Raw genomic sequence first — 288,358 nt, 5'->3', positions numbered from 1 at the left:
GCCGGAGCCCCTGTATATTTTTACTCACATTTTTTTTTTTTTTTTTTTTTTTTTAATGCAACAAGGATAATGCAACAAGGACGTTTGGAATTTCTGGCTTTATTCTTTGTATTTATGTCTGTACCGGTGTGAGAGAGCATCAGAGCCAGAGCACCCATTGTGGATTTTATCACAAGCCTGCGAAGGACTTACACTGATTTTGAGTGTTGCATTATCTGCTTTTACCACTATATAGCTTTGTTTTAAATGCAAAAACAAAACAAAACACAAACATTTCCTTTCAAAAAGTTGTCCTGTAGATATGCCCCTTTGTGCTGCTCTACTAAGAACACAGCCACAGAGAGAGTATCATCTTTATTAGCCTTCTACGACTGAATTCACTGAGCTATAACAATCGTTATTTGTTGTAACAACCATTATTGTCAAGGATGAAAACCACTGAGCGATAAACCTAAAAGTCACATGGCTTAAAAGCGATGAGGACTATGGCAGACACATGGGTTGTAGCTTTATAAATTGCGCCTTAGTCATCTAAGAAATCTATAAAGATTTTTATAGCTCTATTTTCATCTCTAGTGAGGTCAGACCAATCCTTGCTCATACTTTGCAATAGACGATTGTTTTATTGTGTAATACAATGCTTTAGGTATTAGTGCTTTCAATGAACTGCGGTAAGATTAATCTGATCAGACTGTGTGGGACATCTACCAATAAAAGCAACATTGTTTTTCATGTAGTATAGTATATACTGCATGATACAGTGTAATACTATAATGCTTCATGATCAACATTCATAGCATGGGAGATTTGGGGGACCTGCCATTGGTTTGTTCTACTTTTTTTAGCTCTGAGAATTAAAATTACATTAAATAGCCTTTTTATCGATCCTTTGTGAAAATGTATTTGAAGTTTAGTATAGATCTAGTATTGATGTACTATGGAACTGTAAAAACATAAGCGGTATTATTGAACCTTCCATGTCACAGAAGATTCATTGCAGAGCACAGCCATGGAGTATCAGGTCTTCATTATGCTGCTGAAGCCAGGGGCACAAGTCATGCAAGGTTCAACAGTGACAGTTAAAAAGGAGGCATGACGGGAGCTTTTGTTCATATATTTAGATCGTGTGTATGCCCCATCGGACTTTTTACGTTGAAAATTCTGAGACCTAGAAAGAGAACATTTTCTAAATTTGTCCGACGGAACCAATTCCTATCGGGAAAACCGCTCGTCTGTATGTTGTTCCAACGTACCAAAAGTCGACGCATGCTCTGAAGCAAGTACGAGACGGAAGCTACTGGCTATTGAACTTCCTTTTTCTAGTCCCGTCCTACGTGTTATACGTCACCGTGTTCTGGACAGTCAGAATTGGGTGTGACCATGTGTATGCAAGACAGCTTGAGAGGAATTCCGTCAGAACTCCTTCGGAAAAACCTTCAGAGTTTATTCCGACGGGAAAACTGTTCGTGTCTACAGGGCATAAGAGGTAGAAGAGCAGTCATGCTAGCAGGAGGTTGAGGCAGGCAGCAGAAAAAGAGTGGAAAGACGGGCACAGGGTTGAGACAGGCAGCAGACAGAAGCATATTCCAAAGTAGGATTTTAGGACGCAAACAAAAACCCAGTAGTCTAACAGATATAGGAAAATAGAATTTGATGATCAGGCACTGGCTAAAGGTTCTGAGGTTATTAACAAGGGTCAGATGTGTAGACTACAAAATGGCGGCAGCACACTGCCGGAAGTAGTCCATAGATGGCAAATGGAGAGCAACTCAATCTCCTAAACACTCCAGTCATACATATGCAACCCAAGCCCAACTGTGGGTGGATTGTTACATATACTTATTGTAAAGGGAATGTATGCCATGTTACCATGGCTTAGATCACAGACCTTGTCATGGTTAGAGGTCAGTAGCTGCTTTTCTATTGCGGCCTGTGTTCCTGAACGATATGTATACTAAAGGCACATAAGCTTTGTCACCTAAAGCAACAACCTGTGTTAATTTCTTCTCTTTTGCAGAAAGCATTTTCTGGTTTTAGTGGTCCTTGCTTAGATTCTCACATTGTGATTGTACAGATTTGCTTACAGCCGTGAGCCAAAAGTTTTAAGAATGACACAAATATTTAATTTTCACAAAGTTTGCTGCTTAGTGTTTTTAGATCTTAATTGTATAACTACAAGCATTTCATAAGTGTCAAAGGCTTTTATTGACAGTTACATTAAGTTTATGCAAAGAGTCAATATTTGCAGTATTGACCCTACTTTTTCAAGACCTCTGCAACTCGCCCTGGCATGCTGTCAGCTTCTGGGCCACATCCTGACTGATGGTAGTGCTCACTTTTCTTCTCCAGACAAGGTTATTTTCTAGATGCCCCAAACAATAGGAAATCGGATTCATCAAAGAAAATGGCTTCACCCCAGTCCTCAGAAGTCCAATCCCTGTACCTTTTTGTAGAATATCAGTCTGTTTCCGATGTTTTTCCTGGAGAGAAGTGGCTTATTTTCTGCCTTTCTTGACACCAGGCCATCCTCAAAGTCTTCTCCTCACTGTATGTGCAGATGCACTGACACCTGTCTGCTGCCATTCCTGGGCAAGCTCTGCACTGGTGGTGCCTCGATCCCGCAGCCGAATCAACTGTAGGAGACGGTACCTGCACTTGCTGGACTTTCTTGGGTGCCCTGAAGCCTTTTTCACAAATGCAGTGGAAATGTTTATGGGATTAAGTTAATTTTCATGGCAAAGAGGTACTTTGATCAAATGAATTGCAATTCATTGCAGTCTTCATAACGTTACGGAGTATATGCGGATTGCCATCTTAAAAACTGAGGCAGCAGACTTTGTGAAATGTATTTATGTCATTCTCATAACTTTTGGCCATGGCTGTACATGAGATGACAGTATTTCTGGAGATGGTTGGGGGGGGGGAGGGGGTTGTCTATACTCACAGGCCAATGATGACTAATGGTAAATTTGGCGCTGATAAAACATGAGGTCTTCACTTACACTAGTTGGGTAAGAAATAAAAGTAGCTGCAATCACAGTGAGGTTATCAGATGAGAAAGGCAAAGAAATTACACATGCATGTAACAAAAGCTTGGCTTACCTACAGTATATCAGCTTGGAAGCATAATAATGGCAATTTTAAGGTACCCAGTTTTTACATAGGGTCAACTATGGTATATGACAGACCTCAGGGAAATACCTTGGATACGCCACTTTTGGAAGAAAAAAAGCTTTTGTTCAGGTTGACTTTTTAAGTATAAGTAAATCCTGCCAGTAACACATTTCAACATTTCTGTCTTAGGATGACAACACTCACTGTACTGTATCTTTAAAGCAGCAGTGCTGTCATCTTAGGACAGGACCCTCTCATCTTGTTCATACCATTACTGATAATGTGTTTGTTTCCTAGGAGTGGTGTAATTATTGTCCCCAGTGCACTTTGAGGTGTATAGTCATAGGTTGAAGCTGTGGGTAGCTTTTATGTTGTATATAAACCCCCCCTTTCCCTTTTTTTTTTTTTTTTTTTTTTTTTTTCAGTGACACAGAAAAAAGCAGGCAAATGTGGAAGAGATATTTGGAAAGGGAAGACAGCAGGATTGTGGGTAAGTTGGTGTGACATACTTTTCATTATTATTTTAAATATGCTGGAAATCCTCCATCATAAAAATTTTTTTGGCATAAGCGGGCCATGCTCCATACATATTCTGTACATGCAAAGGGTGTGTGTGTGTGTGTGTGTGTGTGTGTGTATGTGTGTTTTGGAAATGTACTTTACATAGTATCTTCAAGATAGTACAATTGTGTGTGTGTATGTATATGAATACACATTTGCAGTGATGACCTGCCACCAACACCTCCACACGTGAGACAAAGGGGTGTAGGGAAATAGGCATCAACACCAATCATGGATATTCACTCTGAATGGATTTCACCTCATACTCAATTGCAGACCAGGGGATGGATCTCATGCTAATGAACTCATTCCAAAGCAAAAGAAAAAAGATCCATAGTGTAATTCCATTTAAAAACTTTATTAAACTAAAACATGCCCCTCTCCTTTAGGAATTGCACTTACTCTAAACAGATTTCATATAAGCATTCAAAAAATGAGATTAGCATACATCCAGATGTGTAAAGAACCAAGGCTGTGTCTCTTACTGCACACTGCTCTGCTCTCTAGCAATAGCAAAAGCCGTGTCCCGATCTGCGTGCTGAGGTCACAACTGGCTGTCGTTTGGCCCAATCTGACGCGTTTCGTCATCGACAACGATGAAACATGTCAGTGTTTGGGTATTTCTACTCCATAAGCACTTGTATATGGAAGGGCTGGTTTTGGATATAGAGTATGATCTTTGCTGAATTTGGAAATTTCTAGCTATGAGGAGTGCAGAGACAAAACCCATTGTGTGGCACCACATCCAAATAGATACAAGAAAAAAGGAGAAAAATTGGTGTAGGATTTTAACGGGTGGCACTATAATCCCAAGTAGGAAAAGAATACTCACATATGTATAAAAGTTTTAAGGTTTATTGTAACCATAACAATTATAAAAAGTCTTAAAGATATATTGAAAAGAATTGTATAGTCAACATAGATATGACAGTCTCCCATGTATCAAATATCAGATTGTACAGAGAAACCTATTCAAGTGGCCCATGAGTCGGTAACATAAGTGGAAAAAGAAGTATACAATGGTCTTCCATGTGCAGGGCCAAACTACGGAATCACGGTACCAACAGCTTCTTCAGGGGATCCTATTGGTACTGGCAGATGTATCTTAGCATATGATTACAAATATTTGTGTACATACATATATATGAAAAACATTTTTTGTTGAACATTAAACATATTTTAATAGACAAAATTCATTTGATATTTACACTACCAGGTTTCTCTGTACAATCTAATATTTGATACATGGGAGATTGTCATATCTATGTACAATGTACAATTTTTTAAAATATGTTTAACTGCTTTTTATAATTACTATAAACCTTAAAACTTTTATACATATATAAAGTGGGTACTCTTTTCCTACTTGGGATTATAGTAGCAACTGTTAAAGTCCTACACCAATTTTGCTCCTTTTTTTTTTTTTTTTTTTTTAATTATCTCTAACCAGCCAGGCTGCATGCTCGGATAAGGGTTTGGTAGGGATCTTTTTTTACAGCCGATTTTTCCTGGTGATGGTAGCGGCTTTGCAGTTCGTTTATTTTTTAACGCCCTGTGTGCATGAGGCCTAAAGGTTTTGTAAACTTATATGTGAAGTAAATAATAAGTCATACACGCAGTCATGAGATAAAAGTAAGTCTAATTTTTTTACTGTATGTAATAAATGACAGGTGATATCTATCACTATTTTCCTATTGTGAAATCTTTACCAAAGATTTTTGGTATGCATGCCTTATAGTACTAATATTTTGTAACATTTACATTATCTTTGAATAGAACTTTTTGTAGGTCAGTTGAAGAGCTCGCTCACATGCAGTGAATGCGGATATTGTTCTACTGTGTATGACCCATTCTGGGACTTGTCGCTACCCATTGCTAAGGTAAAAATTGCAGCAATAAATGAATATGTTTATTTTATAGAATGTCAAATACATACCATCCTATTCCTGTAGCTTAAAAAGTCAGTTAGTCTGTATTGCAGGTGAAGTAAGCATTTGTTAAACAGACCATACAATTTACCCTGTAGTGCCTACTACGTGCAGAGATTGCCTGGATTGCTGCAGTTGCCATTTGGAGAAAGACTTCCTAGAGAATGAGATTGATTGCCAGGGGAGAGAAACAAAAAAAGTAATGGTTACCTAAAAAAAAATGTAATACTTACTTACCTAGGTGGATGCAGCATTAATCCAATGCTGCATTTGTCCCCTGCTGCCTCTGCATTGACAACTGAGTGATCAAACCCTGCTAATCACTTAGTTCCCCCCTCTGCTCTTAGCAGAGAGCTGTGACCACCAGTCTGCGTCTCTCTGCTCTGCCCCTTAAGCCCCCACTGGAGCACTGGGATGTAGAGGAGGCAGGGGCTGCTGGCTTAGGCTCTCAGAGGCATGTTGAGAGGCTGAGCCAGCTGCCAGTCCAGTCTGGATCTTTCCCCAAGCCCCGACTGGTTGAGTGACATCAGCCGACAGCGGGTTTTAGATCCACAAGAGGGGTAGGGCCAAAATAGTTTTGGCCATACTTTTGCTTTAAATGCCTGCTATGTGATCAGACTGCTATGGAGGTAGTGAGAGTGACTGCCCTAGAGAGAGACTGTTTTAGGGATAGAGAGACTAACCTGAAAACATAGCCCACACTAGAGTGCTTTCCCCAGAAGAGCCTGCCTGTGATGGACCTAGAGCCAACCCTGACGTGCCTGGTATGTGGAAGAAAACTAGCCTGGAGCACCTGCTATGTGGAAAGAGACTGTCCCAAAATAAGAGAGGTTTGCTTGCCCTGGAGCTAAAGAAACTTCTCCAGATTTTCTGTCCAGTGGGGAAAGGGTTTCCCAGCATGTGGAGCTGTGAAATAAAGCTTCCTAGTCTCCATTTTGTAACGGTCTATGGACATCTTATCCCATGCAACCCCTTAAAGTAGCATAACAGGTTACCACACAACTCCTCAGGTTAATAAAGATAACCACATTTGGCAGTGAGATTGTTATTGCCAAAAATGGGCAGTATGAGCCATCTCCCCCACACCCTGCTCTGCATGGCACCTACTGCCCCCAGGCTGCATAATATCTATTTGGGTGTCTGTGGCTATCGATACACCCTTTCCAACTACAAAACAAAGTAATTTGATATAAAACTATACAAACTAAAGATCACTGTATTGCTCACAGCAGCCAATCAAATTCTAGCTTCACTAATTACAACAGTTTACTGTATTGTCATTCATGTTAGTGATTTGTATGCATGTCTTTTATACAGAAGAGTGTTTCAGAAGTGTCTCTAATGGATTGCATTCGTCTCTTTACCAAAGAGGATGTTTTAGATGGGGACGAAAAACCAGTAAGTGTTGTCTTCAAAGAATTTACCTGCCCCTTCCTACCTCCTGCACATTCTTATTGGCCAATGACTCTGCTTATCCTAGTGGCGGGCCAAAAGAAATGGGGACAGGACAGTGGCAAGTGTCAGACTCATAAATTCCCCCAATTTAATTATTACGCTATGCCACCTGACTTGAGACAATCAAAGTCTTTATATGTGCACCTTCTTGGAGATCCATACCATCTCACCTGAGTGTTTTGCAGTATCCCTTTATTAAAGTAATATTATAGATGTGACAATGCTGTGCTCTGCCAGGGTGTAAAAAGAGTTGTTGACCCAGGATTCTTATTCAGGCATGTTAGGGGCTCCAGGGGGCTTTTGTCATTCAGAGGAAACTGACTTTTCAGTGTCATAATCATTTTGGGAACCTGGAGCCTGGAGATTTTGCAGTGATCTCAGTGGTATGAAATCTTTAGTCCTGGGACTAGGTTTTGCCGACAACCAGCACACTGATGGTGCAGGTGTGTGATGGGATTTTAGGAGAATCCGGACTAGGGTTCTGGGCTCCATGCCAGTAGAGAGGTCTCTGAACAGGAGTATAGATAAGAGCCAGCTGCTAAGAGTATGGACCAAGCTTTTGAGAGGGAGCCTCACTGCTTTTTTGTTTTTTTTTCTTTGGACGGAAGAGCTAAAAACTTTTCTTTTAATCAAATTGTACCAGAAAAGCCCTTAAAGAAGAAAAGTGAGTGGCTTGTCCCTAAAAGCTCTATCATTTGAAGCAAGTTCTCTCACAAAGGGGATACTGGTCAAAAGTACAAAATCTAACGGTATTCATGCATAATAAAGTGTTTGGTTTAGGGTAGACCACAAAGCAGTGTGACTACAGTTTTAATACAATAATGATTGCACAAAATAGTGACCATGTTACCTTTTTTTATTCTGGGGCTCTGGGAATAGAAGTTCTAACCTTTGCCCATAGCAAATGTCGATTTAGTTTTAGTCCTAGTCTTTTGACTAAAATGCCATTTTAGTTTTAGTCATATTTTTTAGTCATCTGAATTGCTTTAGTCATATTTTAGTCTACTAAAATTTCCAGTACGTTTTTAGTTAACTAAAATCTCATACATTTTAGTCAACTAAAATTGAATGTGTTTAGTTAAATTATAATGTATTATGTAAACATTTCTCTAGAATTTCCAAACTCATTATATACTCCTGGAGTAAAAATCTAAAAACATGTGGTATTAACCTTAGCGGTATTCCCGAGTGTGGCTCGGGGTGAATTTTCCATACCAAGAGAGGTAACCCTGAGCCTACAATATAAAACACCAAATTTCCATGCGAAACAATGTACTTCTTTCAGTATCAAAAATCAGATATAATTATACCGCCAGGGAGGTTAAGGTTTGAACATGCACTACAGACACAGATTTAGCCATTGTGATATACTGTATAACGTCTTTATAATTTAAAACCAAGTTTCATAAACAAACAAAAATCTTGCTTTTCGAAAAACAGAAGTGCAACTTTAAAATACAAAAAAAAACAAAAACAAACTGTAAACTCTAACTGTATTGCTATTGCACATATTACCTGAATATATTACCAACATTAAATATTAAAAAATATAAGAAAAGCCTTTTTTTTTAATTTTTTCTTTCAGCAGCTTGGTAGATGCCTCTTACTTATCATTATGCAGTATTGCAATACATGTTTAAACTATAATGTGCTATTATTATAGGCTCTGGATGGAATTGTGTTGCCAATTTAGAAATGGCCAGTAGAGCACTGTTAATTTTGATTTTATTTTTCTATTTAGTTTCAGTCATAGTCTAAATGCCATTTTAGTTTTATTCATATTTTAGTCTTATGACTAAAATGCCAATTTTAGTTTTAGTTGTATTTTATTATCGGAATTGTTTTAGTCGTATGTTAGTCGAATAAAAAAGTGTTCATTTAGTGGACGAAAATGTTTTAGTCGTCAAAATTAATACTAGCAATTGAAGTCATGGCTCTGGTTTTTCCCATGGGAGAATGTAGTTGTGCCAATAACCTCACGTGTATAATATATACATAAGTCAAAGCCTTATAATTTTATTTTTTACTTTACATTTAGTATATCATTACTGCTAATAAAAAGTTAATGCTGAGTTAGTTTCAGAGTCTTTCTGTAACTTCTTTTTTTTTTAATTCTTTGCCAGACATGCTGTAGATGTAAAGTTCGGCGAAAGTGTATCAAGAAATTTACCATTCAGAAATTTCCCAAGATCCTTGTACTTCGTATCCTTTTCATGTGACTTTTTGTAGTTTTATTATTTTTATACACCAAACATCACCTAATGCCAGATTAATTTTTTTCTCAAACAGCATCATGAACTACCACTGAAATGTCAGATTGAAGCTTTGGTTTGTATGTGATAACTATCACATATAAGTAGTACAAACAGCTACTTAAAGCAGGCCTAGAAAAAAAAGTTTGTCATCTGTATGCCTGCTATGTAATGAGAAAGTGTAACACACATGGGTAGGTATTATCTCTTGCAGACATCACACTCTCCCTGACAAGTATTCTTATTATACAGGATTTATATTGTGCCAACAGTTAGATTTCTTCATCCTCATTTCACTCCATAAGGCTGGTGCCATCTTTAAAAAGGCAAAGGGTTGAGCATCTACTTCTAAATTAAGATGTCAGAATAGGGAACACATAATTATGTAATTCCCACTAGCTGGACAGTAGTCTTTATTTCTTTGTATTCATGTTGTCTCACGCATCTATTTTTTGCATATGCCCATATGCTATAATTGTGTTTACATGAGCACCTGCCTATACCCCAGTACAGCCGCACAGAGCCATTCATAGCTGTGGATGGCTGTATGCAGCACCTTGGGAATTACGCCAGAATTTACATTACACAGGCTCAGATGTTCGCATACAGGAGGCCCAATGGTTATTGATCGAATAGCAAGTACAGAAATATGCAATGCATTCTATGAATAGGTGGTGGAGATCCTGTCATTCATCCACTCCTTCATTCACAGATTGCAGTGCATTGTGGGAGAACAGTATTATGAGATCACTGAATGATGGAGAGGACGGAGGGGGATGGGCAAGCACTGCAACTCTTCACATTAGCAGTGGCTGCTGTTACCCCACATAGCAACCATTGGATATCAGCTCAAAGCAATATCTGGCAGTTATGAAGGTGGCATGAAGGAAAGATTTTTCTTGAAGCAGCTGCCTGTGTGATATGGGATACACCACATCACAGGAACATGTAACGTGTTTGTATCTCCAAAAACAAGTTGCTAAACTTCAGCTTTAAGCGGTAAATTAAAAAAAATGTATATGCTATATTTCATATTTAGCTAACTAAAAATGTTCATGCATTTTGTAGTCTTGAATATGATAAATGAAGATGAGAGATATAGATATAGATATATATATGATACTGTATGTTGTGACCTGTCAGGAATCTGTTCAGTGTTAATTTACCAGTAGGTCTGCTTAAGACATTTTTACACACAAGCTGAATTCTCAACTCAAAGAGCTTATATCATATTCATGAAGCTGCAGTTTCTCTTCCTTAACTTTAACCCTTTACAGATCTTAAGCGTTTTTCTGAAGGACGCATAAGAAGTGGCAAGCTTTCCACATTTGTGAATTTCCCTCTTCGAGATTTAGACTTACGTGAATTTTATGCAGAACACAGCAGTACGTTTTTTTTTTTACTTCTATATTCTTCATAGGTCCTACTGTGTAGACTTGGTTCTTCCTTTAAAGTTAGATACTAAATATGTGATGTTATAGATTGAAAGGTCTATATACACAATTATGTACCAATTATGCATTGTTTTGAGTGTACAGAAATAAGTGCCTCCTGACTATTAATTATGTTTTTTTCCTTTTTCTCTTAAAGAAAACCCTGTCATCTTGCCCATTCAGGGTAAAGTGACAGGATCAGTGATCCCCACCTGCCTCTGGATCCCCTGCTGAGCGGGCGGCCTGATACCTTGTGAATACAGGAAGTCGGCTGCTCAGCAAAGGCACCATTCAGAAAATTCTTTATATTTTCTGAATGAATGAAAAGCATTCTCTGATTGGACAAGGTGGAGATCTTGACACAGCCAGAGAAAGGGAAAAAAAAAAAATCTGACAGGGGAGTTCAATTCTTCCCTATTCTATCCAAAACAAAACTAAAAAAAAAAAAAGGATTTGATTATATGTATATATTAAAGAGACATGTATATTTTAAAATGGTGGACACTCATTATCTGCAAGCATTTCACAAATATTTCACAAATTAGCGAGATAATCGTGAAAGTTATGGGCCAATATAGACAATTGATGAATTTAAAGTGGTTGTAAACCTCAGACATGAAATATGAACAAATCGCATCCCTCTATAGTATGTACTTGTCTCAATTAAGTGCACAAGTCACAAGGGGGTGGGCTCTCCGGGTGATGTCATTGGATGGCCATGCCCCATGGCTACATAAGATGTCGGACAGCGGGGGACGTCACAACGAAGGAAGACAGCATCAGGACAAGAGTGGACTCTTTTTTGTTTTTAGCGGGTAACCAGTGGCAAGTAAGAAGACAGCGGAGAGACGGCGACAGTAGAAGATGGCTCGGGGAGAAGACAGAGCTATTTTTTAAAAAAAAGGACATGTCAAAAACCGGCTTTTTTTTTTTTTTTTTTTTTTTAACATTTCACTGCTTTTTTGGTAAAAAGGTAGGGGTACGATGTACCTGATACCAATTCACATAGGGGTGGTCCGGGATCTAGGGGCCCCCTTGTCAAAGACCCTGACAACCATCGGCCAGGGTTGTCGGGAAGAAGCCCTTGTCCCCAACAACATGGGGGGTGGGTGCCCCAAAGCACCCACCCCCGATGTTGAGGGCATGCGGTCTGGTATGGTTCGGGGGGGGGGGGGCGCTCGCTCGTCCCCCCTCTTACCTGACCTGCCAGGCTGCATGCTCGGATAAGGGTCTGGTATGGATTTTGGGGGGGGATCCCTCAATTTTTTTTTTTTTTTAATGTTGGCGTGGGGGTGTCCCCTCCAAATCCATACCAGACCGAAGGGCCTGTTATGGACGGGGGGACCCCACGTTGTTGTTGTTTTCGTGAATTTTTTTTTTTTTTTTTTTTTTACTTTTAGCTGTCAGCAAGGAATCCCGCTGACAGCTGATGACTCATCTGTTGCTAAGGACGTGGCGGCTGGCTTCCCGACCCGCTCCTTAGCAACCAGCTATATACAGTGAATGTAAAAAAAGGACACAAATCGCAGTAAGGCTGGATTCACACCTATGCATTTTTAGTGCTTTTTGCATTTTGCCGATTTGCACTACAGAACATGTTCCATGTTAGATGGACTGTAGTGAAAATCTGCGAAATGCAAAAAAGCACTAAAAATGCATAGGTGTGAATCCAGCCTAAAAACGCAGTACTTACGTTTTGGATGCGGGTCCTTTGAAGTCTATAACATGCAAAATGCTGCCCTGACCCTTTCCAAAAACGCAGAGGCACAAAAATGTGTTGATGTGAACATGTTCCATAGGAAACCATGTTAAAGAAAAAAAAAATTCCCTGCACTTCTGCAAAATGCAAAAATCATCAAACGCATTAGTGTGAATGGAGCCTAAGGGGTTGCGTTACTAAAACTGGAGAGTTTAAAATCTGGTGCAACTGTGCATTGTAGTCAGTCAGCTTCTAACTTCAGCTTGTTCAATTAAGCTTTGATAAAAAAACCTGGAAGCTGATTTGTTTCTATGCAGTGCTGCACCAGATTTGGCATTCTCCAGTTTTGGTAAATCAACCTATAAATGTAATTTCTGTCTGCTTTGTTCCTCTGCTATCGGCATGAATCACTTCTGACAGGTTTTCCTGACACAAAGAGAAAAAAAAGATGACCGGAGGAATCTCCAGCACACAGCCTGTGATTGACAGCCTCAGCTCTGTTCCTGTGTGCTGTGAATAGGGGGTTGTGTCCTTTCCCTCCAATGACCATTCCCTCCACAGAGCTCTGCAGTGTGTATCAGCTATCTGCCCCCTATTTTCTGAAAGAACAGACAGGCTTTATAAATTCTGCACTTTGGCTATAGAGAAGAGGACTGCAGATAAACAGGAACAACATATGTAGGAGGATTTTTTGATCTGTGTATCACTGGGGGCCAATCGCTTCACTGAGTATATGTAGGGGTTTACAACCACTTTCAGTAAAATTGTCCATGCTCATTCTTGTATTCTACATTGTACCCCATTGCTAACAGAGATACGTAAAGCACTCTGAATTATAACATGTTTTTGTTGGATACAAACATGCATGTTGATAACAGCTTTGGGGGAGAAATTAGGTCTTTCACCTACTGGATCATTACCAATACTATCAGCAACTGTTCTGATGTATAAGTAGCTCTAGCTGTGCTTTATACTTTAATTGTCCCTTTACCAGTAATCTTACCATTATCCTTCCACTAGATTTTGTTTGACATTTACCTTGTTTCTGATGCTAGAGTTTTTTTAGACTTTTTTTTCTAATATTAGCTTGTTACATTTTGTTTTTGCAGCTCAAGCTACATACAGTCTGTATGCTGTATCCAATCATTCGGGTACCACCATGGGGGGCCATTATACTGCTTACTGCAAAAATACAAACAATGGAGAGTGGTACACATTTAATGACTCAAGGTAATGATAAAAGTGTAAACCATCTTTTCTTGGTTCTTAGCTTTTTTTTTTTTTTTTTTTTTTTTTTTTTTTTTTGATATTCACATTTAACTGAAATAAAACAATAAAACTCCCTATCATTTACTTTGCAAAGTGAACATTTACAGGAACTTAGCAGATTGAAGTTGTTTAGAGTGCTCATCTGAGTGTCCAGAGCAGCCTTTTTAAACCAGGGTGCCTTTTGGGCTCTTCAGGGTTTCCTTGGCAAAATGCTTAAAAATTGCCAAAAGCCAGCAAGTGGATCAAGTCTACCTGTTTGGCACACAGGTTTTTTAATGAGCAGCATTACAACCGGCCGCCGGTGTCCTAACAACCAATCATGTCATTGATTCATAAAGAGCATGTTGGGTGTGCCTTGTTTGCCCCGTCCCTGCCCCTCTTTGTAACCACTGGGGTCACATTAACTGAGGGAGAAAAACACTGAAAAGTACCAGTGTGTGAAAGTGTATTTGCTTTGCAAGAATAATGTTGGGTGTCCTACATGTGTGAATGTTGCCCTGTTATGTAAAACTATTTGTTTAGGTTTTGCATTTTAAAATTGGGTATCTGCTGAATTTTAAAGGGTGCTGCAAATGGGGGAAAAAAAGGTTGAGAAACACTGGTCTAGAGTGCTCTGTGTAAGTCAAATTTGAGAGAAGCTCACTATAAGTTTGTTATGCGTTCCCATTCACATAGCCTCCCTAAAACATTTTTTTGTAAACTTATTCTTACCTTTTTAGATGTTTTTTTAGGAGCAGGCGTCATGGCAGACTGCTTGCATTTCTGAATAAGTTCAGAGTGAGTCTGTCCCAATATAGAGGCCACGTTAAACTGGTGAACACAGAATCTGGTGCAGCTGTGTATAATAACCAATCAACTTCTAACTTCAGCTTGTTCAATTAAGCTTTGACAAAAAAAAAAAAAAAAAAAACTAGAAGCTGATTGGTCACTATGCACATCTGCACCAGAATCTGTGTTCACCGGTTTTAGTGAATCTCCCCCACAGTGTCCAGATCTAGTTTGTAACTGATTATGAGATCTGCCGGCAGCGGAACAGCCATGGTCAATTATGGCAAACACAGCTTCCCAGCCCCCTCATTAACATAGAGACCTTAGTAGGATTTTTCAGTGCTGGAGTTATCAAAAAGAGCGTCTACAATGGTAAGCAGCAATTTTTAAATATTTTTGCTTAGTTATGCTATGTGAATAGGGACATGTAACAAACCTAAAGTAGGTGTTATCTGCATTTGTCTGCAAAAGTGGAAATACACGTTAAGCTCTAAAACAAATCCTTCCTAAAAGAGGACGCCACAAGGTGACCGATGTCTTTGTTAGGATAAAGGAAAACATTTTAGGGTTTCTCAAATTAGATGAATTTTGTTAATAAGATTCTGACTTTAGGGCTTAGCTGCGCCAAATGTCATCTCCTGTCTAAAGGGAGCGCCACAGTGGTTATAAGGGCATACAGTGCCTTGAAAAAGTATTCACACCCCGTGACATTTTCCACATTTTGCCATGTTACAACCAAAAACGTAAATATATTTTATTGGGATTGTATCTGATAGACCAACACAAAAGTGGCAAATAAGTGGAAGGAAAATGATAAATGGTTTTCAAAATGTTTTACAAATAAATATCTAAAACGTGTGGCGTGCATTTGTATTCCGCCCCCTTTACTCTGATACCCCTAACTAAAATCCAGTGGAACCAATTGCCTTCAGAAGTCACCTAATTAGTAAAGAGTCCACCTGTGTGTAATTTCATCTCAATATACATACAGCTGTTCTGTGAAGCCCCCGGAGGTTTGTTAGAGAACCTTAGTGAATAAACTGCATTATGAAGGCCAAGGAACACACAAGACAGGTCCAGGATAAAGTTGTGGAGAAGTTTAAAGCTGGGTTAGGTTAGAAATTATAGCCTAAGTTTTGAACATCTCACAGTGCACTGTTCAGTCCATCATCCAAAAATGGAAAGAGTATGCATAGCACAACTGCAAGCCTACAAAGACATGGCCATCCACCTAAACTGACAGGCCGGGTAAAGAGAGCATTAATCAGATAAACAGCCAAGAGGACCATGATAACTCTGGAGGCAAGATTTGTGGAGTGCACGACTAAAAGTTGTTCTGTGGACAGATTCTCCCACCTGAGCTGTGGATCTCTTCAGCTCCTCCAGAGTTACCATGAGCTGCTGCTTCTGAGAAGCCATGTGGGGACACAGCAAACATGTGGAAGAAGGTGCTATGGTTAGATGAGACCAAAATTGAACTTTGTGGACTAAAAGCAAAACGTGTGGCAGAAAACTAACACTGCACTTCACCCTGAACATGCCATGGGGATGCTGTCTTCAGCAGGGACAGGGAAGCTGGTTGGAGTTGATCGGAAGATGGATGGAGCCAAATGCAGGGCAATCTTAGAAGAAAACCTGTTAGAGTCTGCAAAAGGCTTGAGACTGGGGTGGAGGTTCACTTTCCAGCAGGACAATGACCCTAAACACACAGCCAGAGCTACAATGGAATGGTTTAGATCAACGCATATTCATGTGTGACAATGGCCTAGTCAAACTCCAGACCTAGATCTAATTAAGAATCTGTGGCAAGACTTGAATTGCTGTTCACAGACACTCTCCATCCAATCTGACAGAGCTTGAGCTAGTTTGCAAAGAAGAATGGGCAAAAATGTCACTCTCTAGATGTGCAAAGCTGGTAGAGATATACCCAAAAAGACTTGCAGCTGTAATTGCAGTGAAAGGTGGTTCTACAAAGTATTGACTCAGAGGGGCTGAAAAAAAATTGAAAACCATTTATCATTTTCCTTCCACTTCACAATTATGTGCCACTTTCAGTTGGTCTATCACATAAAATACATTTATGTTTGTGGTTGTAACCTGAAAAAATTTGGAAAATTTCAAGGGGTATGAATACTCTTTCAAGGCACTGTATGCTGTTTGGACATGCAGAAGGTTTTTGGTGGAACTACTAGTGTCAGCCTACATAGAAAAGGTAAACTAGTTTCAGAGGAGTGCAAAGAGAAGGTTTTTAATCTAATAAAGGTAAGAGGTGATGTCCTGCGACGTCTGGTCTTGGGGCCGCTTCACACCACAATTACAATTTATGCATTCTGGATACGTTTCTTCAAGCCCATTTTGGTGCGTTAACCCCCCTCCCCCACCCCCTTTTTTTTCTTCATCTCAATTCAGGGCACATGTGTTCTGTTGCAATTTTTGATGCTTACCAGTGTGTTCTGGTGCATTTTTGATGCATTTTGCTGCATTCCAGATACACTCCACACAGATGAAAAAATGCAGCATGTTCTACTTTTGTTGATTGCATTGGTGTGAACTAGGGCCATTGGAATACATAGAAAACACTGTGCATGAGTTTTTGATGCAAAATTACAAAAGCAATGGACCTCATCTGGTGTGAACCAGCCCTTATACAGGCCTTTATCTTTTAAATGTAAAAAAAAACATGTTATTTACCTTTTTAAAAGCCTCCCTTGTGTAGACTTCCAAAAACCCAAAGGCTGCTGCTGCTGCCATCTTGGATGTGATGTCAGCAGCCACAGTAGATTCAGAGCTGTGACTCAAATGACACTATAGTATTCAGGGCAGTTTTTTCCACTGGGCATGCTGGGCAGTTGCCCGGGGGCCCCACTTGCCTGGAGGGCCCCATCCAGGGCCGATCCTCAGCGCTGCAATCTGCTGCTTAAGTTGACTAGCTGCACTGGTTGCTCACTTGCTAGAATCGCCGGCCGCCCGGTGTCTAGCTAGCAACCAGTGACGTCAGAGTCTGCGGCCACCCCAGCATTCATAGCGCGCCGCGGCCGCCCCTAGCGGCTAGTGAACAAGCTCCGCCCACCTCTGCCATGTTCTTCAGACAGCGTGGAGAGGGAGCAGAGTGGAGACAGCCCTGATTGATAGCTGCCACTGCCTTGCTGCTGTGAGTGACACACTGTACTGCACCAGGCTGGCGGCCTCAAGTAAGTCTAACACTGTCTACTTAAGTAAGTTCAAGTTGTGCATCAAACACAGCCACTGTCTGTGCCCATCAAACGCTGCCACTGTGCCCATCAAACGCTGCCACTGTGCCCATCAAACGCTGCCACTGTGCCCAACAAAAGTTATATTGTCCAAACGTTGTGTTAATGCTTAAACACTGATTTTGTTGGAAGTACCAATAAATATAGCCTTATTGATAATTTGCAGTTTTATTCTCGTGCGTGATTGTGTAGACAAGGCCCCAGTGCACTGTATTGCTGGGGGGCTATAATGCTCTTAAGATGGCCCTGATAGTATTCCCCTTCCCTTTTTCCCTGAACACTACATAACAGATTATGTGCAGATTTGAGGAGCTCCTGGACCAGTACAGACAAAATTGAAGCCCAAAAGAAAAGGGCTATGATATGCACCTTTAGGGTGAGTTGTGCTGGGAAATTTACTTTCTAGAGTGTCAATTCCCTAGCAAGTTAAAAGGCATATTGCAAGCCAATAAAAAAAAAAGCTTATGGAAAGAAAAATAAGGAAATCTCACTTCTGATACTTTGCAACTGCACAGTAAATGTACTGTAAACACCATAGGCACGTTTACAGTGCATTTCAATAGAAGTGAATGGAGGCAGTTGCAAAGCATCAATGCCTTCTAAACTCTGCAGGCAGCGTTATTTTTGTCTTGCCACAATGCAAAGCAATGCTAACGCTGCAGTGCGAACACCTCCATCTGTTCCCTATTGTAACAATTCTGTGTGGCATTGATAGGCATTTAGGAAACATTAAAAACGTGACCCAACCGCCTACTTCCATCGTCTGTGTGAGAGCCCTTACAGTCGTTTGCTTGCAGACAATCTGTGTCCAATCATTCCCAGGTAATTGATGCATGTTCCATTACATGCAAACAGCCTCTAATGGCCGGGTCTCCCCGAGTTTGGAGTCCCTAGCCCCAATGAGCTCCGAGCGGGTCCCGCTGAAAGCTGACCAGTTTTCCTATAGACTTCAATGTTAATTGCTGGTTGGGAGAGGGAGGTCTGCCGGGTCATGCCTACCACCACGGCCAAAGAAACCACCATTCGGGGTACTCTTAGAGGAGCCCTTGGCTCTTCTACGAGCACTCCGAGTGGTGACGGCACACTTTCCTAGGGCCGCAAGCGGGCCACGCAAGCCTTCCATTGCTTTGAATGGGGCTTATGACCTACAGCCATTTGTAGGAAACCCTGCTTAGTCTTCCACGGGTAATTGCAATTGGGCCTACTCACAGGTGTGAATGGTAAGAGGTTTGTTCACACACAGACATTTTCTTATAAAACAAGAAAATACTCTGTATTGCAACATTTTATACTTAGTTAACAGTTTTGTCTTTTCCTTCTTAGGGTTACCGCAATGTCTTCCAGCCAGGTGAAGAGCAGTGATGCCTACGTTTTATTCTATGAGCTATCAGGACCTTCATCCAGGATGTAGACTTTAAACCACTAACGAATGTAGTGGAGATACAATTGCATCAGATGTGAAAACTGTTCAGAAGGGTCATAAGAACCTTTCATTTATGCTGCAGTGAGCTAAAATAATCATTTTTAATGTACACCAGCATTTCATACAGTCACTAATTGCCTTAAGTAATCATCTGAAGAACTATGGCCTTAAATTGATATAAAAATACCAGTGGTTTGGTTAATGGTGCAGGAAACACTGAAAGAAAACCAGCTTTGTCCATCAGTATTCAATTACATCTATACCCAAGTCTTTATAACCAGTAAGAACATAAGTAAACCAGTATGGGGAACCCCCAGCTGTTTTTGCACAATACTGAAACTCCAGGTATGCATGTTGCTGCTCTTACCATTTGAGTGTTATGGTAGAAGGAATCCTAAGAAGTGTTTTGGGAAAGTCCTTTCAGAAGTCAGGATGAAAACTGCTCAGGAAAGAATCTTATATGTCCTTCTACATTACGACAAAATGTTTTTATGTATTTTTTTGGTTGCTGTCACAAAAATTATCAGTTACTGGGGTGGCCTGCTAAATAAGGTGGCCCCTTGTATGAAGAATTGTAACATGGAGAGTGTTGTTTCTTGAAGTGAATAAGAGCAATGTATTTGTACACATAGCGAGACAGTCACTGCTGTATATAATTTGGAGTGCTGTGTATTTCTTATATCTAATATGTCTCGGTAGGAGTTCTCAGCTTAGGTAGTGTTACCATGATAGAATATGAAATACAATAGGCTGCTTTCCTGGACAGAGTGTGGAGTGGCAGAAGTGGTCACTCAGAATTTCTCTCTAGAACAGGGTGTCTGACAAGGCTTCTTCTAATATCTTTGGGGGCCACAAAAATGAAATCTTTGCACTGCTAAGTTTTTACTGCTTAAGAGGTGTGTGGTGTTCACAACAGTATTCAGAAGATGTACTGAAGGACTTAGGCTATTTAGCAGTTTTTTACTTTTATAATTGTTTTTATTATTATTATTATTATTATGCAAATACCAAAGCTAGTGCAGTGTAACATTTAGTCATAATTTATTTGAAAGTACTGTATATGAAAGTTGACATTTTAAAGCAAAATTGCAGTCAAAACATTTTTACTTTGAGTGAAATTTGAGTGGACATAGCTTGGGACCTCTTTCAGAATGAAATGCTGACTCTTGACGGCCCACCTAAAAAATTGTATACAGCCAGACAAGACCTTACACATGCCATGGCTTGTTGAATTGATAGGGTCACCGCTTGTCAAACTTGCCCATACAAGTCTATTGGACTGCGACGCAACTGCAAAGTCAAGCTCTTGTCTTGAGGTTGCTGCACCTTCGCTTCATTCAAAACTGTTGTTTGTAAAGGAAACAAAGCAGGCACTAAGGAGGTGGCTCTAGCAGGGGTATGCAATTAGCAGACTTTCAGCTGTTGCAGAACTACAAGTCCCATGAGGCATAGCAAGACTATGACCCAGAGGCATGATGGAACTTGTAGTTTTGCAATAGCTGGAGGTCCACTAATTGCAAATCCTTGTGTCTAGTTTGAACCAAGATTTTCCCTCACTGATTTACACCCAATACCTAGACTGAAAGTGAAAAAAAATCTTTTCAATGGGGGCACATACAGCAGGGAAAAATTTATCCAGCCCTTTTCCACTCTATCCACAACTAAGATAAAAAGTTTTGTCTGGAGTTAAGCTGTAGGTAGCTACTGATTAATAAGAGTTAAAGGGGCTGTCTACTCTGAATGATTTTTTTAGTTTGTAATGTTGTTTATTGGTAGGGCATAGCAGACCTCTAGGTAGCAGCACTCTGCATAGGAGACTGGATACTAAAGAAAAAAGGTTGTACGATAGCACTACCTTCGAAAGGAGGGGTAAGCCTTAGTTTTAGATAAGTGTCCCAGGTATTCAAACACAGGTCTACATTTTGCTATGAAAAGAATAAGAATACATATTTTTTAAGTTTTCCTTTTATGAAGTATGCAGTCAGAGACTAGCTTCTATTTCTGGACTAGCCATTGAGGTATCCATCCTTGTTCTAACTCTTAAGCCAGCCATAGACTGTTTGAATCTCAGCCGATTCCTGCTGATTCGAACCATGTATGGGCAGGCTGAATGTATGCAAATTGATGGATCAATCAACTTGGGTACATCCAGCCTACCAGATTTTACGTGTGATTATAGCCATTAGCAATAATCGCTGTCTTTTCCCGGCAGGGATGGCTTCCGCCGCCCTCCCCCACCAGGAGAACACAATGGCTCCATGGGAGGGATTCCCCTGTCAACACTGTCTGCGTTGATATGGGAATCAAGCAAATTTCTTTCCCATGGTTGCAGGAAAGAAATGTGCTCAGTCTGTGACCTGCCTTATACAGAATACCTTGCTAAACTCTGCTACCTGGAGTCTGCATCTGGACTGAGGTGGTCTTATAGTTCATAATGGTCTGCAGTGTCCCATTTATTTTATTCTCACTGTTTGTTTCCTCTGCCACGTAATAAACAAAAAACATTATTACTCCTCAGTGAGGACCTGCACCTCCACTCACAATTGTGTATCCACCGCCACAAAGTTGCACATAAATCTGATTACCAAATCTTCTGACCCCTCCCTATATAAGTGAGGTCAGACAATACTGGGAGCTTCCACAGTCATCCTTCTCTAGTGATCCACTTCTTTCTCTTTGCAAATTACATATGATTCCCTGGGAGTGAGGATATTTCTATACGTTGATCATCGGAGGAGGAAGTAGGTGGAAGATTGCAGTATCATTTGGCCAGTTTTGTCGCTACACAAGCATTGCCTAACCTCACATATAGGGATCAGATTATTCAGTAAGTGGCTCTGTGGGTAATTTGATGGTGGTGGATAAAGAAAAGGCACTGTTTAGTTCTGTTTTAGTTCTATAAGTGGAATTATGTGGACTCTTTGCACTGAGGACTGATAATGTTTTATGTTTATTATATGTATTTATCCATTAGAGTATTAGTCATTAGAACATTGGCTTTGGAAAATAGAGTGCTGCTTTATTTTAACTAATTTTGCAGATATTGGCAATTCACCTACTATGCATTGTACTGGTAAAGAGGTCCAAGGACTCCTCCACTTTCAGCAGTGTTAGAAAAAAAATTGTGCCCTCATGAGATTGCATGTTTGTTGTTCAGGGTCATGTATGTATTCTATGCAAGTATGTTATGTGATAGGTTGTATGTATAGCTTTTTATTTTATTACTAACATGTTGTTGAACTAGCGTCAAACCAGCTACACACCTCTTAGGCATTGAAAACGTTCTGTCTTCCCCAGACCCCTTTCAGGCCACACTAAGCTGGTGCTTACCGTGTAAGTGTGTAGAATGTGAAATGAGTACTTTGTTAACCTAAGGACCCTATGTGTTCTATGCAAATGTAAATATCCTAATTAAACTCCATATTGCAAGCAGAACTGACTCCTGTGTTTATTTGGATATGGATCTCAGTTCAGTCCCTCAACCTTATATATATTCTTAATTCATTAAAGTTGATCTTGCTAGCTATTTCTGGTTTTATTACAAGCGCAGTCTGCCTTTTGTATCCGGTTTTGGCTACTGTCTTCTGCAGTTTGACAGATAGTCGCTGTCAGCTATTCTCCGGCTGCCACACTGACAGAGGAGCGCTGCAGAGCCGCTAACCTATAGGTATCCCACTGTAGCATCAATTCACAAAGACTTATGTGCAGATGATGATTATCACAGTATGTTCAGTTCACAATTCTAACCCTGAACCCAAAATGAAACATTAAATGTATTAATATAACCCTAATATCTTATAAAAAGATTTGAATTTGATTTCAAAAGCTTTTTTCAATACGGTATTTTAAAATCTACAGCTTTCATTAAAATATTAAAAACAAATAAAAACTAATATAAAGGTGCACTGTCCCTTCTAAAAAAAATAGGGCTCACAATATAAGATTATAAATAAAAAATAGAATAATATAAAATATAAAAATAACTTCCGGCATATAATTCTATAAATACAGTGCTTAATAAATATATATGTGTGTGTGTGTATGTATGTATATATGTGTGTGTGTGTATGTGTATATTTATTTATTTATTTATTTATTTATTTATTTAGTATGTGTGTGTGTATATATAGCAAAAGTATTGGTTTAGTAGTGTGTCTATGGGAATGTTTGACTATTCTTCCAGAAGCACATTTGTGAGTTCAAGCACTGATGTGGATGAGAAGGCCTGGCTCAAGGTGTCCGCTCATCCCAAAGGTGCTCTATTGGGTTGAGGTCAGCACTCTGAAAGGTCAGCAAAATGAAATGAAGTACATAGTTACATAGTAGGTGAGGTTGAAAAAAGACACAAGTCCATCAAGCCCAACCTATGAGTGTGATTATATGTCAGTATTACATGGAATTTCACATCCTTGCTGCTCCTACAGTAAAGAACCCTCTACGTAGTTTAAGGTTAAACCTTTTTTCTCCTAATTTTAATGGGCGGCCATGTGTCTTGTTAAACGCCCTTCCGCGAAAAAGTTTTATCCCTATTGTGGGGCACCAGTATGATATTTGTAAATTTAAATCGTATCCCCTCTCAAGCGTCTCTTCTCCAGAGAGAATAAGTTTAGTGCTCGTAACCTTTCCTCATAACTAATATCCTCCAGACCCTTTATTAGCTTTGTTGCCCTTCTTTGTACTGGCTCCATTTCCAGTACATCCTTCCTGAGGGCTGGTTCCCAGAACTGGACAGCATACTCTGGGTGCGGCCGGACCAGAGTCTTGTAGAGCGGGAGAATAATTGTTTTATCTTTGGAGTTGATCCCATTTTTAAAGCGTGCCAATATTCTGTTTGCTTTGTTAGCAGCAGCTTGGCATTGCATGCCATTACTAAGCCTATCCTCTACTAGGACCCCCAGGTCCTTTTCCAGCCTAGAATCCCCCAGAGGTTCTCCCCCCAGTGTATAGATTGCGTTCATATTTTTGCCACCCAATTGCATTATTTTACATTTTTCTACTTTAAACCTCATTTGCCATGTAGTTTCCCACCCCATTAATTTGTTCAGGTCTTTTTGCAAGTTTTCCACATCCTGCAGAGAAGTTATTGCCCTGCTTAGCTTAGTATCGTCCGCAAATACAGAGATTGAACTGTTTACCCCATCCTCCAGGTCATTTATGAGCAAATTAAATAGAATTGGTCCCAGCACAGAACCCTGGGGGACCTCACTACCCACCCCTGACCAATCTGAGTCCTCCCCATTTATCACCACCCTATAACTCGCCCTTGTAGCCAGATTTCAATCCATGTACTCACCCTATGGTCCATGCCAACGGTCCTTATTTTGTACAGTAATCGTTTATGGGGAACTGTGTGAAATGCTTTTGCAAAATCCAGATACACCACGTCTACGGGCCTTCCTTTATCTAGATGGCAACTCACCTCCTCATAGAAGGCTAATAGATTGGTTTGGCAAAAATGATTCTTCATGAATCCATGCTGATTACTGCTAATGATACCGTTCTCATTACTAAAATCTTGTATATAGTCCCTTATCCCCTCCAAGAGCTTGCATACTATTGATGTTAGGTTAACTGGTCTGTAATTCCCAGGGATGTATTTTGGGCCCTTTTTAAATATTGGTGCTACATTGGTTTTTCTCCAATCAGCTGGTACCATTCCAGTCAGTAGACTGTCAGGAAAAAATTAGGAACAACAGTCTGGCAATTACATGACTGAGTTCCCTAAGTACCCTCGGATGCAAGCCATCTGGTCCCGGTGATTTATCAATGTTAAGTTTCCCAAGTCTAATTTTAATTCTGTCCTCTGTTAACCATGGAGGTGCTTCCTGTTATGTGTCTTGAGGATAGACTGCAGTTTTGGTTACTGAAGCCCCTCAATTCCCTCGTGAAGACTGAGGAGAAGAATAAAATCAATACCTTCGCCATCTCCCCATCCTTTGTAAACAAACAGATGTCCTTCCTCATTCTTTATGGGGCCAATATGGTCTGTCCTCCTTTTTACTGTTTACATACTTAAAGAATTTCTTGGGATTGTTTTTGCTTTCCCCTGCTATGTGTCTTTTGTGTTCTATCCTAGCTGCCCTAATTGCACCCTTACATTTCTTGTTGCATTCTTTATAAAGTTTGAATGCTGATGATTATTATACAGGATTTATATAGCGCAGACAGTTTACGCATCGCTTATGATCCCTCAACCTTGTATTTTTTTTAAGGCATTCTCCTTTGCTTTTATATGTATTTTTACATTGGAAATAAGCCATCCAGGACTTTTGTTCGCTCTTTAAATTTATTACCCAATGGGATGCATTGGCTAATGCCCTTATTTAATATGCTCTTAAAGCAAATCCATCTCTCCTCCGTGTTCTTTGTTCCTAAGATTTTATCCCAATTCATGCCTTCTAGCAAGGTTCGTAGGTTAGGGCAGTGGCTCTTTTGAAATTCAGTGTCTTTGTATTCCCCTTATGTTTCCTATTTGTGTGATCTATACTGAAGCCAGTTGACCTGTGATCGCTGTTTCCTAAATTGCTCCGTATTTCCACATCCGTGATCAGGTCTGTATTGTTGGTAATCAGTAGATCCAGTAACACTTTATTTCTAGTTGGTGCGTTTACCATCTGAACCATGAAATTGTCCTGCAAGACATTTAGGAACTGGCGAGCCTTAGACGATGCGTGGTTCCCTCCGCCCAGTCTGTCTGGATAATTAAAATCCCCCATTATGATAACACTATCTACCTTGCTGCTAATCCAACTTGTGGTAGGAGATCCGTATCCCCCTCCTCCCTCATGTTAAGGGGCCTATAGCATACTCCCAGTATTTTCCCCTTAGCTTCATCCTTCTGGAACTCTACCCATAAGGATTCCACCTCTTCCCTAGCTCCCTTAGTGATGCTATCTCTTACATTCACTTGTACATTATTCTTGATATATAGGCATACCCCTCCCCCTTTTTTACCCTCTCTATCCCTGCGATAAAGGTTATACTTGTAAATGGTTGCCAGCCAATCATGAGAGCTGTTGAACCAGGTCTCTGAAATTCCCACAAAATCTAAATCCTCCTCCTACAACAGTATCTCTAGTTTACCCATCTTGTCTGCCAGGCTTCTGGCATTGGTGAACCTGCCATGTAGTTTAGACCAGTCGCATACTAACCTCTTATTGGGTGTTCTGAGATTGCAACTAGTACTTGTTACTATACTTACCTTGGGTTTATGTGCTTTAGTCAATCTACCACTAATGCCCACAATACTACCCTCTGGAATATGTTCCACGCTGACTATCTCTACCTCTGGGCCCTCCACGCTGACTATCTCTACCTCTGGGCCCTCCCCCCCCCCACCCCCCGTCACCTAGTTTAAAAACCCCTCTAACTACCCCGCTAACCCTTCTGAGTAATGAAAGAGTCTATTTTTTTTTTTTTTAATTATGCTGGCTTGAGGTGTATTTGTGTCTTGTGACATGGTAATTAAGCCAGACATACTGTACATGGACTGAAATGTGCCAGGTTTAGCAGGGACCAGTAGATTGACTTCTATACAACCGCCTGTCTGATTTTTGCTTCTCCATCAGTGCTATAGCCAGCAGCACTGATCAGTGTACTCTGACAGTGGGGAAGTCTCCCACTGTCAGAATACAAAAGCGCAGCGGGGAGGATTCCCCCATCCACCTCGAATGTGTAGATGGGGGAATCAAGTATTTGTTTTTTTTTTTTTTTTTTTTTTTTTTTTTTTTTTTATTCAACCTGCTGGTAAGACAGAAAAAAATGACTCATTTATGACCAACCTTAAAAGTGTATGTCAAACCAAACCTTTTTTTTTTTGTCAATGGAAAGATCCACCCAAATCCACAGTGAGAAAGAATCCAACAACACCCAAACTGTTTGCAGATGCTGAAAGGTGTCACAAATATATAAAGAGTCATCGCTAAGGTGTATTGCTCTCAAAATGTGCAGGATATTTGTGCAGCATCTACTGTTGATTCAACAAACTTATCAGCTCGGGGCGTGGCTTGCAGCTAATGGAGTAGGACGCACAGAGCTCTAGCTCCGCCGAACATCCTACCAACCATCCTGATACTACACTCCTGAAACTGCTTCAAAAACTGTTTGACGGCTGCACGAGGTCCCAACAGCCCGCTCTACACTCCGATATTTGGGGAGCCTGTACAGTGATGTCCCGGCGGAGAAAAGACTCCTTATCAGCGGCGGAACATGCGGGGCAAGATGGCGCCCGCTCCACATGCTCGGCAAAGGAAGCAGCCATTAGACTTTTCACCAAGCCGGGAGCCAAGGACAATTCTCCCAAGAATTACTCCTTACTATTAGATCTGGATGAGCAGGAGCATATGGAGGTCCCAGGGGCGGCCTGGCAGGAGGATCACACAGATACAACCGTGTGGGACACAGTGAGTACACAGGCCCCCCTCCCTGCAGCCATGAGCACAGCTAGCCCAGCAGAGCCTGCCACTGAACCCACACTGAGGGATATTCTGTCTGCAGTCACTTCTTGTAATACAGCTATTACTGCCCTGACCACTGAAATTAAAGGGTTTAAACTGGAGAACAATCTAGTCAGGCATGATATGCAGAAGCTACGTGACCATACCACTGCATTGGAAGGGAGACTGAGCAATGTGGAGGATGAAGTGGCGCCATTGCTGAGGGAAATACATCACCTGCAGTCTCACTCCTCTGGCCACACTGCTCACTTAGAGGACATGGAGAATAGACTCAGGCGAAACAACGTGAGAGCAGTGGGGATCCCAGAGAGAGCAGAAGGGAAGAACCCTGTGGCTTTCATAGAACAGTGGCTGACTACCACCTTTTGGGGAACAATCATTCTCCAAAATGTTTGCAGTGGAAAGGGCTCAGAGTCCCAGCAAAACCGCCCAGACCTGGTGAACCCCCGTGTCCATTCCTCTTCAAACTGCTCAACTTTAGGGACAGAGATGCAATACTGCACCATGCCAGAACCAAGGGTGACCTCATGAAAATTGATAATGCCAGAATATGCTTTTATCCGGATTTTTCTGCGGATGTGCAACGCCGACGGGCTAAATTCACTGAGGTGAAAAACGCCTCAGAAAATATGCTGTTACTTATGCCATGCTTTACCCGGCTAAACTTCGTGTGGCAGGTAAAGAGAAGACTCACTTTTTCGAAAATCCTACCACTGCCTCTGCCTGGCTAGACTGAGTGGAACACTCTCTGCAGAGAGCACCCTCCCCTGCAGTCTAAATGTTGATGTCTCTTTTCTGTCTGATCAGGGATACTCAGACAGGGGCTTCGATCATACCACCTCCATGCTTACAGACTGTACTTCTGTAAAGGCGGTCTGATGAGACTCTATAAGACAACGCTATGCAGCGTCCTGCTGAGGAGCACAAAAATGCAAGTTCCTTCGACTTGACCATAAGTCATTTTTCAAGTATTTTTTTCCTTTTTTTTATTGTTTGATTTGCTTTCAGTTTTTTCTAACCCCTGCCTGTTGCAGGGAGCGAACTGTTCTGCCGTCTATTTGTTTACTTGACAACTGCCTTATAAAGAGACGCCTATGTGTGGTCTGTGCAAGTGTGATGGACTGGCTGACACTGCTTGCTATAGTAGCTTTTAGAAATTGGGGTCCTAGGAGTAATTTTCTGACTATAGAGGTGATTCTTATTACTTGGAGTAACGCCGCAATGGTAAAACAGCCAATAGTATTCTATATTGTGTTCATCCATGTTATACCTGTGTCCTATGACTACTGCATTTAATATTCTCTCATGGAATGTGAGAGGGCTGGGTAATGGAGTGAAACGAGTGGCCCTATTTTCCACCCTGAAAAAGTATGCTGTGGCAATGGTATGCCTGCAAGAAACTCATTTGCAATTTGATACGCTGTCCGCCCTTAAACGCGGCAGCTATCAAACCCAGTTTCACTCCACTCACACTACCTATTCTAGGGGAGTTAGCATCTTAATAGCTAATATGATGCCTTTTACATTATTGCAATCCCCAATTGATGACCAAGGACGGTATATTTTTTTTACTTTGTAAGGTGGCAGGTGTTCCCTGCATCATTGCTAATGTACATGTCTCTCCACAATTCACCCCTGATAGCTTGACTAAATTGGCCCAGTTTATGGCCCCACAGTCTAACATACCTCTATGGGTAATGGGAGACTTTAACAATGTGCTCAACACAAAACTACATAGATTCTCATCTCATTACAAAGGTGGGGTGGGTCTGGGTGGCCCAACTCCCTTTGCCAAACTGATCTGTGAAATGGGGCTGTGTGATGTATGGAGGGAAAGAAATCCAGGGGTGCATAGCTTTTCATGTTCATATCGCTGTTTGTCACGTATTGACTTGTGCCTGGGAAACATTGCGGCGCAGGATAGAATATATTCTGTAACTTATGCCCCTAGGAATATATCAGACCACTCACCCCTTATCATAGGAATTAAGTTTTCTCAGCAGAATAAACTCTGGAAGGTTAACCCCTTTTTGGTTTGCGTTATTCCCAGCACCTGATCCCATTCCTCAGGTGATCACTAAGTTTTTGCATATTAACAAGGATACAGCCGAGCCCACAGTGGTGTGGGATGCCTTGAAGGCTCACATGAGGGGACTTATCATTAGGCAGATCTCTAAAATCAAAACTAAAACTAAGGACTGGGAAAACACTGTCATGCAAGAAGCTAGAGAAGCAGAAGCACCATATGTACAGGATTCCACTGATGACACAGAGCGTAGATGTTTGGAGGCCCAAGCCCTTTATCAACAGGTCTCTTTAAATGCAGCTGAAAATAAGAGATTCTTTATTAAAATTACTTCAATGAGGGGGAAAATTCGGGTTACCTCCTGGCAGTGATAGCAAAAGCACAACAGGGCACTATGCATATAGAAGCCATTCAGACCCCACTTGGAGGCACAGTCGGTGAGCAGGCCCAAATCGCATTGGTGTTCACAGAATTCTTTAGAGATGTGTATACCTCTAAGGTGAATCCTACAGAGGAGGCACTTTCCCACTTCCTAGACCAATGCCACATGCCAAAGGCTACAATACAGGGATGCTCCACTTAGACTGGAGGAACTCTCACTAGCTGTGTCACAAATGGCGAATAGTAAGGCCCCTGGCACTGACGGACTGCCGATAGAAACATACAAACAGTATGGTGAAACCCTACTACCAGGTCTGTTAGATGTATTGAATGACTTTTTTAAGACTGGTCGCCTTCCGGACTCCATGGAGGAAGCTGTGGTAGTGGTGCTTCCTAAGCAGGGTAAGGACCCTCTACAGCCAGACTCCTACAGGCCCATATCGTTGCTAAATTCAGATGTCAAGATTTTGGCACGAGTATTGGCAACTAGACTGGCCACGGTTATTTCTAGACTGGTCCATGTAGACCAGTCGGGATTTATTCCAGCACGGTCCACGGCACTGAATATCAGAAGGCTTTTCCTGAATGTTCAGCTCCCAATAGAGAACTCAGGAAATAAAGCGATTTTTCCCTCGACGCTGCCAAGGCATTTGACAGCGTGGCATGGAACTATCTGTGGGCAGTGGTGACTGAATTCAACCTAGGGGAGGGGTTTATATCCTGGATTAAACTCTTATATGCAGCACCAACAGCGAGGATTAGAATAAACGACATGCTATCGGAGGCCTTTCCATTGTTCCGGGCCACTAGACGGGTGCCCATTGTCACCCGTTCTTTGCCCTTGCGTTGGAACCCTTGGCTGCTAGGATCAGAGAATCACTAGATATTGTGGGCTTTAGACGGAACCATAGAGAAGATAAACTTTCGTTATATGCTGACAATGCCTTACTCTACCTAGGGGATACGGATGGTTCCCTGATCGCTGCTATGCGAATCGTCTAATTGTTTGGAGAGTTTTCTGGTTTTGACATTAATTGGCACAAATCAGTGCTCTCCCGCTGGATGATCTCCCCTCGGCGTTGCCAGACAGTGTGGCCCGGATACAGGTGGTAGAGTCCTTTTAAATGCTTAGGAATTGTAGTGACAAAAGACTCTATGGACTATATATCCCTTAATTTAAAGTCTCTACTACAGAAATTTAAGACTAAGTGTGCTGCCTGGTGTAAACTGCCGCTGTCAGTCACTGGGAGAGCTAACTTAAGATGATCTGGGCCCCGCAACTGTTATATATCTTGCATAATGCCCTGGTGTAGATACCAAAGTACTGGTTCCGACGTATTGACTCTCAATTTAGATCTTTAATCTGGAAAAATAAGGTAGCCAGGATAAAACTTACCACCCTACAGGACCCTAAAGATCAAGAAGGAATGGCTGTTCCTCACGCTCAGATATATTTCTATGCTGCACAGATACAATACTTCACAGGATGGAATCAGCCTAATGCATCGGATCCTTCTAAATCTTTACTCATAAGCCCTAATACGACATACTCTGCACCATATCATAGGGAGATGGGTTTCCCTGCGGCCCCTTCACTATGCCCTACAGCCTGCCTTTTTAAAAAAACTTTGGAGTAGTATCAAACGGAGATTAGGAATAAATGGCTTCCTACCTAGCAGGCCAATCTGGCGGAACAGGTTCTACACCAGGCTAGCTAAACTCAGTGGTCACACACGGTGGGAGGCGACAGGGGTTAAATATTTGTCCCAAATTTTTGATGAGATGGGCCTGAAATCTTACGCGAAACAGAGAGGAGTTCCCACTATTAGGCGATTTCCACTATCAGTATATTCGGCTGAGCCATGCAGTCCAATCTCAGAGCAATTGCTCGTCCCTGCACCTGGTAGACTCAACCTTCTTGGAGTCTATATTTGATGAAACTGAAAAAAAAGGTGTCATCTTCAAAACCTATATGCAACTGTTGGCTCATATACAGGCACCTGATATTCTGCCCCGCAGGGAGAAATGGGAAAGGGATATTGGTCCCATTGACAGGAAGCAATGGGAACAAATATTGAATGCTGGACCCCTGGTGTCAGCGGCACAAAAACTGTCACAATTGTTTATTACATAGAATGTATAGGACTCCGGTACAACTACACCATTGGGGAAGTACAGACACACCTGTAGCACGAACCCCTGAAGGAGCTGCTGAAATTATTTGGGTTGTTGCCGTCACCCCTTACTGTAGTTTCACCACATCGAGAACCTAGAGTCCATGTTGAGCTTTGTATCCACCAATGTATGCACCAGTCACTTTAGTATTTTTTTCAATGCTTTAACCACTTCAGCCCCGGAAGGTTTTTCCTGACCAGAGCACTTTTTACAATTCGGCACTGCGTCGCTTTAACTGCTAATTGCGCGGTCATGCAATGCTGTACCCAAACGAAATTTGTGTCCTTTTCTTCCCACAAATAGAGCTTTCTTTTGATGGTATTTGATCACCTCTGCCGTTTTTATTTTTTGCGCTATACACGGAAAAAGACCGAAAATTTTGAAAAAAAATGATATTTTCTACTTTTTGTTCTAAAAAAAAATCCAATAAACTCAATTTTAGTCATACATTTAGGCCAAAATGTATTCGGCCACATGTCTTTGGTAAAAAAAAATGTCAATAAGTGTATATTTATTGGTTTGCGCAAAAGTTATAGCGCCTACAAACTAGGGTACATTTTCTGGAATTTACACAGCCTTTAATTTATGACTGTCTATGTCGTTTCTTGAGGTGCTAAAATGGCAGGGCAGTACAAAACCCCCACAAATTACCCCATTTTGGAAAGTAGACACCCCAAGGAAATTGCTGAGAGGCATGTTGAGCCCATTGAATATTCATTTTTTTTGTCCCAAGTGATTGAATAATGACAAAAAAAAAATAAAAAATTACAAAAAGTTGTTGATATATTGCTCACACAGGCCATGGGCATATGTGGAATTGCACCCCAAAATACATTTAGCTGCTTCTCCTGAGTATGGGGATACCACATGTGTGGGACTTTTTGGGAGCCTAGCCGCGTACAGGGCCCCGAAAACCAATCACTGCCTTCAGGATTTCTAAGGGCGTACATTTTTGATTTTACTCCTCACTACCTATCACAGTTTTGAAGGCCATAAAATGCCCGGATGGCATAAAACCCCCCCAAATGACCCCATTTTGGAAAGTAGACACCCCAAGCTATTTGCTTTGAGGCATGTTGAGTCCATGGAATGTTTTATATTTTGACACAAGTTGCGGGAAAGTGACACATTTTTTTTTTTTTTTTTTGCACAAAGTTGTCACTAAATGATATATTGCTCACACAGGCCATGGGCATATGTGGAATTGCACCCCAAAATACATTTAGCTACTTCTCCTGAGTACGGGGATACCACATGTGTACGGGGCCCCGAAAACCAATCACCGCCTTCAGGATTTCTAAGGGTGTAAATTTTGATTTCACTCTTCACTGCCTATCACAGTTTCGGAGGCCATGGAATGCCCAGGTGGCACAAACCCCCCCCAAATGACCCCATTTTGGAAAGTAGACACCCCAAGCTATTTGCTGAGAGGCATGGTGAGTATTTTGCAGCTCTCATTTGTTTTTGAAAATAAAGAAAGACGAGAAAAAACTTTTTTTTTTCTTTTTTCAATTTTCTGCAAAATACTCACTATACCTCTCATCAAATAGCTTGGGGTGTCTACTTTCCAAAATGGGGTCATTTGGGGGGGGGTTTTGCCACCTGGGCATTCCATGGCCTCCGAAACTGTGATAGGCAGTGAAGAGTGAAATCAAAAATTTACGGCCTTAGAAAGCCTGAAGGCAGAGCTTGGTTTTTGGGGTCCCGTACGCGGCTAGGCTCCCAAAAAGTCTCACACATGTGGTATCCCCGTACTCAGAAGAAGCAACAGAATGCATTTTGGGGTGTAATTTCACATATTCCCATGGCATGTTTGAGCAATATATCATTTAGTGACAACTTTGCGCAAAAAAAAATAAAAAAAATAAAAAATTGTCTCTTTCCCGCAACTTGTGTCACAATATAAAATATTCCATGGACTCGACATGCCTCTCAGCAAATAGCTTGGGGTGTCTACTTTCCAAAATGGGGTCATTTGGGGGGGTTTGAACTGTCCTGGCATTTTATGCACAACATTTAGAAGCTTATGTCACACATCACCCACTCTTCTAACCACTTGAAGACAAAGCCCTTTCTGACACTTTTTGATTACATAAAAAAATAATTTTTTTTTGCAAGAAAATTACTTTGAACCCCCAAACATTATATATTTTTTTAAAGCAAATGCCCTACAGATTAAAATGGTGGGTGTTTCATTTTTTTTTTTTCACACAGTATTTGCGCAGCGATTTTTCAAACGCATTTTTTGGGGAAAAAACACACTTTTTTAAATTTTAATGCACTAAAACACACTATATTGCCCAAATGTTTGATGAAATAAAAAAGATGATCTTAGGCCGAGTACATGGATACCAAACATGACATGCTTTAAAATTGCGCACAAACGTGCAGTGGCGACAAACTAAATACATTTTTAAAAGCCTTTACAGGTTACCACTTTAGATTTACAGAGGAGGTCTACTGCTAAAATTACTGCCCTCGATCTGACGTTCGCGGTGATACCTCACATGCATGGTGCAATTGCTGTTTACATTTGACGCCAGACCGACGCTTGCGTTCGCCTTAGCGCGAGAGCAGGGGGGGACAGGGGTGCTTTTTTTTTTTTTTTTTTTTTTTCTTTATTATTATTATTTTTTTATCTTATTTTAAAACTGTTCCTTTCATTTTTTTTTTTTTTTTTAAATCATTTTTATTGTTATCTCAGGGAATGTAAATATCCCCTATCATAGCAATAGGTAGTGACAGGTACTCTTTTTTTTGAAAAAATTGGGGTCTATTAGACCCTAGATTTCTCCTCTGCCCTCAAAGCATCTGACCACACCAAGATCGGTGTGATAAAATGCTTTCCCAATTTCCCAATGGCGCTGTTTACATCCGGCGAAATCTAAGTCATAAAATGCTCGTAGCTTCCGGTTTCTTAGGCCATAGAGATGTTTGGAGCCACTCTGGTCTCTAATCAGCTCTATGGTCAGCTGGCTGAATCACCGGCTGCATTCTCAGGTTCCCTGTTGAGACAGGAGAGCCAGAGAAAAACACGGAAGACGTTGGGGGGGGGGGCATTCCCTCCCACTGCTTGTAAAAGCAGTCCAGAGGCTAATTAGCCGCTAGGATTGCTTTTACATGAAAGCCGACCGCTGGCTGAAAAGAATGATACCAAGATGATACCTAAACCTGCAGGCATCATTCTGGTATAACCACTCAAAGTCGTGAATGGCGTACCTGAAGACAAAAAAATGGTTAACAATAAAGCACAGTAAACTGTAAAGTATAAAAAATTGCATACCTGAAAAGCAAACATGATAAAACATAATAACAATAAAACATTGCAGAATAGAATACAGTAAAAAAGAGCAGAACAATAGAGAGAATAGAGAGAGAAAGAACAATAAAACGACAACTATTATTTTTTATTTTATATTTTTGTTTGTGTTTTTTTTTTTTTTTTTTTTTTTTTTACACTTTTTTTTGTAACTAACTTTTATAACTGTAACCGATTCCAGGTTCGGGTCTCTCAAAATGCGATGGCATCTTGGGAGACCCTGTGAAAGTGTGCCTAGTCTGTGCAATGCTGTACCCTACGCTAATACTCAACTAGTGAATGGTAGCGTTCAAAACATTCACCAATGCAAAGACCAGGATTGTCAACACAGGAGAGACAATAATAGCGGGTGTCACACCTATATCCGCGCTTGCTGCAGACACGACATCTTTTTTGGGGGGGTTCGTTGGGTAGGGGTACTCGGCAGGCCTGTGCTGGACATCGGGACTACCGGGAGATTCCTGGTGGGCCGATTGGCAGCGGGCCACTACACCAATGACTCTCTCTCTCTGACTGTCAGACAGTGACTGTGTCACTGTCTCTCTCCGTCCGAGCGTCGCCGGGCGGCTCCGCTCCTGCACTCGGCGGGCGGGCCGGCCGCCAGCGTCACAAAAGAACAGGCATTGACACTCCCCCAGGCACTCCCCCTAACAGCTAACAATATAGCCATTTGGGCAGCCTCTTTGTCCCGGCGCCGTGACGTCACTCACGGACGGAGGGCGGAGGCGGCCCAGGGACATAGGAGGAGGCGGAGCCAGGGCGTAGCAAAGCAAGCCTGGCTGCAAGTCTGCAACCTAGAGGAGCCGAAGCCAAGGAGGAGAATTCGGAATCGGATCAGAACCACCAGCAAGTACAGTGACAGAGAGACCAAGGCTATAGTGTCACTGTCATCATTCAAGTAAGCAGCAGTGCAGCACTATAGTAATAACTTTTCTAATAATAATAGTAATTAGTAAGTAACTGAATATGCAGCATGGGGGGGGGGGTAAATCTGTACTGTATAAATGTACTGCCACTGGTCATGGTTAAATTATTCATCAGTTACCATGGCCAGTGGCATTAAATTAATAATTGACCAGTGGCATTAAATTAATATTAATGCCTGTGGCATTAATATTAATTTAATGCCACTGGTCAATTAATTTAATGCCACTGGCCATGGTAACTGATGAATAATTTAACCATGACCAGTGGCAGTACATTTACAGTACAGATTTACCCCTCCCCCCTCCCCCCTCCATGCTGCATATTCAGTTACTTAGTAACTGAATATGCAGCATGGCGGGGGGAGGGGGGGAGAGGTAAATCTGTACTGTAAATGTACTGCCACTGGTCATGGTTAAATTATTCATCAGTTACCATGGCCAGTGGCATTAAATTAATAATTGACCAGTGACATTAAATTAATATTAATGCTACAGTGGCATTAATATTAATTTAATGCCACTGGTCAATTATTAATTTAATGCCGCTGACCACGGTAACTGATGAATAATTTATTGCCACTGGTCAATTATTAATTTAATGCCACTGGTCAATTAGTAATTTAATGTCACTGGTCATGGTAATTGATGAATAATTTAATGTCACTGGTCACGGTAATTGATGAATAATTTAATGCCACTGGTCACGATAACTGATTAGTAATTTAATGTCACTGGTCACGGTAATTGATGAATAATTTAATGCCACTGGTCACGATAACTGATTAGTAATTTAATGTCAATGGTCATGGTAATTGATGGATAATTTAATGTCACTGGTCACAGTAATTGATGAATAATTTAATGCCACTGGTCACGATAACTGATTAGTAATTTAATGTCACTGGTCATGGTAATTGATGAATAATTTAATGTCACTGGTCACGGTAATTGATGAATAATTTAATGTCACTGGTCACGGTAATTGATGAATAATTTAATGCCACTGGTCACGATAACTGATTAGTAATTTAATGTCACTGGTCATGGTAATTGATGAATAATTTAATGCCACTGGTCACGGTAACTGCGGTAACTGATTAGTAGTGTTATGTCATTGGTGATGGTAACTGATTAATAATTTAATATCACTAGTCATGGTAACTGATTAATAATTTAATGTCACTGGTCACAGTAACTGATTAATAATTTAATGTCACTGGTCACGGTAAACGATTAATGCCACTGGTCTGTTTATACATACAGTGGAATGTTTTTACTTATTTTTTTGCGCAATTGCATATAGTTTATATACTGTTTTTGTGTGTGTTTGCAAAATTAAAGTGGGCTGGTCTGGATGAAGTCCAGGGCCAAATTTTTGTCCCAGTCCAGCCCTGGTACTCGGGAGGACATAAAGAAAATGCCTCTCATGCAGCCGACTGCATTTGGTTGGGGATGTGAATGGGGGAAGTACGGGCGCTGCAGAAGTGGTGGGTTCCCAATTAGGATTGGCGAATGCAGCAGGAAGGGCATTATGGGCACGACGGGCCTGTGTTTGTCTTTTTGGTGGCAGCGGGACACTACTTGTGCTTGCCACCTCACCAGCTTGAACTGCACTTATGGGACTCGCCACGTCACCAAGTGTTACTGCAGTGCTGGTTTGACTACGACCGGGGTGTACTAGGCCGCTGGTGCTTGCCAGTTCACCAAAACGCTACAAAAAAAACTGTTAGCGATCGCAGGGATCAGGCCTGACTCTGCGAACGCTGCAGTTATGCGTTTAGTGTTTTGTGTCAGTGATCGATCGATACTGCACTTGGGTGGGCCGGGCTGGGCCGGGCGTAGGGGAAAAACGCAGGTGCTAGCAGGTATCTGGGCTGATCCCATAACACTGCGTTTGTGGGAACCCTAAACTGCTGGGGACGCTAGTACAGATCTGATCGGATCAGATATTGATCCGTTCAGATACTATACCACTAAGGGAGGTGTACGGTGCGTGGGTGTTAGCGGTACTGGCGCTAACCTGACGCTGCCTGGGGCTGGTGCTTGCCAGTTCACCAAAACGCTACCAAGAAAACTGTTAGCGATCGCAGGGATCAGGCCTGACTCTGCGAACGCTGCAGTTATTTGTTTAGTGTTTTGTAAGTGACAGTGATCGATCGATACTGCACTTGGGTGGGCTGGGCTGGGCCGGGCGGAGGGGAAAAACGCAGGTGCTAGCAGGTATCTGGGCTGATCCCGCTAACACTGCGTTTTTGGGAACCCTAAACTGCTGGGGACGCTAGTATAGATCTGATCGGATCAGATATTGATCCGTACAGATACTATACCACTAAGGGAGGCGTATGCTGCGTGCGTGGGTGTTAGCGGTACTGGCGCTAATCTGACGCTGCCTGGGGCGACGCATATCACCGCCGGGCGATCAGGGGGCTAAACCTTTAGTCGGTAATAAACGGCGGGTGCCCTGACACTATAAAAAATAAACGAACTAACCAGCGTCACCCGTAACACTTATACGGTGATCAGTGGTGAAAGGGTCAACTAGGGGGCAATCAAGGGGTTAAAACATTTATTAGATAGTATATGGGGGTCCCTGACGCTATAAAACGCTGACGGCGAACCTAAATATTTACCTCCCTAACTAGCGTCACCAGCGACACTAATACAGCGATCAGAAAAATGATCGCTTAGCGACACTGGTGACGGGGTGATCAAGGGGTTAAAACTTTATTAGGGGGGGTTAGGGGGGTACCCTAGACCTAAAGGGGGCTACCACTCACTGCCGTAACACTGTAACTGTCACAAACTGACACCAATCAGTAATCAGAAAAAAAAAAAAAAATACTGCTTGGTGTCAGTTTGTGCCAGGGGGGGGGGGGTGGTTGGGGGGGGGGATCGGGGGGCGATCGGGGGGGGGGGGATCGGGGGTGTAAAGTATGCCTGGCATGTTCTACTGTGTGTGTAGTGTTTTGTGCACTTACATGTCTTCTCTCCTCGGCGCTGGAACGGAAACTGCCAAGCCGAGGAGAGATGACATCACATCCTCTGCCTGTGTGAAACTACACACAGGCAGGGGAGGATTCCGATTGGCTGGGAGCGATCGCGAGGGGGGGCCACGATCGGATGGTCTCCCCCTCGCCTCCCAACGCTCCCAGTCAAATGCCGACCGCCGCTGGCACCGGGGGGGGGGTCCGATCGGACCCCCCGCCCGCGGGAGGCAGATCACATACAGGTACGTGATTCTGCCTGCCCGTGCCATTCTGCCGACGTATATCTACGTTAGGCGGTCGGCAAGTGGTTAATGAAAGAACTTGAAAGAAGTAGCAGTGATGAGGTAGAAAGGGAGTTGCAGGAAAATTCAAATACCTTTGTCAGATCATTGAGGGATTGTAGTTCTTAGAAACGATTATACCTTCAGTTCAAAGATCTTTGCCCACCCGGATAGGTCTCTCTCACTGACCTAGCAGCCGAAATGGAGCACAAACAAAAAGTTTCTGCCACAGACTTTAAAAGAACAAAATTGCTATACGATCCTCTGCCACAGGATGTAGTATTAGATGAACAGTCCTCTGCCACAGGACGTAATGGTTTTTAGATGAACCGCGACACAGTACCAGAACCTTTAAACCAACCCGGCAGTACTGTGCTGTAAGTTAGGTTAGGTTAGGATGCATCCTCCAATTGAGTCACCAGGCCCCTCTTGAGACCAGCCTTCCACACGGTCCTCTCCAAGATGAGTCCTCCCCTGGATCTTCTCAATTGCTTGGCTTCTTCCCGCAGGACAGACAGCACAGGACCACCTCTAAACCAGCGGGCTCCAGACGACCTCTGGGCCCACTTATAGTAACGCAGCCTCAGGCCAGCATGGCCCCGAGACTGAAAGGAAGCCATCACATACGTTTAGGCCAGGAGGGCCAGCAGGTAAAAGAGAACCAAAAATGGCATCTGCCCCTTAAGTACTCTCTCCCAGACAGCACAGCAGTGGACTACCTCTGCCGAGTTGCCTCTGAGAAAGAAGAGCACTCAATGCACTTCAGCCTGTTGCTTTTCAACACTGGCCTGTGGTGACAACGACACCTACAGGCGACAGCATGAAACTGCACACAACACAGCTAATGCTGGAACAGAAGCTAATTTAGCCATAGATTAAATCTGTACCATGTATAGAACAGATAACCCACTAATTTAACATATAAGCGCCTGATCAACAGGAGCAGGGCGCTACACACCAATATGTCCTAAATGTCAGGTTCATCCAGGAGACCTCCTGCACATGTTGTGGAAGTGTCCCAAACTTGTGAGATATTGGAACAAAGTGGTCGCAATAATCAATTCTATCTTTCAGGTTCAGCTGCCCATGCATCCACTGGTGTGCTTGCTTGGAGATCTAGATGAGGACTTGTATTCCCCTCATACATACATTGCTCTTATTAGATTACTCTATTTGGCAAGGAAGCTAATAGCGAGATATTGGCTGTCTGCCCGGATTCCAACGAGCAAACAGTGGATCCAGGCGGTTAATGACATTCTTATACGGGAATAAAAATACATATTCCCATAGAAAATCACCACAGAAGTTCGAGAAAATATGGCGGTGTTGGTTGGGCGCCCCAGAAGTAGCTCCTCCACAACTGGTCCTTCACAGGCTGCTACAATGTTGATAGTCCAAAGGCGAGGAATGTAAAAAAGTGACATGCATGTTCTGGTTGACACACATTGGGGAGTGATGTAGTAGACTAATGACCTTAGTGGTAAGGGGTTTACAGGTGTTGGGATATGTACCATGAGAAATGGTATGATGGCATTGTCAGGTTGAACTGTTTTATTGTTTTTTTTTTTTCAAATAAATTGTTTTTTTGTTGTTGTTTTTTCTCCTTTTTGAAGCTACTGCAAAAGGCAAGATGGAAGTTGTACTATGCCCTTATATCAGTTATGGTGTTGAGCTTGAATAAGGATTCCCTGTATTTGTACAACTGCCAAGGCTATTTCTATGGCCGGCCGGTACACATTTCTGTTTTGCATGTGCCCTCTTGCTTTTGTACAATAAACACCTTTTTGATTAAAAAAACAAACTTATCAGCTGAAATGATTACCCCCCATCCCATCCCAAAAAAATAAATGATCATACCCTTGTAAGTGTAAAGCTGACCATAGATGGATCAAAATGTGTCCGGTTCAGAGAGGACCGTCCAAATTTTTATTCATTTATGGTTGTTCCTGTTCGGGAGCAAGTGCTGAGGACCAAATGCGCTCAAATGGACTTGATGCAAAATGTTGCTTTGATCAGCACTGCAGCGTTGATCAACGTGTTCTCAGGGCGGGTAAGCCCCTGCTATCAGAATATAATAGCACAGCAGGCAGGATTCCTTCATCCCCCTCGAATATCAGTATAATTTTTTTTCTGATCAGCTGGCTGACTGTTAAAAAAAAAAAAACACAATCCATGTATGGCCAGCCTTAGTTTGATCACATTTTCATAGCAATTACAGTTGGAAAAAAATCACATGAAATTCCAACTAGACACAGAAGCCAAAGTACTGTAAATAGGATACATTTGGATGTATTTCAACAGAAAAGGCTTTTATTGCCTCCTAGTGTTCACCACTGTATGTTACAATTACATCCTCTTGGGCATGTAAGCTAGCCATACACAGCTAGGTTCATCTCATAAGCCATACAAGAGAAAAATTCCTCAAACTACGCTGTTAACCTGCATTAATAAACCACCCAAATAATTATACACTGAGTGCTAGAAGGTAATGCTGCACACTATGTTCTAGATTCAAGAAAAAAAAACAAAATAATAAACAGAAAATGTGCGCAAAACTTCTGACCATAAAAATCAAAATTAAAACAAACAATAAAATGATACAAATAATATCAGCATCAATAAATAAAACACACAATAAAATGGAAAAAATAAGACATATTTAATATAAATCAAACAATGATATAATAGAAATTAAAATACACTCCCAAATGGATATATAGGGCTCCACTAGGGGGCCAGTGTAGAATATTGGGTGACAATGAAATGCTACAGTTTTAGTCTCAACGACCTCAGACATGCAGTGCCTTGAAAAAGTATTCATACCCCTTGAAATTTTCCAAATTTTTTCATGTTACAACCAAAAACGTAAATGTATTTTATGTGATAGACCAACACAAAGTGGCACAAATAAATATCTGAAAAGTGTGGCGAATACAACACGAAGTGGCAAATAATTGTGAAGTGGAAGGAAAATGATAAATGGTTTTCAAAATGTTTTACAAATAAATATCTGAAACGTGTGGGGTTCATTTGTATTCAGCCCCCTTTACTCTGATACCCCTAACTAAAATCCAGTGGAACCAATTGCCTTCAGAAGTCACCTAATTTGTAAATAGAGTCCACCTGTGTGTGATTTCATCTCAGTATAAAAACAGCTGTTCTGTGAAGCACTCAGAGGTTTGTTAGAGAACCTTAGTGAACAAACAGCATCATAAAGGCCAAGGGAAACACCAAACAGGTCAGGGATAAAGTTGTGGAGAAGTTTAAAGCAGGGTTAGGTTATAAAAAAAATAGCTCAAGCTTTGAACATCTCACGGAGCACTGTTCAATCCGTAATCCGAAATTGGAAAGAGTATTGCACAACTGCAAACCTACCAAGACATGTCCGTCCACCTAAACTGACAGGCTGGGCAAGGAGAGCATTAATCGGAGAAGCAGCCAAGAGGCCCAGGACCTGGAGGACCTGCAGAGATCCACAGCTCAGGTGTGAGAATCTGTCCACAGGACAACTATTAGTTGTGCACTCCACAAATCTGGCCTTTATGGAAGAGTGGCAAGAAGAAAGCCATTGTTGAAAGAAAGCCATAAGAAGTCCTGTTTGCAGTTTGCGAGAAGCCATGTGGGGGACTTGTTGCCATGTTGGATTTTCCACAGACAAAACCTGTGTTGGCCCCAAACTTGTCTTGCATACAAATGGCACACAATTGTCGGGCAACAAACACGAACATAGTGACGTACTACGTGGTTTTTCAGCTCTTTAGCGCCACCCTTTGGGCTCCTTCTGCTAATTTTGTGTTAGTAGAAGTTTGGTGAGTGTTAATTCACGCTTTTCATTTCGCGCTTTTCATTTCACGCTTTTCAGTTCATGCTTTTTATTTCATGCTTTTCATTTCGTACTTTTCCGTTAGTTTCTGAACGGCCGTTCGTCAACCAGCCATGTTGCGGAATCGGAGGAGAAAACGAGTTATTTATTATTGGCCTTGGAGTTATTGCTTTGACCCAAGTCCAGTCCATGAACAGGAGGAGGAGGATTTCTTGGACCAAAAATTGGTTGCTTTATTAATCGTGACCAATTATGTACTATGCCTTTGCTGCGGGAGCTCCAGGAGAATAATCCAGATGATTTTCAGAATTATCTCCGGATGACGGACCCCTCCTTTCACCAACTCTTGGCATTGTTGACCCCCTATAGTAAGAAGCAGGACACATGCATGAGGCTTTTATTTTATTTTTTGGTTGAATAATGATTTGATTTGGTATATTTTCTATATTTTTGAATGCATGGCATGCACTTTTTGGTTAAGTTCTATTGGCAGATAGCATGTCTAATTTCATTTGTTTTCTTTTTTTAATGCACAGTAAAAATATTGTGGAGAACAATACTTGGCTATGTGTTTTACTTCAAATGACGGTTTGGGAGTAGGCAGTTACATTTTAAAAAATACAATGTAAAATTAACAAGGGACACCAACATAGTTATATCTTTGATCTTAAAAACTATGGGATAATGGTGTTGTGGTAACTTGCAGAAACAAAAAAAATAACAAGCATAATAATATTATTCTTGATATCACTAGAAAAAAAAAAGCCTTTGTTTGCAATAACTCCATCATTTGTTTTGTTTGCAATAACTCCATCAGTATCACCAGCAAAGCAACTAATGTTAATTCTCCATTACGAAGGCTAGTTTACAAGACCGACCGCTTCTGGCTCGTCCTTGCTTCCGAGTATGCGTATCCGAGTGTAGACTTGTGTACACATGTTTGAAAAATCCGACAACAGACATTTGTCTGCGGAAAATTTTAAAGCCTGCCATCGAACATTTGTTGGTGGAAAATCCGACAATTGTCCAATAGAGCATACAAACGGTTGGATTTTCCGCCAACAGCCTGTCATCACACAATTCTCGTTGGAAAATCTGATCGTGTGTACGAGGCTTTAGAGTCTGAAAAAGACTTAAGACTGAGGCGGCGGTTCACCTTCCAGCAGGGCAATGGCCCTAAACATACAGCCAGAGCTACAATGGAATGGTTTAGATCAAAGCATATTCATATGTTAGAATGGCCCAGTCAAAGTCCAGACCTGAATCCAATGGAGAATCTGTGGCAAGACTTAAAAATTGCTGTTCACAGATGCTCCCCATCCAATCTGACAGAGCTTGAACTATTTTGCAAAGAAGAATGAGCAAAAATGTCACTTTCTAGATGTGCAAAGCTGGTAGAGACATCCCCAAAAAGACTTGCAGCTGTAATTGCAGCAAAAAGTAGTTCTACAAAGTATTGACTAAGGGGGGCTGAATACAAATGCACGCCACACTTTTCACATATTTATTTGTAAAAAAAAAATTAAAAAACATTTATCATTTTCCTTCCACTTCACAATTATGTGCCACTTTGTGTTGGTCTATCACATAAAATCCCAATAAAATACATTTATGTTTTTGGTTGTAACATGACAAAATGTGGAAAATTTCAAGCGGTATAAATACTTTTTCAAGGCACTGTAGATATATGAATTCCCTCATAACCAGGATCTCCAGATTATAAGAGATCACTAGCGCAGGATACACCAAATATGAATCACACCAGGGAATGGTAACAATGTCCACACCTACCCAGTTCTCTGCTGGCTGTCAAGAAAGCGCAATTAAAGTGGTGTTCCACCCACGCTGCAAAAATGAATAACTAAAAACATACTACAGCTGCTGGCTTTTGACAATAGGACACTTACCTGTCCTGGAGTTCAGCGATGTTGTTTCCATCAGCTGTCGGGTGCTGCTGCCGCCATTGCGAGTAAGGGAACCTGGCAGTGTAGCCTCTCTCCTACTGGCCCGGCAAGCTGCGACGTCAATATCCGCTGATGTGGCTCCCGGAAGTGGGAACAGGATACCTGTGAAAGACAGGTATCCTGTCTCCCCTCCCCCTTCCCCTAAAAGGTGCCAATTGTGGCACCGGAGGGGGGGGGGACAAATGAGCAGAAGTTCCACTTTTGGGTGGAACTCTGCTTTAAGCATCTCAGGGTAACAAAAGGTCACAGACACCATGCTAAGGTACACCAGTGGGTGTGATGACACCATAGGCCGCTAGCCCCACCCTACGCATTTCATCTATATAAGGGACATCCTCAGGGGACATAAATGATGCTGATATTACTTGTATCACTTTATTGTTTGCTTTCATTGTGATTTTTATGGTCAGGGGTTTTATGCACTCTTTTTGATTATTATACTGCTAACCTGTCCTGCCAGCTATTTTATTCAAGTAGCAGCACCTGCATCTGCTTGAGTAACCTAAAGGGTAATTTGCATGTGCTCTGATCTCTGAAGAAAGATCCACTTTCAGGTCACTTTTCAGAGAGCATTTGACATGCAGTGAGCAGGCATTGTATAGCCTCCTCAAAGCCTGCTTTGACCCCTTGAACCCTACAGTGGATCACCACACCCACATGCATTACACACAGTTGTGGGGAGCTTGCAGAGCAGCCCTATTCACTTGAATGGGTTGTGCTCGGTGATCGCTATGCCTGCTGAAAGCAACAGGGGCTATACTTCTGCAAATCATTGTGCCCTTGACATCTGTACACCCATGGTTGCTGTTGGGGGGAGTCATTGGGGGCAGCAAAAATGTAGCTCAACTACTAGTGTGAACTAGTCCGAACGGATAGTTAATTTTGGGCCAGTTTGGTCCAAATGAACTATTTTTATTTTATTTTTTTCAATCCAAAAAAATATTATTTTTTAAAGATTTAGCATTACATATTGCCAACATTACAATACAGTGTAAAACACAGTGAAGATATATCCACAAATGAAGTCAGATCACATTGACCATATCAATGCAATAACATCGTCAGACAACTTCAATTCTGTCACAGATCGTAAGATTCAAACTGCTATCATACATGTGCACTACCTTCATTCCTCATAAAGATATAAAACATTATCCAGCATTGAGCCTGAGCCACTCTGATTCCCCATACAAAGGCCGCACTGCTTTCCTCAGGCTGTGCATGTCCTCCATCCCCTCCCTGGCTCAGCCAATGGCAGGCAAGCGTCAGTAGCTGAGCAGGCTCCTCAGCTCGCTCCGCATGGAAAAGATAGTTTCGGGTGCAAAAGTTTATAGGCTGTCGAGTAGCCGCTGGTGGTGATGGAGGTCGGGACCGGCGGGCTGCTTGTTAACCTCACTAGCTGGTGTATGTTCTGGGACAGCACTGGGGCCGGACCTGGGCACTTGCATGGAGGAGGAAGACACAGACACGTGCATGGGGAGGGGGGGCAGCATTTCATTTTTGGACCCAGGCAGCACAATGTCTTGGGCCAGCCCTGGCCTCTCTGGTATATATTTCCCAACCATATTCTTCCAATATACTCAATAGGCAAGCTTTTGGGTTTAGGGTAAGGGGCACTTTAAACACTGACTTGACTTTATGCACCCCCCCACGCCCAGTAGGAGTGTAGTTTTGGGCACCTCCACAAAAGGTGAATTAGGTCATTGTGATCACACTTACACCGTGTATATGTAGACTCTGCAGATTCATCAATTGAAGTCTATTGGGAGTGTAATATACCCACAATAGTATGTACAGTTGAGTCAACCTCTGAGTCATATTCAATGAACACATATCCATGGCCTGAAAGGCCTCCACCCATTGCTCCTCCTCAAGTCGGCCCACATCACATTCTCACCGCTCCTTTACTCTCAAGGGATGCTGCCTCAGAAAGGACTGTAAGAGCATGACATAGCTTTGTGTTATAAAGCCTTTACATGTGTGAGCATCCCTAATCAGATTGAATATCGGGGTAGGGGATAGAAGCCATTCTGAGGATTTACTCTCCAAATTAACTATTTAAGTAAAAGTAAACATGGAGGTAGTCCTTAAAGAAAGACCTGACTTTTAGGGCCTATTTACACTTTTGTGGTGCATTATTGTGAGTTACATTAAGACATCCCATTGACAATAATGGGCTACTAATGCCCCAAACATCCTAGATATTGCTAAGGTCTGTGCTGCCGGCAAAATACTGTATGCAACATGTTGCAAAACAAACTAGAACATATCAATGCCGCTAAAATAAATAGAACTGAATAAAATGTAACTTGTGACATTTCAGTAATGTTGTAACAAAAAAAAGACAAAAAAGTAAACAGTGCTAAGCGCTAGATTTGGTGCACTGACACTGTTCCTCCCAGCGCACCCCAATGGCCCTACTTTCAGTGCACTTACTCGTGTGAATGAGCGCTAAGGCAATTTAGAAGATCAAAAAACTGTCATACAGAGGTAAAATGCAAGCTGAATGTACCTGAAAGATTGCTGCATTTGCTCAGCAACATAAGCCATTCGAAATTTTTTAGAACCACTTAAAGGTGTTGTAAACCCTCACATATACCCAGTGAAGTGAACAGCCTCAGACGATACACAGAGATAAAATAAAATTCCCTACATAAGTTTTACTTGTATATCTGCTGTCTTCACCTTTCTACACTCTTTGAAAACTACAGATCGTGTTAGAAATCATTCTTCATCTTTCAGCAGTGGGAGGGGAGTCTAGATTTACTGTCAGGGCTGGGCTCAGCCCTTCCTTCTCAAAGCTGGCCGCTCAGCTGTCGGCTAATTGCCAGCTCCTATCTCTCCACAGTGACTCACCTGTTGATGATATCCTGCTTGTCAGTCCTGCCTACTTAAGCCATCCAGTCCAGATGATCTCTGCCTTCACCTTGGTCACATCTCTAGAGACGTTCTCCTGTGTTGCTGTTAAAGACTTGCTTGGCTGACATTCCTTCTGGCTCCAGATTCTGCTTGCTGTTCTACTATGCTCATCTCTGGTTCCTGACGTTTTGGCTTGTCTGACTATCCGTTCAAGTGCCTGAACTCTGGCTATGTTTTGACTAGGTTTACTCTATTTGCTATTTCCACATAGGCAGAGGAACAAAGAAACATGTAGAGCTGTATGGTGAATAGACAAGCTCCCTGCTAATCTCCCTCTAAGCACCCTCCCTGACACAAATTTTAAGCTACTGTTATCTCATCTGTGGAGAACTTGTCAGAAGTGACTCTGCTGATAAAAGAGGAACGAAGCACCAGAGAGAAACGGCACTTAGAGCTTTGGAGAGAGATAAGTAAACACTATAGATGTATGTGCTTAGGTCAAATTTCATGAATGGGGTTTACAACCACTTTAACTCTGAAACAGGCCCACCAAATGATTTAACTTATAAAAAGAAAAAAAAACAGAGGTTTGCTGTTGATTTTTGATTTAATTAATTATTTATTTTTTGTATTTTGATTAATTTTTGACAAATGAAGAAAATTTCAGCACACTTTGCCATTAATGACAGACCAACCAACTGGCTATACTGTATAAAAAAGGGGTTTACGTTTACTGCTTAATTTCTTCTTAGCAACTCTAAGGGCCTTGTCTCAAAATAATACACTGTGGTAATGGTCTCAACACACAAAAAATTGATTGCATCATTGACGCAGTTGCATTGTATTTACCGGTATGTGTTGTATGTATTTAAATAAACAGCAACATACATCATTTTGTAGTGCCCATGCATTACTGCAGTGCACAAGGTATAAACAAATTGTAGCAAACATTCATTACATTCTGCCTATGTAATACTGTCTGTGATACTTTTTTATTTGCACTAACATACAATACAATTTTCCAGGACAAGCTTACGGGGTATGTTCCATTCTTCAAAGTCCCAGCAGTACTCTTCTGTCACATGTGCACTAATACGGCTACAATCACCTCAAGCATTCTGCCTAGGATTACACGTCAACCAGCTCACAAAATGTTATTATATTAGATTTATTGTAACGTCTGTATGTTGCTACCATTAAAATAATTGTCAATGGCTGCCGCTGCTGCCAAGTCTCCTGTGAAAAGAGGGGGGTGAGCTGCTGCAGACAGGCTCAGGTAAGTGGTTACAGGGGGCTGGGGGAGCAACTTTTGAATGTTTTTTTTTACCTTAATTCAGAGGATGTATTAGGCTACTTTCACAATGAGGTGTTTTTTTAGGCGTTTTAGCGCTAGAAATAGTCAGAAAAGCGCCTGAAAACAACCTCCCATTCATTGCAGTGTGTCTTTTCAAAACGTTACAAAAAGTCCTGCAAACAGCATCTTTGGAGCGGGTTGGGAGCGCTGTATTTAGAGCTCCCAAAATGCCCCGCCCATTGCAATTAATGTAAAAGAAACGGGGGGGGGGGGTGCCTCTCTAAGTGTAGTATTAAAACAGTATCATTTATTGCACAAGATTAAAAACACTTACAAGATATGAGTGGGAGTCATGCTCATCATAAGTAGTCCTGGCAGTTCTACTCTGCCCACAGGTTCCTCACATGATCCGGGTAGCTGGGAAAGGTTTTGGTGTGATGTTGTGCTGAACAGCTGTACATTTAGGAAAACCAGGAAGTAGGCAGCTCCATTCTGACCAGCTTGAATCGGAAGCGGAAATGAAGTCACCAGCACGGGACGGGAGGAAGGGGTCAGGACTGTCTCTGTGGAATGAAAGGCTACGCGCTCGGTGCTCACGGCTCCTTCTACTGGCCTGTTGTGGTCGTTCAGGTGATTATCTATAGTTACATATTAAATTTATGTTACATTGAAGAGCAGTCTGGCTTTTTCTCGTTTATATCTTTTTGCCTTTAGGGCCCATTCAGATCTTCCCTGTCTGTTGCAGTGTGTCAAGATGCAGTAGGGCAGCCTGTTTATGTGAATGGGCTTCCAGTGCATGTAAACAGACTGAAATGTGGACATGCACTGTTTTTTCTATGCTGGTCACCACAAGACATAAAAGTGATTTACTATGCATTGTGATGTGCTGCAAGGCATAGACATCAGAGGTGAACTGCCTTGAGAAACCATTGAAAATAAAAAAAAAAAACACAATGCACTATTGTGTCCATGGTGTGTTACCTCGCTTACTGCACTGCAACAGATAGGTCTGAGTGTCCTGTTACATTTTACCATGGCAACAGAATAACAACCCCCACTAAGAGTCAGTTCGCACCAGAATTGCACAGGAAAGCGGATCCCTGTGTGTTCCACTGCAGGGCAATTTTGCAGCCCATTCATTTGAATGGCCTGAACGTCGCAATGCAGTGGTGGCTGGTGAAGTTTTCTGATGGGGGGCACCAGACCCCGCCCTTTCTGTTTTGACCCCTCTCACTTCTCATAAGCCCCACTCCTTATATAATCCACCCACTCTGTTCCTTGTATTCCACCCATAGTGTCAGTAGTATATAGCCCAGCATCACAGGACAGGGTATACAGCCCAACATTACAGATAGGGTATACAACCCAGCATCACAGATAGGGTATACAGCCCAGCATTACAGATAGGGTATACAGCCCAGCATCACAGATAGGGTATACAGCCCACCATCACAGATTGGGTATACAGGTCAGCATCACAGATAGGATGTATAGGTCAACATTACAGATAGGGTATACAGCCCAGCATCACAGATAGGATATACAGCCCAGCATCACAGATCAGGGTATATAGGTCAGCATCACAGATAGGGTATACAGCCCAGCATCACAGATAGGTTATACAGCACAACATCACAGATAGGGTATAAAGCCCAGCATCACAGATCAGGGTATATAGGTCAGAATCACAGATAGGGTATACCATCCAGCATCACAGATAGGGTATACTGCTTAGCATCACAGATAGGGTATATAGAGCATTCCCCCACTACAGGGCTCACAGCACTCCACCCTCGGGATCGTGGCATTTACCCTACCCCCCTCCCGCAGGAGGTCAGGCACTTAGTGGCAGCGGCGGTGTGCTCTCCTATCCTCCTCCCTGGTTCTGTGTGGGCTGCTGTGGTGTGGTGTCAGCAGGGGCTCCGGCTCCAGCGTGTCTCCTCTTCCAAAGCACTAGGCATCCAATGGGATCGTCTGGCGCTTTGGCCAATCGGAAAACAGGTCTCACATAACTGCCACCTGATTGGCGGGGAGGAATTGTAGTGTGACCATAGTGAAAATTAATTTGTCGTGCACCCCGAGCCCACCCTATTTTGAAGCCTATTAGAGCCTCTGGCTCTAATTATTATTATTATTATTATACAGGATTTATATAGCACCAACAGTTTGCGCAGCGCTTTGCAACATGAGGGCAGACAGTACACTTACAATACAAATCAATACAGGAGGGATCAGAGGGCTCTGCTCGTTAGAGCTTACAATCTAGAAGGGAGGGTCAAGTGGAACAAAAGGTAATAACTGTGGGGGGTGAGCTGATGGAGAAAATGAAAATACAGTTGTTAGGGATGGGTAGGGTAGGCTTCTCTGAAGAGAAGGGTTTTCAGGGATCGTCTAAAAGCTAATAGAGTAGGAGATAGGCGGACAGATTGGGGTAAGGCATTCTATAGGATTGGAGAGGCTTTGGAAAAGTCCTGGAGGCGAGCATGGGAGGAGGTGACGAAGGAGCAAGAGAGCAGCAGGTCTTGAGAGGAACAAAGAGAATGAGTAGGTTGGTATTTAGAGACTAGGCTAATGATGTAGCTGGGGGGCTAAATTGTGGATAGCTTTGTAAGTAGTTGTTAGTATTTTGAACTTAAATTGTAAGGGTGAGCGGAAGCCAGTGGAGGGATTGACAGAGAGGGGTAACAGACACAGAGAGATTGGTAAGGTGGATGAGTCTGGCAGCAGCATTTATGATGGACTGAAGAGGTGATAGACTATGTAGAGCTAAGCCAATGAGAAGGGAGTTGCAGTAGTCGAGGCGAGAGATGACCAGTGAGTGAATTAAGAGCTTTTTTGTGTCATTTGTTAGAAAGGGGCGTATTTTGGAGATGTTGCGGAGGTTGAGGCAGCAAGATTTGGACAGTGATTGGATGTGGTGCTTAAAGGAAAGTTCAAAGTCAAAGAGAACCAGCAAAGAGTACAGTCACGGAGACCAAAGGAGTGGAGTTTATTGAGGAGGAGGGGGTGGTCAATCATATCAAAGGCAACAGAGAGGTCCAGGAGTAGGAGTACAAAATAGTGTCCATTGGTTTTGGCCGTTAGTAGATCGTTTGTTAGTTTTAGGAGAGCAGTTTCTGTGGAGTGTTGAGGACGAAATCCAGACTGAAGGGGATCAAGAAGGCTATTATCAGCAAGGTGGACGCTCAGTCGGTTGTAGACCAGATGTTCAAGGAGTTTGGATAAAAAGGGGAACAAGGAGATGGCGCTTAGGTTGTTAAGATTAGATGGGTTCAGTGAGGGATTTTTAAGTATGGGGCTGACAAGTGCATGTTTTAGAGAGTTGGGGAAGATGCCAGAAGAGAGGGAGAGATTGAAGATGTGGGTTAGAGAGTGTAGCATAGAGCTAGAGTGTGAATGTAGCATTTGCGAGGGAACAGGATCCAGAGGGCAGTTGGTAAGGTGGACGTTAGCAAGTAGTTTAGCAACCTCGTCTATAGTGGTGGGGTTGAAAGAGGGAAGTAATGATTGTACCTGTGGACATGAAGTGTAAAGCGTATCTGAACAGTGGAGATCTCCTCACAAATTGTATCAATCTTCTGTTTGAAGTGATTGGCAATCTCCTGGGCAGTGAGTGAGTTGGCAGGTGGAGGCAGTGGAGGACGAAGTAGAGAGTTGAAGGTAGAGAAGAGTTGACGGGGAGGGGATGATAAGATGCTAATGAGAGTGAAAAATAGGTCTGCTTGGCAGTGAGGATGCTGGAATTGTATTTTTGGAGGGCAGATTTATATTGGTTGAAATATTTCTGGCACTTAGTCTTACGCCACAGGCGCTCATGAGCACGACTATGTTTTTTCAGACTTCTAGTATCATCTGTTTGACAAGGTTGAAGGGGTCGGGGCCTGATTCTGTGTGTAGTGAGAGGGGCCAATAAGTCCAGTGAGGATAGAAGTGAAGCGTTGTAGACAGAAATGGCTAGGTTGGTGCAGGATAGGGGTGAGATTTTGTCATAGATGTTGTCGGTAGCAGAGTAGAGAAGAGAAGGGTTGAGATGACGTAGCTTTCTGCGGGTAACTTTTAGGCAGTTGGAGAGAGAGGAGGTGGAGGAAAGGGAGAGAGTGAAACTAATAAGGTAGTGATCAGAGAGAGGGAATGGATAGTTAGAGAGGTTGCCTGGAGTGCAAAGGTGAGAGAAAACGAGGTCAAGGGTATTGCCTTCAGAGTGAGTAGGAGCGGGTATCCACTGCTTTAGTTCAAAGGAAGAGGTTAGGCTGAGAAGTTTGGAAGTGGCAGGAGTGTTAGTATTAATAGGGATGTTGAAGCCACCCAGAATGATTGTGGGGATTTCAGAATAAAGAAAGTAGGGTAGCCAGGCAGAGAAGTCATCAAGAAAGGTTGATACTGGTCCAGGGGGCCTGTAGATCACAGCTATCCTTAGAGAAACTGGAGTGAAAAGACGAATGCAGTGTGCTTTGAAAGAGAAGAGTGACAGAGAGGGAGGTGGTTGAAGTATCTGAAAGGTGCTATGTGGGGGGAATCAGTTGATTCAAAATACATACCCCCGCCTATCCTTGTCATAGGAATTCATGCATCTGGCGTCCTGAAAGGGGCCGGGCGCATGGATAGGTAGGGCGGTGGAGGTGTTGGGGGGGTGGCGCCCGTGCACCCACAATGCAAGGGCCGCCACTGTCACAATGGCCCCCACAAGAAGTAGTGTATGCAATACTTTTGAAAAGTGCATTGCACCAAATCACATAGTACTGCAATACCATGCAATCTGGTGCCTGCAAATGTACTGCAATTGAGATCTGTACTTGGGATGCCATTACCAATGTAGTGGCACCTGCAGCAGATCACAAAAGCACACGGAATGCATATGGAATTTAGGAGGGACACTGCTGAGCTGCACCCTCTCCACCAGTCCAGCGTACCTCTGTTACCTCACTCCCAGTAACAGAATGGGGTCCCACCATGTACATAGCGTGGACCTCATGTTTGCACTTGTTAGCTCCTCCCTTCCTGTACCATGTGACCAGGTCTCTTTAATTAGGGTTCGGTCCCGGATGCTATAGGAGACTGACTGCTGGGGAGGGAGCCAGAACACCAATCCCCTCACTTCCCGAAGGGACCCATAACCTGCCCAGGTACCATGCTTTACAACAGGCTGAAATGTACCTTGTGCTAGTTCTTGGTTACACATGGCAACTGCATTAGTCCTCCTACTAGACTTGCCAAGTAGACCCGTTGTAGAAGCTTTGCTTCATACCTCACATGTGCTTTACTGACCCTAGTTTTTTCATATGCCAGAATCATCATGCACCCCTATGAATAACTTCAGACCAGGCTTAGAACAGTTGATTACTTAAAAAACTTAATAGTACAGTTCAAGAGGAACAATAGCATTAGAATGTCCCCATCTATCTCTTATTGTCTGCCCAGGCATACCTTCAGAAGGTAGTAGTCCATTTTAGGTGTTCTCCAAGTCCTGGCTGATCTCTGGATTCCTGGTGCCTCTGATGGAGTTAAGGTTCCTAAGAGCACAGTGGCCTCCATAATCCTTAAATGGAAGACGTTTGGGATGACCAGAACCCTTCCTAGAGCTGGCCGTCTGGCCAAACTGAGCTATCAGGGGAGAAGAGCCTTGGTGAGAGAGGTAAAGAAGAACCCAAAGATCACTTTGGCTGAACTCCAGAGATGCAGTCGGGAGATGGGAGAAAGTTGCAGAAAGTCAACCATCACTGCAGCCCTCCACCAGTCAGGGCTTTATGGCAGAGTGGCCCGACGGAAGCCTCTCCTCAGTGCAAGACACATGAAAGCCCGCATGGATAAAAACACCTGAAGGACTCCAAGATGGTGAGAAATAAGATTCTCTGGTCTGATGAGACCAAGATAGAACTTTTTGGCCTTAATTCTAAGCGGTATGTGTGGAGAAAACCAGGCACTGCTCATCACCTATCCAATACAGTCCCAACAGTGAAGCATGGTGGTGGCAGCATCATGCTGTGGGGGTGTTTTTCAGCTGCAGGGACAGGACGACTGGTTGCAGTCGAGGGAAAGATGAATGCGGCCAAGTACAGGGATATCCTGGACGAAAACCTTCTCCAGAATGCTCAGGACCTCAGACTGGGCTGAAGGTTTACCTTCCAACAAGACAATGACCCTAAGCACAAAAGCTAAAATAACGAAGGAGTGGCTGCACAACAACTCCGTGACTGTTCTTGAATGGCCCAGCCAGAGTCCTGACTTAAACCCAATTGAGCATCTCTGGAGAGACCTAAAAATGGCTGTCCACCAACGTTTACCATCCAACCTGACAGAACTGGAGAGGATCTGCAAGGAGGAATGGCAGAGGATCCTCAAATCCAGGTGTGAAAAACTTGTTGCATCTTTCCCAAAAAGACTCATGGCTGTATTAGATCAAAAGGGTGCTTCTACTAAATACTGAGCAAAGGGTCTAAATACTTAGGACCATGTGATATTTCAGTTTTTCTTTTTTTTTTAAATCTGCAAAAATGTCAACAATTCTGTGTTTTCTGTCAATATGGGGTGCTGTGTGTACATTAATGAGGAAAAAAAAATGAACTTAAATGATTTTAGCAAATGGCTGCAATATAACAAAAAGTGAAACATTTATGGGGGTCTGAATACTTTCCGTCCCCACTGTATATCTGTATTAATATAGATACCAGTGTATCTGCTAAGTACAATATATGTAGTAAAAATAAAAGAGAAAAAAGTAGTTGCTAAATGATGGAACTGTAACCGTAATAAAGAAATACGCATATTGGCTGCTAACAGACTAAGCAGCTCACTAAATGTACAAAATGGGTTTTTGGTTTTCCAAAAGCATGACTTGGATAGTGGTGCATAGATGTTTACCAACGAGAGAACTTCAGTGGAGGAGAAAACTGGTTGATAGTGAGATATGTCCGAGGGAAGGATGTAGGAGGGTGGAGAGTGTGGAGCACGTTTTATGGCAGTGTGAATATGTAAAGGGGGTATGGAGGAGTTTGAGGAAAATGGTTAAAGCAGTAATAAAGTCCCCTTTTTTGATTTTGACCTACAGACAAGCTTATAATAAAGCTTACCTGTAGGTAAAATGATTATCTCCTAAACGTGTAGCAATAACTCACGGTGGAGCTGCTGGTTTAAGCGGGCCTGTCCTCTTTGCTCTACACCCTTCTTAAATTGTTCACTCCCCTTGACACAACTGTAGTGCAGTGTTGAAACAATATGAGCACTAACTTTAACCCACAATATACACTTACAATTATTATTACCTCTACCTGGGTGCTGGTAGCTCCACCTGTAGGAGAAATGACAACACTGCACACAAACTTCAATAATGACCAAAAAATAACTTCTTTCTTTGAATAAGTGATATATTTATATAGAGAGTTATTTCAATGGATATACTATCACACCAACGTAGTGTGATAGTATAAGAAATGATTATGACAATTAGTAACAATCACAGAAATATATATATGTATATATTGGTATGAACCTATACCCGGGAGCTCCCCTTGCTCTAGACCTTAAAGTCTACATACTAAAATGCAGGGCCCTGCAATGAAAAAGGTAGTCCAGACGTCTTCAGTCTTCGCTAGCTTTTATAATTGTAATCCGCTATGGGTTCCTCCTGGGTGTTGCGCAGTGTAGTATAACACACTAAAACAATTGTAATCCAACAGGGTAACTTGGTGTCTTTATACGAAGAAACAAACATCTAACATCCGCTCTTGAACACTGAAGTCTATTCGGATGCAATGCTCTCCTACTTAACTTGTTCCGTGGGACTATCAGTCCCAGCAACACTCTGTACAGTTCTAAAGATGTGTGTGTAATACTCAAATAAACTTCTGGGTGTCAACCCTCTCACCACACAGGATCCAAGCAGGTGGATGTCTCCGGTTCAGCAGTTCTCAGTTCCGTATGGAGGCACCACCACGCCGTCACACTGTTCCGCTCACAAACGACCGGGAGTCCTCGGTTATCTCCCCACGGGTCTTCCAAAACAATCACGTCTCTTGTCCAGCTCACTGCGATGCGATGGCAGGATACTACAGCTGCTCTGCTCCTTCGCCAGGTAGGCCGCAACCCTGTGGGACACACACACCCACAGAGTTCTGCTGACAGGCCACGTGTCCCAGGAACAAGAGACTAAAATGGCCGCTGCTTACCCTTTTATATCCCCCCACAATGCAGTTCAGTTCTGACTTTGTCCAGGAGCATTGTGGGTGGGTCAGAGCTACAGTTCCAAAGTAAACAATGAATCACTTCCGTGTCACTTAATCCTGAGACGTAAACTTATTGTACTTTATCAATTGTCCACAAGATGGCACTAACACAACTATTGTACTGAATAATACACATAGAGCTAGAAACAACAGTTGTCAGCGCTACATACTCCCCCTGCACTAAATCTTTGGTCCCCAAAGATATGTAAGACCTTGTTTCTGCTACACATCTTAGCCTCTAAACGAGAACACAGGACCGACAGGGGTGCCTCCCACCAATTCTCAGGTGTTGGAAAGCTACTCTGTGTACCCACAACTCTCACTTTAGTATCGGATACAGGTGTGCCAAGGGGTGAAGCAGGGCTCTCATTGTCCAGACTGACTGAGGAGGAATTAGGCTCATCAATGTTCCTTTTGCTGGTAATCTTGGTTGTTTCAGAACACTCGCCCAATGTATCGTATGTTAGTCTCTTAGGTGGGCGAATGTTCCTCTTCTCCCTCTGTTTTTTTGGTGTGTCCCCTATTTCTGGCTGGACACCACTTTCTTCTACTTCAGTGGGAGATAAACACTCTCCAGCTCTTCCAGACAATGGCACAAACTCCGGAGCTTCTGGCCTGAGAGACTCACTACTCTCCTCACTTGTGGGTGATGAAACATTTGCTTCAGTTTCAGGTATATTAGAGGACCATAACCAGCTAATGTCCATCTCTCTCTCCTCACTGTCTCCAGTTGTCGAAGTCCCAGACTGGGACCTAGTTACAGGCCATTGTGCAACTTCTGATGTGGATGATAATTCCTCTTCAGGGATTATCCTGACTGCATCAGTAAGGGACAAAAGATCATTCCGATGCCAGGTTTTAGTTGGTCCAGCACTTCCTTCTGGCCTGATTTCAAATACTGGAAGCCCTGGGAGCTGTTTACACACAACGTATGGCTGTGATCTCCATTGATTTGCCAACTTGTGTTTGCCAGGAATACCCAAATTCCTTAGTAAGACTCGATCTTGGACCCTTACTTTAAGGTCAAAGTTTCTCTTATTCCTGTTCTCCCGGTTTTCTGACTTGGTCCGGGCCTTCTCATAAGCAACCTTCAGACTCTTTCTCAGCCTATTTGCATATCCTCGATGGGAAGCTTCTGATGTGTGATCCAGAGAAGTTCCAAAAGCCAGATCCACTGGTAACCTAGCCTCACGCCCAAACATCAGCCGATAAGGTGAATAACCTGTGACGTCACTCTTGGTGCTGTTGTATGCATGTACTAAAGCGGCACTATGCTTACTCCAGTTGGGCTTTTGCTCGGAGGTTAATGTCCCCAACATATTAAGAAGAGTTCTATTAAACCTCTCCGGCTGAGGGTCTCCTTGCGGATGATAGGGTGTAGTTCTGGATTTTTTTATCCCCAGTAGATCCAGCAACTTCCTGATGAGTGTACTCTCAAAGTCCCTTCCCTGGACTGAGTGGATCCTCTGTGGTAAGCCGTAATAGACGAAGAACTTCTCCACTAATGTCTTTGCCACTGTGACTGCCTTCTGATCCTTCGTGGAGAAAGCTTGAGCATATCTGGTAAAATGGTCTGTGACTACCAGAATATTTCCTTGCCCACTCAAGTCAGATTCTAAACACAAGAAGTCTATACAAACTAGATCCATGGGGCCTTGGCTTGATAAATGTCCCATTGGGGCTGCCTGTTGTGGCAGAGTCTTTCTCTGGATACACCTATGGCAGGAGTGACAGTAATTCTCCACTTCTTTTCTCATGTAAGGCCAGTAGAATCTATCTCTTATTAATTGAAGAGTTTTTTCTGACCCCAAATGTCCATGACAATCATGTAGAGCGATTAACACTGTCTCTCTGTGCTTCTCTGGCAGCAACAGTTGCCACTTCTCCTCCGGATCTTCAGAGGGGCCCCTTCGGTAGACCACCCCTTGCAACAACTGCAACTCCCCACTCTTTGTGTAACAGCAGAGCTTCTTTTCGGGCGCTTTTCAAAAGTAAATCAGGGTGTTTACCCTCCAGAGCTTCCAATACCAAGCTGCAGAGTGGATCCTCTTGTTGATCTTTCCTAAGATCTTTCCTTGATAATTTAGGTAAACCCTCTGCAGCAATCTGGGAGACATTGCAGTAATACCTGGGTACTTAAATATGCCTCCATCTTGGCGGGTTCTTAACTGGAGGGTGATGGGGTCCAAAGGCTGTGCGCCCCTCAGGACTTGTTTAGCTCGAATCTAATCCACCTTACAAGGGTCTATTCCCTTCTTCAGTAATATCTGGTGAATGACCTTGTCCAGCCGTCTCATATATTCTGATAACTTCTCTCCAGTTTCCTGATAGGTGTGTTCTAATTGGTAAATTAGGTCGGAAACCTTTTCAGTACGTCCAAACACATCTTGCAGGATATGTAAGTAGTCTTGGGCTACACAGTTCTGTTTACTGAGTTTTAAATTTCGAATGGCCTTGGAAGCAGGCCCCTTGAGACTTTTAGTGATCCGCTGCTTCTTCTGTGTTTCAGGGATGTCCCACTCATCCAGCACCTGCGTGGTCTGTTCCAACCACTCTTCCAAAGTATCTTCCCCTTTGGGTACAGGCCGTTGGCCCGAGAAGATGCCCAGTTTTCGGTACCCAATCCCTGAATAAGTTGGGCTCCCTTTCTGACATTGGGACACCAAGTTTCCAAGGGCTGTGATGAGTTCAGGCTCAATTGCAGCCGGTGCTTACTGCGATGGACCCCTGACTCTTGTTAAACTCATCTGAGAGAAGGTGGCAGGATCCTCCCCCTGCTCTCTTGGGTGGGTCAGGTAAAATTTTGTCTTGTCAGCCAGTTCAACACTTTCACCCTCTCCGGAACTCCCTTCCTCTATTCTAATAAGGCATAGGTGCGGCATGTCTCATGATCAGGTCTTACTGCGACCACCTTGGCTCTTTGTCCTGGGGATAGTGTTTTCACCACTTGGCTAATGTGTTCCTTCTCCCAGATATCTCCCCAGAGTTCCATGGCTACGCTCGCTTCTGAGCGGACGCCTTCCGCCTCACACCACTGTGCCGCAGTGAGGGGATCCATTCTAGGGTTTTTAAGAGGGTGCTTGGCTTTAGAGTGACAGTAATCCCGGACGAGCCCCCACATGTAGCAATAACTCACGGTGGAGCTGCTGGTTTAAGCGGGCCTGTCTTCTTTGCTCTACACCCTTCTTAAATTGTTCACTCCCCTTGACACAACTGTAGTGCAGTGTTGAAACAATATGAGCATTAACTTTAACCCACAATATACATTTACAATTATGATTACCTCTACCTGGGTGCTGGTAGCTCCACCTGTAGGAGAAATGACAACACTGCACACAAACTTTAATAATTACCAAAAAATAACTTCTTTCTTTGAATAAGTAATATATTTATATAAAGAGATATTTCAATGGATATACTATCACACCAACGTAGTGTGATAGTATAAGAAATGATTATGACAATTAGTAACAATCACAGAAATATATATATATGTATATATTGGTATGAACCTATACCCGGGAGCTCCCCTTGCTCTAGACCTTAAAGTCACTATACTAAAATGCAGGGCCCCGCAATGAAAAAGGTAGTCCAGACGTCTTCAGTCTTCGCTAGCTTTTATAATTGTAATCCACAATGGGTTTCTCCTGGGTGTTGCGCAGTGTAGTATAACACACTAAAACAATTGTAATCCAACAGGGTAACTAGGTGTCTTTATACAAAGAAACAAACATCTAACATCCGCTCTTGAACACTGAAGTCTATTCAGATGCAATGCTCTCCGACGTTTTTCATCGTGACCGGATTGGCACACACCAGCCGGTACTCTGGTTTGGGGCCATACATTCTTGTCACTGGCTTTGCCTCCCTGCCTCTTTTCCTTTCCTCCTTTTGCCTCAGTGACCCTTTTGGGATGTACCCTGGCTGTCCATGGTGGCCCTGGTTGGGCTTAGTGTGTGTGGCTGCACAGACGCCCTGGGTTTCTGTCCTCCCGAACAGACGCTCGCTTTCAACCGCTGTGTATTGTGTCGTGTGTGTTTATCTGGCCAACTTTTACTCCCTCCTCCATTCAGCCCACCCTCTTTGCCAATTGGCTAGCTATGTGGAGGGCAGCTCCTCCTGTTCTCCGCTCGCACTTCCAGCTGCGTCATGTGACGCGCACGCGTCATGTGAAGGCCTGTGTCTGCCGCTCAGCATAATGGTCCTTGTAGGCAAACAGACTATGCTTACTCTGTTTACCTTATTATTGTTATTATTAAACAAGTGTGATTTAACTGTACTTCTGTCTTGGCCTGATTCATGGTCCCTGATTGTAGCCATGAATTCAGAAGATGCAGTCAATCCACTTGTTGGTAATATTTTTTCCAGATTGGATGAGCAAGATCACCGCATGGATCAGTTTGCCATAGCGTTACAAACGCTCCTGAGCCGCACAGCTCACCTGAAGTCTCCCACTGTGGCTGCTCCAGTACAACCTGTGTTGCAGGCCATCCCTGCTGCTGCTCCAGTCTCTGTGCAGGCACCCGCCTCTATAAGAGGTATGTCTGGTTCCGCTCCGCTTCCCCAGGGATTTGGGGGTGATCCAGTTCAATGCAGGGGTGGCCGGGTTTACCCTTTGTTGGTCTTGGAGGATAAGGCCATGGAGGAGTATGTTGCAGACGCACTTTCTCGAGGTTTCATCTGCAAATCCTCGTCTCCTGCTGGTGCTGGTTTCTTCTTTGTGAAGAAGAAGGGCAGTGAACTGAGACCTTGTATTGATTATAGGGGTCTCAATCGTTTCACAATTAAGAATGCCTACCCGATTCCGTTGATTACAGTTATTTGACCACCTCAAAGGAGCAACGGTTTTCATGAAGCTTGATTTGAGAGGGATACAATCACAATACAATACAAGCATACAATCTCGTGTGGATTAAGGAGGGCAACGAGTGGAAAACTGCGTTTAATACCAGAACAGGCCATTATGAGTACCTCGTAATGCCTTTTGGCCTTTGTAACGCCCTGGCAGTTTTCCAGGAATTTATTAACAATGTCCTCCAAGATTTGTTGCAGTTATGTGTGGTGGTTTATCTCGTTTCCAAGTCCCTGGAGAGCCACCACACAGATGTCTGTCCTCTGCTTCAGAAACTAAGCGAAAACAATTTCTATTGTAAACTGGAGAAGTGCGAGTTCCATCGTGAACAGGTTAAATTCCTGGGCTATGTCATTTCCACTGCTGGTTTTTCAATGGACCCAGAGAAACTTTCAGCAGTCCTACAGTGGCCCGACCCGTGGGTTTACATCCTCTGCAGTGTTTCCTGGGCTTTGCCATCTATTATTGGAAGTTTATTGGTAACTTCACGTCTCTGGTCAAGCCCCTGACTGATATGACCAGAAAAGACGGTAACCCACAGAGTTGGTCTACAGTGTCCATTAAGGCCTTTGAGAATCTCAAGGCTGCCTTTGTTTCTGCTCCTGTGTTGGCACATGCTGATCCTACGTTGCCTTTTATCCTAGAAGTTGATGCTTCTGACTCTGGAGTTGGCGCCCTTCTATCTCAACATCCTAACTCTGAGAGCGCTATGCATCCATGTGGCTACTTTTCCAAGAAATTGTCACCTGCGGAGTGCAATTACAAGATTGGTGACAGAGAGCTGTTCGCGATCATTTTATCCCTGAAAGAATGTTGAAGGTACCACTGTTCCGGTTCTCATTCTTACTGACCATAAGAATCTCACATTCTTGGCTGAGCCTAAGCGCCTCTCTCCCAGAAGGGCGCGATGGGCTCTTTTCTTGTCGAGTTTTAAATACATTGTCTCATTCTTAGCCGCTACTAAGAATGTAAGGGCTGACACCTTGTCACAACAATTTTCCTCAACTTCTAAGTTGGAGTTGGTTCCGGTTCCTGTGATTCCTCCTGATCGTATTCTGGCTACGGTTCGCACCAATCTTACTTCTCCTTTGGGTGACGCTACCCACTGAACAAGCCAGGCGCTGCAGCCTTACGGCGCTGGGAGCGGAGCTCATGTGAATAGGCTCTGGGCGGAGGCTTGTCACTCGACGGCTGTGCACAACTCTCTGGATAAAGTGAGGATTGGATCAGTCAGTGCTTGTTTCCCGAAGGCAATCAAGTATATTCAGAGTCCCAGGGGTGCACATTATTCCAGTAGAATCATCCGTTCGCCAAACAGAAGGAGGAAAGTAGAAGGGGGGAAGGTAGGAGGGGATTTGGAAGTTGCTTCCAAGTGGGTGCTGTGAATGTGATGGCGTCTAGCTGACGATTGACTCACACAAGCTCCGCTCCCAGCACCGTACGGCTGCAGCACCTGGCTTGTTCAGTGGGTAGCATTAACAGAGCAGCATGTGCAGATCCCAGCGAAGCGTTTCTGTCTGCTCTGGCTAGCCGTCCCTGGATCGGGATCCACTAACCTAATATAGTCTCAGAACTACCAGAAAGGCATGTCATACTTCAGAATCATTTGGAGATCCCCTAACAGAGGTGTCTTTCACCTAACCATCAGCAGTTCCAGAAAAGAGGTGAGACAAGCTGAACTTTCCTATACACTGTGACAAGTCCTCTGTAGGAGCAGAGTGAAGGTATGTGCTTGTTTAAATCAACTTTTCCTTTTTGATGTGGTGCAATTTGATACTTTTTACAGACTCTCCATAACTTGGGCTGCTCTGCAATTTAGAAAACAGTCAATACAGTTTACAAGGATCTACTCAGTATAATTAATCAGCTGTCTTTCACCTCAGTTTTTGCTACATCCATAGGCCGCATCATGGGAGGTTTATTATCATCTATTTTTTTTAATAGAGACTGCTACACAAGCTGTGCAAATATCCCATCTTTCAAAGGGGCACATGACTGCTTTTTTATTACTGCCTCATTATTGCCCGAGACCAAGTGGGATCACAACTGGTAGCCGGCTACCTTGGGGGGATCGCGAGTGAATGAGGAGTGTGTAAGTGGTGTGTCTGTTATTGCTTCATTTAGTTTTCACATTCATTGGTGGAGGTAATTAGTGTTATCTAATTGTCATTGTGGGTGGATTTTTTATATATTTATAAATAAAGTATTCCATTTTGTATCTTTTCTATACCTGTGTGTTCCTCTCTGAAGAATCCTTTCTTTAGACCCTCTGGTCTTTTTGTTACATGTTATTATATGATTCAGAGGAACCGGCCTATTTGCTATATCATCACATAGCAATTAGACATTAGGTTTAGGTGTCATTTTAAGCATACAATTACTGATCTAATAGTGTTAGTTGCACACATATTGTTAGCTTGTTGACACTCTTACAAGCTAGGAGTCTCCTGACTTATCTTCTATTTTACTACTTTAGGAGAGCTGGACAGGGCCGTAGAAGGTCCTTAACCCATTAGCAGGACCAGTATCTGATCCTTTGTGCAAGGAGCAACAGGATGAGCACTGTCAGAGACCTACAAAATGACCTCCAGCAGGAGGTGTGAATGTCTCTGACCAAATAATCAGAAACAGACTTCATGAGGGTGGCATGAGAGCCCGAAATCCTCTAGTGGGCCCTGTGCTCACTGCCCCGCACAGTGGAGCTCGATTGGCATTTGTCATTGAACACCAGAATTGGCAGGTCCGCCACTGGCATCCTGTGCTTCTCACAGATGAGAGCAGGTTCACCCTGAGCATGTGACAGATGCGAAAGGGTCTGGAGAATCTGTGAAGAACGTTATGCTGCCTATAACATCATTCAGCATGGCCAGTTTGGTGGTGGGTCATTGATGGTCTGGGAAAGCAAATCCATGGAGGGACGCACAGACCTCTACAGTCTGGACAACGGCACTGCCTTGACTGCCATTAGGTATCAGGATGAAATCCTTGGACCCATTATCAGATCCTATGCTTGTGCAGTGGGTCCTGGGTTCCTCCTGGTGCACGACAATGCCCGGCCTTATATGGCGACAGTATGCAGCCAGTTCCTGGAGGATGAAGGAATTGATACCATTGAATGGCCCCCATGCTCACCTGACCTAAATTCAATAGAAGCCCTCTAGGACCTTATCCACTTGACGCTGCCAGGTTGCACCTCAGTCTGTTCAGGAGCTCAGTAATACCCTGGTCTAGTTCTGGGAGGAAATACCCCAGGACAGCATCCGTCGTCCCGACGTTGCCAGACATGCATACAAGCACGTGTTGGCCATACAAACTACTGAATACCATTTTGAGTTGTGGCAATGAAATGTCAGCAAAATGGACTAGCCTGCTGCATCATTTTTTCACTTTGATTTTAGAAGTGTTTTTTAATTTAGCCCTCGGTAAGTTGATAATTTTCATTTCCATCAAACAATGAAACTTGGGAGATATGATTAAACCTGTACGGACTGGCTCCAATTTCTGAGCACCAGAGTAAGCATTAACACTTTCAGGACAGGCTGCAATTTCCTATGCCTTGAGCAGGCATATTGCTACTGGAACAATAAAACAATAGTGTTTACTTGTTTCAAATTTAAAAGAAAAAAAATGCACAAATTTACAGCACTACTTTGAGACTGGATAGGTCACGATTTCTGAGGGAGAGAGCAAGCACACTGCATGTAGAATTTAAAAAATAGTGTCTTGTTATAGAGACTAAAGATGAAAAAAGGTTACAGATATTAAGCCTGTATGGTCAGACTGCTATTTCTGAGCAAATAAACACACATATTGGATCTGGAAATTAAAACATTTGTGTTTAATTGAAAATAAAAAACATAAACCACTTTGCACCACACCTCAGAAGTCCTTATTGGATAGGCCACAGCTTCTTAGGGAGAGAGCACATTGCATCTGGAAGTAAAAAAAATTAAGAGGGAAGCACACAGACTAGCGCAATTAATCACTTTATTTCGATGTAGAAATTTAAAGAAAAATAATTTACTCACATGTTCCAAATTAGTAATGTGCATGGGTTGCCACGCCTATCCAGGAAGTGTTTTGTGAGCAACTATTGATAGTTCCTCTGTGAGCCCCTGCAAGTGCAACAGACTGACGCTGGGAGCAGTTTAATTTCCTTTCCCCAGTCTATTAGCAAAGCTCTTTGAGAGAGAGGAGAAGCTTTGTGTGACACACTGCAGCTCTGGCCAGGCTACCAGTGGATTATGTCTGAGGCTGCTACAGGCACATTATTCATTTGGAACATGTGAGTGAATGATTTTTATTTTAAATTTTAGATCTAAATAAACTGATTCATTGTGCTAGTCTGTGCACTTCCCTCTGTTGTTTTTTTTTTTTGTTGTCGGTTGAGGCTACCTGCATCCCCTTGTGAATGGTCTGAGGATAGCTACAAAGGATTTAATGCTGACCACAGATATCAAGCCTGTGTAGGTAGGTAGGCTGCAATTTCTGAACAAATAAGCATACGCATTGCATCTAAAACAACAAGTAGGTTCTTTTGTGTACAATTGAAAACATAAGCATTGAACAGAACTGCACCACACTTTTCAAGCCTTCATTGGAATGGGTTGCAATTTCTGAGACAGAGAGTAAGCAGATTGCATCCACAAGCAAAAAATGGGCTTTGTTTTTCACAAACTGAAAAGAGAAACATTTGACAGATTTGTGGCTAAGCTTGTAATCCTTTTCTGGCAGGCCACTTTTTCTGAAGGAGAGAACAAGTAGCTAGAAATATGTGATCCTTTTTTTTCAAGAATTAATCATGGTGGTACATGTTAACAGATTAGCACTACAGGCTGCTATATGTCAGCCGTGCAACATGCAGCTTACACATTCCAAAAACAATGTAAAAAAGGGGTTATTTCTTCCTAGACAGAAGAGAAAAACAATTTAAAGAACTGCAGCACAATTTTATACCTCTTTTAAACAGGAAATAATGTTGAGGTAGAGAGCAGGCAGATTGCATCTGGGAAAAAAATATTCTATTTCTATTTGAAATTTTAAACAGAAAATTGTAAAGAATATGTTACCCCAACATTTCATATTTCTGATATGTGCCTGCTGTACTATGTACTTGTATGAAAAAGTATCCTGTTCTCCTTGTATTGCTACTCTGGTGTCCCTGTCAGTCCCTGTTTTCCTATTAAAAACTGACCACCCTAAGCAGGAGAAAACACATGGTCAGTTCTCTGTGTTTTGAACTCAGCCTGCTCTCCTCCAATGATCAGACTTGTCCTGACACCCCCCCCCCACACACACACACACACACACAGCCTTTAACTGGGAAGATCAGTGTGCTGCTGCTTCACCTTCGCTCAGCTCTTATGCAGCCGAGAACAGAAATTATGTTATCACTTATAAAAAAAGTGTTTATAATGTTATATACTGTATATATCTACAAGTGTTTTGCATGTAATTTCTATTTTAAACTGAATGGGTTGTTTCACAAGGTGAGGGTTTACATACACTAAGTAATTCAATGTAAAATTCACCCAGGATAGACCACTATTTCTGAGGGAGAGAGTAGGCAGATTTCATCAATAAATTTAAAATAAGACAGAATCTTTGTGGTAGGTATATTATAAATATTGTACACATTTGCTGCAGAGAACCTTGTCTTTACTAATGAAAAAATAGTTTTGAGGCACAGATTAGGCCCACCAAAAAATATTGCCTCAAATTGCATTTTTTAAGACACAGGTTTTTAAAAATTGCACATATTTACAGGACAAAATCATAAACATGGGGTGGATTTGGATGCAGAGAGTCAGAGTCGTTTATCCAGAAATATGAACACATTTATTTGCTAAAAAGACACTAAATGAAAATCTTATATGGATTAGCTAAACACAATCTCATTCATTTTAATGGGAGGTAATCCTGCAGATAGGGAGTAGTTCTATTTCAGCTTCAAAAAAATAATTTTCTTTTTAGAAAACAGCACCTTACTTCCATGGAACACACTCTGGCAGGCAGGGAGTTGACATTAATTTTATTTATAAATACTGAATAAAAATGTATTGTTTTTATAAGTTAAATTGAATTATTTGCTGAACCAAATCACATTCTTTAGGATGTGATGTGGTTTTGGAGGCAGATTTCACCAAGAAATATTAAGTGGAACTTTATTTTTCCAAAAACACTGTGTAAACATTGTACATATTTGAGGTACAGAATCTTAACCTGTTTAATAGGATTCACTTTGGGAGGTAAGGAGTAGACATTTATCGCAGAAATATGAAATTAAAATGTAGTTCCTCAAATATTACATAAACTTTGAACAGATTTGATGCACAGACACTATAATATCAAATAGGATTTGATAGGAGAGTGTATTCCTAAAACAACCATAAAAGTAAAATTACAAAGTAATATATTTTTAAAGGCAGGTGAAAACGTGTGAAGATTGTATGTTCAGAATTATTAGCAGAGTACTGAAATTATGTTTTGGAAGCTTCTTGGATACAGAGAATACTACTGTCATAGAGAAATATCAGAACATGTCTTTATCATCATGGAATAGGAAGAGAACACAAACGAGTGCATTGAGCATAGATAGACAATACATCCTGTTATATATTAGAATAGAAAAACTATACAGTATAATACACCAGCGCCACCTGCTGCATAGATAGGTATAATGCATAAAGTATTGTCAGTTTAACAACTTTACATAACATGCTGTTATTCTTCTCCAACACCCCTTCTCAACAGCATATGCTTTGTCAAATTATATTCAGCCTCCTCTGGATATAACTGGAACATTCCTTCAACAAAGGCTTGATGAGTGCATCAGCAGTTATCTCCTCTGACGGGCAGTATTGAATGTCTATAACACCTTGCTCCTGATTGTCCCTCAGTAGGTGATACTTGACGTCGATGTGTTTGGTCCTAGGATTGACCCTTTCTGATTGCGTAAGCTTTAAACATCCCTGGTTGTCTTCCAAAATGGGAATTGGTTTTGACATGTCTATCCCAATGTCCATAAAAGGTCGACTGATCTATATTGCTTCTTGACACGCGTGTGCTGCTGCAATGTACTCTGCTTCAGTTGAAGATAGAGTGACAGTTGTTTGCTTTCGACTAGCCCAACTTATGGTTCCTTCCCCATATTGGAAGATGAATCCACTTGTGAATTTGCGGCCTGTGCAGGTCCCAGCCCAATCAGCGTCCACATACCTGACCAGTGTTGGATTTGATGTTGCTGGTAACCATAACTTCATCTGAATTGTTACTTTGAGGTAATGCATCACTCTTTATACCGCGTTGCAGTCACGCTGACAGGAAGCTGAGACTTTCCTGCATAGTATGCCCACTGCTACAGATATGTCTAGTCGTGTCACAGTGGCAACATATAGCAGCTTACCGATTGCTCTGCGATACATATCATTGTTGGGTAGCAAATTTTCTGCTTCATTGCTCTTTTGGTAGTCTGATTCCATAGGAGTTTTCACTTCCTTTGCATCTTGCATATGGCATTGTTCCAAGATTTCTGAGATTTTCTGTAATTGGTTGAGAAGATAACTTCCATCTTCTTCTTTCTCTATTTGGATTCCCAGATAGTAGCTAATGTTCCCTAGCTCTTTGATTTCAAAATGTTCATTCAGCTTGTGAACGATTGTAATTCCCTTCTTGTTCAAAACAAGTTATAATGTCATCAACATAGATAAGGATGTAAATCCATCTGTCTTCTTGATTCCTGGAGTAGAGACAGGGTCTGCTTTACTTCTTGAGAATGCCTCTCTGGTAAGCACTTTGTTCACTTTCTCATTCCACATCCTTGTAGATTGCTTAAGACCGTAGATGCTCTTCTGAAGTTTACGCACAAGGTTGTCTCCTTGTTCAAACCCTGGTGTTTGCTCCATGTAGAGATCCTCCTTAATGTCTCCATATAGGAAAGCTGTTTTAATGTCACAAGCGTTTGACTTGCATGACCTTCCTGGCTGCAATGCTAAGAAGCGCTCTGATGGTGGAGTATTTTAGTACGGGAGCGAATGTTTCATCGTAATCTTCACCAAATTTCTGAGAGTAACCCTTGGCAACTAGTCTGGCTTTGTATTTGTGGATATTCCCTTCTGCGTCTGACTTGAAAGTCCACTTACTTCCTATAGTTTTATGGTTAGGAGGGAGGTCTGTGAGTGTCCAGGTTTTATTTTATTGAAGTGACTTAAATTCTTCTTTTGCTGCCTTTCTCCATTTATTAGCTTCACATTTTGGCAGTTTTTCTATGTTTTCCCAGGATGTTGGTTCAAGTATGCTCTGTGTTTTGACAGTGTATGACAGCTTGCGGGGTGGTATTCCCTTTGTAGTCCAAGTAGATCTTTTGATTTCAGGCAGGATCTGGTGGGGAGCTTGATTTAGGCAATGTGAGTTCCGCCTCTTTTTTCTAACTCCTGCACAGGTTCGCTTTGGTCGACCTTTTTTTCTGGTTTGCTTGGCATTTTCACTTCGCAGCTTTCAATGATCAGTGTTTCTGGTGATGGGCTCTCATCAAAATAAACACTACAGCTTATTGTCACTTTGTCAGTCTTTGGGTGTAGGATTCTGTAACCCTTTGTTTGCTCACTGTAGCCTACTAGAATGCCCTCTATGGTTCTGTTCTCCAGCTTTGATCACTTCTCACTTGGAATATAGGCATATGCTTTACATCCAAACACTCTGATGTGCCCTATGCTAGGCTTTGATCCATGCCACATTTCGCATGGAGTACTTTTAATGGCTCTTGAGGGTAGTCTGTTCTGTAGGTAGGTTGCTGTCATGACTGCAGTATTTGTAGCTGCTGACTTTTAATTTTTTTTTTTTTTAAATGGGAACCCCGCTTTAACTGTAAGACCGTTGTTTGCAAGACTTTTCACTGATAGAAGGCTGCCTTCTAGTTCAGGAACATACAGCACTTTCTTTATAAGTATACTCTGCTTGCCTTGTGGTGTAATGCAGTTCAGGAAGCCCTGGCCTTTACCTTCTGAAGTGATGTTTTTCCCGTCTGCTAAGAAAACTTTGTCTTTTGCACTGTAATCAATGTTTGTGAAGAAGGTTTAATCGCTAGTCATGTGGCTTGTTGCTCCTGAGTCTATGCACCAGCCATGTGGCTTGCCGCTCTGTGTCAATTTAACCACTTGCCAACCGGCTCACACCGATATACGTCAGCAGAATGGTACTCCTGCGCAAACCGATGTACCTGTACGTCGGTCTGCAAAAGCAGGATAGCGCGCACGGCGGCCCGATATCGTGGCGAGGAGAGGCAGAATGGGGAACTGCCTATGTAAACAAGGCATTTCCCCGTTCTGCCTAGTGACATGACAGGGATCTACTGTTTCTAGTGATCGGGGGCAGTGATCTCTGTCATGTTTCAGTAAGCCCATCCCCTACATTTAGAACACGCTGAGGGAACACACTTAACCCCTTGATCGCTCCCTAGTGTTAACCCCTTTCCTGCCAGTGTCATTTTTACTTTGATCAGTGCATTTTTATAGCACTGATCAATGTAATAATGTCACTGGTCCCCAAAGAGTGTAATTTGGGGTCAGATTTTTCCGCAATGTCGCAGTCCCGCTAAAAATCACAGATCACCGCCATTGCCAGTAAAAACAATAAAAATAACTAAAAATGCCATAAATCAATCCCGTAGTTTGTAGATGTGATAACTTTTGCGCAAACCAATCAATATATGCATATTGTGATTTTTTTACCAAAAATATGTAGAAGAATATATATCGGCCTAAGCTGATGAATACATTTTTTTTTTTTTGGATATGTAAAGTAAAAAAACAGTTTTTTTCCTCAAAATTGTTGCTCTTTTTTAGTTTATAGCGCAAAAAATAAAAACTGAAGGGGTGATTAAATACCATCAAAAGAAAGCTCTATTTGTGGGAAAAAAAGCATGTCAATTTAGTTTGGGTACAGCATCGCACAACTGCGCAATTGTCCGTTAAAGCGACGCAGTGCCACATCGCAAAAAATGCTCTGGTCATTAGAAGGTGCTACTCCATGATGTGTCTGCAGTTTCCTTTGTGATTGCTTTGACTCTTTCTTTTGTGGATAGCTGTAGCTTTCGCTGCTCGGCTTTTTAGATAGAACAGTCCTTTTATAAGTGACCAGTCCTTTTACAGCGAAAACAGGCTCTGCCTTCTTTGTTGTGCTTTGTGCTTTTGTACATCTTAAGAGCTTTGTCATCGTGGTGCATATTTTCTTTCCTTCTGTCATATTCATCAATTAATTTGCCTTTGACGTATTCCAGTGTTAGTTCCTGCTCGGGTCTGGTTTCTAAAGCGTTAATAAGAGCAGTATATGCCTCTGAAAGGCTGCAGAGGAGCAGGGCAACAGTATGGTTATCTTTGATGTCCACTCTGATGGCATGCAGCTGCTCTATGATCTCTAGCATAGCATTCACGTGGTCACACATTTTCTGGCCTTCTTGTAGTCTCATCTTGTACAACTTTCTTAGCAAAAACAGTTTGCTGTTTAGACTTGAATGCTCATGCAGCTTTTGTAATGAAGTTCACTTACCTTTGGCCGTTTTTTCTGTTCTTATGTCGATAAGCTGGTCATCTTCCACTAGTAAGCTTATAGTTGCTTTTGCCTGCCTATCCTTGCTGTCCCAGTCCTCAGTCTCCCCATTTGTAGGTCTGTCTGTATTCAGCACTTGCCACAAGTCATCCATGCTAAAAAGCATTTCCAGTTTAAACTTCCAAAGCTGGTAATTGGCATTGTTCAGCTTTGCTATTGCAAACTTCACATCTGAACCACTTTCCGTCTTTCAGTAGTTTGTATACAGTACTCACTGATTCTCTGTAATTCTTTCCAGTGCCTGGATGCCTGCTGGGTGCTCTGCTGGGTACACTGGGATTCCTCTCCAATGCCTGGGACCCATAATCTCCTAGCAAAGTATTGAAATCATGCTTTGGAAGCTTCTTGGATACAGAGAATACTTTACTGTCACGGACAAATATCAGAACATGTCTTTATCACCATGGAATAGGAAGAGAACACAAACAAGTGCATTGAGCATAGGTAGGCAATACATCCTGTTATATCATAGAATATAAGAACTCTACACTATAATACCACAGTGCCACCTGCTGCATAGATAGGTATAATGCATACAATATTGTCAGTTTATTAATAACTTTACATTACATGCTGTTGTTCTTCTCCAACAAGAATATCATCCGTTTAAACTAGGATTACATTTTTTAGGTAGAGAAAATCATAATTTAGATCAAAATATTACATTTTACTGTTCATTTTTGGATATATAATTTATAAACTATACAGATCAGCTGCACAAAATCCAAATATTTTCCATGGGAGGCAATTGAAGAGAGAGACAGCAGGCAGACTCTATCTTTACTTTAAAAATGTAGAAAAAAAATAGAATTAGGGAGTTAGAATGGGTGGTTTCAATTTAAAGAATCACTGTTCGAGTGTATCCAAAATAATTGTGAATCATTACACTGTATTCAGGTTGGATTCAGCATGTAGCCTGCATGAAAACCAAACACATTTCCAGACAGAAAAGAACAATTGCAGAAACATAATGCATTGTCCATATTTACCCGCTCCAATACAGGTCACTTTTACTCCCTTCCTGCCCAGGCCAATTTTCAGCTTTCAGCGATGTCACACTTTGAATGACAATTGCCCGGTAATGCAACACTGAACCCATATAAAAAGTTTTATAATTTTTTTCACACAAATAGAACTTTCTTTTGGTGGTATTTAATCACTGCTGGGTTTTTTGAAAAAAAAAAAGTTTTCTTAGTGTAGCGCTGGTAGATTTTCAATCTACCGCAGGTTAGGTAAATTTAGTAATTTGGGCGTTAGGAAGGTAAAAGTTCGCCTCTGTTCCAGCTTGGCTGACGTTGTGTGTGTTTCCGTGCTGACCGGTGGGTGTCGCTGTTGCCACTGGTCAGTGTTGGAAAGGCAACGTGTCGAAGTGTATAGATGCTCCTCTGTCTCAGAGACAAGTTTGGTGGAGATGGTCCTCCGAGTTGCAATCTGGGAAGAGGGTATTTATGGGACAGACACCATGTTCTAGAGTCGTTTTTTACAGCCACCTGCTGGCCCTCCTGGCCGACAGGTATGTGTTAAGGAGCTACCTCGTGGTCCTCTGATCGGGAGGCCCACAATACAGCGCCACAGGGTTGGGTCCAGAGGCTTGTCTGGGGCCTACCACCGTGGCCGAGGAATGGTCCTAAGCTATCGGTCTTGTGTGACGAAGCTGGACAGCCGAGGAAGATCCCAGGGGAGGACCCGTCTTGGAGAGATCACGTGGTGAGCTGATCTATAGAGGGGCCTGGTGACTCGGTTGAAGAACGTATCCAAAAGAAGTAACTATACAGCATAGTGTTGCCGGTTTGGCTTAAAGGTTCAAGCACTGTGACTGACTTTCACTGCAGAAAATTTGATACATCCTGTGGCAGAGGATCGTACGGATTTACCCCCAAACGAGTCTGTGACAGAGACTTTTAATTTGTGCTGCGTACTGGCTGCTAGACCGGTGAGAGAGGCCTATACAGAGGAGCAAAGAGTGTGTCCTACAAGGGGAGCGCATTCCACATAATTATCTGAATTCTACCGGGACAGTTGTCGCTAAGATTCTATAAGAAGATATTTGAGTTTCTCTTGAAAGTTTCCTTTTCCGCCTCTTTCCTGCTGCTTCCTAAAGTTTTACTGTTTAATAACGCATTAAAAACGTACTCCAGTGTTGGTGCGTGTGTCGTCCAGAAGTAAACTCAACGGAACCCCTAGATCTGGTGCCGGTGAAACAGAGGGAAGCAAAGTGAAGGTAACAGACACGCTTAAACCAGCAGCTCCGCAGAGAGTTAGTGCTACATGTGGGGGCGTCGTCCGGGATTTGTTGACCGTCAATTATTGCAACCCAGTGGAGTGTTTTACCGGGAGTTTACAGAGAGAGCTGGACTTTGAGAAAATCTTTTCAGAAAGAGGAAAGGTTAAACTGCAGGACTTTGCTTTTGAGTGCGTAGACGCTGGGCACCAGAAAAGGCCCAGGAGCTACGTGACTGAAAGAACAAGTGGGAGGAGTTACCCTACTTGCTACTACGTGGGACGCGTGTATGTGTTTGGCGCCAGAGGAGAAGCCTCGTGATCGTGCTAAAATGATCAGAGTGTGGCCATATCTTTTCCGGCGTTGCAATCGTTTGTGTGACCCAGAGTGTTCCCTGCAAGCACCGTGATGAATACTGTGCAATCTGGAACTCCGTTCACGGATACTGGAGTTCGAATGAAGCCGCAGGGGAGGTTTATCCTGTATACCTCGGGAGATGTTGAGGGACTGGGCATGACCTGCCATCGATGTGAAGGATTGGCCATGCATCTTCGTCCATTCTGCCGATGTCCACAGTGTGGAGAGTATTTGTTTGTGGTGGAGCCACCTACCATGCCGCCCCGTGCCGGATGGATTGGGTGACAGGTATTGCCTACTCAGAAGAAAGTGGGCTATTGAAAGCTTCCCGCCGCCATGGTTGAGGCCTACCCCAGAGGTTACCTGAGCCAGAGCTACCAGAGTCTACGCCTGGGACGGATAAGCCACTGTTGGGGACTGTAAAAAAGTATTTGCCAGCGGAAGAATTGAGAGACTTGGAAATAGAATCCATTTCCGGGGATGATGACTTATTTGAAACCATGTCACAGAGCTATTGTGGTCACAAGGCGAGGATGTTGCCTCCACAATGACTCTTCCTGAATGGACTGCCATGAGTTCTGGTAAGACATCACCCTGTGTGGAAACGAACAGTGCTGTTGCTGGGACTTTGTCAAAAGTTATCGGTTCGCTACAGACACCGGCTGGGTCTATGGTAAAAAAGTCATTAGATTCCTGTGTACCTCCTGATATGGGGAGAGACAGATCTTTGCCAAAACTTGCTCACTTGCAAAGGATGTTAAACAAGCATGTGGCCGCAGAGTATGGTTTGGAGTTCCCCTATGTGCCCCAGGATGTCATGCGGGAGATTGAAGCTAATCGGGAGCTTTGGTACGGTGAAGCCATTTGGGACTACTTGTCTGTGCCTAAACCCTTTAGAAAGACTAGATGTTCTGTCCGGATGGATGAACGTTGCAACGGGTGCTTTGTACATTGGAGCTATGGTCGGCATATCTATGCTGATAAGGTGGTAATCTGCAGACCAGGAAAAGACAATGCTGTATATTTTATTACCACTGTGGATAAAGAAGGAAAATATGTGACTTTGCCAGATCCTCGGTTTTACTGGTAATTTTGGACACTACCACTTTGTAAGTTACTTAGCTAGATAGTGTCAGGGTAAGGAGATCTGCGTGGTCAAGATCTACAGATCCTGTCTCAGTGTTTAAATCCAAGGACTTCTTTTGCTAGCCAGCTTTCTTTTATGAAAAAAAAAAAGAGTTCTTATGCAGGGATGGACTCCTAAAGTTTTGTAGTTTAGATTGTGGGAAGAGTCTCATTTTTTAATGAAGCTTTGCTCCTACTGTTGTATAGGATATGTATATATGTGTGCTTAACTATGTTTTCTTTTCAGGGATCATCGGATCATATGCATAGCTGGGAGGCTTTTCAGCTAGTTAGTTAGTGAGGTTGTGTACAATTATATTGTGGTTTTGTTCGCGGCTGTGAACATATTGTTTTATAAGATATAAGTCTCATAATGTCTTTAAACTGTCCTTTCTCTCTCTCTGTCTAAAGTTATAAGAAACTCAAATGCTACTCTCAGGCTTGAGAGTTACTGTTACTGTGTTCGGACAGATGTTGGGGACAACGTCTATTGTAGTGGAGGGAGTATGTAGCGCTGGTAGATTTACAATCTACTGCAGGTTAGGTAAATTTAGTAATTTGGGCGTTAGGAAGGTAAAAGTTCGCCTCTGTTCCAGCTTGGTTGACGTTGTGTGTGTTTCCGTGCTGACCGGTGGGTGACGCTGTTGCCACTGGTCAGTGTTGGAAAGGCAACGTGTCGAAGTGTATAGATGCTCCTCTGTCTCGGAGACAAGCTCGGTGGAGGTTGTCCTCCGAGTTGCATTCTGGGAAGAGGGTATTTATGGGACATACACCACGTTCTAGGGTCGTTTTTTACAGCCACCTGCTGGCCCTCCTGGCTGACAGGTATGCGTTAAGGAGCTACCTCGTGGTCCTCCGATCGGGAGGCCCACGATACAGCGGCGCAGGGGTGGGTCCAGAGGCTTGTCTGAGGCCTACCACCATGGCCGAGGAATGGTCCTAAGCTATCGGTCTTGTGTGACGAAGCTGGACAGCCGAGGAAGATCCCAGGGGAGGACCCGTCTTGGAGAGATCACGCGGTGAGCTGGTCTATAGAGGGGCCTGGTGACTCGGTTGAAGGACGTATCCAAAAGAAGTAACTATACAGCATAGTGTTGCCGGTTCAGCTTAAAGGTTCAAGCACTGTGACTGACTTTCACTGCAGAAAATCTGATACATACTGTGGCAGAGGATCGTATGGATTTACCCCCCAAACGAGTCTGTGGCAGAGACTTTTAATTCGTGCTGCGTACTGGCTGCTAGACCGGTGAGAGAGGCCTATCCAGACGGGCAAAGAGTGTGTCCCACAAGGGGATTCGACATAATTATCTGAATTCTACCGGGACATTTGTCGCTAAGATTCTATAAGAAGATATTTGAGTTTCTCCTGAAAGTTTCCTTTCCCGCCTCTTTCCTGCTGCTTCCTAAAGTTTGACTGTTTAATAAAGCATTGAAAACGTACTCCAGTGTTGGTGCGTGTGTCGTACAGAAGTAAACTCAACGGAACCCCTAGACCTGGTGCCGGTGAAACAGAGGGAAGCAAAGTGAAGGTAACAGACCCACTTAAACCAGCAGCTCCGCAAAGAGTTAGTGCTACATTAGTTTCTATAGAAAAAGGAGGCCCTAAGGCCAACGTAGCGCTAGAAAGTATGTGAAAATTAATATAAAATGTGAATTAAACAATGTACAGCTGCTAGCACTTAAAAGTCTAATACAAAAAACTTTAAACAGGTATGGTATACAAAGTAAATGCAGCACTGATAAACTTAGTGATCAATTAAATAAGTGATGTAAAAACTAAAACAAAATTCCATTGAAGAAAAACAAAGTGAAAAAGAAAACTAAAGCAGAATCCCATTGGGATTAAGGTTCATATTTAGAATATAGACTATAGAATATTTTAATAGCAGTGGAGTTTCTTTTTTTCTTTTGAAAATCCACGGAATTCCTTGCCTGGATCTATGGAAGTGTACATCTTGCCGTGTGGTAATTGCCACCTGGGAATGCATCGTCTAAGGTGCCTCTTGATGCTGCTGATCGGCTATCCATGAAGGAAGTTGGTGTGATTCCAGCAGGGTTTCCTGTGACTCTGATTACTCTACTAAGTCTTTTTTGACCCCCCTGAATAAGGGTGGTCGCAGGCTTTCCGGTAATCCTCCATTGCTTTATTGTCAGGTGGCGGGCTGCACTAGCGGTGAAAATACAGACCCAGGGTCTTACATTGGACATCTCACTTTTGGACTTTATTTCACTTTATGAATTGTTTTTCACGATATTTTTATTTAGGTTTTTGTGATATTTTTATCTGCACCACCAATTGAATATTTTTTATTAGATGTTATTATCTATCATTTCATCTGATGCTAATATTAATTATCTATTTGAATTCATTAGATATTGATTCATTGTTATATCACACACAGTACTTGTGGTATTTGTCCAGCGCTGCACTCTTTCTCTCTATCCTTACTTCTTGTGCCCTTGTATCGGGGTTACAGTGTTCAGCTGCAGGACATCCTTCACGGTTCTTTCTAACATTTTAAAATTTTATTTTTTTACACTATTTACGCACCTAGCGCAATTCTTTCTTTTATATTCTGTCAGAAAATGTTGTAAATAAATTATTTTTTTCCTTCACTGATGTGCGCTGATGAGGCGGCACTGATAGTCTGCACTAATATGCCGCACTGATAGGTGGCACTGACAGGTGGCACTGATGGGCGGTACTTATGGGAAATGATAGGCGGCACAGATAGGCAGCACTGATGGGCACTGATAGGTGGCTCTCATGGGCACTGATGGGCGGCACTGATGATCAGGCACTGAAATGCAGCACTGACTGGCATCACTGATGGGCACTGATTGGTATCAATTATGGGCCCTAATTGGTGTCATTGATGGGCACAGACTGGCATTACTCCTGAGCACTGCTGGGGCTGCACTAGTCATCAGGGTACTGATGATCAGTGCCATGATTATCTGTACAGGTCTCCCCTTCTGTCAGTGTGAGGTGAGGAGAACCGATTAACCACTTGCCGACCGCCTAACGCAGATATACTGCGGCAGAATGGCACGGGCAGGCAAAATCACGTACCTGGTACGTGATCTGCCTCCCACGTGCTGGGGGTGCCAGAGACGGTCGGCTTCGTTAGGGGAGCGATACAGGCTGAGGCATTCGTGGCCACCCCCTCGCGATCACTCCCCATGAATGAGATTCTTCCTCTGCTGCTGTATAGTAAACAGCGGCAGAGGAAGTGATGTCATCGCTCCTCGGCTCGATATTTTCTGTTCCGGCGCAGAGGAGAGAATACATCTGAGTGAGTTGCACAACACAACACACACAGTAAAACACACCAGGCATATTTTACACCCCCTGATCACCCCCTGATCACCCCCTAATCACCTCCCCCCCCCCCGTCACAGTGACACCAAGCAGTTTTTTATTTTCTGATTACTGCATTGGTGTCAGTTTGTGACAGTTAGTGTGGTAGGACAGTTAGGGTTAGCCCCCTTTAGGTCTAGGGTACCCCCCTAACCCCCCCAATAAAGTTTTAACCCCTTGATCACCCCCTGTCGCCAGTGTCACTAAGCGATCATTTTTCTGATCGCTGTGTTAGTGTCACTGGTGACGCTAGTTAGGGGGGTAAATATATAGATTCGCCGTCAGCGTTTTATAGGGTCAGGGACCCCCATATACTACCTAATAAAGGTTTTAACCCCTTGATTGCCCCCTAGTTAACCCTTTCACCAGTGATCACCGTATAAGTGTTACGAGTGACGCTGGTTAGTTAATTTTTTATAGTGTCAGGGCACCCGCCGTTTATTACCTAATAAAGGTTTAGCCCCCTGATTGCCCGACGGTGATATAAGTTAGGTTTTAGGGTCAGATAGGGTCTGTGTCGCCCCAGGCAGTGTCAGGTTAGCGCCAGTACCGCTAACACCCACGCACGCACTATACATCTCCCTTAGTGGTATAGTATCTGAACGGATCAATATCTGATCCGATCAGATCTATACTAGCGTCCCCAGCAGTTCAGGGTTCCCAAAAACGCAGTGTTAGCGGGATCAGCCCAGATACCTGCTAGCACCTGCGTTTTGCCCCTCTGCCCGGCCCAGCCCAGCCCACCCAAGTGCAGTATCGATCGATCACTGTCACTTACAAAACACTAAATGCATTACTGCAGCGTTCGCAGAGTCAGGCCTGATCCCTGCGATTGCTAACAGTTTTTTTGGTAGCGTGTTTTGGTGAACTGGCAAGCACCAGCGGCCTAGTACACCCCGGTTGTAGTCAAACCAGCACTGCAGTAACACTTGGTGACGTGGCGAGTCCCATAAGTGCAGTTCAAGCTGGTGAGGTGGCAAGCACAAGTAGTGTCCCGCTGCCACCAAGAAGAAGACAAACACAGGCCCGTCGTGCCCATAATGCCCTTCCTGCTGCATTCGCCAATCCTAATTGGGAACCCACCACTTCTGCAGCGCCCGTACTTCCCCCATTCACGTCCCCAACCAAATGCAGTCGGCTGCATGAGAGGCATTTTCTTTATGTCCTCCCGAGTACCCCTACCCATGAACCCCCCCAAAAAAGTGTCGTGTCTGCATAAAGCGTGGATATAGGTGTGACACACGCTATTATTGTCCCTCCTGTCCTGACAATCCTGGTCTTTGCATTGGTGAATGTTATATGCCCAACAAGAACCAGCAACGTACTGGTATGTTGCTGGACTTTGAGTGGTTATACCAGAATGATGCCTGCAGGTTTAGGTATCATCTTGGTATCATTCTTTTCAGCCAGCGGTCGGCTTTCATGTAAAAGCAATCCCAGCAGCTAATTAGCCTCTAGACTGCTTTTACAAGCAGTGGGAGGGAATGTCCCCCCTCCCACCGTCTTCCATGTTTTTCTCTGGCTCTCCTGTCCCAACAGGGAACCCGAGAATGCAGCCGGTGATTCCGCCAGCTGACCATAGATCTGATCAGAGACCAGAATAGCTCCAATCATCTCTATGGCCTAAGAAACCGGAAGCTACAAGCATTTCATGACTTAGACGGATGTAAACAGAGCCATTGGGAAATTGGGAAAGCATTTTATCACACTGATCTTGGTGTGGTCAGATGCTTTGAGGGCAGAGGAGAGATCTAGGGTCTAATAGACCCCATTTTTTTCAAAAAAGAGTACCTGTCACTACCTATTGCTATCATAGGGGATATTTACATTCCCTGACATAACAATAAACATGATAAAAAAAAAAATGAAAGGAACAGTTTAAAAATAAGATAAAAAAGCAAAATAAATAAATAAATAAATAAAAAAAGCACCCCTGTCCCCCCCTGCTCTCGCGCAAAGGCGAACGCAAGCATTGGTCTGGCGTCAAATGTAAACAGCAATTGCACCATGCATGTGAGGTATCACCGCGAAGGTCAGATCGAGGGAAGTAATTTTAGCAGTAGACCTCCTCTGTAAATCTAAAGTGGTAACCTGTAAAGGCATTTAAAGGCTTTTAAAAATGTATGTAGTTTGTCGCCACTGCACGTTTGTGCGCAATTTTAAAGTATGTCATGTTTGGTATCCATGTACTCGGCCTAAGATCATCTTTTTTATTTCATCAAACATATGGGCAATATAGAGTGTTTTAGTGCATTAAAATTAAAAAAAGTGTGTTTTTTTTTGTTTTTTCCCCAAAAAATGCGTTTGAAAAATCGCTGCACAAATACTGTGTGAAAGAAAAAAGAAACACCCACCATTTTAATCTGTAGGGCCTTTGCTTTAAAAAAAAATATAATGTTTGGGTGTTCAAAGTAATTTTCTTGCAAAAATATTTTTTTTTCATGTAAATAAATAGTGTCAGAAAGGGCTTTTTTCTTCAAGTGGTTAGAAGAGTGGGTGATGTGTGACATAAGCTTCTAAATGTTGTGCATAAAATGCCAGGACAGTTCAAAACCCCCCCAAATGACCCCATTTTGGAAAGTAGACACCCCAAGCTATTTGCTGAGAGGCATGTCGAGTCCATGGAATATTTTATATTGTGACACAAGTTGCAGGAAAAAGACAATTTTTTTTTTTTTTTGCACAAAGTTGTCACTAAATGATATATTGCTCAAATATGCCATGGGACTATGTGAAATTACACCCCAAAATACATTCTGTTGCTTCTCCTGAGTACGGGGATACCACATGTGTGAGACTTTTTGGGAGCCTAGCCGCAAACGGGACCCCAAAAACCAAGCACTGCCTTCAGGGTTTCTAACGGTGTAAATTTTTTATTTCACTCCTCACTGCCTATCACAGTTTCGGAGGCCATGGAATGCCCAGATGGCACAAACCCCCCCCAAATGACCCCATTTTGGAAAGTAGACACCCCAAGCTATTTGCTGAGAGGTATGGTGAGTATTTTGCAGACCTTGCTTTTTGTCACAATGTTTTGAAAATTGAAAAAAGAAAAAAAAAAAGTACGGGGATACCACATGTGTGAGACTTTTTGGGAGCCTAGCCGCAAACGGGACCCCAAAAACCAAGCACTGCCTTCAGGGTTTCTAACGGTGTAAATTTTTTATTTCACTCCTCACTGCCTATCACAGTTTCGGAGGCCATGGAATGCCCAGATGGCACAAACCCCCCCCAAATGACCCCATTTTGGAAAGTAGACACCCCAAGCTATTTACTGAGAGGTATGGTGAGTATTTTGCAGACCTTGCTTTTTGTCACAATGTTTTGAAAATTGAAAAAAGAAAAAAAAAAAAATTTCTTTCCTTTCTTCATTTTCAAAAACAAATGAGAGCTGCAAAATACCCACCATGCCTCTCAGCAAATAGCTTGGGGTGTCTACTTTCCAAAATGGGGTCATTTGGGGGGGGGGGGGGGGGGTTGTGCCATCTTGGCATTTTATGGCCTTCCAAACTGTGATAGGTAGTGAGGAGTGAAATCAAAAATTTACGCCCTTAGAAATCCTAAAGGCGGTGCTTGGTTTTCGGGGCCCCGTACGCAGCTAGGCTCCCGAAAATTCCCACACATGTGGTATACCCATACTCAGTAGAAGCAGCAGAATGTATTTTGGGGTGTGATTCCACATATGCCCATGGCCTGTGTGAGCAATATATCATTTAGTGACAACTTTGTGCAAAAAAAAAAAAAAAGTTTGTCATTTTCCCGCAACTTGTGGCAAAATATAAAACATTCCATGGACTCGACATGCCTCTCAGCAAATAGCTTGGAGTGTCTACTTTCCAAAATGGGGTCATTTGGGGGAGGTTTGAACTGTCCTGGCATTTTATGGCCTTCAAAACTGTGATAGGTAGCGAGGAGTGAAATCGAAAATTTACGCCCTTAGAAATCCTGAAGGCGGTGCTTGGTTTTCGGGGCCCCGTACACGGCTAGGCTCCCAAAAAGTCCCACACATGTGGTATCCCCATACTCAGGAGAAGCAGCTAAATGTATTTTGGGGTGCAATTCCACATATGCCCATGGCCTGTGTGAGCAATATATCATTTAGTGACAACTTTTTGTATTTTTTTTTGTCATTAATCAATCACTTGGTACAAAAAAAATTAATATTCAATGGGCTCAACATGCCTCTCAGCAATTTCCTTGGGGTGTCTACTTTCCAAAATGGGGTCATTGGTTTTGTACTGCCCTGCCATTTTAGCACCTCAAGGCAGTCATAAACTAAAAGCTGTGTAAATTCCAGAAAATGTACCCTAGTTTGTAGACGCTATAACTTTTGCGCAAACCCATAAATATACGCTTATTGACATTTTTTTTACCAAAGACATGTGGCTGAATACATTTTGGACTAAATGTATGACTAAAATTTAGTTTATTGTTTTTTTTTATAACAAAACGTAGAAAATATTGTTTTTTTCAAAATTTTCGGTCTTTTTCCATTTATAGCCCAAAAAATAAAAACCGCAGAGGTGATTAAATAGCATCAAAAGAAAGCTCTATTTGTGGGAACAAAAGTATGCAAATTTCGTTTGGGTACAGCATTGCATGACCGCGCAATTAGCAGTTAAAGCGACGCAGTGCCAAATTGTAAAAAGTGCTCTCTCTGGTCAGGAAGGGGGTAAATCCTTCCGGGGCTGAAGTGGTTAAGGGCACTTCTGTGTTTACATGTGATCAGCTGTGATTGTAAAGAGTCACGTCATCAGCTTTTTACCAAGATCAGGGTTGCACACGCGATCGCTGCACGCCCCCTCAGGCGCACAAGAGCAGTGACACTAGGGCAACATCATATGAGATTGTACCAGAACGAGCGGGGATCCCGTCCGCCATCATTTTACTATATGGTGGGCAGGAGGAGGAGGAAAGTTCAAAACTAATCTGAGCTCTTGGTTTTTTTTTTTTTTGCAGAAAGAGTAGTTGATGCTTGGAATAGAACTCCAGCAGAGGTAGTGAGTCAGTCAACAGTAAGGAGATTCAAACATGCTTGGGACAAGCAAAGATCTATACTCAAAAAAAGTAACAAAGAAAAAATATATAAAGTAAAAAAAAAGGGGGGGGCAGACTTGATGGACCACGTGGTCTTTTTTCTGCTGTCACTCTTTTTGGGAAATAGCTGTCTAAAAATCAAGTTTTTTGTTTTGAATGCTTTTAGTACCAGCACACTGTAAACAATATAAAAATTCATGCAGAGTACAGGATGTTACCTGGCCAAGAAGTTTTCATTTGTTGCAGCTGTGAAACATCTGTGGGAATATTGGGTTTGGAGCCTTAGGCCCCTTTCACACGGGACGGATCTGTGTTGATCCGCCCCGTGTTTATCCGCTGCTCAGCGGGGATCGCTCCGCTTTCCCCAGCTGAGCCGGCAGATGACAGGGCGGGACCCGCACACTGTGCAGGGACCGCCCTGTCAGATCTCCGCTCTCCCCTATGGGGGATAGGAGGAACACGGACCGTCTGTCCGTGTTCATCCGATCCACTCTGCAGACGGATAGAAAAATAGGATTTTCTTCCGTCCGCAGAATCGGACGAGAGCGGAGCCGGACTACATCGGGTGTCAGCGGATGTACATCCGCTGACACCCGCTATCCCATAGGGATGCATGTATGTCCGTATTTCATCCAAAAACAGATGGATGAAATACGGACATACGGTCCGCATGTGTGAAAGGGGCCTTAGTACATAACTAAAACACTGTAACCCTACATAATGATTCATGCAGGGAACAGGATGTTACTGGCCAAAAAAGCAAAAAATCTTTGCGTCTGTGAAACAGCTATGGAAAAATTGGCTTTTGGGTGTTACTCAGTGGTACTCAGTGGTTAAATACTGTAGCCCTACAGAAATATTTTTGCAGAGTACAGGATGTTACCTGGCCAAAAATGTTACAATTTTTGAATTGTGAATGCCAAATTGAGTATGCCAAATTAATCACTTGCTGACCCCCACCACAGTACATTTACTATGGCAGGGTGGCATGTGCAGGCACACTCATGTACATGTAAGTGATTGTGCCTGCTTGGAGTTAGGGGGTCCCCCCCACAGCAGATTGTGGCTTACGGTACCAGGCTGCTTTGAGCAACCCAGAAATCATGGGATTTCTATGTGATCACATGATCACAATGTCAACAAAGCAGTTATGAATGAATTTCATTCATAACAGCTCTACTTCCTATACTAGTAATCTGCAATTTGGCCACAGCTATCACATGGCACCTGGGTCAATCACAGCACCCCGTACCATGTAATTAGCTGTAGCCAATCACAGATCACTAGTAATCACAGCTGTCATGAATGAAACTCATTCATTAGTCTAGGTTCACACTGAATTCACTTGAGATTCACTTGAAATCGCACAATTTAAATTCAAAGTAGCATGTCAGTGTGACTTCAGGTGCGACTTGGCTGATATCTGTGCGACTTCATGCACAGGTGTCTATGCAAGTTGCCCCTAAAATCGCTAAAAGTAGTGCAGGAACTACTTATTCAAATCAGTATGGCACCTCAAAACGGCGTTGCACCGGTTTGAACATTTCCATTGCTGACAATAGTGTGCGAGTTGTCATGCGATTTTGACAATTCAAAGCATTGCTGGTACAATGATCTTCATTGTATCAACAATCAAAGTGTAAAAAAAAAAAAAATCCTTGATCACCTCCCAGAGTAGTACAGTGTTACTATGGTAACACTGAACCACTGATTAAAGTACATTAAAAAATTGAATTTTTTTTTTTTTTTTTAAAGTTCAAAAAAAATTAACATTTAAAAAAAAAAACTTAATAATTTTTTTTTTTTTTTAACATAATGTCACCAGTCAGTGTCCCTGATCACAACCCAAATAATATACACTTCTTGGGATTTCAGTTTACCAAAGACATGCAGCGGAATACATTTTGGCCTAACTTTTTTAAGAAATTAGATTTTTTTATTGGATATGTTTTATAACAGAATATAGGGTTATTTTTCCTCAACATTTTCAGTCTTTTTTCGTTTATATAATAAAAAATAGAAAAAAACGAGTGGTGATCAAATACCACCAAAAGAACGCTTTTGTGAAAAAAAGATATAAATTTAAATTGTGTACAGTGCTGCATGACTGAGCAATTGCCAGTCATGACCTCCACTTGACCTCCGGAAGATTTACCCCACCTTCATGACCAAGTCATTTTTTGCGATACGGCACTGCGGTACTTTAACTGACAACGGTCGTGCGGCGCTGTACCCAAATAAAATGTATGTCCTTTTTTCTCACAAATATAGCTTTCTTTTGGTGGTATTTGATCACCTCTGCGGTTCTTTTTTTTTTTTGCGCTATAAAAAAAAAAAAAAAGACTGACAATTTCTGTTATAAAACATATCCAATAAAACAATTTGAAAAATCTATTTTTTACATCAATTTAGGCCAAAAGGTATTCTACTACATATTTTTGGTAAAACAAATCCCAATAAGCGCATATTGATTAGATTGCGCAAAAGTTATAGCGTCTACAAACCATGGGATATTTTTATTTATTTATTTTACTAGTAATAGAGGCGATCAGAGACTTATAGCGGGACTGCGATATTGCGGTGGACAAATCGGACACTAACTGACACTTTTTGGGGACCAGTGACATTATTACAGTGATCAGTGCTAAAAAACATGCACTATCACTGTATTAATGACACTGACTGGGAAGGGGTTAATACAAAGGGCAATCAAAGGTTAAATGTGTTCTTAGCCAGTGCTTGTGTACTGTGGGGGGAGGTTCTTAAACTAAGGGAAGGCATAGATCAGTGTACCTGCTTTGCAAGAACACAAGATCAATGCCTTCCCTACTGACAGAACAGTGATCTGCCTTTTTTTACATAGGCAGATCGCCATTCTGCCTGTGTACTGAACAATCGGCGGAGGCTGGTGGACATCGAGACCGCGGTACCCGCCTCTGGACTCCCGCTGTTTACTACCACAGCGGGATCTGGCCAGCGGCGGCACGCGTGCATGCCTCAGACCCGGTAGTGTCGGATCATGTACTAGGTAGGTGATCTGGCACAGAGCGGCCATCCTGCCGCAGTATATCTACAGTGGGCGGTCCGCAAGTGGTTAAAGTAGCACAGTGCTGAATAGCAAAATATGACCTGGTCATGAAGAAGGTAAAATCTTCTGGGGCTTAAGTGGTTAAAAGTGTCATTGCAATGAACAACAGCGATGGGCCCAGTATGAGATGGTAATAGTGGCAGGCCAACAGTGATGGAATTAGATGTTAACAGTGCCAGGTCATCAGTGGTAGAAGGAAGTTTTAATGGTAGCTGGGCGTGCTCATGGGGGCAGGAGATGGCAATGGTGGCAGGAGGTGGGATTTATTTCAGGCCTGCAGTAATAGAAGCAGAGGCTTAGACTGTACACAAAATAAATACTTTGGGTGGCAAAAGCATAAAAACAATTATCCTGCAGCATCTGCAACAGGGGTTTGGTAGTTGTCGCTGAACTGGGACTAGTTCATTTTAACAAATGTTAGATGGTCAACTGTGTCCCAGACCAGACTAACCCTTTTGTCTGTCACAAAACCCCCCCGCAGCACTAAATGTATGTTCAGAAAGGACACTGGCTGCAGGGAAGCACTACAGCTCAACTGCATACTGAGAAAGTTCTAGCCAGTGGTCCATCCTCGCTACCAACAATCGAGGGGGTCATCTGTTGGGTGTCAACATCTACAACATCTGCCTTGACTCCATGTACTCCCCCATGATATGATAAACATATACTGTACATGCCTCTTGTATGTGGGCAGCTACAGGGCATGCCTCAGTTGCTTTTGATCAGCAATGTGCAGTGACAGCTCGGGCAGCACTGATGGGTGGCACTGACTGGCATCACTTATGGGCACTGATTGGTGGCACTCATGGGCACTGATTGGTGGCACTGTTGGGGCTTTCCTGTAATCAGGGCACTGATAATCAATGCCCTGATTACCTGCTCAGGTCTCCCCCGCGAGGAGATGCCGCTGATCGGCACTCTTCGCCACACACTCTGTCAGTGTGAGGCGAGGAGAGCAGACTCATGGCACTTCCATATTTAAATGTGACCAGCTGTGATTGGACACAGCTGATCACATGGTTAAAGAGCCACCCCCCGGGCGCGCGATAGCAGCCGTTCTGGGACGCCATCATATGAGGTCCTCCCAGAATGAGAGCCGCACCGTCCCACTGTCATTTGACGTTGAGTGGGTGGCAAGTGGCTAATGAGGACACAGACAGCAATTAAAAACCTGTCTGTATTCTAATCTCTCTCCACTCATTCCAAAACTAAAAAAAAAAAGTTTGGGAGGGGCAGGAGGCGGAGCCTAGCGGAGCAGACATGCATTGTTAGAGCTCCACACTGCTGAGGAGAGAAGAGAAGGACAAAGCGGAGCCTGCAGGCTCAAAAGGTATCCATTTGAACCTTTTTGCCCCAGGGAACAAACTGTGAAAGTTTGGGCAGGAAATATGGTACTGGGAGGAAACCGTGGCAGAAATAAAAATCACCTCACAAAGAGCTCACAGGCACTCACTGCAGCTGAAGCAGCTCCAGTCACCTCACAAGATACAGCATCAGGGCGCTCTCACAGACAGAAAATGTCACAGCAAGACTCTCCATTTGAGTCAGATACAGAACAAATCCTCTCACAAACTTCTCCACAAGCCTCCTCAGTATCCCCAGTAATATTATTACAATTTGAAAAGATGCTTCATAAGGCTTTAAAACAAACCTCAGACCAAATAACAAAAAGCCTAACCAAAGAAATAAGAGAGCTGGGAAACCGCACCGCAGCCTTAGAAATAATAATGGATGAAATTGAAATTACAACCCAAGAAAATATAACAGAATTGGAACAATTAAAAAAAGAGAATTTAATACTTCAAACTAAGCTCGAAGATTACGAAAATAGAGCCAGACGTTCAAACTTACGCATAAGGGGAATACCTGAAACTGTGACAGACCTGCAATCTACTATTACTGCTCTATTACAAAAACTAAAGCCAGATATCCCTATTGAACGTTTAGAACTGGACAGAGTACACAGAGCCCTCACAGCCAAAAAGAAAGATGGACCCCCACGTGATATAATCACAAAATTTCATTATTACAGAACGAAAGAACAAATACTAATTGCTGCAAGAGAAAAAAAGGAACTTAATTTTCAAGGACACAATTATCAAATTTTTGCTGACCTATCCCAACTTTCTATTACTAAAAGACGATCCATGAAACCCCAACTAATGGAACTGCAACGCCACAACATTATGTATTAATGGGGCTTCCCCTTTTCAGTCAGATTTAACTACCAAGGTACAATTTAGAGAAGCAGATCAGCAGATGAACTACAACAAACCCTTTTAAAATTAAATCTGACAGAACCCACAAGCAGCAACACTCCCACATGCAGAAGAATGGCATCATCTTCACCTTCAGGCAGCACCCAGAAAATTTCAGAACAAAATGGGAATCATCATTCTCACAAAAGAGGCCGTTATGCCACATCATCCATGGACCAAGAAGATTCAATGGACTGACATCCTAATTCCTGATATCTCTTCATTTATTATACTAAGAGATGGTTCTCTATAAAAAACCTGTATTTATAACTGAATGTAACTGCATTCTGATAGTCACACACTGTGTGGGATCATGTTACATTCCAGTTATATTTCTTATTACTTCTGATTCATATAGCCTTAGAATATATAAGTGAAATAAGGAAATTCTTGTTCAGTTATATATTATCAGGTAATAACAATAGATTTATTACTTTTTAGGACAAATATGTTCAATAATCCAGAAGTAATGGAAGCTTTTTCTTTCTTTTCTTAAAACAAATATATTATTACCTAACTAGTTCCTAGAATTATGTTTTTGTTTATTCTAATCTGAAGCAATACAACCTCAATTTTATGAGTTAACATATCTAAACAGTTACGTATGAATAAAATATGTTATTGTTTACTCTAAAAGGGTTAAAATCCCAAAATAATTCAAACTATCTTCATCAATACCAAAGTTATTAACAGTACCTTTCTAACTGAATTATTTAGCCTAGGGCAAGACTAACCATATACAACCACCCTGGAATAAATAATTTCAACAAAAACTATATTCTGCACTCCAATTAATGAAACATCATTTTGATGTCTTTTGACATAGCACTTCTCTCCTGTAAGCGGAAGATCCGTGTACCCCCATTAGCCCTCCTCATTCTCCCAACCATATTATGTGGGAGTGTGACGAAGGCACTTATTCCCCTGAGAGAGATATTTATTCTCTTTCACGGGTAAATTGTGATTACTTGCAAAAAATAATTTATACAATGTATCATCTAATCTCATATGTTTTTTGTTTACTCTTTACTCCAGAATTCACTGGTTTCTTTTCTATCTATTCATCTCTTCAGTCCACACAGGTTGATCTGCGCAGTCAGCTCTGCATAACAAAAAGTAAGTCAAAACTATTGATCTATTGCCATGGCACCACTGAATATACTTTCCCTGAATGTTCAGGGAATAAATATCCCTCAAAAAAGGACCAAAGCCTTCCGTACTTTCCATAACAAGAAGGCTCACATAGTATGCCTCCATGAAACACACTTCACCAAAGATTCTACTCCAAAATATATTTCTCCTTTTTATCAACAAATTTACACGGCTTCTGCCTGTACCAAGCAAAGGGGAACTCTAATTGCATTTCACCGATCCACACCATTCACCTTATCATCAGAAATTAAAGACCCAGAAGGTAGATACCTGATACTCATGGGTCATATAATGGATACAGCAATCACGGTGATTTCCTACTACGCTCCTAACAAACAACCTACACCATTCCTCTCACATATATTACAAGTGATTAATACACACAAAATAGGAACAGTGATAATGTGTGGGGATTCGAACCAGGTCCTCCTCCCATTTCTAGATAAATCACCTTTTACACCATCCAAAATAACCTCTAGATTACCTTTTTCTCAACTTCTTTCCAAATACAATCTGGTAGATTCATGGAGAGAAAGTAACCCAATGAAAAAGAAATTCACTTATTTCTCGCACCCTCATCAAACCTTCACCAGAATAGATCATATTTTTCTAACAATAGGAATGATACCAGAAATTATTGCATCAGATATAATTCCGATTCCGTGGTCTGACCATAATGCAGTATACACTACTATAGCCTCAGCCATGCCAAAAGCGCATGACCCAACGTGGTACTTACCGGACATAATGCTCAAACACCCACTACATCAGATGGCCATTGAACAAGCTTTAAAGGAATATATATCAATTAATAATACAACAGACATCTCCCCAATAACACTGTGGGAAGCTCATAAGCCTGTCTTGCGTGGTACAATACAAAGACAAATGGCACTATTTAAACGGGAACGCAAAAATCTAGCAAAAAAAATAGAACTCAATTTTAATGCAGCCTACATATCATTTCAAGATAATCCATCTCAGAGTACAAAATCTCATCTGGAAAAATCTAGATTGGAATATGATCTATTTCTCACTGAGTCAGTTGATAAATCCCTCAAACGCTCCAAACACAATTTCTACATGAATACAAACAAACCAGGTACATATTTGGCTCGGGCATTAAATTCAACTAACAAATCTTTCAAACCAATACGTTTGAAATTATCAAAAAATGTTTACACTTGTAATCCAGTTAAAATAGTCCATAAATTTCACTCACATCTCGCAACTTTATACAAGACAAACAATGAATTTAATCCTACAGAGGCTGAATCCTTCTTCTCAAAAATAACCTTACCTGAGTTATCTCAGAATCAAAAAAGCAATTTGGATGAGCCTATAACTATAGATGAAGTTGCTAACGCCATAAAAGACCTAAAACTTAACAAAAGACCAGGCCCAGACGGCTACTCGGCTTTATACTATAAAACCTTCTCAGAAATACTTTCTCCCATTCTCACTGAAACTTTTAACAAACTTTTAGATGGACATTCTTTTCGGCAAGAAACACTAATGGCAATTGTTTGTATGATCCCAAAACCCCTTTCTGATGATACTTCCTGTGTGAATTATCGGCCTATCTCTCTGTTAAACCTCGATATTAAATTATTAGCAAAAATAATAGCAAAACGCCTCAATAGCATTATAGGAAAATTAATACATAGAGATCAAGTAGGCTTCATGCCAAATAGACAGGCAGGCGATAATATACGCAGGGCAGTGTTATTGGCACATATTGCTAAAAAACGGAAAATCCCTTTATGTTTTCTATCTCTCAATATTAAGAGGGCATTTGACACAGTATCCTGGCAATATATGCAATATTCATTACAAAAATGGGGTTTTGGACCCCACTTTTTAACATGGATCAAAGCATTATATAATAAACCCAAAGCCTATATAAAATATGCTGGATACAAATCTGAAGCCTTTAATATCGAAAGAGGTACCCGACAGGGTTGCCCATTATCTCCCTTATTATTTGCCCTTATACTCGAACCCATGGCCCAATACATCAGAACAAACCAAACTATAACTGGCATTGAAGTAGGAGGTATTACACACAAATTATGTATATTTGCAGACGATATATTACTTTTTCTATCATCACCACAGGTCTCTGGTCCTAACTTAATACCAGCTCTTGATGGGTTTGCAGCCCTATCCGGCCTTATGATTAATCCTAAGAAATGCCTAGTGCTTAATATTTCACTCACAAACATGGAATTGATCCCGGCTAGGGCTGCACTCCCATTCACATGGGCAGAAAAATCAATCCCATATCTTGGAATTCATTTAACAGCATCTCATTATGACTTATTCTCAACCAATTATCCTCCTGTATTAAGACAGATCACAAATCTAATAAAACAATGGTCGCAACTTCCTTTATCCTGGATAGGGAAGATTAATGCAATCAAAATGACTATTCTACCCAAATTGCTTTATCTATTCAGAGTCCTCCCTATTCCAATTCCTTCCTATTTTTTGAGAATAGTACAAAAAAGAGCAACTTCGTTTATATGGGGCTCTTCTAAACCACGTATACCTATACACACACTACATCTTCCCAAAAATAAAGGAGGCCTGGGATACCCTAATTTTACTAACTACTACAGAGCAGCACATTTGGCCAGTCTGTCCAAATACCATGCAAAACAGGAAATCCCATTATGGGTATTTATAGAGGCTTCAGAAAATGACCCTCTATCAATATCAAATTTATTATGGCTTGATCCTAAAGACCGCTTTAAAATTCATAATCCCATAACTAAACACTTCTTATCTCTCTGGGATAAACTAAAAACCAAATATCAGTTACAATCTCCACACAATCCTCTCCTTTCTTTTATCAGAAATCCGGCCTTTTATCCGGCATGGATCTACCCAAATTCTTTTAAAGCTTGGACAACATCAGGCATTCAGACACTAAATGACTTCATAGCATCTAAATCATTCCTTTCATTCCCATCGCTTAGAGAAAAATATGATCTACCAAACTCTGAGATATTTAGATATCTCCAAATCAAAAATTTCTATACACCATTCCTAAAGGGGGATACACCATTATCCCAATTATCCATTTTCGAATCAATCTGTACAAAAGATCCATTTGCTAAAGGTACAATTTCATCACTTTATAATCAATTATATGGAGTAGCAAATCTTAATAGACCCTCTTACGTTCAGAGGTGGGAGGAGGACCTGGGACGAACTTTAGAAGACACGGACTGGTCTAACATATGGCTCACATCTAAGTCATCTTCACCCAACATCTGAGCACTGGAGACAAATTATAAAGTCCTAACTCGCTGGTACCTTGTACCCGCTAGAGTGGCAAAATATTCACCTAATACCTCAGCTCTTTGTTTTCGAGGATGCCCAGAAATAGGCACATATTTACACATATGGTGGACGTGCCCAGTAATCCAAACCTTCTGGAAGGAAGTCTTCGTGATTGCATCTAAAATATTTAAAAAAATAATACAACCAGATCCATATTTAACTTTACTTAATCTAAAACCGGAATGGTTAACACTCTCTCAATTCAAACTTATGATCCAACTAATAACGGCTGCAAAACAAACAGTGGCCAAGGCATGGAAATCTCCTACATAGGTACTAGCAGAAACAATTCATAGAATGAATAATACAATGTCCCATGCTAAGATGGTAGCCATCGATCAAAATCAAATTCCAAAATTTGAAAAACTTTGGCATCCTTGGATAAAACAACAGTTCCTGTCAAACTTCAATGACTCTGTCCTGTTGCCATGGTAACAGATTAAATGACTTACAGAGAAACCCATTCTAAGGCTTCAAAGAGAACTAAAAAGAATAATAAACTGACGAGCGGGACAACCTTGTGGACCATACCTCTACCTTTCAACCCTTTTTCTTCTTTCTCTTTCCTTTTCTCCACCTTACGATTAAAGTTCATTATCAGAATTTATTTGACCTATATACACTCTACTTGTAAACAATATGTATAGTAGGTATAAATCATTTAAATACCTACAAAAGTAACTAAGGAAATTATATATATCTTTAATTTAGGTTTACGTGAACCCAATGTTTAATATTTGAAATTTCATGATATTTACCTATATAAACCCTACTGTAAAACAATGAGCTTACTTTATAGATCCTTGTAAACTTACTTTATGTATCTTTATAACATTGTATACTCAATAAACTTCTTTTGACAAGGAAAAAAAAAAAAGTTTGTTTTTACTTATGCAAGCTAAACTTCAGCTAAGGCTCGCTTCACACTCCTGCGACTTTATATCCTACTTGTGAGACCCAGAGTTGCAGGACATGTGAAATGCCATATATCTCTATGAGAACCGTTCCAATTTACACTACTGAAGTTACTGCAACTTCAAAAAAGGTTCCTGTCCTACTTTGATACGGCTTCAGTCCCAGAGAGTGTACAAGTCGTATCAAAGTCCTATAAAAGTTGGACTTCAATGTCGCACTAAAAATCGCACGACTTTGGAATTGGCTAGTGTTACACTTTATAATCAGTTACAACAAACAGCGTAGTTCCTTTTGGGATAAATGTTTTACATAAATAAATAAAAGCTGACCATTGTAAGCACCCGTCAGTGGTAATTTCTTTGTCTCAGCCCTCTAACTGCTACATCTGCAGGACTAATTGGTCTGTTGAAAAATAACAAATTTACTGGCCAGATCATCAGATAAAAATAAAGGAAACAGACACTAAAAAAGAAAATTATCAGAGAAGAATTGGTATTGCAGAAGAAGCATTAGTAAGCTGCAATGTATTACATTTTTGTTTTTGGGTTTAATACAGCTTTAAGGTATTACTAAAGACCAAACTTTTTTTTAGATTTGGATAGAGTGGTGAGGGGTCAGATTTTTACTGTAATTAGAGAAGAAAGCTAGCACTCTGAATAACAGAGAAGTGTTTTTACATTGTACTCATTGAAGATCTAATAGGAGAATGTGCAAACAGGAATCCGGATCTTGAACCAAGCGATGCTAGACCCACGTTCTTTCTGGGTCTAAAGCCTCGTACACACGATTGGATTTTCCACAAACAAAACGTCAGACTTTTGTCCAAAGGGCGTTGGCCAGGAACTTGTCTTGCATGCAAATGGCAAGGAATTGTCGGCCAACAAACACCAACGTAGTGACGTATTAGACGTACTACGAGACTACAAAGAGGAAGTTCACACGCCACCCTTTGGGCTCCTTCTGCTAATTTTGTGTTAGTAGAAGTTTGGCGAGTGTTGATTTGTGCTTTTCAGTTCGTTTCTGAGTGGCTGTTCGTCAACCAGCCATTATGCGGAATCGGAGGGAGAGAACATGCTATTATTGGGCTTAGAATTATTGCTTTGACCCATGTCCAGTCCAGGAACAGGAGGAGGAGGAGTTCTTGGACCAAAAACTGGTTTCTTAATCATGACCGATTCTGTCATATGCCATTGCTGCGGGAGCTCCAGGAGAATAACCCTGATGATTTTAGGAATTATCTCCGGATGACGGACCCCTGCTTTCACCAATTCTTGGCATTGTTGGCCCCCTATATTAACCAGTTCGCGCCCGCGCTATAGCCAAAAGACAGCTACAGAGCGGTGCTCAATTACCGGGAGGGCATCCTTGGACGTCCTCCTGTTTATTTCCCCTTTGCACGCCGCCACCGGTGCGCATCGGGGAAATTCTCAGTTGGCCGTGTCCCTTGGACACAGCCAATCACAGATCGTGCTAAATGGCCAATCACAGAGGCCATTTAGCACTCGATCGGAGTATCCAATGAGAGATGATCTCAAATGTAAACATATGAGATCATCTCTCATTGCCAGCTCTCCCTTCTCACAGAGAGACCGCGTGTGAGGAGGGAGAGCTTCCGTGCTGCAGATATGTGAGTGCCAGCCGTTTTGTGAACATCAAGTACAGTGAATACACACAAATCAGCCCAAATAGTGCCCATACAGTGCCACATCAGTGCCACAGTGCTCATCACTGTTAGTGTCACAGTGCCATCTGTCGTCAGTTCCATCTGTCATCAGTGCCACCTGTCAGTGTCACCTGCCAAATCAGTGCCACCTGTCAGTGTCACCTGCCACATCAGTGCCACGTTTCATAAGTGCCACGTGTCATCAGTGCCACATCAGTGCCACGTGTCATCAGTGCCACGTATCAGTGCCATCTGTCACCAATGCCACCTGCCAGTGTCATGTGTCATCAGTGCCACGTATCAGTGTCATCTGTCATCAGTGCCACCTGTCATCAGTGCTACCTGTCAGTGTCACCTGCCACATCAGTGCCATCTGTCAGTGTCACCTGCCACATTTCATAAGTGCCACATCAGTGCCATCTGTCACCAGTGCCACATCAGTATCATGTGTCATCAGTGCCACATATCAGTGCCAATTGTCACCACCAAGAATGTCTAAAAGATTATTTTCAGCCGAGGAGGCGTACAATATTCTTGCGGCCGACGAGAGCAATGGGGAGCTCTCCGCTTTGGATTCCTCCTCATATTCAAATTCTGATGTGGACTACGAGCCTGTCTTAAGCAGTGGAACACTGAAAGCCTCTCGCCAGATGAAGGAGTTCTGGTGAGGAGGCAGAGCCATCCACCAGCACCGCATTGCCATCCACAAGCACCGCAGTGCCATCCACCAGCACAGTAGTACCTCAGCAAAGGCCACGTAGTGGGGTGTCACCTCAATTACAAAGGGTTAGGTCCCATGCCAGCCTTCCCTATTCCCTTCAGAACCCCTTGTGGCTTCCTCCTAATTCAGGAGAAGCTATCATTCCCCCTTTCACTGCCCAGCCAGGAGTCCAGGTGGACACAGAAAAATTTTTCCTGATGGATTTTTTCCATTTAATTTTTACTGAGGATATGCTAGCACCAATTGTGGCCCAGTGCAACCTGTATGCACAACAATTCATAGCATGTAACCCAACGTCCTATTATGCCCGTCCCTACGAGTGGCGAGCCCTAACAGTGGAGGAGTTTAACATTTTTTTGGGCTCACATTCTGTATGGGACTAACCAAAAAAAGTTTTACGTTCATATTGGTCAACCCTCCCCATCCACCACATGCCCATCTTTTCCTCAGTAATGCCCAGAACCAGATATCTCATGATTATGAGATTCCTACACTACAATGATAATACCCAGTGCCCTCCCCGAAATGACCCAAATTTTGACAAGCTTTATAAAATTCGGCCACTACTAAATTATTTTTCTGAAATCTTCCCCTAGTTGTTTACCCCAGACCTACACATATGCATGGATGAGTCCCTTGTCAAATTTTCTGGCAGGCTGGGCATAAAACAATTTATTCCCACCAAAAGGGCCCGCTATGGGGTGAAGCTTTATAAATTGTGCAACCAAGCCACAGGGTACATATATGCCTTCATGGTATACGAAGGGAAGGACACCCAGCTACATCCCCCTAATTGCCCACACTACATCGGATCAAGTGGGAAAGTAATTTGGGAACTCAAAAACCCACTCCTGGAGAAAGGCTACCATTTGTATGTGGACAACTTTTATACTAGTTTGCCCCTGTTCCGCAACCTTCACAGAAAGAACACTACAGCATGTGGCACCGTAAGGACGAACCAGAAGGGCTTCCCTCAAAGCCTCATCAACAAGAAGCTAAGAAGAGGGGAGACGGCGAGTTTACAGAATGATGTCTACGTGCTTTCATCGATCCACAACAATACATTCATTGAGATCACCAGGAGGAATGGCCCAATCCAAAAGCCAACATGTATCCACGAATACAATATGTTCATGGGGGGTGTTGACTTCAGCGACCAAATGCTCGAACCCTACCTTGCCACAAGACGAACATATCAGTGGTATAAAAAAGTTTAAATTTATTTGTTTAATTTGGCCATGTACAACAGCTACGTTATCTATCACAAATCCACTGAAAGCCCCAAATCCTTCCTTGGCTACCAGGAGGAAATCACCACTGCCCTTTTATTCCCTAACGGCCCACCAGAAACCATTCAATCTGATGTGATTAGCAGACTCTCCGAACGCCACTTTCCTGAAAAAATCCCCCCCCAGACCAACAGGCCAAAAACATCAGAAAAAATGCTGGGTGTGCACCAGAGGAGGAGTTAGAAGAGACACCACTTTTTATTGTCCCCAATGTCCTTCCCAACCAGGCCTCTGCATAGTTGACTGTTTCCACCGATACCATACTTCACTAAATTATTAGTGAAGTATGGTAAACATAACCCTCACTTCCTGCCATTTACCTTCACACCCCTTATGCCTCTACTTGCTCTGTAACTGACCCTGGCTTGTTATTTGACCACGCTTCTGCCTACCGATTCTGCTCATACCTCTGCCTGATCTGGAACTGACCCTGGCTTGTTATTCGACCACGCTTCTGCCTACCAATTCTGTACATACCTCTGCCTGATCTGGAACTGACCCTGGACTGTTTGACCATGCTTTTTGCCTGCCTCTTGGACTGATCTTGTACCTTGCCACTGGATTAGTGGGATTCATAACACAGGGGTCTCACATATGCCTGTTGCCTGTAGGACCTATGCCATCATGCCTCTGCCTGTCGCATGAACTGACCACACCACATGGACCATGTTCCTGCCTACTACCAGGACCAATATTTTGGCACTGCTGACAATCTCTGCCTGCAGTGACTGTGGACTGTATATGGACAGTATCCCTGCCTGCTGCCTGTACTGACTATGGACAGTATTCCTGCCTGTTGCCTGGATAATTGCGTTCGCTTTTGCTGACCAAGTCCCTGCCTGCTGCCTGGACCAGTGCTATCTTCCTGTGGACAACTGTGCTACTAAAACCACAGGTAATCTTTTGTTTACCCTTTGCTCAGCAGAATGTATTTTGGGGTGTAATTCTTGGTATGTGCATGCTATGTGTCCCTAGAACACCTTACGGTGTTCCTTGTATGTGGCCAGGCTGTGTAAAAGTCTCACACATGTGATATCGCCATGCTCAGGAGTAGCAGAATGTATTTTGTGGGCGTTTCCATTGTCCTCGTGCTCCAGGGCCTTCAAAGGTGTAATAGGTGGTTGAGAAATGAGATGTGTAATTTATGCTCCTAGAATGCCTGAAGGTGCTATTTCAATGTTGGGCCTCTGTATGTGGCCAGGCTGTGTAAAAGTCTCACACATGTGGTATCGCCATACTCAGGAGGAGTAGCAGAATGTATTTGGGGTGTCATTTTTGCTATGTACATGCTATGTGTTGGAAATATCTTATAAATGGACAACTTTGTGTAAAAAAAAAAATGTGTTTTCATTTTTTTTGTACATTTTCCAAAAACTTCTGGAAAAAATGAACCGTTCAAAAGACTAATTATGCCTCATAGATTATACGTTGGGGTGTTAGCTTTCCAAAATGGGGTCATTTTGTGGGCGTTTTCATTGTCCTAGTGCTCCAGGGCCTTCAAAAGTGTAATAGGTGCTTGAGAAATGAGATGTGTAATTTATGCTCCTAAAACGCTTGAAGGTGCTATTTCAATATTGGGCCTCTGTATGTGGCCAGGCTGTTGGGGTGTTAGCTTTCCAAAATGGGGTCATTTTGTGGGCCTTTCCAGTGTCCTGGTGCTCCAGGGTCTTCAAAAGTGTAATAGGTAGTCAACAAGTTAGATGTGTTATTTATGCTCCTAGAACACCTGTTGGTGCTCCCTGCATGTTGGGCCTCTCTATGTGGCTAGGCTGTGAAAAAGTCCCACACATGTGGTATCGCCATACTTAGGAGGAGTAGAAGAATGTATTTTGGGGCGTCATTTGTGGTATACACATGCCATGTGAGAGAAATAACCTATTACAATGACAATTTTGTGGGGGAAAAAAATCTTCATTTTGCAAAGAATTGTGGGAAAAAATTACAACATCAAAAAGCTCACCATGCATCTTACTAAATACCTTGGAATGTCTACTTTCAAAAAAGGGGTCATTTGGTGGGTGTTTGTACTTTCCTGGCTTGTTAGGGTTGCAAGAAATGAAATAGGCCACCAGTACATCAGGTGTGATCAATTTTTTATGATTTGCACCACAGCTTGTAGACTCTATAACTTTCACACAGACCAAATAATATCCACTAATTTGGGTTATTTTTACAAAGATATGTAGCAGTATACATTGTGGCCAAAATTTATGAAGAAAAATTAATCATTTGCAAAATTTTATCACAGAAACTAAGAAAAATGCCTTTTTTAATTTATAACGCAATAAAATAAAAAAACCCAGAGGTGATCAAATAATACCAAAAGAAAGCTCTATTTGTATGAAAAAAAGGACAAAAAATTCATTTGGGTACAGTATTACAAGACTGAGTAATTGTCATTCAAAATGTGAGAGCACTGAAAGCTGAAAATTGGTCTGGTCAGGAGGGGGGTTTAAGTGCCCAGTTGTCAAATGGTTAAGAAGCAGGGCACAGGCATGAGACTTGTCATTACTCTAGAGTAAAGGCTCATAGCCACCTTGGTACTTGGTGACAGGGAGAAGTCTCCATCAGGACCTCAAGTTTACCACTGGGATCTCCCCCCAGGCTCTTGGACTCATTATTCCAGAGACCTGTTCAGCCATTTTTCAAGTGCTGCAGAAGGACTATATTTTCAGGGAAGTTTTTTCCATTTACATCACAATTTATGTGTTTAGTGTTGCTAATGTATTGTATTAATTTCTTGATTCCATAATTAGCAATATTGTAATATGGTATGAATGTCCTCTTTGTCCTAATGCATGCTGTAAACTTTTCCTGCTCCTGTTTGGCCTACATGCATATTTTCCTTCATTAACCTCCGCAGCATGCTATCCTGGGCCCATACCCATCTAGCCCAGTTAACTCAACAATGTTTATTGTCAGCTACATTTTTGGACTTACCCTAAACACCCCCTAAAATGTGTCCAAATGTTATTGTTGTCCTCAAATTCATGCAGAGTGCAATAAGCCATTTTTTGGTGCCCCAAACTCATTTGGAGCCCCCCCACAATGCAAAGTCACCAGATACAAATACTCTATCTGCTGACTTTGCAAAACCCATATACACTATCCCTCTTTTGTGGTCATATTTCTTGATGAATTCACCAAAGCATGTAATGCAAGGACCTGCTTGATTACCTTCAAATTGTAACATAGAAAGTTTTTGGCTCCTATTATTATTTTGATAGGTAATTTATGAATGACAAAATGTGCTTCAATTTGGACAGTGTTTATCCATATTTTTAGATTATGACACTTCTTACCTGTCCACTGGGCTGCAATAGTGTAAGTAAGGAGGGGCTGGCCAAAGTCTCACACATTATTTATGCAAACAGCTCTCATAGAAGTGGAGAGGACTACCTGTCCAAAATATCTACCCATTACCTCCCCCCACCATAACATTTTTAGAATGGGCCACCAGAGGGGGTGAGGAATCAGATAAGTTAACCTTACACTTTTGCCACTAAATACTCCTTTAAGTTTTATACTTATGTTGGCCAAGAATGTTTGTGTCAAATCTGCTTGGAATGTTATGTGCAGAAGTACTAATTTCTTTTTCCTTTTTTTACTCCACAGTTTCCTTCCAACCCACAGCAATGGCAGGACGTTGCAGCCCAGTTCCAGCATCAGTGGGATTTTCCCAACTGTGGTGGTGCTATTGATGGAAAACATGTCCGGATTGTCCCACCACCCAACTCGGGCTCATATTATTTCAACTACAAGGGCTTTTGCATCATAGTCCTGCTAGCTGAAGTGTCTGCCACATATGAGTTCTTGTTTCTTGATGTTGGGAAGAACAGCCGCAACTCTGATGGAGGAGTCATTATGCAGACAGAGTTCTACAAGCGACTCCAGAATGGCACCTTAAACTTGCCACCTGCTGAGGAGAATGTTAAGTGCCTCAATTTTGTTTTTGTTGCAGATGAAGCCTTTGCTCTGGGGGAACATATCATGAAGCTGTTTCCTATGAGGAACCTCACCCCAGAGCAGAGAATCTACAATTACAGGCTCTCTCATGCCAGAAGGGTGGTTGAAAATGCTTTTGGCATCCTCTCCAGTCGCTTCAGGCTGTTTTAACACCAATTAACTTGGCACTATACAAGTTAAACCATGTGGTATTGTGCTGCTGCATCCACCGTAATTTTTTAAGGAGGAATGCTAGCAGCTACCTTGCCTCAGTGCCAACTGATGTGGACCCTGCAGTGTCAGGCCCAGCTGAAGAGGCTGCAGCTCATCCGTCTGTGGGCGTGATGACGGCTCTAGAAACTGTCCATGCTGGATTGCCCTCCCAAGATGCCAGAGATATCCGAAAAAAATACCTGGAATATTTTGTGGGTAGAGGAGCAGTGGCTTGGCAGCCAATTGTAGCTGATTATGCCTAATCTAATTTTGAGATCATAAACTCATATTTCATTTGAACTACTGTTATCTGTGTTTCTTATCTGTCTAATATGTTCACAAATGGGCTTTGTTATGGAACGTCCCACACTCCGCTTAAGTGCTTCCGTCAGTATACCGCTTCCTAAGTTCTGGAACAGGAGTCCAATGGATCTGGCTATTGGAACTCCCAAGAACTAGACAACACCAGACTTGGAGTACATCAGGACTAACTCTTTTTTTGAGATCTCACACACATTTATACAGCAGGCTGACTCAAAGCTAACCTAATTAACATGAGCTAATTTACTAAAAAAATTTACCCAGACCAGATGACAGACTTGTGGGCACCGAGCTTCACACAGTAGTATAAACACAATAGCAGGAGCTAATTACAATTAACAATACAAACAACAATCTCCCCCCCTCCTCAGCCTAGTCATCAACAGTTCGTCTCCTAGCCAGTCCTGGAGGCTAATGTGATCAGCTCAGTCAATTAACAGGTTGAGTTCAGAATCAACCAAACCAATAATAGTCTCTACATACATCCTGGGAGATATTGTGGACAAATATTACTGTCCCATTTTAAGTAGTCCAAGATATATTTTCTTACTCACCCTGTGCCAGGATAGCACAGGGTGACTTAGACATAAGAGGTATATGGGGAGCTGAAACAAGGACATCCCCTACTTTCCAAGGGATTCTGAGTTCCACGGGCCCTCCCGTCACAGGCTTTATTTTGGCCACTTTCTCCAACAGCGCAAATGTACCTTATTTGCTACATGAAGTTGACAATCTCTTCTTCAGCTAACTATTATGGTGTGCTGTGGGTCTGCTACACACACACAATGTTTCTGTTCTTAATGGATCTAATGCATGAAGTTCAAAAACATTATACCTTTTGAACTCCTTTAAATTTTGTTAGGCCCAAAAATTTGCGGAGTTGCCCACATTTAAGAGCACATTGTCACTGTAACTACAACAAATTAACTAATACACTGGTATTGAGCATTGAAATAATAAGCCATACATTGTTTAGTAAAAAACATTTTACTCCAAGCACATTCACATGTGTGTTTATGGTTTTAAAACAAACCAACATCTTAGTGTATAACATGTATGTTTGCAATTATTTTGCCTTTTTTGTGGCTAAACAGGCATGTTAGAAAACATAAGATAAACATCCCCAACTCAGGAATTTACAAAGTTCGACTTTGGTAAAGCGAAGGCCAAGTGAGACATTACTATCCCATATCTGATGTTGTCATTTTCTAGGTTAGTAATTCACACAGTGGTTTTTATACTGCGAAAAATACATAAAACGGGACCTGGTGGTGCACCTAGAGAAGTGGAGTGGAGAAACACTGACTTCAGACACTAAAGCCTAGGTTCACATTGGAGCAGTTTGACATGCGTTTTGAGAGATCAAGTCGCAGCCTATTGGAGGCAATGGCACTGTTCCAATCCGTGCGACACTGATTTTGCAAAATTAGTTCCTACACTACTTTTGCCGATTTCAGGTGCGACTTCAATAGACATCTGTGCATGAAGCCACACAAATGTCTATCAAGTAGCACCTGAAATCGCGCTGACATTGCTACTTAGAAATTGTGCTACTTCAAGTGAAGTTGCACAATTTCAACGTAGTATCAATGTGAACCAGGGCTTAAAAGTCCTAACACATGTAAATATGAAAAGTGAAAACAGGAGCCACAACAAGTTGAACAAGAAACTTCAGCCCAGGCCAGAAGAACTTAAAATTTGTCAAGCATGTCTACATAATCATGGATTCTTCTCTGTAAAGCAGTGGCAGACTTCTTTATTTGCTCAAGATCATTCAAACACTGCATCATATCTGCACTCATTCGGCCAATTGTGCATCTTGGAAGTTCGTGACCTTGTAAGAAGAGAAAAAAGTATTAAGGGAACAATGGTCAAGTAGCTTAGGCCCTACATAGTGAATTATGGTCAAGTTACTAGTCAATTTCTGGAAATACTTACCTACCCAGTCTATTGTTGCTTGCAACCTGCTTGCCCTTTAGACACCTTCACTACTAGGAATGTACACACTGCAACTACTCTGTAATCTTGGCCCTGGTGCCTGGGTCTACAAAATTCCTTCTCCATGCTAATGATAAGGCACTACATACTTTGCTAATGTGTGGAGTGGGTGTTTGGTTTGGACATCTAAACACTTTACGTGTATACACATTTGAAGCCAGATTCAAAGAATACTTACTTCCGAAACAACAGGCTCACGAATAGTTTCTTCCACTTCTTGGTCTCTTTGGCTCTCTGACTTGCGCCAGGGGATGTTACGTTAACAAGTGCAAGGTCTGTGCTAAGTTCAGGTGTCAGATCCCATGCCTCAAAACCAACATCCTGGTTGAGCTGACCACACTCACTTTCCGCTAAAAAAAAAAAAAATACACCATTCATTAAGCCACCTCTGTTTCGAGCATCCATTTTGCTGCATTAGTTGACCAACCTTGAACTTGGTCTGATGGCAATGTTTGCTCCTGACTAGTGGACTCCACCATGCTGAACTGTGTTTTTTTTCAGTGAAAAATGCACTGACAAGGGAAAGTGATGTAATTTTACAGAGGGCAAACACTGGACAAGTGCCAACATTGATAAACTCCTGCAGTTGCCCCCCACCCCTCTTGTCTCCTATGGGATAGGGGATATATGATGATAATTCTAGCAGGCGTGACTCTGGGTGACTATGATCCCCAAAAGCCTCTCCTCTACCCATGTCTACACTGACAAGACTGCATTAATGTGCACTGATGAGCCAGGCAGCAACCAGAAAGTGTTCTTTACCCCTTAAGTTCCGGCTTAAGCCCATGGCTTTAGATCAGACCATCACTTTCTGATTTGGTCCTTCATTCATGGCACCGAAAATTCTCCCTGCAAAACGGCAATGACCTTCTCCAAAATGAGATCCTTTCAGCTGTTGGGCCTTTCGTAGTTGCACAGCTTGCAGTCATAGTCGTGCTTCTCAAAGATGCGCACCGTCTCATCCTTGCTCACGGGGGTGGCTTTGTGCCTCCTATAAGCTCCACCACCACGGGGCTTCCTAGAATTCGCAGAATCTGCCATGTTGTCCCTCCCGAATGTTCCGCCGTGTCACATGCAGAAAAGAGATGGTCACACCACAGCATCATAGATGGTCGCGCTCCAGCGTCATGATGCACTGACAGCGGAGAGAGCAGAGTTTCATGCATGTGCAGTGTATATAAAGCCGTAACGCACGGTCGATGTAACGGCCGTAGGAACGATCTTGGAGTGGAGGACGGACGATCGCCATCACACGAAAGGAGCTAGAAAACGAAGGTACAAATGGAAATTGGGGTAAAGGTGGTTAGTGCCCTATACTGCTTAGATTGAGGTCTATATTGGGACCAGTTTATGAGTTATGCCAGACATTATGTTTTATCTTGTGTTCTGTCTTGCAGGCATCTGATCATTTATCATGGTTGATAAATTTACATCGCCAGCTTTTTTGCCACGCTTCATTGACCTTTATCAGCTCAAAAGTCGGGACTACTCGAATAAAATCTTGAGGAAGGCAGCGTTGGAAAAACTCCTCGAGTTGGTCAAACCAGGGCAGGCATTGCGTATATATCAAGACCAAAATCTCCAATCTGAGGAGTACCTTTAAAAGAGAGCTCAAGAAGGTCCAGGAATCACAGAGATCGGGAGCATCAGCTGATATATATGTCCCCAGGCTGTGGTATTACCGCAACCTGCGGTTCTTGACCTATCAGAACGAACCCAGACCATCGCTGTCAACGTTCCCTTTCACATCGGCTGAGGCCACAGCTCCCGAGGTCCACCCTGGTCCTTCTACACAGGATGAAGATGTGGAGGAGCCCAGCTTGACCCAGGTATAGCATTGCTGAACATATTTTTATTCAAAAATACAATGATGATAACTAGACGCTATTGTTCAAATATTTCTGCCTTAACAAAGTGGTTTCCCCATCAATAGACAGTAATGCCCAAAAATGATTTGTACAAGAATGAAAAATGCTGGGGTCAGAATGATAGTCTTTTCCATTTGTCCACATTCAATTTGCAACAGTCAGGAGATCAAAATCGTGTGTGATTGATGACCAAAAACAAAAACCAAAACTAATTATGTCCCATTTTCATCCACAGGAAAATGTCAGTCAGGAGGAGCCCGTGGCCAGCAGCCACATGGAGTCCCAGATCCCTCCCCTACGCTCTCCTGCTAAAAGGGCCAGGAAGAGCAGGAACCTGGACGAGGCCACAGCTGCCTTCCTCAGCCAGGCCACTACTGCCATCAGGACAGACCCAGATGAGGCTGAGGGATTTGGGTGTCTGGCGGCAAATACATTTATGGAGATGGATGTGTATCAAAGGAAAATGTGTGAGGAACTCATGCTGCAGCTCCTCAATGGGGGGGGGGGGGACAAATTACACCAAAAACCCACATTTCAGATTTGGATGCCCCACCTCCACCCCCTCCACGGCCACCCCCCCCAAGGACAGGAGCATGGCGGACAGTGGCAATTCCAGCCACAAGACCCCCAACAAGGCCGCTGGGCTGGGGATTTTTAGCCCTTCAATTACTAATTTCCTTTTTTTTAATTATGATTTTATTTGTTATACTTTATTTCTTTTTGTATGCATAGAATGCACTTTTTGGTTAAGTTATTTCGATTTGTATGGCAGATAGCATGTCTAATTTATTTTATTTAAGTTTTTGAATAATGCACAATAAAAAACAATTGTGTAGAATAATACTTGGCTATGTGTTTTACTTCAAATGACAGTTTGGGAGTAGGCAGTTACATTTAAAAAGTACAATGTAAAATTAACACCAACATACAGTATCTCACAAAAGTGAGTACACCCCTAAAATTTTTGTATATATATATATATATATATATATATATATATATATATATATATATATATATTGGTCAAGTTACCACAACACCGTTATCCCGTAGTTTTTTCATTCAAAGATACAGCTACAGTATCTCACAAAAGTGAGTACACCCCTCACATTTTTGTAAATATTTTATTATATCTTTTCATGTGACAACACTGAAGAAATAACACTTTGCTACAATGTAAAGTAGTGAGTGTACAGCTTGTATAACAGTGTAAATTTGCTGTCCCCTCAAAATAACTCAATACACAGCCATTAATGTCTAAAGCGCTTTCAACAAAAGTGAGTACACCCCTAAGTGAAAATGTCCAAATTGGGCCCAATTAGCCATTTTCCCTCCCCAGTGTCATGTGACTTATTAGTGTTACAAGGTCTCAGGTGTGAATGGGGAGCAGGTGTGTTAAATTTGGTGTTATCGCTCTCACTCTCTCATACTGGTCACTGGATGTTCAACATGGCACCTCATGGCAAAGAACTCTCTGAGGATCTGAAAAAAATAATTGTTGCTCTACATAAGGATGGCCTAGGCTATAAGAAGATTGCCAAGACCCTGAAACTGAGCTGCAGCATGGTGGCCAAGACCATACAGAGGTTTAACAGGACAGGTTCCACTCAGAACAGACCTCGCCATGGTCAGCCAAAGAAGTTGAGTGCACATGCTCAGCATCATATCCAAAGGTTGTCTTTGGGAAATAGACGTATAAGTGTTGCCAGCATTGCTGCAGAGGTTGAAGGGGTGAGAGGTCAGCTTGTTAGTGCTCAGACCATACGCCGCACACTGCATCAAATTGGTCAGCAAGGCTGTCATCCCAGAAGGAAGCCTCTTCTAAAGATGATGCACAAGAAATCCTGCAGAAGACAAGCAGACTAAGGACATGGATTACTGGAACAATGTCCTGTGGTCTGATGAGACCAAGATAAACTTTTTTGGTTCAGATGGTGTCAAGTGTGTGTGGCGGCAACCAGGCGAGGAGTACAAAGACAAGTGTGTCTTGCCTAGTCAAGCATGGTGGTGGGAGTGTCATGGTCTGGGGCTGCATGAGTGCTGCCGGCACTGGGGAGCTACAGTTCATTGAGGGAACCATGAATGCCAACATGTACTGTAACATACTGAAGCAGAGCATGATCCCCTCCCTTTGTAGACTGGGCCGCAGGGCAGTATTCCAACAGGATAACGACCCCAAACACACCTCCAAGATGACCACTGCCTTGCTAAAGAAGCTGAGGGTAAAGGTGATGGACTGGCCAAGCATGTCTCCATACCTAAACCCTATTGAACATCTGTGCGGCATCCTCAAACAGAAGGTGGAAGAGCGCAAGGTCTTTAACATCCACCAGCTCTGTGATGTTGTCATGGAGGAGTGGAAGAGGACTCCAGTGGCAACCTGTGAGGCTCTGGTGAACTCCATGCCCAAGAGGGTTAAGGCAGTGCTGGAAAATAATGGTGGCCACACACAATTTTGACACTTTGGGCTCAATTTGGACATTTTCACTTAGGGGTGCACTCACCTTTGTTGCCAGCGATTTAGACATTAATGGCTGTGTGTTGAGTTATTCTGAGGGGACAGCAACTTTACACTGTTATACAAGCTGTACACTCACCACTTTACATTGTAGCAAAGTGTTATTTCTGCTGTGTTGTCACATAAAAAGATATAATAAAATATTTTCAAAAATGTGAGGGGTGTACTCACTTTTGTGAGATACTGTAGCTGTATCTTTGATCTAAAACTTAAAACTACGGGATAATGGTGTTGTGATAACTTGACCAAAATATATATATATATATATATATATATATATATATATATATATATATATATATATATATATATATATATATATATATATATATATATATATATAATATCATTCTTGATATCAATAGAAAAAAAAAGCTGTTTTAAATACGTTTGGCAGAACTCCATCAGTATCACCAGCAAAGCAGCTTCATTATTATCCCATTAAAGAAGACGAGAATGTGCGCTGCATTTCGAGATTTCATAATTTGGCGTGTCACAAATGTTAATTCTCCATTATGAACGCTAGTTTACATGACTGACCGCTTCTGGCTCGTCCTTGCTTCCGAGCATGCGTGTTTGTACTTTGGACTTTTGTCTGACGGACTTGTGTACACACGATCGGAAAATCTGACAACAGACTGTTCTCCGCGGAAAATTTATAAGCCTGCCATCCAACATTTGTGTGCGGAAAAGCCGACAACAGTTGTCTGATGGAGCGTACAAACGGTCGGATTTTAGGCCAACAGTCTGTCATCACACAATTCCCGGCCGAAAATCCGATCGTGTGTACGAGGCTTTAGAATCTGGTGAGTGCCAGTGTGGAATGTGATAGGATTGGGATCACTCTATTGAAGTGTGGAGCATGGAGCATCACTTCTTCACAGACTTGTCACTATTGGTACTTTCAAGTGAAGTTTATGGACTGCTGCACTTTATATACATTTTGTAGCACTTATAGCAAATTTGATTTGTCTTTGAGCATTATTTCTAAGTTTCATATTTGATAGCTAGCACTTAACGTTGAAATATTTATTATTGGCATTTTGTGGTTTTTATCACAGATATTGGTATAGCAGAGGGGATATCTTATTTTAAATATTTGTAGGTTAATTGTTTTTTTGTTTTTTTACCACTCAGACTGAATCACCTTAAGTCAGCTTTAACTTGGCACTCGAACGATACACTGAGCCGTGTTCCGTACATCATTTGTGGCATTAACGTATCAAAGGGAAAAAACATTTAAAGCATTTAATACATTTAAAATTTACGTAAAACCCCCTTTCCTCCACCCTTTAAAATTCCACATCACATCAGCTTCTTCTTTCCCCATATTCTTCCTCTCCACCTCCAACACCATATAAAGTTTTGCCAAACACTAATCCACACAATCTTTCTCAATCAACACAAGTTTATTTTTATATAATGCACTCCTTGCCTCTCACATCACTTCTTTTAAAATAGCAGAGAACACATACATTTTGCGCCTCTCCACCCTTACACAACCTCCCAAACCAAACACACCAGATTCAAAGGTTGTATTGTCAATTCCCACCACCCTCCAGACAAACCCTTCCATCCTCCTCCAAACCTCCTTTACAAAATCACATTCCCAAAAGATGTGTCGGATACTCTCCCTAACACCACATCCTACTCTGGGGCATTCCTCTCTCCTCACCAAATCCCTGGACTTCAGGAATTCTAAAATTGGTAAAAAATTGTGCAATGTCATCCACCCAATCTCTTTTTGTTTATTCGTAATCCCTTTTGTTCTTAAATTCCACCAGCATTCCTCTGCCTGTTTTGTCCTCAACCCCATCACATTAGAGACTAACTCACCCCTCCTCAACCACTTCCACAAACCTTCTTTCTTGACAGCATCTGGTCCCAATTCTTGTAGTCCATTCCTCTCATAAAATAGCTTTATCCTTAAATAGTATATTGGTGATACTAAAGTCATCGGTCTTCTGAAAGTCCTTCTTACACCACCCCCACTTCAAGAGAGGCCATCCAATCAAGTACCTCATTAGACTTGCCACTTTCCCTCCTCCCCAGAATACTTTATAATGAACCATCCATCTTTGTACCTCCAGGAACCGCTCCACATTCGGGATGTTATATCCACCCAACTGCTCGGTCTTCATTACCACTTCTCTGGCTATCTTCTCCATTTTCGACCCCCAGAAAAAGCTGAACAACAATCAGGTCACTCTCTGGGTCCATCTCTTGCTCAGTGGGAAGATTACACCAAAATACAGCAACAAAGGCATGATCACAGCCTTCACCACCAGCGTTTTACCAGGACAGCCTCCTCATCTTCCATAGTTCCAACTTCTTCGTAAGTCTCTCCACTCCCTTCTCAGTATTCGCTTGACTTGCAAGATTTCGTTCAAACTGAATCCCCAGCACAGTAATCTTCTCCACCTTCTTCACTCTTCCTTGCGACACATCGCATGTTCCACTTAGCACACACAAATTACTCTTATCTCAATTAACCCTTAAGGGCTCCATCACGCAAATGAAAATTATAGGGGACAAAGGACACCCTAGCCTTACCCCAAATTTTACCTTCACAGCTTCCGTCAGATTTCCATTTACTAACACTCTACTACTTATATCTCTATATAGGGCATTGCCTATAGGCATTGCACCACACTCACGAACTCTTCAGGAAAACCCATCTTCTTTGAGACTGCCAACAGGTAAGTATGGGATACCGGATCATATGCTTTTTCCAGGTCGAATCCGGCAACTGCAAACAGTACATTATTCATCTGCGCACAATGCACCAAATCCCTTAACAGGATCAGGTTATCTGCTATCCTCCTTCCAGGGACTGCACACACCTGCCAGTCCCCTATAACTTTATGAATAACACTCCTAATTCTATTCGCCAATAGCTTAGCCAAGATCTTGTAATCGCTGTTTAGTAACGTTATAGGTCTCCAATTCTTCACTTCTCGGGCATAACCTTTCTTGTACAGAAAAGTAATAATCCCCTCTTTCATTGATTCTGACAGATTCTTATTTGCCACGCAGTACTTAATTACCTCACACAGTTGATCTTTTATCTTATTCCAAAATTGAAGATAAAATTCCACAGGAATACCATCTCCCCCAGGAGTCTTATTCTTCTTCATGCTTTTTAGCACTTCCTCTATTTCTACTTCCGTTACTGCGTCTAGCACTACCTCCACCTCTTCCTCACTCAGGTTCCCCTCCACCACTTGGCAATAGTCCTCCACGACTTTTTTTTGTAGGTTAATTGTTTACTGTGGCGCAGTGATTTTAAGACACAACTATGAAGACAGTGTAGAACATTCCCTTGATCTTGAAGGCTTTTATTGCTGTCTGTGCCCCCATTAGGGAGACTCACTCTCTCAAATCATCCTGAACACCATTTTCACCAGGAAGGAGAATGAGGGTATGTACGAAAATGTGAGCTGCCACCAGAACCAGGGCCACTGATAAGGCAGTACAGCCAGCCCTCCTGTACCAGGCCCAGGCCCCATCAGTTCAAAATGGGGGCCAAAAAAGAAAAAGATGGGAATCCTGCCTAGATTAAATACAAGGTAGCACTCACCGGGTATATGACAGGGGGTGTAATCAAAATACTGAGACAAGAAAAATAGAAAATAAAAAAACAAAAAGACTATAACACACCCTAAAGAGTTGAACTACAGTTTTTTAAGCTATAAAATCAGAATACAAAAAGGCAATATTTATAAATCCCTAAATCCCCTATAATAGATCAAAGGAGGAAGTCCCACAAAGTGGGAACCCAACAACCTGTCTATAGCCTCCCAAATTATGACCTGTAAACAGATGGTCCATGCAATGTATATCTGTATGACTGAAATGGAAATCTTCAGTCCATGGAACCCTCCCACCCCCGATATAGAGCACTCCCCTTCTACACCTAAATGAATCCCCAGCTACCTAAAAGTGAGGGCTGAACCGTGAAGTTCTCAAGGAGACAGCGTGATTCTGCAAACGCAGAAATATTCACGCTGTTTCCTAAAGTGAAGTGACACAGTAGCCAATCACAAGAAGTACAAAAAATACCCAGTTAGTCAGTCCGTCAGTCAAAAATGTCATGGAAAAAATGAACAAAAAAGGGGAAACTATAATAGTCCAAACAAAAGGCATGTGGGGGGAAGGAGAACGCTGCACTCCTTATGATAATAGGTAGCCTTGAGTATGGATAATTCCCATTGATCTCATCCTCTGGTCCAAATAGAAAATTATTATGAGATACTGAAGATAATTGGTGAATCGCTGAATGCTGTAAAATATATAGTCACAATGGTAGTAATATACCCTTGAATATATTATCATGTAACCATATGCCGAGGTGCCTACTACATGCACCTCGGCATATATTACATAACAGGCTTACATGTTTCGTTCCCTATATCATGGAACTTGAAGCTCTGATGAAGTTCCATGATATAGGGAACGAAACATGTAAGCTTGTTATATTGGGAGAGCACCCCCACCATTCACCCACCCCAGCTAACACTCGTTTGTGGGTGTTAGGGCACTGAACTGCTACCTGACAATATAATCTTGGAAGTGAACATATCTAATGACTCTCAGATGGAACGGCCACGGATAATCAACACTACCTACAGACATCATGGACATGGTCGATAATCATCCTCTGATCTGTTACCAACCCATGTGAGATACATTGAGACATTGCTTTCTTTCCTTCTTGGGATACCGTTTGGATATATATATATATATATATATATATATATATATATATATATATATATATATATTACACATAGTGTCAACTGGATATTCACAGCACATCCATTGATTGACAGACTGAATCCCGCGGTGCATCAGAGAGACTTCTGAGCGATCAACTATTAGTGAGTAATCGTTGTTGTGCTTTCTATACCCCTGCTTACTAAAAATGTCTAGAGGACATATATTTATCAGAAAGTAACCGGAATTGCATCTTCACATAGTGTTTACTGCTATAACAGTCTGGAGGATACACCTGCATGTAGTAGGCACCTCGGCATATGGTTACATGATAATATATTCAAGGGTATATTACTACCATTGTGACTATACTGTATATTTTACAGCATTCAGCGATTCACCAATTATGCTCAGTATCTCATAATAATTTTCTATTTGGACCAGAGGATGAGATCAATGGGAATTATCCATACTCAAGGCTACCTATTATCATAAGGAGTACAGCGCTCTCCTTCCCCCCACATGCCTTTTGTTTGGACTATTATAGTTTCCCCTTTTTTGTTCATTTTTTCCATGACATTTTTGACTGACGGACTGACTAACTGGGTATTTTTTGTACTTCTTGTGATTGGCTACTGTGTCACTTCACTTTAGGAAACAGCGTGAATATTTCTGCGTTTGCAGAATCACTCTGTCTCCTTGGGAACTTCACGGTTCGGCCCTCACTTTTAGGTAGCTGGGGATTCATATAGGTGTAGAAGGGGAGTGCTCTATATCGGGGGTGGGAGGGTTCCATGGACTGCAGATTTCCACTTCAGTCATACAGATATACATTGCATGGACCATCTGTTTACAGGTCATAATTTGGGAGGCTATAGACAGGTTGTTGGGTTCCCACTTTGTGGGACTTCCTCCTTTGATCTATTATAGGGGATTTATATATATTGCCTTTTTGTATTCTGATTTTATAGCTTAATAAAACTGTGTAGTTCAACTCTTTAGGGTGTGTTATAATCTTTTTGTTTTTTTATTTTCTATTTTTCTTAGTTCAAAATGGGGGCCCAGGACCTCCCGAGCAGGAGCGATGGCTGCACTGCCCTGCCTTATTGCCAACTCATGTGGCCCCCCCTGCAGCTCTGCCGCCTTCTCCTTTTTCTCCCACCAGCTGCACTGCAGGGGGATTGGTATCTGCGCCCCCCCACTCCCCTGCTGTTCAGGCCCCCCTCCTCCCCAGCAGTGCTGCTGGCTTCCCTACACTCCCACCAGCAGGTGCTAAAGGGGAACACAGGAGATGTTTCAGGATAGAGAATGGAGGGGGGGGGATTATATCTTTCTTGTTTACCAGCCTTTTCCTTTCCTGAATGAAGACAGTGAATGATTGGCAACGATCACTCACTGTGCTCATTCATCACTGATGCATAGTAAATTGTGTTTACTATACTTCGGCTTGTTAATGCACAGGGAACCTCAGAGCACTTCCCATTCAGTCACTGTCCAGTGCAGCTGAGGCTGCAGAGAAAGGGAGTCCCTTTCTCTGTCTCAAATGTGAGAACTCAGGGGTCTGTTTGGACACCTGATATTTCATCAAAGGTATATTAAAAAAAGGTGGGTACGCTGTACGGGTCCCATGATTTCTAACAGCAGCCCTGACCAAAACAGGAAAAAAGAGGAAAGCTTCTAATGGGGAGAACTGTTCTGTGACAACTGTCAATAAGAGGTAGAGATGGCTTGAACCAACAGCCCACATATAAGTTGGCAGGAAATTTCCCCACAAGCAGCTGGCCACCAAAGACGCCCACAAGAGCGCGCTTGCCATGTCAAGAAGCCTCACTGCTACAGGCCTTGCACTGTGCCTCTCCGAGAGATACGCCGCTACCAGAAATCCATCAAGCTGTTTATTAGAAAGCTGCCCTTCCAGCACATCATTCGGGAAATCACCCAGGACTTCACAATCAACTTGTGCTTCCAGAGCTATGCAGGATTATCTCATAGAACTCTTTGAGGACGCCAACCTCTGTGCTATACACCTCAAGAAGGTCACCATCATGCCCAAAGACATATAGCTGGCATGCAGAGAAATGGCATAGAACATCACAACCCTGTACTATCCATGAGGGGATTTCCCTCAAATTGGAGGATTGTATATCACTTCCTGCTGAGTCTACAAGACAGGAAGTGGGGGGAATTCTCTCTAATAGGACACAGCAAACAAAAAAAAGGAGACAGTGGTTCTATCCCTCCCCCTAATCTATGCAAAATGTAAAAAAAAGGCAAAGCTTTAGGGATCATTTACAGCAGCCTGGTTGGGCTATGATCAGTCCCAATACAAAGACCAGGCAATCTGTCCTATGGCTTCAAGTGATTCTAAAGGTTGTATTTAAAAAAACAAAAATGTTATACTTACCCGCTCTGTGCAAAAGGTTTTCACAGTGCAGCCCCGATCCTCTTTTTTTTGGGTCCCCCGCCAGCTGTCCTGGGCCCTCCCCTTTTCCTAGTGCCTCCAATGGTAGAGCTCTTGTTATGGGGGCACTGCAGCAGGCTGGTTCCGGATCTGTGCTCCTGTGAATGGACACACAGACACAAAGTGCAGCTTGGCCCCACCCAATCACTGGCTGTGATTGACAGCAGCAGGAGCCAATGAGTAGCAATAGAAATGCTGCTCTCATGAACGATGGATCGCTGGATCAAGATGAGGCTCAGGTAAGTATAAGGAGTTGTACCCAGGTTTTTTACCAAAATGCATAAAGGTAAAAATACTCCTGCCTTTAGAGCCACTTTCAGCTCCCACCAATGCACTGTTCACCTCCCCATCTCCCTGCAGTCTGGATTCAGATTCAAACAAAAAAGGAGGGCAAAAGGGTGGGACTTTGAATGAAACACGTGCAGCAACTGAGTATTGGGTGGACATGTAAAAAAGTATTTATTGGTACAAAACACTGATAGACACACACATAAATAAATCACTAGAATCCACCAAATTAGACATATCTACAACATAATTTCAAGTTAATGCTTGCATGGCCCATGGCCTTCCAATTCCCAGTAAAGTTGATATGGATAAACATGATTGTAAAAAAATCAATTGACCACATGATCGGTACAATACACTGCATATATTGACTCTACGCGTTTCGTGGTGTATAACCACTCGTCAGGAGCAGGCATGTGGTCGATCTACAATAATCGCCCAACAATGCCCAGCATCCCAGGTAACTGTGGGTCTAGACATGTCCATGATGCAATGTGGGATGGTGTGTGAACCAATCAAATGGGTTGCTGTAAAAGAATGGTGAAGGTGGTTAGAAATGGACCCTATCTAGTGGGACAGAATGAAAGTACAAGGGTGAAACCAAAACCAGTGATCAGCCGGTGAGAGAGGAGGGGGATGAAGTAAAGGTAAAACCAAAACAACCAAAAACCAACTAAGTGTCCAAGAAAGGACTGTGAGGAGAGAAGGGGAGTGTGACTGTTAGGAACCAGAGTACCTGGTAATAGGAGCAAAGGAGGGACTGAGTCTGTGGTGATGCAGGGAGTCCAGGATGTGAGATCATGGAAGCCTAGCCCACCCAGGGAGGCCGTATATGTAGGCGCTGACACGGACAACCCACCAATGCCACGTGCGCGTGCACAGGGTGGGGGGGACGGAGGCGTCGTCACCTGGGCGAAGATGCGCGCGGCAATCAGTGCCATCGGAGTTACAGAGTTGAAAGCTGAAAACTGGCCTGGGCAAGAAGAGGGTGAAAATGGCCTGTATTGAATTGGTTAATAAAAAAATGAACATTTACGTAGGAAAGGACTAGCATGGGACCAACTAGTTGCAGGATAGATGAGATAAAGAGGTATATCAACTTAGAGCTAACTACGTGTTTCAATCCCTGGTTCAAATATTAGAAGGAAAATGAGAATATGGGACTTTAACTGAAGCCAGACCACGTGCTTCCATCCCTATCAATATGGTACAAAAAAAGAGGGCAAAAGGGTGGGACTTTGGATTCAGATAGAGTTGCTCTCAGGGGCGTTGCTAGGTGGCAAAAGGACCAGGGGCTTCAGCCCGAAGTCCAAGGCCGGAAACGGGATGGGGAGTGTGGTGTACATGACGCAGGCTTTTTTTTTGGGCTGGGCCGTGACCTACCTGACCTACATACACTAACCTACCTGACCTACATACACTGACAGTAGTGACCTACCTACACTGATCTGCCTGACCCACATACACTGACATTTACATACACTGAGTGTCTGACCTACCTCAGCTCAGCCATGGTGTTCAGTGTCACAGCAGCCAGGCAGTCCTCAGAGGAGGAAGAGAAGAGAGCGGCCCGCCCAAGCGCTGAGTGGGTATGTGGGGCAGCGCCTGCTTTGTAATTCCCACCTTCGGGAGCCTGCAGCGCCTATGATGGACGTCACACGGTCCCGGCATTGGACCAGTGGGTCGTCCATCACAGGCAATAAAGGCTCCAGAAGGCTGGACCTGCTATGGCACTCGGCCGCGCTCAGGATCAGATTGCTCGCGGCTAACAATGGAGAGCTGCATGCCTGAGACTCAGGGCCACATTTGGGGCTTCAGCCCCCCCCTAGCCACCCCCTCCCGACGCCCCTGGAACTTGCTCTGATTAAGAGGTTGTGGAATGAGAACCCTGTCAGGATCCCCCTACATCCCCTCAGTACACAAAGATGATGACCACTCTCTCCTTAGGTCTGCAGTGCAAAGCTTCACAGTGAAATCACCAGCGCTCCGCAGGCTTCCATCGCCCTCTTTCTGCGCATGCGCGCTCCCCTGCCTCCTCTCCGCAGCGCCGCCCTGGGCGGGGCTCCTCTTCCTATTCACCCTGTCTGCGGGCTGTGCGCGCTCCCGGCGCTGAGAAGGCGGAAGTGACGGCGGCGGTGCGGTGCTCGGCCTTGGGATACTTCTCCCCTCCCTACCCGGCGTTCACTGGGAGGGCCGTGTCAGGGGCTGGCGGTGGCGCTCTCCGGTGACTTCCTCTTCCGAGTGAGTTCTGCGCCACCATGGCGACCAACCTACGGAAAGGCGGAGGACTTATCGGCCTGGTGAAAGACGCTTTCCAGCCACACCATCACCACCCGACCGCTCAGCCCGGAGCTGTGGACCGGAAGACGGTGGAGAAATGCTGGAAGCTGATGGACAAGGTGGGTTCTCCTCCTCCGCTCACCGCTGTATGAGAGGCGGCCTGAGGTTACCCATCACCCGGGACCGAGCTGGGCTCATCTCCTCCTCTAATACTGGACACTGTACTGATAGGGGGGACAGAGGGGGCACTGTACTGATAGGGGGGGGGGCACTGTACTGATAGGGGGGGGGGCACTGTACTGATAGGGGGGGGGGGCACTGTACTGATAGGGGGGGGGGCACTGTACTGATAGGGGGCACAGAGGGGGCACTGTACTGATAGGGGGGCACTGTACTGATAGGGGGCACAGAGGGGGCACTGTACTGATAGGGGGGGGCACTGTACTGATAGGGGGGGGCACTGTACTGATAGGGGGGGGCACTGTACTGATAGGGGGGGCACTGTACTGATAGGGGGGGGGGCACTGTACTGATAGGGGGGGCACTGTACTGATAGGGGGGGGGGGCACTGTACTGATAGGGGGGGGCACTGTACTGATAGGGGGGGGCACTGTACTGATAGGGGGGGCACTGTACTGATAGGGGGGGGCACTGTACTGATAGGGGGGGGCACTGTACTGATAGGGGGGGGGGCACTGTACTGATAGGGGGGGGCACTGTACTGATAGGGGGGGGCACTGTACTGATAGGGGGGGGGCACTGTACTGATAGGGGGGGGGGCACTGTACTGATAGGGGGGGGGGCACTGTACTGATAGGGGGGGGGCACTGTACTGATAGGGGGGGGGGCACTGTACTGATAGGGGGGGGGGCACTGTACTGATAGGGGGGGGGGCACTGTACTGATAGGGGGGGGGGCACTGTACTGATAGGGGGGGGGGCACTGTACTGATAGGGGGGGGGGCACTGTACTGATGAGGGGGGGGGGGCACTGTACTGATGAGGGGGGGGGGGCACTGTACTGATAAGGGGGCATAGAGCTCTCATTGTACTGATAGTGGGTTTGGGGCACAGAGATGACACTGTACTGAGGACTGCTGTACACATATTGGGTACAGGGGTGGTACTGTATTGATGGGGTGGCACTACTGATATGTGGGTACAGAGGCGGTACTGTATTGATGGGGGACACTGTACAGATATGGGGGGGGGGGCAGAGGTGGCACTGCAATGGGGGACATTGCATAGATATGGGGCACAGAGGTGGTACTGTACTTGGAGTACTGTACTGATAGGGGGGCATAGAGCTCTCATTGTACTGATAGTGGGTTTGGGGGACACTACAGATGTGGGGGCACAGAGGTGGCACTGTACAGATGTGGGGGCACAGAGGTGGCACTGTACAGATGTGGGGGCACAGAGGTGGCACTGTACAGATGTGGGGGCACAGAGGTGGCACTGTACAGATGTGGGGGCACAGAGGTGGCACTGTACAGATGTGGGGGCACAGAGGTGGCACTGTACAGATGTGGGGGCACAGAGGTGGCACTGTACTGATAGGAGGCACGCAGAGGAGGTGCTGTCCCGGGGAGGGGAGCGTTGTACAGATTGGGGGTGTCAATGAGACAGCGCTGTCTAAATAGAGGTTACAGAGGTGTCAGTGTCCTACAGTAGTCAGACTTTGCTGGGCACACTAGGGTTGATGTACAAAATCTGGTGCAGCTCTGCATAGAAACCAATTTGCTTTTAGTATTTTGTATTTTTTGTCAAAGCTTAAGGCCAGGTTCACACACATGTAAATTGGATGCAGTTTTCCCTGCATCCAATTCACATGACAGATGTGTGACCGGCTCTTAATGGTGCCGGTTCACACAGCTCTGGGGCGGTCGCGGTCTGCATTTAGGCTATTTTCACACTGAGGAGGTTTTCAGGTCTTTTAGCGCTAGAAATAGGCTTTGAAAACACCCTCCCATTCATTGCATTGTGTCTTTTCACACTGGGGCGGTGAGCTTGTGGGACATTACGAAAAGCCATGCAAGCAGCATCTTTGGGGTGGTTTGGGAGCGCCGTAAATGGTGCTACCAAAAGGCCCCGTCCATTGCACTGAATGGCAAGCGCTCCAATAGCAGCTGAAAAGCACAGCAAAAATCAGCGGCGCTTTATCGCTAATGGCCGGCCGCTGCAGTGTGAAAGTAGCCTTAAAAAGGGTACTGTGTGTCTTTGGTTCAGATTCAGGTGTGAATTCAGGCAAAATTTTGGACCTGAATCGGTGAACAGGGATGCACCGGACCCCATGCTGTGAACCCAGTCTAAAGCCTCATACACACTATCAGATTTTCTGCTGATTTTTTTTCCTTCAGATTTACCAAAACCATATAATATGAGGTCAAACCTTAGGAGTTTCATTTGTATGCAATCAGGCAGGCCCTTGCACTACATGGTTTTGGTAAATCTGAAGACAAATATCAGCAGAAAATCTGATAGTGTGTATGGGGCTTAAATGAACAAGCTGAAGTTAGAAGCTGATAGGCTACCATGCACAGCTGTACCAACCAGATTTTGCACCCAAGATTTAGTAAATAAACTCCCTTGTGTCATTTCTGCCGTGTACTACATTTGCTTGTTTTGACTGATTTTGTTTTTGCTATGCTCATTTTTTGCTTCTTGAAAATGGAAATACTTTAGCAGGGCTGGACTAATCTTGGCCCCCGAAAGTCAGTTCGATGAAGAATAGTTCAGCTGCTGCTTCCGGTAATTTTGAATGTTTTGAGGAAGTCCTCAAATGCATTTCTTGCCTCACAGGTTTCTGACTTCCACATCGGCTTGTAGCACCCATTTCATATAGTGTTATTGACGCTGGAAGTGTCCTGTCAAAAAAAATAGCAACAAACCACAATTACGCATGCCAGGAATAGATAGGGTGGTGAGATCCACAGCCACGTCTGTGTCCTCTGGGTACATCTCCCCATAAGGAACTGCTTGTCAAATTTGCTTTGAATCTAGGAGCTGAAAAAGTTAGGGGCCAGTTTTTGCCTACTAGGACATTTTCACCCCCTTCCTGCCCAGGCCAATTTTCAGCTTTCAGCGCTGTCACACTTTGAAAGAAAATTGAGCGGTCATGCAGCAGCACTGTACCCATATGCAATTTTTATTATTTTTTCACTCAAATAGAGCTTTCTTTTGGTGGTATTTACCTGTTGTGCACTGATGGGGTGGCACTGATATGCTGCCCTGATTATCAGTGTGAATGTCCCCTGTCACAGGATAGCCAATTATCAGCTTTCCTTTCGCTGTGACAGCGCTGAGGAAAGGAAATGCCAATAACCGACATTTGTTTATATGTGATCAGCTGTGATTGGCCCTTCACCTTGATCACCGAGCGTGCCCTGGGGTTCTTGGAGGGCATCGATAGACGCCCTCCCAGAACTGAATGACCGCGCTGTAGCTGTCTTTCGGATATAGCATGGTCGGCAAATGGGAGGCGGATGTGGATGGCTGACAAAAGCCCAGGTGCCAGGGCACAATTTCCAGTCGCCATGGTGACCTCGCGCCTGGGATTTGTTGAGCCCTGCCATAAGGGAAAGCTGTACTCTGGGCAATGCAGACTGAAGTTACAACAAGCTCTGGAAGGTAATCGCATGTTCATAGTTGTACCTAAAGACTAAGGAAAAAATAATATATGTACATGTTTTTGCAGGGGAAAAAAATAGCATTTTTCATTTCCTCATGAGCCTGCAAAGCATTGCACCCGTGATTAGAGGTGCAATATCAGGATCATGCTGCTTTCAGCCAATACCGCTGATATGGGCTGACTGTTTACAACTGGATATCTCTACCAGGGTTCCTCCAGAGGTTGCTAGGAATTCATTGAGCAATGTCTTCCTCTCAGATAAGTTCCCACTGACACCATTGCTCTTTTTAGCTATCTGTAAGTGGGTAATTCTTCCTGATTACCACTTCTATTCTGTAAGTGTTTTTAACCCAGTTTGGGGCATTAAAATCGTTAATCTTCTGCACTTAGAGGCGCCTTTGTTTGTTTCTTTGGGTAATTCTTCCCACTGACCATCTCGCTAATGTACATTGAGGGAAAAAAGTATTTGAACACCTGCTGATTTTGATCCTGATGATGCAGGTTAACGTATTTTGTTTTCAATGGAACACGTTGGTGGTAAAAATGCATAAATGTGAATAGGGCCCCCCTATTTAAAGTTATTGCAGCAATTATGCCTTCAGTCCACTTGCTTTACCTGAATCGTAAGCCATTGTAATTTGGTAAGGCATTGAAACTTTGTTAGTATTGAAATTTACCTGCTTCCCACTATTGGCCCATTTCTATGATGTGCTGCATCATTGCCCAAAAGGAAAATGCATGAGGCAAGCTTCAACACTACCAGGAAGTTTGAGTTTTGCCCCATCAGAATGGTGTCTGTATAAAGTTGTGTGGTTGGTTGTTTGTTTTTTTTATTCATTGGAGGGGGGGGGGGGGTGTCAATGTAACTTGTAAGCTTTTAATGCATCATAAAATTACACTTGAAGGACAAGCAAAGATGTGCAGCACTGCCAATGGAATTGTTCTATTTTTTTTCTCAGTTTAATGCAGTATACCTGCCATTCTGACATGTTCCATAGGGTTGAATTCTATCACATGTAAAATGTGCTTCGTGTGGTAAAGTTTAGGGTTTAGCTCTAGTACAGTGGTTCTCAACTCCTGTCCTCAGGACCCACTAACAGGCCAGGTGTGCAAGATAACTGAAATGCATCACAGATCTCATTTGCTGCTCAGTGATTGCAGTATTCTAGTCTGCATCTACCCAAGGTAATACTTAAAATCTGGCCTGTTAGTGGGTCCCAAGGAACAGAGTTGAGAACCACTGTTCTAGTATGTGTCCAAAAAGGTGCTCCCCACTTGTTTTTGCTGGGGGCTTTTCAGCATCTAAAGGAGACTGCAAGCAGGAGACTCTGCGAGAGCGGGAAGAAAGAATTGACACCAGGAAACTTCTTCAGACCATCTCCTCTTCCCCTATGGAGCAGCACCAGGAGCTTGATGATCCTCGCTGTCCTGTTGATGAATGAAAGAATTGACATCAGGAAAGCTTCTACAGACCATCTTCCCTTCCCTTATGAAGAAGTACCAGGAGCTTGATGATCCTCGCTGTCCTGTTGGTGAATGAAAGAATTGACGCAGCTACACGTGGGATGGAGTACTACTTTGAGTCCTCGTCTGAAAGCATCCTGGTTAAGGTGAGAAAAATGAACTGTTTGTATTTTATGTAAGATGTAGTTTTGTGGGAACCACAGAAATATATAGACTGCTTGTGTTGTAATAAGGAGTGGATCGTGTTGCTGGTTCCCATAAGATTCCGTGCAGTATGCCTGTCATTATTATATCTGTGTAGTGCAAGCAATGTGTGTTAAAACTCCCATATGCAGGCCTGTTCATCATTCCACCACTTCTGTTACTGTTGTGATTTCTTTAGGCGCAAAGAAACACCACACACTATTGACTGTGTTGTTGGTATAATTAGGGGTGGATTGTATTGGTTTTAGGAGAAACCAGTGCCGAGTTACTGTCATTTATAGATCATTTACTATAGTTTATAGATATTTGCACCCCTGGTCTCTGTTATGGTTAATGAAATTAACCATTACTATATATAAATAAAAAAGATGAGGGGGCACCCTGATATAACACAATAAGTTGAAAAGGATGCTACATAAAAATGGAGTGAAATAGCACTACACTTTTCCCAGTTCTCAGAGACAACACATGTAAGTGAAGCATCCAACCCAGGGATCTGGAAAAAAAACAGATCATTTTGAGCTCCTGCTCATATTCTTCAGGGTTTCTTTTCCCTTTCTTAGGTTCACAAAATGTGAGGTGTTCTGTTGAAGTGTTAGGGCTCTGAGATGTAATCTTCCAACAGTTTGTGGCAGTAGCTCATGTTTTTCTTAGCTGACCCCCTTAAAAAGATGTGCATTTTATAGGTTGTGGAGTTGCTCTAAGTATTAAAGTATATAATTCTGGAACACATAATGCTGTATTGCCAGCTATTGGGGGATGCACAGAAGTGTTGCTGTGTGATGGAGGGATTGGGCTTGTCTATGGAGACTGATGCCATATTATATAGGCAAGGTTGTCTGGTGTAAAGTATTGTTTGCTTTAAGGGCCAAGTTCATCTTTGTTCACCGCTTTTTTTTACCTTTCTAGATTCCAGCCCCCGTATGTACCAATATAGCATTAATGTACTTCTTTTGCAAAAATAAAACCGCTTTCCTTTCATTCAACACACGCTTACCTCACTCTTTTCATAGCTGTTTAAAAACACTGCTCAGTTACTTCTGCCTTACTTCCTGATCAGACTATAGGTCATGACACAGGAAGGAGTTGACCTGCTGATCTCATTGGCTATGAATGCAGTGAGGTAAGTGTGTGTAGAATAAATGGAAAGCTGTTTTATTTTTACAAAATAAGTACATTGGTACATAGGGAGCTGGCATTTAGAAGAAAAAAAAAACAACCACTGACTTTGGAGACATGGGGGGTGTACCTGCCTCAGTAAAGACAACCTCCCCTGTTAAGTGCCCATTGTTTTTATCACATGTAGATAACGTTGGCAAGGAATAGGCTATTCTACATGTGTAGCAGAGTAGTTTGTTAATGTGTAGGGAACATTTTGGATTGCAGGAGATGGATCGCTGCTCTGTGTTGGGGCCTTGGAAATGTGTGTGTTGTTGTGTTTTTTTTTGTTTGTTTTTTTTTTTTAACCAACTGGTACGGGTACCGATAGCTTTGTGGTGTGATTTGAGCACATACAAAATGAATAGGCTCAAATCGCACTGCAAAGAAGCGCATGTGGTTTCCCTCCACTGATCCTGTGTGATTCCAATGTAAAGACAGGGTAGCACCACCTAAGTAGTGCAGCAATGGGCAAACAGTTTATTAAAAAATTTTATCACAACTCGCATGTTAAAAGTACATTATACATCTTTCCTTTTAAATCTAAAGCCACAGCCGCTTGTGGTGCTCTTTTATACTGAGATCACACAGGAGTGATGGGGGACTCTGCATGCAATTTGGACAGGAATCGCACCGCATTCCTGTTCAAATCGCATGCAATTCTTTTCCTCCTGATTTAAACACATTCATTTGCTTAAAAAAAAAAAAAAAAAAAACCTCCCACTAAAAATGACTTCCTCACTGGTGTGCTGACCGTATTGTTGAGTCACTGACCTGAAACAAAATGACTTCTGACTTTCCTGTTTTCTGCATGCTTCTTCTACTCCAGTGATTTTTGGAAGTTTAAAAATATTTGAATCCGCATACCAACCAGTCAAGTAGCATTGAATGACTGTTGTCATACACATTTCACCCTCACAAGGCCTATTTATAAAGCCCATTCAAACCAGGGTGGTCCATTGTGGTGAACTTAACTCAGGTAACACGCTAACAAGCAGTGTTAGCGTGTTACTTGAGTGTTAGCCTATTTAGTGTGTTTTTTTTTTTTTTTTATTGACACTTTTTTTTCCCCCAGGTGAATGGGTAGAGGTACGATGTACCCCATACTCATTCACATAAGGGGGCCCCCAGATCCCGGCCTCCCACCCTATTAGAGGGGGCTCACAGGTTCCAATAAGCCCTCCGCCCGCAGACCCCGACAACCAACGGCCAGGGTTGTCGTGAAGATGCCCTTGTCCTCATCAACATGAGGACAAGGTGTTTTGGGGAGGGGGGCTGCAGGGCGCCCCTCTGCCCCAAAGCACCCACCCCCCATGTTGAGGGCATGCGGCCTGGTATGGTCCGGGGGGGGAGGGGGCGCTCGCTTGTCCCCCCCCTTTCCTGACCGGCCGGTCTGCGTGCTTGGATATGGGTCTGGTATGGATTTAGGGGGGGGGGGGCCCTACGCCGTTTTTTCGGCATAGGGGGTTCCCCTTAAGATCCACACCACAGTTTTCCTTTCCCGATGAGCGAGCCAGCGCGAGATGTACAGTACCCTGTCGCGGAGAACATTGCGCTGGAAACACATTCTCGCGTTCAGGTACTGTAGCAACCTCGTCAAAGACTGATAAGCTGCAGTATATGAACATTTTTTTTTTTTTTTTTTTGTTTGTTTTTGGACTTAAATGAGCTTTACTCTCCCCATTATTTTGTTTACCTTGGATTCCTCAAAAGTGCCTTGAGTCCAGGGGTGTGGACATGCATCAATGCCCTGCACTACTACAGTACCATGCTGAGTTATAGTGGGTGTGAGAGACTTCCAACCCAAAAAAATTTTAACTTTTATTTGGGGTCACAACCTATGAATTGCACACCCAGGACAAAGTTTTTAGTGCCTTGTTTTAGGTTGAGACTCTTTGCAAGTGGCACGCTTGAAGGTTGTCACCTAGAGTGGTCTGGTGTGAAGGTGCCTTGCATTGAAGATTCAGGCTCCAGTCATACTGGGCTAAAAAAAAAATACCAGTTCCCTTGGCAGAAAAAACTGATATATAGAGCAATTATTTTGTACAAAAGTTTAGGAGAGTAGTGCGTGTGTTTTTTTTTTTTTTTTGTGTTTTGTTTTTTTTCCTGCAAGTAAGCTCCAAATCAGAAATGACACCCGACTAAGCCTCTCAGCAAGTCGCTGAGAGCCTGAGATGTCTGCTCTGCCCCATCCACAGCTCAGCGCTCCAGTGAGCGTGGGGGGGGGGAGAGCAGTGACTGACAGTCGGCAGCTCTCTGCTCACGAAGCTCTGAAAACCGACCGATTTGGCGGTGTTTGATCACACGGTTCTCAGTGCAGAGGCGCCGTGGACAGATGCAGCATTGCACCGATGCTGCATCCACCGAGGTAAGTATAAATCTCAAAAAAAGAAAAAAAATCCTTTACTTCGCTTTTAAGCCAGTTTGCATGGAGCCTCATACAGTAATTATGAATAGCACTGTCTTTCAAAACCACAGGATGTCCTATATGGTGATTTCAGGAATGTAATGGAATTTCCTTTTTTAGGGTCTACCAATCTACTTGTCCTGATTTTAAAAAATACATATATTTAAACCAAAACCGGTAGAACTCAGTTTATTGAGGCCGGGTTCACACTGCTGCAATGTCAGACATCGCATGTGATAGCTATATAATTGGAACTACCTTTATATATATATATATATATATATATATATATATATATATATATATATATATATATATATATATATATATATATATATATATATATATATATATATATATATATATATGTTGGAATTCTGTAATCTCCAGATCTTCTGGAATTACATGCTGCCTGTTGTTTTAACAACTTTGAACACACAAACTTGACTGTAGAATGTCTGAAGTTTTGTTTGGACATGTTCTGTAATATTGAAGACATTTCAGTGTCCATCAAAACTGCTTTCTCAGCTATGGGTATCAGGAACATTTGATGCCGATCAGATTAAGGTGATTGAGGAAGCTGTTTGGAGAAACACTGAAAGTCCACTAGCTGGTTGTAATGTGCTCTCTGTAATCAAGTAACTTGTAATACAAAATTAATTTGTTTTCTATAGTGCAAGTCCTGAAAATACGGTGCGGGACCAAGTGAGATCACTTTAAAAGAGAAGTCCAGATACAAAATCTGCAAGAAGTGCTGCAGCAGCATTATATTACATTTCTATTAGTGGTATTCTAGGATTGTTGGAGTAAGTATGCACAATCTGTTCATTTTTAAAATACACATGAAAAAAAATTTTTTTTCTTGGCACCAACAGTAACTGGCATGCCAGGAAAAGAGCCATCAACCATGGAATCGTCTTCAGGACAAAGCATGCGACTTGTCTTGTCTGCATCTGCACAGGAACATTTTTCATTGTGGTGGTATCACTGCCCTTAGTTTAAGAAGACTACTCACAACTGCCCAGAGAACTTGTGCCGCTGGTGGTAGAGGCCTTTGAAGCAGCTACAGGGGGATTGCACAGAACTGTAGCAGATTGTAGAAAATTATTTTCAAATGATATGAAAGAAAAATTAGAATTTCTTTTTCCAGCCTGGTTTCACACTTGGCAAAAGTACAAAAGGGTTTTGGTGGTTGCTGCCACCAATTGCATCAATTAACCCTCGAGGCAATGTTTCATTTTTTTTTTCCCCTGAATCGAAATTCATGGCTTATTACAGTAATACATTGTTACATGTTTGAAAAAATAAAGATTATCTTTATTGGACAAAACACAATAAAGTCAGTTTGTCTTGTGTGTGTGTGTGTGTGTGTGTTTTGTTTTTTTTTGTATGATGTAAAAGATGTTATGCCGTGAGAATTGTGATCTTTATGCTAAGCAAAAAAAAAAAAATCGTGATTCTCATTTTATTCAGAATCTTGCAGCTCTAACACAAATATTTTAGAGAGGATAGAGAAACAGGAAAACACCGCGCTATCAAAGAAACCCCTTAAAAAGCAGCAGTTCAACTGACAGGAACCTCCTTGTGATACGAGGTAGAGGAGACGTTGGTGGAAGTGGCAGCAGAGGAGCCACGCTGCATAGAGGGATGCCTCATTGCTGGCTGGAAATCCGGATCTGAGTTCACTTATGTGCCCGGTTTGCTTGCTATCCGTCGCGCTGTATAAAGGGATGCTTCACTGCTAACTGCATACCCTGATTTTGGTCTGACTACGTGCCTGTTGTGCTTGCAATCTGGTAAGCGTGCATTTTAGGTGGTGGAGGATCACTGTGAGGGGTGTTTCCATTTCCTACCTTTCCACATTGGCCCTTATGAAGAGCTGTTAGGGGATTCTCACTATCTCCCTAGAAGATTCTCTGGATTTCTGACTTATGGACTTTGCTATATAATATCATTTTGTACACTTATGTTTTGATGTCTTTGCATATTTTTTTTGAATGAATTGATTTTTATGCACTTATTATCATTCATGGTATAGCGCAGTTTTTTCTTTGTTTTCCCAATTTAGAGAGGATAGTCTGTTTTCAAACTAAGCTATGTGGTGGTTTTATGTATCTCAATATTTTTAAATCGCTAGCCACGTATCACCAAGAATAGATTGGGGAGTGTCACAGGTACACCTAACTGTTTGGCAGATAAGGGTTTTACAGAAACGGTGAGACAATATAAAACATTGATTTTAAAACCTACATGTGCATCTCAAAAAATCTGAATATCCTGAAAAAGTTAATGTATTTCAGTAGTTAAATTAAAAAAAAGTGAAACTGCTCTATTATATAGATTCATTACACAAAGTGATATATTTCAAGCATTTTTCTTTTAATTTTGATGATTATGAATAACAGCTAGTGAAAACCCAAAATTCAGTATCGCAGAAAAGTAGAATATTGCATAAAGCCAATAAAAGGGAGTTTTTTTAATACAGAAATGTTGGCTTACTGAAAAGTATGTCCATGTACAATATGGTATGCACTCAATTCTTGGTCGGGGGTCCCTTTTGCATAAATTGCTGCATCAATGAGGGGTGGTATGAAGGGCATCAGCCTGTGGCACTGCTGAGGTGTTATGGAAGCCCAGGTTGCTTTGATAGTGGCCTTTGGCTCATCTGCATTGTTGGGTCTGGTGTCGCTCGTCTTCCTCTTGACAATACCCCACAGATTCTCTATGGGGTTTGCGTAAGGCGAGTTTGCTGGCCAATCAAGCACAGTGATACCATGGTCATTAAACCAAGGTATTGGTACTTTTGGCAGTGTGGGCAGGTGCAAAGCCCTGCTGGAAAATGAATTCAGCATCTCCATAAAGCTGATCAGCAGAGGTAAGCATGACGTGCTCTAGAATTTCCTGGTAGAGGGCTGTGCTGACTCTGGACTTGATAAAACACAATGGACAAACATCAGCAGATGACATGGCTCCCCAAATCATCACTGATTGTAGAAACGTCATACTGGCCCTCATGCAACTTGGATTCTGTGCCTCTCCACTCTTCCTCCAGACTCTGGGGCCTTGATTTCCAAATAAAATGCAAAATTAACTTTCATCCAAAAAGAAGACCTTAGACCACTGAGCAATGATTGTGTAACCTACTGAACAAGACTGAGACCATTTAACCCCTTCCTGCCGACCGTATGCACATATGCGTACTCGGCTTTCCGGGGTTATACCGGGATGATGCCCGCAGCTGCAGGCATCGTCCCGGTACCGTTGTTTACAGCGGGTGATCGGCTACCCGAGTATAACAACCGATGCCGCTCGGTTGTTATACCGGAGGAGCGGGAGGGGACATTCCCCCCCCCCCCCTCCCGCCGCTGTTACCGGGCCTCCCGTGCGATCGGGAGGCCCGGTGTCCAATCGGGTACCTTCGGTGGCTGGGGGCGGGCTGGAACGAAGCTGTGGGCGGCTTCGTTCCAGCCTTCTCGTTGTAAACGCGGAAGCGACGTCATGACGTCACTTCCCATTTACTCGGCTGCCAATGGCGCCGAATTTAAAAAAGTACACAGTATTCAGAATCGCCGTTTTCGGCGATCTGAATACTTTGAAGTGTAAAGGAGGGATGGGGGGTCTTTTAGACCCCCCATCCCTCCATAAAGAGTACCTGTCACCACCTATTACTGTCACAAGGGATGTTTACATTCCTTGTGACAGCAATAAAAGTAAAAAAAAAGTTTTTTTAAAACACAATTTATAAAGTAAAAAAATAAATAAAAAAAAAAAAAAATTTTTTTTTAAAGGGCCCCTGTCCCCGCGAGCTCGCGCAGCGAAGAAAACGCATACGGAAGTCGCGCACGCATATGTAAACGGTGTTCAAATCACACATGTGAGGTATCGCCGCGATCGTCAGAGCGAGAGCAATAATTCTAGCCCTAGACCTCCTCTGTAACTCAAACCTGGTAACCGTAAAAAAATTTTAAAGCGTCGCCTATGGAAATTCATAGGTACCGTAGTTTGTCGCCATTCCACGAGTGCGTGCAATTATAAAGGGTGACATGTTTGGTATCTATTTACACGGCGTAACATCATCTTTCACATTATACAAAAAAATTGGGGTAACTTTACTGTTTGGATTTTTTAAAATTCAAGAAAGTGTCCCTTTTCCAAAAATTTGCGTTTAAAACACCGCTGCACAAATACCGTGTGATAAAAAATATTGCAACAATCGCCATTTTATTCTCTAGATTCTCTGCTAAAAAATATATATAATGTTTGGGTACTCTAAGTAATTTTCTAGCAAAAAATACGGATTTTAACTTGTAAACACCAAATTTCAAAAATAGGCTTAGTCATGAAAGGGTTAAAGGCTCAGGAAACCTTTTACAGGTGATTTGAGTTACTTAGCTGATTAGTCTACAATATTGAACTGTTTCGCAATATTTTTATTTTACTATTTAATAATTTTCTGATATACTGAATTTTAGTTTTTCACTAGCTGTAAGCCATAATCGTCAAAATTAAAAAAACATGCTTTAAATAGATCACTCTGTGTGCAAACAATCCTATATAATATACGTTTCACTTTTTCAGTAAAGTACTGAAATTAACTTTTTGATATTCTCATTTTGTGAGATGCATCTGTATAATCTTAACCACTTCAATACCAGGCACTTAGACACCTTCCCGCCAGGCCAATTTTCAGCTTTCAGCGCTGTCGCAATTTGAATGACAATTGCGCGGTCATGCTACACTGTACCCAAACAAATTTTTTTATCATTTTGTTCCCACAAATAGAGCTTTCTTTTGGTGGTATTTGATCACCTCTGCTGTTATTTTTTGCGCAACAAATAAAGACCGAAAATTTTGAAAAAAAGTTTTTCTTTGTTAAAATTTTTTGTAAATAAGTACGTTTTCTCCTTCAATGACGGCCACTGATATGGCTGCACTGACGGGCACTGATACAGCGGCACTGGGCACCGATGAGGTGGCACTGGTATGTGGCACTGATGGGCACTCATAGGTGGCACCGATGGGCACTCGTAGGCGGCACTGATTGGTACATATGGGTGGCACTGGGTACTTATGGGTGGCACTGATGTGTGGCACTGGGCACTGATAGGTGGGCACCGATTGGCAATGACAGGTGGCACTGATAAAATATATTGGGGGCATTGCTGGGCAGATCTGGAACATAATGGTGCCAATCAGTGCCCATTTGTGGGCACTGATTGGCACAGATTGGGCACATGTGGATGGCCATGGGTTACATACCTGGCCATCCACATGTTGCCTCTTCCCTGGTGGTCCTAGTAGCGATCCCTGGTGGTCCAGTGTGGTGATCTGAGGGGGGGCTGCGATAAACAACATATTGACAGCGTGATCAGCCGTGATTGGACATGGCTGATCACATGGTAAAGAGCCTCCGCCGGAGGCTCTTTACCAAGATCGGTGGAGCGGTGTGTCAGGCTGACACACTGCTCCACCGATCACCGCGATGCGTGCCCCAGCGGGCGCGCGGCGGCTTGTTATCATATGACGTCCAGTCAGGATAACTGAACCACTTCCCGACGTCAATCTGCTATAGGGTGGGCGGGAAGTGGTTAAATTAGTAATTTATCCAAAATCATTGTAGTTCCTTTTAACCAATTTAACATCGTGCTCTAGCCAAAAGATGTATACAGCGTGATACTATGGTTCTAGGAGGGCGTCCATAGATGTCCTCCTAGAACCCCGCCCCCTGGGCTGCGCATCGGCATGCTCTGTGACTGTTGTGTTCTTCAGACACAACTGATCGCAGATCGGGGTAAAGGGCCAGTCAAAGCTGATCGCATGTAAACAAACTTACCAGTTATCGGCAGTGGGTAAATCATGCGCTGTGTCTGTGTGAGGAAGAGAGTGCCGATAACTGGCAAGGCTGTTGGCACACTATTTACATTGCAGCCCCATCAGCGCACATCGGTGAAGAAGAAAAATTAATTTTTGCTAAATTTTATAACTAAAACTTAAGAGATCGTATGTTTTTTTTTTTTTTAGGAATCATGCTTACCTAGGTGGATGCAGAATTGGTCCCCCGGCTCCTCTAACACTGAGAACTGAGCAATCGAACACTATTGATCGCTCGGTTCTCAAAGCTCCTTGAGCAAAGAGCTGCTGCCTCTCCGCTCACTGGAGCTCTGAGCTGTGGAGGGGGCGGGAGAGGCTGGCTCAGTGTTGCATGACTGTGCAATTGTCATTCAAAGTGCGACAGCACTGAAAGCTGAAAATTGCTGCTTGTGTGGCTTCAACCATTTGTTCTATTTGTCTAACAACGAATGGTCATAAATTTTACTAGTTCAGCTGAGCTACTAAAAATGGCTTGGCATTGTTCCGTCACTTAAGGGGGTTGTAAAGGGTTTTTTGTTTTTTTTCTTAAATACCAAACGTGTTATACTTGCCTCCTCTGTGCAAGGGTTTTCCACAGAGTGACTCCCAATCCTCCTCTTCTTGGGTCCCCCAGTGCAGCTCCTGCCCCCCCCCCCCCCCCCCCACATTGAGTGCCCCCTCGGAGACCCGCATTCTAGGGGGGGACACCTGTGCGGGCACGCTCCCGGACTCCGCCCCACCACCGGCTCGTGCGTCACTGGATTTGATTGACAGCAGTGGGAACCAAGGGCTGCGCTGCTATCAATCTATCCAATGAGGACCAAAGACAGCGGCTGGAGCTGCTGTGCTCGTCCCCATCGATGGAATGATCAGGCTCAGGTAAGTAAGAGGGTCTGGGGGGCTGCTGTGCTACAGAAGGTTTTTCACCTTAATGAATTAAGGTGAAAAAGAACCCCTTTTAACTATTGTAACATTTTGTTTAATTTAAAATAAAAGCGTTATATTTCCTATCCATGTATTGCTGATGTTCTAAAAACAAAATGTATGTTGTGACCATAAAACTCCTTTAGGGAGGCAGCTGTGTGGATCGTCTACATCTGATCTATAGGAAATGTTCAAAAAGTTTCTATTTGGGGAGAAAAAAAAAAATTTAATAATATAGATAGATCTCTCTCTCTGATCGGCTGCCCTGATGCTTACTGAACACAGGAGATCGCCCACCTAATGTGGGTGCCATTCAAAGAACGCTTTAAATTTTCACAATACCTGCAAAGCCATCTCTGGATGAGGTAGAGATCATGTCACCATCCTGCTTTTCCACCTCGTCCAAAATGCAAAGCGTTCACTACATGGTGCCTGTACCAAGCGAGCCAATTTATCTGTTCACAATGCAGCAGGGCAGCTGCTCGGCACAGGACCTGGAAGCTAGTGGAGATCACTGGAGTAGCTGTGTCTAGTACAATGATTCCAGCTCCCACAAGGATTGGCCAGGTATGGTATATGCATAGTTACACTGGTCCAAGCACCAGTAACTATGTAAAACTATACCATATCTGGAATTCATCTCTAAAGTAAACATGTCAAAAGAAATATGAGGGGATGCTACTATAGGGGGTTCACCTACTTCTGAGAATGTGAAAAGGCTTTCCACCTCTCTTCTATGCTTATCCAATGGCTTCAGGAGTTAAAGCTGATTACCATGATGTTTGAGTGAAGCTTAAATATTTAGTTTTAACTAGAAAAGCTACAATTTCTGGAGAAATTGTGTGAAGTCTTCTTGCCTCCACCGGTAGTCTATAACTGGAGTGGGCGGAGTAACTAGGCGTGGCTTGAGTAACTGTTGTGTGGTTGGAGTGGCTGGAGTAACTGTGGAAAGGTTGGACTGGGCAGAGTAACTGTGTGGAGTGTTTGGAGTGAGTAAAGATAGTAAACATTACACTAACCAATTGATTGATCAAATTTATAAAGTGCACATGACAGGCTTGATAGAGTGAGAAATGCATTTCAACTTTTATTTATTCATATAGCACATTTAATTGCAACGTTGTTGCCCAAAGTGCTTCACAGTTGCCTTAAAACATACATTTATAAAAACATTAGCAGCATTATCAAGCCTAGCAGATGAAGGTATGACCACATGCATTTGGGGGGTCTCAGCATGTTGACGTAGAATGGAGGTGAAGGTGTGCTATCTGTTTGATCAGTGTTTACAGCCACTGTTTCCTGGCAACGCTCATGCCCTGTTTATGCTTCACAACCACTGCTCAATACACAATACACAGGATCATGATAACTGTAATAACTGTGCAGTACTTCAAACGGTCGTATTTTAAAAACTATAAATCCTATAGCGAAGAGCTTTTTATTGTGAGAATCACAAGACCCAGACCTAGATTTTGATGCATAGTATATCTCTGAAATATTAAAAATGAAGGCACAGTCGCAGTTTAGATATTGCCCTTCAAATTTGAAGTGGCTAGAGTGGCGTTTCAATGAATGTCAATGGACGGTGTGAGTTGCAAACAAATGGTCATATTGTGAAAACTATCAGGACTATGGCTTAGCCGTGGACATGTTTAGTGGCAGCAGGGATAGCTGAACTGTGTAGGTGGGCTTGAAAATGAGGGAGTGGTGGCAGTTTAGAAATCCATGTCCTGATTTTTCAGATTTTGTCACCTCCCACTCTAGTTTTGAACATTTCGGCATTCATTCTTATGGGACCAATTTCGCCACAAAAATGACGATATTTCATGAACCATTCGGCGAAACGTTCCACAAAGTAATAGCACACCAATCGGGAACAATCCGCACGTTTCGGTATATTACTTGTCTATGTAGTGTAAAAGCTGTGGGAGGAGTTAGGGTGGTAAATTTGGCTATAATAAGAATATATATTTGCGATAACCGTAAGTGGTTTGGCTATGCAAGAACACTTAACTAAGCTAGTCCAAACAAACCATTACCTTCACTACTAGATGTACCTGCTGTGTGCATTGTATAACCTCAGCTACATTCAGTATACAGCGCTATGTTCTGGCAGCGGGATGGGAGCTCCCAGTCCCAATCCTGGGACAAAATTTAAAATTAGTACAACAAAAAAAAAACAAAATCCATTATATATACTTATTGGGACCTTTTTCTTAATTGATTTTTTTTTTTTTTTTTTAATATTTTTATTGAATACGAGCCCCCAGAGTGTGAGGAAGGCGCAGTTTGATCTGTTTAGTAAGGATTGCATTTATTGGCAAGTAGTTACAAATCATTCTTTCCAACAGTGGGATCTCCTGCTCTGAAAATGTAATAAGATTATTGGTGTTTACTACGAGGGTCCTGTATGTGAGAATATGCTAAAATGACCCAGGATGGCAGCAGATTAACATTCAAATACCCACACTGACCAAGGAGTACACAGAGGAACATAGTAATCCCACTATATAGGGAAAAAGCATGTTTGACCTGATATATATTAGGAACATCTCGTGAGGTGAGAGCAGTATAACACTGGTGGTGGTATAGGAACACTACAAATACAAGCAACCCTAGAGTATTCACCGGTGGAAAAGATTGATAAAAAAGGGGCACATTTCTAAAAATGGACACTAGGTTGTTTTGTATATATTTTTAATTAATTTTTTTTTTTTTTCATTGGAAGAAAATATATGTTTAGTGAAAAATGTACACAATTTTTTTTTCTTTACTTTCTGATCATAAAATAAAAGTATTCATATATTTGTATGGATTACACATTTGTTTTGTTTTTTGTTTTGCATACAATACATAGTTTTGCACACAATGCAATACTTTATCGAATATATGAGAGCTACACGTGCAAGGATTGCACATATTTGTTTTGATCTGCACGCGTTGCACTTTATTGTATGTATGAGATTTGCACATTTTAACCTTCAATACTAGGCACTTTCGCCCCCTTCCTTGCCAGACCAATTTTCAGCTTTCAGCGCTCTCGCACTTTCAATGAAAATTGCACGATCATGCTAGACTGTACCCAAATGAAATTTTTATCATTTTGTTCCCACAAATAGAGCTTTCTTTTGGTGGTATTTATTCACGACTCCGTTTTTTATTTTTTGCGATATAAGCCAAAATTTGGAAAAAAAAAAAAAACATTTTCTTTTTTCTATTTTAAAAGAAATCCAATAAAATCAAATTTTGTCATTTAGGCCAAAATGTATTCTGCTACATGTCTTTGGTAAAAAAAAAAATCCTGTTAAGTGTACAATAATTTGGTTTGTGTGATCACGGACATATGTGTGCAGGTGATCATTGGGACATGTGATTTTACTGTTACATATGTGGGACAGGTGTTTTTCTGTGTGGGGACATGTGTGTGTGTGTGGGGATGTGTTTTGGGACTTGTGTGTTTACATTGTGTGGGGACACTGAGCCTGTGATCAATGTGTAAAAAGCTGTAAAAAACAGCTCATACTCGCTGATCACCGGCCTGCTGCAGCGATCTCCTCTCTTCACTGACAACTTCCGAGTGAGGAGAGGAGAGCTGATCGCCTAGCAACCGGCTTTCTATTTACATCACATGATGGCTGTGATTTGACACAATCGTCATGTGATCAGGAGGGCCAATCGGAGAGCCCTCCTGCCGATTGGAGATGCGCCGTGTCCGGGTGACACGAGTGCATCGGGATCACGCCGCTGCACGGGCACGATCCCTCTCCTTCTAAAGGACATTCTTGAACGCCCACCTGCCTGTGTAGTGGCCGGGTGCGAAGTAGTTAAGGATTGTACAGATAAACATTGGTAATTCATGTTGTGCAGCCACAGTTTTCCGATTTAATGTTATTGAATATATATAATATTTATTTTTTGTCACAATTTTTTGTTTTTTTTCATTTGTCGCAAAAAAAAAAATAAAAAGCCCAGTGGTGAAAATATACCACCAAAGGAAAGCTCTAGTTGTGGGGGGGGGGGGGGGGGGATATGACATTCATTTGGGTACAGTGTTTCATGTCCACACAATTGCAAATGGCACAGTGCCAAATAGCAAAAAATGCCCTGGTCACGAAGGGTCAGAATCTTCTGTAGCTCAAGTGATTAAGTAGGCAAGCTGAAGCAAGTATGCAGTATGGCAGTTGCTACAGTTAAAAAATAACATGTATATAAATTGATCTCTTGACGACTTTGTGCTTACTGCAAGATCATAAAATACTCTTGCAGGCTTTTACAATGATGTTCAAAATGTTAGCAATCTCAGATCTTTGATACAGTTGTGCTAATTTCTGTCTGCACAATTTATGCATTTTATTTTTCTGTGTGTTGTGAGAGAATGTAAGTGGGAATGAAATGATGTCCTAAATCAGGGGTAGGCAACCTTGGCACTCCAGCTGTGGTGAAACTACAAATCCCATCATTTCTCTAGGAGTCATTCCTGTAATTGTCAGGGTCTTGCAATGTATCATGGGACTTGTAGTTTCACCACAGCTAGAGGACTGAGGTTGCCTACCCCTGTTCTAAATAAACCATGAACTTCAAATTAAGGATTTTCCATTCTGCTGTGTAATCTAAAATTATGCTTACGTGGTATCCTATTAGAAAAGTTTGGTCAACTTTATTTTGTACAAAATCTCTATTGCAAATTTACATTAAAAATAATGTTAAAAAAGAATATACAAAAGTGCATTTGTTTTTCTAATATTTCTGTTTTCCTAATTTTAAAGCCTAGGAGATCATATATGTATATGTCTAGTTCTTCTTCCACAATAAAGCCTTTATCTGTCTTAACAAAGGAAATGTTGGGGTGAACTACAAAAGCTAAAATGTGATCAAGTACAGAGCCAGCACATCTCAACTAAAAGGCACAGGGACTGTGTGCGTGTGTGTGTTTGTTTGTTTTTTTTTTTTTTTTTTTTTTGTTTTTTTTTTATATTTTTAGTCAGCAACTACAAATTCTGTAGCCTGCGGACTTTCAGGAAATGGGCTCTTACCAGCCGAGGGATCCAGCGCAGTCTTCACCGGATCCCTGGCACCAGCAGCAGTGGGAAGCCAGCTGTGACTTTCTGCTGTTGCGCTGCCAGCTCCCTACTTTGCATGCATAAGATCTCACTGCGCTGATAGATTGGTCCCACAGCCCCGTGGGACATAACGTGTCATAGGAGCTTGTGGGTGGGGAAAAGGCAAACATGGAAGTTGGTGCCCTCTCCACCCCCCCCCCCCCCCCCCCCCCCTGAAAGTTAACAAGTACAACACATCTCATACTAATGAAAAGGCACAGGAACTGAAGTGGTTAAAGAGGAACTTCAGAACTAAGTGAAGGTCTGCTTTAAGGTCCCAATAGACACTCCAGAGATGGAGTCTCACTGAAAGAGGCCGGGGTGCATGCAGTGTCTTGCAACATCTTTCTAGGACATATGCTAAATTCTCAGTAGCTCTGTGAGAGTAAGCATTTTAGGTGCAGAACCTTCTGGTTGATATCTTTTATGGTTGCACATGCATTCCCGTGAATCCTCAGTTTTTCTCCCCTCTCTTTACAAGTTGTATCTTTTATTCTCTAAGTACAGAAATAAAAATGACCAAATCTATTTAAAAAAAAAAAAACCATGGTAGAACCCAGATGTTGGCATATTCCTGTTGGCACAGCTTTCCTTTTAATCTGACGAAGTATTAAAGATTTAATTTCACAGCTTGAAGTTAAGCATATTCTTCCAACTACTCCTTAAGTTGTTTGCACAAATAGTAAAACTGAAATTCTGAAGTACATTTTTGCAGAGGTTTCCCTTGCCCTCCCCAGCACTCATAGTATTTAAAATGGACTGTTCAGTCTGCATGCTTAAATTCCAGACATATAATATTTAAACATATGCAGTATATTTTTTTTAAATAAAGCTATACCAAAAAGTGGTCCTTGCGCTCTAGTTAAAGTGGTTGTAAAGGTAGAAGGCATTCTCTGCATTAAGGTAAAAAAAACCTTGTGTGCAGCTGCCAACCACCCCGCCTCCTCCTTGTACTTACCTGAGCCCAATCTCAATCCAGTACTGTGCTCGAGACGCTTTCTCTCTCTTCACTGGACGTGGAGGCAGCAGCAAAGCCATTGGCTCCTGCTCCTGTCAGTCACAGCCAGTGAGTGAGGGATAGGGTTGACCCATGCTGGGTGTGTCAAAAGAACACGGCTCGGGATCGAACCTGCACAGGGGAGGAGCCAGGAATGCCGGCAGGGGATCCTATAACAGTGCAAAACCATTGCACAGGGCAGATAAGTATAAGTATGACATGCTATTAAAAACCTACATTTACAATCACTTTAGGTGGCTTTGCCTATGCTGAGATGTTGTCAGTGTGCTGCAGGCAAGAGGAAGGGTTGGTGTACCATCCCAATGTAAACACTACGACTGCCACGTTGTGACATTACAGCATTTGAGAGCAGGATTTACATGGATGTGTCCTCTTTGGGTCATAAAGGAGATGCGCACCTTGGATAGCACTTGGACAAAGATAGTCTTGTGCTAGAAAGAAAAGCAGATTGAGGTTTTGGGGGGGGGGAATATAATCCTGAGAGGTTCTAAAACCTGTATGTGTTACTCTTGTACATTACTTAGCATGCAAGTACGTAACATGAATAAAATCTGATGATATATATGAAAAAAAAAAAAATCTTTAGGTCAGGCCAGAAGTTTTTTGCTGCCCAGATGATTGATTTTGTATGGGCTGCCAGAACATGGTTGGATCTATGGGTAGCCTATAGAGTTCTTTGCAGCTGCTAGCGCTGGAACAGACCTGCCCTAGTAAATGAGTAGGAGTGCTCTGGGTCTACTGCCTGCCACTCAAGAAGTCTATTCTAAAATATCTGCCTGATTTTGGGCACAGTAACTTAAACTATGTTAAGATTTCTAAATAGGTCTTCACCTCAGCGTTGTGGTTATATATGCAGGTGGCTTCCTTCTGTCTGTTTTGAGAGTGTACCATTGTACTTTGGCGGGCTGCCTATATCGCTGCTGTGCATCCTTTAGGCTTCATGTACACGGGACGTTGTTCAACCTCTCCTAAACGATTTTACTTGACAGCTAGAAACTGGCATCTAAAAACGTCCGTTAAGCTGCGTTTACATGCCGTGTTTAAGCGTTTTTTTTTTTTTTTTCAAAATGGCCAAAAATGAAAAACGCCTGTAAACAAAACGCGGCTAAACGCGAGTTGCCACGTTTAGCTGCTTTTGGCATTTGAAATGCCTCTAAACACACCTTCTGAACGCATTATTTTTTTTTTTTTTTTTGGGTTCCAAAAAAAGCCTCTAAACGCAACTGCCTAGAACGACTATAAATGAACTTGTGTACATGTACTGATAAGGTAACATAGAGGAGAGTTCAGGAGCAGTTGAAAAAAATGCCCAACTGCTCTTAAACGTCCGTTTATCAGCGACACTGGTGTTGTGTCTCTGCACTGGGCCATTCACAAAATGCCCACAGGACTAGTTTGCAGTGTTTTCTGAGGAGTGAATTTATTTATTTTAGTTTAGATCTCATCTGTGCCGCTTAATATAGGGTTTTTTTCTTTTTCTTTTCTTATTATTTAGTATTATTAGTACTATTATCTTATTAGTATTTTATTTTGGAATGTTAACTCGTTCAATTTTCTAATAGTTAATGGGGTTAATCAATGCTAGTTTTTGGCTATAGTAACTAAAAAAAAAATTCTTGAAAGAATGAAATTCTAACAGTGAATGTGGTTTTTGGTTTGAAAATGTAATTCCAAATGTTAAAGGCAAACAACCTTTCTAAGTACTTTTGGATTACTTTCGACAAGTCTCTTTTGGCATTATTAATGTGCCAATTTTTTTTTCTTTGTGTGAATGTTATGAAAATCTACCAGTGTATAGCAAACTTAAAGTGGAGTTCCACCCAAAAGGGGAAAACCCGCTTGTTCGCAGCCACCCCCTCTCCCCCCACATTTGGCACTTTTTGGCGGGGAGAAGGGAGCTGTTGTTTTTGCAGGTTCCCGCTTCCACTACCTGGTAAGATTACCGTGCTGTGATTTATGTCATTTCCTGACCCCCCCCCCCCCTGCCTTTTGGGAAACAGGCCCCAGAAGAAGGCGGGACCATTGAGGAAGCGCAGCACAACTCACCCATGTGCAGTAGGAAATGCTTTGCTTCGCTTCCTGTTTCCCATACTACAGATGCCAGTGCCTGTACCGGAAGCCGATTGACGAATCGGCTAGGAGTGCTGACATTGGGGGTTATTTACAAAAGGCAAATCCACTTTGCATACATGCAAGAAAATAAAAAACAGCATTTTAGCTTGCACATGATTGGATGATATAATCAGCAGAGCTTCCACTCATTTCATATCTACTCCTCAGATTTATAGCGACTGCACTTCCAGGTGCACTTTCAGTGCAATTTCAAGTGCGCTTTGCACTTGTAGTGCAAATTGGATTTGCCTTTCACAAACAGCCCCCATTGTGTCCTTATAATAAAAGTCAGCAGCTACAGTATTTGTAAAAAAAAATAAAAAAAAAAATAAGCAGCTACAGACTGGAACTTCTTTTAACTTTTGATGTACACCTACAAGATTATTGAAAGCTAACCATACATATATAGGATTTCGTTTGTTCAGCCTGTGGGTGAATGAAAAACCTGACAAATTTCTCCTTCCACTATTTTTTTTTTTTTTTTATTTGTATTTTTTGTTTTTTAGTAATGCTATGTGAATTGGGATATGTTACAAATATAAAGTAGGTGCTATGCCAGTTTGGTTGCAGAAGTGGAAGTACAGTTTAAAAGACCCCCAGTGTGTAAAGAAATATGTAATCCCTTAATGTTCCATGTATGCCGGAGTCCATATATTACATATACAGTGTCCCCTCTGTCACTCTGCATATTTATATTGAACTTATATGTTATGGTATATGGTCCCTATCAGATATTTTTTGTGGAACCAAAGTTCAGTTTATAGGTCTGCAGGAAATTAATGAAGATGGCTTTGAAATGATGCTTAGATCTTTGAGACCATGTTAATACAGTCTATTAACATTTTTGGTCAATTTATGGTTCTTTCTGCTTTTTGAAAGGAGACACTGCCCAAAAAGGCCAGACTAGCTTTGAATAAGCAATTTATTCTCACAAAAACATAGAAATTTCAGTTTTAGCCTTTTTTCCCCCTAAATTGACCATTGCTACAGAAAAAAAAATATATCGTCCGTTATTACTGTGCAGATTGTGGTTTAGATCTGCGATCAGCAATGAAGGAAACCTCAGTTGTCTTACAGTGGAAAGTATGACATCAGCTAAACGTTTCAAAAATGTATGTGAAGGAAATGATCATTTCTTATTTACTGTACATGCATGTAAATGTTCTTTACCCACCTAAAACTTTCCTTTTTATTTTTTATTTTTTTTAAGTCTTATGGATTCCTGCTAATATTTAGTGTGTGTGTGTGTGTGTGTGTGTGTGTGTGTGTATGTATGTGTATATATGTATGTATGTGTGTGTGTATATGTGTATATATATATATATATATATATATATATATATATATATATGTGTGCCAGCGGATTTATAAAGGGCAAAATACATCCCTGTGAATTAGACCAGTTGGCCTAACATCAATAGTATGCAAGCTCTTGGAGGGGATGATAATGGACTATATACAAGATTTTAGTAATGAAAACTGTATAATTAGCAATAATCGGCATGGATTCATGAAGAGTCGTTCTTGCCAAACCAGTCTATTAACCTTCTGTGAGGAGGTGAGTTGCCATCTAGATAAAGGAACGGCCCGTAGACTTGGTGTATCTGGATTTTGCAAAAGCATTTGACACCGTTCCCCATAAACGTTTACTGTACAAAATAAGGTCCATTGCATGGACCATAGGGTGAGTACATGGATTGAAAACTGGCTACAAGGGCTAGTTCAGAGGGTGGTGATAAATGGGGTGTATTCGGAATGGTGAGGGGTGGGTAGTGGGGTCCCCCAGGGGACCAATCCTATTTAATTTGTTCATAAAAGACCTAGCATATGGGGTAAACAGTTCAATCTCTGTATTTACCGAAGATACTAAGCTAAGCAGGGCAATAACTTCTCCGCAGGATGTGAAAACCTTGCAAAAAGATCTGAACAAATTAATGGGGTGGGCAACTACATGGCAAATGAGGTTTAACCTCAGTGGTCAAAAGTTTAACCTTTTGACCACTTAAACCCCCTTCCTAACCAGACCAATTTTCAGCTTTCAGTGCCCTCACACTTTGAATGACAATTACTCAGTCATGCAACACTCTACCCATTTGAAATGTTTGTCCTTTTTTCACACAAATAGAGCTTTCTCTTGGTGGTATCTAATCAACGCTGGGTTTTTTTATTTTTTTGCGCTATAAATCAAATAAGACTGAAAATTTGGTAAAAAAAAAAATTCTTTTGTTTCTGTTTAAAATTTATGGCAGAGTATTGGCACTGAGGGCTGAAATCTCTCCTCTCACACTGTACCAATCGGTACAGAGAGGGGAGGGAGGAACCGGCGTCATGATATGACGCTGGTTTGTTTACAAGTGATGCCCCGTCATTTGATGGAGCAATCACGTGGTAAATGGCTGCTATCAGCGGCAATTTACCGTGATGCGACCCGGCGGTCATGGATGTTCCCGGGTGCGCACCCGAGCGCGTTTCTTTGGGGAGGTCCCATGGACGCCCACCCAGAATAAGCCGACCGCGCTGTAGCCGTCTTTTGGCTATGGCCTGGTCGGCATGTGGTTAATGTAGAAAAATGGAAAATAATGCATTTGGGTGGCAAAAATATGAATGCAATCTATACACTGGGGGGGGAGAACCTTTGGGGGAATAGATACCATACTGGTGACCCCACAATAGGCATAAAACTTTTTCACGGAAGAGAGTTGAACAAGACACGTGGCCACTCATTAAAATTGGAAGAAAAAGAGGTTTAACCTTAAACTACGTAGAGAGTTCTTTACTGTAAGAGCGGCAAGGATGTGGAATTCTCTTCCACAGGCGGTGGTCTCAGCGTGGGGGGGGGAATCGATCGTTTAAAAAAACTATTACATATGCACCTGAAAGACCACAACATACATGGATATACAATGTAATACTGACATATAATCGCACAAATAGGTTTGACTTGATGGACGTGTGTCTTTTTTTTCAACCTCACCTACTATGTATGTATATATCATTTTTTTTACTTTATTTTTTTTACATTCGATATTTAGTTTTAAGATTAATGCTCATTTTCAAATTACTTTTACCTGAAATATCAGAAAATGATAGTGTAGCATTTGAATAGTCTCCAGTTGAAAATTAGCCTGCAATATAAATGGGATGTGCTATCTGCCTCTCAAAAGTGGAGGCTGCCTTATGAAACCTAGACTCCAAATTTAAACTTCTGCAGCATGCAATGAACAGAAGCCCTGATTCTACTTCATCTAATTGGACTGTTCTACTTTCAAAAAAGCTTCAGATGTTTTATTGTGTTATGGTGATGTTTAAAAAAAAAAAATTCTGTGTGCAGTGTAGTGGTTTTAATACATGACAGTATGAGCTGTCGCTTCGGTTTCCCGGTATATTGGTGGCACAGATATAAATGAACAGAACCACTCAGGCCCTCCACTGGGAAAGATGCCTCACTACTATTCATTGGTGGCTTTATGGAGCATGACCATAGTGGTAGTAGTACATGCCACTGAATCATTAACCTGCCAAACTGTTTTCTCCCATACAACAAGTTAGCTTCAAGACCCAGAATGCCTTGTCAGCTGATATTTATACAAAGGAATGGTTTCATCCACTATTTGTGAAGCACATTAGAGCTGGTTACGCACTTGGTAAACACATTATCTCCCAGTATTGGTCTTCTGCCAAAAGGGTTAGCTTTGTTAGTTTCCCACACCCCCTGAACTTCATCGCAAACACATATAAAGTATAACTTTACCTAGAAAGACAGTGGTAGGGCTACATCACCTTCCATGCCTTCCCATTTGTCAATTAGGCTCTACAGCGTACTGATTGATAAGTAGATATTCACAGGCAGTTGAAGGGGCGAATGTTGATTTCCTAGGTCAGCGGTTCCCAACCTGTGCTTTACTTTCTCCATACCGCTGCACTCTGTGCAGTATCGCGCTCCTGTCCCCCTGCTGTTGACCCAGAACAGTGTAGGCTCGTGTTATTAGTAACCATACCCACTTTTTTGGTGCACCCTACCCACCACGATTATCTCTGCCCCATACGCCACCCTTTTTCCCTACCCCCACCCCCAACTGGGTGACTACACCATATTCAACCTTGGGCTGCAAGCAGTAGTCTGGGTAGTGATGGGCCAGTTCAGGTATGTGACAAAGCCCAGTGAGAGGCAATGCAAGATAACCCTTCTACCTACAAAAACACACCTGCCAAGTTATGGGGACTTAGAGAAAAATGGCCTTGCTTGTTAAGTTGAGCTGAAGGAAAAACTAACACCAGTGCAGACACAAGAGCGGCTTGTAACTAACTGCTGACTGATTTTTGGCAGTATGGTATACACTTTCCAGCATCCTGGAAAATACCTATTGCAACTTTTTTGTTACAGTTGTGCATTATTGAAGCCTGTTTGTAACTCTTACATTTATGAATTACATTTACACATTATAGATGAATACATAGTTGCTTGGTGCTCCAACCATGCTTTGAATATAGTTACGTCTTACAATTAGACTACCCTGCTGTTCATTTTGAGATATTCAGAAAGAGAAAGGAGACTGCTAATAGTACACTCCTAGTGGGTTAAGTAACCGGTCACGTTACCAAAGGTGACATCAGTAGTTTTCACTCGCCTTCCCCGCTCTGCCCCTCAAAGTCCCATGCAAGTTTGTACTCAAATCTTATGGAGGTTATGCAGGCATCTGACTGTGAAGCTCGGGTTCCGATAACAAAGAGCATGTGTGTTACCTCATGGTTGAATTTACTGGGTAGTTTTCAAGTTGAGAATCTTTACTCCATAAAATCTAGATTCAATTTGGTTAGCTGTGAAAATCAAATTCCTGTTATATTTTCTCTGCATTTGATTGGGTATTCAAAGTCAACATGGCTACAATTTTAAGTAAAGATTCTCAGCTCCACTAAATCAACTACACGGCGTCTGAAATGATACCACTCTTTATGCCGTGTACACCTGATCGGAATGTCCGTCAGAAAAAACTTGGATGGTTTTTCCGACGGAATTCCGCTCAAGCTTGCCTTGCATACACACGGTCACACAAGTTCTTTGAACTTTCGACAAGCATGCGTTGACGTACAACACTGACGAGCTGAGAAAATGTTCAGTGCTTCCGAGCATGCGTCAAATTGTTTCCGAGCATGTGTGATTGATTTTTTTTTTTGCGTTTCGGAATTGCATACAGACGAACGCATTTTTGGATAGGAACTTTTCCCGACCGAAAAATAGAGAACATGCTCTCAATCTTTTGCTGGCTGGAATTCCAACAGCAAAAGACCGATGGAGCATACACACGGTCGCATTTTCCGACAAAAAGCTCTCATCGGAGTTTTGCTGGCAGCATTTCCGATCGTGTGTACGCGGCATTAGAAAACCCATAGTGTTCTGGAAATCTTCAGCCACAGGTAAACCTTGCTTTACATGTTTGTAAAACAAAAATTGTGAGCTTGTAAATGGTCACAGGTCACATTACTCAAAAATGTACTGATCACCCTATACCTGGGGTCAGCATTCATTCTACTTCACCACAATACACTACTGCTCAAACATACATAAACTTTGGCCAAACTGCATGCTCCTGCATCCCAGGCCTTTGGAAATATTCCTTCCTACTAACTATGGAGCAATGGTTCAATTGCATTAAAGACATTAAAATAATGGAAGACCCTCAAGGGAACTGATTCAAAATTCTAGGACACCTGGCATTACTGAATAGATTACTACTTTTGCAGAGTAATAAGAGTAACTCAAAGAAATTGAAATACAATACCCAGTTCCCCCAAATCTTTAAAGAGAAGCAAAATTTGGCATCTCATGTTATTTTATAGAGAGGGTGGGGAGTAGACTTTTCCAGGCATTAATATGCAAGGGTGCTGTGGAAATCCAGTAATACAAAGTCATCCTAGCATAAAAGAAGTGGTCAATAGAGGAGTCTTTTGAGCATTTCCAAGATCCATATTATCAAATACGTCTAATAGGCACCACATTAGCATTACCATAGGGCAGTTCAAGATCATATGTGTAAGATCTCCATCAGCCCCCTGACACTTATGACATAGGTGTCTTTTTTTTTTTTCCTCTTTTCCCCCATTTTTAACTAATGTGCTGGTGAAAAATAGACCTATGAAAATACATTTGGATGAGTTTGTCTCTAGCAGAGACAGTTGTGTTAAATCTTATCCCAAACCTGCTCCACCATATCCAGAACCTCTACCTCTACAGCAAATTTCAACCAACGTCACTTATGTATGCATTCTATGATGTACACCATAGAATACATACAAAATTATAAATAAAACACATCAGTTTAGATGCTTATAAAGTGAAAAAAAAAAAAAAAACCATTGTAGTATGCAGTTACAGTAGCCGATCCATTTCACTTTATTGGAGGAAACCTTAAGATTTTACAGTTTTCAAGTTTGTCAGAACAGTAGACTAGAGGTGGTTGATAATATGGCTGCTTCTTTTATCATATGTTTAGTTCTGTCAGCTATACATTGGGGTGGGTGCGTTTTTTTTGTTGTTTTTCTTAAACTCCCTTTAAGCTTTGTTTTTTTTATTTAACCTAAACTTTTAATGTTATGCAGGTCGTTCGATTGTGCCAGAATCAAAGGCTTGCTTTGAAAAACAGTCCACCGTATATTTTGGACCTGCTTCCTGATACCTACCAACACCTTCGCACCATTATGTCTCGCTATGAGGGAAAGATGGAGATGCTTGGTGAAAATGAGTATTTCAGAGTCTTCATGGAAAACCTAATGAAGAAGACAAAGCAAACAATAAGTCTGTTTAAAGAAGGCAAGGAACGCATGTATGAGGAGAATTCCCAGCCAAGGTTAGTTTCTGCCTATTTCATTCTTTCAAAGCTTCTTCCAATATACTACAGTATTTGTAGACAACCTGATTTTGATTTTAGCGATTTTGTATTACAGTGACTGCTGTAAGGGATCACTCTTCTTGTATGGTCCAGGTTCCTATTGCAGCTATATGTTTACCTAGGCAATTGTATGTATACGTTTCAGTTAGGGCTGAAACAACTAATCGATTATGAAATTCATAATCGATTAGTTGGTCAGCCGGTTAGTTGGCCTGCATACAGAATGCATTATTTGTTTATATAGTGCAGCATACAGCTCAGTACACCATTCATGTACAGTATGTCCCAAAAGTGAGTACACCCCTCACATTTTTGTAAATATTTTATTCTATCTTTTCATGTGACAACACTGAAGAAATTACACTTTGCTACAAAGTAAAGTAGTGAGTGTACAGCTTATATAACAGTGTAAATTTGCTGTCTTCTCAAAATAACAACACAAAGCCATTAATGTCTAAACCGCTGGCAACAAAAGTTAGTACACCCCTAAGTAAAAATGTCCAAATTGAGCCCAATTAGCAATTTTCCATCCCCGGTGTCATGTGACTCGTTAGTGCTATATGGTCGACCAAAGAAGTTGAGTGCACGTGCTCAGCATCATATCCAGAAGTTGTCTTTGGGAAATAGACATGAGAGTGCTGCCAGGTTTGCTGCAGTGGTTGGTGGGGTGGGGGTGGGGGTCAGCCTTTCAGTGCTCAGACCATATGCCGCACACTGCTTCAAATTGGTCTGCATGGCTGTCATTCCAGAAGGAACCCTCTTCTAAAGATGATGCACTAGAAAGCCCGCAAACCGTTTGCTGAAAACAAGCAGACTAAGGACATGGATTACTGAAACATGTCCTGTGGTCTGATAAGACCAAGATAAACTTATTTGGTTCAGATGGTGTCAAGCGTGTGTGGCGCCAACCAGATGAGGAGTACAAAGACAAGTGTGTCTTGCGTACAGTCAAGCATTGTGGTGGGAGTGCCATGGTCTGGGGTTGCATGAGTGCTGCCAGCACATGGGAGCTACAGTTCATTGAGGGAACCATGAATTCCAACATGTACTATGACATACTGAAGCGGAGCATGATCCCCTTCCCTTTGGAGACTGGGCCACAGGGCAGTATTCCAACATAACGACCCCAAACACACCTCCAAGACGACCACTGCCTTGCTAAAGAAGCTAAGGGTAAAGGTGATGGACTGCCCAAGCATGTCTCCAGACCTAAACCCTATTGAGCATCTGTGGGGCATCCTCAAACGGAAGGTGGAGGACCGCAAGGTCTCTAACATCACCAGCTGCATGATGTCATCAAGTGGCAACCTGTGAAGCTCTGGGGAACTCCATGCCCAAGAGGTTTAAGGCAGTGCTGGAAAAATAAATGGTGGCCATACAAAATATTGACACTTTGGGCCCAATTTTGACATTTTGTACTCACTTTTGTTGCCAGCAGTTTAGACATTAATGGCTGTGTGTTGTCATTTTGAGGGGACAGCAAATTTATACTGTTATACAAGATGTACACTCACTACCGGTACTTTACATTGTAGCAAAGTGTCATTTCTTCAGTGTTGTCATATGAAAAGATATAGTAAAATATGTACAAAAGTGTGAGGGGTGTACTCACTTTTGTGAGATACCTGTATGTGTATGTATGTGTGTATGTATGTATGTATGTATGTGTGTGTGTGTGTGTGTGTGTGTGTGTGTGTGTATATATATATAGCTCAAGTGGTGTATACAATTTGGAGAAACACATGCCGGTCCAGACTTCATTTTCAAGTGCATGGCAGCCCACTTTTATTTAAAGGAAGTAAAATGTTCAAATTAAACAAATTTCCCTCGCAGGGGTTTCCCCCATTTTTACATCATGATTATTCAGCCTACTGACAACACAGCTGCTTTAGGCCTGTTCCTCAGACCCGTATGCTTGGGTCAAGCTCTCTCCTAGCTTACCCAGGGTTCAAACTGCCACCTGCAGGCTCTCTAAAGAACATGGATGTCTTCCCAACACTCGCACACAGACTCGTGTCTGTAGGGCAGAGTCCCCCTGACTCCTCAGCAAGACTTCCTGTCTCCTTGGGTGGAGTTGTCTCCAAGTGGAAGCTCTGAGCTCTCTTCCTGGAAGGATTATGTATGAAGCCAGCCCACAGGTGTGTAATTAACACGTGGAAAAAATGATCCGCACTCCGGTTGTTCTTTAAGTTTCTTCATTTTATTGAAAAGCCACAGTGGACAAACGCAGATGAAGTCGGTTGACGCGTTTCAGCCTATAAGGCCTTGTAATTAGCATGCCCATATATATTCTGTTCTTAGATATTTTGTTTCGGCCTAGTCCGCAAGGCCGGATGCCGCGGACTAGGCCAAAGCCACGGCCTCGCCTAAAAACTCCTGCCCACAGCTCCTCAGGACCGGTGCGGTGTCCATCAAAAAAAAAAACTCGATTCAAATCGTGAATCGAGTTTTTTTTTTTTTTTTAAAACTCGCAGATTTTTTTTTTTTTGAGAAAATCACCCAGCTCTACTGCATATAGATATTTAAGAATACATGTAAATTGTCTTTTTTTTTTTTTTTTTAAACTTTACATATTAACTAAATTATACACCACACTTTTTTGAAGTTTTTATCCAATTTAATCAAAATGATGATCGGCCAGCTAATCAATTATGAATATAATCATTAGTTGCAGCCCTAGTTCCAGTGTACATCATCTTTACAAGTTTGTAACACCTCAATATATAATAATGTTGGCTCGTACAGTAAAATGCAGCATTTTACTTTGCAGGCAAGTGTCTGTGTGAGGTCCAGCAAGGGAGCAGTGCTTTTTCAGAGCATTGCGCGGTTTACCTTTGAACTGTCACATAGTGACCCTTCATTCGTGTCTCTGTAAAGGAGCACAATGCTATCCAGTGGGAAAATGCTGTATGTCTGCATTTTTCCATACTGCACATCACACCAACGTTGTGGTGTGAACAGAGCACATAGAAATGGTGATGTTTTTTCGCACCACATTGAAAACACATGTTTTACAAGTTGCAGTTACTTGCATTTACCATGTGTGGAAAAACGCCCACAATCACACATCATTCGAATGACCCCTCAATGATGCTCATTACAGAAATTGTGGGATCGTCTGACCTGAAATACCAACTCCTAAGCCCCTTTCACACATGCCTTCAGTTTGTTTTATTAGTTCAGTCACGTTTTTTCAAAGCAAAAAAGGATCAGTTTTTCATCCGATTTTCATCAGTTTTTACATCGGTTCTTTACATCCACTTAACCACAAAATGAGAATCACAATTTTTTTGCTTAGAATAAAGATCACGATTCTTGTGAAGTAACATCATCTTTCACATTATACAAAATAATTGAGCTAACTTTACTGTTTCATTTTTTTTTTTATATAATGGAAGTGTATTTTTTATCAATAATTGTGTTTGAAACTAAAATGCAGCAAATATCATGTGACATAAAATATTGCAACAGGCATTCTATTCTCTAGGGTCTCTGCTCAAAAAAATAAATATATATATATATATATATATATATATATATATACACAGTATATAATGTTTTGGGGTTCCAAGTAATTTTCTAGCAAGAAATACTGATTTTAACTTGTAACCAACAAGTGTCAGAAAAAGGTTTGGTCTTTAAGTGGTTAAACTGCCCTCATTTAGGGCACTTTCATGCTGAGGCAGTTTTCGGGCGTTTTAGCGCTAAAAATAGCGCCTGAAAACTGCCTCTCATGCCTCCCCAGTGTGAAAGCCCGAGTGCTTTCCAACTGGGGCAGAGCGCTTGCAGGACAGGAAAAGTCCTGCAAGCCGCATCTTTGGGAATGAATGGGCAGCGCTTCCAAATAATCTGAAACTAGCAGCGCTTTACCGCTAACGGACCCGCCGCCCCAGTGAGAAAGTACCTTTACAGACCGAAGTTCATTCCTTTGATCAAAGAACCGAGAGATACATTGTTTCTCTTCATTATCTCTCTGTGCTGAGGAATGTCTTTTTTTTTTTTTTTTTTTTGACAGCTCTGACTCTGTACTGTTTATAGAAAAAAAAAAGAGCCGACGATTAGATTTAAAAGCTGACAATGACAGTCAGCATCTGCAGCCTGTCTGTACAGACTGCCCCTTCACTATATGTACAACTCTTCTCCCCCTCTCCTTGCACACATTGCCCCCTAAGGAAAAAAAGACCTAAGGAAAAAAAAGCCTTCAATTAAATTTAAAAGCCGACAATGACAGTCAGCGCCGGCAAGTGAAGGAGCCTCTATGCAGACTGCCCATTCACTGTATATACTGCTCTCCTGCCTTTCTCTGCCACTACCTCCCCACAGTGACTGGTTACCCCTAACAACCAATGCAAAAACGGATGAAAAACTGACCATTTGTCAGTTTACACCTGTTTTTGGTCCGATCCATTTTTTTGACAGATGAAAAATATTGCTTTCATCCGTTCCAAAAAATGGATCTTGACGGAAGCAGATGAAAACAGATGATCATCTGTTGTCATCTGTTTTTCCATTGGAATGCATTGATGTCCGTTTTTCATCCATGGATGAAAAATGGACAAACGATCCGTATGTGTGAAAGGGGCCTTATTCTCTTTGCAGATGTAAATTAGAATTTAACCACTTGCCGTACACCGATATACGCCCTTACTTTGAGGACGGATATCACTGTTATGGCAGCAGCTAGCTGCCATAACCCCCAGTATCCTCGTGTTCGGCCGGCGGTCAGCTACAAGATAAAAGTGGTCTCTGCGGCAGATTCGCCGCGGGATCACTTTTATCGGCGGCAGGAGAGGCCCCCCCCCTCTGCCGCGCTCCGGTGCCCTCCGCTGCTTACCGGAGCCGTTGGCAGCAATCCGGTCCTCTCGGTGGCTGTGCATGGAGAAGAGTGAGGGGAAGAGGGCCCCCACTCGTCTCCATGACATTGCAGGACGGAAGCGACGTCAAAACGTCACTTCTGCCCATAGCTCTTAAAGGGCCATTTTTTTCAAATAATTTTTTTAATTTATTTTTTTTTATATTGCATTTTAGTGTAAATATGAGATTTTTGACCCCAGATCTCATATTTAAGAGAGAAAAAACAGGAAAGAAAGGGCGCACCGGCCTTGTGCATTATCCTTAAAAAAGTTTATTACAAAGGAACACATAAAAATCCTACTCACAAGGATAGATGAAAATCACGCACAAATGGTAATGGTTATGAGTGCACCAATTGCAGTCTCCAGACCTAAGGACAAGGCGTGCAGACAGCTGCTGGCTGACGCGTTTCGAAGGAGGTACCTTCTTCAGAGCCTGGTTAGGCTCTGAAGAAGAAGGTACCTCCTTAGAATTCTACTCATTGTGAGTAAAATATTTTCATAAATTTATTACATTACTTTAAAATGAATAACAAGCTGATTATAGTATTACTCAATCTCCACCTCCTTGCCGCTCACACTAGTGCTGCTGTATAATCGTGCAGTTTTCCGTGTGTTTTTGTAGCGCATTTTAACAATGTTTTTGATGCATTTTTTTTTTTTTTTTGTAGAGGACTGGATTTTATACACAAAGCTCTGCCAAAAAGGCACTAAAATTGCATGTATGTGAATTTTACATGTGCTTTTCATGTACTCCCTTTTAAGGTCCATGGGGCCAAAAATGCAATATGCTGCACCAAAAGATGCACCTGCACCTTTTAAAAAAAAATCACCGCACCATGCTGCATTGATGTGAACAGGCACCATAGAGAGGAATGTGATTTCCGTTACCGTGCACATGCCAACATGACAGGAGAAATCTGACTAGTGTAAAGAGGGGGCTCAATCTGTTTTTCAGTTTTAAAATCATGTTGGGGGAAGCCATATTCCAGTGCGGGTCTATTAAAGCTGAGGTTCACACAGAAATTGAACCTCCGCTTTTCGGAACCCGCTTTTAAGTAGGATTGCCCAAATTATTACTCCAGATAAGGAGTGATAACCAGGATGTATAGCCTATACTTTAACCACTTAAGAACCGGAAGGATTTACTCCCTAATGACCAGGCCATTTTTTGCGATATGGCACTGTCTCTTTAACTGACAATTGCGCGGTCGTGCGACGTTGTACCCAAACAAAATTTGTTCTTTTTTTTCCCCCCACAAATAGAGCTTTCTTTTGGTAGTATTTGATCACCTCTGCGGTTTTTATTTTTTGCGCTACAAAAAGGGCGACAATTTTGAAAAAAAAGCAGTATTTGTTACTTTTTGCTATAATAAATATCCCCCCAAAAATATAAAAAAACAAATTTCTTCCTCAGCTTAGGCCAATATGTATTTTTCTACATATTATTGGTAAAAAAACCCGCAATAAGCGTATGATGATTGGTTTGTGCAAAAGTTATAGCGTCTACAATATAGGGGATAGCTTTATGGCATTTTTATTATTTTTTTTTTACTAGTAATGGCGGTGATCAGTGATTTTTAGCAGAACTGCGACATTGTGGCGGACAGATCGGACACTTTTGACGCTTTTTTTGAGACCAGTGACATTTATACAGCGATCAGTGCTATAAAAATGTGCTGATTACTGTATAAATGACACTGGCAGAGAAAGCGTTAACACCTAGTGGTGATCAAGGGGCTAAATGTGTTCCCTAGAAGGTGTTTCTAACTGAGGGGGGTTTACTGACTGGAGGAAGAGAGAGATCGCTGTTCCTGATCGTTAGGAACGATCTCTCTCTACTCCCCTGTCAGAACGGGGATCTGTTTGTTTATATTGACAGATCCCCATTCTAGCTCTCTGGGGAGCGATCGTAGGTGGCCTGCGGACATTGCGGCCACCAGTCACGCGCATCGGCTCTGCAGGCGCGTGCGCCCACTGTATCTATTGCATGAACCGCCGTACAGCTACGCTGATTCATGCAATAGAGCCAACCTGTCGCAGTATAATGGCAGCTGGTCGGCAAGTGGTTAAAATCTACACATTTCTTAGACCATTGCGTCTACTTCAGAAGATAGTAGGAGGTTATTTGTTTAACCACTAGCTGCCAAAGCCAATTCTGACACTACACACACACACACACACACACACACACACACACACACACACACACACACACACACACACACACACACATTCACATTATAAAATATGATTTCTTGGCCATTTTTCAGAGAATATGAATGATAACACAAAAACTTTTTTCACTCATGGTTAGTGTTTGGCTGAAGCCATTTATTATCAATCAACTGTGTTTACTCTTTTTAAATCAAATGACAACAGAAACTACCCAAATGACCCTGATCAAAAGTTTACATACCCTGGTGATTTTGGCCTGATAACATGCACACAAGTTGACACAAAGGGGTTTGAATGGCTATTAAATGTCAATGAGTTTCTGGACTCTTGACAGACCCTTGCATCTTTTATCCAGTGCTGCACTGACGTTTCTGGATGCTGAGTCATGGGGAAAGCAAAAGAATTGTCAAAGGATCTGCGGGTTGAACAGTACAAAACAGGAAAGGGATATAAAAAGATATCCAAGGAATTGAGAATGCCAATCAGCAGTGTTCAAACTCTAACCAAGAAGTGAAAAATGAGGGGTACTGTTGAAACCAAACCACGGTCAGGTAGACCAACTAAAATTTCAGCTACAACTGCCAGGAAAATTGTTCAGGATGCAAAGAAAAACCCACAAATAATTTCATGTGAAATACAGGACTTTCTGAAAACGTGGTGTGGCTGTTTCAAGATCCACAATAAGGAGGCACTTGAAGAAAGATGGGCTGCATGGAGTCACCAGAAGAAATCCATTACTACGCAAATGCCACAAATTATCCCCCTTACAATACGCCAAACAGCACAGAGACGAGCCTCAAACCTTCTGGCACAAAGTCATTTGGAGTGATGAGACCAAAATTGAGCTGTTTGGCCAAAACCATAAACGCTTCATTTGGAGAGGAGTCAACAAGGCCTATGATGAAAGGTACACCATTCCTAATGTGAAACACGGAGGTGGATTGCTTATGTTTTGGGGATGTATGAGCTACAAAGGTACAGGAAATTTGGTCAAAATTGATGCATGCAGTATGTTATCAAAAAATACTGGAGGAACATTTGCATTCATCAGCCAGGAAGCTGCCCATGGGATGTACTTGGACATTCCAACATGACATGGATCAAAAACACAAGGCAAAGTCGATCTGTCATTGGCTACAGCAGAATAAAGTGAAGGTTCTGGAGTGGCCATCTCAGTCTCCTGATCTCAATATCATTGAGCCACTCTGGGGAGATCTCAAACGTGCAGTTCATGCAAGACAGCCCAAGAATTTACAGGAACTGGAGGCTTTTTGCCAAGAGGAATGGGCAGCTTTACCATCTGAGAAGATAAAGAGCCTCATCCACAAATACCGCAAAAGACTTTAAACTGTGATTGATGTTAAAGGGGACAATACACTGTATTAGGAACTGGGGTATGTAAACTTTTGATCAGGGTGATTTTGGTAGATTCTGTTATAATTTAAAAAGAGTAAACACAGTTGATTGATAATAAATGGCTTCAGCCAAACACTAACCATGAGTGAAAGGAAAGTTGTTGTGTTATCATTCATATTCTCTGAAAAATGGCGAAGAAACCATAAATTCTGCCAGGGTATGTAAACTTATGAGCACAACTGTGTGTGTATGTGTGTGCCTATAATGGCAGCCTCGCCGTGCCTATAATGGCACCCTCACCGTGCCCATAATGGCAGTCTCACCGTGCCCATAATGCAGTTTCACCATGCCCATAATCGCAGCCTCACTGTAGTCAGTGTCTGTGCCTGAATTACACAGTCTGCGGGCATCTCCCGCTGTGTGTCTCTGAGCTGAGTGTGAAAACTTTGGCCGCACTGTGAGAAAAGTCCCGCCCTCCTCCTAGATCAGCTCGTATGATAGACAGAACACTGCGTCTATCACACGAGCTGATCTAGGAGGAGGGCGGGACTTTTCTCACAGCGCGGCCAAAGTTTTCACACTCAGCTCAGAGACACACAGCGGGAGATGCCCGCAGACTGTGTATGACATATAGTGGAGGAGGGAGCAGAGCGCTGCAGCAACAGCTTGGCCCAAAGTGGCCCCAGTGCAGGCAGCCTACCGATCAAAAAAAATTGACGATTGATTGAGGAATTCTGCTAGATCCTGCTAAAAAATCCTGCTAGATCACTTCAGACTGGCCCCTTTTGCAGGTATAGCTATATAAAACATTAAAAATAAGTGTCTATACTGTTTAAAATCCAGTAATACACACTGTCTCACCCTGCTCTGCACATGCTCAGTTGCTCCCAATTTTAGGCATTTTTAAGCAACTTTACAGCCAAGGAAGTTGCTTCCGTTTTGAATTGCAACTGTCATGGAGCTACATATGTGATCAATTAAGACACCAACCATTTGATGGTTTGACAGTTTGGTTGAGGACACAACCAAATGTGACCGTTTGCATTTCCAGCATTCCAGGAATGTAACTGTTTTTGAAACCAGTAAATTGATGGGTTTAGTTGTTGTTTATGATTTACTGCTGGGGCTCTGGGCTTTAGCAAAATGGCAGCCACCACCACCAACATTATCTTTTATCAAGTTGTTATGGGTAAAGTTCCACTTTAAGGAGCCAGCCTTTTTCTGACATTTTGTTGTTTACAAGTACAAGTAAAAATGTGTATTTTTTAGTATTCTATATTATTTTTTTAGCAGAGACCCTAAAGAATAAAATGGCATTTGTTGCAATTTTTTTACAGTTGTGCAGCGATTTTTTTTTTTTTTTTTTTTTTTTTTTTTCCAAATGCAATTTGTTTGTAAAAAAAAATACACTTTAATGCATTTAAAAAAAAACATAATATATACCCCAATTTCTTTGTATAATATGAAAGCTGATATTACGCCGATTAAATAGATACCTAACATATCATGCTTTTAAAATTGCTCGTCCTCCTGGAATGGCACCAAACTACGGTACTTAAAGAGGAAGTACACCCTCTGGGGAAAAAAAAAAAAAAACACCCTGCAAGACAAAGGCATAATGAGCTAGTATGCACAGCATACTAGCTCATTATAAATTACTTACCTGAGATCGAAGCCCCCCGAAGCTGTCCTCGTTCCCCTCCTCCATCGCCGCCATATCTCCCAGAGTGACTTCCGGGTATCGTGGCTCCGGCGCTGTGACTGGCCGGAGCCGTGATGACGTCACTCCCGCGCATGCGTGCGGGAGCCGCCACTAAGGGCTCGATCGATGTTAGAAACGGCACGCTCAGTGTGCCTGCGTACCGTTTTCTACGGCGCATGCCTTTTGCAAATATCTCCTAAACCGTATAGGTTTAGGGGATATTTCTTGTACCTACAGGTAAGCCTTAATCTAGGCTTATCTGTAGGCAAAAGTGGTCTGTAAGGGTTTACAAAGTGCATCTAATGGGAGTGGTTTCATAATTATCAATCAGCTGCCACATTTGCAGAGCTCTGAGGAAAATCGCCTGGTCTGCATCCCTTTTACATGTGATTTCCTATTAGGAGTATCATACCAAAAATGAAATTTTTGTTGCAGAGGATGCCTGAAATCTGACTTTTTATCTTAGTATGGACTTCTGGGAAAATCAGTGAGCCAATCACACAATCAGGAAATGATGTTTCTGTGGGGTGTTCTGTAACCATTCTGTGTGCAGAATGCCTCCAGGTAGCTGTATTGCATTGCATTGGACAGAAAATGACAGAGCTGCAGATTGAAAAGGAAGGTTCATTTTTAATAACATTCAATTACAATGTGACTTGAGTTGCAATTGTGCATGCTGTATTTTTTTATTTACTTTTTTTCCCCACAGAAGTGGAGTTGCCCTTTAAAAGCATCTGATCAAACTGTTACAAGCTGGTATAAGCTTGTTTATTACGAATTGAAGCCGGAAGTGATATAATCCTTATTGCGTCCAGATTCATAGACCATAGAAATGATCAAGGAACTTCCATTCCGTTCTCGTCTCTATGGTCAGCCGGTGGAACCTACGGCTTCAGTCCCGGGCTCTTGAGTTCCACTGGAACGGAAAGCAGCAGGAGCGAGGGGCCACATGTAAAGGCGATCCAGCGGCTCAATAGTCACTTGGATCTCTCTTATCTTTTTCAGCATCACCAACTGGAAATAAAAGATACTGGGATCATGACTGCAGCCATGAGCCCGGTATAACCACTGAAACCCGGGTGTACATCCAAAGGATGGGAAGTGGTTAAAAGTACATGAATAAATTAGGACATAAAAATATATATAGCATTGAAACATTGTGGTCAAACCAGGTATTAATATATGATCTAAGTACGGAAGTTCTATTTTGACCACAATGTTTCAATATTGTATTGGGAGGGAAATGTTCATTTTCACAAAAGTTGAACCCCAAGTAGAAACAAATGTGGGATTTTTCTTTTGTGTCTTTTGAAGGGGCTGTGAGGTGAAAGGTTGTCAAAGGGAGTTTAGACCGGAAAAAAAACCTGTGTAGGATAATGTAAAAAGTGTGACAAGTTGCGGATATCAGTCTAGATATTACTTTTATTTGTCATAAGTGTCTTGGGGCTCTTTCACACAGGCAGACTCCACTAGCAGAAATTCACTGCTATAAGCAAACATAGTATGTGGGTAGAGCTGCACGATTCTGACTAAAATGAGAACCAACATTTTTTTGCTTAGAATAAAGATCACGATTCTCGCTGCGTAACATCTTTTATATTCTACAAAAAAAATTGGCTAACTTTACTGTTTTTCGTTTTTTTTTATTTATTTTTTTTTATTTTTATATATATAATTAAGTGAAGTGTATTCTTTTTCCTAAACAATTGTGTTTGAAAGACCGCTGCGCAAATACAGTGTGACATAAAATATTGAAACAATCGCCATTTTATTCCCTAGGGTCTCTGCTAAAAAATATTAATAATGTCTGGGGCAGAGGCGTAACTACAACCTTCAGGGCCCTTGTGCAAGAAACCATGAAGCCCCCCCCCCCCACCTTTGGTCTTAGGGCCCTTTATTATGGCCCCACGGTGGCCCCCTTCCTGACATCTTGGCCCCACCCCCACCGTGGCAGAACACCAGGGTCCAGTCGCAAGTGCAACCTTTGTGACCCTGGTAGTTTCGCCACTGTGTTCCACCTGTATTTAGGTACTGCCATAAAATGTTATAGATTTTACTGCCATGTAAGACCTGCACTCCCAGCATCTGAAAGGCTTTTAAAGCCTAGGATGTTACTGACAGGCTCAGTGAGCGGACCCTGAGCAGATCACCCATGTCGGGAGAATCAGCATATCCATTGCTGACCCCAGGAATATGAGCCGCAGTGGTGCAGGAGGAATGATCATAGTGGCAGTTCAGGCGCTTAAACGTTCTTACCCGCCGCCTTCCGGGCTCTCCAGCGCGATCAGGGACCCGGAGAAGAAATCCACTGGCGCCGGAAGGAAGTCATAGAGAAAACCGAGGGACAGGTGACCTAGATCTCTGACTCTTGAAGGCCCAGGTGCGACGTTACGTTCAGGCCACAGGAAGTAAACAAAGCCGAGATCTCAGCTAGAAAGCATCAGAAAGTAAATTTTTTTTTTTGATCTGATGCTTTCCAGCCTGGAGGAGAGATGTGGGGTCTTATAGAACCCACATCTCTCCATAAAGAGGACCGATTACTCACTATTCTCATTACAAGGTATGTTTACATTCCTTGTAATAGGTGTAAAAGTGATCAAAAAATTTTTTTTTTAAAGGGAAAGTGTAAAAAAAAAAAAAAAAATTAAATCGCCCCCGTTCTCGCAAGCTCAAGAACACAAAAAAAGCATACGTTGCGCCGACATTTGTAAACAACGTTCAAATCACATATGTGAGGTATCACTGCGAACGTTGGAGCGAGAGCAATAATTCTAGCCCAAGACCTAGAATTGAAAGGGTTGCCTATGGAAGTTTGGCACCATACCACGAGTGTGTGCAGTTTTAAAGCGTGACATGTGAGGTATCTATTTACTCGGCGTAATAGCATCTATCACATTATACAAAAAAATTGGGCTGTTTAGTTTTTTTTTTATTCATGGAAAAAAAAATTTTCCCAAAAAAATTGCGTTTGAAAAATTACTGTGCAAATACCGTGCAACATAAAAAGTTGGAATGACCGCCATTTTATTCCATAGCATAAACTCTACGAAATAGGGGATTGGCGCTGTTCACTGTTAAAATAGTAAAAAACTCTCACCACGAGGGAAGAACTGCGCTACAGGTCTGAGTAAATAAATCAATACATATAATCCCATAAAATGGTATATATATATATATATATATATCCACGAATGAGACTGAGAGTACCATTAAACATGCAAACTGCTTGAAGTGAAAAAATAAAAATAAAAAATAATAAAAAAATAAAAATATCTCCAAAAAATAAAAAAATATTCAAACAAATATACAAAGATAACACAAGATCCGAAAAATGTTAATAATAAAAGGTTTATATATATTAAAGGAGTGCCCTGAAAAACAATCAGTGATAAATAGTCCAAATGGTGTATTAGAAATCTAAATGGTGATCAGATAAAAAATGAAACAAATTTTTTGCATTTGAAATTGTGATCACATACCAAGTAGAGCAAAAGTAAAAAAAAATTTTCAAAAAATTAAAAATACTAAAACCCAGCATTGATAGTCCGTGCATACAAAATCTCAAAGAAATGTGTCCGTGCATACAAAAATTACAGAAGTGTCAAAAATGTGATGCATATATCAAAAAATGTCCTGTGTATATAAAAAATCCTTGTGCAGAAATCTGATATGTCTCCAAATGGTTTCGGATGTATCCGTTGAGATTGGTGTGAACCGTCCTATATGGAGCCCCCACTAGTGTCCCCACTCACCGGAACGCCCAACCCCTGCAGGGGTAATAGGCATGTAGACGTAAATCCACTGGTCCAAGCGGTCGATGTCTCCTTCACCGACTTCTCTCCACTTGTGTCACCAGTGTGATCTTAATGGCATCCACTGGGATGAAATTCCATATACAGGAGGTCCCCGGGTTACAAACAAGATAGGGACTTTAGGTTTGTTCTTAAGTTGAATCTGTTTGTAAGTCGGAACAGGTAAATTTTTTAAGTGTAGCTCCAGCCAAAAAATCTATTTTTAAGTTTTGTAGATAGCATAAGGAAGGGTTATCACCCCTGTAACATTTGTTTTGCTGTCTGTGCCCCTGTTCAGAAGATTTCACCTCACTTTCTGTTCCAATGACAATTGGATTTTGAAAATCTGGGGTTATTAGGGAAATAAGGATAGGTGATAAAGCATCAGTGGAGACACCTTTTTCCCATATTAACTCTTACAGGAGTGAATTTCCCTTCCTAGAGGTAGATTTCCTCTCACTTCCTGTTGTCTCCCTCCGTTTGTAAGTAGGAGTCGTTTGTAAGTCGGATGTTTGTAAGTAGGGGACCCCCTGTACAGGGAGAAGAGAAGAGCCTCATAGCATAAATCCAAAGATTACTTTATTTAGTTTTTAAAGCTTACATTAAAAAATGAGAACAAAAAACTAGCAGCTCTCTGCCGGCTGGCTCCACGCCAGAAGCCGCAGACAGTGCAGTGGTAGCGGCGTGTGTTCCACGGCCCGTCTACCAACAACCGGAAATAAACAGCATAAACAGAAAGTAAAGCGACGTATGCATACCAAGTGGCCATGCCGGCTTCATATAGGGCGGTTCGCACCAATCTCAACGGATACATCCGAAACCATTTGGAGACATATCAGATTTCTGCACAAGGATTTTTTATATACACAGGACATTTTTTGATATATGCATCACATTTTTGACACTTCTGTAATTTTTGTATGCACGGACACATTTTTTTGAGATTTTGTATGCACGGACTATCAATGCTGGGTTTTAGTATTTTTAATTATTTTTTTTTTTTGGACTATCTATCACTGATTGATTGTTTTTCAGGGCACTTCTTTAATATATATACACCTTTTATTATTAAATTTTTTCGGATCTTGTGTTATCTTTGTATATTTGATTGAATATTTTTTTATTTTTTGGAGATATTTTTATTTTTTTATTTATTTTTTATTTTTATTTTTTCACTTCAAGCAGTTTGTATGTTTAATGGTACTCTCAGTCTCATTCGTGGATATATATATATACCATTTTACGGGATTATACGTATTGATTTATTTACTCAGAACTGTAGCGCAGTTCTTCCCTTGTGGTGAGAGTTTTTTACTATTATTTTAACAGTGAACAGCGCCAATCCCCTATTTCGTAGAGTTTATAGCATTTGGACTTCACCTAGGTGTTTTCCTTTTCTGGGGGGCTGCAGTTCGTATAGGTGTCTGTCCTGAGCGCGGAATACTAATATATAAATTATTCCATAGAATGTCTGCTAGAAAATATATATATAATGTTTGGGGGTTCTGAGTAATTTTCTAGCAAAAAAATGATGATGTTTACATGTAGGAGAAGAGTGCTGGAATTTGCGTGGTATGGAAGTAGTTAAAGATTAACTTAACTTTTTGTAAAAAAATGTGCATTCCTTTATTTTGCTGCCTGTAAAGCATGGCACCAGCGATCAGCAAGATTGCTGGTGCCATTAAGGTATCCAGCAGATTTGCCAGTGTATCTGTTTGCCCGTACATTCCGTACAGGTAAGCAGATACAATTTGACAGGAAGCATGAATGAACTACCACAGTGCTCCACAGCGCCACTACGAACTGACCGACGCAAAGGCTGCCGAACCTTGCAGTTTTCCATGTACAGAGTCCTGTCAATCAGTGATGTGGCGGGGCAGGCCAGGCCCAACCACACTCGCCCACGTTTTTCTTAAAATTGTGACAGCTAACGGGGGGAGAGAAGAACTCTGCTAGCTGTCACAGCAGAGATCGGAGAGGTATAAGGGCTGGTTGTTCGTAACATGTTACGAAAGGTGTTCACACCCATGCGATGCGACTCTGACAATCACTGTGTTTTGCAATCTGTTTTGGGGTGTTGTAAGATAACATTGACACCTGCAGCGGATTGCATGGACAACTATAAGTGTGAACCACGGCTAATGCATTCCCTAATGGGTGTCAGTATCGCCCCCCTCATCCAGCGTTGTGTAACAGTCTGCAGAGGCTCTATCCTCTTTCCCCGCTCATAGGCTTTGCTGAGGCAGCCATTGGCAGTCAAGTCTTGTGATTATGGGCGTTGCTGAGCTGTGCTGTCTGTGTCTATGGATGCAGATAGCTCGGTATCAAGTCCGCAGGTATGTCATGATAGGGAAGTGTTCGCATGCCGAGAAGGGCAGGAGCACCGGTGAGGAACCCGAGAAGAGGAGGTTCAGGGCCGCTTTGTGCAGTTGCATTGCATAGAGCAGATAAGTATAACATGTCTGTTTGTTTTTTTTGTATTTTGTTTTTTTACATTTCCTTTACAATCTCTTTAAGCAATGGTATGCACATTACTCAGAAGATATTAATTATAATGACCGTCTTGTATTATCTGAAATGGCTATTTCTGAGCAGGAGGAGGAACAATGCATATGGAATGCGTTGAAGTGAGTTTTGTTCAGTAAAATAGGAAGCTTGTGTAGAAGAGCAGAAAATACAAAAAGGAAGTGAATGTAACCACAGTCAGAAGCCGTCTGTTACAAGAACGTTTTGAAACCTGTTAGAAATTCTTTGGTTATATGCAGAGTCATACAGCTTTGCCATACAAAAGGCACGCCATTTCTTTTCAGTTCTGGAAACAAATCATTGTTATACTTTTACTGTTGGCCTAAGCTTTATTTTCATGTCCTAAAATGTTATTCTGTAGTTCACAATCTCCCAATATGCAACATCCAGTACTGTATGGGTTATGTGTGCAGGCTGTCCTCTTAGTGTTTGTGTCCCTCCACTGGTTTATACACCCACTCACAAACTTCATACAGTGCCTTGCAAAAGTATTCACCCCCTTGGCATTTTTCGTGTTTGTTGCCTCACAACCTGGAATTAACATGGATTGTTTGAGGATTTGCATCATTTAATTTACAGAACATGCCCACAATTTTGAAGATGTTTTTTTTTTTTATTATTATTGTGAAGCAAACAAATAGGACAAAATAACAGAAAAAGTCAATGTGCATAACTATTCACCCCCCCTAAAGTCAATACTTTGTAGAGCCACCTTTTGTGGCTATCACAGCTCCAAGTCGCTTTGGATAAGTCTCTGTGAGCTTGCCACATCTTACCACTGGGATTTTTGCCCATTCCTTCTTGCAAAACTGCTCCAGCTCCTTCAAGTTGTATGATTTGCGCTTGTGAACAGCAATCTTTAAGTCTGACCACAGATTTTCTATTGGATTGAGGTCTGGGCTTTGACTAGGCCATTCCAACACATTTACATGTTTCCCCTTAAACCACTCAAGTGTTGCTTTAGCAGTTTGTTTGAGGTCATTGTCCTGCTGGAAGGTGAACCTCCGTCCTAGCCTCAAATCACACACAGAGTCGTACAAGTTTTGCTCAAGAATATCCCTGTATTTAGCACCATCCATCTTTCCCTCAACACTGACCAGTTTCCCAGTCCCGACTGCTGAAAACATCCCCACAGCACAATGCTGCCACCACCATGTTTCACTGTGGGGATGGTGTTCTTTGGGTGATGTGGTGTGTTGGGTTTGTGCCAGACATAGTGTTTTCTCTGATGGCCAAAAAGTTCAATTTTAGTCTCATCAGACCAGAGCACCTTCCTCCATACATTTTGGGAGTCTCCCACATGCCTTTTCGCAAACTCAAAACGCGCCATTTTGTTTTTTGCTGAAAGTAATGGCTTTCTTCTGGCCACTCTGCCATAAAGCCCAACTCTATGGAGCGTATGGCTTATTGTCGTCCTATGTACAGATACTCCAGTCTCTGCTGTGGAACTTGCAGCTCCTCCAGGGTTACCTTAGGTCTCTGTGCTGCCTCTCTGATTAATGCCCTCCTTGCCCGGTCCGTGAGTTTTGGTCTCTTGGCAGGTTTGCTGTTGTGCCATGTTCTTTCCATTTGGTTATGATAGATTTGATGGTGCTCCTAGGGATCAAAGATTTGGATATTTTTTTTATAACCTAACCCTGATTTGTACTTCTTCTCAACAACATTGTCCCTTACTTGTTTAGAGAGTTCCTTGGTCTTCATGGCAGTGTTTTGTTAGTGGTGCCTCTTGCTTAGTGTTGCAGCCTCTGGGGCCTTTCAAAAAGGTGTGTATATGTAATGACAGATCGTGTGACACTTATATTGCACACAGGTGGACATCATTTCACTAATTATGTGACTTCTGAAGGTAATTGGTTGCACCAGAGCTTTTTATGGGCTTCATAACAAAGGGGGTGAATACATACGCACATGCCAATTATCATTTTTTTATTTCTGAAAAATAGTTTTATGTATATATTTTTCAAATTTTACTTCACCGACTTATGCCGCGTACACACGAGTGAATGTTCCTTCAGAAAAATCTTGGATGGTTTTTCCGACGGAATTCCGCTCAAGCTTGGCTTGCATACACACGGTCACACAAAAGTTCGCTGAACTTTCGACCGTCAAGAACGCGGTGACGTACAACACTACGACGAGCCGAGAAAAGGAAGTTCAATGCTTCCGAGCATGCATCAAATTGTTTCCGAGCATGCGTAGGAATTTTGCGCATCGGAATTTGCATCAGACGATCGAAATTTCCGATCGGAACTTTTTCCGACTGAAAAATTGAGAACATGCTCTCAATCTTTTGCTGGCTGGAATTCGAGCATACACACGGTCGCATTTTCCGACCAAAAGCTCTCATCGGTCTTTTGCTGGCCGAATTTCCGATCGTGTGTACGCGGCATTACATTATTGTGTTTTGATCCATCACATATAATTCAGATTAAAAAAACTTTGAACTAAAGGCTGTAATGTAACAAAATAGGTAAAAAGCCAAGGGGGGGGTGAATACTTTTGCAAGGTACTGTATTACTCTCATGTTAGCTGCTAATTATGAAACTTAAAAACTGAGGAAGTTATTACATTCTTGGAGGAACTGGTATGTTTATAGAAACAGGAATCTGCACGGTCACATGATTGGTTTATGGTGCCAACCTTTTTGTGCAATTGCTTGCTGGAAGCTACATTTTTCTAATTCAGTATTTGCTCTTTGAACTTCTGCTTTCTGTCTGCTTTCCCTAGACCAGCCCTGCTCAACTTGGAGGAACCTTGTAAAAAAAATTAGATCCCAAGAGAACCCCAGCATAATTGTTTTACTGCTCATGGTACATAGATATAATAATAAATATGATAAAGTATAAAACATAATTGTGTACCACTGAAATATCTGACAGAATGGCTAAAAACCTTTCTTTGCATCAGTACTCAGTGCTGATCTCTCTCATTACATTACACGCCTTTCGCACAAAAAGCCATTTTTTGTTTTTTGTTTTTTTAACGTTGGTTGTAAACCCTTACATTTACCCAGTAAAGTGACTAGTCTTGGGTGATACACAGAGATGAAACAAATCCTAAGTTGTACCCATTTATCTGCAGCTAGTACTACTTTTCATCAGTTTTAAAGACCATAAGTTGCACAGCGTTTTTGAGCTTCCAGAGGCAGGAGGCGGGAATCTGAGTGGAGGGATGAGACTGAGAGACACCCCTCTCTACACAATCTCATAGAGAAACATGCACAGCTGAGGCTGTCGTTCACATGATAGGTTTTGAATCTCTCCTCCCCTGTCTCCCTCTATCCCTTGGAGTCTGATAACAGAGAGGAACCAGACTATGGACGGACAGAAATCACTCGGTGCCTTGGTTTGAAGCAAATGCACACTAATGAAGAGTATGGTTTGTTTATTTTTCATGTCAGAGACTTACAGCCACTTTAACCACTTCCCGCCCAAGGACGTCGTGGCCTTTGGGTGGGGATATCTGAATGATGCCTGCAGCTGCAGGCATCAATCAGAAATCTTTTTTATGGCGGCGATTCCCTGCACTGTAAAAACAGTCGTCGCCCTCAGGTGCTTCTTCCGGCTTGCCCGTGCGATCAGTGAGCCAGAGAATGAATCCTAGAGCTAATCGAGCACCAGATGGTTCCCGGTCATCTCTATGACCTTCGGAGGCCAGGCACAACATTATGACGTCAAGTCCGGCCTCGGCAGATGTAAACACTGCCGTATCTTTGGCTGGGAAAAAAAACGTAAAGGGAAAGTGTCAAAATATAAAAATAAATGTAAAATAAGCAATAATACATTTTTTCTTTAAAGCGCTCCCATCCCTGCGTGCTCTCACAAGCGAACGCATGTGTATGACACGTCCGCATATGTATGCTGCGTTCGCATATGTAAACGGCGTTTATACCACACGTGAGGTATCACCGTGAACGTTAGAGCGAGAGCAATAATTCTGTCAGACCTTCTCCCATTCTAAACATGTAACCTGTAAACATTCCTAAAGCGTCGCCTATTGAGATTTGTAAGTACTGAAGTTTGGCGCCATTCCACGAGTGCGCTCAGTTTTAAAGCGTGACATGTTGTGTATCTATTTACTCTGTGTAACATCATGTTTCACATTATACACAAAAATCGGGCTAACTAGTGTTTTTTGTTTAATGAAACAGTTTTATTGTAATGAAACCGTTAAAAAAAAAAAAAAAATTGCTGCGCAAATACCGTGTGACTTAAAAAGTTGCAACGACCACCATTTTCTTCCCTAGGGTCTCTGCTAAAAATATTTATATAATGTTTGGGGGTTCTGAGTAATTTTCTAGCAAAAAATATATTTTTACGTGTAGGAGAGAAGCATCAGAATTGGCTTGGGAGGCAAGTGGTTAACTCCTTTCCAGTCTAGCTTTTCTCATGTTCAGATAAGAAAACAAGAAGCTGACCTATTCAAACTCCCAGTTCTTTCTGGCTCGCCTATAATTCTCAGAAATTAAAGTGGAGTGGAACTTCCGTGGATTGGATTCCTCCCCCCTTTAGTGCCACATTTGGGGACTGGTATCTGCTCCCATGTCCGGGGAAAGATCGCTGCGTTTTTCAGGCGTTTTTGGGCTAAAAATAGTCCCTAAAAAAAAGGCCCGAGTGCTTTCACGCTGAGGCGATGCGCTGGTGAGAGCTTAAAAAAAACTCCTGCAAGCAGCATCTTTGGAGCGGTGTATACACCGCTCCTAAAGCTCCCCTGCCCATCGAAATGAATGGGCAGCACCGCAGGTAAAGCGCCACTGCAGCGGTGCTTTGCGGGTCGTTTTAACCCTTTTTTGGCTGCTAGCGGGGGTTAAAAGCGCCCCACTAGCAGCCGAAAACCTCCACAAAAACAACGGTAAATCGCCGCAGTGTGAAAGCAGCCTTAATGTGCATGGGGAACAGTGAAGCCACCATTGGGCAGATATATAAATCTTCTTCTTACGCAACCCTGCGGTTCCATGTTGAAAAACTGTGTCCTAAATATCTGCTTGTGAGATGGTGTGGGTGTATGAGCTACTTTTGATGTTACTTACCAACTTTTTAAATGGGGAAGAGGGGCACCTTTTAGTGTTAAATGGCTTTATGGAAAACTTAAAGCCGATCTCTACTGAACTGGCCGAGATTCGAACCATGTATGGGCAGGTTTATTGTACCGAAGTTGAATAATACATGAATATTACATGTAATTATTGCTAGCGTTTGTTGTAGCCACTAGCAGTAATCACTGTGTTCCCCTGGCGGGGATGGCTCCCTCTGCCAGGAGAACACAAATGGTTCCTTGGGAGAGATTCCTCCATTAACACTGACTGTGTTGATGGGGGAATCAAGCGATTTTCTTTTCTGTAGTCCGTGGTTGCATCCTCATGCGTTTAGGTGGGGAAGAAATGTCATGAGTCCTTGTGTAGAAGAGATTTTTATGTAGTTACACAACACGCAATTTTCTTTACCGATGCTAGGTAAAACAAAAAAAGCTGTCCAAAGCATCCAAATCTCTTTATTCTGTAAACTGAGTTAGAATGTACTGTACAATTTTGCAATCAAGTAAATAGACCTGAAGACAAATATGTACTCTGAAGATCTCACATGGAAGTGGGTAGTTCTCCTATAAGTGAACTGCTTGAAAATGTAAGACTGGACAGTAAGCTTAATGTAGATTTGATTTGGGAATTCTTATTTGCCAAAAACTGTAAATTATATTCAGCCAGGTTTTTATTCTAGACACACCTGCCAGATACTCTGCAAGGTCCTGAACATTTGCTTTTATTAATCGTACAGTACAGAACATCATAGACCCAGGGTTATACCCAGGGTTAGCCACCTTTATATGATTGTATCCTGGCAAACAGAATTGTGAGACAGCCCGAAAAAGCCCTTCCACTCCCAGAAAACTTTTGTATTTTATAATTGAATTCAAAGCTTTCGCTAATTGGCTGAGGTGCAGAGGAGGCCAAACGACATCACAGTCTCCCCCCAAGCCAATCAGAGGAAGTCTTGTACTCATTTAGAAAATGCAAAGCTTCCTGGAAAAGGATGAGCAGCACTCAAACTGACTTGATTTTGTTCTGGGAGCAGGACAAGGAATTCCTTGTCTTTCCACCGGAACACAGCGCTCTACACTGCATGTAGTTAATGCTACAAGGTTTTCAAGGTTGAATGATGCCCAGGCCATTGTGGACATACAACCCTGAGGCTCGGTTCACACAGGGGCGACTTGTCAGGCGACCTAGTCGCCTGACAAGTCGCCTCCCGTTCTGTGCTACGGAACCGTTCTAATAGGAGCGACGCAAGTCGCTCCGACTTAGAAAAAGGTTCCTGTACTACTTTGGGGGCGACTTGAGGCGACTTGCATAGACTTCTATGCAGAAGTCGTTTTGCAAGTCGCCTCGGAAGTCGTTTGCAGGTCGCCTCGCTGAGGCGACCTGCAAGTCGTGCCGCCCCTGTGTGAACCGGCACTTAGGAGTTCCATGGCTTCTGAATAGTGCATAGCAGTGCTGCTCCTGTTATAATTAGTGTATATCCTCTCATTACAGATGCAGCTGTGTAAAGCGGGGCCTTTCCAAAAAAAAAAAAAAAAACACAGGCTCCCATCCCCCTGAACATTACAATAATGCCCCTTAGTGTTTGTTCAAACTGCGCAACTGCACAGTGCGCTCTCCAAACTCCAGCTAATGTTCAGTTTGCCCTGCAAATGGCAAGATGCATTGAGCTGTGGGGCCGGTGTTTTTTGTGCACGATTTTCAAACTGGAGGAGCACTCATATGTATTATGAGGATATAGAATTGCTTATGCCTAATAGAGCTGCACAATTAATCGTTAAAAAAAATTGTGGTCTCGATTCAACCCCCTGACGATCTCTATTGCAGAATTTGCCGATTCTTTCATATAACAAGTGGAGAGACTTTATCTGCTCACTCAGCTGTCAAAAGAAAACATGGAGCAGTCTGCCAAGTTTTTAAAAGAAACATTGTAACTAACTCTTCCTTCTTAGATCAATGGGATAAACTTTGGTGTGAAAAAAAGGCAGTCTGCCAAGTTTGTGTAAATGCAGGAAGTTTATCCACTTAAAGTCTAAATCTTTTTCTGACACTTGTTTCTTAAAGTGGTGTTCCACCCAAAAAAAAAAATACATGAAAATTCCTAAAAAAAAAACTAAAAAAAAACATTTGGAATTTTTTTTTTTTAAACTTACCTCTAAATGCCTGTTGCTAGGGGGTCCCTCGTAGTCTGCCTCTTTCAGTGCCTGGCCTGGTGACATCACTTCCCCCTCGGCACAGGAAGGACTCGGCTCTGCTCCCTCCCTCTTGCCAATCACCTGGGACCCATTACAGGTCCCAGGTGACTGAGCGGCCAATCGCGGTCATGCCGAACGGAGGGTTAGGCGAGCGGGGCTTCGATCCCCCACATCGCTGGACCCTGGGACAGGTAAGTGTCCAATTAAAAGTCAGCAGCTGCAGTATTTGTAGCTGCTGACTTTTTTAATTTTTTTTTTTTTTTAATGGGTCCTCCTCTTTAAGTTAAAAATCAATATTTTTTGCTAGAAAATTACTTGGAACCCCCAAACATTATATATTTTAGCAGAGACCCTAGGGAATAAAATGGCAGTTGCTGCAATATTTTATGTCACACTGTATTTGCCCAGCAGTCTTTCAAATGCAATCTTTTGGGAAAAAATACACTTCAATGAATAAAAAAAAAATGAAACCGTAAGGTTAGCCAATTTTCTTTTTTGTTTTAATGTGAAAGATGATGTTACGCCACGAGAATCGTGAGATAATCGTGTTCTATCTTCTAAGCAAAAGAATCAAGATTCTCATTTTAGCCAGAATCGTGCAGCTCTAATGCCTAGTACTAATGCCTAGTACACACGATAAGAATATTGGACAAATGTTTTTTTTTTGTTTTTTGCAAGCTAGTCTCATATCTAAAACCAATAGAATACTAAAGTTATGAAAATTCTCGTACAACAGAATACAACTTCGATAGTAATGTAATATGTTGTATTGTAATGTATGCTCTCATTTTCGAACATGTGTGGTCTTGGTCACATGATTTTTTTCATACAAATACTATACTAATTACACGAAAATCGTTTTCCAGTATTGTACAAGAAATTTTCGTGCTTATCCCTTCAGATTTTTTCGTATGAACTGTTGTGATTGGCTCTCGAAAAGCTGTGTACTAGGCATCGACCGATATCGTTTTTTCAGGGCTGGTATTGATACCGATTTTTCGGCCACCTTTCAGGCTGATATCAGGTGCTGATATTCTGTTCCATCTACCACCCAGGTGCAGCGTGTCACTTGGCGCTGTCTCCTGCCGCCCAGGTGCAGCGTGTCACTTGGCGCTGTCTCCTGCCGCCCAGGTGCAGCGTGTCACTTGGCGCTGTCTCCTGCCGCCCAGGTGCAGCGTGTCACTTGGCGCTGTCTCCTGCCGCCCAGGTGCAGCGTGTCACTTGGCGCTGTCTCCTGCCGCCCAGGTGCAGCGTGTCACTTGGCGCTGTCTCCTGCCGCCCAGGTGCAGCGTGTCACTACTTCTGGCAGCCTCTCCCCAGCGGCGTCCGAGTGGGTATACTTCCACGTGCGGGTGGTCAGAGATGTCGTAACTATATCTATTCGCCCGTGGCTGAAGCTCTGTCAAGAGCAGCCTTCATGGCCCTGCTGTAGGGGCAGAACAGCAGTGATGCGAGGCGGGCAGTGAGAGATGATTTTATATCTCTGCTGCCCACCGCGTTGCTGACAGAGACTTCCCGAGACTGAAGCGAGTGCTGCCTGGGAACAGGGGGAGGAGGTCTGACCAATATCAGTAAGCTCCTGACCGATACCGATTATTTGAAAAATGTGAACATCGGCCCCCAATAATCTGACGCTCTGATAATCGGTTGACCCCTACTGTGTACTAATGATCAGAACACCAGGCGATCGCTCCCAAAGCGGTATTTTTCGCCTGCTTTTTCTCATCGTGTGTACTAGTCATTAGGGTTATTTTTATAAAACCGTGTTAAAGGCGAACTTGCATTTAATATATTTTAATGAACACATAACTGGATTAAATGGGGATCTTGTGTGTCAGCCTACTCTCCCTCTTTATTTACTATAGCCTTTGAGAGTTGCTTTTCATAATTAGCATTGCTCCCCCACCCACTTATTTCAGTGTTGTCCATAAACTGAAAATGCTTCATGTCTTTTGGCCTACACATGATTCTGTGCCTGAGGATTTTGTTTTGTACATTTTGTAGATTAAAGGCTTAATTAACTAAGCAGTGATGCTTGTGTTTACTGTTAACAATCTTTATTTTCCTGTTTTCAATGTTGTTTTAGTTTTTACTGCTGATAAAAACTGTAAGGCAAATAAAGATGAGTAAATTAAGCCTTTTATATTTGTTTACCACGTCAGCTGTATGTTTATATTTGCTTTGTGTTACATGTGTGAATATGTGCTTACTAATATTTTGATATATTTGTCTACATATTTTTTAGAAATGTGTCATACAGATCATGCTGGTGTTCCTTCTTCATTTTAATTCTTAATTTTACATTTTCACGGAATGACAGGACAGAATTGTATAATAACAGTCAAGTGATTATTTTTGTGAGAAGGAAGTACTCAAAGGAGGACTTCACACCTCCCATCTTTCATAAACCACTTGTAGAAAAACTTCCTGATGAAACGTTTAACTCTTCGCTGTCTAAATAGGAAGATGTATCGCAGTGTTTTAAGTGCAAAGTAAAGCTGATTTGTCTCCCAATACAAGTTGGGTATAGACGTCCTTTCCCAGAGCCCATTCCTCCTTTTGGGGTAACAAGAGGTTCTAAAGAGCCTGGTGATCACAGGGACCTGGTGATTCTGGAGGCTCAGGAGTCATTTGTACTTGGCAAAAGTAGGGTTAGAGACTATGTGGCTATGCAGGATGCTGTGATCATATGGAAGGGCTTAGTTTAGTGTCGCGTTTTTAGTTTATGGGTTAAATTGATTTGGTGTTGATGTCAAGGATTAGGCGATTCAGTCTAAAGGAAGCATTTAGTGAGAAAAATATGGAGATTGCCAAAGCTCACCTTCTTATGAAAATACTAGCTGTCTGGTGATCTTTGGCTTAAAGCATTACTAAAGTATATTTCATTTTTAATGTAAATACTTTTGAAATTGCAAACTGAAAATTTTACATGCATGCATACTGGCAAATCTGTGTTACCTTTTGCATTATCCAGATTTCAAAATATCAATATCCCACCTTCTCTAGTCAGTTCAACATTAACAGATAGTGATGAAGAGACCGTACCATCTGAGGAAAGTAATATGCTTTCTCTAACAGAAGTTCACTGTAGAAAGTTTTTATTCTTTGCCAGAAACTGGGTGTGTAATAGAAAAGTCCTATTCCCTCCCAATCCTCACTATCTCCTGCTTTTCCATCAGCCCCGTTGCTTGTGTTAAAAAACGCAGTGTGAAGCAAATGGGAAGGGAGAACACTAGGGATGCACAGATATATGGTCCGACGAAAATGCTGGGTCGAAAATAGGGTTATCGACATTTTGCCGATGGAGAAAAAAAAAAGGTGCCATTAATGGCATGCTGCATTCTATTGACTTCAATGCAAAAATGCCCCCTATTGACTTCAGGGCACAATTGAGTCCCATTGGCTTTAGTGCACAATTGCGTCCCATTGGCTTTAGTGCACAATTGCGTCCCATTGGCTTTAGTGCACAATTGCGTCCCATTGGCTTTAGTGCACAATTGCGTCCCATTGGCTTTAGTGCACAATTGCGTCCCATTGGCTTTAGTGCACAATTGCGTCCCATTGGCTTTAGTGCACAATTGCGTCCCATTGGCTTTAGTGCACAATTGCGTCCCATTGGCTTTAGTGCACAATTGCGTCCCATTGGCTTTAGTGCACAATTGCGTCCCATTGGCTTTAGTGCACAATTGCGTCCCATTGGCTTTAGTGCACAATTGCGTCCCATTGGCTTTAGTGCACAATTGCGTCCCATTGGCTTTAGTGCACAATTGCGTCCCATTGGCTTCAGTGCAAAAACGCCAGCCACAATAATTAAATTTAAATTTTTTACTATTTTAAACTGTCCATTTCAGTTTTTGGCCAAGTGCAACCTAAATTTTCGGTTTCGGTGCACTACTAGAGAACACAGAACAGGACGAGGAGGGGCCATACTGTTCTATGCCGTGATGGTCTCTACCCACACAACCAGGGAAGAGGAGCAGCTTCATGGGGCCGGTCATGATACAGAAACCGGTGGGGAGGAAGTCTCCTGGAGTAAGAAGGCAGGCAAGTATTCTTGTCTGCTATAACCCCATAGACTAAACAAGGATTAGACCCTTCCATTGTTGCAGCAGAGAACTTGAATGGCCAGGCCTAGATTTAATCTGGATGCCAAATTTCAGTCACTTGCACTCCTAATTACAACACGCCTGTGCATGCCTCAAATGGCACCTAGCATGCCTGCAAGAATCTGGTGCTACTGTACCTGTGGCCCTTGCTAAGCTTGCAGCGCTTTGTTCTTAGGTGTTTACTGTGACTGCTCACCCCCCCAATTACTATTTGCAGGCAGGACTTCAAACCCCAACATCTCCTGGTTATCTCTCTGCTGAAGGCACCATAATCGGCTATCATTGCAATTCCCAGGTTACTGTGGCCTACAAGGACTGGACACTGAGGCATTGTCATTCTTTCTCTATTGCTAGAGAAGTTGTCAGTACCTCTGTGGGGACAATCTCGCAGGCATGGCAGATAATAAACACAGGGAAAATGGGTCAGATGGACTTGCTAGCTCAGGCTCCACTCTTTGCTCCATTGAGGGTGGAAGTTCACTCTTTCAGGGCCTTAGTACCCTTTTGCCTGATGGTTGCCCCACTCAGTCTCCCTGCCACCTCCTAGCTTAAATTCTGGTCAGCTGAGCCCCCATGCAAGTTGCACCTTGAGCGGTTACCTTTTGAGGGTAAATGCCTGTTTGGCCCCTCGTTGAATAAGTACATCAGGGAGATTACAGGGGATAAGAGTATAATCCACCTAGGGGGAAAGGGCTTGTACCTCTACCACTAAATATTCTAGCTCTGCGGTAAGAAAGGGCTCCTTTCATTCCTCTGTCTTTCAAACTTATCTTTCCCTATCATGGCGGGCAAATCTGCTGCTATCAAACAGCTCTTGTCTGAAGGGGTCATTACTCCTGTGCCCACAGGATTGCTTTCAAGATTTATACTTAAAAATGTTTACATCTCCCAAACCGAATTGGGGACTTAATCTTACTCCTGGATCTGAAGACTCTTAATTTGTTCCAACAGGTTCAAAACTTTTGCAATGAAAAGAACAGGTCGCCTTCTGGTGTATATTCTGGCCTTAATAGATATCTGGGACGCTTACCTGCATTTTCCCATCTGTCTGCCTCATCAACGCTATCTGTGTTTTACAGTGGATGATCAACATTACCAATTTGTCACCCTTCCCTTTGGCCCCCTGGGTCTTCACCAAGGTGCTTTTCCTGGTTTTGGCTCTTCTCCAGGCTCAGGAGATTCATGTTGTAGGGTACCTAGATAATCGCCTGTCAAAGGACCAGTCCTCCCGGTCCTTATTGCCCAATAGACAGTACAGATTTTGCAGAGCTTAGGTTGGATTCACAATCTGTGAAAGTCATTGCACAGATTGATGTACCTTTGCCTGGCACTAGAAACAGCCCTGTCCAGTATTTTCCTTTCCCTTTGTTCTCAAATCTGGGCTGTTGGCGCCCAAAGGAAGCCCTTAAAGAATGTTGAGGGTCTTGGGTCTCATGGTTCCCTCCATCTAGGCTGTACCATACCCCCAGTTTCACTAAAGACTGTTGCAACTGAGCATTCTGGCAGCATTGGACAAACAGACTTTGTTCTTGCACTATCCTATGTGTCTGGCTTCAAAGACCTAATTCTCCCTAGCCTGGGGGATTTCTTACCCGTTGTTGGATTTGGGGAAACCCTTTCCTCCACAGTCCTGCAATGTTCCCACAACAGAAGCCAACCAGAAAGGCTAGAGTCACTTTCCTCTCAAAGGTGGTCTCTGCCTTCCACGTTCATCAGGATACTGTCCTTCCTTCCTTATGTCATCCCTCAAAATATCCCAAATTTCTACCACCTGTCTAGATGTATGCTGTGAGTGTTTACCTTTCAGCTACTGCCTCTTTTAGAAAATTGGGTATCCTCTTTGTGCTATCCGAAGGTTCCTGTATGGGTTTTCCTGCCATTGCTGGTGGATCAGACAAATTATTAGAGACTAAAGTCTGAAGGATAGAGTTTCTGTCTTCCCTGTGGAAGTATAATTTTTATTTTATTTTTTTGATAGTGGGGAGGGATTAGAACGCGTCAGGTTCAACCTGTCAGGCTTTTATTGCGGTCTGTGTCCCCATTTACACACTCTTTGTCCTGTTTACTGTTCTCACCGAAAGTGAAAGAAAATCACAAATTTTTAGTTAGTGGGAATAGTGGGAATATCTTCCAATGGGGACATTAGTTCTGGTGACTTGGTGACCTAGGATTTCCTCACTTTAGAGGAATTTTTTTCCTCAATTCCTGTTCTGGCTAAGGGAAATCTCTCCAATGGGACACAGATGACCGAAATAAACCTAACATGGGTTATATCCTCCCTTAATATGAGTACATTTCTAGTGCTTTTATTTTTGGTTAGTTGGAACACTATATGTTGAGACAATAGACTAGGGCTACAACTAACGATTATTTTCATAATCGATTAGTTGGCCTATTATTGTTTCGATTAATCGGATAATAACCTTAAAAAAAGTGTGGTGTATAATTTTAATATGTAAAGTTTAAAAAAAGGCAATTTATTCTTCAAAATCTATATGCAGTGGTAAATATAAAGAATCAACTATATGATTAGGGAGCAAAATCTCTAATCCACTCTGAGAATAACAGACAGAAGAGATATACTATTGGAGGTTGAATCTGGTAAATATCATCAGACTCAGAGATAATTTTTTTTTTATTTAGACCCCATTCACACTGGGGCACATGCAATGTGCCCTGCTCCTACGTAATGTGCCCTGCCTCCTTGAAATGTGCCCTGCTCCCACGTAATGTGGCTTGCCTCCATGTAAAAGTTTACTTCAAATGTAATAGTAATGCCTTCTATTACCTCCAGTCTATCAGCCTCCACCTTCTCTGGGTTCAGATGCTGATCTTCCCTGCACAGTCTTTAAAGTCATATTTTTTTTTTAAACAAACATGGTATACTTACCTGCTCTGTGTAATGGTTTTGCACAGAGCAGCCCCAATTCTTCTCTTCTGGGGTCCCCCACCGATGCCTCTGGCTCCTCCTGCCTTTAGAGTGCTGCAAATTATAGTATAGTGTGCCCCTATAGCAAGGTAAAAAAACTTCTGCTTTTAGACCCACTCACTTCCTGCCCAGGATTACATGTTCCATGAGGCATTGCTTCTCACACATTCACAAGTTCTCAGGCACTTCCTGACATGTATGGACGGTGTACTGAGCTGTATGTGTGCTGCACTGTATTTCCTGATGTGTAAACAAATAATGCATTCTGTATGCAGGCCAAATAATCGGCTGGCCGAGTAATCGATTATGAAAATAGTTGACAACTATTTTCATAATCGATTAGTTGTCGATTAATCGATTACTTGTTTCAGCCCTACAATAGACACTACAAATATTTTAATATTATTATTGTATGCACATAGCTCTTTAATTATCTTTAATTACCTGTCATTATAATCAATACACAGGCGTACATGCGGAGAATGGAATATGAGACAATTTTGAATTTCCCGTATTCCGATTAGTTGGTTTGCCATATTTTTATGGTATAATCATGATGATTATTTTTGGATTTGTACATATGTATAAGTGCCCGACTAGATATTTTTAAATAATTGTCTATGCCATTAGTGCCCATTTAACACGACGGGTTCAATTTAAATATAAATATACATATAACGCATGGATTTAGACACATACCTCTTTGAAAAATATTCTTGTTTAACAATCAAAAGTTAAATATGGACATATGTAGGGAATGATGTTTGTTTATTTATTGATCATCAGGCATTGTGTATATATTGAATGTTCCAGGGTGGATGCGATATATTTTATCGATCAACATGTATATTTGGTGCATCGGATGCATTTGGTAATTTCAAATAGATACGAGATATGCCAAATATCCATATAGTCATTTGACATAAATGTTGAGATATATATATATATATATATATATATATATATATATATATATATATATATATATATATATATATATATATATATATATATATATATATATATATATATATATATATATATATAATTCTATGTGTGTGTGTGTATGTGTGTGTATGTATGTATATGTATGTATATATATATATATATATATATATATATATATATATATATATATATATATATATATATATAATATGCGCGTGTTGTACACTGATATATACCGCGGAGGGGGACGAGCGCCGCCGGAATTCACTGAGCCGTCATCTCCTGTTCGGCTCTCACGTGACACACACACACACACACACACACACACTCCCGCTTCCGCCAACGGAATTGGACCAGTATTCTGTGTATCACAAGAGCTGGTCCAATGCCGATGGCGGGACTGTATATGTGACTGCCGACTGAGAGCTGAGTAAACAGGAGATGACGGCTCGGTGATTTCCTGCACTGTATTGATGAGGGATGGTGAGGCTGAAGATGGGCATTCATCAGGTTGCATTGATGGGAGATGGGCGCAGATCAGGCTGCAATGAGGCTGCAGATGGGCACTAATGAGGCTGCAGATGGGCGCTAAACAGGCTGCATTGATGGGCACTGACCATTATTTTCCTTCAAATTGGTTTATTAAAAAAAAAAAAAAAAGTATTTTTCCTGAATCTTCCCTCTTAAATTGAAGGTGCGTGTTATACGTTAATAAATACGGTATATGCGTAATGTTCATCCATTGTGAGAAGCTACTACCATTTCACATTCCTATGACACCTCTAGTGGTTCTCTATTTATGTGGGTGTCTCCACACAATTCATTTGGAACCTTTACACCAGGGATATGCAATTAGCGGACCTCCAGCTGTTGCTAAACTACAAGTCCCATCATGCCTCTGCCTCTGGGTGTCATGCTTGTGGCTCTGAGTCTTGCTATGCCTCATAGTTATTGTAGTTCTGCAACAGCTGGAGGTCCGCCAATTGCATATCCCTGCTTTACACTATATGTATATATTCTTATACATTTTTAGTCATACATGTAGATTTTTGTAGACACTCCTGTAGGAACACTATTACGATTCCATTTATAACCCCTGCCTGTATACTGGTTTTAACTTTTCACATATCGGTGCAGATTTAGTCTGCATGTCCTCATCAGCTTGTTTTCATACGTTTCCTGTTTGTGTGTCCCCATGGGTCCTCTCTTTATCTGAGATTTCAAGGATTTTTTCCATTAAATAAGATTGACAGATTAAATCTATGCTATTCCTTCTATACTGTAATTATCACAGATATATATGTGTGTGTTGGTGTGTGTGTATATATATATATATCTATATATATATATATATATATATATATATCTATATATATATATCTATATATAGATATATATATAGATATATATATATCTATATATAGATATATAGATATATATATATCTATATATAGATATATAGATATATATCTATATATATATATATATAGATATATATAGAGAGAGAGAGAGATTGTGTTTCATTTCTTTTCTTTCTGGTTACTCTATGCTATATAGAATAAATGCAGAAAAACCAAAAGACAATGGGGGTTATTTACGAAAGGCAAATCCACTTTGCACTAAAAGTGCAAACTACAAGTGCAAAGTGCACTTGAAATTGCACTGAAAGTGCACTTGGAAGTGCAGTCGTTGCAGATCCGATGGGGACATGCAAGGAAAATAAAAAACAGCATTTTATTTATTTCAGGTACTTATATAGCGCCGTCAATTTACGCAGCGCTTTACATATACATTGTACATTCACATCAGTCCCTACCCTCAAGGAGCTTACAATCTAAGGTCCCTAACTCACATTCATACATACTAGGGACAATTTAGACAGGATCCAATTAGCCTACCAGCATGTCTTTGGAGTGTGGGAGGAAACCGGAGTACCCGGAGGAAACCCACGCAGGCACAGGGAGAACATGCAAACTCCAGGCAGGTAGTGTCGTGGTTGGGATTCGAACCAGCGACCCTTCTTACTGCTAGGCGAAAGTGCTATCCACTACACCTATAGATAGAGATATATATATATATATATATATATATATATATATATATATATATATATATATATATATATACACAATGGTACTTGGTTTTTTAGCTTTTTACTTTTTCATTCGTGTATTTATTCTTTCATTATTCATTTATTTTCTTTTTCATTTTTTTCACTTTCTTCATCTTTTGTATATTGATTAATTTGTTCAAAATTTTAAGTATGAATAATTACATTTTATGTTTGTTCATCATGCATTTTTGTGTTGCATGACACATCAGGTATGTCTATCAGGTTATTTTGGGATGTCGTGTTTAAGTTGATTGATTAAGATATCCCATGCACCTGCATGACTCCAGGTGTTTCGTATGTGTCCAGGAATTTGGACTGACGTATCCATGTGGGTGGTCTGTCAGAAGGATTTCCTGTTTGATCAACCTTTTTCTCATCCCCGTATATATGGATGGTCATTCCATCTTCCAACAGCTATGACTAAGCACTCCATAGTGGTGTGAAACATGCCATCTTTTCATTTGTCCTGTGCCTATGATGTCTTTGTACCAGCCAGAAGAATTTTTAAACCGTCTTCAATAAAGGTGTCAACAGAGTGTGGTTGTTAAGTCTTTTCTTCGATTCATTCATACATGCAGAGCCAGCACCTGTTTCCATTAGCAGGTGGGATGCATTATGAGATGTCTGCCTAGAGCAGTGTTCTTTTGTTATATCCGCCCTCACTTTATCCAAAATGCACACTCTCTGCCAGATCCGTTAGTGCTTAACCACTTACCGACCGGCCACTGTATATATACGTCATTACTTTAAAGATGGATATCTCGGTAAGGGCAGCAGCTGCTGCCACAACCGAGGTATCCATCTTTAGGGCCGGCGGTTCTGTACACGATAACGGTGGTCCCTGCAGCGGGTGCGCCGCGAGATCACTGTTATCGGCGGCGGGAGAGGTGCCACCCCCCTCCCGCCGCTCTCCCGCGCCCTCCGCCACTTACCGGAGCCGTAGGTAGCGGCGGAGGCGATCGGGTCCTTTCCCTTCCTCAGTATGGAGACGAGTTAGGCTAAGATGGCGCCCACTCCTCTCCATATCATGGGACGGCCGGAGCGACGTCATGATGTCCGCTCCGCCCACTTCTCTTAAAGGCGCATATTTTTTTTGTGTCATTTTTTTTAAACAACTTTTTTTTTTTTTTTTTGCATTAAAGTCTAAATATGAGATCTGAGGTCTTTTTGACCCCAGATCTCATATTTAAGAGGACCTGTCATGCTTTTTTTCCTATTACAAGGGATGTTTACATTCCTTGTAATAGGAATAAAAGTGATCCATTTTTTTTTTAAACAGTGAAAAATAAATAATAATAAAAAAAAATTTTTTTAAAGCGCCCTGTCCCGACGAGCTCGCGCGCAGAAGCGAACGCATACGTTAGTAGCACCTGCATATGAAAACGGTGGTCAAACCACACATGTGAGGTGTCACCGCGACCGGTAGAGCGAGAGCAATAATTCTAGACCTCCTCTGTAATGCAAAACATGCAACATGTAGAATTTTTTTAAACGTCGCCTATGGAGATTTTTAAGGGTAAAAGTTTGACGCCATTCCACGAGCGGGCGCAATTTTGAAGCGTGACATGTTGGGTATCAATTTACTTGGTGTAACATTATATTTCACAATTTAAAAAAAAATTGGGCTAACTTTACTGTTGTCATATTTTTTTAATTAAAAAAAGTGAATTTTTTCCAAAAAAAGTGCGCTTATAAGACCGCTGTGCAAATACGGTGCAAAAAAAAGTATTGCAATGACCGCCATTTTATTCTCTAGGGTGTTAGAAAAAAAACAATATATAATGTTTGGGGGTTCTAAGTAATTTTCTAGCAAAAAAAAATGTTTTAAACATGTAAACACCTAAAATCCAAAATGAGGCTGGTCTTTAAGTGGTTAATGAACTTCTCTGTATAAGTCATCTGTTTTTTCAATTTTCAAGGCTGTCACTTGGGCTTCTGTTCACACGTTCAAGTTCTGAAAGGTGAATGTTCAGGCTTCTGCCGATGCCATAAGGTGCTACAAGCTGCTCTGAGTCTTTCAATCTCTTCTTGACCCATTTTGCTACATGGGCCTGTTGGCAGCCTTTGCGGCGTTGCTCAACCCTCAGTTGAGCTGCTTTAGGACATCCCAGTCATAATGATAAAAGCCTGTGTCCTATAATGTATGAATAGGGCACAGATCCCTCCAATTTGTTTTTTTTGTATGATCTTTCTATCGCTTGCTACAAAACTGAGGCTATCTGGTATTTGAGGGGGTACTCCCATGGGTAGAAGCTGAAGCCATTTTCTATTAAGAGTAGTTTACTAGTAATACACTTCCTGTCTGTGTGACTATATTCACTTCTACACTGTATCTATGGAAAAGAAATGTAGCTACCTTTTGAACTATCGCTAGAGTCTCAGCGTTAAATATGCCTAATATTCCTTAAAGTGGTTGCAATGGCAACAGTTTTTTTTTTTTTTTAACCTGAATGCTTTCTCTGCATTAGGATTAAGAAAAAACCTTTTGTGTTCAGCCCCCCTAAATACTTGCCCGAACCTGTTCTCAAACTAGCGCTGTGGCTCAGAGCATTGGCGCCGCTCTTTATGACAGCTGGGAGCCTTTTGCTCCCGCTGCTATCAGTCACAACCTGAGAGCAGGGGGCTTTGCCAAGCCATACTCCTGGCTTTGGATCAAGCCTGCACAAGTCCCCCCCATAGCAAGCTGATTGCTATGGGGGCACTCGGAAGGTGGGAGGAGCCAGGAGCACCGGCGGGGAGATTCCAAAGGAGGAGGACTGGGGCTGCTCTGTGCAAAACCATTGCACAGAGCCGGTAAGTAGAACATGTTTATTTAAAAAAAAAAAATTACAACCACTTTAACTGCATCAAGAAATCTGTTGTCAAGAAATACTTGAGCTAAAAATTAGAAGTCCTTGTAAGGACCTTGTTGGTTTCTAGGACAGATGTACTGACACAAGTGGTGGGCACCTGCTTTCAGTATGCGATAATACATATTTAAACAAATGCTTGAGGGATACAAGTTCTGTGGTCATTTTTTTTAAATACGTTTGATATTTGTTTATTACATGGTGAATAATCACACTGAAAACGTTGTTTTCTGTTTTAGGCGCAACCTTACCAAATTATCCCTCATCTTCAGTCACATGCTAGCGGAGCTGAAAGGAATTTTTCCTAACGGTTTGTTCCAGGGGGATACTTTCAGGATCACAAAGGCTGATGCTGCTGAATTCTGGAGAAAAGCTTTTGGAGAAAAGTATGGAATTTTACACTGCAGGATTTGTAAAATGTTTAAATATTTATGAAAGGTCAGAAGTGTATGTCTTATTGATGACAATAGAAGCATCAATTATTAAAATGGGTCAAGCGTTTTACAGATTTAAATTATAGTGCCATAGCAGAGTAGTTCTGTTACATTAAGGCAAACTGCTATGCCATAACAGCCAATCGGAATCTTTTTATTCATCCGGAATTGGAAATCTGGTTGCTTTTTTATTGCTCTATAGAATCCAGAAAATCGTTCCTTCCCTCTGCTAGACAGGCTGGGGCAGGGTCTCGAACTGTCTGCCCAAATGAGTTGAGGCCCACCGTCAACAATCTGGAACTGAGAGCCTTAAAGTGTTACTAAACCCACAATAGTAAAATCAGTAAAGCAAGCTTGTCACTGTGGAACCTAAGGGGTTAATCCTCTGCTTTGTGTATTAAGGCTGTGTGATCCTGTCTTCTCGTATCCTCTTCTTTAACTGACTCCAACCCATCTCTTAAAAGAACAGAACATTAGGAGTCAGGCTGCACATGCTTAGTTTGGTGTGTATTGCTAGAGAGTTTGGGTTTTTTTTTGCATGTGATTAGCACTGTCCAGACAGAGGGTCAGGGGAGAATGAAAATTCCTCCTACAAGCTTAAAGAGTTGTAGAGGTAAATTTGAAAAAAAAATAAAAACAAACTTTTCTATACTTGCCTAAAGAGCAGCCAGGAACCTCCTCTTTTTGGGTCCACTGCCGGCGCTCCTGGCCCCTTCTCTCTGTCCAGTGCTCCCATGGGGGCACTCGTGCGTGCTCACACCCGAGTCCCTCTGCTGCGTCCATTGACACAGAGGGACTCTGCCTTGCCCCCCTTCACTGGCTTTGATTGACAGCACTGAGAGCCAATGGCTCCCGGTGTCCCAGCAAAGCCAGTGAGACCCGAAAGTAAGGGGAGAAACAATCTGCCGACGTGCATGGCGCTGGATCGAAAGGGGTCTCAGGTAAGTAAAGGGGTTCAGGGGGGGAGGCGATGCTGACACCTAAACATTTTTTACCTTAATGCAAGGAATGCATTAAGGTAAAAAAGTTTAGACTTTACAGTCTCTTTAAGCAGACACTGATACAAGTCACATTACTGCTATATACTGCTGATGAAAAAAGGTATTTAGCAGTTTATATTTACTAAAACTATTGCATTTCCTTGTACTGTGGGAGACCAGATATTGTGAATGCAGGATCCTGGGTTTAGTAACAGTTGAGGACTGACTCTCCTACACGGTGAACCGTTCAGGGTACAGGAAACACATGCCAGTGCTCTCTATCTACATACTTGAAGTAGAAGATTGCCAAGCAGACATTGAGTGTCATCAACAGCTGGACTCATGAAAGTAGTCCCTCTTTCCGGAGATCCTTCTGATCCTCTGTTAGAAATAGGTGTCACCAAATGTGGACACCATGACCTCTAGATTCAACAAAAAAACTTGATATGTTTGTGGCTAAGTACAGGGTTCCCATTGTTCTTGCAATGGATGTCCTTGTTATTCCTTGGTCCACATTCAGACTGGTGTATGCATTCTTCTTTGGCTACTTCACAAGATGGAGGAAAAACATGGTGATCCTCATTGCTCCACATTAGCCCAAGAGAACTTAGTACAGTGACATCCACAGACTTCTGGGGATGAGCCTTGGCCACTTTCAAACAGGTCCTCCATCCGGTTTCTTAGTCACTGCTGTCAACAGCATAGCTGTTGGAATCCTGGTCCCAAAGATGGGTGTATTTTGGACTCCCACCTTACCAAGGCTTTATGTACACATAGCCTACTTTGACCACTGGCCACAAGAAAACGCAAAATTGTGCCGCAATTTTGCTGCGTTTTGTGACTGGCTGTCGAAACAGCCCTATCCTGAATGTGATTCTAGGTATTTTTGAAAGCATGTGATATAAATTGCTTTACATACTCTACTGTAAAAAAGCATTTCTTGGTGGTAATAGCTACAATACAGGAGAAGGCAAGGGAATAATAATGATAAATTCTGTTTTTTATTTGTTTTTAACATTTTAGTTGTTTGTATAAAGAATATGTTGAGATATTGAACCTGGTTAGGCAGTGATATTTACAGACAATGTATTTGCTTTGGCGCTTTTGGTTGTATTTGCATTAGTAAGGAAACATTTTTATTTATTAAAAAACATTTTTTTCCAAGAACTATTGTCCCTTGGAAGATTTTCCGACATGCCCTTCATGAAGTTCACGCAATCTCCTCTGGCCTGGAAGCCATGGCCCTGAAATCCACCATTGATCTCACCTGCAATGATTACATCTCTGTTTTTGAGTTTGATATCTTCACTCGGCTTTTTCAGGTAAACTGGTATAACCTTAGTTCTACATTTTACTTTGCTTTCCAAAAACAAAAAGCTAGTATATTGCAGCTTACCTTCAAATCTGGTGGCTGCGTAAGTATGACCACCCTTTCCACCCAGCCCCATTTTAACCACTTGTTGCCCGCACACCGTCAAATGGCGGGGCGGTGCGGCTCTCGTTCTGGGTGGATGTCATATGGAAGTCACATGTAAACACGGAAGTGCCGGTAATCGGCTCTCCTCGCCTCACACTGACAGTGTGTGGCAAGGAGAGCCGATCAGCGGCATCTCCTTACAGGGGACATCAAGACGGGTAATCAGGGCACTAATCATCAGTGCCCTGATTAACATAAAGCGCCAGCAATTCATGCCCACCAGTGCTAGCAATCAATGCCCATTAGTGATGCCAGTCAGTGCTGGCTATCGGTGCTGCCCACCAGTGCCACCTATCAGTACCGCCTATCTGTGAGGCATTTTAGTGCCTCCTCATCAGTGCCCATCCGTGCAGCCTATCAGTGCAGCCTCATCAGCACACATCAGTAAAGGAAAAAATTACTTATTTACAAAATTTACTGACAAAAACTAACAAACACTTTTTTTTTTCAAAATTTGTGGTCTTTTTTTTTGTGTAAAAAAAAAAAAAAACCCAGCTGTGATTAAATACAACCAAAAGAAAGTTCTATTTGTGTGAAGAAAATTATATAAATTTCACAAGGTTACAGCGTAGCATGACCGCGCAATTGTCATTTAAAGTGTGACAGTGGTGAAAGCTGAAAAATGGCCTGGGCAGGAAGGGGGTGAAAGTGCCCTGAGGTGGTTAAAGCAGTATTTTAACCCAAAAACAAAACATTTTATATATTGCAGCTTAACAATTCTTAGAGGTGGTGGCTGCATTTAATTTTCTTTTTGTATGCTTCTTTTCTTTTTCACCTGGTAATCCAGCCAGTAAGTCTGTTATTTTCAACTTCCCTTAACGGACCAAGCTATCCAGACCATAGCAGCAGTTAGAGGATTAAGACAAACCACTTAACACAGGGTAGCTTACAATTGTCAGCGCTGTAAAACCTTTAACCCCCCCGTAAAAAAAAAAAAAAAAAAACTGTTGCTGTAACTGCTTATCCCCTTAGCGCCAAACGTACGTACATATGTGGCCTCGGCTTTCAGGGGTTATATCAGGGTCACCCCGGTACTGGTTTTTAGAGCGGGCGGTCGGCTCTTTAGGGATAACAACCGATGCAGCTAAAAACCACTCGATTGTTATCCCACAGGAGCGGGAGGGGACGCCCCGCCTTCCGCCGCTGTTCCCGGGCCCCCTGTCCCACCAGGACCCGATCCGCGATCCGGCCTCTTTCCCGGCTAGAGCGAGACTGAATCAAAGCCGGAAACGTCTTCGTTCCAGTCTCTAATGTGTAAAAACGGAAGCGACATCACAATGTTACTTCCGGTTTACTTGGCTGTCAATGCGCCAAATTTTTTTAAAACGACAGTATTTAGAATCGCCGTTTTTGGTGATCTGAATACTTTGAAGTGCAAAGGAGGGATTTGGGGTCACAGGGGATGTTTACATTCCTTGTGACAGCAATAAAAGTGATCAACATTTTTTTTTTTTTTTTTTGTTTTTTTTTTACAGAGACCATGTAAAAAAAAAAAAAAGTAAAAAAGAAAAAGTTTTTTTTAAAGTGCCCCCATCTCCACGAGCTCACGCAGCAAAGAAAATCCATACGTAAGTCGCGCCCGTATATGTAAATGGTGTTCAAATCACACATGTGAGATATCACAGCGATTGTCCGAGCAAGAGCAATAGTTCTAGCACCAGACCTCCTCTGTAACTCTAACCTGTCTATGGAGATTTTTAGGTACTGTAGTTTTGTCACCATTCCACGAGTGTGCGCTTTTTCAAAGCATGACTTGTTGGGTACCTATTTACTCGGCATAACATCATATTTCACATTATACAAAAAAATTTGATTAACTTTACTGCTTAGTGTTTTTTTAATTCATGAAAATGTCTTTTTTTTTTTTTTTTTTTTTCCCCCAAAAATTGCATTTGAAAGATCGCTGTGCAAATACCGTGTGAAAGAAAATATTGCAATGATCACCATTTTATTTTCTAAAGCCTCTGCTAAAAAAACATATATAATGTTTGGGGGTTCTAAGTAATTTTCTAGCAACAAATACGGATTTTCACTTGCAAGCAACAAATGTCAGAAATAGGCTTAGGCATGAAAGGGTTATAAAGCGTGAGCTGGAGTTCAGCTTCAGATTGTTTGTCAAGTTCATCTAAATCTGCTAGTCTAATGCCGCGTACACACAGTTGGACTTTTCGACCGGACTGGTCCGACGGACCAAATCCGGCTGACAATCCGATCGTGTGTGGGCTTCACCGGACCTTCAGCTGACTTTTCCAGTCGCAAATCTGACGGACTTTAGCTTTGGAACATGCTTCAAATCTTTACGTCGTAACTCCGCCGGACCCAGAAATCCGCTCCTCTGTATGCTAGTCCGACGGACAAAAACCCACGCTAGGGCAGCTATTGGCTATCAACTTCCTCATTTTAGTCAGGTGTACGTCATCACGTATGAATCCGTCGGACTTTTGTGTGATCGTATGTTAAGTCCGTTCGTTAGAAAGTCCGCTGCAAGTCTGCCAAAAGTCTGTCGAAAGGCTGTCAGACGGGCTGTTGGACTTTTGTAGCCGAAAAATTGGACCGTGTGTACGCGGCATTACACTACCCTCCCCCAGACTGACAGACTGCTGTCCTGAGGTGTCCGCTTTACTCTTTCATCCAGAATGCAGACACCCTAGGACAGGAAGGTGTTACTGCATGTAATACTGGTCGGATCACCAGCTGAAATAAAGGAAAAAGGCCTAAAAATAGAAAAAGAATGCAGCCACCACATCTAAAGATGAGCATTGTCAGGTTTTCTTGTAAATCATGTCCATCATTCTAATTTACTTGTTTTTAATTTTGGATGCATGAAGGCTTTAAGCAGTTATCCGTCTTTCCCAGCTATCTTCTGTGACCTACAAAACACCACTGCCTATGTAATGGAGCTAAGGAGTATGGTTGGGGTTTGTAGTATAAATCAGGTGACAACATTACGCCTCAATAGTTAGGGTACAGTGAGGGAGCATTGTCACACTTTGACTAGAACTGTGTTATTGGCAGGCTTTCCAGGTGAAAAAGACATTATTGCAGTCACTTAAGGACTGGGTTAAATAGTCGGGTTGAAAAAAATACACGTTTTTGTTTTTGAGTTTAGATACACTTTAATGCTGGATGGATACTTTGTCACTTTCTGGACATGGTTTGTCTGTCTTGGTTAATTTAGGCTTGGTTCATACTTTGAACCGCATCTGAATTGCACAGGAACCGCACTTCATTCCTGTTCAATTCACATGCGATTCAGTACAGTGCAATTTGATCCCATTTCTATTTGAATAGGCTCAAATCGCATTGCACCAAAGAATTGCATGCACCTTTTTTGAGCTGCTCCGCAACCGGATCACATGGGTGTTTTGTACCATGTGATCTGGTGCAGGTAAATGCACTTTGATGTGTCGTTGCTTTTGTATTGACACCTGCAGCAGATCGCAAGGGCCGTGCGATTTGCATGCAGTGCAGGATATGCTCGTGGTTCGCAGCATTTCCTGCACAGCATAAGTGTGAACCTAGTCTTATATTTCTATGGCTTGTGCTAAATTCAACTTGTATTTATTTTGCAACAGCCTTGGTCTTCCCTTCTCAGAAACTGGAATAGTTTGGCTGTAACTCATCCTGGCTACATGGCTTTTTTAACTTATGATGAAGTCAAGGCTCGACTTCAGAAATTCATCCACAAGCCTGGCAGGTGAGTTCTTCTATATTTTAATAAAATACATTTCATGAAATACTGAAATTTTAATTGTATAGTTTAAGCTGTTAACCACATTAGTTCATGATTTGAGCTTGCCTTCTTGCTTGTAAAAAAAAAAAAAAAAAAAAAAAAAATATATATATATATATATATATATATATATATATATATATATATATATATATATATATATATATATATATATATATATATAAAAATACATTTCAAGCCCATGCTGTGTACACTGTGTGTTATCCTGTGCTCTGCACGTGCATTGATTTTGTATACATCTAAAAGAGCCCTATAGCAAGGCCTGGATCTGCTCAGCCTTGCCATGAACTGTTCGTTCTTCTGCATTCTAAACCAGGAGTCCCCAAACTATTCAGTACAAGGGCAGCATAGTAGATTTTTTACAAATATTCATAAGTCCAAAAAAATCCAATTTCCCCATGAGGGTCCCCCTCTCACATTGGGATGCTCATCAGAGTCTGCCCTTACATCAGGGTTGCCCCTCACCCCTGGGTCCTTATCAGAGTTCCCTTAAGGGTCCTCTTACACCAGGGTACCCATCAACTAACTGAACTTGTAATTGAGATCTTTGCTTTAGAGAATATGGGAGACATTTGGTGATTCAACCCATAGTCCTCACTAAGGATGAGCTCCGGCGTGTTCGCACACTCCACGTGCAGAGTCTGTCAGGAAGTCGGCACTGCGCTGCGCTAATCGCAGGCGCTGAGACATTTTCCGATCTCTGCAGCCACACATCGGGACAATGTCTCACTGCCTGTGATTAGCGAACCGCAGTGCTGACTTCCTGGTGGGCTCTGCACGTGGGCTGTGCGAACACGCCGGAGCTCATCCTTAGTCTTCACAAAAAAAACAGTCACAAAATCAAAAAGCAGGCAATACTAAGCACATGACCGCAGTGCTAATCCTCTGTAGTACCTGGCTGCCCAGAAAACGTGGAAAACACTCTCATTGAATAACTGACAGACTAGCTTCCTGGTTGCTGGAGCAGTCCTTGTTTCATTTTATTTCTGTTGGTCCATTGCTGTTACTTACCAGTAGTAAAGACATATGAGGCAGGAAGGGATGGCACCCACCACTGGGAATCTGGTTGATAATTGCATTGCAGTACAACCCAGATTTTGGTCATCTACAGAGGAATTAAGTTGTCATGTTGGTATAATGAGTTGCTTGGTCTTCGTAGGTTAGTGGGCCTTTACATTTTTTGTTTTTCAACTGCCAGGGGTTTGCTTTCAGAGCCTTTAGACATCTGTATAGGATATTTGTGATTAGTCCCTGCATATGTATTAGAGAGCATCAAACACTATTTTGTGTAAACTTGCTGAAGTTTACACAAATTTAGAGAGTCCACAGGCAGGAATTGATCATACACCAGCACATAACATACCCAGGACAGTGGACACAGGGCCAAGACCCTAACTATGCAAGTGCCTATGGTATTGGGGTGCATGTGACTAGTTCCGATTTCTCCCACTGGTGTTTGGCAATTGGTGACTAAGTGTTTTTATGGGGTAGGAAGAAAGCCCTTAGTCAGTTAAGACTTGAAGCTACATAGTTCCATAGTTGGAGACTGGGCCATAGAGGTGACAAACCTCGGGATTTTAACTGTGTTAAATAGAGAGGAAAAAATCTCATCAAATCGTAATAAAATTTGTTTTTTAATTTATTAGTAATAAAAAAGATGAAACATGAGAAAAAAACACAATTTCTACATCTGTAACAAAATATACATGGAATAGATGAAGCATGTGTATAGCAAGGTACTACCACTCTTGACATGTTTCACTTGACAGAGTTTCTTCAGGAGATTGATGGTGTGACTCTCTTTATACTATAAGTGAGAAAAAAAAAACAATTGACTAGAAATCTCCTGAAAGAATATATACACATAAGCATGACTAAATCATGCAAAAATAGGCATAGAATTGAGAAAAGATCATGCGTACATTTTTAAAAGGATCAGTATATCAATACAAAAAGGGCATAGAAACATGTGGGTACAGAGAGGAACCGGACCTTACCAAAGAAGAAGCTTCGGTATCTACAAGAAATAAATGCAGCAAAAAAATCAATTGATGTGTATAAAGTCCTAATTCAATCCAGTAGCACACCTTAATTGCTTGCAGAGAGGAGCTGCAAGTGTAATATTTCTGTAATGAAATATATAGATGAACTACATAAGAGCCAAATAGAATATGGCCAGTGAACAATGAGTTTTAAACAAAATAAAAAATAACAGTGCAGCTCTGTTAGAAGCGGAATAATTACCTTAAAGCGGGGTCCACCTATCTATCGTTTTTTTTTTTTTTTTTTTTTTGAGTTCATTCACAAACTTTTCTTCTCAGCATTACATACTCACATATTGTGTGTAATATGTCCGCCTGTGTCAGATTTCGTCGGAAAGAATAACTTATATTATTCACTGCAGGCGTTTTCCATCTTCATTGTGGGCATTTGAAGCCCACAAGCATTTATTTCCTGGATGTGGTGAATGCTGTGCTCCCAGCATTCACCGCTCGTTCCCGCACATGCTCAGTGGCATCCTAGGAAGCCTGAGACTAGCTCCCAGGAGTCTGGGAGAGGCTAGAAACACGCCTACTCCCACAGGAGGAGAACCAGGAAGTGCAAAGAAGAATAGAAAAATAAAAGGTAATTACGGCGATTTAAATTTTTTTAAACGGCATGTCAGCATCTAGGCAAGGAAGAGAATACATACAGATATTGTTCAAAATTTGGGTGGAACCCCGCTTTAAGATTAATCTAAATCTAAACTAATCTAAAATTTAAGTTAAACTTTTAATTGCACATTATGTTCTGCCTAATATTTGGTGGTTATTTTGTTTCAATCATGTGTTTTTGTGTGTGTTTTAGTTACATTTTTCGTCTAAGTTGCACTCGTCTTGGTCAGTGGGCAATTGGATACGTTACAGGAGATGGCAACATTTTGCAGACCATCCCACATAATAAACCACTATTCCAGGCTCTGATTGACGGTTTCCGGGAAGGATTGTAAGAACATATTTGTTTTTCCATTCTTATCACATATACCTAATATCAGTTTAATTTGTCAGTTTGGGCATTTTTCCCATAAGTTTTTATTTTTTTCCCTTTCTGATTTCTATTTGTGTTTGTATGTAAATATTTATTTTTGTTGTAAACAGTTTTACTTTGTGTCCCACTCTGCATGCATGTTTTTGCATATATAAAAAAAAATTGTGTGTATTTAGATTTATAAAGATAAACATGACCTTATAAATGTAGTCTTGGGCCTCTTTCACATGAACGATCCGTTCAGGTCCGCCTGTCAGTTTTTTAGGTGGACCGGAACGGACCCTTCATAGACCTCTATGGAGCGTCAGATGTCAGCTGACATCCGACCCACTCCGATCCGAAAAAGTGGAGGAAAAGCCTACTTTTCCATCCGTTATCGGATCAGGTGACGATGGACTCTGCGGTCCGTCGTCATCCGATCCCCCATAGGGGAGAGCGGCGCTCTGACAGGTCCGTCGCTGCACAGTGTGCAGCGACAGACCTGTCATCTTTCTGCTCAGCGGGGATCGCAGCAGGTGTTCACGGGGCTGATCATCATGGATCCGTCCCGTGTGAAAGGACCCTAAAGGTGACCAAAGATGATTCGAAATTTGGACAGTTCAGCAGGTACTGGCAGGCTGGGTGTACACAAGTCAATCGATAAATTCAGCCAGTGGTAGAAAAGGCTCTCCACTGTCAGAATACAAAGATTCAGCGGGAGGGATTCCCCAATCCAGCCTCATTCTGATTTTACTCCTGTACTTGCAGCTACCTCTTTCCTGATGGTCGCAACCAGAACCCAGATTTAACAGGATTGTGCGAGCCCACACCTCAGGACCACATCAAAGTTACTCAGGTATGTTTTTATAGGATGAGTTCTTTTTGTTATATTGCTAGTTTCTTTACTTTTTTTCAGGCAAGTGTAGATATTTTGATGGTTTTAAAAATACAAATTTTAGAAATCAAAGTAAAACTGAAGGTAGAAATACAGGAGTAGCCATTGGTAATCTTGTTTAAAGATAGAGGTTTGGACCTTTTTATAGCCATATTACCTAATAAATCACTGCTCTGGGCTAGTCTGGCTGCATGCATGCTCCAGGTCAGTGACTTGTTAGGTAGTGAAGCCAAAGTCCATATAGACAGCCCAGTTGTGTTCATCATCGGCAGTGTATTTAAAAGCAAATTGTAATTCTAATTTGTAACCTGACTCCTCTTTTCTGTAAATGGACTGTATCGTTTGTAAATTTTAGAACTTCATCATAACTTTTTTTTATTTTTTTTCCCCAGGAGCAGTATGAGCTGTATTGTGAAATGGGCTCCACTTTCCAGCTCTGCAAGATATGCGCTGAAAACGATAAGGATGTTAAAATTGAACCATGTGGGCACTTAATGTGCACTTTGTGCCTCACCTCCTGGCAGGTTTGTGTAAAATTTTTTGTTGTGCCATCTCAAGTAAACCTGAAAATAACTGCCACTTGCTTATACCAATAAACTGTTTTTTGTTTTCAGGAATCAGAGGGTCAAGGCTGCCCCTTCTGCCGTTGTGAAATCAAAGGAACAGAGCCTATTGTTGTGGATCCTTTTGACCCCAGAGGTGGCAGTATGGCAGAAATGTTGCGACAATGTTTAGATGGAGCGCCTTCTCCCTGTTATGAAGATGATGATGATGATAGTGGAAATGACTCTCTCTTCATGCTGGCAGGGTCCAAGGTTTGTGCTAAATGTATTCTTCATAACTAAGGGGTACGATAGACAGATGCTTGCTGTGTAGCGGTCTTCATTTTGCTGAGAAATCACCTTAAAAAACACCCCCTATAGCATTTCTGGCTGTGGCCATCTTGAGCAAGGGCAGATGATTAATTTAGCATTTAATTTCTGGAATCCACGTGCCCCTTAGCTCAGGCATGCAGGCAGGAGGGTGTGCTTGGCTGTGAAAACTCCTCTTCCCCTTTTGAAGACTCCTGCTCTGTATGACCAGGAATTAACTGAAGAAATGTAAAAAAAAGTTAAAACAAGTATACATGATATACCGTCCTATCTTTTTACTAATGCTAGTAGCTTTAAAGATTAAAAATTATTGTTGAATAAGAGTGAAGTTCCACAGATCGAAATTTGTCCAGTTCAGCAATGACCAAATGAATGTTGTCAATTGGCAGCAGCTGCTAATCAGTGTATTTTGATAGCTACGAGTCCAGCTGTCAATGTCCTTTCTGGGAGTGGGGGGTATAATGATTCCTCCATCCTTATCTCCTTATCCACCTCGCTGGTGTAGGAATCTGGTCTCTGACCAGCTTTAGAATTTCATGTTGAAGTCAAGTGGTCTGGTGTACATTATTGCTTGAAATCATTCCTAGACATGGGGCATTTGGGGCATTCCCTATTGTCTTCTATTCAAACCCAAATGCCTGTGCACACATTACTGGGTTTCCTCTCTGCCTGTATACATGTCATCTTAGGTCTGTGATTGTGATATATCCGATTTTGTACAAATAAAAAATCCAGTATATTTGGCTGAAGTTTTAGAACCTTTGGGAATTAACTTAAGCAAACTGTATAGGCAAAGTATTCATAGGACCTGGTTTATAGGCTCGCACCTTCAGGTGATTGAATTAACTTTTAGGAGAAATTTTAAAGTAATTTGTCCTTAAGTGCATGTACACTTCACATTGTTTTTAGGTTGAAAGACCCCCTTCACCAATGTCTGCTGCCCCACAAGCAGCCCTACCACCTGTGCCACCTCGTTTAGACTTGCTGCATCAGAGAGCTCAAAGTACTCAAGGAGCTTCAAGCCCAGCTGCCATCTCCAAGGTGAGGCTTTATTTCTGGTCGGCAACTAAATCTTCTAAAACAAAGTTATTGCTTGGAGTTTAAATATTTGTGTGTTCACTTCATCTTTCAGGCTCCTAGCAGTTTACATCACAAGGACAAACCATTGCCTGTTCCACCAGCACTTCGAGATCTCCCACCACCTCCACCCCCTGACAGACCACATTCAATTGCAGGTGAAAGCAGGCCACAGAGGAGACCTCTTCCATCAACTCCTACAGACAAACCACTTCCATTTTCAGGTAGCCGTCCTGCAGATCCTTGGCCTTCTCGCTCTGTACCCAAAGTTCCCCCACCTAGTCTGGCAACCAATGATCCATGGACTGGAGGAAAGGAGCTCACCAACCGACACTCACTGCCCTTTACATTGCCTTCACATCTTGATGAGAGAAAAGATCGCCATGGTAGCACACTGAGCTTAGACAACCCTGCAACAGTAAGTCATGAATGTGAAGCAATTAAATGGGCCATTTTGGGGGGGCAGGTTTTGTACTGGAACAAATGTTTGTCATTTGCCATCCTTGTGTGTATGTAGGAGCTTTTGTTTGCTTCCGCTTATTGTCTTTACTTTACAAAAAGTACTTAGTATTCACGTTTTTTTTTTCTTTTGCAGAGTGCCAGTGTGGAGCTGTTGGCAGGTCTTGATTTGGATGATCCCAAAGTAAAGGCCTCTTCATCTGCTAATGCCATCTACTCCTTGGCTTCAAGGTGTGCATTCTAGAAATTAATGCCCGATACATATTTTATCTGTTACTATTTAGATAGTGAGGGAAATAATCAACAAGAAAAGTTTTAGAGCATATCGCACATTTTTTTTCAGAAATAGAGAGTACAGTTTTTTTTAAATGCTTTTTTTTTTACCTAAAGTGTATCCTAACCCAAGAATAAAAGTAATTGCTTATGCACATAGAAACAAACAAATTCAGGCACATTGGGTTATACTGCTGCCTACAAGAGGATTTGGACACTGGCAAACAAGATCCAAAAGCTGGCCAAAAATAACCCCTCACACTACAATGATGCTTCAGTTTTTTGCTAGTGCCTTAGGAAAATTGATGTCTTTTATCTTTGATGAAAAGCAAACCCATTATCTTAATCGTACAGTAGAGGACTTGTATCTGTGGACAATGGATTATATGCAGGCTGCCTTCAGGGGAATAGACGCAAAAACTTGTTAGAGCCACACCTAGAGTTACCTTGCTCCGTAAAACTCCAGTTTTCTGCTGGTGTCCTTAGGTGATAGATCAGTTCTCCTTTTGGGGAAGTATTTTTCTTTTTAAACCATTCATTTTTTTTTCCTCTCTAAAACGCCTGTCAAGATCTGACTTTTTATTGCCTTGGACTATTAAGAAGTTTCCTCTTGGTGTGTAACTTGGGCTCTGTACCTGGACCCCACTATATGGGACCAGCCTGTAATTGTTTTCTTTTGGCACTGGGTCCTTCAATAGGTTGTCACCTTGGAACGTAGTTCAGCAATTAGTTGCAGTGCAGTTAGCCACAGCGTCATATATAAGTGGCAGGACATGGTCTATTCTTCTGGTCCCTAGACCCTGAAGACCTTTACAGGGGTATCCCCACTGTGATAGGCACTGCCTGGACTTCTAGATCTGGAAGTTATTCACTTTGTGATCATCCTTGCCATTTTATATCTAATGTTTCTCAGCGCAAGCAGTTTAAATGTGGTAATTTTCCCCCTCCTGTGCTGTCCTGTACTGTATTACAAGATATGGAATTTACAGGAAGGTCAAACTTCCTTATTTCTATGTCTCCTCCTTCCTCACTTTTAACCTTCTAATCTGCAAGCTTCTGACCAAAGAAAAGCTTAATTTATGACTGGCTTCCACCAACTTCAGAAGAATAGTGTCAAGGTTTCTATTTCTTGACACCGTCCTTCTGAAGTTCATGGAAGGCAGTCATCAAATCTGCTTCCCTTTGGTTTGAGGCTCGCAGATTGGAAGGTTAAACGTGAGGAAGGGGTAGAGATAGAAAAGAGTAATTTTGAATTGCCTGTAAATTTCTTATCTTGGAGTATAGCACAAGGCCCCTCCCATCTGTGATCACTCCCTAATTGATTGATAAAAAAAAACACTAGAAACTCACATAGTGGGCAGGGTTATATGGGTGTGTTCTGGGGGTGGCCCTAGCAAGGTTTTGTTTTTTTGTTTTTTTTTTGTTTTGTTTTTTTTTTATCAGTTTACACTCCCCTGAAGGTGCCTGCATAACCTATGGTTTATGGTTTATGAATACATGTCCATCCTTCTGTACTCTATTCTGAGACCAGGAATTCACAGGCAAGTCAAAATTACTATCTTTTTCTCAACCTTTTTACGTCTATCAAAACTTTTTTTCTTTTTTGTTGGCGCGCCACCTTAGAGGTTGTTCCCAGGACCCTGCTAGAGTGAGGATTGCACGGCTAGACTGTAATGTCACCTTCGGGCAGTGGGCTTTGTTTTTCACTCTCCAGACACCTCTTGGCTTGTTGGCCACAGATTGCTTTACAGGTCCAGGGCCATGAAAGCCTATGGTGTCATCCTGATGCCTGGAGACTCCATAGAGTTCATGGCTGCAGTAGGGACAAAGACTGCCTGGAATGTAAGATGCTTGTTCACTGGATTCTGAATGGCCACTCTCCAGTACTTGGTACCTGTGCTTGTTAGCCACAGAACATTATTCCGGCCTATGATTATAGTAAGTCTGGGGAATATTCTCAAATGAACATGGAATGTTATCCTTTTTCCCGATTATTTCCTGATTGGATTAACACACTGAAGAATGTAGTGCTTTGTCACTCACAGCTGTGCCACACACGTACTCTCACTGCCTCTTCCAGCTTTTCAGTGGTCCTCCAACTTTGTCAGAAAGTCACCCGGTGGACTCTTCTAGATTGCAGGATCGTCTGTCTCAAGGTCCTGTTTACCTTCCTGCTTCACAGTTGTTGGCTTTGACAGCTTGGCGGTTGGAACTCAAGTCTTAGAATAGATGAGGATCTTTCTGACTTGGTAACTCCTATTCGCCTGAAAACTAGGCCTACCATCACAAGCAAAAAGGGTTACTATGCCTGGTGCTTATCTTGGGAATTGGAGAACAGTCTGACTGTACCAGGTGCCCCAGTTCTCTTTCTGCTAGCAACTCTGCTGTGTCTGCAGCTTGGACTCACCTTCAGAGTCCACTTTAGCTCAATGGTGTTAGCTGGCGCCTCTACCCATACATTTGAAGTCTCTATCACGGTCATGCAAGGCTTTGTGACCCAAATCGCCCAGCTGTTTGCCCACTTTGATTGCAGAGGCCACAAGCACTTTCCTTGCCCTCTGCCGCAGATTCTGTATCTGATTTAGCCTTAGCAGCTTCTGAGCCAACAGCCATAGAGACGCTGTGATTCTAAGTTGCTCCAGTCTTTGACTGATGACACCCCCCCAGCTTGGCTCCCAGTCCACTTACAAGCTCTGCTACTCTGCCAAATCTGTCAAACCTTCCTCAGCATGAAAATGCGCCCAACTTTCCAAAGTGGAGGTTAACTTTTGTGGACGTTTGGACTGCTTGCATTTCAGAAGCTTGTGCACAGAAGGGGGTATCCCAGATCAACACACTAGAGTTCTGCTTCCAGACATGCCTCCCCCCTGTCAGTTTTTTACCACAAACCTGTGTCCCTGCACAGATTAACCAACCCTCATCAAGCCCTCTCAGGTTTTCTGGATCAAGGTACATGCTCCTGTGGCAAAATATTTTCAGTTCTTACTCCAACCTGTTCACTATTTTCAAACCCAAATGGGGTACTCGGTCATCTTGGATTTCAGAGTTCTGAATGTTTTCATTCAGGTTCAGAAATTTAGTATGAAATCTGCCATTGCCTTCCTTCACCAGGGAGATTTTCTGGTTTCTATGAATATCAAGAATGCTTCCTTTATGTTCGGCTTTTTCTAGCACATCAATTCCTGGGCTCTGCTGTGGGGTTTCTACACTAGCAGTTCATGTCCCTGCCCTTCTACCTCTTGTCTGCACCTTGGGTATTTATCAAGGTGCTTGATCCCAGTATATGCCCTACTGTGCTCTAGAGGCATTCTCATTGTGGAATACTTTTGTGACATCTTGTTGAAGAAACAGACAGAATAGACTATCTTTAACAACATGTCTAACTGTCCAGACTATACAGTGGTTTGAAGGTATCATGAACCTTCAGAAATTGTCACTGGAACAGGCTTATTTGAAGTATCCAAATCTAGTCCTTAGAAGAACTCCACATTCCAGCTTTGTCCACTGCCTACGTCCCAAGCCAATTAGCTAGCAGACTTCCTGAACCAGCAGTGCCTGAACTGGGGGGATTGGTCCCTACACCCAAAGATCCCAATGTACCTGTGTGAAAATTTGGGGTGCTCCAAATGTGGACTTCCTGTTGTACGATGTTCAGCAACAAACTGAATAAAAAGTGTCTCCCCAGTTACAGGGTTCTTCTAGTGGAAAGAATGGATGCCCTAATGGCTCTTTTGGATCAGTACACCCTGATCACTATGTCTGCTTAGCAGGATTGAAATTGAGGTCTTTTTGGTTATCCTCATTGCTCCAGACTGGCCCAGGCGGATGTGATACACTGACCTGGCATGACTCCTGGGAGATAGTCAGTGGCTGGATCATCGGACTTTTCTGTCCCAGGGACCAATTTTCCATCCTGCTTCATGGTCGTTGGCTTTAATAGCATGACTGTTGAAGGCTAGAATCTGAGAGACAGGGGTATCTCCGAGTCTGTGATTTTTATGATTCTAAAATCTAGAAAGTCTACTTTTCATAAGGTCCATCATCAGATATTGAAGGCATACTTCACTTACTGTCACCACAGGACTTTCTCTATAGGACAAATCTTCTACTTCCTGGAGCTGGGTCCCGAGTAGTTTGCTTTGTAAATACCACCTCTGTGATCCATCTAAGCTGCCAACCTTATCCTGCCCCGGCAGGTAGTTTTAGCCTTTAACCTCAACCAGGACATTGTTCTACTGTTTCATTGGCAGACTCCAGTTCACCAAAAATAAATTTCCCATTTCATCTTCCAGAGCAGCACGGGAGAGTGGCTCCACCCACCTAAAACAGGAAACACATCATCCACAATCAAATAAAAAGAGCACAGTCACCCAGTGTCCTCAGTATTTGTGTTTCCTCCGGCCTAGCAGGAACATCTAGATGGTTTTAGTTTTTCCCTCAGGCCTTCGTGCTAGTTGCAGGGGCCTCCCTGTATATGCTTCCCCATGATTCCAGGACAGTGGCTTGGAGGGGTCTAGTGAATGTAAAAACCAAGCGCTGTGATGGATATAAGTAAATAAAATGAAACTAAAATCCCAATACAAGTTGACTAATCTATAAAATAAAGTTGCTATCAATATGAGGTCATCAGAGTCCCACAAAACATAGATAAAACATATAAAAAATTGAAGCCCTCTACTGTATGATCAGTCATCAAGTGATGTGCAAAACTGTGCATATGATAACCATAAACCATTACCATAAAACAGTGCAAAAACTGTAATAAAACATACAATAAGATCTTGGTGCTAATATATAACCCAATCCGCTGTAGTGGGAAATGATCCTATAAAAAATATTAAATAAAATATGCCAATCTAGGAAATAAGGCACATATGTGAATAAGTTTAAACCTAACTTATAAGTATTTAAATATGTTAAGAAACCGGCGCTGTGGCCCTCCAAACAACTAAATTAAATTGTGATAAAATTATTCAGTGAAAACCATACTAAAAAGTGCCACAATCCTTAAATATATGTGAACAAAATGATATGCAATGTCCAAAATTATATATAAAACCACTCTGATGTAAGTTGCTTCTAAATGCAATTAAGGAGACAGTTAATAGTGAAGATATGTCATTCCAGTGACAGAATAAATAATCCCAGCAGTTTATTCCTTAATTACTTAATTGAAATGTTCGCTTGTAATTCCTGAATGATTTGAACATCCTGCTTCAGCCTTATTCATGTTGGTCATCTGGTTCTCAACATCGGCGATTATATGTAAAACGATCAGGGAAATACATCATTGCATAGTGAACTGAATAAAAGGACACCAGCAAACCACTCAGAAATACACTCACGTGCGCCCCGTTGTGAACAGACATATAAGTATGCAGATTGCAGTCAGCCGCTGTGGACGAGACTTAGCTTGAAAGACCGCTGCAGTTCAGCTCCGCGAGTCAGACTGCAGTGAACGTCCTAGGCTCCTCCCACGCATTGCGTCACCGTCACGTGACTTTCTCAAGGATATCCTTGAGAAAGTCACGTGACGGTGAGAAATCCTTGAGAAAGTCACGTGACGGTGACGCAATGCGTGGGAGGAGCCTAGGACGTTCACTGCAGTCTGACACTCGTAGCTGAACTTCAGCGGTCTTTCAAGCTAAGTCTCGTCCACAGCGGCTGACTGCAGTCTGCATACTTATATGTCTGTTCACAACAGGGCGCATGTGAGTGTATTTCTGAGTGGTTTGCTGGTGTCCTTTTTATTCAGTTCACTGTGCAATGATGTATTTCCCTGCTCGTTTTACATATAATCGCCAATGTTGAGAACCAGATGACCAACATGAATAAGGCTGAAGCAGGATGTTCAAATCATTCAGGAATTACAAGCGAACGTTTCAATTAAGTAATTAAGGAATAAACTGCTGGGATTATTTATTCTGTCACTGGAATGACATATCTTCACTATTAACTCTCTCCTTAATTGCATTTAGTAGCAACTTATATCAGAGTGGTTTTATATACAATTTTGTTAATTGCATATCATTTTGTTCACATATATTTAAGGATTGTGGCACTTTTTAGTATGGTTTTCACTGAATAATTTTATCACAATTTAATTTAGTTGTTTGGAGGGCCACAGCGCCGGTTTCTTAACATATTTAAATACTTATAAGTTATGTTTAAACTGATCATTTCCCACTACAGCGGATTGGGTTATATATTAGCACCAAGATCTTATTGTATGTTTTATTACAGTTTTTGCACTGTTTTATGGTAATGGTTTATGGTTATCATATGCACAGTTTTGCACATCACTTTATGATGACTGATCATACAGTAGAGCGCTTCAATTTTTTATATGTTTTATCTATGGCTTGGAGGGGTCGCCTATTTTAGGTTTTTTCTAGGCTACTTTTGTAAGTATCCTAGCTGTGGGACCTTCCCTTCCCATAACCTTCTTGGTTTTCCCCAAGTTTCCTTCTCTGCTGGAGGAGAAGCAGCTATCCCTGTGGGAGCCAAGGCTCTAGTGGAACCCTCCCTTACTCACATTTGGTCAAGCTCCATGTCCTTGGTTGCTGGCTGAGCGCCTGATGTTTGCTGCTGATTGATATGGATGGATCATGGCCACTGGCTCCCTCAAATATTTTTGAGGGAGAACTACATGGCTGGAGCAGGCCATGGATCAATGAGGCTGAAGTTTAGGCTTCCTAAGTCCCTGATTACTTCCAGGAAGGGGCGCATGTCTGCTGAGGCAGGTAAGCTAGTGTGTGTAGGCCAGGACAGAATGCAACCTGCTATGCTGCAGGTCCCCCTGAATGGATAGCAATATGGTGGGTTTGTGCGTATACCCTGGTGTCATTATCCACAGACACCAGGAAGGGAGCGCAAACAGGTGGGGAATGGAGCAGTAGGTGGACCTGGATCTTCCCAGGACTATTACAGCAGACTTCATCTGGTCAGTAAAGCTACACTATGCAGTCTGATTCCACCATGACGTCTGCTATGAATCTGCCAGTCGGCTCTAAGGTAGGTTATTTTGAGGTTTTTTTCTATAGCTCTCCTTCCTACCATACCTGTACTGTGGGGAGGCAATTTGCTTTGTGTTCTGTCCACCATTAGTGTGGTAATTATTTGAGGCAGGGGCCCCAACGCTTTTCAATTTGCAGAGCAGAGTGCTGGCAAAAATCAGAGATCAGCATAAGCTGCAACCTATGAACTCCTTTCTACATACACTTGTGCATGTGCAGAGCTACTGGGGTCTGCTTACTCCATATTTACCATCAATTACACTCTCCTTTTCTTCCAGCAAGGGGAGGTGACGGGCCTAGTGGGGTTTGCTGTGATTTAATCGGGACTTTCTGTACTTGCATTTGGGTAATAACCCACCCCTAGGCTGAATTAGAAACATGAAGGGCTCTTTCACACGGATGTGTGTTTGTACAGAGCCCGCTCTGCTCAGCGGGGGATCGCTCCGTCGATCCCCAGTGAGCAGGCAGATGACCGGTCCGTCTCTGCACACTGTGCAGGGACGGACCTGTCAGAGCGCCACTCCCCCCTATGGGGGATCGGATGAAGACAGACCGTGGAGTCCGTCGTCACCCGATCCGATCTGCAGACGGATGGAAAAGTAGGTTTTTCCTCCGTCACACTTTTTCGGATCGGAGCGGGTCGGATGTCAGCGGACATGTCACCGCTGACATCTGATACGCCATAGAGGTCTATGGAGCGTCCTTTCAGGTCCGCCTAAAAAGCTGACGGGTGGACCTGAACGGATTGTCCGTGTGAAAGAGGCCTAAAGGTGTATCCTGCAACATTTAATCGACATGCTCCTGGGCTTAACCTCAACGCAAGGGTTGCATAGACAAAACTGTATTTAATGATTGCTCGTTAATGCCTGCAGGTGTTGGCCTTCTGATTGCTCTGCTATGGTTGCCACCTCTTCCAAAGGTGTCAACATCTTTCATTTATCATTTATTTAGATTTGGACTTATGAGCTGGGAGGCTTTGTCTGTCTCCCACCTTATTGTGGACTACCTAAAGCAATTTAGGTGTACTGCTATCACTGTGTATATACATTGATTAAATATATAGTATATTAAGGAGACTCATATTTGTTTTTGTCTTAAATATTTGGTTATGTATAGGTGCTGAGCTTGTGCTCATTATGGGTTACCAGTTACCAGTATACCTCCTGATAGATGTATAATGTAGCCAGAGACTATGCTATATCTGTGACATGTGATTATGAGAATTGTTGGCTTTGTGGCATAGACATCAGTTGCATATGTATTGCTGTTGGGTATTAGATGAATACACTATGAATCTGACCTCATGCTTCAGCTGTATGTTATGTCTCTATGTATTTAAGTTCTCAACATTGGAGCTTATGCTTGTGTTATTTGATTTATATTCTTTTGGTACCGTTGTGGATCATGCCTCATATGTGATTCAATTTCTTGACTCTTCATATGTATTAGGATAAATAGTCTGCTTGAAGTATAGCCCTCATTTGTATATGTGGACTTATGAATTTGGGAGGCTTTTACCTGACCTTTACATTATCATGTGCAAGTATTTAATATTCCATTCGTCATCTTTGTGAGATGCTCCTTGTTGCAGAAGGTTCTGTAAGATTTGTTGTTGGTTCTAGTATGAATACACCTCAATACTGGTCTTGTGTATTCTACAAGGTCCTTTTAATTTTATGTACATGACTTTGGAGGGCTTTTGTCTTTGCATATGTACTTGAAAGGCCCATGGATTTTGCTGCTGAGCTTTCATTCAGCAGAGGATCAAATCCCTTAAATTCAACGCCCATTACTAGGACTGCAACTAACGATTATTTTCATAATCTATTAGTTGGCCGATTATTGTTTTGATTAATCGGATAAAATCATAAAAAAATTAATATGCAATTTCATTTATTTCACATAATATTAAAAAACGGAGTATTACTCTCAAACTGCAGAATAAAAAACTTAAACTTTACAATTTACATTAACATTACACATATATGCAAATTTTTAAAAAGCAGTACAAAAACAACAAACATTCTGAAAAGAGGTGAACTATAACTGTTCATGAAACTTCACATTTGAATGTAAAAAGGAACTGGACCAGAGGGGGTTGCGATAGAAAGGGAATTAGTTTGGACAGGGGACTAGACCCAAAAGGGAGAGAGCGAGCTGGAGGAACTGGACCCCCACCCACCCCACCCCAGGAACGCCAGTGATGGGGCACTATTCCCCCCAGGAATGCCAATGATGGGGCACTATTCTCCCCCCCCCCCAGGAACGCCAATGATGGGGCACTATCCCCCCCCCCCCAGGAACGCCAATGATGGGGCACTATCCCCCCCCCCAGGAACACCAATGATGGGGCACTATTCCCCCAGAACACCAATGATGGTGCACTGTTCCCCCCAGGAACACCAATGAAGGGACACTTGTCCTCCCAGAAATTTCATGTCACTGTTTTACTTTGAAAAGTAAGCCACTGTATGTATACCTTATTGATATCGCAACTTGGTGCCCATATGACCGTCTGCTTCTCTCTCTCCTCTCACGAGGCAGAAAAGCGGGCGGGGCTGAAAATCCCCCCGCTGACATCAGCAAAGAGGAGGAGAGAGGCAGCCGGGCCCGATCACATGAGTGCTGTTATGCAAAAGGTAAACAGCTGCGCTGCCGGCTTGTACTGAGGTGATTATAGGCAGAACACTCAGAGGCAGAGTTGACAGGCAGGGAGGAAGGTGCGCGCTGTGACCAACTAATCGATAATGAAAATCATTGTCAACAAATTTCATTATAGATTGGTTGTTTCAGCCCTACCCATTACCATTAGTCCCTCCGTACCTGAATCTGGTAAAGGGTTAGAGGGCATGGTTCCAGTCATCTACCATGGAGGTGAACGAAAGTAGAAAATCCCGATTTTTTTCAAGCATATAACTTGTAAAGTAACTTAGGAGGTTTCCTCTTCATATGTTGTATTTTTGGTGTTCTTCCTCCGGTGGAGGTCTTAACGTTGTAGTTGAATATGTGAAGCTATAGCGATTGCAACACTGGGCCCATTACATGGGGTTGTGTTGTCACTATAATCTTTCCTAGGGTCTATGTTTTTATACAGTGGTATAAGCTTATATGTCTGGTGGTGTTTTGCTACAGATGCAGGCCATTCATTCATTTTATATGTACCTTGCAGCACATTATATGCAGGGTAATGGGCAGGAATATGGCCTGTATAGGGGTATTACTTTTTGCTATCATTCTAACCCTTATACCTGACTGGGTATGTTTAAGTTCAGTACTACAGTATATGTTAAAATTACATCAGTACATCTCATTTACTCAGCCATCCTAATAAAACAGCTATAGCAAGTCAATATGAACGTTCTGTTACTGTTACAGGCTCAGTCCTCTGAAGTAATGCTCTGCATAACTTTTCATGCACCTGTATCACAATGTGCCATATGGTGCTGGAGTAGTCAGACTTCAAACATTGGGCAGGGCTCCTGTCATTTTGTAAAATAGGTTCATTAGTTACCCAGTTTCTTTCCAAACACTGACATAGCTGCCTTACCAGCATTCAGAGGGGAGAAAGGTCATAGGTACGGGCATATGCATTTTGGGTATGTATGGCATTGGGACAGAACTCTCCTAGAAAATATAAGGGCCTATTGTCTAGATCAGTGTTTCTCAACTCCAGTCCTCAAGGCGCCCGAACAGGTCAGGATTTCCCCTAGATGAAACAGCTGTGGTTATTACTAAGGCAGTGAAACTGATGAAATCACCTGTGCAAAATAATGGGAAGCCTGAAAACATGACCTGTTAGGGCGCTTTAAGGGCTAGAGTTGAGAAACGCTGGTCTAGATGTCCTTTGGTATCTCTTGTATGAAGGTTATTATGTAGGGTGTTAGTTATCATTGTATCAGAATGTCCTTGCGTATTGCTCATATTCAGTTTGAAGGTATTTACTATGCATGGTATAGCAGAGCTGTAAATGACTAAGTAGGTTTCATAGTTGCCGTCTAATGCTAACCTGACTGCATGGAAGAAAATGGGAAAGCCTCAAAACTACTTTTCCTAGCGTAAAAGATGGTGGCCAGGGCTTAGGCACGTACCTAGTTTTTGTGATGTAAGTTTTTCCTACCTTCCCCATTACTGCCTGTAGTGATCCAGGAATCCCTATGGTGGCTATTCAGCATTTCAGCATGTCTTCCTTTTATACACTGTTGGACAAGGACAAGTATTTTGAGGATATTTGGCCTTCACGAAATCCCACTATATGTTTATCCCAGACTCTACTAGTTATAATAATAGATCTGAGGTTCTGAATGACTAGGCTTCGGGCATAGTATTGGTGATTCCTCCCCCATTTTCAAACCCTTCCTAAGAGAGGAAACAAAGCCAAAGTATTTTATCTTAAGCAATCCAAATGATGGGAAAAAGCAAAATAGCCTTTTCGTACTATTCACAGGACCCAAGTCAGTTGCTCGGGTACACTGTAGGCAGGTGGATCACGTTCACCTTTTCAGGGCACTCTGTTCATAATTCTATAAGTCGAACTGCCCAGTGGATTTGGGTAATTTCTCAGGTCTTTGATCTCAGCATGGACAGAGAATTAGTAGTTTTGCCTCAAAAGCTCTGCAAAGTCACCACCTGGTCATAGCATTGTAATCTAGTTCCTGGAAGCAGTAGTAGTGCTGTCCTAGAAGATGAAATGGGAAAACTAGAATTAGTTATCTTGTAACTCCATTTCCATTAATCTTCCAGGTCAGCATGGACCCCCGTCCTATATTCTGTGTTGTATTGGGTTATTATGTTATTCCATTAGATGCCTTTGGTTCTTCCTTACTACTGAGGACACTGGGTGACTGTGCTCTTTTTATTGGATTGTGGATCATGTGTTTCCAGTTTTAGGTGGGTGGAACTACTCTCTCATGTGCTGTCCTGGAAGATTAATGAAAATGGAGTCACCAGGTAACTCTAGTTTTCCATTCTTTGTCTGCATGTGTTTGGGCTGCATGTGTCAATCTCTCAGCCACTGCTTCTTTCAGGAATAGTTGAGTTGATATGTGTTGTTTTTTTTTTTTTTTTGTTTTTTTAATTCATCCAGCAGCATGAACAAAAACTAGCACCTTGTCCTTCCATATAATTGTGGTGGATGGAGGAATCCCAGCTGAGATATTGTATTCTGACAGCCGCTCCTGCTGTTGAGCCGAACCATCTGCTTACTGATTGAAATTTGGCCAGTCTCTGCTAAATTGGTGGCTTAGACAGATCATCATCCAAACTTATGGTCTCAAGGATCAGGTTCCACCCCTTTTTGTCAAGGGGAACTCTACTAAATCTGGGAATGCTTCTTGGGAATTTTGGCATGAAGCAATGGTATCCCAGATTTTCAGGGCTGCTGGTCTTCTTGTTTATATATGTTACAGTTCTCGAAATTCTACCAGGTGGACATTTTGGTCTCCTCTGATGCCATCTTCGGGCATATGGTTTTTAAGGGAACTAATTGAACCAGACTTTTTTTTTTTTTTTTTGCGTGACAACCTCCTCCCCCCTCATTTGAACTGCTTTTAAGGATAAAGAAGCAAGATTTTTGTACTCGGAAAAAATTATTTTCTTGGAGTACATTGAGGAACCCACACCTCTGTCCTTTGGTCTCATCCTTCTGTGTTTGATCATGCTCTCTGTACTGGTTGCTACAAAACCTTTGCATGCTGGTAGTAGGAGGGATTTTCCTGGGCTTCCTGTGTCCCTCAATGGACTACCAAGATAATGATTTTACAGTGAGTAAAAAATCATATTATATTACATTTTACCAGACCTTAAATGTGGGTGCATTAGTTTTCTTCTTTCAGGCACAGAAAAATACATGTTGCTCCTTCCAGGAATCTTGTCTTTGTAACTGTGCCACAGTGCACTGATAATTTAAACAATGTTACCAGCTTTCCCAGCTATCTTACAATGCTATACATTGTCAGTTTGCCAAAAATAAAAATTATGTGGAGACAGTGAAATCCTGCTTTAATTGTTTTTGTAATCACTCTTTGTAATGGAGTTGAGGAGAGGAAGGGTGTTTGTAGTCCAACGCAAGAGAACAGCCTAGGGTGACAACGTTTCTCTGCCAAAAATACAGTACAATTCATGACATTTGTCATCTTATGACAGGAAGTATAATTGTCAGGATCACCAGAAAATAAGAGAGGAAAAGGAAACTAATGCAGCCACCACATCTAAAAACTGGTAAGCTGCAGTATATTATATTTTTATTTGTGCTTAGATACGCTTTATGTTCACTTGGGGAAAAAAAAAACCCGGCGCCTCTGTCTATTGATGCTCGTTTTATGTATAAGAATTTGCAGTAAATATGACAGTTTTCCATTTTCATTATTTAGTATGGTGGCATTACATTTCATGGAAGTCCCTTTCCCTAAGCTGCTTAAGTGCAAACTGGAAGCTCCTGCATGACATTGTAAACCAGTACCAAACCTAGTTACTATGGGATGCACAAGCCTTATAAGTAAACAAAAAACTTATTTTTAACCACTTGACCACTGTTAGTAGAGAGATCTGTGTTGTTTATCAACACAAATATCTCTCCTGTCGTCCGATCCGCTGATTGGCGGGTCCCGGCTGGGACCTACTGATCAGCACCTGGTGGAGCCAGTGACAGCACAGTCGGGTTGGCGGGCGTGCCTCTATCCAGAAATAAACAATCGTGTATGTGTGTATATATTCATGATTCTGCGCAGCCGGTCTGAACTGTAGCAGTTTCTGCACTGAGCCAAATCCTCCATTTGTGTCTCACGTGCTTCTTATCCAATACACTACAGAAGGGTTGCAGCAAGAGAGGCTGTGCTGCCAATCCAGAAAGCATTGACCAAGGCTACTTGTGGTCAGATGCTGCTGGCAAAGTTAGTCTTGTGTATCAGCAGTGACAGTTTTGATAGCCGCATCCCAGCAGCAATATTTTTTCATCCGATGAGAGTGATATCTCTGCTCAGAAATCGGGAGCTGCGTTGTTTCTACATTAAGTGGGTGTAAACTCCCTTGTATGATTTTTACCTATAGGTAAGCCTATAATATTACCTATAGTTACAGTATATCTCTTAAATTTGAACCGTTTAGGCGATGTCACCAGCGCATGCACTCTGAAGGAACAGCATCAAAGCAAATCCAACATTAGACTGGCTTCAGAAAAAGAAAATGTGCCTTCTGGAGTGGCCCAGTCATAGCCCAGACCTTAACTCCATAGAGATGATGTGAAATGACCTCAAAAGAGATGTTCACACCAGACAGCTTACAAATGTGTGAGCTGAAGCAGTTTTGTAAAGAGAAATGGTCAAAAATCCCTCCTGAATGTTGTGCAGGTCTGATCCAGAGTTACCAAAAGTGCTTGCTTGAAGTCTTTGCTGCCAAAGGAAGTTCAACCAGATAGTAACTCCAAGGGTTCACTTACTACCTGCAGCGCTGTGAATGTTTAATGGGTGTGTTCAATAAAGACATGAGAAATTAGAATGGTTTGGGTGCTATCAGCTTAATCACATTGTGTTTGTCTATTGGTGTCACTTTGAGGATCAGATCAGTTTATGGCAAATTACTGCAGAAAACCAATACAATTCCTCAGAGTCTTTTTATGTCACCTTTTCATGGTTTCATATATCAAATACGTTTTAACGCTTGACTGCTTTATGTAACTCTTATTTGCTTTTTCCACCAAAGGCCATTCCCAGTGCCAAAGGCTTCATTGGAAGATCACTCTAATAGTATTGATGATTGCGAGTATATGTGCCCCTCCTCTCGACCAGTTAATCCTCCTGTGGTACCTAAAACTGAAGCAAAGAGGCCTGTTGAATCCCTACCTCCTGGATTACGGTTAGTGAATATTTGAACTTTATTGTTAAAACCTGTATGCGTGTGAAATCCAGATATGCAGTAAATTACTGCAGTCCTCAAGCATTCACACTTGCGGAGTGTGGCAAAGGGACTGTTAAAAGGATATTGAACCCAAAACAAAAACGAATATATTGCAGCATACCAGTTATTTGATGTGGTGGCTGCATTAGTCTCTTTTTCTGGCTCCCCCCCCCCCCCTCTATTTTTACCTGGTCAGTAACACACCACCTGTATTAGAATGCCACCCACACTGAATGAAGGAGCACAGGGGCGCATTGCCAGTCTGGGGGGGGGGGGGGCTGTAGAGTGTCAGATGTACTTGCAGATTTAAATATAATAACAAATTAAAGGGGTTGTAAAGGTTCCTGTTTTTTCACCTGCCAGTGACCGGCCCTCAGACCCCCCCTTTTTACTTACCTAAACCCTCAAACGTGCCGTCTCTCTGCTAGGGGGTTCTCGGCTGTTGATTGGATAGATTGATAGCAGCGCAGCCATTGGCTCCCACTGCTGCCCGCAAGGTAGCCCCACCGGGGGAGCGCTACTCCTGGAGGGTTATCTGATGCGGGGAGGAGCTGAGAGAGCTGCCGAGGGACCCCAGAAGAGCAGGTTTGGGGCCACTCTGTGCAAAACAAGCTACACAGTGGAGATAAGTATGACATGTTTGCTATTTAAAAAAAAAAAAAAAAAAAAAAAAGAACCTTTAGTATCACTTTAAAACCAAACTCCAGCTAACACTTTATAAGCAGTTACAAGAACAGGTGAATAATTTTCTTTTTTGAGATAAAGGTTTACATTAATAAAAGTGATCATTGTAAGCACCTCTGTTGATGCTAAATGGTTTGTCCCATCCCTGTAACTAATACATCTGCAAGAGAGCTTGTTCTTTTGAAAAACAGACTCACTGGCCAGATCACCAGATGAAAAAAGAAGTAAGCCTTAAAAAGAAAACTAATGCAGCCATCACATCCAAGAATTGGTAAACTGCAATAAAATAAATATTTACGTTTAGGTTTAATACTTCTTTAAGAGTATATTTCTCTCTCATCGATTGAGGGATACACAAAGTCTGTAACCTTCAGATTTTACTGCTGCCTACTGTAGGATTGAACACTGGCAACTTATTTGCACCTTTTTTTGTTAGATTACATTTTTTTGTCCTTTTTTCACCCTAAAATAAGACTCCACATGGCTGCTGGAGCTTTGTCTGTTCAGTTGCAGCTCTCTGGTGCGGTTGTCGTCCGTCTGGGTTTTGTCATCGCTGAAAGTGGCGATTCCAGCAAGATCTCTGTGATCTGCTAACCACAGGGATCTGGGAAATAGCAGCTGCCAGAACCGTAAACGCCAAACAAATGGGGAGAGGTACCGGTGTCATCTCAAGAGCACTGAATTAAGCTGAAAGCTCTGAAGGGTATCGCAAAGGATAAAAGAAATTATTCTTGCGATAGAGTGAAACGGGTGACCCCATTTGTACGTGGTGCCAAGTTTGCCAAATTTCTCCAATAGGGGTTTCATGCAGCAGTGCATCTGCAGGGTCCTTTGTGACACATCCGGCAACAGGAAGATCTGGGCCCCGTCAAACTCTATAGGGTCTCTGCTCCATGCCCGTTGTAGGATATCTTCCTTTATAGAGTAGCTGTGTATGCAGCAAAGGACATCTCTAGGTCTATCCTCGGAATCCTTTCTGGGACCCAGAGTCCTGTGAACCCTGTCAATGGCAATGCAGGTGTCAGGGGGGTGCTCCAAAAGCGTGTTAAAAATGGCAGAGACCGTGGCTTTAAGATCTGCCTGCAGGGTGGCCTCAGGAAGTCTTTTGATTCTGATATTGCATCTGCGATTACAATTTTCCAAGTCATCTAAAAGAAGCATTAAGTGAGTAACTTTGTCAGCAACTTCTGTTTGTGCTGTCTGTATACTGGAGACTGAGTGGGAAATGTCAGTTGCATTGACTTCTAATGTGGAAACATGTGCAGTAACGTCTGTCATTTCTTGTTTAAGCCCTGTCAGTTCCCCTCTAAGGGCTGTGTCTACATGCAAGGCCAGGGATTCAAAACCCTCTCTGGTGGGTAGATTTTGCAAAAATGTCAGTTTGTTCAGAGAGTAGCCCAGGGAGAGACCCTTGCAGGGGTGTCATGGTACAGGAGTTACTCGCTGCCATGGAGGTTGTGGCTGAAATCATCCGATTGGGGTCCTCAGTAGCACGCCGTGGCTTGGGAGGCCTGTCCCTTGTGAACACTGCTGACAAGGCCGAGGCATCCTGCAGGGAGCCGAGGTCCTCTGCCCCTGGGCTTGGAAGCGACAACAGGGAAAAAGAGGCAGGGAGAAAGGTCGCTGGGTGGAGAGAACGGCAGCTTGTCACACTCTGAGCCGGCCATCTGTCTGCCTGTATCTGTAGCCACCAGCCGGAGCACTGCTCTCTTGTGGCGCCTGCCACCATCTTGGATGTGTCCGAGGTAGAAGAGACAGGCTGTATGGGGATCAGGAAGCGGTCCATCTCGCGCCCCGAGCCTCGCTGCGGCCGCCGGTCCCTGCAGATGTAAGGCTGCTGAAGAGCCACGGATCGGGAGCTCCGCAAGAACACGTCCTCACACGTCCATGCCAAGACCACGCCCCCTATTCACAGTTCTGGGACTTTTTGCAGTGAACCTACTGAGAGGGCTGATGTTTGCACTCTGGAATCATGGCATCCTCTACTCTTAGTCTGTTCTGTCCTCTAAATGCCATTTGGTTCTGTCATGTGGCTAAACCTTCTCCCGCTTTGTCTGAGGTTTGTATCCTTTTCATACAAGACTATTAGCCATATAACATAGTTATTTGCTACTGTGCAGAAATCTATTTCCAATGTGGATCCAGCAGTATCAAATTTAGGTAGTTTTTAAAAGAAACACAAGTCCATCTAGTTCAACCAATAGAAAAATAGACTAATAAAGAACGACCTACAGTTGATCCAGAGGAAGGCAACAAAAAAAAAAGCATGATTTAATTCGCTCCAGTGAAGTGAAAAAATTTCCTATCCCCCCGTAACAAGGCACTTACTGTTCTGAAAGAGAAGGTGTCTCTTCTTTAACCACTTCAGCCCCGGAAGGTTTTACCTCCTTAATGACCAGGCCATTTTTTGCGATGCAGCACTGCGTTACTTTAACTGACAATTGCACAGTCGTGCGACGCTGTACCCAAATAAAAATTGATGTCCTTTTTTCCCCACAAATAGAGCTTTCTTTTAGTGGTATGTGATCACCTCTGCGGCTTTTATTTTTTGCGCTATAAACAGAAAGAGTGACAATTTTGAAAAAAAAAAAAAACATTTTTTAGTTTCTGCTATAAAACGCATCCAATAAAAAAATGTAAAAATTCAAAGTTCTTCATCAACGTAGGCCAATATGTCTTTTGCTACATATTTTTGGTAAAAAAATCCCAATAAGCATATATTAGTTTGCGTAAAAGTTATTGCAATCTACAAACACTGGGATTTTTTTTTTTTTACTAGTAAAATTTAGCGATTTTTAGTGGGACTGCGACATTGCACTGGATAGATCGAACACTTGACACTTTTTTGGGAACCAGGGATATTATTACAGTGATCAGTGCTAAAAGTGTGTACTGTTACTGGCAGGGAGGAGGTTAACATGAAGGTCAAACAAAGGGTTAACTGTGTTCCTAGCTGGTGCTTGCTAACTGGGGGGGGTTGCTCTGACTGACTAGATGAAGACAGAGATTGGTGTCCCTACTTAGCAGGAACACAAGATCTCTCTTTGTCTTTGTCAGAATGGTGATCTCCCATGTTTCCCTCTCTGGGGAACGATTGCGGGTGCCAGATCCGCTGATTGGCATCCCCTGTGATCGCGCCACCAGTGTCTATTGCACAAAATGACGTACAGGTACGCCGTTTCATGCAATGGAGCCAACCTGCCGCAGTAAAAGTGCGGTAGGCGGTCGGCAAGTGGTTAAGGACCAAACTGATGACCATTTGAAAGCCCTTTACATAGTTGCATACAGTAGTTACATAGTTAGTCTGGTCGAAAAAAGACACCAGTCCATCTAGATCAACCAATAAAAGGGGGGGGGGGGGGATAAAATAAAAATGAATATCCTATATACACAACCCTGTACCTACAGTTGATCCAGAGGAAGGCAAAACAAAAACAAACACTGCATGATCCAATTTGCTCCAGCAGGGGAAAAAATGTCTTCCTAATCCCCTGAGAGGCAATCAGATATTCCCTGGATCAACTTTACCTATAAATGTTAGTATCCAGTTATATTATGTACATTTAGGAAAGAATTAAAGGGGTTGTAAGCCTTCTTGTTTTTTTACCTTAATGCATCCTATGCATTAAGGTGAAAAAACGCCTGGCAGTGACCGGCCCCCCAGCACCCCTGTTTTACTTACCTGAGCCCTGAAACTTGACCCGGCAGGGACGCGCTGTCTCTCTGCAGGGGGTTCTCGGCTCTTGATTGGATAGATTGATAGCAGTGCAGCCATTGGCTCCCGCTGCTGTCAATTAAATCCAATGATGCGGGGGGGCCGGGCCGAGTCATACATTTGGCGTCTACGGACACCGAATTCCAGACTTGAGAGCACGCCCGCAAGGTAACCCCCTCGGGAGAGCGCTTCTCCTAGGGCATTATCTGATGTGGGGAGGAGCCGCGAGAGCAGTCAGGGGACCCCAGAAGACCAGGTTCGGGGCCACTCTGCAAAACGAGCTGCACAGTGGAGGTAAGTATGATATGTTAGTTATTTAAAAAAAAAAAAAAAAAAAAGAACCCTTACAATCACTTTTTTTTTTAAAGCAATCTACTGAGCTGGACAGAACCTTTCTAGAGCTCTATTCTCGCTGGGAGGTCCTGCCCTGCATCCAATTTGTAGCTGTGACCTTACTTTGTTAAACCAAGTCTGACTGGTCAAAATCCTTGAAAGGTATCTAAGCACCCATGTGGTTGATCCCTCTCTTAAAGAGCATGTAGAGCTTGTGCCTGTGAAGCTGTGACAGTTTGCTGGAAGCCTGCTTTCTCATGTGTCATTTTATTCTGTAAATGAAGGGCAATTTGGCAAAAGAGCTAGACTGGGTAACCTTTGCTTTCACACTCCCTTTTGCAAAAAGCTGAAGTCTTCTGTTCAACTTTTTAGGACGGAAAACACAGATGGCTGTTTGAGCCTTGGCTGATCTCTGCTTCAGCTGCAAGGTGCATCTGCTGTCATTTGTCTGTTTAGATTTGTTGACCCTTCTTGTTCTTTCCTGTGGACCTGTTGCTGCTGTTTTGTTGCCCACCCCTTGATTTATTGTTTGGGAACGTCAACTTCTGTGTCTTCTACTATATGATTAACCACTTGCCGACTGGTTCACGCCGATATACGGCGGGGAAGTGGTTCGTTCCCGTGAATCACTGTATGAGTACGTCTGTACCTTTTTAAGGGCGATAGGCACGCGCCCACAGCACAGCGGAGAAACCCGATGCACGTGGCCGGCAGGAGCGATCGCTGCCAGCCACCCACGTTAGCGTGCACAAGTGCAGGAACAAGTATTTTTTTGTGTAAACACACAAATCCCTGTTCTGTCAGGGGAGAGGAGACATATAATTTGTTCCTACTAAGTAGCAACAACGATATGTCTCCTCCCAGTCACAACCCCATAAAGTTAGAAACACTAACTAGGGAACACATTTAACCCCTTGATCGCCCCCTAGTGTTAACCCCTTCCTTGTCAGTGACATTTACACAGTAATCAGTGCATTTTTATAGCACTGATTGCTGTATAATTGTCAGTGGTCCCAAAAATGTGTCAAGTGTCTGATCTGTCTGCCGCAATGTCGCAGTACCGCTAAAAATCGCAGATCACCGCCATTACTAGTAAAAAAAATAATAAAAATGCCATAAACCTTTCCCATAGTTTGTAGACGCTATAACTTTTGTGCAAACCAATCAATATAAGCTTATTGCGATTTTTTTATTATTTTTTTTTTTTTTTGTTTATTATTTTACCAAAAATAAGTAGAAGAATATATATTGGCCGAATCTGAGGAAGAAATTTGTTTTTTAAAAACATTTTGGCGATATTTATTATAGCAAAAAGTAAAAAATATAGTGTTGTTTTTTTTTTTCAAATTGTCACTCTTTTTTTTTGTTTATAGCGCAAAAAATAAAATCTGCAGAGGTGATCAAATACCACCAAAAGAAATTTCTATTTGTGGGGGAAAAAAAGGACGTCAATTTTTGTTTGCGTATAGCATTGCACGGCTGCGCAATTGTCAGTTAAAGTGACGCAGCGCCGTCTTGCAAAAAATGGCCTGGTCATTAAGCAGCCAAATCTTCTGGCCTGTAAGTGCTTAAGATAATTGGAGTTTTGAGGTACCTGTAAATTCCATATCTTGGAGTCCAGTACAGGATACTTCCCTCTTCCTCTCCTTACTGCTTGTTAAAAAAAAAAAAAACTGGAGTTTCACGGACTGGGCATGGTTATATGGGTACATTGGGGGGTGGTTTCCAGCAAAGCTTTTGCCAGTGTTCAATTGCCTGAAGGCAGTGGCATATTACACATCTTCTGAGAATCAGTTCTTGTGTCCTATACTGTACTCCAAGATGGGGAATTTACAACTATGTCAAAATATCTATTATTTAATCACAAACTGTGTAATTATCAGAAATGTACTTGATATATGCCTTTTGCATTCTACTGTACAGCTTGTACTGCAGAGCTCAGAGAGGGGGAGGGAGAAGCATCGTAAGGAGCCAATCATTTGTACTGCATTGCAAACAGTATGCCGATAGGAGGAGAGCAGAGTGACAAAGAATTTTAGGTTATAAGTGTTCTGCTTCTCTTTCCACTCTCTAGACACAGGGTGGAGAGGGAACCTATAATTGAAACTGAAACTGTACCAGGGAACATTTAGGTATCCTCCCCAGCAAGGCAGAGCTGTGTAATTATTATGATTAGACAGAAATAGAGATCTTTTGGCTGGTAAACATATATTTATCTCATTTGTGCATTTCGCTGTTTGCATGGCATTCAGCTGCCCTTCTACATAGTGAACACAGGGTGTCGCTTGCTTGGCATGGCCACCATTCACAGAATGCCTTGTTCCCTTTCACAAATGCATACAAGGCTAGTTCTATTACTGGACAAGGTGGGGAGGCTGTATGGTGATGGCATAATCTCCACTTCATCCAATCATTGAAAAAATACAAGGTCTAAGGTGAATGGCAACAGTGCCAAGCAATTAAAAATAACCCTCCCACCCCCCCCCCAACCCCACCCCCAGGTTTTACCATGCAGAAGGCAAGCGGCTTAGCACAGACCGTGGCAATGACTGTAGTAGCAACGACTACTACAGTGATTCTCTGTTTCCACAGTGGTCCCACAGGTTTGGAATATGCATTCTTACAGTGTTTCATGCTGGACTAATGTAACTATGCAATAAAAAAACATACCTGGAGTTCAAATTGAAAGTATCATCTTTATTTTAGTGCACCGTCCCTGCCACTTTCAGTCTTGTACTTCCCTATCTCTAATCCTGAGTAGATTTCCCTGCCTTTTGTCACAAATCTTCCTGGCTGGACCCACGCATGTACTATACAATTCCATTAGTTCACGTGGATTTATGAGGATGTAGAATTTTAATAATTGAAGCTAAAACTGTTTGATGTTTGACAAAACTTATTGGCTATGTAATAAAATGTAACTTGGGTTCAAGCATCATAAGGAACAATCTAGCTGTTTCTAATTTTCTTTTTTAGACCAGCCGAACAGCAGGTTGAAAGAGAGTCGTATGAGACCATGTACAACATCCATTGCCAAGCCACCCCTGTCGTCATGGAGCCAAGAAGTGATGAAGGTGAGTAAGGGGAAAGTTTCTAGATGAAATAGTAGGCAACGTTGAACATGATGTATTCATATACCGCATGTGTTGTATTCTCGATGGATAAGGGATAAGTAATAAAGGATATGCTTTTTTTTAACCCTAATACATTCACAACATTGGGTTAAACAGACCAATCTACTCCTGAAAGCTCCCAGAGTACTTGGTTAACCATAACTTTGTATGACTGTGCTTAATGAGCGTGCTTTCTTAAAGTGGTTGTAAACTCACATTAATTGTACCTATAGGTAAGCCTATGATAAGGCTTACCTATAGGTACTGTAAATATCTCCTAAATGTGCACCGTTTAGGAGATATTTACTGTATATTCAGCCGATGACCTCATTGGCACATGCGCTCTGAAGGAACAGCCACCCGTGCCGCTCCTTCAGAGCCCTGTGCCGTGACCGGCGGCTCCCTCACGCATGACAACGCATCGATGGAGGGCTTCGTTTGCTAGAAAGTTTCACATAATGTGCTAGTATGCAATGCAACCGGTTGAAAGAAAAAAAAAAAGAAATCATCAATGGACTGCCTTACTTCCCTGTGTGATAAGTTACATTGCTGCATTGTGCTATAGCTACCCTACTAGCTTCCCATCCAGAGAACTCTAATGCAGCGTACACACGACCGGACTTTCTGGAAACTAGGTCCGACGGTCTTCCCGACGGACTTCCTGAACGGACGGACTTGCCTACACACGACCGGACTTTCCGGCAGATTGACACCTTGCAAGCCCCGTCGCGGGGAATACCAGGCCCTTAGGCCCCCCCCACCCCAAAGCACCTTGTCCCTATGTTGATGAGGACAAGGGTTTGCGGGCGTGGGGCTTATCGGAATCCGGGAGCCCCCAGATCCCGGCCCCCCACTCTATGTGAAATGAGTATGGGGTACATCGTACCCCTACCCATTCACCTAGGGAAAAAGTGTCAATAAAAAAAACACACTACACAGGTTTTTAAAGTAATTTATTAGACAGCTTCGGGGGTCTTCTTCCGACTTCGAGGGTCTTCTTCCGACTTAGGGGGTCCCTCCGGCCTCTTCTCCCGGTGTTCGACCTCTTCTGCCGGTATCCAGTTCTTCTGCTGACTCCTCTGCTATCTTCTGCCGCTCTTTTGCTAGTGGTTGTCCGGACTTCTGCATCGCATTCTTCCCTCTTCTCTTCTTCCGATGTTGGCACGATGCTCTCTCCGGCTGTAATGCTGTCTGGGCGCTCCGCTATGACTTGTATAGGTGGTGACCCCGCCCCCTTATGCCGTCAGTCCCTGGGCATGCTGGGACTGTGACGGCATAAGGGGACGGGGTCACCGGGTGATGTTGACCCCGCCCCCTTATGCTGCTTCTGCTTGATCTGTAACGGTCGTGGTGCTGCACATGTGATCCGTTATGACACCAGCCATTTGATAGTTTGACAGTTTGGTTGAGGACACAAGCAAATGTGACAGTTAGCAATCCTGGCATTCCAGGATTGTAACTGTTTTTTGACACCTTTAAAATGCATGGGTTTAGTTCCTCTCTGATTTACTGCTGGGGCTCTGGGTTTCAGCAAAATGGCAGCCTCCAGCAAGAAGAAACAGAAGCAATGCTGGAGGCAATTTACAGCGTACACTAATTTTGGTAGCATAATAATGTGGAATAGATATTTCTTGCTAGAAAACATTCTTTTTTATCAAGTTATTATGCGTAAGTTCCACTTTAAAGTGATTGTAAAGCTTCAAATATTTTTTCTTTTAAATAAACATGTCATACTTTCCTCCACTGTGCAGTCGGTTTTGCACAGAGTGGCCCCGAACACAGACTTCTGGGGCCCCTCAGCAGCTCTCCCGGCTCCTTCACGCATCAGAAAACTCCCTAGAAGAAGAGCTCTCCTGGGGGGTTACCTTGCGTGCGCACTCCCGAGTCCAGCATTCAGTGCCCATTGCCGTTGAATGTATGACTCGACCTTGGCACCCACGTCATTGGATTTGATTGAAAGCAGCGCAGCCATTGGCTCCCGCTGCTGTCAATCTACCCAATCAAGTGCCGAGAACCCCAGGCAGAGGGACAATGTGTCTTCGCTGTTGGAAATTCCAGGGTTCAGGTAAGTAAAACAGGGGGCTAGGGGGCCGGTCACTGCCAGGTGTTTTTTCACCTTAATGCATAGGATGCATTAAGTAAAAAAAAAATTAGGGTTCACATCCCCTTTAAGTTCAAAGGCCCATTGCAAATTAACGTTTCCTATATAAAAATAATTATATGAAAAGAGAAATTCTGCAAGTACAAATTAAACATACCTGATTCTTCTGTGTTTTTACCTGCAGTTTTTTTTAAGTTTGTGATAGGGTTACATTAAAGTGTTACTAAACCCACAACAGTAAAATCAGTCTGTATATGCAGTAAAGCATGCTTGTTATACTCACTGTGAAACCTAAGCAGTTAATCCTCATTGTGTAAAAAGGCTGTTTGATCCTGTCTTCTCTGATCCTCACCTTTTTTTTTACTGACCCCAATCTATCTGCTGATAGAACAGAGACTTGTAGGCATGCTGCACATGCTCAGTTTGATGTGTACTGCTAGAGGTTTTTTTTTTTTTTTTTATTAGGTGGCAACAGATTGCTGTTTATCTTGGTTACTTGGGAAGCCACAGTCCGGTCTGCGTAATGTGTCTGGGTTTTAGGCAGACTGAAATCCAGACACATGATTCAAAACCTGAGCTATTCAGGTGGACCCCAGGGTCAGTGTCACCTACTTAATTTAGGGGTCAGTATTACACCCTCCATAATACAGGCCCCCCCCCCCCCCCCCCCATAGAGGAACCCATTCGATCAGAATCCCCTTATATCAGTGCTCCCCTTAGAGACCCAAAAAAATAAAAATTGGAAAAAATGCAGCTTAACCTCAATAATTGTGAATGATGGTGGAAACCCCCAAGGATAATCCAAGTGTTAATACACTCCAATCTTATTTAAACATACATACTGTTCAATCTACACACTCATACAATAGTGTATGAATACTGGTGTAAATCCATTCCAAAATGTGTTGTGCTAATATCCAATTTATTAACACCTTTTGAGCTAGATACGTTGGATATTAGCACAGCACATTGTGGAATGGATTTACACCACTATTCATACACTATTATATGTTCGTGGAGATCGAACAGTATATACTGTATGTTTAACCACTTGCTTACTGGGTACTTAAACCCCCCTCCTATCCAGACCAATTTTCAGCTTTCACCACTGACACACTTTGAATGACAATTGCGCGGTCATACAACACTGTACCCAAATGAAATTTGTATCATTTTTTTCCCCACAAATAGAGCTTTCTCTTGGTGGTATTTGATCACCTCTGCGGTTTTTATTTTTTGTTAAAAAAATGTAAAAAGACTGAATTTAAAAAAAAAAAAAAAAATTTTATGTTTTGTTATAAAAAAATTCAAACAGGTAATGTTTCTCCTTCGTTGATGTACGCTGATGAGACGCAGTGATGGGCACTGATGGGTGGCAGTGATGGGCGCTGATGGGTGGCAATAATGGGCACTTGATCTGTTACACTGATAGGCAGCACTGCTAGGTGGCACTGATTAGCACTACTGGTGGGCATTGATAGCTGGCACTTGTGGGAACTGTTCGGTGGCACTTGTGGGCACTGTTAAGAAGCACAGATGAGGCAGATGTGCCTCTTCCTCTTCGGGACCTTTGTCCCTCTCATCTGAGCCGGTGATCGGCTTTTTTTTCTACTCATGCTATCAGCGTGAGTAGAAAAAAAAAAAGATTACCGATCTTTTGTTTACATCATGTGATCAGCTGTCATTGGCTGACAGCTGTTCACATGGTAAGGGGCCGGGACCGGCCCCTTACTTGGATCGGTGATCAGCCGAGTCTCAGTGACTCGGTGATCACAGCCCGCTCTGCGCACGCCCTGCAGGGCACACGCAGAGCGCATGCACAGGGGAGGCCGTCATATGACGGCCTCCCGGGAATTCAGGTCCGCGCTGTGGCCGTCATTCGGCCATAGCGCAGATGGCAGGTGGTTAAATAAGATTGGAGTGTATTGATTATCCTTGGGGGTTTCCACCATCATTCACATTTTTTTTTTCACATTTGAATTAATATAATTATAGGGTAAGGTTGCACTGCATGTTTAAAAAAAACATGTATTTATTTTTTTTTTTAGTTTTCTTTTTCTCCTCCTCCCACAGCACACTTACTAAAAAGCAATGGGAAACTTTCCCAGTACTGCGGTTTCTATTGTGCTTTTTTTCTGCATAGAAAAAAGGAAGAAGTGGGGGAAGAGACTGCTCCTGAGCTGTACTTTATGTGCTATTCCTCCAGACTGTGTCAGGACTTCTTGAACAGGGTGGATGAAGGAAGAAGTGGGGGAAGAGACTGCTCCTGGGCTGTACTTTAAGTGCTATTCCTCCAGACTGTGTCAGGACTTCTTCAAGAGGGTGGATGTGGATGCTGCTCAGTATGCAATGAGTGTTGTGACAGTGAAGAATGTCTCTGGAGAGGGTGTAGACTCTGGACAGTGGATTCAACTGTGTACTGTTGAACCAAGTATGCTCTGTGCAGCTAAATGCACTACTGGAGGCAGAATCCCCCAGAACTGAAAGACAGGAGTTGCAATCTGCCTTTACACTGTACAGTATAGTATAAATTCTCTTTTCCTAATGATACCCAAAATTGAATTGCAGGTGCACGATAATGACTTATTAATGCTGTGTTTAGGGGCAAGAATATATTTTTTTCTATTGAGCCTATCTTTTATTAAATTTGAAACATTTAGCTTAAAGGAGAAGTATGGCCAAAGCTCTTTTGGCCATACTTCTCCTGTGGGTCACAGGAGTGCACTTAGTCCTGCATTTCTGTGACCCAGATTCAGCCAACTCGGGCTACAGCAATAATGTCAGGATCCACCCAGACGCCTGGCTGTCAGCTGGCGCAGCCTGAGCCAGCCACTCCTGCCCGGTGCTCTAGTGAGTGCTGAAGGGGCAGAGCACAGAACGGTGACCGAGAACTGAGTGATTAGCGCTCTTTGATCACTCAGTTCTCTGTGTGGAGCAAGTAGGGGACAGCTGCAGCAGCAGATAGATGCTGCAGTCTTTAGGTATGTTTAAATGATTGTTTTCTTTTCCTGCACTTGTCTTTTAAAGCTCAACTCCATGAAAAGAAAAAAAATCCATAGGCCACATTCTTCAAATTCTGAAAAATTGAAAGAGAATATGATTTCCAGAAGTAGTGATGTGAATCATGACAATAGTGGAGAGGAATGCTTTAAGGACTCAAAGAGGAAATATAATGAAGATGAATCTTTAAGATTCAAAATTCTTGAGACAAAGAATCTAAGCTAGATGTACAAGTGTCTAAAATATCTAACAATTCTGCTCTACCACCTGTGTTTGGGGATGCCATGGAGAATGTGGACACATCACTTGGAATCCCCAGGGATGCTGCCACTGTGATCTTTAGACCCAGTACGGCTTCCATGGAGGTATTGAGATCTCTGAAAGTTTCGATGTTGCATATCTACAATGATACAAGACCATAGATTATGGGTTCCTTTACAGTCATTGGACCATAGCACAAATTCTTCCCACCCTGCCTTGATGGGTCTGTCTTTGGGTGAGACCCTCACCTAGTACTCGTTGGTCAACTTCGGCTGACTATGAGGAGCAGGGTTCACTGGGCCTTTTGGCTAGGTGGACCTGATTCTGACTTGTCTAGGAGGACTGACTCTTTTTCTGCCTTGCTGCAAAAAGTCAACCCTTTTGCTAGCCATTTTTTTTTCTTTCTTCTATTGAGATCTTGTGTGTTTTTTTTTTTTTTTTTTTTTTAATTTATTTTTTATCTAGTTTCCTTACACTACGTGAGCTACTCCAGCTATCTAGGTTACAATATCCTTGGCAATGGCCTCAAAGGCCGTATTCGGACCCAGTTGGGTGTCCATGGGCTTACCTGGAATATGTCCTTCGGGCACTGGTCTCTGCTTTGAGTTGCTTTCTACACCTCAGTGTATAAGTTGGTTAGCAAAAAAGGGATTTTTGAGTCCAAAGCAGTTTCACTTTGTGTGTGTGTGTGTGTGGGGCAAGCGCCTATAGCTCTGCTACTCCTTGGTTCACTGGAATGCCAATCATAATCCCCTTTTTCCATTGGTTCACCATGGAAGGGGTTAACAGTTACATAGGTTGAAAAATGACACAAGTCCATCTAGTTCAACCATAAAAAATAAAATAAAAAATATCATACAATGCCATATACCCAATCCTATACCCACAGAAAAGCAGGATCCAGTTTTCTACAGCATGGGAAAAAATTCCTTCCTGATCCCAGAGAGGCAATCAGATTTTCCCTGGATCAACTTTACCTATAAATGTTAGTACCCAGTTATATTATGTACATTTAGGAAAGAATCCAGGCCTTTCTTAAAGCAATCTACTGAGCTGGCCAGAACCATCTCTGGAGGGAGTCTTTTCCACATTTTCACAGCTCTTGCTGTGAAGAAACCTTTCCGTATTTGGAGATGATATCTCTTTTCTTCTAGACGTAAAGAGTGCCCCCTTGTCCTCAGTGTTGACCGTAAAGTGAATAACTCAGCACCAAGTTCACTATATGGACCCCTTATATATTTATACATGGTGATCATATCCCCCTTATTCTCCTCTTCTCAAGAGTAAATAAATTCAGTTCCTCTAATCTTTCCTCATAGCTGAGCCCCTCCATGCCTCTTATCAGTTAGGTTGCCCTTCTCTGCACTTTCTCCAGTTCCCCAATATGCTTTTTGGGAACTGGTGCTCAAAACTGAACTGCATATTCCAGATTAGGACTTACTAATGATTTGTACAGGGGCAAAATGATATCTCTCTCTCTGGAGTCCATAGCTCTCTTAATACAAGAAAGTACTTTGCTCGCCTTGGAAAATGCAGCTTGGCATTGCATGCTATTATTGAGTTTTATGATCTACCAGAACCCCCAGATCCTTCTCCACCACGGATTCCCCCAGTTGTACTCCCCCTAGTACAGTGGTTCTCAACTCCAGTCCTCAGGACCCACCAACAGGCCAGATTTTAAGTATTACCTTGGGGAGATGCAGACTAGAATACTGCAATCACTGAGCAGCAAATTATATCACCTGTGATGTATTTCAGTTATCTTGCAAATCTGGCCTGTTGGGTCCTGAGGACAAGAGTTGAGAACCACTGCCCTAGTATGTATGATGCATGCATATTCTTAGCCCCCAAGTGCATAACTTTACATTTATCAACATTAAGAGCCCTTTCACACTGGGGCGGGCGTCGGTGGTAAAGCGCTGCTATTGTAAGCGGCGCTTTACCGTCGGTATGCGGCCGCTAGCGGCTGAAAAATGGTTAAAAACCACCGCAAAGCGCCTCTGCTGAAGCGCTTTGCCGGCGGTATAGCCGCGCCGTCCCATTGATTTCAATGGGCAGGAGCGGTGAAGGAGCGGTATACACTCCGCTCCTTCACCGCTCCGAAGATGCTGCTAGCAGGACTTTTTTTACCGTCCTGCCAGCGCATCGCTCTAGTGTGAAAGCCCTCGGGGCTTTCACACTGGAATGAAAGCAGCGGCACTTTCGGGTCGGTTTGCAGGCGCTATTATTAGCGCAATAGCGCCTGCAAACCGCCCAGTGTGAAAGGACCCTAAACCTCATCTGCCACATAGTCGCCCATTTAGACGGTGCATTGAGGTCGGCTTGTAAATCGGAGACATCCTGTAAGGACGTTATTCCACTGCATAACTTGGTGTCATCTGCAAAGACAGTAATGTTACTTTTAATCCCAGACCCAATATCATTTTATAAAGATATTAAAAAGTAAGGGTCCCAACAATGAACCTTGGGGTACACCACTGATAACCTTAGACCATTCAGAGTAAGAATCATTAACCACTGCTCTCTGAATTCTGTCTTTTAGCCAGTTTTCTATCCATTTACAAACTGATATTTCCAGGACTGTAGACTTTACCTTACACATTAGCCGTGTGTAATATTTGCAATATCCAAGTATACTACGTCCACCGCCACCCCTCTGTCCAAGGTTTTACTTACCTCCTCATAAAAAGAAATCGGGTTTGTTTGACAACTTCTGTCTTTCATGAATCCATGCTCTGGCTGTTGCTTAAAATATTTTTTTCCAGCAAGAACTCGTCTATGTGGTCTTTTATTAAACTCTCCAGTATCTTCCCGACTAAAGAAGTTTAACTAACAGGTCTATAGTTACTTGGTAAAGACTTTGTTCCCTTTTTAAATATAGGCACCACATTGGCCCTGCGCCAATCCAGTCAACCCTATCCGACTATTCCAGTCATTAAAGGGGTTGTAAACCTTTGTTTTTTTTCACCTTAATGCATCCTATGCATTAAGGTGAAAAAACACCTTTCAGTGACCTTCTCGGTCCAGTGGCTTCTCGGCTCTTGATTGGATAGATTGATAGCAGCGCAGGCATTGGCCCCCCGCTGCTGTCGGCCCCCGCTGCTGTCAATCGAATCCAATGATGCGGGGGACGTGGCCGAGTCCTGCATTCGGCATCTATGGACATGGGCACCTATCTAATAAAAAACCCAAACCTTTAGTGTTCTTTTAATAGGTCCCTAAAAATTAGATACAATGGCTTTGAAGTTACAGAGCTCAAATCTTTTTAGGATCCGTGGGTGGATGCCATCTGGTCCAGGTGCTTTATCCACCTTTTATTCTGTCTAAATATTTCTGGACCGTATCCCCTTTGAGCCTTTGTGGATCATTTGGGGCTGTGTCACTACCACCCCCATTATTAACGCTGAGGAACTGATTGCTGACATGCTTTGTGCTCTTTCCCTGTAGTCAGCTTTGAGGAAGCACTTTCACGCTGTTGCACTTGCCGTAACTGACACGTGGATTCGCCATGGTTGGTCTTTGTCTTTTGCTTACAGTGATCCTGTCCCATTCAGTCACCAAAACCTCTCCTACTAAAAGCTGCTGCTTTTGTGAATATTTAAGACCTATACTTGTGTCCAGAGCTGTTTTGTTTGCTTGTTATGATAACATGTTGAATCTCAAACACATGAAACAGTTTAGAGTATCCCGGATGCCTCTGACAATCCAGTAACAGTTCTGGCGTACCTGCATTTCACCCCTGAAGTGTCTGTCACTATCACCCTGGATTTTTACCTTTTGCTTGAGTTCCTGCCATTTTCAAGGTTTCTCTTGGCTCTGCAGGGATCCAGCATTTTTGGATCATGTTCAGATATAGCTACTTCTTTGCATGTACCCCTGGCAGCGGGTACATGTGGGGCACAGCGCTCTGAAGCCCAGCAGAGCCCTTTAGCACACTTGCGCACACATGCACGTCATTCTTGCTGCTTTATAGCACAAAAAAGGCAAACAAAAAACACATCTAATTGTGGTAGAGGGAGGGGGCTGGAGGCAGGTACACACCCACATTGCCTTTTTGGGATGAAGGTCCCTTTTAAGGTGCGCTCTACTAAATTGGTGAGTGCTTCTTGGGCATTTAGGTATCAGACTGTAGTTTGCCAAATTTGTAAAGCTGCCACCTAATCTTCTGTTTACACATTCTGAAATTTTACCAGGTGGGGATGATCAAGCCCATTCTGATGCCAGTTTCAGTTGGCTTTTTGAGCTTCAGGCAGCCCTCTGTTCTGTTTTTTTTTTTTTTTTTTTTTTTGTTTTTGTTTTTTTTGTGAGAGTATTGTTATCTTGTTGCTGTTGCCCAACTTTCACTTAATGTCCCGTACACGCGATCAGATTTTCCAACAACAAATGTTGGGTGTGAGCTTGTTGGTGTTAAGTCCGACCATGTGTATGCTCCATCGAACATTTGTTGGCGGACTTTCCGCCAACAAATGTTGGCTAGCAGGTTCTCAAATTTTCCGCCAACAAAACTTTGTTGTCGGAATTTCCAATCGTGTGTACACAAGTCCGTCGCACAAAAGTTCATGCATGCTCAGAATCAACGTCATTGATCGTACGTCTTGTACATCACCGTGTGTATGCAAGACAAGTTGGAGCCAGCAACCTTTGAACAAAAATCCACGTTTTGGTTGGAAAGTCCGATCGTGTATATATACACGATTTTAATGAATCCCAGTGTCAAACGAAAAAAAAAATTTATAGACTCATATATATATATATATATATATATATATATATATATATATATATATATATATATATATATATATATATATATATATATACTCTCGAGTATAAGTCGAGTTTTTCAGCACATTTTTTTGTGCTGAAAGTGCCCCCCTCTTCCTTTTTATCTCCAGTGCAGCTAAGGCTGCAGAGAAAGGAACTGAAAAAAAAAAGTGGAACTTTAGTGTGGGGATAAAATGCGAACAGGCAGGATTTTTAATATAAAAGAGACTTTGTCTCTTCTACATTAGTTATTTGCCTATCTGCACTGTACACTGCAATTTTGGCAGTGCAGCCTTTGGCACCCTCTCCTGTCAATCACAGCAAATGAGAAGGGGGTGGGGGGCGGGGCTGAGCCACATTCTGTGCTTCTAATGGACACACAGCGGGGCTTGGGAGCGAGCACGCATGAGTGCCCCCATAGCAAGTGGGGGGAGAAGCCAGGAGAGCTGGTGGGGGACCCAAAAAGCAGGTTTGTATGGCATTTTTGTTTAACCACTTGCCGCCCGCCCTATTACAAAATGACGGCGGCAAAGTGGTTTGATATTTCTGACCGGACGTCATATGACGTGATCAGGAATATTGAGCCGCTGCGCGCCCCCGGGGGCGCGGATCGCGGCGATCGTTGTTGCGGTGTGTCAGTCTGACACCCCGCAAAACCGATCTGACAGACGATCTGACAGACGCGAGTAGAGGAGAGCCGATCGGCTGCTCTCCTGACAGGGGGGGTCTGTGCTGATTGTTTATCCAATCAGGACCACCAGGGAAGCCATCCACACTGGACCACCAGGTATGCCCCTAGACCCCCAGGGACATACCACTATGTGCCCAGGCAGCTGCCAATCAGTGCCCACTCCAATGCCTACCACTGCCAGTGCCACCAGGGATGCCTATTAGTGCCTCATATCAGTGCCGCCTATCAGTGCCCAGCAGTGCCACCCCATCAGTGCCACCCCATCAGTGCCCAGCAGTGCCGCCTATCAGTACACATCAGTGACCACCAGCGCCACCCATGAGTGCCCATCAGTGCCGCATAGTGCCCGCTCATTGGTGCCACCTCATCAGTGCCTGTCAGTGCCGCCTTATCAGTGCCCATCAGTGAAAGAGAAAACTTATTTACAAATTTTTTTTAACAGAAACAAAAGCAAAACTTTATTTTTTTCTAAAATTTTCGGTCTTTTTTTATTTGTTTAGCAAAAAATAAAAACCGCAGAGGTGATCAAATACCACCAAAAGAAAGCTCTATTTGTGGGAACAAAATGATAAAAATTTAGTTTGGGTACAGTGTAGCATGACCGCGCAATTGTCATTCAAACTGCGACCGCACTGAAAGCTGAAAATTGGTCTGGGCAGGAAGGTGTCTAAGTGCCGGTATTGAAGTGGTTAAAGGCAATACCATTTTGCCCCTGTACAAAGCATTAGTAAGACCTCATCTGGAATATGCAGTTCAGTTTTGGGCACCAGTTCACAAAAAGGATTTGGGGAACTGGAAAAAGTGCAGAACTAATAAAATGCATGAAGGAGCTCACCTATGAGAAAAGATTAGAGGAACTGAATTTGGGGGTGATTTACTAAGACAAATGCTCTGCGCCAGTTCATACCTTAATTGGTGTGCTGGAAAAGTCTTAGTAGGTGTTCTCAGTTAATTAACCCTTTTGATGCTAATCTCATTCCTATTACTTCTAATATATCTTTGAAATGTGTTCTTTTTCTATTTTTACCCAAGTCTTTCGATACATTACAAAGAACAGAGAAGTGTTTCTAAACCCCAAAAATTAATATTTTCAGATCTTGATCTTTAACAACTGTGCCCTTTCACCCCCTTCCTGCCCAGGCCTTTTTTCATCTTTCAGCGCTGTCACACTTTGAATGACAATTGCGCGGTCATACAACACTGTAACCATGTGAAATTTGTATCATTTTCTTCACACAATAGAGCTTGCTTTTGGTGGTATTTAATCACTGCTGGGATTTTTTTTCTTTTTCCTAAAAAAAAAAAAAAAAAAACGAAAATGTTATAAAGAAAAAAAAACGTTTTTCTTAGTTTCTGTCAGTAAATTTTGTAAATTAAGTACTTTTTCTCCTTCACTGATGTGCGCTGATGAGGCAGCACTGATGGGCACTATTGAGGGGGCACTGATGAGACGGCACCTATGGGCACTGTTTAGGTGGCACTGATGAGGCACTAATATTCTGCACTTTTGGGCAATGATAGGTAGTACTGATAGGTGGCACTGGTGGGCACTGATAGGTGGCACTGACGGGCCCTGATAGCCGGCACTGGTGGGCACTAATAGGCGGCATGGATAAGCAGCACTGATGGGTGGCGTTGATGGGCTTTACTGATGGGCATTGATGGGTGTCACTGAAAGCCAGTACTGACTGGCTTCACTAATGGACACTGATTTCTGGCTGTGGTGGGCACTGATTGTTGGCACTGGTGGGCATTGATTGCTGGCACTGGTTAGCATGGGTTGTTGTCGCTCTAATGTAATCGGGGCACTGTTCATCAGTGCCCTGATTACATCTCTCACTGTCTCCTGCGAGGAAATGCTGCTGATCGGCTCTCCTCGCCACACACTCTGTCAGCGTGAGGCGAGGAGAGCCGCTTACCGGCACTTCCTTGTTTACATGTGACCGGCTGTGATTGGACACAGCTGATCACATGATTAAAGAGCCGCATCAGCGTCCTAGCAACATGGTGCGACCACGATCGGCTCGCTGCGCACCCCCGCGGGTGCGCAGGAGCGTCTGTTAGGGTGCGCCGTCATATGACCTCCACCCAGAACAAAAGCTGCACCGTCCCACCATTATTTGACAGTGGGCTGGCGGCAAGTGGTTAAAGGTGACCATACACTGCAATCAGTGTTTATGAAGGCTGCGCTTAGGACAGAAGATTGAGGTATGCAGCCCCCCTAAAGGAGCCTCCCTAAGGATCCTCCACAGAATACTACAGATTTATAATGGGGTATGGCGCTCCCTGTGGGATTATATGGGATGGTGTAGTGGGGGGTTTTTGAGATCCCTGAGTGTCCTGGTGTGCTAGTGTAAACTAAACCAAATTTCTAAAGCAGTTGATAACCCCGTATCTCCTAGTGGTGGTACCCGTTGCCGCCAACGGTTATTACTTATTATTAAAGGACCTCCAGTGGTGTAGTTAGACAAACCATAAAAACACATAAACCACAAAGTATATAAAGCAAAAAACACGTCAACACACCAAATGGGGGTGTATGAACTACCACCTACACCTGTGGTAGGTCAGAATACCACCAGGACTGATAGTGGCTTAACTGAAAGTGTAAAAAAATATATATAAATATATATATATCTAAAAATGCACCTCTACCTCATTAGTGCAAAAATATATATATGTACAAATAAATTGTGATATATAAAGAAATAATCTTAATCCATAGGGTGCTCCATCATTAGCATAAACAGATATCATATACCATAAAACAAAAGTGCACCTTTACCCAATTATACAAATATATATCAGTTAATTAGTGATTAATCATAGTCCATAAAGTGATAAATCTCTTCAAAGCTGAGATACTTCATGCGTATTTGCCCCTTTTTGGGGTTGCTGGCTTCGGTGAGTGGGGACCCTTGAGGGGGAGCACAAAAGTCACCAAGACCACCTGAGAGCATCTTAATCACGATTTTCTTGAAGGGAAGTTTGAACACGGGCTTTGAAGAGATTTATCACTTTATGGACTATGATTAATCACTAATTAACTGATATATATTTGTATAATTGGGTAAAGGTGCACTTTTATGTTTTATGGTATATGATATCTGTTTATGCTAATGATGGAGCACCCTATGGATTAAGATTATTTCTTTATATATCACAATTTATTTGTACATATATATATTTTTGCACTAATGAGGTAGAGGTGCATTTTTAGATATATATATTTATATATATTTTTTTACACTTTCAGTTAAGCCACTATCAGTCCTGGTGGTATTCTGACCTACCACAGGTGTAGGTGGTAGTTCATACACCCCCATTTGGTGTGTTGACGTGTTTTTTGCTTTATATACTTTGTGGTTTATGTGTTTTTATGGTTTGTCTAACTACACCACTGGAGGTCCTTTAATAATAAGTAATAACCGTTGGCGGCAACGGGTACCACCAATAGGAGATACGAGGTTATCAACTGCTTTAGAAATTTGGTTTAGTTTACACTAGCACACCAGGTCACTCAGGGATCTCAAAAACCCCCCACTACACCATCCCATATAATCCCACAGGGAGCGCCATACCCCATTATAAATCTGTAATACACTGCAATCAGTTAGATCTTAAAAAAATTTGATTTGGTTCAAGAGCCTGTTTGATTTTCTATAATTTGAATTAATTGTTCAATTGCGTCTTCCTATTACCTATTTTGCAGAAATATTGAGTTGTACAGAGATTGGCCAATCAGATTCCATAGTGCATGACCATCTTAAGGGCCAAATTTGGAATGTAGATGTGCCATGACCCACTTGTGTTTTCCTAACAATATTTCTTGGGCATTATACAATGCACATGGGAAACCACCTTTTTTCAAGACTAGAGCTAGAGTGATCAGAAATCTTCAAACTACGGCCCTCCAGATGTTGCGGAACTACGCATCCCATGAGGCATTGTAAAACTCTGACATTCAGACATGACTAGGCATGGTGGGAATTGTAGTTCCTGAACAACTGGAGGGCCGTAGTTTGAAGAGCCCTGTGCTAGACCATTATTATGCCTCCACAATTGGTAGTGTGGCATCTACCCAACTTCTCTCTGCTAGTGGACACAAGAACCTACATCTGTAGATATATAGTTGGGCAGCACAGTGGTGTAGTGGTTAGCACTTTCACCTAGCAGCAAAAAGGGTCGCTGGTTAGAATCTCACCCGCAACACCATCTGCCTGGAGTTTGCATGTTCTCCCTGTGTGTGTTTCCTCCAGGTACTCCGGTTTCCTCCTACACTCTAAAAACATGCTGGTAGGTAAATCGGATCCTGTCTAAATTGGCCCTAATATAGATAAATGTGTGTTAGGGACCACACAAACACCACCCCATGTTCAAAAATATAAATAATGTTCTTAATTTGCAAATAAGGATCATCTCTTCCTCAAAGAACAGTGAGTGAGGCATGGTGGTGGGAAGAAATTAGCAGCAGTACAAGCAACTTCCTGTAGGGGCGTGATGTCATTCTTGTGTGCTGGCCACTGCTTACGGGAACCAGATATGTACCACAGGGTACATACCTCCGGGCACACAGCGGTTGCGCATCTCACATACACAGCTGTCGCGCATCTAGCTGCAGGAACCCAATTTTTAAGGAAATTAATAGTAAAGCAGATGCAGATTTCCAGGACTGGACTAACAAATGGTTCTAGTGAAAGGCAACTGGTGTTTTCTATTAAACACGGTCTAAATGGGCCATTGACATGCATCACAGTTGAACTTAGGAATCCTTTCTTATTTTTGCTTGGGGATAGAGTGTAGAGGGATTAGAAGTCTTGTCAGTTTTTGGGGATGTCTGCACCCCTGATAGGTTGAAGACACCTCCCAAATTTTGCCACTTTCTCCTTCAAATGTATTCACTTCCTGTCACATAGCCAAACAGGAAGTGAGGGTAAAACCCTACCATTGTCTTTCCTTGGGGACACACAGGTCAATCTAAATAGTTTCCTCATTCAGTAAATTGCACTCTAGCATTTTGCTCTGTACACCCCAAATTATTAGGTGTCTTGAACTTTGAGGTTTGTTTACTAAAGGCAAATCCACTTTGCACTACAAGTGTTACTTGGGCAGTTAATGTTCCTAAACTTCCTCACATCACCCCATAATATTGGCATCTCCATCTTCTGTTAATATTGAATTGAAGATGCCGTGCACCATGTCCATAGTGGCGCAAAGATTGCATTCTCCTGTGTGCCAAGATCGCTATAGTAAATGGGGGATTCGAACGATGTTCCCGGCGCACTGTTTCGTAAATATGAAAATGTGTGTTGCGCCTCCATTGATGGCGCATGGCTTTCGTAAATCAGCCCCTTATTCTCTTGAGTAGAGGTCGTTAAGGGGGGACATGATCAACCTGTATACTGTAAATACATAAGTGGTCCATATAGTAAACTCGGTGGTGGTGTTCACTTTCAAGTCATCAGAGGACAAAGGGGCAGCCGAGATTTAACTTCAACATATGGAAAAGCTTCTTCACAGAGCTGTATAAATGTGGAATAGACTCCCTCAAGAACGAGTTATGGCCAGCTCAGTATATTTTAAAAAAAAGCTAGATGCAGTTCTAAATGCATAAAATATAAATGGATACTAAAATGTATAGGGAATAATACCAGGGATAGTTGATGGGGAATGAGGGAGGGGGATTCTCTTCCCTTTTCTTTGCCTTCCCAGCAGCTGACATTACAAAGGGTTGGGGATATTTGTAACACCATTGAGTTAATATGGCTCCATGGTTTGGTTTCAGAACAAACAATGCAAGCTCATCCTAGTAGCCAACTTTGGAATTCATGAGATCCTTTATTCCCATATTCTGGAAGACCCCCTTAATGTTTGCCACCTGTCGGGCTGGGGAGGAGGCCTGGGTGCCCTTTTGCTACAGGGGACTTTATCCGTCTCATTTTTTGATCTCCATCTTGGAACTTTGAGTGGTTTGGCTGTCTGTGCAGGGTTGGATCATGCTGTCACTTGATCTGTATTCATTCAAACACCACAACAGCTATGGCATCCAACAATCAGGGAGTTATTAGAGGTCTCATTGCAGCAAGACAGTTCATTAGGATCCTGTCTTTGATGAAACTTCACGTTGCTGTTCTTCTGTCTTGGTGTTAATTGGCAGTGCTCTTCCTCAGCAGTGCCTAGACCTGGGGGGAATGGTCCCTTCACCCTGAGGTATTCCAGGACCTGTGTTGCTGTTTTGGGGGGGGGGGGGGGGGGACAAATTTGAAATTTTTGGCGTCCAAGTTAACCAACAAACTGGACTGGTTTGCCTCTAGGTACAGGGATTCCTTAGCAGAAGCAATGCATGCTCTGGGATACCTTGGGATCAATACACCCTGAGCTATACCTTTTTTTTTTTTTTTTTTCCAATCCTTCTTCCTAGTCAGGATCAATAAAGGGAGCTTTCTTGTGTTTCCTTTTGCTCTGGACTGGCCCAGATGAATGTAGTATGCTGACCTTATAAGACTCCTGACAGATGCTCTATTTCTTTTGTCCCAGGGACAGTTATGCTATCCTACTTCATGGTTGTTGACTTTACCTGCATGGCTGCTGAAGTCTTCAATTTTTTTTTTTTTGAGTTCAAGACATCTCTGACCTGATACTTCCCCTAAGGTTCCTGATGCTTGTGGGATGGGTAATCCTGTGCTGGCCTACAGCTTTTTTTGTTGCCAGTGACCTTTTCTCCTGTAAATGGGGGGGAGGGGGAGTATAACCCCCGACAGTCTAAAACATTTGAAGATTTCCGGTGTCACTCAGTGAACTCCAAGAAAATAATTTTACTGTAAGTACAATATAGCTGTTTTTTCTGCTTTACTGAGTCAGTTTGTGGCTTTTAGACTTTTATATGATAGAATTAGACATCTGCTCTGATAACTAATCTTGTGAAACCAAAAGAAATTATGTTTTAATATTTTTCCTTGTAAACACAGAAGAGTGCGCTGCCATGTCAAGCAATGGGCCTGAGGATGAAGATGATGGGTATGAGGTCCCAAAGTCAAACTTGCCAATGGCCCCGGCTCGCCGAACACTTTCTGATATCTCAAACGCTGTACCTACCTTCAGTTCCGCAACAACCAGCAGAGATTCTGGAGCAGGTACATAAACATTTCTCTTACATTGCTCAAAGAATTACTTTCCAGATTATCTAACGACCCTATGTAAGAGGGGTGTATTGTGATTTTTATAAGTTTGTTCTTTAACATATGAAAAAACAGAAAGATTGCTGCGCTATTAACTTAAGAACAATATAAAATAAATAATGGTGATCAGTCCATAAAGTGTCCAAAACAAACTAAGAAATCCTTGAAGTCGTATCTCATAGGATAATAGATGGCAAAATCACCCAAAGTGCGCCTTCCACCGTAATAATAAAAGATGTGCCCTTACCGGATAACATATCCACAGACTTAAACTGTCAAAACTGATGGTAGGTTGACATATGCTTATTTACCATGTGGGAGATTTCTCCTCCCTTCCTGGAGGGAGAATCTTTCTAACTAGGCTGCAGACAGCAATGTAAATCGGAGGTTCTGTCAACACTATTCAAAACACAGTGGTTGATTTACTAAAACTGTAGAGTGAAAATCTAGTGCAGCTGAGTATGGTAGCCAATCAGCTTGTTCAATTAAGATTTGACCAACAAAAAAAAAACTGGAAGCTGATTGGTTTCTATGCAGCGCTACACTAGATTTTGCAGTCTCTGGTTTTAGTAAATCAACCTATAAATGTGCAGTCTTGACTTTCACTTTAAATTTTAAAGTTGTGTTTTTCAAGAAACGTAAAACATTACAACTGGGTATTATTTTAGTCTAGTACATCTGAGGCTAGTTTTTCTATGTACAGTGACTGGGATCTTCCCACACCGGATAAACAGTCACTGCAAGGGCTCATAGAACACATTGGATTTCTATGTTCCCCGTTCACACCACAACGCTGGTGTGAGATTCAATGCAGAAAAATGCTGCGTGTCTGCATTGGATAGACACCTTTCAAGGGGTGCCTTACTGATCACTAGTGACAGGTTAAGTGAACAACAGAGGCAGTATTCTTAGTGTGAAGAGTGACCTCTAGTGGCAATTTGAAATCTAGATTTATATATCTGTGTCCCTTCCCAATACACTTTACAGCAAAAAACAGGCAGACGCACATAGGATTTGATTTACGATTTTAACTGTTGATTGGACTCGCCTCAGTTTACAGATTTTACCTCTCAACATCTCCTGAGGAAGTGTATGTCAGTCAATAAAAAGCATTGGGGAAATACACTCCATCCACTAATGTTGTAACATTGATATTCATATGACTGGACACTACTTGTAGAAATCTTGGAGGCGATCTATGGCTCTAATTAACCATCTGATAAAGGAAGCAAGAGGCCAGTCCTAACTGTAGCCAGTTTGAACAGGTTTCCCACCTGCTAGCCGAAGTTCCATTTGTCTAATTTTTATATATGGACACAGTACTGCAGCTATGCAGAATATTTAACAAAAACTGGTCCAAAAAGATCTGTACTCCCACTCTTCAAGTACCACCACTGCGCCAAAAGTAACCTAAATGTGTAACAGCTGCTACTTTAAATAAAATAAATAAGCATTTAAAGTATAAACTAAACTAAATAGTAGCGCTAAACAGTATAAATAAATTAACCCAGTAAAAGGTGATAGTGATCAACACTAATACATAAATAAACAATTAATAATAAAGTTTGTGCAAAAATAGTCCGTACATGAGACTGGATTGTCTCAAACAAGGAAAGCTGAATATATGCTGATGTGAAATCTTCAAAACTTTCACCACACCGCGTGCACTCAGTGTTTCCACTCCCCTTTGGTTAAACACTCACCGAATGGCGATGCCTTGCACTCTCATGCTCAGTAAAACAGCATCAACCCATACAGTGTTAAATATCCCCCGATATCCAGACGTGACATTATATATCCTGGACTCTCCATATATAATGAAACAAAGTGCTCCAGTAGTGCAGTATCGCTGGTGATTGTTCGCTAGTGAGATTCAGTTCACCTATGCTGTGTCCGCTGAGACCACATTACACCAGTATTTACTGCTGCAAGTGGATGCCTCTAGGCTTCATTGATTTGAGCTTATGTGAGTGCAATGTTTGAAGCTGTTTTAATAGAATAAACTTTTCTCCCCTCGTCTTTCAGGACAGCACCTGGAGAGAGCGCAGCTCCACCCACTTTTCCCAGGAAACACTGCAGTCAGTTTTTTCTTTAAAGACCGGACACTTCCACCATGGCCTCAGTTGTAGTGTTTCCTCCGCCATGGAAGCGCTGCAGGGAGCCAGGGGTGTGCTGCGCTTTCTCCAGGTGGAGAGAGTAGGGGGCATACCGGTATGCTGTTTTTCTTCTGACAGGCCAGCCCAGCTTTCTCCCTTACGTGTGGGGGTTGCTCCGGCGTCCTCCCCTCTTCATACCTGGTGAGGGTCAGGCTGCTGGGGGTCCCCGCTCCTTTAGACCGGCGGCTAGGCTGTGGAGGAGCGGCATCTCCTTTTTCTTATCCCCAAAGCCTCAGCCTTCGGGTTTCGGTGGCGAGCGCGTCACTACGGCCGGGGGCAGGACCTCGCGCGACGCGGGTTCCGGACGCTGGAACGCAGGAAGTTTCAAATACAGGCACCGAGCGCCATTGTAAATCCTGACAGCATGGAGGAGAAACAATCGGCGGTGGTAGGAGCAGGAGCCACACAAGTCAGCCAGGGCCAGGTAAGCGGGGACAGCGGTCTCTGTAACTTACTGTAGAGGTATGTTTTTGTTCCCTCTTTGGTAGAAATTGTTTAAAGAGCCTGCAACACTGGCTGATTTTAAATAGAGGGATTAAAGTGTTGGCACCTCCATTGTTTCTTCAGCATATTGTTTTTTTCTGTAGATAATACGGTTTGTTTGCTTATGTATTTCAGAAGGCAAAAGAAAAGACAAAGCATTCCTCTTTTTCTGTTAAAAAGAAATGCCCATCTTGTAAAAATGTGCTTAAAGAATCTTGGCCTAAGGTGTTATGCAAGGGTTGCATTGCAGACTTGGTGAAAGAGGAGACTACTCCTACTACACCTGTGGCTCAGCAAGATTTTCTGAGCTCTTTCAGAAAAGATTTGGCTGATACGTTTGAGTCATTTAAATCTTATCTTGACAAGCGTCCAGCTGCAGGTAGCAGCTCAGTACCTCGTTCTCAGTCTTCTGTCTCTGCATACAGAGGGGGCAGTGACTCTGAAGAGGAGGAGCGTAGTGTGGCTACAGAATCGGAGGAAGAAGCAGAGGAGGAGAAAGAATCCTCTTCCTCTGCCTCTCGCTATAAACTATCTCTAGAGGAGGTGGACGATCTATTAAAAACTATCCACACTACTCTAAATATTACAGAAGATAAAACCCTGTTGTCACTACATGACAAGATGTTTCAAGGCATGGGTGAAGTGAAGCACAGGGTGTTTCCGGTGCACAAGTTTCTGTCAGAAACAATAAAGAGGGAATGGAAGGACCCAGAGAGGGCCCCTTTCTTTTCTAAATCCCTCAAGCGCAGGTTTCCCTTTGAAGAAGATAGCACCCAGGTCTGGAACAAAAAACCAAGGCTGGATGCAGCTTTCTCTCAGGTGTCGAGAAACACCGACGTTGCGTTTGAGGATATGGGTATCCTTAAGGATCCCATGGATAAAAGGGCTGACTCCTTGCTAAAGAAAGCTTGGGATTCCACCCTAGCAAATTTAAAGCCAGCTATGGCCGCAACAGTGGTGGCCAGAAACTTAGAGCATTGGCTGGACCAACTAAAAGCTCATGTCGTGGCAGGCACTCCTGGTAAAGCTCTTTTGGAGTCTCTACCGGTGCTACAGAAAGCTGTAGGATACATAGCAGATGCGTCAGCTGAATCAATTAGGATGTCAGCCAGATCCTCTGCCTTAATTAACTCCGCTCGTAGAGCTCTTTGGGTCAAAACTTGGACCGGTGATACTGCCTCAAAGACCAAGTTATGTGGTCTACCCTTTGAAGGGGATTTAGTTTTTGGCCCAGGTCTTGAAGCCATTCTTGAAAGAACGGCGGATAAGAAAAAGGCCTTTCCCATTAAGAAAAAAGTGTTTCCTCAGGGCAATAAGAATTTTCATCCTGTTCGGAAAACCTCAGACTCAAAGGAGACAGGATATAAAAGACCTTGGAGGTCTCAGAGAGGCAGGGGCAAGTCAGGAGTACTATTTCGCCCCCCTACCCCAAATACAAAAAAACAGTGACTGTCCTCCGACTGTGGGAGCAAGGTTAAGAACCTTCTTTCCACACTGGCAGAGGATTACAGACAGTCCATTTATCCTCAAGACTATAATAGAGGGTTACGGACTGTAGTTCGCCCAACCCCCTCCGGTTCAGTTTTATATAACTCAGGCACCCAGAGACCCAGAAAAGCTTACAGCAATGTCTGCAATTCTACAGGAATTCAGCAAAAGGTGATAATAAATGTTCCCCCCAAAGAAGTGGAACAGGGGTGCTATTCGCACATCTTTCTGGTAAAGAAGCCTTCAGGCAAGTTCAGACTAATCCTGAACCTGAAGATTCTCAACAGAGCGGTCAGGTACAAGAAGTTCAAAACGGATACGATCTTTTCGGTAAAGGGTCTCCTGACCCCGAACTGTTTTATGGTATCCATAGACCAGAGAGATGCATATCTCCATGTGCCTATAGCCCCAGCATCACAAAAGCACCTCACATTTGCAATCAGGATGGAGGGGTCTATCATACATCTCCAATTCAGAGCTCTCCCTTTCGGACTGTCATCCTCTCCGAGGATATTCACGAACATTCTGGCAGAGGCCTTAGCCCCTCTCAGAATAGAGGGAATCTCGATCGTCCCATATTTAGACGATCTTCTATTATTTGCCAAAACAAGGTGCATATTAGAGAAGGATCTGCAAAGGACAAAGAGTCATCTGGAGAGTCTGGGTTGGTTAATAAACAGGGAAAAATCGAACATGATTCCATCGCAGACAATAAAGTTTCTAGGTTACACTATCGATTCCACACAGGAGAGAATCTTCCTCCCCGAGGAAAAGATAGTAAAAAAGACCCAGACAAACCTGCCGATTTCTATCAGGGCAGCGATGTCCGTCTTGGGGCTCCTTACTGCATCGATACCAGCAGTACAGTGGGCACGTTTACATGCAAGGGATCTTCAACAGACAATTTTGAAAAATTGGTCCTAGAAAAAATGATTATAATATCCCTCCGAGTTCAGAGGAAGCTCTGGTGGTGGAGGAGTCACTCCAATCTGGACAGGGACCTGCTCTGGTGTTTTCCCCAGGAGAGGAGATTAACAATGGATGCGAGTTCCTGGGGTTGGGGCGCCCACCTGGAAGGACAGATGGCTCAGGGGAATTGGATGAACAGGGAGGCCAGGAGATCCTCCAATTGGAGGGAACTAAGGGCTATTCTCTTAGGACTATGGGCTTTCGAGAAAATAGTCCAGGGTCACCATGTTCAAGTACTATCAGACAATGCCACAGCAGTGGCATATGTTACAAGACAGGGAGGCACGAGAGGCAAAGTCTTGCTAGCCTTGTCCCTTCAGATGCTATCCTGGGCAGAAAACAACTTAAAGTCCCTAACAGCGGTACACTTAAAAGGAGAGCTGAATCTAGTAGCTGACTTTCTAAGCAGAGAAAGGATATTAGAGGCAGAGTGGAGTCTAAACAAGGAGGTATTCCAAAAATTAACAGAGAAATGGGGAGTTCCTCAGATAGACCTGTTCGCATCCCACAAGAATTCAAAGGTGAAGGCCTATTATTCACTAAGCAGGCAAGATCAGGCGAGAGGGTTGGACGCGCTGGCATAACCATGGAACTTCCACTTGTGCTACGCGTTTCCCCTCTTTCAAATGATCCCTTTTGGTTTTAAAGAAACTACAACGAGAGACCACAAGTATGATCCTAGTGGCTCCTTTTTGGCCCAAGAGGCCCTGGTTTTGTAACTATACAGAGGATGGCAGTGGAACCACATTGGGTTCTTCCACTTAGAAAAGATCTCTTAACCCAGGGACCCCTTCAGCATCCAAATGTCGACCAGCTCAAGCTGACGGGGTGGTTACTGAAGAGCAGATTCTAAAAAGAAAAGGCTTCTCAGATAAGCTGGTGTCAACCCTGTTAAGTAGCCGAAAGAAGGTTACCAGAGGTATTTATTTTAAAACATGGAAGCGGTTTAATTCCTGGTGCATGACTAAAAACTGTTCACCACAGGAATTGCCCTCAATATTAGAGTTCCTCAATGAGGGTATGGAGATGGGGCTGGCAGCCAGTACCCTGAAAGTCCAGGTGGCTGCTTTGTCGGTTTTTCTTGAGAGAAAGTTATCTCGAGCCATTTATAGTTAGATTCTTCAAGGCATTGGCCAGGCTTAGGCTGGTACCTTTTAAATCTTTTCCTAAATGGGATTTATCACTGGTGCTACAAGGGTTGATCAAAGCACCTTTTGAGCCCCCAGAGGAAGCGACTTTAAAATTATGGACGCTCAAACTAGTTCTTTTGGTAGCAATTACCTCGGCCAGAAGAGTAAGTGAGTTGCAAGCTCTATCTATAATAGAACCTTTTGGTTTTATATTTCCAGACCGGATAGTGCTGAAAACTGACCCGGGTTTCTTGCCAAAAGTCGCAACCTTTTTTCATAGGGCACAAGAGATGGTTTTACCTACTTTTTGTCCTACACCATCCAACTCTAAAGAGGAGGCTTTTCATACTCTGGATGTGAGAAGATGTCTACTTCATTATTTAAAGATCACGAGAGAGTTTAGGAAGGCAAATTCTCTTTTTATTCTTTTCTCTGGATCACGTAAGGATCATTGTGCTTCCAAAAGCACTATAGGCAGATGGCTAAGAATGGCGATCAGTGAAGCCTATAAAGCTTCAGGGGCTGATCCTCCCACAGGGGTAATGGCCCATTCAACAAGGGCAATAGCAACATCCTGGGCGGAAAGAGCAGGGGCTTCTCCAGGTCGGATCTGTAAAGCGGCCTCGTGGACAAGCTTCTCCACCTTCACCCACCACTACAGGTTGGACTTGCTATCAGCAGCGGAACAATCGTTTGGCAGGAAAGTCCTGCAGGCGGTGGTCCCACCCTAGAGTAAGTACTCTTTTATCATCTCCAGGTGCTGTCCTGAAAGACAAGGGGAGAAAAACCCTAGTTAGACTTACCGGTAACGGTATTTCTACGAGTCTTTCAGGACAGCACCGATGACCCGCCCTAATTGTTTTGTAACATGTGGTGTTATTGCTATGTTCTGCTTATCTAATTTCAGCATGGCTGGAGGTACTCTGTGAACAACTGAGGCCATGGTGGAAGTGTCCGGTCTTTAAAGAAAAAACTGACTGCAGTGTTTCCTGGGAAAAGTGGGTGGAGCTGTGCTCTCTCCAGGTGCTGTCCTGAAAGACTCGTAGAAATACCGTTACTGGTCAGTCTAACTAGGGTTTTTTACAATGATACTGCACTATTGGAGCACTTTGTTTCATTATATATGGAGAGTCCATGATATCGGGTGTCACGTCTGGATATCGGGGGATATTTAACACTGTATGGGTTGATGCTGTTTTGCCGAGAATGAGAGTGCAAGGCATCGCCATTCGGTGAGTGTTTAACCAAAGGGGAGTGGAAACACTGAGTGCACGCGATGTGGTGAAAGTTTTGAAGATTTCACATCAGGATATATTCAGCTTTCCTTGTTTGAGACAATCCGGTCTCATGTACGGACTATTTTTGAACAAACTTTATTAATTGTTTATGTATTAGTGTTGATCCCTATCACCTGTCACTGGGTTTATTTATACTGTTTAGCGCTACTATTTACTTTAGTTTATACTGTAAATGCTTATTTATAGAATATTATATTTGCTTAAAATTGATTTTTTTCTTTCAGGACTCCAAGAGTCATCACCTGTTCCAGAGCGTCCCCCAAAGCCCTTTCCAAGGAGGATGAACTCTGAGCGTCGTCCTGCACCACCTGGTGATGACGCTTCTCCCCTCTCCAGCGAGATTGAGAGTTTACTGAGCCAGGGATATTCTCAGCAAGATGTGAATAAAGCCTTAGTCATTGCCCACAATAACATTGAGATGGCCCGCAATATCCTGCGTGAATTTGTGGCTATCCCATCACCTCCTCATGTGGCTACATAGCAATTGGATTTCCAGATACTGCTGTATACCATGAACGAAAAAGTGCACATCTGATCCTTGAGCTCAAGTGCAGTGGGAAGTAGCAATGGGACCAGCTGGGTTTACTGTGGGTATAGAAATAAATGGATGGAGAATTCCAAACACCACCGCCCCCCTCACCGGAAGAGTACAGGGTAGGGGCATCAGCCTGCCATTAATTAGCAGTGTTACATCAGGTAATTCCTAACCAGATTCTCAATCAGAGCACTATGCTCCATTAGCCGTGTTTTTAACTTTTCTTCTATACCATCTGGATTACTACCTTCCTGAGAATGAAGATGTGGGAGGCTCTGATTGGCTCAGGTCATTATCATGGATACACTGAACCCATCTTTCCCACCCTTTAATTTTTTTTTTTTACTTTAAACTGCCTGTCACTGTAGGTCCTATGATTTTCTGTTTGTGTATATGGGGAAATGCATTTTCAAACATTTGTGTGCTTTTTTTTTATTATCCAGTGTTATTTAATGGACTTTATTTGCACTTAATGGTGCACTCTGGGGGACCTCAGTGACATGAAAAGTTGCCTTAGTATATAACCTTTTATTTTAAGCTCATAAAAGCCCACTATTAAAGACATTCTAGAGTCGGTTGTTGAGGTCCTATTTGGCCTTTCATTTTTTTTTTTTTTCTTTAGCAAGTCCTGTGACGAAGAACAGTGATGCATTCTGGGAGTTTGGTGCCAACACTAATTCCTTCTGGAGTGCAGTATGCCACATGACTCAGGGTGAAAGGGGAACTGTCACATTACTATAACAGAATAAGGGTGGCATATTAGGCAGAAAGGAAGGGAGGAAAGCGTAAGGATGTGACAGAGTAATATTATATGCAGCCACACACTGATAAATTATCTTAATTTATTTTACGTCTTACTGGCTCCAAATGATATGTAAAGAAAAGTATGCCTACAATCATACCTGTGTAGTCATTTGTAATAATATCAATACATGTGTCATATGAGCATATGTATATTTATTTACATGTATATTTATATATGCTGAAATCATAACTGATATGTACAGATTTGGTAAAATGTATTGCTCCCACACGCAACACTTAAAGAGCAACTCACATCTTGTGTTGATGACCTATGAAATTGTAGGAAAGAGAATGTAATGGTGTGTAAATAACATTTCCAGGTCTCCTTTCATCAGATCTGCTGCTTAACTTCTTGCCATCCGCGTAATGCAAATGTGCATTGGCAATGAGGGTGGGCTCTAATACCCGCACACCACACATATGCATCAATGGGCAGCCAAGGTCACCAAGCTACCATAGATTGCTCTTGGTCTCTAGTAATTATTAGAAGACGGATCCTGGTCCACTGTGTCAGCCAATCGCAGTGGTCAGGTGATCAGACACTCCTTAACACACTGCCTCCCCCCCCCGGTGTGTAAAGACCCTGTTAACCATTTCAGCCCCGGAAAAATTGGCCGCTCAATGACCAGGCCATTTTTTGCAATCTGGCACTGCGTCGCTTTAACTGACAATTGCGTGGTCATGCGACGTTGTACCCAAACAAAATTGACATCCTTTTTTTCCCACAAATGGAGCTTTTTTTTGGTGGTATTTGATCATCTCTGCAGTTTTTTTATTTTTTGCGCTATAAACAAAAAAAGGGCAACAATTTTGAAAAAAAACATAATTTTGTACTTTTTGCTGTAATAAATAGCCCCATTTTTTTTCTTTTTTTAAAAAAAGCTAATTTTTTTTCCTCAGTTTAGGCCGATATGTATTCTTCTACATATTTTTGGTAATAAAAATCGCAAAAAGCGTATATTGATTGGTTTGCGCAAAAGTTATAGCATCTACAAAATAGGGGATAGATTTATGGCATTTTTAGTATTATTTTTTACTAGTAATGGCGGCGATCTGTGATTTTTATTGGGACTGCGACATTATGGTGGACACATCGGACACTTTTGACACATTTTTGGGTACAGCGATCGGTTCTATAAAAATGCACTGATTACTGTATAAATGTCACTGGCACGGAAGGGGTTAACACTGGGGGGTGATCAAGGGGTTAACTGTTCTCTAGGTGTGTGTTCTAACTGCGGGGGATGGGAGTGACTATAGGAGCTGAGAGATCGTGGTTCCCAGCTCGTAGGAACTCACAATCTCTCTCTCCTCACAGAACTGGAATGTGTGCGTTTATATACACACACACACACGTCCCTGTTCTGCCTCTCGTGCCCGCGATCGCTCGTGGCCATCAGTTGCGAGCACCAGCACCCCTGCTGTGCAGCGTGCACGCCTGCTATCCCACTTAAAGGGACCGACGTATAGCTACCAGGGTTCGCGGGATCCTGCCGACCTACAGCAGTATGATGGCGGCTGGTCGGCAAATGGTTAAATGCCAGGCATGGGCTGGAAGGGGGTTAAAAGTCCTCGTCTGAGGAGCTACCAAGGCATGCAGCCTACAGCTTATTTCATCCCACCACTAAGTACTGAAGCCATGAGAGGTGTAGGGAACTTTTAAGCCTCTTGCACACTTACTGCCTAAAAACGCAGTGTTTTAGATGTACAGGCGTTTTTCTTTTGATGTAAATGCAGAGCATTGTTTTCAATGTGCCTGTACACACAGGTGTATAAATGTGCTCTGCATTTAGATCAGTAAAAAAAAAATCACAGAAATCTGCACTGCCAGTCAGTATTTTTGCGCATGTACACCACACTTCCTTTATTAAAATAAAGTTAGGATAATTTTTAAGCTAGTGTACATGTATGTGCAAATACGCCTAAGTGCTATACAGATCATCCTGCGTTTTTTTTTCTTTCTGCCAGGAATGTGATGTTCATACAGCAGTTCGGTGTGCAAGTTCCCATAGACTGTTAAGTAGTGACTTTAAAACTGAAAAGCAAAGGCATGCCTGCAATACCCTCCAGCTACCCCCCTGATGTTCACTGTCTATGCTACCTGAAAAAGATTAAGTATTTGAAATCTTTGCCCTCTGCACACTGTGTCCCTTATGCCATTACAGGAAAACATGGTAGTAACAGAAGGGTATTGGGGTTCAGAAACTTCCAGTAGTTTCAAATGCTAATTTTTTTTTTTTTTTTTAAGATTAACCCTTTTCTTTGCAGACATGCCTTTGATTTGGGGTTTTAGAAAAAAAAAACTAACAGGGTCTATTTTAGGTGGCATCTCAGTTAAGGGAAGTACTTTTACACACTACACTTACCTCCCTTTCCTAATTAACATTGAGTTGTCTTTAAAAACGTAGTATGCAAACGCAGAGTAGAGGTAAGTAGTGATCATAAGTGTTTGCCACAATCATGTAGCTGATATGTTATTTTTCTTTCCATCCTGGGACAATGTCATTCATTTACAGCTAACTTTTAACACTTCAGTTTTCTATCTTTTAAAGATTTTTAAACCAGTATGAGAAAGCTTAGGATGAGTATGTAATGAGTAAATGAGACCAAACTTCAATTCTATCTGCTCAATCGGTGATAAGGGGAGCAAATGTATTTATGCGCATTAGAACAGGTGTCACAGTTCTCCCTGTTTTCCTTAAGATCACCGATTAAGTAAATAACAAAATGGTCTTATTTTTCTCACCCCTGAGGAGCTCTCTCTTCAAAGCTGATAAAAAGCAGAATAACATAGGAACCATATGCCATTGTCGTCCTGCAAAATTGTAATCATTTATGGGTTTTTCAGAACAATTTTTTGAGATTTGTTGAACTACAATACTCTGTATATATCATTTTTTTTGGGTAATAGCATTCCCTTAACCCGTCATATTTTGCAGTTTCCAGATGGCAGGCAAAAAGCCATCAAGAATGACTACATTGTGTTATATAAATTAAAGTATTCTTTCCTCCTTTTATACAAACTAGCTTTGAGCTCTCTACCTGTTTGGTATATTGTGCACATCATTAATCTGCATTAAATCGTTCTGTCTTGCTTGTTAACATGACAGTTTTTGATTATATTTTGGTTTGTTTTTACGTCAGTTCTGCTTTGAAGCCCAACTCCAGCTGAAACTGTTTGCTGTCTGTATACTGGTTGTGATTTCCCTTCACTTTGTTCTGACACCTGCCAAATAGAAAGGATGTGAAGAAAAAAATCTGCCAGATAAAGACACAGCAGTGAGAACTCGACAGAGGTCCTTCCCTGTTCTGTTGAGAGCTAAAAAAATAGTAATTGCTTCAGTTGGGCTTTAAGGCAGTGGCTTGTTAATTTATACAGGGATAACTGTTATGAAAGACCCTAACCCCCCCCCACTTTGTGAAAATTATGGTAACTAGGTGGGAGCTGGAAAAGTTTTCTTATGTGTACAGTTTTTCTTTAAAGGTCAAAATAGATATTTTTTTCCATAAAATTTGCTATATTTACACTGTTTACATCCATCTGTTGTTTTTACAATCCACTGTTACATTTTACAAGCAAATGTATATTGATAATTGATATGATTTTATTTGCCAACATTGGTAATTTAAATTGAATGCAATGTCAGAACAGCAGGGCAAAGAAAGTATATTTAGGTTTATCAGCTTATAACAATTTCTCCATGCGGAGGAAAGTAATTGTGAATGTAGGGAATTGTACTATAGCAGTTCATGAAAGTCACTTAAGGCGAATTATTAGTTCTCTCAAACTAGTAGACATACATTCATTACTTAATGTGAACATGGCCTGGCCCAAGAGCAATACTGCTGAAATTCAGGAATTTTGTGGTGCTCAAGTACCCGTAGTATGAGTCTTACAAATTGATCCCATGGAGCCCCTTGAAACTTAGGCCTAGCTTGTATACAGTGCTTTCACTGCTTTCTAAGCTGAGATTTTCTCCCCCACCCCACATTATATCTCATTCCTGTTTACCCATCAAATGCCAGTTTCCACTGGCCACCGAGGTTGTTGCATTGGACTATTGAATAATGAACACGGGGGGTTAAGTTCACAATTTTCAAGAGAAGTAAAGGCAATGAATAGGACCTGGATCCAAGGGGTTGCACATGAGTAAACAGATTGATTTGTAGACTAACACAGCTATTTACAGGTAACACAAGGAGCCAGAACTTAAACTGCACCTAAGCCCATATTATCAAGATTAATGTGTTTACATATTCTTTAACAGTAAAAGCACTTTAAAACAAGTCTTCATTGACCTCTGTAGCTGCAGGTACTGTGAAAAAATGCATCCTCAAACATCACAACAAAAGACTGTGAAGTCTGTTTCTAACAGCCTAAGCACCTACTGTTTACATTTGAGGACTGCCAGGTCTCTGCTGCAAGAAACATAGGAGTTGCCAATTGATTGTTTCTGTTAGCTTGCATAAGAATTTCTCCAGTGCCTGCAGCTATAAAGGTCAATCAGGGCTAGTTTTTGGAGTTATTTTGCAGCCTGTTAAGAATTAATAAATTCAGATGTCCATATTTTGGGTGTAGGTGTACTTTAGTAGTATTACAACCTTGGGCATTTTTTTTCAGCCAAGAAAGGTTCATTTCCTTGTTAATGATGGAGCATTGAGGAGTAATTGTTGAAGTCAACCTGTAGTCTTCATATTATTTTTGGCTTGGTAGTAGGTAAAGTGGTTTTAAAGTGATACAATTTATTACAAAGCTCAGTAGATTTCAAATTCAAGGTTTAAACGTATTCAGATCTTTGTCAGGCGAAATACCAGGCATCATGTTGGTGAAGAAGCCCAAATGGATTTGAGGCCCATCGAAAACACGCTGCTTGGGTATTTGATGTTCCCGTATTTTCATGGGATTCCTCCCAGTATTCAGTAACACACCTGTACTCAAACTGTGTTACACCCAAATTGCCTGCTTTGAGGTGTGAATAATTGATAGTCACACTGCACTATTGAAATTGCTACTTACATTCCTGCAAAAATCAAGTGTAGCTGTTCCTCCTTGTAACATTCAAATTCATATACATTCATTCTAGGGCACTGATATCACAAATACCTATTCTAGTTTTCCCCAGATGCATTACATACAGAGTATTTCAAGCATTTCTTTTTTTAATTTTGATGATTATGGCTTACAGCTAGTGAAAACCCCAAATTCTGTATGTCAGAAAATTAGAATATTACATAAGACCCATAAAAAAAGTATTTTTAATACAGAAATGTTGGCTTACTGAAAAGTATGTCCATGTACAGTATAGTATGCACTATACCAGGGATGTGCAATAAACGGACCTCCAGCTGTTGCAAAACTACAAGTCCGATCATGCCTCTGCCTCTGGGTGTCATGCTTGTGGCTGTCAGAGTCTTGCTATGCCTCATGGGACTTGTAGTTCTGCAACAGCTGGAGGTCAGCTAATTGCATATCCCTGCACTATACCAATGCTTGGTCATGGCTCCTTTTGCATGAATTGCTGCATCATCAATGCAGCCTGGTACTGCTGATGTGTTATGGAAGCCCAGGTTACTTTGATAGGGGCTTCCAGCTCGTCTGCATTGTTGTGTCTGGTGTCTCCCATCTTCCTCTTGACAATACCCCACAGATTCTCTATGGGGTTTAGAACAGCCGAGTTTGTGGCCAATTAAGCGGAGTGATACATACCATGATCATTTAACCAGGTATTGGTATATTTGGCAGTGTGGGCAAGTGCCAAGTCTTGCTGTAAAATTAAATCTGCATCTATAAACCTGGACAGCAGAGGGAAGCATGAAGTTCTCTAGAATTTCCTTGTAGAGGGCTGTGCTGACTTTGGACTTGATAAAACACAGTGGACCAACACCAGCAGATGACATGACTCCCCAAATCATCACTGACTGGAAACTTCACACTGGACCTCATGCAACTTGGATTCTGTGCCTCTACACTTATCCTCCAGACTCTGGGACCTTGATTTTCAAATTAAATGCAACATTTTCCAAAGTCTGTGATAATTTTGGCAGCCATGTCATCTGCCGGTGTTGGTCCACTGTGTTTTATCAAGTCCAAAGTCAGCACAGCCCTCTACAAGGAAATTCTAGAGCACTTCCTGGTTCCCTTTGCTGACCAGCTTTATGGAGATGCTGATTTCATTTTCCAGCAGGACTTTGTACCTGTCCATACTGCCAAAAGTACCAATACCTGTTTTAATGAACATGGTATCACTGTGCTTGATTGGCTAGCAAACATGCCTGACCTAAACCCCATAGAGAATCTGTGGGGTATTGTCAAGAGGAAGAAGAGAGACACCAGACCCAACAATGCAGATGAGCTGAAGGCCACTATCAAAGCAACCTGGGTTTCCTAACACCTCAGTAGTGCCACAGGCTGATCGCCTTCATACTACACCGCATTAATGCAGTAGTTCATGCAAAAGTAGTCCCGACCAAGCATTGGTATAGTGCAGACTAAACTGTACATGGACATACTTTTCAGTAAACCAGTATTTCTGTATTAAAAATCTTTTTTTTTTTTTTGGTCTTATGTAGTAGTCTAATTTTCTGAGATACTGAATTTTCACTAGCTGTAAGCCATAATCCTCAAAATAAAAATTCTTGAAATGTATCACTCTGTGTGTAATTTATCTATATAAAATATGAGTTTCACTTTTTGAATTGAATTACTGAAATTACCTTTTTGACGATATTCAAATTTTTTGATATGCAACTGTATACTAAGCACGTCAGATACCCTCAGAGATCTAAACCTCCAGCCCCCTATATAATTGACTCAAGACCCTGTTTTACTAAAGAAATTGAGTATGTTCACTAAGGTGCAAGGAAAACAAAAAAGAACCCCTTGCTTGATTGAAGTCAGCACAGCTTCCCCACATTCGCTAAGTGAAAATTATTTTGCCAAGTGTAAATTCACTGAATTTGTTTAGTAAATTGGAGTGCTAAGTATTTTGGAAGCACTCCTTTTAAGTGCAAATGATCTAATAAATTGTATCATGTCCAACTCCACCTTTCCTACTTTTATTAATGGCAATAATAATTCCGCGGAATGTTTTCAGTCCAATTTTTAAAAGCATTATATAGATGGCATTTTTGCCAAATGGAAAATTTATCAGAATTGCTGCAAGGTAACATTGCTCCTAGAATTGCCTCATTAGCATTATATAGTTCACAGAAAACAGGAACATAGTCTCTAGATAAGATCCTTATAGTTTTGTGAAAAGTAAGAGACATTCTCAAGATAGAAATATGGGATGCTAACTCATTTTAAAAGTCCTTGCTCTGAGGCTTTTATCCTTAAAGAGCATTGTGTGGTTGTATGTATGAACTTTAATTTCGTCCAGGTCTATAAAAAAAAAAATTCCCATTTTTGGAAAGATAAATTAAAGCAGAACTAAATCTGAGCACCACAAAATATTCAAAGCAAACTTACCCATCCATCCATGTCTCCATGCCTAATTTTGTTGACAAATCCCTTTGAAAAACTATCCTTGGCATTACTAGCCATGACCATCTTAAATAATGGCAGATGATTCTTGTAGCAGTTACTCCCTAAAAATCCATCTGCCCTTAGCTTAGGCATGCAGACAGGAGGGTGTGCTTGACAGAGAGCCCCCCCCGATCAAAGAAAAGAAATGACCATGAAGACTCATGGGATGTATGACAACATTTTGGCCTAGCCCAGAAACCAGGAAGCAATTTGAAGAAATTTGAAAAAAAAAAAAAGTAAATATAACATACCTTCCTATCTATTTACTAATGCTATCGGCGTAATGATTAAAATAGTTAATGATGTTTAAAAGCGTTTAGTTATGCTTTACGAATTGATTGTGAGCTGCATGCCCAGAAGTGCATAGCTGTTCCAATTGTTAAGTAGAAAGAAATGGACCCTACACTGATTCAGTCACCAATGTATAACCAGTTTTGTTATAAGTAGAGGATTCACAACAAATAGTCTCACCTGTCCACCTCCCGCTCCAACCCATTTCATCCCACAAAGGGCTTGTGGTTTCTATGATTAAAAGAAGTCCAGCCTGAGTTCATTAGGCTGGGCTTTTCCTAAGGGTCACAGGAATGCAATTCGTTTTGCACTCTTGTGACCCATTTTCAGCAGAGAGCAGTCTAAAGTCCGCTCTCTGCTGACGTCACACAGATCAGTCCAGGCAGCGTGTCATCCCCACTCTGTCGGTGCCTGGACTGATAGCCGCCTCAGCCTCTCAGCGAGCCTCTGAGACGGCCGCTCCCCGCTCCTCCACAACGCAGAGTTCCAGTGAGCATGGAGGAGCAGAGCAGGAGAGCTGCTGATTGACAGGCAGAAGCTCTCTGCTCAGGGAGCTGAGAGAACCGAGCCATCGGCGATGTTCGATGGCTTGATTCTCAGCGCAGAGACAGCGGGGGACAGATGCAGCATCGGACCGATGCTGCACCCACCTAGGTAAGTATGATTATGGGGAAAAAATTCCCATAATTCTCTTTTAAGCCCTTTCTGAGAAGAAAAGCATTGTGAATGGGAAGCCCCTGGGTCCAGTTTGATGCCACAAAGTGGAATGTAGTCTATAGTGTAGACTGCAGTGACTGATTAGGCACTTTTCTGAAAACAAGGGTATCTAGAGGGTGCTTTGGATAAGATATAAAGGATATAGTAGAAAAGTGGCACAACATTAGTAAAGATTCCAAATTTGTTTATTTCTGCATGAAAATCCAACTAGATAGGCAAATGAGCCTTTGGAGGGGCTTTAAAGTAACAGAAGTGAAAACTACTAGACCCAAATGGCTTTAATTGTTGGAGATCAAGGCATACAGTTCAAAATGTTTAAAACTGCTGGTTTGGGCTAAACCTTTTCAGTCCAGCACCTATCATCTCTAGAGCTGCTTTTACGCCCTGACGAATGCCCTTTAAACCCCCAAAATATTGGCCTGTCTTAAGTTTTTAGGATGACATTAACTTGGACTCTTTACTAACAGTTTACAGTTAGACGAGCCACAAGCTCCTACTGTGCTGTCTCTTTTGATAATTCACAGTGCTCTTGGAATCCTTTTGTAATGCATTAAATGTATATTTGTAAAACAAAGAGTGTTTACCTATAGTTAAACTAAAAGATCTAAACATCAGTTCGAAAGACTTACAAAGAAAAAGATCCACAACCATTTAAGTTTCCTTTTACATTTGGCCACACTGTCGTAAATTTGCGACCTGGAACAAGTGTGTGTGTATATAATATATATATATATATATATATATATATATATATATATATATATATATATATATATATATATATATATATACACTCTACGGTATCTTGCAAAAGTGAGTACACCCCTCCACATTTTTGTACATATTTTATTATGTTTTCATGTGAAAACACTAAAGAAATTACTATTGCTGCAATGTAGAGTAGTGAGTGTACAGCTTGTATAACGGTGTGAATTTGCTGTCCCCTCAAAGTAACTCAACACACAGACATTAATGTCTAAACCGCTGGAAACAAAAGTGAGTACACCCCTAAGTGAAAATGTCAAAATTAGGCCCAATTAGCCATTTTCCCTCCCTGGTGTCATGTGGCTCATTAGTGTTACAAGGTCTCAGGTGGGAATGGGGGAGCAGGTGTGTTAAATTTGGTGTTATCGCTCTCACTCTCTCATACTGGTCACTGGAAGTTCAACATGGCACCTCATGGCAAAGAACTCTGTGAGGATCTGAAAAAAATAATTCTTGCTCTACATAAAGGCAGGCTAGGCTATAAGAAGATTGCCAAGACTCTGAAACTGAGCTGCAGCATGGTGGCCAAGACCATACAGCAGTTTAACAGGACAGGTTCCACTCAGAACAGGCCTCGCCATGATCGACCAAAGAAGTTGAGTGTACGTGCTCAGCATCATATCCAGAGGTTGTCTTTAGGAAATAGACATATGAGTGCTGCCAGCATTTCTGCAGAGGCTGAAGGAGTGGGAGGTCAGCCTGTCAGTGTTCATACCATACGCCACACAATGCACCATATTGGTCTGCATGGCTGTCGTCCCAGAAGGAAGCCTCTTCTAAAGATGATGCACAAGAAAGCCCGCAAACAGTTTGCTGAAGACAAGCAGACTAAGGACATGGATTACTGGAACCATGTCCTGTGGTCTGATGAGACCAAGAGAAACTTGGTTCAGATGGTGTCAAGTGTGTGTGGTGGCAACCAGGTGAGGAGTACAAAGATAAGTGTGTCTTGCCTAGTCAAGCATGGTGGTGAGAGTGTCATGATCTGGGGCTACATGAGTGCTGCTGGCACTGGGCAGCTACAGTTCATTGAGGGAACCATGAATGCCAACATGTACTGTGACATACTGAAGCAGAGCATAATCTCCTCTCTTCGGAAACTGGGCCAAAGGGCAGTATTCCAACATAACGACCCCCAAACACACCTCCAAGATGACCATTGCCTTGCTAGAGAAGCTGAGGGTAAAGGTGATGGACTGGCCAAGCGTGTCTCTAGACTTAAACCCTACTGCGCATCTGTGGGACATCCTCAAATGGAAGGTGGAGGAGCCCAGGGTCTCTAAAAATCCATTGACACTTTGGGCCCAATTTGGACATTTTCACTTTGGGGTGTACTCACTTTTGTTGCCAGACATTTAGACATTAATGGTTGTGTGTTGAGCTATTTTAAGGGGACAGCAAATTTACACTGTTATACAAGCTGTGCACTCTCTACTTTACATTATAGCAAGGTGTCATTTCTTCAGTGTTGTCACATGAAAAGATATAAAATATTTACAAAAATGTGAGGGGTGTACTCACTTTTGTGAGATACTGAATATATATATCTATATATGACATCTGCTTTGCAAATGCTTGTTCAGGTCAGGGGCTCCCATATTTCTGTCGTGAAAGGCTCTCAAGTGTGCTGTAGTTTACCACAATGAAAGCACAAGGCCCTAGGTGTGTTAACCATTATTTGTCTTTGCTCTGACTTTGTGTATCATGTTTACAAAATGCAAGCATTAAATATTTTATTTTTAATCTCAGAAAAAAGCTATACATTATAGTTGTGTTAAGGGTCTTGAGTTCTTGTTGTCCCTTCACAATGTGCCTGTAAGTTAGTTGGTGTTTAAGGCAGTGTTGCAGAATGCAGTTTGCTAAGGCATTTAATGCATTCATCTTTTAAGTCAAGCCTATTGGCATTTGGAAAAATAAATAGTGCATTCACATCTTTCTTGAACATCACACCTTTTGTAAAGGATGGGTTATTTTCGGCACAGTAATGTTGCCAAATTCTACCTTTTACCGATGTTGCACAGTGACCTGCCGCAGCTGGTGTTAAAGAATTTCTCCTAGGCCCTGCTGTATGCATACACCATTTTCGGTAGTAGGCAGTGTTAAAAGCTTGAATGTTTCACAACAATAAGCCTATCTCTTTATTAATGTTGTCTTGAGCATTTAATCAGGACTCCAAAGGTAAAAATTCTTGCAGATGAGGGCCCCCATAAAGTCCCTCATCCTGATTTGTTTATATTTTAAGCCTGTCTTCTTTTAACGATTGTAGATTATACTAAAAAAGAAAAAAATGCAAGTTATTTATTTAATGACATTCTTCTTTTGACTAAAGAGCTTTTCTTATTTTTTTTCAGTTTTGTTTTCTGTACAAGTTGTTGGGGAGAAAATTATTTTTAAAATAAATTTTTTTTGTCTGTTTAAACCTTACTTGTGTTCTGTCTTAAATTGGTGTTTCTTACTAGGATCTTATCCGGAGAAAGCAGTACTGTACAGTAAGCTATCTACCTGAATTCCATAAAATACACTTGTCATGATGTCTTTATTTAAATGGTTGATTTGTGCCAGTGGTCTATATTGGCAGACTGCAAAATTTGCCTCAAAAAGAGAGATGTACACCACAGTGTGTGTGGTATTGTGTGTGGAGTATAGCATATGCAGAACAGAGCAGAGGGTTGTGGATTGTATATACAGCATAGAGCAGGAAGATGTAGAGCAGGGGCCTCAAACTGGCGACCCTCCAGCTGTTGCAAAACTACAAGCCCCATGAGGCATTGCAAGGCAGACAGTTACAAGCATGACTCCCAGAGGCATGATGGGACTTGCAGTTTCCCAACAGCTGGAAGGCCACCAGTTTGAGACCCCTGACGTAGAGAATTTAATTTATAGCACAGAGGGGAGGAGTGTGGATTATTGCAAAAAAAGTTGAGATGCTATGTAAAATATACATAAAACAGAATGCAATGATTTTCTATTGTGAATAAAATTTGGTCTTTGCAAGACCAAAGATTTACAAATGCACCATTTAAAGAAAAAAATAAGGTAACTTTAAAATTGATGACAGCAACAAATCTCAAAAAAAATCTTGAACAGGGCAACAAAAAACTGTTAAAGTGCAAGAGAGCCATGTTTACCACAGTGTAGCATCCCCTCTTCTTTTAACACTCTGTAAACATCAGGGAACTGTAGAAACCAGTTGCTGGAGTTTTGGGAGAGGAATGTTGTCCCATTCTTGCCTGAGCATATGCTGCTCTATAACCTAGATATATCTTTCGGCATTGATGATGCTTTTCCAGATGTGCAAGCTGCCCATTCCATATGCACTAATGCACCCTATACCATCAGAGATGTAGGCTTTTAAACTAAATGCTGATAACAAGCCAGAAGGTCCCGCTACTCATTCGGGTAGAGGATACGGAGCCAATTGTTCCCAAAAAGAATGTCAAATTTTAGTTCATCTGACCACAGAACAGTTTTCCACTTCGCAACAAACCCTTTTTAATAAGTTTTGGCCCAAAGAAGACTGCAGTGTTTCTGGATCATGTTCAGATATAGCTTCTTTGCATGATAGAACTTTACCTTGCATTTTTGGATAGCACGGCAAAATATGTTCAGACAGTGATTTCTGGAAGTTTTACTGAGCCCATGCAGTGATGACCATCACAGAATCATGCCTATGTTAATGCAGTGCTGTCTGAGGGCCCGAAGATCACAGGCATCCAATATTGCGTTTTGGCCTTGTCATTTGCACACAGAGATTTCTCCAGATTCTCTTAATCTTTTGATATTATGTATTATAGATAATATATTTAAAGTGTTTACAATTTTACATTTGAGGGGCATTATTCTGAAATTGATCATTTTTAGACGCAACTTTTTACAGATTGGTGAACCTCTGACTGTCTTCTGAGACACTTGACTCTCTAAGATGCCCTTCTTATATACCCAATCATGTTACTGACCTGTTACCAATTAACTTAATTTGTTTCATAATGTTGTTGCAACTCTTCCTTGTTAGTGCCCTGTCTCAACTTTTTTACTTAAAATAGCACATTTTCTCAGTTTAAACATTCAATATGTTTTCTATTGTGAAAAATGGGTTTGAGATTTGCTAATTATTGCATTCTGTTTTTATGTAGATTTTCTGTCCCAACTTCTTTGGAATTGGGGTTGTGTGTACCGCACAGAGTGGAGGGATGTAGAGAATATCTGCTCTACCATGGGGGTACAAGTGTGGTTTATAGCATGTACAGCACAGAGAGGATGGATGTAGAGCATATCAGCTCTAGCACAGGGGTAAGAGTGTGGATTATAGCATATACAGCACAGACAGGAGGGGATTTAGAGCATATCGGCTCTAGCAAAGGGGTACGAGTGTGGATTATAGCATGTACAGCACAGAGCAGAGGGGTGTAGATTATAGCATGTACAACAGAGTCTGCAAAGTTGAGTATAGTATATACAGCACTGAGTGGAGGGGCATGGAGTATAGAATTTACAGCACATTAAAATAAGTTTGCAGAGTCAGTTTATTTTTAACATCTCCCTTACAGATGTCCAGTTGGCCTAAGTACAATGAGTATGTTGGTCCCCTGCCATGGTAATATGCCACTGATTCTTCCCCTGCAGAGATTCATGTTGAATATTATGCCAACACCTGCCGCTGATTAAAGATCTCATCCGGGTAATTCTGTAAAAGGTCAACCTTTTCCTTCAGACCAAAATGTAGGTTATCTTAATTATGTAGTACAGGGCAGAGGCTGAATATTCATGGACCACTGGGGTTATAGGCTTCTACCTTCAGATGATTGGACATTGGCAAAGCACCAACCCCCCCCACCTCATCAGGCATATCCCTATAACCCTACCCACTCAGTAAGACCTCAGCTTTTTGCTAGTGTCCTGTATGTAACTGACCTGTTCTCTCTTATGAAGAGGTTGCTATACTTAAAAAATAAATTCATTTTGCAGGGATTTTAACAAACTTTGCTGTTCTGTTTTTGCTCTAAAGAAACATATGTTTGTTTCACTTTGTCTTTTGGATATTGATTCTGAATAGGAGTGACTAATCTACTTTAATCAGCTGTGTAATTTATCTGTTCTGATGAGAAAAGTTTCTTTGCATCCTTTTAGAAGTGATTAACCATTTCACCAAAACGGACATTTTTGTTGCAGAGGATGCCTAAAACCTGACTTGTATCTTAGCGCAGAGCTCACGCAAGCAGGAAGTGACATTTCTCTGAATGTTCTGTATACCAGCTGTGTACAGAATGCCTCCAGATTGCCATATTGCATTGCATTTTACAGAACGCTACAGTGCTGCAGTTTAGAAAAGGGAAGGCAACGTTTAACATTACATTACAATATGGCTTGTGTAGCAATTTTATGTGCTATATTAACTTTTACTTGCTATATTTTGGGCACAAAAGTGGAGCCTTTAAATAGCTATCCCTTACTTAAATATTCTTCAGTCAACTCCTTACTACCTTCTACTAGAAGATTAGAACTGGTGCAAACTCTGTAATACCGTGGAAACATACCCTGGCCCCAAGCTGTGTGCAACCTGTAATGTAGCTTGAGTGACTGGATCCTGCTTGGGTGCTGACTTTGGCACTTGGTGCAATGCATGTTAGCAGCAGAGTGCTCTACAGGTCCAGGACTGTGGTCTTTTCCCAATATTCGCAGACCCTGAAGGGACCAGTAGCATGAAAAGGTAAGACAGGTTCATCCTGTTATACTGCAGCCTTATTTATAGCAAGCATGCAACTCAATATCCTAACTACTTGCAGTACAATTATTAATGTCTCCTGGTTAGTATTCGTTTTTACACTAAAAACTATCAGGAACCCGGAATTATTTCAGTTTATTCAATTAGAGTGTTTAAGCTTTCAAACATGGCAGTACAATTTCCACCATTTAGAAATTAGCCTAAGGTGGATGACCTAGAGTTACTTCACGCCCGCTATTATCAGCACTTCTGCTCTGAACCCTTATAAGATACTCGGGCACCTACTCTTGCCCCTTTGCCACAAGGACTTTGCTACAGGAAGACCACCACCTGGATTGCTGTGTGTCCTTCTCTGGACACACCGTGTTTCCATACCCTACTTTGTGAGTACTCCACAGGGGAATACCCTCTTTGACAGCAATGGCAGAAACCAGGCACATCAATTGTAGCAAAAGCTCAGGCAAACATTCACTCTGCAGATGGGCTGCAAAGTGCTCAGTGTGACATTGCTTCCCTTGCATTGGAGCCAGACCCTACTTTATATTACTGTCCAGTGCCCAAAAGTGCCAGGATTCTTCTCCCTCTCACAAGCTATACAAAAAGGTGGTAACTACCCCAATTTATAACTAGCCTTTGCAGTAAGGTGCGCATAGAAGGGTAACACACAACACAAATGTCAGCTAAGCCGTAAGAACTCTTGTGATAACACATGAAAGTAGACATTCTGGAAACAAAAATGCTATTGATTAGATACACTCTGTTCCACTCGTCAAATTTTGTACACGTTTTGACAAACATATCATGTACATTAGATAGTTTTGGATATCAAAGCTGGGCTAGGAGCTGGTTTATCTAACCCTGACTGTGGCCTGAGCTCTCCATGTAATCAATCCCCATCAGTTTATGGTCCAGTATTGAAATGGACTGCGGTATTACCTGTGTCCTAACTTTGGCTGCCTGGACTATGTTTGTTTTTTAAATAAAAAAATTTATTGAACCATAAAAAATGCAATATAAATGAGTCATCCTGCCCTATGTAGGATAGACATGCGTCCTAACAGGAATGTATCACCAATTAAGAATATAACCAGGCAGTTTCCCCAAAACATCTGGGATAAAACAGTTACAGAAAAGCAAAAGGTATAATTTTGACAAAGATGCAACCATCATACTGTTCATGGACAGTAAGTTCGCCATCCAATAAAATGAAAGCACTAAGGACCATGTTGTAAAAGGGTAATACATCAGTGACACTAGGTATCTGCTCTAATACCCTGATTATGACAGCATACTGACACAAAAGTATGAGATGTTTTAGACTTTCACATCCACAGGAGCCTGTGCAGAACCAATTGGGGAGGTACAAGCCGGGGAGTATCAAGCCATGCTTGCCAAATAGAAAATAATTTACGGCGAGCATTTCTGTGCTGGTATGTACATTTTTTCTGTATTACAAAGGCGTTACCTTGGTCAACCCAATGTTTCTTAGTTGGGATGTTTGGAAACATCCAAAGATGGGCGATTTGTTTCCGGGGAGTATATAAAAGTCTAAGGACTACAATATTGATCGGTGGGCATAAAAATTTCCTCATCCACTGTGCCCAACAGGCAAACTAAAGGGACCGTAATCATATATACCGAAGTGATGTCAGTCACATCTTTCCAATACCTAAATAATTTGGAACAATGCCACATCATTTGTATTAGATCTCCCTCATCTTTAAAACACTTAGGACATATAAATAGAAAAATGCAGTGTCTCACTTTAACCACTAGCCAACCACCTACCGCAGATGTACTGCGGCAGATTGGCTCTATTGCACGAAACGACGTACCTGTATGTCATTTCGCGCAATAGCCACTGGGAGGTGCAATTGCGCGCTGATTGGACACAGGGGATGCCAATCAGCAGGTTTGGCAGACCCCATGCCTGCCAGCTATCTGCGATCGTTCCCCAGAGAGGCAGAACGGCGATGTAATGTAAACAAGGCAGATCGCCGTTTTGACAGGGAAGCATATAGAGATCATGTGTTCCTGTTAAGCAGGAACACTGATCTGTCTTCATCCAGTCAGAGCAACCCCCTCACAGTTTGCAAGCACCAGCTAGGCACACAGTTAACCCTTTCATCGCCTCTGATGTTAGCCCCTTCCCTGCCAGTGTCATTAGTACAGTAACAGTGCATATTTTTAGCACTGATCACTGTAATGTCACTGGTTCCCAAAAAAGTGTCAGGTGTCTGATTTGTCTGCTGCAATGTTGCAGTCCCGCTAAAAATCGCTACCATTACTAGTAAAAAAAATTAAGAAAAATGCCATAAAAATACCCCATAGTTTGGTTTGCGCAAAATTTATCACGTCTACAATCAACATACGCTTATTGGGATTTTTTTACTAAAATTTATATAGCTTTTTCTAGATTTTGTAGTTTTTTTTATTTAATTTTATTCGATGTGTTTTATAGCAGAAAGTAAAATATAGTTTTTTGTTTTCAAAATTGTCGTTCTTTCTTTGTTTATAGTGCAAAAAATAAAAACCGCAGAGTTGATCAAATATCACCAAAAGAAAGCTCTATTTGTTGGAAAAAAATGTCATAAATTTTATTTGGGTACAGCGTAGCACGGCCATGCAATTGTCAGTTAAAGTAACGCAGTGCCGTATCACAAAAAAATGGCTTGGTCATTAAGGGGGTAAAACCTTCCAAGGCTGAATTGGGTAAATAGTAAATTTCTCCCAGATCATAAAGTGTTAAACCTCAAGAGGTACAATTAGTCCTTTTTTTTAAAAAAAAAATCACAGGTGTGTGAAAAATACACAAAATTGATTTCCTGACGCATCATGGCAGCACACACATTGGGTTGTGACTCCGCCTCCACAACCTGATAGGACTGGTTAGCTATAAATTTTGAAGAGGAGTCCACCGCTGTATTCTCCTTTTTTACCTCACCTAGATGGTTGGACCGGTAAAAGCTGGAAGCCCCTTACCGCTTCGCCCCAGCTAGGTTCAGCCTCTCCTAGTTGGAAGCCCTGGCTGTACAGTCTCTAAGGCTGCTTTCACACTGGGGCGATAGGGGGCGTCGGCGGTAAAACAGCGCTATTTATAGCGCTGCTTTACCGCGGTATTCGGCCACTATCGGTGCGGTTTTAACCCTCCGCTGGCGGCCGAAAAAGGGTTAAAACCGCTCCTATAGCCGCGCTGTCCCATTGATTTCAATGGGCAGGAGCGGTTTAGGAGCGGTGAATTCACCGCTCCAAAGATGCGGCTGGCAGGAGTTTTTTTCTTCTGTCAGCGCACCGCTTCAGTGTGAAAGCCCTCTGGCTTTCACACTGAACAAACAGCTGTTTTGGGTCGGTTTGTAGGCGCTATTTTTAGCGCAATAACACCTGCAAACCGCCCCAGTGTGAAAGGGGTCTTAATGAGCTTTATGCAGGGAAACCCCACTCTGGTGGTCTCAGGGATATGTATATTAAAAAAATATATATTTTTTTTTGAATGTGTAAGAACCAGTGCGCAAAACCACAATGTGAGTAAGAGAATTTTGGAACTGACGGTAAAATACCCGATAGAGAGCCGCCAACATAGATAGGTCCACTCAGTTCCCCAAAAATAGAATATTAAATAAAGATATGTGGCGCTATTCCATCAATCAGTAACAAATTAAAAATGTGAGATGAGGTAGGCAGAATAAGCTCCACCTCATATAATAAATGCCAGGAAAAAGTAAATAATAGCCTAGGAATAAGGGGAGAATCAGTTCTGCAATATGAAAAAAATTTGAATAAATGAATATCTGCAATTGAATCCAAATTGACTCAGTGAAATAAATACATTGGTCACCCCTCATCAGGTGAAAAAATAGTGAATCAGTGAATATGATAAGCTGACTTCCCAAATTGAATACTCACAACCAGAAATCATACACGAGTGATAACCAGTAACTCACAAGTAATAGAAGAAATTCTAGTGCTGATAGCGAAATAAGTTAAGTGGCTCTACAACGTGAGCTGAGAATTAAAAATATTAAAGTGACATAAAGTGCAAGAAAATTCCTAAGATCAGCAAAAAATATATTCATATAATGCGCAATATAAAATGAATACCCAAATAAATAGTGCAATCATGCCATAATACACTAGTAAATAAATAAAGTATTAAATAATGTATATTGAATTAATTTAAATGAATAAAAAATCAATTACAATAGGACAGCTAATCCCACCACAGAGATGCTGTCCCAAACGGTGACAATAGTGCAATATAGTCCATACAAAAGGTGCAGTAGTGATGGGTGATTTTCACAAAAAAGTCTTTAAACACAGTGCAAAAATGTGCAGTGACTGCTACTCTTCTATGCACGTTCTAGTGCATCTCCCAGGTGTTTCCCCCAGCCTCTCACCTCCAGCAGCGGCCCCCAATGGGCCAAGTAGAGCGGGTGGATATTTCTAGGAGAGGATGTGTTTCCTGCAGCGTATCTTTAAACATCAAATGGGTCTGTCTCTCTGCAACTCATCCCACAGCTCCCAGCACTCTCAGCGGTCCCAGCGGTTGATTAAGGACAAAGGAGAGGTCTCATGGTGCAGTATTAAAAACACATTTATTGAAAAAACGTAGTAACTTACATTTAAAATGACAGCAATCAGTAGATGTGAACAAAGCTTCCGGGTTCGGCCGTCCCCGAGAAGCGTCGGCACCTGACTCCTCCTACCCTGACGCGTTGCGTCACAGCACGTGACTTTATCAAAGGGATTTATTTCACTGAGTCAATTTGGATTCAATTGCAGATATTCATTTATTCAAATTTTTTTCATATTGCAGAATTGATTCTCCCCTTATTCCTAGGCTATTATTTACTTTTTCCTGGCATTTATTATATGAGGTGGAGCTTATTCTGCCTACCTCATCTCACATTTTTAATTTGTTACTGATTGATGGAATAGCGCCACATATCTTTATTTAATATATATTTTTTTGCCTTGCAAACCTTAGAGGTTTCTGGTGACATCTGCAGCGGCCTCCAGGTATTCTTCTCACTCACACTCATTCTTTTTTCTGTCACATAGTATTCCCTTTCTTGTATGCACATTTTACTCTGTGTGTCTGTTGGTAATTCCGAGCGCGCTGGGCGCTGTAGTTCCTCAGCGTCTCCATTCTGAACCAGCTCTAGGGCGCACAGGATCTGACACAGCCAGCATACGTCCGTACCAGCTTCCAAGATGACGCCGCAAATGGCCACTGCGCATGCGCGGGCGTGACGTCAGAGCCGCCGCGACGGCGGTTCATTTAAAAATGGGAAATTCTGACATTTTAGCCCCTATGAAGACTAGGGCTTCATTCCTCGCTGATTCTGCTTCCCCACAGTGCTGCCTTGTGACCATAGCTCTATCCCTGACACTGGTAAGTTTGGATTGCTCTTCCACTTTTCCAACACTGTATTACTGACTGTGGTACCTCCTACTTAAAGACTTCTTCCTTTCAGGTACACTCTATCTCCTTCCATGGAGGCCGCTGCTCCAGCAGACCATCCATGAGCTACAAGGTAAGGGGGCAGACATTAGGTAAGTAGTGAAGAGGAGTAAAAGAGAGCCTTGGCGCTAATGTTATATCATTCTGATAGCTCTGGCAGATCATCAAGGTCAACGCACTCCAAACGCAGGGACCGCTCACCTTCGAAACACTCCCAGTCCCGAAGAAGTCAGTCAAGAACCTCATCCCATCACCACAGAGATGAGACCTCGTCACGTCAACCTCGCGATGACCAGCGCACCCATCCTGCTGGGTCTGCGGGGCATTAGCACTACCTAGTAAACTAGTCTGTCAATTCTGTTTTAACGAAGCAACTCGTGATAAAGAATCGGATGCAAGGGAAGCATCCAACATAAGAGAATCAGTGAAAGAATCTATCATGCAAGTGGCAGCCCACGAACCCACCAGACAGGCTTCAGTGGCCTCGACTTATACACCTCAAGTTCTCCCCCCGTCAGTCTCTCATGCTATTCAGGAGGAGTCCCCAGAAGAGGACGAGATTCTAATGCCCACTTCGTTTGATTTTGCACTTCTAGATCCTTTTGCAAAATCAGTAAAAGAGGCAATCGGTTGGGAGGAGGAGAAGGATGCCCCACGCAAGTTAAAGTATTTTCCTAACCTGAAAAAGGACCCTGAAACTTTTCCTTTTATTGAAGAGCTAGAGGAGTTAATGAGTAAAGGATGAGTGGCAAAAACCAGATAAAAAAAAAAAAACAGGATAGCAAAACTCTACCCATTAAGGGAACCAATGGTGAACTCTCTAATCTCAGCTCCGGTAGTGGATTCCTCATTAATGCGTTTGGCGCGACATGTAACTCTTCCGATTGAGGATGCCGTGACCTTTAGGGATGTAATGGATCGAAAAATAGACCTCGATCTTAAGAAGGCCTATTCAGCGGCAGGAGGAGCATGCAGGCCAGCGATCACTCTGGCAGCGGTTGGCAGAGCGATTACCTGTTGGGCAGCCAACATTGAAAAATTGTTGCTGGAAGCAGCGGACCAGGAAAAAATCATATCCGCTATGCAAGAACTCAGCCTAGCAGGAGACTTTGTGGCTGAAGCAGCCGTTGATATAAGATCATCAACAAGGGCGATGTTGGCTTCAGTAATGTCAAGGAGAGCACTCTGGTTAAAACCATGGGTCGCAGATGCGACCTCTAAATCTACTTGGTGTAGGATTCCCTACGACGGCACCAACTTATTCGGTCCTAAACTTGATACAGCAATCTCAAAAGTTACAGGAGGAAAGTCTGGACTCATCCCTTCCGATAGAAGACCCAAACAGCAAAGAAACCCACTGTTTAGACGCCATCTGCCGGAAAGATACCGAGAGGCAAGATCTTACAGACCGGGGAGGGAATTCAAGCGAAATTGGCGAAGTTCCCAACCGTCCTTTGTGAGGGTGCAGAAACCAAAAGTCCCCAATTCGGGAGACCAGCAGAAGTCATTTTGATGGCACGCACGCCTAGCCCGCAATAGTAGGAGGCTATTTTTTCAGGTATGGTCAAATCAAATAAGACTCCTGGACAATTTTCACCATCCAAGAGGGTCACAGATGGACATTCAAACACAAACCTCCCAAAGATCACTACAGACCGACCAGAACACCATCCTCTCTACCCAAACGAAAGATACTGGCCAGTTATATTCTGGAACTGTTACAAAAACAAGCAATTATAGAGGTTCCTTGGGAACAGAGGGGCATAGGATTCTATTCTCCGCTCTTTCTAGTGGCAAAGACGACGGGAGATTTGAGGCCGGTGCTAGATTTGAAAAACCTAAACGAAACAATTTCAGTCGAATCCTTCAAGATGGAGAGCCTCCAATCCATATTGCTAGCAATAGGAACAAAGGACTGGATGCTCTCGGCCGATTTGTCCAACGCCTATCTGCATATTCCAGTGCATCAAACCTTCCAGAAATATCTACGCTTTGCAATAGGTCACCAGCACTTTCAGTTCCAAAGCCTCCCGTTTGGGATATCCACGGCTCCCAGAACCTTTACAAAGGTCTTACTACCGGTCATAGCTCTCCTGAGAGAAAGAGGACTAAGAGTGTCGACGACATCATCCTTCTCATCGACAACCAGCAAATTCTCCTCCAACATCGAGCGATTCTAATTTCCACACTTCAACAGTTCGGCTAGATAATAAACTGGAAAAAGAGCAGCCTGGTCCCGACACAAAAAATGATCTTCTTAGGCGCCGAATTGGACACCAGCTCCAATACGGTCAGACTACCCCAAGAGAAGATAGGACCATTGGTTCACAAAATAAAGAATCTCTTGGCAGCAGAGCACCTTCCTGCCAGAATGTGTCTGAGCATCCTGGGCTTGATGTCTTCAACCTTCCTAATGGTCCAGTGGTCCCAGTGGAATTCAAGGACCTTTTCAAAACGCATTCCTGTCACAATGGAACAGGTCTTCAATGAAGCAGCAAAAAATCATCAGCCAGGCAGTAAAGAAATCAGCATGGTGGTGGACACGAGTCAGCAACCTGACACGCCGTCGACCCATAGTCCCTCCATTACCAGAAATAGTCACGACAGATGCCAGCCTCCAGCGATGGGGAGCGCATTACCAACATCACGGAGCGCAGGGTCGTTGGTCTTTCCGCCCACAGGGCATAGTCTCAAACGCCCTGGAACTCAGGGCCGCCCAGCAGGCCTTTCTAACATTCGGACCATTCCTAGCAGGGAAGAGTGTTCTCCTGCATATGGACAATACGGTAGCGGTGAACTACATCCACAGACAAGGAGGTACCAGGAGCAAAACGCTCATGAAAGAAGTTCGACCCATACTCGAGTGGGCTCAGGTTCACCTGGCGGACCTGAAGGCGATCTACGTTCCGGGTATACAAAATCAACTAGCGGACGACCTGAGCAGGTTATTTGTGTCGAACAACGAGTGGTCTCTCAGTCCCCAAGCTTTTACTCTTTACTCGCAGATGGGGAATGCCCGATATAGATCTGGCGGCAACCCCAGAGAACAGCAAATGCCTCCAATTCTTGGCGAGGGCCGACTATCCGACAGCAGCAGGGATCGATTGCCTTTACCACCCATGGGAATTTCACCTAGGTTATATTTTTCCTCCGATTCCTCTAATAGCCAGATTTCTGGCCAGGCTGAGGAACTCGACATCCAGGGTCGTAGCAGTGTTGCCATTCTGGCCAAGGAGGCCTTGGTTCGTGACCGTGTTACAATTGAACACAGAAGAGCCACTTCCACTCCCATTGAGCCCGGATTTGCTTTCTCAGGGTCGATTCCTACACCTGTCACCGGAACGTTTACACCTAACGGACTGGAGATTGAAAGGGAAAGGCTGCTGGAGCAGGGATGTTCACTCAGAGTAGTGACCACACTTCAACAGGCCAGGAAAAGATCAACTAATGGCACGTACAACAGGATCTGGGAGAGATTCACCGCATTTGCCCAGCAACAGTCTTGGGATCCACTCTCCCCTTCAGTCTATCATATTCTAGAGTTCTTGCAACCAGGCCTAGAAAGGGGCCGAAGTTCGAGCACTCTCAAAGTGCGAGTCTCCGCCCTCTCCGCAATGATGGGAACCAGATGGGCATTAGATCCCCTCATAGTTCAGTTCTTAAAGGCATGCCTGAAGATAAGACCACCCAGGAAGCCAGTCTTTCCAACCTGGGACTTATCCATCGTTCTAGAAGCTCTGTCGAAAGAACCATTCTTTCTCCTTGAATCAATATCCCTATGGGATCTGACGCTCAAACTATCATTCCTGATCACAATAACGTCTGCCAACAGAGTCTCAGAGATGCATGCTCTATTAAAGAACCGAATCTAGTCCTTTATCCGGATAGAGTTGTCCTCAGACCCTCAGAACAGTTTATACCCAAGGTGGCATCTACCTTCCACTTTAACTCAGAAATCAATCTTCCAGTTTTCCTCTCTAATGAAGGACATCCACACCCCTTGGACGTTAAGTCTGTCATTGTTTCCTACCTTGAAGCTACTAGACCGTTCAGGAAGGTCGAAAACCTGCTAGTCATTCCACATGGCCCCAGAAGAGGGCAAGCAGCTTCCTCAAGAACAATAGCCACTTGGTTGATTAAAATCATCAAGAGGACATACCTTATACAATCACTCCCAATACCGGATGGTCTAAAAGCCCACTCGACCAGAGCAGTAGCCACTTCCTGGGCAGCATACTGCAGAGTGTCAGCAGAAACTATTTGCAAGGCAGCAACTTGGTCTTCCAAAACCACATTCATGGCACGCTACAGAATAGATCCGTCTCAATTAACTACGGTTGAGTTCAGGAGATCGATCATTCAAACTAACTCCTCTATACCTTGTACCTGAGTAAATAAAATATTCTGAAAGCACCCACCCATGTAGCGTGTTATTTCCCAATATGTGTGCTGCCATGATGCATCAGGAAAACGGAAAATTGTATACTTACCTTCCGTAATTTTCCTTTCCTGACGCATCCCATGGCAGCACACAGAATCTCACCCTTCTAAGGTGATAGTTACTGAGAATACAGCGGTGGACTCCTCTTCAAAATTTATAGCTAACCAGTCCTATCAGGTTGTGGAGGCGGAGTCACAACCCAATGTGTGTGCTGCCATGGGATGCGTCAGGAAAGGAAAATTACGGAAGGTAAGTATACAATTTTCCGTTTTTAAAACATATCATAGGCATATGACACACACACACATATAATCGATGTTGACAAACCCCTTCAATGAGGGGGACAGGGGAAAAGACGCACAGGACACAATGCAAATTCGCAATAGTAGGAGATTGTGACTGGCTCTCCATGGAGCCGGTTCACTTATCTCCGCTACGGCTTCGGTGCGAATTTGCATTGGGTCCTGTGCGTCTTTTGGTCTGTTTCAGGTCCGAATTCAGCCAAAAATTTGGGCTGATATCGGACCTGTAACGGTGCATTGAGACACATCGGACCCCTGCTGTGAGCTGCATGTGGCTTAAATATGAACACGGCCTAACAAAAAAGCCCAACAGATTACCATGTAGTTCTATAACAATCCGGAGAGAAGATGTCCTATTGCCTAAATAGAGAAGAGTGTCATCTACACACAATGAAACCTTATCCTCCCCTGTCCCCTTCACAAATCCAGTAACGTGTGGAGAAGTTCTGGCCTTCGTAGCTAGGGGCACCAGTGCAAGTGCAATCAATGGGTGACAAAGGGCACCCCTGCCCGTGTACCTCTGTGAAGGGGTCCGAATGGTCCCCAATATTCCTCAGCCAAGCTACTGGAGCTGAGTATAACAGCTGAACTATGATTTAGTTCTTAATTAGTACTTTGTTTAACTTCAGGTGGATGTTCCTAATTTTAGCTAGCTCCAGTTCATCCTCTCCTGTTTACTTTGATTGTTACCAACAGCAAAATCCCAACTTGAGTTATACAGGAAACAAAGTACGAAGCCCTGCTCCTCTCCAAGGCGCCGACATTCTTACTGTGGGCGCCTGGCTGTGGCTTCCCAGCCGGGCACGCACTGTGCATGCGCGAGCCGCGCAGCGCACTGTGAATAGCCCGGCAATCTTCTGGGACCTGTGACATGTCCCAGAACATTGCAGGGAGGGAGGTGGGAGAGGCGATCTTCCTTTCGGTGCCACGGAGCCCCTGGAGGAAGTGGGAGCTGGATGCCTCTAAAAAGAGGGTATCTACTCCCCCCCCCAAAAAAAAATTACATGCCAAATGTGGCATGTCAGGGGGTCACCTGCACTTAAAGCGGAAGTTCCATTTTTGGGTGGAACTCCGCTTTAAGTTATGGTATATTTTGGTTGAGTCCATTCATTGTTTTTATTTATTTATATATATATTTATATATATATATATACAGTGGCTTGCGAAAGTATTCGGCCCCCTTGAACTTTTCAACCTTTTGCCACATTTCAGGCTTCAAACATAAAGATATAAAATTTTAATTTTTTGTGAAGAATCACCAACAAGTGGGACACAATTGTGTAGTGGAACGAAATCTATTGGATATTTTAAACTTTTTTAGCAATTAAAAAACTGAAAAGTGGTGCGTGCAAAATTATTCGGCCCCTTTACTTTCAGTGCAGCAAACTCACTCCAGAAGTTCAGCGAGGATCTCTGAATGATCCAATGTTGTCCTAAATGACTGATGGTGATAAATAGAATCCACCGGTGTAATCAAGTCTCTGTATAAATGCACCTGCTCTGTGATAGTCTCAGGGTTCTGTTGAAAGCGCAGAGAGCATCATGAAGACCAAGGAACACACCAGGCAGGTCCGTAATACTGTTGTGGAGAAGTTTAAAGCCGGATTTGGATACAAAAAGATTTCCCAAGCTTTAAACATCCCAAGGAGCACTGTGCAAGCGATCATTTTGAAATGGAAGGAGTATCAGACCACTGCAAATCTACCAAGACCTGGCTGCCCCTCTAAACTTTCAGCTCAGACAATTGGAAGACTAATCAGAGATGCAGCCAAGAGGCCCATGATCACTCTGGATAAACTGCAGAGAACTACAGCTGAGGTGGGAGAGTCTGTCCATAGGACAACAATCAATCGTACACTGCACAAATCTGGCCTTTATGGAAGAGTGGCAAGAAAAAAGCCATTTCTCAAAGATATCCATAAAAAGTCTTGTCTAAAGTTTGCCACAAGCCACCTGGGAGACACACCAAACATGTGGAAGAAGGTGCTCTGGTCCGATGAAACCAAAATCGAACTTTTTGGCCACAATGCAAAACGATATGTTTGGCGTAAAAGCAACACAGCTCATCACACTCAACACACCATCCCAACTGTCAAACATGGTGGTGGCAGCATCATGGTTTGGGCCTGCTTTTCTTCAGCAGGGACAGGGAAGATGGTTAAAATTGAGGGGAAGATGGATGCAGCCAAATACAGGACCATTCTGGATGAAAACCTGTTGGAGTCTGCAAAAGACCTGAAACTGGGACGGAGATTTATCTTCCAACAAGACAATGATCCCAAACATACAGCAAAATCTACAAAGGAATGGTTCACAAATAAACGTATCCAGGTGTTAGAATGGCCAAGTCAAAGTCCAGACCTGAATCCAATCGAGAATCTGTGGAAAGAGCTGAAAACTGCTGTTCACAAACGCTCTCCATCCAACCTCACTGAGCTCGAGCTGTTTTGCAAGGAAGAATGGGCAAGAATTTCAGTCTCTCAATGTGCAAAACTGATAGAGACATACCCCAAGCGACTTGCAGCTGTAATCACAGCAAAAGGTGGCTCTACAAAGTATTAACGCAAGGGGGCTGAATAATTCTGCACGCCCCACTTTTCATTTTTTTATTAGTTAAAAAAGTTTCAAAAATCCAAAAGATTTCGTTCCACTTCACAATTGTGTCCCACTTGTTGGTGATTCGTCACAAAAAATAAAAATGTTATATCTTTATGTTTGAAGCCTGAAATGTGGCAAAAGGTTGAAAAGTTCAAGGGGGCCGAATACTTTCGCAAGCCACTGTGTATATATATATATATATATATATATATACTCAAATGTATTGGGACACCCTCCTTTACATGCACATGACTTTTAGTTTTAGTTCATACAAACAAACTCCCGTCGTCCTCAACAGGGCGACGTGGTGACGTCAGCACGTACCTGCCAGACGCGTTACGTCATAAGGTGACGTTTTCAATGGCCCCATTGAAAATGTCACCTTATGACGAAACGCCCCATTGAAAACGTCACCTTATGACGAAACGCTTCTGGGAGGCACGTGCTGATGTCACTACGTCGCCCTGTTGAGGAGGACGGGAGTTTGTTTGTTTGCCAGCCAGCATTGATTTTATCCTTTACGCTTTCAAACCAAGATACATTGTAAGTGTTATTCTGTTTTTTTAATAAATTAGCTAAAATGGTATCACACTATTCTGGTATTATTTTTTCCAATTATACTATGTGTATCATGGAGCCCCTGACTTATCTGTTATGATGGATCCATACCGCTCTATACAATAAGTTGGTCGTTTCCTCTGGCTGTGTCATTTTGCTCAACGCTATCGGACATCTGGTAAGCAGGCTCTCTATGTGGTTTGCTGCACGCATTAACCCCTTCACGGATAGGCATTAGTTTGACTGACACAATATCCACACTTGTTATAAATATCATCTGGTAAGCAGGCCCTCCATGTGGTGTTGGTGCTTTCACTATCCTCTTCACTGGAAGTTGATCCACATACCCGCATGATTTGCACAAATATTTTGTTAATACCTTAGAGGTTCTTTGTGTGTTACCTGCTGTTTCCAAGCACTGGGGTTTATATGGTTTTCTCACTTTGTGAGTACCACCTTTTTTCCTTTTTTTTTCTTTTTTACCAAGTTATTTGTCAGTATTATGCTATGTTGCTTTATATTTTTTTGGGCTGAATTTTTTGCGAATCCACATCAACCTCACGAGTGAAAATTGCAAAATTCTACTGTGATCGGTTTTCAAAGGCCTGGGCTGGGTTTAAGCCATCTGCTCAATTTGGCAAGCCATCTGGTAAGCATGTTATTTATCAGTTGGGACTTTTAACTGTTTGATTCAACTAATAAGTGATAACCATTGGACAGTCCAGGAGTTTTGGATTTCCTTTCTTGCAGTTGGATTCTTATTAACTTTATATCACAAGGGAACTTTTTCAAATAATTTTTTCACAGATTTATTTTCATTAATTTAATATGCATATATCAGTCTAATGCTGAGAATTGGCCTGAGCAAAAAGGGGGTAAAAGTGCCCAGAAGGGAAGCGGTTAACCACTTCAGCTTCGGAAGGATTTACCCCCTTAATGACCAGGCCATTTTTGCAATAGGGCACTGCGTAGCTTTAACTGACAATTGCGTGGTCGTGCGCCGCTGTACCCAAATAAAATTGATGTTTTTTTTTTCCCACAAATAGAGCTTTCTTTTTGTGGTTTTTGATCACCTCTGCGGTTTTTATTTTTTGCACTATAAACAAAAAAAGACTGATAATTAAAAGAAATTAAAATGAAAAACAAATGTATTCATCAGTTTAGGCTAATATGTATTCTTCTACATATTTTTGGTTAAAAAAAAAAAAATCACAATAAGCGTATATAGAATGGCTTGCACAACAATTATAGCGTCTACAAAACAGGGGATAGATAGAAAATTTTCACTCGTGAGGTTGGTGTGGATTTGCAAAAAATTCAGCCCAAAAAAATATAAAGCAACATAGCATAATACTGACAAATAACTTGGTAAAAAAGAAAAAAAAGGAAAAAGGTGGTACTCACACAGTGAGAAAACCATATAACCAGTGCTTGGAAACAGCAGGTAAACCGCTTCCCTTCTGGGCACTTTTCCTCCTTTTTACTCAGGCCAATTCCCAGCTTTCAGCACTGTCACACTTTAAATAACAATTGCATGGTTATGCAACACTGTACCCATATGACATTTTTATTATTTTTTTTTTGCACACAAAAAGCTTTCTTTTGGTGGTATTTGATCACCGCTGGGTTATTATATAAATAAACGAAAAAAGACGTTTTTCATAGTTTGTTGTAAAATTTTGCAAACAGGTCATTTTTGTCCTTCACTGTTGGGCACTGATAGGCGGCACTGATAGGCGGCACTGATAGGCGACACTTATGAGGAGGCACTGTTGGGACTGCACTGGTAATCAGAACACTGATAGTAGATGTCCTTTTCAGCGAGGAGTGCCGATACTTGGTTTGTATTTACATCGTGACCAGCTATCGTTGGACACAGCTGGTCACGTGGTAAAGGGCCACTGTGATTGGCCCTTTACTCGGATCTGTGATTAGCCTAAGGACACGGCGATCACAGAGCGTGAAGCCCTCAGAGGTTTGTTACAGAACCTAAGGAACACACCAGACAGGTCAGGGATAAGGTGGAAAAGTTTAAAGCAGGGTAAGGTTATAAAAAAATATCACATGCTTTGAACATCTCACGGAGCACTTTTCAATCCATCATCGGAAAATGGAAAGAGTATGGCACAGCTGAAAACCTACCAAGACCTGGCCATCCACCTAAACTGAGAGGCAAGGAGAGCATTCATCAGAGAAGCAGCAAAGAGGCCTTTGGTAACTGGAGGACCTGCAGAGATCCACAGCTCAGGTGGGAGAATTTGTCCACAAGACAACTTAGTCGTGCACTCCACAAATCTGGCCTTTATGTAAGAGCGGCAAGAAGAAAGCCATAAGAAGTCCCGTTTGCAAGAAGCTTGTGGGGGGAGACAGCAAACGTGGAAGAAGGTCCCCTGGTCAGATGAGACCAAAATTTTACTTTTTGGCCTGAAAGCAAAAGGCTAAAAGGCTATGTATGGTGGAAAACTAACACTGCACATCACCCTGAACGCATCATCCCCACCGTGAAAATGTTGATGGCAGCATCATGTTGTGGGGATGCTTTTCTTTATCAGGGATAGCGAAGCTGGTCAGAATTGACGGGATGATGGATGGAGCCAAACACAGCGCAATCTAAAAAAAGAAAACCTGTTAGCGCCTGCAAAAGACTTGGGCAGAGGTTCACCCCTCAGCAGGACAATGACCCTAAAGTTCAAAAAGTTGCACGCCCAAGCCACGTTAAACAGAAGCCTTCTTGTGGGAGACTTGTGCTGAGAACAATGGCAAATGGCACTGGATGCCATGTGTGCTAGCTCATTGAATGTGTCCCAGAGGCTTTCTCAACTGTATATACTCCTGAAAGTACATTACACCCTTCTTAAATTGTATAAAATGTGCCTTTTACCTGAGCCACGCACACCAATGCAAACGCACCGCGGCAGCAATGCTCAATCAGAGACATGCCTATCAGGTGTATCTGCTTATATAGGGAGTATTCCTCAGGGAGAGCCAATAGACCATGGGGAGGAGGTGCTGGAACCCTGACATCAAAGACTCCGCCACCAGGGCGACTCAGTGCAGGGACAGAGCGGTTCTCTGAAGCAAAGGCGCTCGGTGTAACCCCACCTATAGAGTGGGATGACGTCATGCGTCAGAGTGTCACTGGCGCAAAGAGTTCCCCAGCAGCGTCATATGATGCGGTTGGGGTGGGTCGGAGCTCACAGTGACTGCCGTGGTCCACGGTTCCGCTAAGTGGCGATGTGTCCCCTGTAGAGTCTTCTGCCTACACCACCCGGCAGATAGGCTCCACCCACTTGTGGCCGGTAGACGGAACTGGGGGTTTACACTTTCTGCTGTCCCCACGGCCCTTCTGCGGGGAGGAGCTCCTACCCACCCCCACCGCGTCTAATTTTCACATCTTCTTCCTATAAGCACTGTTGAATGGAGGGAAAAGAAGTAGGTCAAAGCTTTTGCTACATAATACTGAATTGTTTTAGAATGATAAAACAGACTGGATTATTGAAGGAAAAGTGAACTAAGAGAGTACTACTGATCTCATATCACGCAAATTTTGCATTTAAATAACCTATAAACAATTTTTCTATATCTGTAATGTTTCTAAGTGAACACCAGTATGCTCCTATTTATCTTATCTACTCATCTTGTCTCATCGCTGTGGTTTGTCAGCAGTTGCTACCAGTTATGGGACCCCCACTGAGTGTGTGCCAAAAGAACATTTCCTCTGCATGATTCACCAAACTGGGGACTGTGCCAGGATACTTCTATGATGCTTTGAGGACTGTGACACACTTCCACTCTGTTCAGATTAATGAGGATCCGGTCTCCATTTACCTAATTCATAGTGCAATTCTGGGAAAGAATGTGTGAAGTCTCAACAGCGTGTTGATGGGCATATCTATGGAACTGATGTTCATCAAGTACAATCCATAACATAAAGAAATACAGTTGAGGCTCGGGGTACAGTACAATGGCTATATGACGGCTATATAATGGAGCATTAGATTGTGCTTTCTGTATCTCAGAAATTTAGTAAAAAAGGAACACAAAGACAGCAACCTTGATTGTTCGATAGTTTTATCACCTCTAGGACAGCGATCTGTTTGACATTATAAAATGTCACTGAAATCATGGAAAGAATTAAATATGATGGTGACATCAACAGTTTCTGCACTGAAGATCCATCCATGAACACAAAGATATACAGTATCTGCTACACATAAAACTTTTACTCTAAAAGAAGAGCTGTAATATTGTATAAATATAAGAATGCCTATCAGTTTATTAAACTCAATCTGCCACCAGTGTGTTGGAAAAGTAAAATGACCACACTTCCTAATGGGTTTAAAAAAAAACCTTACCATTTGACAGACAGACATAATGCACTGTCATTATTTTATTTTACATTTACCTGCACTGGTATTCCATTCTTTTCTATTTTTAGTTCTGGTTGTGATGGACTCTCTAAATAAAGAAAAACAAAATGAAACATGCAGTATAAGGAAGCATCGCAATACAACATATATTTAAATAAATACAAATTTAACAAGCCAACTTATGAAGAACTTAAAATAAAGCAGATACTATACATTGAAAGACACTTTAAAATGTGTCACACTTATCCTAATGCAATGTCTTTAAAGCCACGCTCCGACGATGCCATTGTGGGACAAAAAGCATAGGGCGGAGCTTGATGTGACATCATCACACACATCAGCAGATCCCACTACCTTCTTCACCTATTGCATAGACTCTTACCGGAAGGAGATGCAGCAACAGTAGTTGGAACAATCAGTAATTCCCAACTCGACTACACAAATTCCCTCTACCTAAGACTTCCTAAATATCAAAATTGTGTTTCTTTACCCTATGAGTGGAGTCTAGTAGGAACTAGGAAGCTGTGAACAACCTCTCCTTTAAATTATCGGCATGCATCCCCTAAGAGTTTTTAATCATTCATTTAATTTAATTTAGTGAATGCTTCAAGAGATATTCATAGACAGGAGATGCATTACATTACTGATAGAGGTGTCCCTTTATGAAGCAGTGAAAAAATGTCACTGCTTCATTCTCCGGCATTCTCAGAGGAGAGTGTTCTCCTCTGAGTGCCAGTTAATGAAGCTTTGTAGATCGCTTCTCCTTTCAAACAGTGAATGCCCCCTGATAATTGAATCTCGTGAGACTTCAGTACAAGATTACAGAGATTACAGTACCAGAAATTCACAGAAACACTGAGATGTCGGTTTACTAAGCAGTGATAAATTATCACTGCTCAGTACACGAACAGACGGCGTGGTTAATGCTAATAAAATAAAGAGTCCCCCTACATAATAAATAAAAAAAAAATATATATATATACATACACAGTGGGGATCGAAAGTTTGGGCACCCTGCAGAATTTATAGCATACACTGCCCCCTTTGCAAAGCTGAGACCTGCCAGTGTCATGGATTGTTCTCAATCATCCTCTGGGAAGACCAGGGGTTGTCAATCTCAAAGGTTTTAAATGGCCAGACTCATCTGACCTTGCCCCAACAATCAGCACCATGGGTTCTTCTAAGCAGTCTAGAAAACTGAAACTGAAAATAGTTGACGCTCACAAAGCTGGAGAAGGCTATAAGAAGATAGCAAAGCGTTTTCAGATGTCAATATCCTCTGTTCGGAATGTAATTAAGAAATGGCAGTCATCAGGAACAGTGGAAGTTAAAGCAAGATCTGGAAGACCAAGAAAAATATCAGACAGAACAGCTCGCAGAATTGTGAGAAAAGCAATTCAAAAACCACGTCTGACTGCACGATCCCTCCAGAAAGATCTGGCAGACACTGGAGTTGTGGTACACTTTTCCACTATAAAGAGATACTTGTACAAATATGGTCTTCATGGAAGAGTCATCAGAAGAAAACCTCTTCTACGTCCTCACCACAAAAATCAGCGTTTGAACTTTGCAAATGAACATATAGACAAGCCTGAGGCATTTTGGAAACAAGTTCTGTGGACTGATGAGGTTAAAATAGAACTTTTTGGTCGGAATGAGCAAAGGTAAGTTTGGAGAAGAAAGGGCACAGAATTTAATGTAAAGAACCTCTGTCCAACTGTTAAGCATGGGGGTGGATCAATCATGCTTTGGGGTTGTATTGCAGCCAGTGGCACAGGGAACATTTAACGAGTAGAAGGAAAATTAGATTCAATAAAATTTCAGCAAATTTTGGATGGTGAAAAAGCTGAAGTTAAAGAGAGGATGGCTTCTACAAATGGATAATGATCCTAAACACACCTCAAAATCCCTGGGGGATTACATCAAGAGGCGTAAACTGAAGGTTTTGCCATGGCCTTCACAATCTCCTGACCTCAACATTATTGAAAATCTATGGATAGACCTTAAAAGAGCAGTGCGTGACAGACAGCCCAGAAATCTCAAAGAACTGGAAGACTTTTGTAAGGAAGAATGGGCAAAGATACCTCAAACAAGAATTGAAAGACTGTTGGCTGGCTACAAAAAGCGTTTACAAGCTGTGATACTTACCAAAGGGGGCAGTACAAGATATTAACTCTGTAGGGTGCCCAAACTTTTGCAGACGCCATTTTTTTGTTTTCTGTAATTTTGAAAGTGTAACTGATGGAAAAAAAATCTAAATTTTTTGACATATTATAAGAATGTCTAATCTGTAATTTGATGCCATTTGGAGATTTTTCCATCTTTCCTTGGCTTCGTTATGCACATTAATACACATTTTTACCTGGGGTGCCCAAACTTTCAATCCCCACTGTGTGTGTGTGTGTGTGTATATATATATATATATATATATATATATATGTATATGCGTGTGTGTGTGTGTATATATATATATATATATACACACACACACACATTATATGTATTTATACACATAAATATGACAGGGGGACATGGTTACTGTCTTGGGGGGGGGGGTCTGATTGAAGTAGAAGGAAGTAAGGAAGTTAATAATCTTCCTCCTCAGATCCCCCAGGATTCTCTCTTCACTCCCTGATTCTCCACCTCTGAGCTGGTGAATCGGGGAGTGTGAATTCTGACACAGATCGCCAGTGAAGTGCTCAAATCGCAGCTTCATAAACTGGCCATTTCTGTGTCAGTCAATGAGGATTCTCAGTGTGCAGAGATCATCGGCGGGAGAACATGTTCAAACATGTTCTCCCCTGATTATCTCTGTTTCATAAACCGTTTATGAACTGTGATCAGTGGCGATCCTCGGGATCACCACTGTTCACTGCTTCATAAACAGACACCAGAGATTGCTGTGTTTACAACCTCAATGCTTTCATTTGCTCCCTACAATGCTTTAAATATAAATTTTAGAAATCATGTCGCATACTCACCCATCCCCTCTTCTCTTCTATTTACAGAATGCCTTGTAGTTTTTGAAAACATAAGACTTTTTCTTAAAGGGACGAAGAAAGAGGATGGGAAGGGGATGCAACTGGAGCCCTTTACTACCGCAGCCGCATCTCCCATGCCCACAACACTCAGATCATGCAACAGCAATACACACACAGCCATTCCAGAATAATTTATTTAATATACTAGGCAATCTGTTTTTTTTTTGTTTTTTTTAGTTAGTCTTCACTAACTTGTTTTCATTACATTCCATGTGTTTCATGAGTTAAATATTAGTAACCTCAACCCCGAGGGATTAAAGTGTTTCTTTTTCTGCCTTATCATATCTAAAACTGTCCTACTAAATCAAAGATGTTTTCTTTTATTCCTGAAGATTTTGCTCCCACAGCAGTCTATTTTCTACAGTAGTTGTTTCAAATATTCTTTAAAAATTCCCTTTTGGTTTCCATGTCTCTAACAGTACATTCCCAAACTACAAGAGCGCTTCTCTGAGTTGTTTAAACATTACTTTCCAAAAGATTATATTTTTGTAACCCCCCCTTTGTCTAACACTTTATTGTATACCAACACAGATGTTATCATATTGTTTTCACTTTTGGTATAATGGAGCAAGAAAGCTAGGGTAGACTTGCAAGAGGAATGCTCCATACAGACCTGCAGTTTAATATTGTGATGGCATTACCAGTCAACCACCTTATTTATTAGAAGATTGAATAAGTGGTAGTGTAAGAAGGGTAGTGTAGGAAAGAGGGTAATGATCAGGGAGTGTAGTATATGCAGGGTTAGTGGACAAGTGACAACTAATCTCTGTCAATTGGTCGCACAATGTTTTAAACTCCCTGAGCACTCCAAGAGTAGGGTAGCAGCATATGTAAGGGTACAGGTCATCACTGGAAAGTCCAGAGACATGCCTAGGGTCTGAGAGAAACCATAAATAACCAAACCAACTAACATCAGATACCTCCTGCATTGGGATTTGTCCCCCAGGGTATATAGGAAGGAGGCAAAGATTCACAGCAGAAGCAGGATATTTGACTACGTTCTTCTGGGCTCCATTGTTTTTGCAAACAAACTTCACCCCAGTGTGAGAAATTGAAAGTCTCCACTTTAAATACATCTTACAGAAAGCAAAATGTACTGTATATACAGAATAGTCCCTCATTTACACCCCAAGCTTGGGTTGTCTAATGATGTGTATGCAGGGTCCAAACATTTATGTAAATTTGGATCAAGTACGGAAATGTAAGAACCTCTGTTGGGTTTTTATACTTCCAATATCAAGTTGCGCTATATTTTCCATAAAAAGTATATCCATGCAATATGAATTAATCTTATTCAACCCTTATGAAGTGAATATCATAAATAAAAATTGATCATTCAGCACACTATAAACAGTCCATTCAATTGATAGTAGAGCTCCAATGTGAAATCAGCACGCAATATACCCAGTAATAGTGATGAGAAAAGATGTGCCTTCAACCTCCACACACACTGCCGCTTACCGACTCCTATTGATCTCCTACTACAGGAGATCACATTCGCTTCTGGCTTAATACCCAGCCCGGGCCTTTAATATGCAGCAAAGGTCACAGTGTCTTCCCAGATGTTTACCATTCACAGGTACACATTGCCAGATAATCCCCATGAGAAAATAAAAGCTTCCATAGCATAAAATCTTTGGGTGACTTTATAAAGTATAAAAAGTTTTGCACCTACATTTAAATAAACAAATTCCTGCAGTAAAACTCCAAGCCGGCCAGCTCTAGATTGCAGCCCGTTGTTTTGGGACTTGAGTGAACGCGGTGATGTCAGCACGTCGCTCCACCCTACGCATTTCGTCACAATTGACGTTGTCCTGGGGCACGGGTGGCGTGCTGACTCCCCGCTTTATATTCATCCATCAATCTAAAAAGCCACACCTCGCTCTGAGCTTTGAATGACATTTTTCTGAAGCCACCATCTTAAAAGAAGGCAAATG

At 42.3% G+C, this 288,358-nt stretch overlaps 2 protein-coding genes and 1 long non-coding RNA gene across 8 annotated transcripts in view; 2 read left to right on the top strand and 1 right to left on the bottom strand.

Moving 5' to 3' along the window:
- Nucleotides 1-22,588, top strand: part of USP2 (ubiquitin specific peptidase 2) — a 180,930-nt gene extending 158,342 nt beyond the window's left edge. For all 5 annotated transcript variants that reach the window (XM_073602549.1, XM_073602545.1, XM_073602548.1 and 2 more), the window contains 7 exons: nt 3,540-3,604; nt 5,452-5,555; nt 6,921-7,001; nt 9,182-9,260; nt 10,588-10,695; nt 13,552-13,672; nt 19,054-22,588. In XM_073602549.1, the coding sequence (XP_073458650.1) occupies nt 3,540-3,604; nt 5,452-5,555; nt 6,921-7,001; nt 9,182-9,260; nt 10,588-10,695; nt 13,552-13,672; nt 19,054-19,141 (646 nt within the window). In that variant the 3' untranslated portion in view covers nt 19,142-22,588. The remainder of the gene's footprint in view (nt 1-3,539; nt 3,605-5,451; nt 5,556-6,920; nt 7,002-9,181; nt 9,261-10,587; nt 10,696-13,551; nt 13,673-19,053) is intronic.
- An 82,732-nt stretch (nt 22,589-105,320) lies between these two features.
- LOC141110861 (uncharacterized) lies at nt 105,321-120,389 on the bottom strand. Its single transcript, XR_012236345.1, has 3 exons — nt 119,683-120,389; nt 106,511-106,682; nt 105,321-106,168 (listed from the first exon to the last, which is right to left on the bottom strand). It is a non-coding gene; the product is annotated as an uncharacterized lncRNA (long non-coding RNA).
- CBL (Cbl proto-oncogene) lies at nt 120,271-254,155 on the top strand. 2 transcript variants are annotated; one of them, XM_073602543.1, is made up of 17 exons: nt 120,271-120,582; nt 150,927-151,174; nt 188,034-188,180; nt 190,374-190,530; nt 194,261-194,382; nt 197,287-197,424; nt 198,214-198,301; nt 198,733-198,864; nt 198,955-199,155; nt 200,122-200,253; nt 200,345-200,707; nt 200,885-200,979; nt 214,179-214,253; nt 215,733-215,885; nt 223,636-223,733; nt 241,558-241,722; nt 249,516-254,155. In XM_073602543.1, the coding sequence occupies exons 1-17, from the start codon at nt 120,442-120,444 to the stop codon at nt 249,770-249,772; spliced, it is 2,712 nt and encodes a 903-aa protein (XP_073458644.1). In that variant the 5' UTR covers nt 120,271-120,441; the 3' UTR covers nt 249,773-254,155. The 2 variants fall into 2 exon arrangements, with proteins under 2 accessions (XP_073458644.1, XP_073458645.1); XM_073602544.1 differs by lacking the exon at nt 214,179-214,253 and having other exon boundaries at nt 120,272-120,582.
- The last annotated feature ends 34,203 nt before the right edge of the window (nt 254,156-288,358 follow it).

The sequence above is a fragment of the Aquarana catesbeiana genome, linkage group LG10 (assembly GCF_042186555.1).
Source record: "Aquarana catesbeiana isolate 2022-GZ linkage group LG10, ASM4218655v1, whole genome shotgun sequence".
In the NCBI taxonomy this organism is placed as follows: domain Eukaryota; kingdom Metazoa; phylum Chordata; class Amphibia; order Anura; family Ranidae; genus Aquarana; species Aquarana catesbeiana.
The sequence above is the reverse complement of the archived record's forward strand: the minus strand, read 5'-3'. Positions and strand labels throughout refer to the sequence as shown.

Excerpts from the sequence above, each read along its gene's own strand:
- CBL (XM_073602543.1), top strand. The coding sequence starts at position 120,442 with ATGGCGACCAACCTACGGAAAGGCGGAGGACTTATCGGCCTGGTGAAA. Across the intron at positions 200,708-200,884 it reads GCTTAGACAACCCTGCAACA|AGTGCCAGTGTGGAGCTGTT; the intron begins GTAAGTCATGAA and ends TTTCTTTTGCAG. Across the intron at positions 241,723-249,515 it reads CAGCAGAGATTCTGGAGCAG|GACTCCAAGAGTCATCACCT; the intron begins GTACATAAACAT and ends TTTTTCTTTCAG.